Source organism: Sus scrofa, chromosome 12 (genome assembly GCF_000003025.6).
Source record: "Sus scrofa isolate TJ Tabasco breed Duroc chromosome 12, Sscrofa11.1, whole genome shotgun sequence".
Taxonomy (NCBI): domain Eukaryota; kingdom Metazoa; phylum Chordata; class Mammalia; order Artiodactyla; family Suidae; genus Sus; species Sus scrofa.
In genome coordinates, this window is record NC_010454.4 from 20,345,511 (window position 1) to 20,579,846 (window position 234,336).

Genomic DNA, 234,336 nt, shown 5'->3' on the forward strand with positions numbered 1-234,336 from the left:
CCTATTATTTATTACTTAGGCATGTCTTGACCTTCTTTTAAGGTGGAGTAGGGATCGTAGATCGTTTATCATAACCAGAACTGTGTCAGGAAAAACTTGGAAAACCAGTTATTCATACTTCGTGGGTGGTGGAACCCTACTGAGATTCAGATGTAGTGAAGGAGATAAGGCTACCTGGCAAAACATATCAATCTTGCTTTACCAGCCTCATGAAATAAGGGGTGGGGGAGAGGATGTTTTATTTGCATTTTGTATCTCACATCGTGAATGAAGATAAAATGACTTCATTTTGATTTAGTTGAGAAGTAGCACCTTGGAGAGCCCCAGACCCTCCCTTTCCCTCTGTGCTTAAATGCTCCCTAGTTCTCTCAACTTCCCCCCTCCCCCCTCAAGGTAGATAGGGACCCACATTTGAAAGCCTGCCAAGTTTTCAAAAACAGTTACACAATGACTGTCATTTCCTTCCTTTGAATCTTAAAAAAAATTTTGTTTAACCTCAGGGTCAGCTGTTTGCTAACCACAAGTTTTCATACTGATACCTTTATTATGACCTTTTATCTGGACTAATCTCAGTTCCCTTGAATTCTCTCTCTCTCTCTCTTTTTTTTTTTTTTGGTCTTTTTGCCTTTTCTAGGGCCCACACCTGCAGCACATGGAGGGTCCCAGGATAGGGGTCCAGTTGGAGCTGCAGCCACCAGCCTGAGCCAGAGCCACAGCAATGCCAGATCCGAGCCGCATCTGCGACCTACACCACAGCCCATGGCAACGCCGGATCCTCTACCCACTGAGCAAGGCCAGGGATCGAACCCTCGACCTCATGGTTCCCAGTCGAATTCATTAACCACTGAGCCACAACAGGAACTCCCCGAACTCTCTTTTTTTCATGGCTTCCTTGAAAGTATATTCTCCTTTTCTGTCTCTTTTCATCTCCTGCCATCAATCTTTCTCCAGTGTTCTATTTCTTTTCCTTCCATGCTCTCTTTCTTGGCAGTCTTGCCTATTGTCAGTCTCATATGTCTGTGTGTAGGACTCATACCTATTTTTCCATCCACTTCCTTTCTCCAAGACTCAAGACAGAATTTCAAACGCCTAAATAATGCCATTCGGGGAGTTCCTGTTGTGGCTCAGTGGTTAACGAATCATGAGTTTTCGGGTACGATCGCTGGCCTTGCTCAGTGGCTTAAGGATCCGGCATTGCCATGAGCTGTGGTGTAGGTTGCAGACGTGGCTCGGATCCTGTGTTGCTGCGGCTCTGGTGTAGGCCGGTGGCTACAGCTCCAATTAGACCCCTATCCTGGGAAACTCCATATGCTGTGGGTGCAGCCCCAAAAAGACAAAAAAAAAAAAAAAAAAGGATGGAGGGGTGTGTTCCCTGGTGGTGCTTACGGATCCTGCATGGTCATTGCTGTGGCTAGGCTTCAACTGCTATCCTGGAAACTTCTGCATGCCATGGATGCAGGAAAAAAAAAAAAAAAATCTGTTAGCCATCATTATTACTGTCGAGATACAAAATACTATGTAATCGACCTGAGGATGTTATAAAAAGGTTATATTGAGGAGGTAATGTGAATTTTGAAGATTTAGAGCTCTCACTGAATAAAAACTGTCTCTTCCTCTGAGACCCTTAATCCTGCTAATGACATTATTGTTTTCCTAGTTACCCAGGCTCCAAGCTTAAGTCATCTTTAATTCCATTATTTCCCTCACATTCCAAATTTAGTCAGCTACTATGTTGTACTCATTGTATGTTCTGCATTTATTTCTTGCCTCTACCCCTTTATCCTTTTTATTTTCATTGATAACCTAGTACAGATCCATATTCCTCTGTTAGAGAAATAAAACAGTAGCCTATGGGAGGCAGCGTGGTGTAGTATAATAGAAGACCACAAGCTTTTGTACCATCCCGAACTAGGCCTGAATCTCAGTTCCTTCATTTATTCCGTCTGATATCAATGTAAGAGGAATATAGCTCTAACACTTACAAGGTGTGTGAACTTGAGCAAGTTAGTTCACCTCTTTGAGCTTCATGTTTCTCACTGGAACTCTCAAGGGTACTGTATCTCTTTTTTAAAACACAGTACTTTTTTTTTTTTAGGGCCACTCCTGCAGCATATGGAAGTTCCTGAACTAGGGGTCAAATCGGAGCTGCAGCTGCAGGCCTACACCACAGCCCCAGCAATGTGGGATCCGAGCTGCATCTGTGACCCACACTGCAGCTTGTGGCAACATCAGATCTTTAACCCACTGAGTGAGGTCTGGGATTGAACCCACATCCCCACAGACACTAGGTCGGGTTCTTAACCCGCTGAGCCATGATGGGAACTCATAGTACTTTTTTTTTTTTTTTTTGCCCCACTCACAGCATACAGAAGTTCCCAGGCCAGGGTTCGAACCCATGCTACAGCAGTATTCAAAGCCACAGCAATGACGCCAGACCCTTAACCTGCTGGGCCACTGGGGAACTCGAAAACACAGTACTTCCCACCTGACTTTCCCCCCATAGCACTGAGCCTAGTCATTCAATAGCAAGTATTATTTCTTGAATGAATGGGTAACTGGGCAGATGACCCTGAAAGAAATGGGGTCTTCCTAATGGATATCTACTATCAACGAAAAACAGAGGTAATTCCCATGTGGCTCAGCAGGTTAAGAGCCTGACTAGTATCCATGAAGATGCAGGTTTGATCCCTGGCCTCTCTCAGTGGGTTAAGGATCTGGCGTTGCCATGAGCTGTGGCGTAGGTTGCAGATGTGGCTCGGATCCCACATTGCCTTGGCTGTGGCCTAGGCTGTCAGCTGCAGCTCTGATTCGACCCCTAGCCTGGGAACTTCCACATGCCACAGGAGTGGCCCTAAAAAGAAACAAACGAACAAAAGAACAGAGATGTCAGACCAAAAGGAATATGATCACATCTTGCTTTTTCCCTGTCCCTCTTGTTTTATGGACTTCATTATCTTTGAGGATGTGAGCTCATGACAGATGCTGTCTTCCGGTAATAGAGATATGAGGTACAGCTGGGAAGGGTTCAGGGCAGAAGCTAGAATCAGAAAAAGTGTATGGAATCCGTGAAAACTTGCAGTGTCATCAAGTTCAGAACAATAACAGTGCTGATGTTTGTATTCCGTTTATAGTTCTCAAAGTTATTCTACATTTGAGCATTCCTTTGAGGAAAATGTTCTTTAAGTTCAATGATGAGCACTTTAACAAATAGTTTCAGTCATCAAAAATCCATCATTCTTTCAGCAAACATCTATTAAGTGCATGCTTTATACCAGGCACAATGCTAAAAACTGGAAATGCAAAGAGGAGTAAGGAGCTCACAGTCTATCAGGGAGACAAACAACTATGATATAACATACATGATATGACAGCAATTGAAGTGGCTCATGGCCACTAATGCAGTTCTAAGTGTCTAAACTGAGCTACCTCTTAGCATTTGTGGAAATGTCTAAACAATAGTTACAAAAATCAATTCTGCTACCAAGATAAAGGAGAGAACAGAGGCAGTGATCTAACCAAGTCTCAAAAAGTTACAAAGGTTACAGAGTTCCCGCTGTGGTGCGTCAGGATCAGTGGTGTCTCTGCAGCACCAGGACAAAGGTTTAGATCTGATCCCTGGCCTGGGAATTCCATATGCCTCGGGATGGCCAAAAAAGGTTGTAAGAATTTGTTACTATAGTGGAATGACTAAAATAAATGTTTTTTTTTTTTTCCTTCCTCTTTCTTTTTTTGGCTGTACCCGTGGCATGCAGAAATTCTCAGGCTGAGGATAGAACCCCAGCCACAGTAGTGACAACGCCAGGTCCTTAACTACTAGCAAACCAGGGAATTTCTTCCTTTTTCTTTCTTTCTTTTTAAAAATTTTTTAAAAGTTTTATTTTTTTTTTTCCATTACAGAATTTTTTTTGGTCTTTTTTTTTTTCTTAGGGCTGCACCCACAGCATATGGAGTTTCCCAGGCTAGGGGTCAAATGTGAGCTACAACTGCCGGCCACAGCCACAGCAACGCCAGATCCGAGCCGCATCTGCGACCTACACCATGGCTTATGGCAACACTGGATTCTTAACCCACTGAGCGAGGCCAGGGATCGAACCCACAACCTCATGGTTCCTAGTCGGATTTGTTTCCGATGCACCACAATGGGAACTCTTTTTTTTTTTTAACTTCAATGATTTTCATTTTTTCCATCATAGTTGGTTTCTTTACTTTTCACTTTGAATGAATGCACAGCAATTGTCCAAACTTCCACCACTGAAAGGTTAGCTCATGTTTGCTCATCAGCTTAGATTCTGAGATTGGGCCTCGAGAAGAATATTAAAGTTAAACCAAGTATTTTGAAGTACCTGTTTTCTCAAGTGTCTCCCTCTTCTACATGCTTCCTGTATGAATTTCCTAGGACTGCCGTATAAATTACCACAAACTGGGTGGCCTAAAACAACGGAAATTTATTCCCTCATAGTTCTGGGAGATAGCAGTCTGAAATCAAGGTATCCACAGGTTCATGATATTTCTAAAGGCTCTAGGGAAGAATCCTTTATTCCCTCTATCTAGCTTCTGGTGGTTGCCCACAACCGTTGATGTTCCTTGGCTTGGGGATGCAACTCCAGTTGTTGCCTTTGTCTTCACAGGGCTTTCTTCCTTCGGTGTGTATCCAGGAATTCCCATGTGGCACAGCGGAAACAAATTCGACTAGGAACCATGAAGTTGTAGGTTTGATCCCTGGCCTTGCTCAGCGAGTTAAGGATTTGGCGTTGCTGTGGCTGTGGTATAGGCCAGCAGCTGCAGTTCCAATTCTACCCCTAGCCTGGGAACCTCCATATGCTGAGGGTGAGGCCCTAAAAAGAAAAATAAAAACAAAACAAAACAAACCTCATTGGGAGTTCCCATCGTGGCTCATCAGAAACGAATCTGACTAGCATCCATAAGGACGCAGGTTTGATCTGTGGCCTTGCTCAGTGGGTAAAAGATCCAGCATTGCCATGATCTGTGGTGTAGGTCTCAGACTCGGCTCTGATCTGCCGTGGCTGTGGCATAGGCTGACAGCTACAGCTCCTATTTGACCCCTAGCCTGGGAACCTTGATATGCTACAGGTGTGGCCCTGAAAAGACAAAAAACAAAACAAAAAAATTTTTTTGTTGTTGTTTTTCCATTTTGTATAAAGATGACCTCTAATTCTTAAACTATTATATGAAAAAATCTAATTTGAGTGTTGGCTGAGCGAATTCTCCTGCCACAACCTTTAGCTGCTTTGTCATCATCTTGACCATTTTTTTTAGATGACATGTCATCACCTTGACCATTGTTCTTAAAATATTAATTAGCAGTTTATTTCCACAGAACCAGGTAATTACTTTTGCAGTTTCACTCTGAGTTCCTCAAGACAATACTCTGCTTTTACTTGCAAAGCCGGTCAGTGTTTCCAAGAAAAGCCTTTAAGTAAAAAATCTATTCATAATATATCTTGAATCTCCCTTTGAAACTCAAGGAATGTTAGCTTCCTTTAGCTCTGGTAATGATTACATTCACAAGGGCATATGAATAGGCTTAAGGCATGTGACATTTTATGCAACCCTTTAGATTCTTGTGACCAACACATGAGGCAAGAAACCTCTTAATTTATGGGAGTTAAGAATGTAGTGGAGGGGTTCCTGTTGTGGCTCAGCAGGTCAAGAATCTGGCTGGTATCCATGGGGATGCAGGTCTGATCCTTGTCCTCGCTCAGTGGGTTAAGGACCCCGCGTTGCTGTGGCTGTGGTGTAGGCTGGCATCGACAACTCTGATTTGACCCCTAGCCTGGGAACTTCCATATGCTGCAGGCGCAGCCCTAAAAAGACAAAAAAAAAAAAGTTAAAAAAATAAATATAGTTTAAAATGTGTTTATCAAACAAGAAATAATTACATAAGTGACATGCTTTTTTCTTCCAGTCGTATAGAGATATAACTGACATACAGCACTGTCTAAGATTAAGGTGTACAACATAATGATTTGACTTACCTCATCACAAAGTGATAAGATGTTCATTAAACTTATCAAAGTAAGTTTAGTGAATATCTTATATAGATTAAAAATTAAAGAAATAGAAAAAAAATTTCTTGTGATGAGAAGTCTTAGGATTTACTCTCTTAACTTTCATACATAACATGCAGCCGTGTTAACTATATTTATCATGTTAGTTCCTGTTACATAATATAGTGGTTTGAAATTTTAGTACTTTTCAAAATGATGCCCATGATAAGTCTAGTTACAATCTGTCACCATGAAAGATATCATATTGTTATTGACTAATGGCACTGTATATTTCATACCCATGACTCATGTATTTTGCAACTGAAAGTTGGTACCTCTTAATCTCCCTCACCTATTTCTTTCTTCCTCTCACCCTGCCTTTGGAGACCCCCTTTTGGTGGCCTTTTGTAGGAGATGTCCTATGTACCCCAGAAGCACATTCCCCTCTGGTCGTTAGAGCTATACGCTCTAGGGGTGTCCCTTATGTGGGTTGACTACTGTGGGTGGTGTGGTAGCTCTGGTAGACTGGTCCCTGGTTTGGTAGGTTGCCAGGCCCTGCCTTATGCAGAGAGTGTCAGCTGCTGGTAGATGGGTCCAGGTGGCTGGCTGCAGAGCCCCAGGGGTCTGGGGACAAGTGCTAGCTCACAGGTGGGCAGAGTCAGGTATTGGCCTGCTGGTGAGTGGGGCTGGATTCCAGAGCAGCTGGCCGAGGGGGTCTATGGTGTCTTGCAGCCAGTGCCAACTTGCTGATGGGTGGGGTCTGGGCCCAAAGGGTACTGGGCTATTGCCAGCCTGCTGATATGTGGAGCTGGTCCTGTGGTCTCTGGCTACAGGGCCCTGAAGGCCCCAGAGTTGGTGTCAGCCTGCTAGTGGGTATAGGCCCACTGGTGAGTGGAGCTGAAGGACCCTGGGAGTCCCAGGGCTCGTGATGGCCCACTGGTAGATAGGGCTGCTTCCTGACACAGCTGGTCATGGGGTTGAGGATGTCCACAAACCAGTGTCAACCTGCTTGTGGGTGGGGCCAGAGCCCAAGGGCTTGCTCCTAGGGGTGGTGCCTGCCCTTTTCCTGGGGCGAGTGCCTGCCCACTAGCGGACAGGGTTGGGGTCTGAGCATCTGGGGAATCAGAGGGTCTCAAGGCAGTTGGCCTGATGGGGAGGGTCCATGTCCCCTACTGGCAAGATGCTTGGCCTGAGGTGTCCCAGTGCGGACATGCTGGTGGGAGGGGCCAGGCCCCAAGGGCTAATAAGCTAGAGGGAAGATTCCAAAATGGCTCTTGTCAACACCAGTGTCCTTGTGGCAGAATGAGTTCCCCCACCTGGCTGCCGCCAGTACCTACGTCCCCAGCGTGAGGTCCAGACTCCTCCTGTTTCTTTGGCAGGCTCTCCAGGATCAGCCGGTGGGTCTGACCTAGGCCCCTTTCAAATTACTGCTTCTTCCCTGTGTCTCAGAGCTTATGAGGTTTTGTGTTCACCCTTTAAGAGTGGAGTCTTTAGGAGTTCCCATTGTGGCGCAGTGGAAATGATTCCAACTAAGAACCATGAGGTTGCGGGATCGATCCCTGGCCTTGCTCAGTGGGTTAAGGATCTGGCGATGCTGTGAGCTGTGGTGTAGGTCACAGACGGGGCTTGGATCTGGCGTTGCTGTGGCTGTGGAGTAGACCAGCAGTGTAGCTCAGATTAAACCTAGCCTGGGAATCTCCATATGCTGCAAGTGCGGCCCTAAAAAAAAAAAAAAGAGTGGAGTCTTTATTTCCTATAGTTCTCTGGCTCTCCCCATTGGCCTTCAAAGCCAAACGTTCCAGGGGCTCACCTTCCCAGTGCAGAGATCCTGGGCCCGGGAGCCCAGTGAGGGGCTCTCACTCCTTGTTCCTTGGAGAGAAGCTCTGCAATGGTGATTATCTTCCAATTTGTGGGTCGCCCACCCAGGAGTATGGGGCTTGACTATTCTGTGTTTATGCCCCTCCTACCCATCTCGCTGTGATTCTTTCTTTACATGTGTGTTTTTTTGTTTGTTTGTGTTTTTTTTTTTGTTTTGTTTTTTTTTTTTTTTTTTTGCTTTTTATGGCTGTACCTGTGGCATATGGAAGTTCCCAGGCTAGGGGCTGAGTCAGAGCTAAAGCTGCCAGCCTACGCCACAGCCACAGCCACGTGGGATCTGAGCCACATCTGCGCCCTACACCACAGTTCACAGCAACGCGGGATCCTTAACCCTGAGCAAGGCCAGGGATCGAATCCTCACCCTCAGGGATACTAGTTGGATTGGTTTCCATTGCACCACATCAGGAACTCCTCTTTCTTTATATCTTTAACTGTAGGAGATCTTTTCTGCTAGTCCTCAGGTCTTTCTCATCAATAGTTCCTCTGAAAATAGTTAAAATTTTGGTCTGCCCACAGGAAGAGATGAGTTCAGGGTCTCCCTACTATGCCATCTTGGTCACTCCCCTCTCAACATGTACTTATTTTTATTTATTATTATTTTTATTTTTTGGCTTTTCGTCTTTTCTAGGGCCGCTCCTGTGGCATATGGAGGTTCCCAGGCTAGGGGTCTAATTGGAGCTGTAGCCGACGGCCTACATCACAGCCACAGCAACGTGGGATCCGAGCCTTGTCTGTGGCCTCCACCACAACTCACGGCAATGCCGGATCCTTAACCCACTGAGCCAGGACAGGGATCGAACCCACCACCTCATGGTTCCTAGTCGGATTCATTTCTGCTGTGCTACGATGGGAACTCCATAACATGCTTTTAAAACACAACAAGATAAACCCAAATAAGCAGAAAGGGACAATTAATAAATTTTGCCTTTGTGCAGATGGCATGGTAAATTCCATGCAGAAAATTCCAAGGAATGTATTAAAAAAAAAAAAACACCCTAGTACAAAACATGAGTTCAAAATTTAAAAACTTTAACAAATGACTTAAAGAGTAACAAATATAAAATTTAGTTCTCTGGGGGAATTCCCTGGTGTTGCAGTGGGTTAAGGATCAGGCATTTGACTGCTGTGGAATAAGTCTGATCCTAGCCTGGGAATTTCCACATGCCTCAGACACAGCAAAAAAAAAAAAAAACCAGCCAAAAAACCCCTCATTTTTTTGAATATTAATATAAATTGGAAAAATATCTCAGAGGGTGAGAGAGAAAAAGACGGCAAATATAATAAGAATGAGATTTGATTTTAACCGCAGATATTAAAAAAAGATAAAACATGAAAATACTATATAAAACTAAGTATAAATGTTATAGAACTTTAACATACTGAATGACTTTATTTTAAAAATTATAAATAGGAGTTCCTACTGTGGTGCAGTGGATTAAGAATTCTACGGCAGTGACTTGGGTCGCTGCGGAGGTATGGGTTTGATCCCCCACCCGTCACAGTGGGTTAAAGGAGCCAGTGTTGCCGAAGCTGCAGTGTAACTCGAAGCTGCAGCGTGGATTCAATCCCTAGCCCAGGAATTTCCATATGCCGTGCATGTGGCCATTAAAATAAGTAAAAAATAAAAATAAAACATTTTAAATTAACAAAACTAACTATGTTTTTTTTAATGTATTTTATTTATTTTTTAATTTTTTAATTTTTTTTTGTCTTTTTGCCTTTTCTAGGGCCACTCCCGCAGCATATGGAGGTTCCCAGGCTAGGGGTCTAATTGGGGCTGTAGCCGCCGGCCTACGCCAGAGCCTCAGCAACGTGGGATCCAAGCCGAGTCTGCGACCTACACCACAGCTCACGGCAACGCCGGATCCTTAACCCACCAAGCAAGGCCAAGGATCGAACCCGCAACCTCATGGTTCCTAGTCGGATTCGTTAACCACTGCGCCACAACAGGAACTCCCCTAACTATGTTTTGGTTAGATTCATACATACTTCATTTTTTAGCAACTATAAATAGTATTGCACTTTTAAATTGAAGTATAGTTGATTTACACCGTTGTGTTAGTTTCTGCTATACAACCAAGTGATTCGGTTTTTCATGTATATATTCTGTTTCGTATTCTTTTGTATTATGGTTTATCACAGGATATTAAAATAGTTCCCTGTGCTATACAGTAGGACTTTGTTGTTTATGCATTCTATATATAATAGTTTGCATCTACTAACCTCAAACTCCCACTCCAACTCTCCCCCATTCCCCTGCCCCATGGTAATTACAAGTCTGTTCTCTATGTCTGTGTGTTTGTTTCTGTTTCGTAGATAAGTTCATTTGCGTCATATTATTTATTTATTTATTTATTTATTTGTCTTTTTAGGGCTGCACCCGTGGCATATGGAGGTTCCAGGGCTAGGGGTCAAATCAGAGGTATAGCCACCACCCTACGAGATAGCCACAGCAATGCCAGATCCAAGTTATGTCTTCGACCTACACCGCAGCTCACAGCAACGCCAGATACTTAACCCACGGAGCAAGACTGGGGATTGAACCTGCATCCTCATGATTGCTGGTCAGATTCATTTCCACTGAGCCATAACGGGAACTCCCATTTGTGTCATATTTTGTATTTCACATATAAGTGATATCATACAGTATTTGTCTTTATCTTCCTGACTTACGTCACTTAGTATGATAATCTCTAGGTCCATCCATGTTGCTGGAAATGGCATTGTTTCATTCTTTTTTTATTGCTGAGTTATAGTCCATTGTATATGTGGAATGGAATGGACTTTACCTATTCATCAATGGACTTTTAGACTGTTTCCATGCCTTGGGTATTATGAATAGTGTTGCTATGAACATAGGGGTGCATGTGTCTTTTTGAATTATAGTATTATCTGGATATATGCCCAGGAGAGAGATTGCTGGATGGTATGGCAACTCTATTTTTAGTTTTTTTGAGGAGCCTCCATACTGTTTTCCATAGTGGCTGCACCAACTTACATTCGCACCTGTAATGTAGAATGGTTCCCTTTTCTCCACACCTCTCCAGCATTTATTATTTGTGGACTTTTTAATGATGGCTATTCTGACTGGTGTGAGGTGGTACCTCATTGCAGTTTTGATTTGCATTTCTCTAATAATTAGTGAGATTGAGTATATTTTAATGGGCCTGTTGGCCATCTGCATGTCTTCTTTGGAGGAATATCTATAGGTCTTCTGCCTATATTTTGATGGGGTTGTTTGTTTTTTTGTTATTGAGCCGTATTGTTTTTATATTTTGAAAATTAAGTCCTTTTTGGTCACCCTGTTTACAAATATTTTCTCCCATGCTGTAGGTTGTCTTTTCATTTTGTTTATGGTTTCCTTTGCTGTACAAAAGCTCATAAGTTTGGTTAAGTCCCATTTGTTTATTTTTGCTTTTATTTCTGTTGCCTTGGGAGACTGACCTAAGAAAACACTGGTACAATTTATGTCAGAGAATGTTTTGTTCTTGTTCTCTTCTAGGAGTTTTATGGGGTCCTGTCTTATATTTAAGTCATTAAGCCATTTTGAGTTTATTTTTGTGCATGGTGTGAGGGTGTGTTCTAACTGTATTCATTTACATGCATCCGTCCAACTTTCCCAACACCAGGTGCTGAAGAAACTGTCTTCTTCCTATTGTATATTCTTGCTTCCTTTGTTGAAGATCAAATGACTATAGGTGTGTGGGTTTATTTCTGGGCTCCCTGTTCTGTTCCATTGATCCATATGTCTGTTTTTGTGCTGATGGTACTATATTTTTAATTTCAGCTTCCATGGGTTCACTGATACTGTGTAAAAATTTAACTGATTCTGGAGTTCCATCATGGCTCAGTGGTTAATGAATCTGACTAGGAACCATGAGGTTGCGGGTTCGGTCCCTGGCCTTGCTCAGTGGGTTAAGGATCCGGTGTTGCCGTGAGCTCTGGTGTAGGTTGCAGGCCCGGCTTGGATCCCATGTTGCTGTGGCTGTGGTGTAGGCCGGCAGCTGTAGCTCCAATTAGACCCCTAGCCTGGGAACCTCCATATACCGCAGGAGCGGCTCTAAAAAAGGCAAAAAGACAAAAAAAAAAAATTAACTGATTCTTAGATGTTTATTTTATATCCTATAACCTTGCTGAACTTGTCTATTAGTTCTAGGGGTTTTAAAAGTACATTCCTTGGAAATATGACACAAATGAACTTATCTACAAAACAGAAACAGACTCAGAGAGAACAGACTTGTGGCTACCAAGAGGGGGTGGGGGAAGGATGGAGTGGGAGTTTGGAGTTAGCAGATGCAAACTATTTTATATAGAATAGGTAAACAGGAGTTCCCACTATGGTGCAGTGGGTTAAGAATCTGACTCCAGTGACTCAGGTTGCTGGGCAGGCAGGGGTTCTATCCGTGGTCCAGTATAGTGGGTTAAAGGGTCCAGTGTTTCCGCAGCTGCAGTGTGGGTCACAGCTGCAGCGCAGATTCAATCCCTGGCCACCCGGGAAGATCCATATGCCGTCAGTGCAACTACATATTTTTTTAAAAAAGAATGGATAAACAACAAAGCCCTACTATATAGCACAGAGAACTATATTCAGTATCCTGTGATAAACCATAATGGAAAAGAATATGAGAAAGAATGTCCAAGTCATTCTGCTGTACAATAGAAATTAACACAACATTGTAAATCAACCATACTTCAATATTTTTAAAAAATTTTTAGAGGGTTCCCATTGTGGTGCAACGGAAACAATTCCAACTAGGAACCGTGAGGTTTTGGGTTCGATCTCTGACCTCACTCAGTGGGTTAAGGATCTGGCGTTGCCATGCACTGTGGTGTAGGTCGCATACAGGCAAGGCTCAGGACCCGAGTTGCTGTGGCTGTGAGGTAGGTTGGCAGCTATAGCTCTGATTTGACCCTAGCCTGGGAACCTCCACATGCCACAAGTATGGCCCTAAAAAGAAAAAAAAATTAATTTTATGGCCACACCTATGGCATATGGATGTTCCTAGGCCAGGTATCTGTGCCACAGCAGTGGCAATGCTGGATCCTTAACTACTAGGCCACCAGGGAACTCCTGTCTGGTTTTTTTGTGTGTGTGTGCTTTTTATATCAGGGTTATACTATTGTCATAAAATGAGCGGGGAAGGATTCTCTCCTATTTCCTGGGAAAGACTGTGTTGAAATGGTGTTAATTATTTATACGTTTGGTAGAATCTCCACTAAGACCATATGTACCTGAATATTTCCCTTTTTTAGACTTTTAAATTACAAATTAAATTTCTTTATAGTTGTAGAGTGATCCAAACTATCTATTTCATATTGAGTTGTGGTGGTCTTTTTGAGAAATTGGAGTGTGGAATATTTAATTAGTCTCAAAATACCACCCTGCAAAAATACTTATGAATGACAAGGGGGAAAAGAGTAACTTTACAGGGTGTTCCATGATGGCCTAGTGGTTAAGGATCTGGCGTTGTCGCTGCTGTGGCTCCAGTCATTGCTGTGTCGAGGGTTTGATCCCTGGTTTGGGAACTTCCATATGCCATGGGTACAGAGAGAGTAACTTCACACTGGAAAAGTCTGACAGAGATCATCTTATTGATCAAGATTAAGATCACTAGCAAGGGACAATCAAAATCTCTACCACCCAATAGGATCCAATGAAAAGAACCAGTATCCTTTTCATGCTCTTCCTGTCTAGGATAAAACCCTAAATCCAATCACGGAAAAAAAATCAGAAAGCCCAAATTGAGAATATTCTGTATAACTGCCCTATAATCTTTAAAAATACCAACATTATGAAAGTCAAGTAAAAAAATGAGGAACTATTCCTGTGATTGAAGGAGACTAAAGAGATGTGACAACTAAGTTGAAAATGTGATCTTAGGGAGTTCCTGTTGTGGCTCAGTGGTTAGCAAACCTAACTAGTGACCATGAGGTGGTGGTTCAAACCCTGGCCTCGCTCAGTGGGTTAAGGATCTGGTGTTGCTGTTAGCTGTGGTGCAGGTCGCAGACGTGGCTTGAATCCCACAATGCTGTGGCTGTGGTGTAGGCCAGTGGCTACAGCTCCGATTCAACCCGTAGCCTGGAACCTCCATATGCTGCCGGTTTGGCCCTAAAAAGACCAAAAAAAAAAAAAAAAAAGTGTTCTTAGAATGGATCATTAAGTCATGAAGGACACCACTGGAACAAACAATGAAATGTAATAGGCTGCTGAGAATCAGATGTATCAATATAAATTTCCTGATTTTGATGGCTGTACTAAGGTTATGTATCAGAATGCCCTTATTTGTAGAAAATTCACACTAAAGAATTTGGGGGTGATGAGATATCAGGTTGCCAACTTACTCCCAAATGGTTCAGAAAAAAATTTTTTTTGTACCTAAAAGAGACTTTTCTGTAACTTTTTTTTAACTCAATGAGTTTTATTACATTTATAGTTGTACAACAATCATTGCGACCCAGTTTTATAGCATTTCCATCCCAAATCCCCAACCCACCCCCTCTTTTCTGTAACTTTTAAAGAATTTAAAAATTTTGTAAATTAAAAACATTTCCAGATGGCCTCTTTCCATTTTGATCACTCTATTATTCTAGTGCCCCTAAACACTGATGGATGTATGTTATATACATTTGCGTTGGATATTATCTACTCATTTGGAAATCTTTCTACTTCTCAGGCATTTATTTCCTTGATGAGATTATTAAACACCCAAAGGCTGTAATTTTGCCTCTATTTCCTTTGTATTTCCTTGTGCTATCAAGTAGCTGCTCTTAATAGCCACTTGTAAATACTAAAGGTTTTGGAGCATGAATTATCTGAATAGTTGAATTGCCTCTTTCAATTCAAGCCCATGCAAAAAAAAACCCCACTAAATCACCCCTCTTAAGTCACATGATGAATCCAGGAACCAAGTCTGTGCTGACTATTCTTTCACACCAATTAATTGCCTCTGGGGTTCACAGAAATATGCATCTTGGTGGAAAAATGAGTCACTCCACCAACGCGCAGCTGGACTCTCACACCCAGACCACAATGGAAATGTGGAAATCTAAGTGGAGCACAAGGAATCTATATCCGAACAAGAGTTCACAGCTTCCTGTTCTGTTACACTGTGTTACTGTGTAATGGAAACATCGTTTCCTGGGAAAAGGGCCAGATTCCATAAATGAAATGGTTTTGCTCAAATGTGCACAGCTGCTAAACACTTACTGTGCTTATTGAGAGTGTCTGGTTTTAAAGATCTGTAACTGCAGATCTTTCAACTGCAAAATTGAAAGGAAGGGGTTCCTCTTATGTGTGACAGAATGGGTTTATCAGAAAATCTTTTCGAATACCAGTTCTTGACAGGTTCAAGTACACCAAAGGGAAAAGAATTGTGTGTCTTGACACCAATGGGAGGTCAACCATTCAGACGTATGCCTTTACATATATGAATACATTTCATCCTCAAACAACCTTAGTATTTTTTATTATGGGAAGGTCCAAATGAAGAGAAAAGTAGAGAGAAGAGTATAAGGAATATCTATGTACCTATCGCTTGCTTCAACAATTTTTTTTTTAGGGCTGCACCCCCAGCATATTGAAGTTCCCAGGCTAGGGGTCTAATCGGAGCTGCAGCTGCTGGCCTACACCACAGCCACAACAACGCCAGATCCAAGCTGCGTCTGGGACCCACACCACAGCTCGGGACAACACCGGATCCTTCAAACCACTGAGCAAGGCCAGGGAGCAAACCTACATCCTCATGGATACTAGTTGGATTCATTACCACTAAGCCACAACAGGAACTCCCCAATGATTATTAATAAATGCCCAATCCTTTTTCATCTATACCCTTATCCACTTCCCTCAGGATTATTTTAAACCATATCTTAGAAGTGGTCTCATTTCATCTGTAAATCTGTAAATACCTCAGTATGTACCTCTTAAATAGAGATTTTTTTAAGCATGATCACAATGCCACTATCGCACTTTAAAATTTAATAATAATTCCTGATGTCAGCAAATACCTAATAAGTATTCAAACTTCCCTGATTGTCTAATAATTTTTGTTTGTTTGTTAACAATTTGCTCAAATCAGGATCTAAATAAGGTCCATACACTAATTCATTGACTGGCTTTTTCTTTTTCTTTTCTCCTTTTTTTAAAAAATAGGCTTTTTTTTTAAGGCAACACAAACATTATATTAGTTTTTATTCAACATGATTTGATGTTTATATTGTGAAATGATCTCCAGAATAAGTCTAGTTAACATCCATTACTATACATGGTTACAGAATTTTTTTTTAAGGTGAGAACTTTTAAGATCTTACTCAGTAACTTTCAAATATGCGATACAGTACTATAAAATAGATTTTTAAAGTCCCTTTTAATTTCGTGTGGTTTCTCCCTTCATCATCATCTCTTCCTCCCCCTCCCCCCTACTTTGTTTGTCCTGAAGAATTTCCCACCTCTGGACTTTGTTTATTGCATACTTACAGTGCTGTTTAATGTATTTCCATGACTCCTATATATCCTGTGAACTGGTAGCTAGATCTGGACTTTTGATCAGATTCAAGTTTGACTGTTTTGTTGTTGTTTTTTGCCAAGAATACTTCCTAAGTGTTGGCATGTACTTCCTATTACATCACACTCCAGACACATATGTCGGTTCTTTCTTCTTTTGAGTGATATTATGATTAATGAATGGTGGGAGGGCATTTTCCTGAATCTTCATTCAATAAAGAAAACACACCCCATCACCCCTGCCAAAAAAAGGTTAATGATGGGTTTAGGTGTTGTTAGTCTGATAAAACAATTACAGAGTTCTCCATCAGTTTCTACCTAATATTTTTAGCAGGCATTAGTGATCATTTTCTTTTTTTTGTTTTTCTTTTTTTTTTGGCCACCCTGTGGCATATGGAGTTCCTGGGCCAGGGATCAGATCTGAACCATAGTTGCCATCTAAGCAGCAGCAGCAGCAACACCAGATCCTTAACCCACTGTGCTTGGCCAGGAATCCAACTCGAATCTAGGCGCTCCCAAGACACTGCCAAACCCATGGCACCACAGTGGGAACTCCTAATGACAATTTACCAGATCATTATTTCACTAGAGTCGAAAAAATAGTGGCATTCTGACTAATTCCTTCTTTATCTATGAGCTGAAATTATTCTACAAAGAAGAACCTTCTGGGAGTTCCCTTGTGGCTCAGCAGGTTAAGGATTTGGTATTGTCACTGCAGTGGCTCTGGTTGCTACTGCTGGTGAAGTTTCAATCTCTGGCCCCAGGAATTTCCAAACTTCCACATGCTGCAGTAGTGGCCAAAACAAATAAACAAAAAGCAAACAAACTTCCCCTCATCAACTATTTGGTAGCCCTGAGGTATAATTCAAATAGAAAAGGTAGGGTAAATGCTTAAGTATTTCCTTACATTTCCAGTTATCAGAATCATGAGTCGGTTTTCTACTTTTTGGCAAAGGAGGTTTTTTTTGTTTACTTAGCATCGATATGAATTCATGGATTTAAATGTATTAGATGTAAATTATCTGAAATCAAACAACTGGACAAGTAAACTAACAATGCTTTTCTACACATACTTTGCTATTTATATAAAGAAAGAGATTAATTATAAAGAAATAGACTAACGTAAGGAATTTTTTAAAAAAGCATTTCCAGGAGCAACCCAAGTGTCTGTCAACAGATGAATGGATAAAGATGTGGTAAAAGGAGTTCCCGTCGTGGTGCGGTGGTTAACGAATCCGACTAGGAACCATGAGGTCGCGGGTTCGGTCCTTGCCCTTGCTCAGTGGGTTAACAATCCGGCGTTGCCGTGAGCTGTGGTGTAGGTTGCAGACGTGGCTCAGATCCCGCGTTGCTGTGGCTGTGGTGTAAGCCAGTGGCTATAGCTCCGATTCGACCCCTAGCCTGGGAACCTCCATATGCCACGGGAGCGGCCCAAGAAATAGCAACAACAACAACAACAACAAAAGACAAAAAAAAAAAAAAAAAAAAAAAAAGATGTGGTAAAAAATATACAATGGAAAACTAGTCAGTCTTTAAAAGAATGAAACTTTGCCATTTGCAAAAACATAGATGGGCTTGGAGGGTATTATGCTAAGTAAAATACGTTAGAGAAAGACATACTGCATGATATTGCATATATGTAGAATCTTTAAAATAAACTAGTGTATATAACAAAAAAGAAACAGACTCACAGATATAGAGAACAAACTAATGGTTATCAGTGGGGAGAGGGAAGTGGGAAGGGCAAGATAAGGGTAAGGGGGAGTTCCTGTAGTGGCTCAGTGGAAACGAATCTGATTAGCATCCATGAGGATGCAGGTTCCATCCCTGGATCAGTAGGTTAAGGATCCAGCACTGCCGTGAACTGTGGTGTAGACTGCAGGCGCAGCTCGGATCTGGTGTTGCTGTGGCTGTGGCATAGGCTGGTGGCTACAGCTCCGATTGGACCCCTAGCCTGGGAAACTCCATATGCCATGGGTGTGGCCCTAAAAAGACAAAAGACACACACACAAAAAAAGATAAGGGTAAGGGATTAAGAGGTACAAACTAGTGTGTATAAAATAAATAAGCTACAAGGATATATTGTACAGCACAGGGAATACAGCCAATGTTTTATAGTTATAGATGGAATATAACCCATTTATAATCCATATATATGGAATTGCGAGGAGTTCCCATTGTGGCTCAGGGGGATAAGAACCCAACTGGTATCCGTGAAGATGGGGGTTCAATCCCTGGCCTAGCTCAGTGGGTTAATGATCCAGTGCTGCTGTGAGCTGTGGTTGCGGCATAGGTTACAGATGAGGCTCAGATCCCAAGTTGCTGTGGCTGTGGCATAGGCTGGCAGCTGCAACTCTGATTCAGCCCCTAGCCCAAGAACTTCCGTATGCCACAGGTGCGGCCCTAAAAGGAAAAATAATAATAGTAATAAGTAAAAATTGTGACTCACTATGTTATACACCTGAAACATATAATATTGTACATCAACTAGACCTCCATAAAGAGAGAAAATTTTGGGAGTTCCCATCATGGCTCCGCAGTTAACGAACCTGACTAGTATCCGCAAGGACGCAAGGACGCAGGTTCGATCCCACGCCTCGCTCAGTGGGTTCAGGATCCAGCATTGCCATGAACAGTGGTGTAGGTCGCAGAGGCGGCTCGGATCCCCCATTGCTGTGGCTGTGGTGTAGCCCGCAGTTATAGCTTCGATTCGACCCCTGGCCTGGGAACCTTCATATGCCATGGGAGCGGCCCTAAAAAAGGACAAAAGACAGAAATAAATAAATAAATAAATAAATACGAACTTCTGAACCTATTAAAAAAAAACAAAAAGAGAGAAAATTTTAAAAAGCACTTCCAGGGACTAGCACAGGGTTAGTATATATATAATCCAATCTACAGTTTCGACAGATGTGCTCCTACATAATGAAAATTGTAATACTTTTTTGTCCACACCCATGGCATTCAGAAGTTTCTGGGCCAGAGATTGAACAGAGAGACAAGCCACAGCAGTAATAACACAAAATCCTTAACCCGCTAAGCCACCATGGAACTCCTGAAAACTGTAATATTTTAGACTCCTCCTTTTCCCTCATTCTCTACGTTAATCAATCACCAAACCCTACTGATTTTCCCTCCTACAGAGTTCTCCCACCAGATCTCTTCCTTCTATGTACACTGCACTGCTTTAGTTCAGATGATCATCTTCTCCTGCTGGAACTACTGCAGTAGCCTCTTGATAGATCTCCTTGCTTCTGATCTCAGCCCCTTCCAAACCACCACTTGCATTTCCTCAAATCAATTTTCTTTCGAAAATGCAAATTAGGAGTTCCCGTTGTGGCGCAGCAGAAACGAATCCGACTAGGAACCGTAAGGTTGCGGGTTTGATCCCTGGCCTTGCTCAGTGGGTTAAGGATCCGGCGTTGCTGTGAGTTGTGGTGTATGTCGAAGACATGGCTCACGTCTGGTGTTGCTGTGGCTGTGACATAGGCCGGTGGCTACGGCTCCGTTTAGACCCCTAGTCTGGGAAATCTCCATATGCCATGGGTGCAGCCCTAAAAAGACAAAAAACGAAAAAAAAAATGCAAATCAGTTCCTCTCCCTTTTTAGGTTAAAGTCCTTAAATAGTGCCTTATAACCCTTAGGATAAAATCCAGACCTCTTAGTATGATTTCATGAGGCTCTGTGATTGGACATTTACTGCTCAGCCTCACCTTTAGCCTCTCTGCCTCTGAATACCTTATATTTCAGCCTCAATAAGCTATTTGCCATAGGCTCAGAGGTCTTTATGCCCTTACCAAGATCTTTCCTCTCCTTAGAATCCCAGCCCCCAGATACATTTTTCTGCTTGGCAGATGCCTATTTGTTCTTCAAGCTACAACTCAACTCCCCTGAAGTGTCCCCTGTGTCCCTTACGTAAATATAAGCACTCTGAAAATTATGTAAACATTTGCTCCTTGTATATGCTGCCTTTTATGGCAGTTATCCCACTAAATTGTAACTGTTGAGATATATATCTGGTTCCCATATTCCACCATAAGCTCCTGATGGCAGGGACCATGTCTTTCCATCTTTGAGTCCCTATGTCCTAGCACTAGAACTAGCAATGTATAGGCACTTGATAACTATTTGCTAAATGTTTGCTTGAATTAATGATGTTCAAAACTCTTCTGAAATACTATAAGATCCCAAAGGGCTTTCTGAGAGTAGAATCAGAGTCACAGAATGTCAGAACTGAAAGGAATCTTAGAAATCATCTATTATTTTTTCATTTACAGATTGAAAAAAAACTAAGAACTAAGAGAGAGGTGAGGAGCAAAGAGAAGAAAAGTTATTCCCTTGAAATCACACACTGATTTGGAGGCAGAGCTGTGGATAAACATTCTGTTCATCAGATGTTTTGTGTAAAATCTAGTCTAATAGATTATGTACAATCTATTTTAATCAGATTAATACATTCAATTAAACAAATATCAAAGTAACAGGATCCCTCCTCTAGCTTTTGCAGATAAATGGACTGTTTATTATATTTCAGTTTGAACTGGGATACATTTTTTTCTATTAACTTGGTCCAGAATCCTTATTTTCTTCAGCTTGCTGGGAGGTCTGATTAAACTCAAGTAAGTCATTATTTCCAATGTCTAGGAGGCGCCATGAATACTCATACTATGTGTTAATTAAATTTGTTAAACTCCCAAAAGACAATCCTATTTCCAAGTTGTTTAGGAGAAACTCATTATTGCCACCAGTTCTGCCTATAGGTGACTCTGGTTACATTAAAAAAATTAGGAGTTCCCACTGTGGCACAATGGGACTATCAGCGTCTCTGGAGCCCTAGGAGGCAGGTTTGAGTCACAGCTCCACACACAGTGGGTTAAGGATCCGGCATTGCCATAGCAGTGGCATAGGCTGGCCCGGGGAACTCTGTATGGTACAGAGTGGCCAAAAATCAAAAAAATTAAACTGTTTTTATAGAAGGATTTGTGCTAAGTATTGCTGGCATGCAAATAGATAGGGGTTTTTTGTTTGTTTGTTTTGGGTTTTTTTTTTTTCAAATCGCCTGAATGTGTTTATCACAGAAGGATTAAGCATAATCCACACTAGGAAAACTTGCGATCAGAGTAACTATACACGACAGGAAACAATAAAGTTGAATTTCTTTTCAAAATTGTTTACTATCCTACAATTTAAACCCTACTAATTCATTTCCTAAAATTATTTGCAGTGAAGCAATTTTCCATTTAGGTACCCACCTCTTTGGGCCTTAGTTTTCTCATCTGAAAAATATTTTTTTGTGTGTCTTTTTAGAGCTGAACCCTCGGCATATGGAAGTTCCCAGGCTAGGGGTCCAGTCAGAGCTGCAGCCACTGGCCTTCACCACCACCATAGCAATGCCAGATCTGAGCCACATCTGTGACCTAAACCATAGCTCATGGCAGTGCCAGATCCTTAACCCACTGAGTAAGGCTAGGGATCGAACCTGCATCCCCATGGATGCTAGTTGGGTTCATTAACTGCTGCACCATGACGGAAATCCTCATCTGAAAAACATTAATCAGGTGGTTCCTAAGGTAATACATGACCGTGAGAGAACATTACTGGGATCCCTTACTGATGAAACATTCCCTAATTCATTTATTTCAAGCCATAATTCTAAACTAAGTACCTTCTGAATATATCAAGCAGTGCTAGGTGCTGTATAGATTTCAAAAAGTTCCAAGCCCATAGGAAATGAAGGGAGCAAACACAGAAATACTAACACGAGAGACTTCAAAAGGAACGATGCTCATGGCATGTTTTTGGAACATGGTCTATCAGGCAAACTGGAATAACAGGAGTTTAATGCAAAGGAACAGAATTAATAGAGTTCTGTGGTGAAGTGGGTTAAGGATACGGTGTTGTCATTGAAGCAGCTTGGGTCGCTGCTGTGATGAGGGTCTGATCCCTGGCCTCATTCAGTGGGTTAAGGATCTGGCATTGCCACAAATTGTGGCATAGCTCAAGGATGTGGCTCAGATCTGATGGTGCTGTGGCCTAGGCCAGCAACTGCAGCTCTGCTTCAAAATCTAGCCCAGGAACTTATATATGCTGCAGGTGCAGCCCTAAACAAAGAAAAAGAAAAAAAAAAAGGAAAAGAAAACAGCATGGCATGGAGTTCCCTTGTGGCACAGCAGGCAGTGGGTTAAGGATCTGGCGATATCACTGCAGCAGCCCAGGGTCGCTGTTATGGTGCAGCTTTGATCCCTCACCCAGGGAAATGCCAAATGCTGAGGGTGGAGCCAAAAAGAAAAAAAGAAAATAGCATGAATGTTCTTAGAATTATCTCTAATAGCTAAAAAAAAAAGGAAACTCTCCAAATGTCCATCAACTGATGAACAGATAAACACTACGTAGCATGTCTATACGACAGAATGTTATTCAGCCATTGAAAGGAATGAAGGGCTGATGCACAGTAAGACTTGGGTCAACCCGAGAACACTATGCTAAGTGAGAGAAGCCAGACACAAAGGGCTACATACGGTACGAGTCCATGTATAAGCTCCAGAATAGGCACATCTTTAGACAGAGAGTAGATTAGTCGGGGACTAGAATGGGGAGTGACAGCTTGTGGGTATGGGGTGAAAAACTGAATTGTAACCTCAGTCCTGTGCTCCTGGAAAACACTGAGTTTTAAAGGAATCTCCCTTTTTTCGGTTCTGCAAAGAACCACCCTTCTCCCTATGACTCACGGATGCCTCTCTTGTTTATTTATGACAAGAACAGACACAGACCCTCCTCATTGCCATATTTGCCTCCTAAATAATTAAAATGAGGCGATCCCACTGTGGCTCAGCAGGTTACGAACCTGACTAGTACCCACGATGACATGGGTTTGATCCCTGGCCTTGCTCAGTGGGTTAAGGATCCGGTGTTGCTGCAAGCTGCAGTGTCGGTTGAAGACTCGGCTCTGATCCCACATTGCTGTGGCTGTGGCATAGGCCAGACCAGCAACTGGAGCTCCAATTTGACCCTTAGCCTGGGAACTTCCATATGCCACAAGTGTGGCCCTAAAAAGAAAAAAAAAGAAAAGAAAAAAGAAATGAAATGAACAGCTCATCCCTACCGATCACTCGGAACCAAACGCGTATTAACAAAATTTGGCTTAAACTCCTCTGCTTCCAGGTCCCTGACCTTTTTGGCCCACTCTCAGCCCCGGCCAGCACACAACTGGTGCTGAGGACAGGCTGGCTTCAGGGCAAAGTGTTTTCTGATCTGCTCCCTGATCATGCCACCCTTCCATCCCTTCCCTGCTCCTGGTTCCTTCTAGCTTTGTTTACTCCTCTCTGTAAAAGAAAACCCCTTTTTGCCTGGTCCTTGCACACTTGAAGATCTGACAGTCACAGCGTTCCTTTATTACAATACACCCCCTCCTCTCCGTGCAATAGTCCCTTTCCCCCGCTGCAAAGATCCTTTCTAGTAAAAACTCTGTTTACTAACTCTGGGTTGCTTTTTCTTCAAAAGACTTTATTTTTCAGGTGATGAAAATGTTCTAAAATTGATTAACAGTTGCCACCTTTGTGAATGTTTTAAAATTCACCGAATGGTGTACTTTAAATAGGTGAACTGTATAGTATGTGAGTTATATCTTAAAAAGGCTTAATGGTTGTTGCTGGGATTTTTTTTTTGCTTTTTTTGAGCTGTTTTAAAATCTGGTTTTTGTTTTATTTTCTTTCTTTTTTGGCTGCACCTGAGGCCTGAGGAAGTTCCCAGACCAGGGGTCGAAATTTCGCCACAGCAGTAACCTTTGCCACAGCAATGACAATGCTGGGTCCTTAACCTACCAAACCACTAAGGAGCTCCCTAAAATCTGTTTTGTTTTTTTTTTTCTAAAGACAATTAAAAAAAGAAAAAATAAGTTAGCAAATGGGATAAGAAATACTGTTTGGGGTTGATAGATGGAAGTTTGGGGTTAGTGGGACAAACTATTACAGTTAGAATGGATAAGCAATGAGGTCCTACTGTACAGCACAGGCAATTATATCCAATCACTTGTGATAGAACATGATGGAAGATAATATGAGAAAAGGAATGTGTATATATATATATATATATATATATATATGTTTGGGTCACTTTGCTGTAGAGCAGAAATGGACAGAACATGGTAAACCAAATATATATACTTAATTAAAAAAATTTTAGGAGTTCCCGTCGTGGCTCAGTGGTTAACAAATCTGACTAGGAACCATGAGGTTGTGGGTTCGATCCCTGCCCCTGCTCAGTGGGTTAACGATCCGGCATTGCCATGAGCTGTGGTGTAGGTCGCAGACTCGGCTCGGATCCCGTGTTGCTGAGGCTCTGGCGTAGACCGGCGGCTACAGCTCTGATTAGACCCCTAGCCTGGGAATCTCCATATGCCACGGGAGTGGCCCAAAGAAATAGCAAAAAGACAAAAAAAAAAAAAAAAAAAAAAAAAAAAAAAAAAAAAAAAAAATTTAGGCGTTCCTGTCGTGGTTCAGTGGGAACAAATCTGACTAGCGTCCATGAGGTTGCAGGTTCGACACCTGGCCTTGCTCAGTGGGTTAAAGATCCGGCACTGCTGTGAGCTTTGGTGTAGGTCGAAGATGTGCCTAGGATCCCGAGTTGCTGTGGCTGTGGTGTATGTCAGAGGCTGCAGCTCTGATTCAACCCCTAGCCTGGGAACCTCCATATGCCGGGGGTGCAGCTCTTAAAAAAATAAAAAATAAAAAATAAAAATAAAATAAAAATTAAAAAATTAAAATACTATAAGTAGGAGTTCCTTTGTGGCTCGGCAAATTAAGGATCTGGAGTTGTCACTGCATGCAGTAGCTTTGTTCGCAGAGTTAGATCCCTGGCCTGGGAACTTCTGTACGCTGTGGGTGTGGCCAAAAGAAAAAGAAAAAGAAATACTGTAAATAAAAATAATACAGCCCCACAAAGGCCAAGAGAGAGAGTCTCAAGGACAAATTGGTCAGTAGTGCTAGATGCTGTGCAGAGTTCCAGGAAAACTGGAAAAGGAGAGACAACTGGTAGAACATGGAGTTTATTAGTGACTTTTATGTGTTCTTTTAGTAGAAAGGAAACTACCTGTTTGGATAAACTGCAGAAATTTAAGGACTGAATTAGAGGTAAGGGATATGTACCAACAGTTCTAGAAAACAGTGAAATCTGAACAGGAGAAAACAGATGGACCCAACCGTGGGGAGGCAGGAAAGTAAAACCAGTTAAGATGGCAGTTTTGATTTGTTTTTGTTTGCTTTTTAGGATGAGACCAGTGCATGTTGAAGACAGAGGATGAAAAGACGTTTTATGGCATTTTCATTCGTTTACTTTCTTGACTTTTATGTGTATGAGCCTGAATGACTGCTTCTCTGAGACCAAAGCTCTTACCCCACAGCAAATTCTGTGTCCTCTGAATGTTTTCTAGCACAAACTATGCATAAATTAGCACTTAATAAATAATTTCGATTGCTTTCTGTTTGTTTGTTTGTCTTGCTTTTTAGGGCCACACCCGAAGCATACGGAAGTTCCCAGGCGAGGAGTCAAATCGGAGCTACAGCCGTTGGCCTACACCACAGCAATGTTGGATCCAAGCCTCGTCTGTGATCTACACCATGGCTCATGGCAACGCCAGATCTTTAATCTACTGAGCGAGGCCAGGGATCAAACCTGCAACTTCATGGTTCCTAGTCAGATTCGTTTCTGCTGTACCACAACAGGAATTCCTTGATTGCTTTCTGGTTCAAGAAAGCTATTCTATTTTTTTAATGTTCAATGGAGAAGGAAGGAATTTTTGAGGAGGAGAAATATACAAATATTTGGGCACTTTTCAAATATGTCAGAAGGACAAGAATAGTGCCTATAAATCTGGGGAGAAAAACACTCTGCTGTTGGTGGCAGCTGTGAGACCGCTGCTGAAGACTTGTTTTGCATTCGAGATGGTTTCTCTGATGTTAAGCCACATCATTCATCCCAGTCATTTGTTTTTAACAAAACACACTGTCTCCCTAGGGTTTCCCCCAGCACAGATCCCACACTGAATGGAACATGTTGCATGCTGCACCCCTCATATCTTGATGAATCTCCCTAAATGTAAATTGGTAAAGACTTATGGCAGAACCATGGTAAGAGATGAGAATGCCTGGCTACGCCTCCACCTCATCCAGCCTGGGCTTTTACACCTCGAGTCACCACTCGGGAGTGGGGGTGGGTGGGTGGGTGGGGGGCAAAGATGTATCCCATGAAGCCTTCCTCACTCTGCCAGGAAGTAGTGGTCACCTTCCCTGAGCTGCTGGAGCACCTTACCCTTTGCGCAGAAACTACTGGAGTTCCTGCTGTGGTGCAACAGGATGTGCAGGATCCTCGGAGTCTCTGCACCAGGACGCAGGTTCGATCCACAGCTCGACACAGTGGGTTAAAGGATCCAGCATCATCGCAGCTGTGGCTTTGATCTGACCCCTGGCCTGGGAACTCCATATGCCTTGTGGCGGCCAGGGGCCAGGGGTGGGGAGGAACAAAACAAAACTATTTATGCATCTACTGCTCTTTCCTTTTTTTTTTTTTTTTTGGTCTTTTTGCCTTTTCTAGAGCCGCTCCTGCGGCACATGGAGGTTCCCAAGCTAGGGGTCTAATCAGAGCTGTAGCTGCTGGCCTACGGAGAGCCACAGCAACGTGGGATCCAAGCCGTGTCTGCGACCCACACCACAGCTCATGGCAACGCCAGATTCTTAACCCACTGAGCAAGGCCAGGGATCGAAACCACAACCTCATGATTCCTAGTTGGATTCGTTAACCACTGCGCCACGACGGGAACTCCTCTTTTTTTTTTAATCTTTTTATGGCTGCTCCCGGCTGATGGAAGTTCCCAAGCTAGGGTCAAATCGGAGCATAGCTGCTGGCCTACACCACAGCCACAGCAACACAGGACTCAAGCCTCGTCTTCAACCTACACTGAGCTCATGGCAACACCTGAGAGAGGCCAGGGATTGAACCTATGTCCTCATGGATGCTGGTCAGATTTGTTTCTGCTGAGCCAGGACAAGAACTCCTGGGCTTTATTGAATTCCCTAGCCCAGCAGCTGGCTCGTGGTAAACAGTCACACTTTCCTGAACAAATGGATGGATGGAGGAGCATAACAGAGAGCTGTGAGATCTCAGCTGCTGACAGGGTTGCATCCTGGTGTTCTTTTTCTGGGCCAAAGGGTTGTTTGTTTCCACCTCTCTATCCCTTTTAAAGACTGCCTCACCAGCTGAAAGCACACAATGGAACAGTGCGCCTTTCAGCAAATAGAGTGAGCAATGGAAAATGCAAAGCATCAACCCTGAATGCAAGCGATGGCCTACTGAAAGCAGTTCCAAATGAAGAGAAACTGCTTATTTTCACTGAACTGGATTGCAGTCCTCTAGGAAGGATTGTTCGGCTCCATTTCTGGGTGTCGGTGTTGGTGTTGATAAAGCTACTGCACCAAGGCTCAGCACGCCCCCTGTTGGATTTGGCTGGCATTTAGTAAGAAGAAGAAAAGGAAAGAAATACTGATGCAAATACGTGTTGGACATAGGCATGCAGGGGTAGGGCCCTTTCCGTGAAATTGTCTGTTAAAGAGGCATCAGATGAGTCAGAGACATAGCCACTAGACTATCCCTGGGACATAATTTGACTCATCCATAAATACGGACATTCCTTTTTGAAGAAGAGAAATACTTTCCTGATGAGAAAATCAGAATGGCATGGACTTGATTCCTTTTAGGAAACATGCAACCAAAACAAAACAAAACAAACAAAAAACAAATCAAGCACTAAAACTCCTCTTCAGCAGCTCTCCTACACCAAGTGAGGTTTAAATTGTAATCTGTATATGTCCATTGATAGAGAACTGGTTAAATAAGTAGAGTACCTCCCTATACCAGAAAACAAGGCGGCTCTATATATACTGAGATAGAATAACCTCCAAGATGTATTGGTAATTGACAAAAAGCATAGTGTAGTGCTTTTATATACATGATGTGCAGAGACTTGGTTTAGAAGTTACACAAGAAAACAGTAGCAATTGTTGTCTCCTGAGTCAGAAATTAATTTGCTGCAGACAGAAGTAGAAAGAAAACATCTTTTGCTATATTTCTATTTGCAATTTGTACCTTACATGTCACCTGTGAAAACAACCTAATCAAGTTATAAAAGTCAGAACCTTATGAACATCCAGTACATTTCTCGACTGTCACACTTTTTTTTCCTTAGAAGTCTTATCAATCCTCAATGGAAGAAACTTAAAATGTTATAACACATTTTCTCTCAAATTCTAAAATAAATTGCTAATTTGTCAGTTCCAGCATATAAATACCAGTGGCTTTATGTACCAGTTCACGCTCTTCGAGATTCAAGAAAGCCACTTGTTTCTGTGGAAACAGCTATGAAGTGTCAGGGGAAATATCTTGTTCAATAGTTGTTGGGGCTACCCCAGACAATCCCAGCCTATCCCCCCACTACCCCAGATTATCGCGGACGATCCCAGGCTATCCCACACTATTCCAGACAGTCAACTTTTCAGCTCCTTTCTGGCTTGGTAGGTTCTCTAACTAGATTAATAGGGCCCGGGCTCCCCACCAAACACTTTCCCACTCTTCCTAATGATAATGCCTGCCAGACTAGAAGTGACCTTTTGCCAAGACCATCATCTATCCAGCTGGGGAAACCCAAGCTTGGTTTCCTAAGCAGGGAAAAGGTTTGTGGCTTTTCTAGGGTAAAGGGGGGCAGTGCTGCTTCAGGGAACTCACAGCTCCAGTCCCGTGTTAGGGGCCTAAATAGGGGAGAATGGGCAGTTTCTCCTCCCTGGACTTTTGAGCTATGGGCCCTCCTTGATTGTGCTCAGAGATGCCTGCTGCTTGACACCCATTATGGTTGAAAACATGTTTGTAGTTAATCCTCAAGTCAACAGGCTGGTGCACATCTGGGTCGGCCCTTCCCTGTCCCAGTACAGCCTGCTAAGGTGGAAAGTGCGAGAGAGGAGTTTTCACACCTGGTTCGAGTGCCACGTCAGTGCTAACCAGCTAATAACCTCCTGGCAAGTCACCATCCCTCTCCAAGCCCTCATTCCGGGTCCGATGGCTCTGACCGCGGAGCACCCGTCTCCAGAGAGGCAGAGGTACTCCCAACCCTGCTCTCCAGACTGGTGTCAGCCAGACGTCTGAGGCAGGCAGAAACACAGCGAAAGGTGAGAGATGAGTAAAAGGCTTTAGTTTCTATTTTATCACCCATCTGAATCCTCCTCTGAGGATAATTCTAAGAGGAACCTCCAGGAAGCTTGGCAGCCCCTCACTACCACTGACTCTAATTTCAGTTCTCCCTTGCCTTGGGCAAACCACCCCTCAAGCTTTCACGACACTGGTGGGTAACTTGGCGGGCTAGACAATTAGAAACCTCTCTGAAAAGACTGTGGAAGCCATGGATCCTTTCCCTCTCAAAAACTGGACAAAATACAAAATTTTGCACATAATCTCGGGATCTCCTGTCGCGTCTGTCGACCCGACCTGGAACTGAAAAATGCAGAGGTGGGTTTGGGAGTGAGCGAAAAAAGCGAGAGGGAAACGTACAGCAACACTCCGGGACCTGTTTCCCTTCCCCAGCTCACATTCCTCAGCCCCGTTCCCGCTCCCGCCGCCTCCGCTGCCGGCGGAGGCCCTAGTCTCCCGCTCCAACTATTCCAACCATCCTGGGAAGGGTGGGGCGCTCGGCTCTTGGGTCCCCCTGGGTTGCCCCCCCTTCCCCAGCGTCGGTCTCCCCTTCTGCCCCGGTCCCTCCTTTTCTGGGGTCGGGCCAGCCAATGGGCGATGAGACTCCGGGGTTTGGTCTGGGAGCCGGGGAACTCACCGATCCCCCGCCCCACAGTTCTGGCCACCGTCCCGGTGCGCACGGACGTGGCTCGAGTTTCCTCCGCTATCCACTCTCTCCCCTCCTGCTCTTCCTCTTCTCCGGGTCTCCTGTTCCAGCTCCAGCCGGCAGGACCCGCACGGCTCCGGGCAGCCATGGAGGACACCCAGCTCCACATCATCGAGCAGCCGCTTCCCGGGTACTCTGACGCCGGGGACCAGGGGTCCTCCTCCATGGGGGCTCCGGCGGCCGCGGCGGCCGAGGAGCCGTCGGGGGCCGGCTCTGAGGAGCTGATCAAATCGGACCAGGTGAACGGCGTGCTGGTACTGAGCCTTCTGGACAAAATCATCGGCGCCGTCGACCAGATCCAGCTGACCCAAGCCCAGCTGGAAGAGCGGCAGGCGGAGATGGAGGGCGCCGTGCAGAGCATCCAGGGCGAGCTGAGCAAGCTGGGCAAGGCACACGCCACCACCAGCAACACGGTGAGCAAGTTGCTGGAGAAGGTGCGCAAGGTCAGCGTCAACGTGAAGACCGTGCGCGGCAGCCTGGAACTCCAGGCAGGCCAGATCAAGAAGCTGGAGGTCAACGAGGCCGAGCTGCTGCGGCGCCGAAACTTTAAAGTCATGATCTACCAGGTGAGCTGGCGGGCGGACCGCGCCCAGAGGCCCACTTTTCCCCTTACTGGAGCTTGGGGTGGGGGAAGCCGCCCGTGGCGCGGCTCTTCTGCCAGCCTGGCTCCGCTCGGGGGACCCAGCCTTCTTCCGGTGAGGGTTGCAGGGGTGGGGTGCCGTGGGGTGGGTGGCGGGCTCCTGGAGCGCGCAGAGGGGCGCGCTCTGCACTCCGCGCCTCCTCTCTTACCCAGGCCCCTCCCTCCGGTGTCAAATGCGTAGCAGAACTGAGTTAGGGTGCTGGTCTCAGGAACAATGACCCTCGCAGGTAGCTCCCGACCTAGCTCTGTCAAGTCTCCCTATTTGGAGGAAGTTTTGGGGAAAGCCGGGGTGCCTGGCGGACACTGGGGCCCGCTGTAAGCGGACACTGGCCGCGCGGGCCCGAGTTTGGGGCCTCCGGCGCTGCCCGCCCGATATAGCGGGTGATTCAGGGCTCAGGCACGCACTGCGGGGGCTGCGCCAGGAGAGGGACGCGACTGCCAGCACGCCCCCGCGGACCCTTCGCCCACGCATCAGCCTCGGCTGCCTACGCCGTCCCCGCGCTGCATCTGCTCCCGCCTCCTGGCCTCTTCGCACTTTCAGCCCTTGGAGGCACCCTAACCCAGGGCGCCCCGTACCCTTGGCCTCTTGGAAGCAATCGACGGGAGCGTGGTGTGAGGAGTGCTAGAGGGGCTGGAGGGGGGGGGGGCGGCCCCGGCGGCCCGAGATCTGGGCGCGGTGAATCACCCCGCATAACTGCGGGGGCTGCAGAGGCGCAGGGGACAGGCAGCTGGAGGCTGGCACGCCCCAGGCTCCGCCCAGCCATCTTGTTGCTTCCTCTGTACCTTTCCCCATTCCTCCTGCCTGGATAAAAACCGAGTTTTTCTACCATAACCAAGTAAACCTGGAAATCTCAGTATTGCTGCTCCTCTCTACTCTGCCTCCCCAGTTCCACTAGGGGTGGGTCTGAGCCAAGGGCTCCAGTGATCTATGGTGGGCTGGCAATGTGCCCAGCCTCCCCTCCTCTCTGCTTCCCTTGGGATCGTGGGGGTGGAGGGGTTAGTCTGTGCCCTCTCTTTCCCTTCCTCCCCCTACCAAAGGGAATGGAAAGAAAAGAAGACCAGATTCCCCCCCCCCCCACCCCAGGGAGAGGACCTCTGTCATGGAGCCGTGGTTTCACTGCTCAGAGGCCCTGGTAAGCTGGATTCTGACCATCAGGGCTGCTTCTGAGGCCTTTGGCTTGGTCAATTTGGTACAGCTGAGGGTAACGCAGATTGGGGCAAGTGAGTTTGGGGGCAACAGACATAAGTGAGCTGGCACTTATCTTAGGAGGTGGTGGTGGGACAGAGGCCGAAATGATACTCCCCCCCTTTTCCCCAAAGCCCAGAACTCCTACCAAGAGGTACTGGCAGTTAAGCAGTCGGCCACCCCCCACACAACACTATCTGGTAGGAAATATTTGCTCAGGATTGTTTCGACTTTAACTGCTTCCAGGAAGGAGGATAGGGAGGTAAGATTTTTTTTAAGAGAACCACCGAGCACTGAAGTGCATCAAAGGAAGGAGAGCAAGGCAGGGGTCTGGGACAGCAAGCCAGCTCTGCCTTTTCTCCAGAGGCTGGTGTGCTAGAGGGGAGTCATGAAGGGTTTGGAAGGGTGGACCCTTGTCACTCAAAATGTCCCAGAACCCAGGACCTGGGGAAGTTCTCAGCCTGGAGGTAAACCTCCCTGTCAAAGATGAGAGGACGGGTATGGAGAAAAACTTCGGTGCAGAAGCCCCTGGCGTGCCTTTGTTACTGCCCCAAGGCAGTTGGCCTGGACTGTGTCTGTATATTGTGTATCTGAGGCACAGTGGAGGTCTAACCACAGGGTGGCTTTGACTGCATCAAGGCTGGTGAGGGAAAGAGAGCTAAGGTAGAAAGAATGGCTCTAGGGAGTTCCCGTCATGGCGCAGTGGTTAACGAATCCGACTAGGAACCATGAGTTTGCGGGTTTGGTCCCTGGCCTTTCTCAGTGGGTTAAGGATCTGGCGTTGTCGTGAGCTGTAGTGTAGGTTGCAGATGCGGCTCAGATCCTGCGTTGCTGTGGCTCTGGCGTAGGCTGGTGGCCACAGCTCCGATTAGACCCCTAGCCTGGGAACCTCCATATGCTGTGGGAGCAGCCCAAGAAATGGCATAAAGACAAAAAAAAAAAAAAAAAAAAAAAAAAAAGGAATGTCTCTAGCTGGGGGTCTCTGAGCTCCCAAAGCATGGGGGAGATACCTGATAGCTCAAGCGGTCGCAGCCTGCAGAGGAACTGAGGGGTAAGGACAGGATTCTAGCAGCAGGGGTGGGGCTCAGGGAAGCAGAACTTCCCTGAGCTGCAGAGCAGATGTTCCAGATGGGGGTGGCGGGCCCCCCCTCCGGGGTGGGGGGCGGGTACTCAGCTGCTGGGAGGAAAGCAGATGCTGCTTCTCCCTGAGGTCCGCAGGCCTGGGAAAAGAATGAGGTAAAAATAGCTCTGTGCCTTGGCAGACCTAATAGGGAAGACTGGGGGCACCAACATAGATGATAAAGTCAGGCTGAGGGGTAGAATGTTTGGGTGGCCAGGCAGAGAGATTTAGAAAAAGGCTTCCTGGGGAGTTCCCGTCTTGGCGCAGTGGTTAACGAATCCGACTAGGAACCATGAGGTTGCGGGTTCGATCCCTGCTCTTGCTCAGTGGGTTAACAATCTGGCGTTGCCATGAGCTGTGGTGTAGGTTGCAGACGCGGCTCGGATCCTGCGTTGCTGTGGCTCTGGCATAGGCTGGCAGCTACAGCTCCTATTTGACCCCTAGCCTGGGAACCCCCATATGCCGGGGAAGTGGCCCAAGAAATGGCAAAAAGACAAAAAAAAAAAAAAAAGAAAGAAAGAAAAGAAAAAGGCCTCCTGGGATGGTGTGTGTGTTTCCCAGTGTGGGAGCAGGGAGGGGATGTGGTATTCCCCACTGCAGACGTGGGAGGTGATGATGTGTGTGTGTGGGGGGGAGCTTAGGAAGTGATGATGTGGCGGGGGGGGGGGCCCTCTGGCTGGAGGGAGCATTAAAGGGTGGGAAGGCCCCAGCTTCAGGGTCAGGCCATCTGGCCTCCCATACCTTCTTCCTGGGGGATAAGAGAGGGAATCCCTTGTGTGGCTCCACCCAGATTCAGGGGACTGCTAGACATATTGATTTCACAGGTCAAGTTTGCATTTGACATCCCCCCCTCAACACACACACAGTTCAGCCCCTCCCATCACAGGATCAAGAGCCCTCACCTTGAACTCTCTTTTGAGTCATTACTGTCCTTTGTCCTTTGGCATTTTCCTCTCTGTCTCCCAAACAAAAGCTAGCGGTTTGGCATCCCATCCTATCAGGCGACAACCAGCTGGGCAACAGCTAGTGAAGGAGGGAATTCTACTAGTAGCTAGGGCTCAGTGGACTGAGAACTGCTGGGAAGATCAGGCAGAGTGTGGGCACCATGCAAGCAGGCGGTAGGCATTGTCATCAAAGAGACAATTCTTCCAGACAGTCATTGATCTGGGTATTATCAGAGTTCTTTCAGAATCCAGAAAGGAGGCTAAAATGGAAACAAACGTTTTCCGAAGTAGTTTTGATGAGGCAGCTAGTGAGCTACCTATGGACCCATCAGACCTGCTCCAAGTGCATGAGGACAAGACCAGGAAGCATTTAAGGGCTTATGTGGTTCATGGGAATTAAAGGGGAGGACACCAGGGCTGGGATGAGGGCCTGCTGGCTTCTCCTTCTCAAATCCTAACCCAACCTATAGCTCCTGCCTGGACTCAAAGCAAATCAGGGCTAGCTTGTTCGAGAAGAACCCCACACTTTTGTCCAAAAATCTTCCCAACTTGGGGCCCTGGTCCCTCTCACTCCTTACCTGGGTGGCCTAGTGGAGAGTGCTTACTATACCCTTCCTCCAAAAAGCTGCGGTTGGGTTGTTTTTTCCAGTCACCAGATTCAAAGCAGGGAGCATGGGAGCATATTTTTAGGGGTATTCCTAAGACCAAAGGAAATCATATTCCTGTCTCTGGTTTTTTTTTTTTTTTTTTTTTTTTTTTAACCCACTGAGCAAGGCCAGGGATCGAACCGCGTTCTCATGGATACTAGTAGGGTTCATTACTGCTAATTTTTTTTTTAAGTAATAAAGTCTGACTATTATAATGGTCAAAATAAAATAGGGAGGAGACGGCAAGAGTGGCAACTGATAAGGAGAGGAAATACTGTTGCCAGGCAACCAGCTGCAGAGATGAGTGGTCGTTTGTTCCATCACTTTGAACCATACCATTGTGAATATTTCATCATTCTGTCATTCTTGACATTTTGAGCTGGAAGATGCCTGGAGATAATCAACTTCAGCTCTCTCATTTTATAGTGGAGGCCCAGAAAGGAAAAGTCACTTGCTTACTACCACTCCAGTGACTGGGGGAGTCAAAGCTGGGGCCAGAGCCCAGGTGTACCCCTTCTTCTGCTCTAATTTCTGCTCCCCACCTCCACCTTCCATTCCCAGGCTCTAAAGCAGAAATCAGTGGGGAAAGGCTACCCCTAACCTAGGATAGTTCTGGCATTGGGGCTGCTGTGTCTGTGCGTGCACACGCTCGTGTGTGTGTGTGTGTGTGTGTGTGTATGTGTGTGTGTGTGCACATGCAGTGCTGGCTGAGTGGCTAAGGTTGGTGGCCATTACCTGCTCAGACTCTTGGTGCTGAAGCAGAGGCACTGTGTGGTCACCTGGCCCAATGGCAGTGGAGAGAAGGGGTACTGGGTGTAAAAAGAGGGGTTCCCTGGCCAGCAGGGGTGTCCCCTGGCTAAGAGAGGATCACACTGGCTCCTTTCTTCCTGCTACAGGGAAGGTGGGCACCTGCTGCTTTGGGTTTTCGTGGCTGCACGCCTTACTTAACACTGTTGTCACCAGAGTCTGGTAGTGACCACAAACATCCTTCCCCCCACCTGTCCTGACTGTCCAAAGCCAGAATGGCAGCTCAGCCACTTAGGAGGGAGAGCTGGGAGCTACTGCTGGGTACCTCAAGACAAAGGCTCACCTGTCATAAAATTGTTTGGTTTTTGGTCCTGATTTCTCTGTGCATCACGGTGTCTGAAAGCCCATGAGTGGATGGTGGGATGGGTGGCAAGGGAGGCAGGAGGCAGGGACGTGGCCAAAGGGAAATAGCCAGGATGTCCCTCTTCCATGCCTCGCCCTCTCATCCGGGGCAGCACTTGTGCCCGCCCTGCCCTGGGGAGTAACTGGGATCAGCGGCGTCTGACTCAAGGCAGTAAAGTTGTCCATCTGCTCTTTTACTCCTTGGAGCCTTCCCAGTTGGAGTCTTAACAAGTGGCCTCTTAGAGAATTCCTTCCCCCTCTCCAGCAGCCGCCTCTTTGCCCCCACCATTCCACCCCCTGATAGCATCATTCCACCACCACAGCTGGGTGGGGGTAGAAGGTAGGAGGCTGAGGATGGGACACTGGGGAAGATTCTGGAGGGAGGAAGACACAAGGTGCTGATTAAATTGTAGTTATTAATTCATGGACCTGGGTTTGTCCCTCCTCTTGTGGCCCTGGGGCCCTCTTGATGAAGAATTTAAAATGTGGTTTCTTGGAGCGCTTGCTATGGTGCAGTGGGTTAAGGATCTGGCTTGTCTCTGCAAAGGCTCGGGTTGCTGTGGAGGCACAGGTTCAGACCCTGGCCCGGTATGGTTGCTTAGGATCCAGTGTTGCCGCAGCAGTGACACAGGTCGCAGCTGCAGCTTGGATTTGACCCTGGCCTGGGAACCTCCATATGCTACAGGTGCAGCCAATAAAACAGGGGGGTTTCTTTCCATCCTAATACCTGTGTGCTCCCCTCCCCCTACTCACCAGCCCCAAGTCTGCATGCCAGCCAAGGCCTCCTCCTCTCAACCCCACGTGCACTCATCCCAAGCCCCACTTAAACCCCTTTTCCTCATCTTAGCCCAAGAAGAAGCTGAATGCACCCTCAGACCTGGCCACACCCAAGATCGTGCCTTTTGACCTTCTGCCTGAGACTGAGCCTTTTGACCTGAAGCCTGAGACAGTGCCTGAACTCCCACCCTTTGACCAGACGCCTAGGACACTGCCCTATTACCCTGAGCCTGGGCCTCTGCCCACCCCAGAGGAGCCAACAACCGGCGGGGGCGCTTAGGGTCTCCTGGGTCCCGTGGGGCCGTGGGCACGGGGAGTCATGCCCCCAGTCCACCACCGGCTCACTGCTTAGCAGTGGCCAGTCTGGGATGGCCGGCCTCTTCCAACACTGTCCCTTGTGAGTGGATGACGGGTACTGTGAAAACACTCGCATTATGCGGAGTTCAAGCCACCCGGTGGAAGGTGACAGGAAGGGGCCCTCCCCTACTGCCTGGTTTCTGTCTTAATAGTAAATGCTCCAGACACCAAACCTGAGCTGCACCCACTGCCACCTGCATGAGACTGCCTGAAACTGCCCACGCTTCTGAGTCCCCCTTCCTCCCCTTTTGGCCTCCTCCTCAGGGACAGGCCACTTTGACTCCAAGCCTCTTTGGAGCGGGCTCTCATGAGGCCCAGGCCTGGGGCCTGTTCTGAGCCCTCTCCACCCCCTCCCTGTAGCTGGGGGAAACATTTATACTTATTTTTTCCAGTTTTTTTAGAAAATGTTTTTTGCAAAGCGATCCCTTATGATTGCCAGATCCTGCCTTGGGCGAGGCACCTAAGAGCTGCCAACTCAGAGAGGCCAGCAGGAGGTACATTTTTCACTGGCTCTGGCTTGAATCTTCTGGTCTCCCTATGGCACAGTGTTTCTCAACTTTTTTTTTTGTTGTTGTTAATATGATCATTCCCCTAAGGAGTCCTTTTAGACATTCTTTTCCCTAATTGTCCTCTCCCACCATGAAATTTTAACACTACAGATATACTACATATTGGGACTTTTTGGAATACCACAAACTACTGCACTATCTAAGATGCCGCACCCCTGAGAACCAACTGCCATCCTCTCCGGGGCAACATCGCCCTGTCGAGAATTATACTACAGCAGAAAAGAAGGTCCCATGTACTTTCGGTATCTTTCACCCCCTTGTCTTGGCAACCGAAGGTGGCGGTCCTGCATTTTTAAGACTCTCCCTCTCTCTGGCCTCTCCGCCAGTTGGCAGCCTCCTCTAACATGCTCCCCAAGCGGATCCTCGGTCGCCGAATTACCTCTCCAGTGTCTCCTCTGGCCATTCCCAAGCAGTGGTTGGGGAGAGAACTGGTTAGTTCTAAGTCAAGAGAGGCTCTACCCAGAGCCACAGGACACTTGTCCCTTTTCCCTGACAGATGTGAAGTGCCTGGCCAAGTACCAGGCTCATAGTAGGTGCTCAATTAAATTATAATCATATAAGTCTTTTTCCTAAGCCAGAGGATCTTAAGGTCAGAGTAGGGTTGGGAGTGGAGAGGTGGGGGATGGGAGCCACCCTAGGATGCCTCTAACTTCATCCTTGGACTGGGGTGTTGCTGGGTTAGGGAGTCGTGTGTGCCTGGTGTGTGTGGCAGGGTGGAGGTGGGGGCCACGGGGGAATCTGTGCATGCTTTTGTTCAGACCTGGTCATTAAAGGCAACTCTGGAAACCAAGCCTGTTGGGACTGGTGGTTTTGTTTAATAAAAATATAGAAAAAAAACGAGCAGAGCTCTCCCTCTTTGTCACCCCGAGGCCCTTCTTTTGGCTTCGGAGCTCTGCCGGGGAAGCAGGGGTGGGATAAGGGTGCCTGGCCTGTGTGTGCCCAGGGGTGGGGGAGGTGCTCTGGGATTGTGTTGGCAGTTGTTGTAGCAACAGGCAAACTGGGTGGGCCTAGGAGAGCAGTCCAAAGCTGTGAGTCACAGGGGAAACCTGGCTTGGAAACAAGGAGAAAAGACGAAATCCATTAATGGAGGGGAAAAGCTAAAGTCATGGTGGTATACCCTCTCCAGCGTCAATCTACTGAATATTATCCAGGACTTAGGTCAAATGGTTTCTTCCCCTATCCCCTGACCTTCCACCGAGAAGGCAGCTCCTCTGGTGTCAGCCATCAATCTAGAGGAAGAGCCTACAATGAATGGCTTTATATTCCCAAGTGCCTTTCTGGACTGGGGGTGACAACCGCCTACCTTGGAATAACCCTCCAGTCACTGGGATTGCTCCCTGACGTTGCATTGGAAGATGGGATTGGCTACAAGAAGCCTGGAACTCTCTCCCCAGCCTGTTCCCTTTCAAGCTCAGCTGGCAAAGACCTTTATCTGGGAAGCCAGAGGCCAGGAAAACCAGCCAGCTCAGTCTTTAGGGGCTGGGATGGAGCAGCGGGGAGAATCAGGGAAGATGGGGTGGGCAGGGAGACAATGTGGATCTGTTCTCCGTAGCGGGGACTGTTTCCTGACTACTCCCCACCCATCACTCTTAATCCTTCCCTGAATTCATCCACATTGTCTGAGCTTAGTGAAAGGAGGCCTTCTCTTCCAAACTTTGGTGGAGCGTGGGTAGGTTTTTAGACTGGGAGGCTGTGAAGGAGTGATGAGAGCTGACATTTTTTGATACTAGAGCTGCAGGTAAATTCTGGGTGGGTGGATGAAGAAAGCAGAGAATTTAGATGCTAGAGCGTCCTAAAACGGTGTGTAAGAGAGAGGACTCGGGTGGCAGGCAGGGAGAGGTGATTGCACATGGAGACCCAAAGGGTGCAACTGGAAATCAGAGGGACTGCTAAGAGAGGCTGGGACTCTCCCATTCATAGCAAGGAAAATACCCCTTCAACGCCTCCATGAGTGCTAAGAAGCAAAGAGATGGACAGAACGCTGCAGGATGCCCAAGATAGTACCAAACTGGCTGTAGCAGGTGGAGACTACAAGTCCCAGCATGCCCTGGGCCCAGGTCACCTTGCCTGCTGGGAGGTGTAGTTGAGTAATGAGAGCTTGAGGTGGCTTGGTGCCCAGCAGAGCAGAGCCCAGTTTAGAAGAGGTGGAGCCAGCATTCCCTCTTTGTCCCTGCTAATGATATTGACAGGGAGGGAAGGAAGTTGGGAGGAGGTGTTCCTAGTTTTCAATGTAAACAAGGAAACTCTGTGGGGATGTGGGTGGGAGGGAGAGGAAAGAGGTTAGGGGCCGGGGAAGGAATTTCTGTAGCAGGTGGTGCAGATACCAAGTGGCCAACGTATATGTGTACGTGTGTGTGTGTGCGTGTGTGTTTATGGGAGGGGTCAGCTCACGTTGCCTCATTTTTCTCAAATGGGATTTTCCTACAATTCTGCGAAACAGTCTTCAGAAAGCCCTTTAGAAAACCTACTGCCTATCATTCCTTTGTCTGAAGTCCCTAAAGAGAGTCTGGGCCAAAGAAGTTAGCCTGGTTATATTCTGCATTAAGTCCTCTTTCCCTTTCTGTACTCAATGTCCCCTACCTTCTAGTGAGAGGTGATCCTGAGATTCTGAAATGCTGGCCGAGTTGGGATCTTGGAAAAATCTTCCCGGAATGGAAAACAGTGCTGGTGTTTTAGGTCCTCCCAGGGGAAGACGGAAGAACTGGCTCTGAGCTCCAGGATCTCTCACCATCCTACTCCTGGTCTCTTGAGTTTCTGTTTGGGGGTGGGGGGGAGTAGAGAAGCAAGAAGGAAAAGTAATCCATCTCTTCCACTCCAAGGCAGGGATGTCAGAACCAGAAGAAATGTCCAGGTTGGGGAGATAAACATGTCCTTGGCTTCCAGCCAGCTTCTCCCTCTTTCCTTAATTTCTACATGGGGGTGATGTATGAGCAAACTAGTATGAGGAGGTGGGGGGCAGGGAGGGCCATGGCTCCCCTTCCCTAAGACTGATTCTTTTGAAACCATAAGAAGTCTGGGAAACACATTCCCTTGAAGGTAAACTTGCCTTTGGAGCTCCTGTTGTGGCTCAGCAGAAACAAGCCTGACTAGTATCCAGGAGGACATGGGTTTGATCCCTGGCCCCACTCAGTGGGTGTTGCCCATGAGCTGTGGTGTAGGTTGCAGTCGCAGCTTGGATGTGGCTGCTGTAGCAGTGCTGTGGTTGTGGTGTTCTCACGCAGCTGTAGCTCCCATTGGACCCCTAGCCTTGGAATGTCCATGTGCTGCACCTGTGGCATTAAAAAAAAAAAAGAGGTGGGGGGAATTCCCGTGGTGGTGCAGCGGAAACGAATCTGACTAGGAACCATGAGGTTGCAGGTTCAATCCCTCACCTCCTTCAGTGGATTAAGAACCTAGCCTTGGAGTTCCCGTCGTGGCGCAGTGGTTAACGAATCCGACTAGGAACCATGAGGTTGCGGGTTTGGTCCCTGCCCTTGCTCAGTGGGTTAACGATCCGGCGTTGCCGTGAGCTGTGGTGTAGGTTGCAGACGCGGCTCGGATCCCTTGTTGCTGTGGCTCTGGCGTAGGCTGGTGGCTACAGCTCCGATTAGACCCCTAGCCTGGGAACCTCCATATGCCGTGGGAGCGGCCCAAGAAATGGCAAAAAGACAAAACAAACAAACAAACAAACAAACAAAAAAAGAACCTAGCCTTGCTGTGAGCTGTGGTGTAGATTGCAGGCGCGGCTCGGATCTGGCGTTGCTGTGGCTCTGGCGCAGGCCCGTGGCTAATGGCTCCAATTAGACCCCTAGCTGGGAACCTCCATATGTCTCGGGTGCGGCCCTTAAAAAAAGACACCACTTCGTGGTGCAGTGTAAATGAATCCCACTAGGAGCCATAAGATTGCAGGTTTGATCCCTGGCCTTTCTCAGTGGATTAAGAATCTGGCGTAGCTGTGGCTATGGTGCAGGCCGGCAGCTACAGCTCGGATTAGACCCCTAGCCTGGGAACCTCCATATGCCATAGGTGTGGCCCTAGAAAAGACAAAAAAAAAAAGGTAAACTTGCTTTCAAGTTACCCTACTTGGGCACCCCCTGGGACTGGCTGTGAGCTCATTCCCCTGCCCACACTCCTCAACCTAAACAAACTCTGTCGAAAGGCCTTTGCCTTTTGACCTGGCTCGGGCAGTGTGGGACTCGGTGCACCAGAGGGCGCTCTGCCCACTTCAAAGTTCAACTGTGTTCCCCTAATGGGTTAGCAGTGGTTCTAAACTGGTGGGCCCCGGGCGCGAGCAGCGGGTTGGAGGGCCGCAGAGATACTTAACCCAAGTGCGATAATGTAGGCCAGGCTCCGATGGGTTCCCTCCTCGCCCTGTGTGTACAGTTAATATTCATTTAACACATTTCTTGGGCGCCCGCGAAGTATCCAGCTCCGTGCCAAGGCGTTGGAGATACAACGGCGCCCAAGTCCAGGGAGATTTCACGGGTACCACGCACTGCGCAGGATCATCATCCCCCGGCCCCGGGTCTGCCCAGCGTCCCCCGCCAGTCCCTGTCCAGCTCTCCCGCGCTGCCCCCCTCATCTGTTCGTTCTGCTCTCCCTTTAGGATGAAGTGAAACTGCCGGCCAAAGTGAGCGTCGGCAAGTCGCTGAAAGAGTCGGAGGCGCTGCCGGAGAAGGAGGGTGACGAGTTGGCCGAGGGCGAGAGGCCCGAGGAGGACGCGGCGGCGCTCGAGCTGTCGTCGGATGAGGCGGTGGAGGTGGAGGAGGTGATCGAGGAGTCGCGCGCCGAGCGCATCAAGCGCAGCGGCCTGCGGCGTGTGGACGACTTCAAGAAGGCTTTCTCTAAGGAGAAGATGGAGAAGACCAAGGTGCGCACCCGCGAGAACCTGGAGAAGACCCGCCTCAAGACCAAGGAGAACCTGGAGAAGACGCGGCACACCCTGGAGAAGCGTATGAACAAGCTGGGGACGCGCCTGGTCCCGGCCGAGCGGCGGGAAAAGCTCAAGACCTCGCGAGACAAGCTGCGCAAGTCCTTCACGCCCGACCACGTGGTCTACGCGCGCTCCAAGACCGCGGTCTACAAGGTGCCGCCCTTCACCTTCCACGTCAAGAAGATCCGCGAGGGCGAGGTGGAGGTGCTGAAAGCCACGGAAATGGTGGAAGTGGGCGCCGACGAGGAGGAGGGCGGCGCGGAGCGCGGCGAGGGGGCCGATCTGCTGCGCGGGAGCAGCACCGACGTGCACACGCTGCTGGAGATCACCGAGGAGTCGGACGCCGTTCTGGTGGACAAGAGCGACAGCGACTGAGCGGGGGCGCTGGGAGGCCGCGCCGCCCCGCCTCTCCCCCCACCCCCGCCCTGATTCCTTTCCCTCCCTCAACTTTCCCCTGCGCATTTTCTCTCAGCCCTCCGAGGGCGGAGTTGTTTCTAAATTGAGAATACCTTCCCTCCAGGAGCACCCCTCTGAGTCTTACAGCTGTTAAGACGGGAGGGGGAGGCAGCCTGCACCGTGGACAGCCCCAGTTTAGGCATAGGCTGGATGGAAATGCAGAGGGCTGTGATTCATGGCCTGGAGGAGATCCTGGAGGAGGTTGCCGTCGTTCCAAGATTGGGCCCCCTTGGGGCAGGCTGCTTTCCGCCCTACCTCCCCCTCACACTCACACCCAGCTGCTGTCATTCCTGCTCACTGAACTTTTCTTTCTTATCCTGATTCCTGGAGGCTTCAAAGCCAAAATTATCATGAAAGGGAAGGGTGAATCCTGAAGAGGTCCCCTGCCCACGTGGAAAACCCCATACTGTAAGGATTTGAAAGCAGCCTTGGGGAGAATCTGGAGCAGTGAGGGAGAGAGGGCAGAGTGAGCCTCCGTAACCCTGGATGAGGGTCTAGCACAGGCTGTATCTGCAAAAGGTCCTAATAAGGAAGGCTGGAGCCAGGCAGAGCCCTTGGGAAGGGGTCGGGGCGGGGGTGAGGGGGGCACCTGCCTGTTGATGCATCTGCACACGGGAACTCATGGCTGTGGCTTTGAGCAGAACGGGAGCTAGAAGGTGGGAATGAGTGAAAAGAGAATGCTCGTTAGCAGCATGAGAAATACAGGGCAAGAATCCCATCTTCCTGGGGTTCTCAGAGGACAGCAGGACCATTTTCAGGGTAAGGAAGGACAATGTGAGAAATTCATGATCTAAAGAAGAGAGAGGTAAGCTTCACTCTGTGCCTCTGCAGGGATCTGAATGGTGCTCCTAGGGGAGCCCATTTCTCAAAGCCCAGAAAATTAAGGTCCCAGAAGGGGGCAGCACTAGGCTGCTGTAAGTTAGGAGGTTTAGCAGATGGGGGGAAAAAGAGCAAGGTGCTGTGGGCCAGGCCACCAAGCTGAGAGCTGGAGGGGAGGGGAGGAGAACACAGAATTCCTGTGTGTAGAGCAGCCCAGCCTTGGCTCACTCCTGGCTGTTTCTTCTCAAGGTCCTGCCCTAGAGCTAGTGTCATAAAGCTGCAGAACTTGCCAAGACCTTGGCATTGTGGGTTCCTCTTCTGAGTCTTTGGGGGTGAGAGGGGTGCTGTTTCTAGTCCAAAGGCCTGATTTCTGACCAGGTTCTCCTTTGGACACTTCAGTCCCCCTGTTCCTCCCCAGTAAAGGCTACCTGTCAGTAGCAAGGACAGCCCCCCACCCCCACCCCCGCCAAAGAGGAGGGCCGAAGGCTCCCTTCTTCTCCCCCACCTCCTCTGCCTTTTCGTCCCTGCTCTGCATTTTAGAATTGCAGCTAATTGTTTTAAGGGGTGGAGGGAGGGAGCCTGGGGACACATCTTTTTTACAATACAAAGCTTTGCTCTTTTTTTTTCTTTCCCTCTTCTTGGTTCCCTTCCCTCTTCTGAAAGGTTAGAAACACGTCAGCTGGAGGGAGGATGGGGATTGTGGGACTAGGTCCCTTGGTGCTGATGGGCTGAAGGGACCTGAGTTGTGGGCAGATAACAGTTTCCTGTGGGCTCTGGGGAGCCTCTCATGTTGCTGTGTCCTGGTGAGCAGCCCGACCAATAAACCCGCTTTTCTAAAAGGATCTGTTGGATTGTATCTCCGGGGGCAGTTGCATCTGATGGGTTCCAGAGGACAGGAGGGAACCAGGGAGGGAAGGGGAGAGAGAGAATGAATGGACTGCTGGTTTAAACTTGCCTTGCTTGCCTGAGTAGGGAGTGGGGTGGGGAACTATCATCTCCATTTAGAAATGGGAAAAAAATAACAAGTGACTTGTCTAAGGTTAGTAAGTTCACCTTGCTGGTAAGTGGTGGAGATGGGCTTCTAAGTCAGACAGACTGGCTCCAGTCTGTTTAAGCGTTATGGTCTGTAACCCTGTACGGTCTAGATGCACTTCCCTGTTATCAGAGCATTAGCCCTCCAGACACGCAGTTACTCTACTCACCCTGAGCTTCCCCCACATTCACGATTTGGACTCATGGATGTACAAATGGCAGCCTCAGGGAGGGGCCCTGACACAGAGGTCTGAATGTCTTAGAGAAAGGATTCCAGTGCATGTGGTATATGATATATCCAGTGCATGCGATATAAAGGATATCCAGTGCATGTCATAGCCACACAGCGGTTTTTTTGGTTTTTTTTTTTTTTTGGTTTTTAGGGCTGCACCCGCTGCATATGGAGGTTCCGAGGCTAGGGGTCGAATCAGAGCTGTAGCTGCTGACCGACACCACAGCCACGCAGGATCTGAACTGCATCTGCAACCTACACCACAGCTCATGGCAATGCCAGATTCTTAACCCACTAAGCAAGGCCAGGGATCGAACCCACAACCTCATGGTTCTTAGTCGGATTCATTTCCACCGCACCGCAATGGGAACGCCCACAGTGTATTTAATTCTCTCTACAGCCCTGGGATGGTCACCTCTTTCTTTGTCAGCCCCGCTTGCCTAGGAGCAGCCTGTCCTACCTGCCCACAAGTTAGGATCTCCTAGAGCCATGGACATAAATCATCATGTGGGTTCTGCCAGATCAGAGTCACCTGGGGAGGGGTGTCCCTAATAATGACAGTGGCATTTCTGGGGCTCTATCCCAGCGTCCTGCCACTCCCTCACACAAGCTGAGTCCTTCCTCAGGAACCACACGCTTTGCTTGGAATCCCCTGCCTCCGCCCCAGCAGCAGGCACAGCAGAGTCCAGAATTCTAAATCTCCCAGAAAGGGTTGTCTTCCCTCCAAAAGAAATGAAAACTGAGGCTGAAAATTCAGAGCCTTGGAGCCAGGAAACTTCCCTCCTGCCAGGAGAGATGCTGGAAAGATCTTCTCTCCTCTGGGATGCAGAGGTGCAGCCGAGAAAAACAGGGAGTGACATCAGGAGCCCAACGGGGGGGGGGGTTAATAAGCCTGGGGGAAACCAGGAAGGGCCCTGGAACACCCACCGCAGTAGGGATCCTGGTCCCTCCCCTTTGCTTCCACAAGTCACCTCCCTCACTGGTCGCCGAACTTTCAATACCAGCCAAATTGCTTTGCTGTATCTTCCCTACTCAGTTCTTTTCTGGGTATCACTCTGTCAAAAGTGGTCCAATTCTCTGAAGAGCCACTTTTCTGCAGGCCCCTGCACCATAGCATTCATTCCTCCTTTATACCCGCAGCTCCAGAAGCTCTCCCCAAATCAGAAATTATTCCTTTTCTTCTTCCCCTGTGGCTGAAGAGAGGAGGAGGCTTGAATGAAATAGCTGGATTTGATGGCCATTCTAAAGTCCCATTCCTCCCACAAAGCATCTTTTGCACTAACCAGTCGTGAACGTGCCTACTCACAGTTAGCACTATTTATGTGGGTTAGAATCAGACAATAAACTGGGGGTGTTGTCTCGCAAAGGATCCCATCAAATGTTACCTGGGGATTTTCCACTGTGGCTCAGCGGTAATGAACCTGACTAGTACGCTTGAGGACCCTGGCCTTGGTCAGTGGGTTAAGGATCCAGCCTTGCTATGAGCTGTGGTGTAGGTCACAGACTAGACTAGAATCTGTTGTTGCTGTGGCTGTGGTGTAGGCCGGTGGCTCTAAATCAGCCCCTAGCATGGGAACTTCTATGTGCCTCGGGTGCTGCCCTAAAAAAGGCAAAAAAAAAAAAACTTACGTGGGATCTGAGGAAGTTCCTTTACAAGCTCAGATTGAGTCTCTAAAGGGTACCTCCAAAGTTCTTAGCTCTAAGGGGTAGCTTTCCACTGGGGGCAGAAGACAGCTGCAGCCAGTCTGCACCCAGAGTTTTTGAACTAACTTCCGATTCTCCTTCCAATCCATTACCCACTTTATTTTGAGGTAGAGATAGAGACTGAGCTAGATACAGATATAAACATAGATACAGACATAGATACATAGAGATCTTTTTTAATTTTTTTTTTTTTTTTTTTTTTTTTGGCCACAGTTGCAGGAAGCAGAAGAACTGCTGTGTGCCACAAGAGAACTCTGATTTTTATTGTATTTTTTTGTATTCGTTTTTTGTTTTTTTAAGGCTGCACCCATAGCATATGGAGGTTCCAGGCCAAGGGTTGAATCAGAGCTGTAGCTGCCACCCTATGCCATAGCCACAGCAACAACAGATCTGAGACGTGTCTGTGACCTACACCACAGCTCACGGCAACACTGGATCCTTAACCCACTGAGCGAGGCCAGGGATTGAACCCGAAACTTCATAGTTCCTAGTTGGATTTGTTTCCACTGCATCACGACAGGAACACCCCTCTAATTTTTTTTAAATTTATTTTTATTTTTTCTAATTTTTTTTTAAAGAAAACATATTAGCAGGTTAAGGATCCGGCGTTGTCACTGCAGCAGCTCTTGGGTCACTGCTATGGCCTGGGTTTTATCCCTGACACCGGGAACTTCTGCCTGCCTCAGGCACTGCGGAAAAAAAAAGAAAGAAAAAGAAAACATATTTTACAGTTTAAATTCCTTCCTTTGACCAAAGGGTTAGACTCCTTGGCATGGCTCACAAGGTCCCTTAAGAATCTGGTCCCTGCTTCAGTTCTTACTGTTCTTCAATATACTCTTTAGGAGTTTGCTGGTCAGAAGCAGGACCACACCCTTTCAGGCCTGTGGGCCTTGGCTCAGGCTGGGTCCTCTCTGGGCCTCCCTCTTTCCACCTACCCTCTCAAGCCAACCTCTTCCTCTGCTCTACTCGGGTCATACTGATCATTCCCTTTTCAGGGCTCCCATAGAACTCTATGTCAATAAATGTTTGTTGAATGAATGAATGAATTATAAGACATTATTAAGTATTAGAAACTCACCTTAAATTGGCTTCAGCAGAAAAAACAAAATAAAAGGAAACGTGCAACCAAAAAACCAGCCAGGAGTTCCCTTGCGGCACAATGGATTAAGGATCCTGTGCTCTCACTGCAGTGGCTCAGGTTGCTGTTAGGACATGGGTTTGATCCCTGGCCCGGGGAACTTCCACATGTTGCAAGCATAGCCCAAAACAAACAAACAACAATGACAACAAACCAACCACAGCTGAAAATGAACACAGTGAATTAATGAAGTAATTAACGGGTGAATTAACGTAATTGAAAATGTTCCCAGTGAAGTTGCCCTCATGGCCCAGCGGTTAACGAACTCGACTAGCATTCATGAGGACGTGGGTTTGATCCCTGACCTTGCTCAGTGGGTTAAGGATCCGGTGTTGCCGTGAGCTGTGGTGCACGTCGCAGACAAGGCTCAGATCCCACGTTGCTGTGGCTGTGGTGTAGGCTGATGGCTACAGCTCCGATTCTACCTCTAGCCTGGGAACTTCCATATGCTGTGGGTGTGGCCCTAAAAAGACAAAAATTAAAATGTTTAAAAAGCTAAGAATAAAAAAAAAGAAAAAGTTCCCAGTGATAGGTCCAGGGATGTCTGGATGCAAGTTCTGATGTAATGTCATTAAGAATTTCTCTCTCCTCCTATCTCCTCTTCTCCCCTGTGTTCATTTCATTAACAATCAGATCTTCCCCCTGTGTTGGCAGCAGGCCTACAGCTTAACAGCTGATCAACCCCAACCCTAAGTTAAGAGGGTTTCTTTCCAAATCCTTCCGGAATCTCAGATATGATGCACTTGGGCCCAGATAGATCACATATTCAAATCACTATGGCTCTGACCAATTTCTGGAATCCACCTGAAGCATGGAATCGAGAGTGAAGGAAGGCTGCTTTCCCAAAGGAAAATTGGGTTGCCGTTATCAATAAAAAGGGGAGAGGGTGATAGGCAGACAAAGCAACACATGTTCTTTCCAAATGATCTGTTTGTGATACTGCTCTAGGAGCCAAGAGACAACATATCTAGCTCTTGACTTTAAACACTTTGCAATTAGTGGAAGAGGCAATGTTTAAAATAGCTCACAGATGACCGTAAGAGCGGTAATGCCAAATGCAAAGGCAATGCACTGAAGAGGGATTCGTCCTGCTTAGGGAATATGGGGAAATTTAGGGAGGAAGAAGGCTTTTAAGTTTGATCCTTAACATAGGGTAGGATTTCAAATAGATGTTGCTGGAGGGCAGAGACAGTGCTTTACTTGATTTTTGTGTCACCAGAGCCTAACAATGTCTCATATGTGATTGTGTTGATTAACGTTATTTGGTTGAAAGCGTAAGAACATTGGCCAAAAGGGTAAAAGGATCTCATGTTGGAAGGCTGCCAAGGTATCCCATGGACTCCAAGGAATGGCTGAGCAGCCAGGGCAGGAAGAGGAGGAATCAGGGGATCTCCAGGGACTTCTGAGAGGGAGGTGATGGATGGCCCTCTTGCAAGTGCTGACATTAATGGAACTCAGCTCGAAGGGCTCCCTGGCTTTGTGCCTCTCAGTTTTAATTTCCAAATTCCTGGCAGAGAGTATCCGATGAAGCCAGTCAACATCAGTGTTCACGCTGGATTTAATAACCTATGGCCAGGAGGACTGGACCATGACATACAGTCATGGCTGTAGGGACCCCTATGATTGGGGAATGGAGAGAGCAATTCCCAGGAAAGGAAGACTTGTTAGGAGCCAGGTAGGACTCACGAGGGATCTATTGACATAGTAGATACTCAATACATGTTAATTAAATAAAAGTAGTGGCGTGGAACAGGGAAAGTTCTCCAGGCAAAGGGAACAGTGTGCAGAAAAGCAAAGAAGTCGGGGAGTTCCCATTATGGCTCAGTGGTTAAGGAACTCGAGTGGGATCCATGAGGATGTGGGTTCAATCCCTGGCCTCGCTCAGGGGTTAAGGATCTGGCGTTGCCATGAGCTGTGGTGTAGGTCAACAGACGTAGCTCATATCTGGTGTTGCTGCGGTTGTGGCGTAGGCCAGTAGCTGTAGTTCTGATTCGACCCCTAGCCTGGGAACTTCCACATGCTGTGGGTTCGGCCCTAAAAAAAGCAAAAAAAACCCCAAAAAACAAACAAAAAAGCAAACAAAAAAAGCAAAGGAGCTGGAATGTGGACTGCACGATTGAGGAACAGTTTTGCTTTTTCTTTTTTTCTTTCTTTTTTTTTTTTCCTCTTTTTAGGGCCACACCCTTGTTTTATAGAGGTTCCCAGGCAAGGCGTCAAATCGGAGCTGTAGCTGCTGATCTACACCACAGCCACGGCAATGCTGGTGCCAAGCTGCATCTGCGCCCTACACCACAGCTCATGGCAATGCCAGATCCTTAACCCACTGAGAAAGGCCAGGGATCCAACCTTGTCCTCATGGATGCTAGTAAGATTCGTTTCCGCTGAGCCTTGACGGGAACTCCGAGATTGAGGAACAGTTAATAGAAATATGGGCGTTCCCATTGTGGCTCAGTGGTTAACGAGTCCGACTAGGAACCATGAGGTTGCAGGTTCGATCCCTGGCCTTGCTCATTGGGTTAAGGATCCGGCGTTGCCGTGAGCTGTGGTGTACATCACAGACATGGCCTGGATCTGGCGTTGGGGCCCTATAAAAAGACAAAAAAAAATAAATAAATAAATAAATAAAAGAAATTTTAAATTAAAAAGAAAAAGAAAAGAAATATCGAGTGTTAGAACTAAAAGTAAAATCACATAACTCAGGTCGGGGCTTAAACCCACAGTTTCTCTATTTTGTTTTTTTTGTTGTTGTTGTTGTTTCGGGTTTTTTGTTTGTTTGTTTATTTAAGGCCACATCTGTGGCACATGGAATTTCCCAGGCTAGGTGTTGAATTGGAGCTCTAGCTGCCAGCCTATGCCACAACCACAGGAATGTGCCAGATCTGAGCCGCATCTTCGAGCTACACTGCAGCTTGTGGCAATGCCAGATTATTAACCCACTAAGCGAGGCCAGGGATCAAACCTGCAATCTCAAAGATACTATATCAGGTTCTCAACCTGCAGAACTGCAGCAGGATCTCCTGTTTTGTTTTGCTTTTGGCCTCACCTGCAGTTTGTGGCCAGAGATGGAACCTGTGCCATACCAGCGACCTGAGCAGCTACAGCGACAATGCTGGATCCTTAACCCACTGCACCCAAGAGAACTCCTGAACCCAGTGTCTTTTAATTACAATCATAAACCTGGTCTTAGGACTTACCGAAGTTCAGGTTCTTTATGCCTCAGAGCAGAAGAAATTTCGTAAGAGGCAAAGTGATAGGTAAGAAGTAGATTTTTTGGAGTTCCCCTTATGACTCAGTGGGTTAAGGACTTGATGTTGTCTCAGTGAGGATGTGGGTTTGATCCCTGGCCTCGCTTAGTGCATCAGGGATCCGGTGTTGCTGCAAGCTGTAGCATAGCTTGCAGATGAGGCTCAGATCTGGTGTTGTTGTGGCTGTGGTGTAGGCTCCAGCTCTGATTAGACCCCTGGCTCAGAATCTTCCATATGCCAAGGGTGCAGCCATAAAAAGAAAACCAAAAAAAAAAAAAAGGCAGATGTGTCGAGAGAGATAGAGTTTAAGGCATCTCAGAAATCATGAGCAGCTTCGAAGACACACATTCTGTAGACAGAATGAGGTCCGTCTCAAAAGGCCAGAGCAGCCCCGGGAGAAACACTGCCCAGAGAGCGGGCCATCTCAGAAGGTGAGAGGCCAGGAAATAGGGGGTGGTGAGTTTCCATGGACCGGGTAATTTCATAGGCTAGCGAGTGGGAGGAGCACTCCAACCATTTTTCGGGGAAACGGAGGGGATTTCCAGGAATTGAGCCACTGCCCGCGTTTGGCCTCTTATGGTCAGCCTTGGAACGGTCATGGAGCCCAAGGGCGTGTCATTGGGTTGCTAATGTACTACAGTGAGCACATAACGAGGCTCCAGATGCACTGGAAATCGAACCATCTTGGGCCTAATCAGTCAAGGGAGAAAGAATGACCCGAAGGGAGAAAGGGGGCTGATCAATAGTACCAGATTCTAGGAGTTCCCGTCGTGGCACAGCGGAAACCAGAAACGAATCTGACTAGGAACCAGGAGGGTGTGGATTCGATCCCTGGCCTTGCTCAGTGGGTTAAGGATCCAGCAGTGCTGTGAGCTGTGGTGTTGGTCGCAGACGTGGCTCGGATCTGGCGTTGCTGTGGCTGTGATGTAGGCCGGTGGCAATAGCTCTGATTAGACCCCTCCAGAGAGGAGAGGGCAGAAGCCACCTTGGTGGAGTGAGTGGGGTTGAGGACATGGGGGCCATGATGGGGAAGCGGGGGGTAACTCGAAGGTCAAGATAGGAAAGAAGGAGTATCTTCAGAGAGGGTAGAGAATGAATAATTGGAAAAGGTCAGGTGGGAGAGGAGAATGAATAAAGCTCAGAGAGGGAGGGGTGGGACAAAGACCAAATCCTTTTTTTTTTTTTGTCTTTTTATCTTTTCTAGGGAGGGCCTCACCGGTGGCATATGGAGGTTCCCAGACTAGGGGTCTAAACGGAGCAGTAGCTGCCAGCATACTACGCTACAGCCACAGCAACACGGGATCCGAGCTGCGTCTGCGACCTACACCACAGCTCACGGCAATGCTGGATCCTTAACCCACTGAGCAAGGCCAGGGCTGGAACCTGCAACCTCATGGTTCCTAGTCGGATTCGTTAACCACTGAGCCACAAGGGGAACTTCCTTTTTTTGGTCTTTTTATGGCCTCACCTGTGGCAGATGCAGGTTCCTAGGCTAGGGGTCTAATCGGAGCTGTTGCCGCTGGCCTATGTGTCACAGCCACAGCAACGCCAGATCTGAGCTGCATCTGTGACCTATACCACAGCTCTCAGCAATGCTGGTTCCTTAACCCACTGAGTGAGGCCGGGGATCAAACCTGCATCCTCATGGAAACTACTCAGGTTCTTAACCTGCTGAGCCACAGTGGGAACTCCAACACCAAATCCTTAACCACTACGTCACAATGGAACTCCTAGTCAAGGTTTTTATTAAGCAACTACCATGTGCCCTACACTGGAGAGGCAAAGGAGCTGGAAACAGAGAAGATCCATTCCCCTGGAACTGACAGGATAATGAGCAAGACAGATAAGAAACTGTAAACAGATCAATACAATGAGAATCATGATAAGAGTTCCATAGGAAACAGCATAGAGAGATAGAGACTAAAGCTGCCTGGAGCAACTTTAGGTGGAGGTGGTTAGACAAGGCCTCTCTGAGCAGATGAGGGCAGAAGGGTGAGAAGGACCTAGCCATGACAAAGCTGGAGGAGGAAAAAGAAGGGCATATGCAAAGGCCCTGGACTGACTGTAATTTAGTAGGCAGGAGGGAGGCTGGTGAGGTAGGCAGGGCCTTGAAACAGATAAGAAAAGGAGAACTCCTTTTACCAAGCCCTATGGGAATGACATGATATGAATGATGTTTCCCCTCACCCTCAGCCCACACCAGAGATCAAACCCAAGCCTCAGCTGTAACCAGAGCCACAGTAGTGACACCTCTAGATCTTTTTTTTTTTTGCTTTTTAGGGCTGCACCGGTGGTATATGGAGGTTCCCAGGCCAGGGGTCCAGTCGGAGCTGTAGCTGCCAGCCTACACCACAGCCACAGCAACACATGATCCCAGCCGCGTCTGTGACCTACACCATAGTTCGCAGCAACACTAGATCCTTAACCCACTGAGTGAGGCCAGGAATAGAATCTGCATCCTCCTGGACCCTAGTTGGGCTCATTAACCACTGAGCCACAACAGGAACTCCAAGAACTCCTTTCTTTCTTTTTCTTTTTCTTTTCTTTCTTTCTTTCTTTCTTTCTTTTTTTTTTTTTTTTTCTGCACTCACAGCATGTAGAAGTTCCCCAGGCAAGTGAACCTGAGCCACTGCAGTGACAATGCTAGATCCTTAACCCACTAAGGTGCAGGGGAACTCCACCACAACTTCTTCTTGATTTAGAGTTCTACTGCTAATTCCTCAGTCTCAGTTCCCAATCTAGATTATAGTTCCTGAGTCTCTCTGAAATGATAAATGAAACCTTATCAGTTACCTATTTCTGTGTACCAAACCATCCCAATACTTAGTGGCTTAACCATCCTGAGGGAAGAAAAAATAACAAAGTTGGAGGCATCACATTCCCTGATTTCAAACTATATCACAAAGCCAGAGTCATCAAAACAGCATGCTACTGGCAGTAAAACAGATACATAGATCAAAGGAACAAAACTGAAATTGATATATGGACCCACAGATATATGGACAACTGATAATCAACAAAGAAATAAGGATATACAATGGAGAAAGGATAGTGTCTTCAATAAATGGTGTTGGGAAGACTGTACAGAGTCATGCAAAAGAATAAAATGAAACCGCTATCTCACACCATACACAGAATTCAACTCAAGGAGTTCCCTGGTGACCCAGCAGTTAAGGATCCGGCACTGTTCACTGCTGTGGTGTGGATTCCAGTTCTGGCCCAAGAACTTCCACATGCTGCAGGCTCAGCCAAACAAAACCAAAAACTCAAAATGGATTCAAGACTTGAATATAAGACCTGAAACCATAAAAGTCCTAGAAGAAGGAGTTCCCATTGTGACTCATGAGCAACAAACCTGACTAGTATCCATGAGGATGTGGGTTGGATCCCTGGCCTCACTTAGTGGGTTAAGGATCAGGCACTGCCATGAGCTGTGGTGTGGCTTGGGTCTGGCATTGCTGTGGCTGTGGCATAGGCTGGCAGCTGCAGCTCCAATTTGACCCCTTGCCTGGGAACTTCCATATATTGCAGGTTCAGCCCTAAAAAGAAAAAAAAAAAAGAGCAGTGCAGATGAATAGACATTTTTTTCAAAGAAGACATACTTATTGTTGGCCTACAGGCACATGAAAAAAAAATGTTCAACATCATTAATTATTAGGGAAATGCAAATAAAAACCACAATGAAATGTCACTTCATGCTTGTTAGAATGGCTATTATCAAAAAGGCCCAGGAGGAGTTCCTGTCATAGCACAGTGGTTAACGAATCCGACTAGGAACCATGAGGTTGTGGATTCCTTCCCTGGCCTTGCTCAGTGGGTTGAGGAGCCGGCGTTGCCATGAGCTATGGTGTACGTCACAGACTCGGCTCGGATCCCGAGTTGCTGTGGCTCTGGTGTAGGCCAGTGGCTACAGCTCCAATTGGACCCCTAACCTGGGAACCTCCATATGCCTCAGGAGTGGGCCAAGAAAAGGCAAACACACACACACACACACACACACACACACACACACACACACACACACACACAAGGCCAAGGAATTCTCTAGTGGCACAGCAGGTTAAGGATCCTGCATTGTCAATATAGCAGTTTGGGTCACTGCTGTGGTGCAGGTTTGCTCTCTGGCCCCAGGAACTTTCACATGCTGTGGGCGAGGTTAAAAAAAAAAAAAAAAAAAAGTAACAGGTACTGCAGTTCCCATCGTGGCTCAGTGGAAACAAATCTGACTAACATCCATGAGGGCTCAGGTTCAATCCCTGCCCTCCCTCAGTGGGTTAAGGATCTGGTGCTGCCATGAGCTGTGGTGCAGCTTGCAGAAATGGTTTGGATCTCATGTTGCTGTGGCTGTGCTGTAGGCCAGTGGCTATAGCTTCAATTTGACCCCTAGGATGGGAACCTCCATATGCCGTGGGGGTGGCCCTAAAAAGCAAAAAAACCCAAAGGAAAAAAGTATTGATAAGGATGTAGAGAAAAGGGAAACCTCATACACTGTTAGTGGGAATGTAAACTGGTGTAAACACCATGGGAAACAGAATGGAGATTCCTCAAAAAATTAAGACCAGAACTACCATACGATCTAGAGAGCTCACTTCTGGGTATTTATCCAAGGAGAAGAGAAAGAATAATTCAAAAAAATATATGTACCACTATGTTCATTGCAGCTTTATTTACAATAGCCAAGGTATGGTAACAACCAAAGTGTCCATCAATGGATGAATGACTGGAGTTCCCATTGCGGTGCAGCGGAAACAAATCCGACTAGGAACCATGAGGTGGCGGGTTCCTTCCCTGGCCTTGCTCCATGGGTTAAGGATCCAGCATTGCCATGAGCTGTGGTGTAGGTCGCAGATGTGGCTCGGATCCCGAGTTGCTGTGGCTGTGGCGAAGGCCAGTAGCAACAGCTCCGATTGGACCCCTAGCCTGGGAACCTCCATATGCTGTGGGTGCGGCTCTGAAAAGCCAAAAAAAAAAAAAAAAAAAGGATGAATGACTAAAGAAGATGTACACACATACACACACAATTCAATGTTACTCAGCCATAAAAAGATGAAATCTCGTCATTTGCAACAACATGGATGGAACTTGAGAGTATTATGCTAAGAAATAGGTTAGAGAACAAAAAATATGAAATGATTTTCCTCATATGTGGAATATAAAAATGCAAGGAAACAATAAATGAATAAACTAAATAAATACAAACACATAGATACAGAGAACAGGATAAAGGGGGTCAACTATATGATGATGGATGGAAACTAAATTTTTCATGGTGAGTATGCTATAGGGCATATAGAAGTAGAAATACAATGTACACATGAAATTTACACAGTTCTTTAAACCAATGTTACCGCAATTAAAGAAAAAACCAAAGAAACAATTTAGTGGCAAAGCGGTGACAGCATTGGAGTTCCCATTGTGGCTCAGCAGGTTAAGATCCTGACATAATATCCACGAGGATGCGGGTTTGATCCCTGGCCTTGCTCAGTGGGTTGAGGAACCAGTGTTGCTGTGACTGTTGCACAGGCTTCAGGTGCAGCTCCGATTTGACTCCTAGTCCAGAAACCTCCATATGCTGCAGGTGCAGCCACTAAAAAAGAAAGAAAAATGACAACATTTATTTTGTGCATGAATTTGTAATTTGGGTAAGGCGCAGCAAAAACGGCTCATTTCTGCTCCATTTGGCCTCCATTGGGGTAGCTTGAAAGCTGGGGGCTGGAATCATCTGGAGTCTGGCTGCCTACCAGTCGATGCTTGCTTTCAGCTGGGTCTTAGCTGAACTGCTGGCCAGAACACCTTCATGTGGTCATTACATACAGCTTGGGCTTCCTCACAACATGGCGGCTGAGTTCCAAGGGCGAGTGTCCCCAGAGAAAGAGTTAGGTGGACACTGAATTGCCTTTTATGACCTAACCTCAGAGGTCATGTATCATCATTTTTGTTGAATCCTACTTAGAAGCCAGTCGCTCAGGGAGTTCCCTGGTGGCCCAGTAGGTTAAGGATCTGGCATTGTCACTGCTGTGGCTTGGGTCACTGCCGTGGCTCAGGTTGGATCCCTGGCCTGGGAACCTCTGCATACCATAAGCGTGGCCAAAACACACAGACACACAAATAAAAACAAACCCCCAAAACAACAATGGAAACAAACTCCAAAAACAAAAAACAAACAAAAGAAGCAAGTCACTCAGGATGTGGAATTAGACTCTACCTGTAGATGGGAGACCTGTCAAATGATTTGCAGACATGTTTATAAGCCACCTGGGCTTGAATGGGCTGGCGTCCACATTCTACCTTTACTCATTTGATGGATAAGAAGTGGGATCATCACCTTTCCCCCGCCTTTGGACCCCTCCTTCCTTGGGGCCCAAAAGGAAAGTTGAGTCTGGAGATACAGTCAAGGAAGATCAGCTCTCCAATTAAACACCCTTGAATTTGAATCCTGACTTTGTCATTTACCAGCGCTGTGTTCCTGGGTGAGTCACCTAGCCTTGGATAAGCCTCATTTTCCTCACCTGTAAAATACGACTATCCTCATGGAGTTATTGTAAGGATTAAATGAGTCAACTCATTATATAGACGAGTTATGTAACACATGCTCAGGGAGTTCCCACTATGGCTCAGCAGTAACAATCTGACTAGTGTCCATGAGGATGCAGGTTTGATGGATCCAGTGTTGCTATGAGCTGTGGTGTAGGTCTCAGACATGGCTTGGATCTGGTGTTGCTGTGGCTCTGTGTAGGTTGGCAGCTGCTGCTCTGATTCATCCCCTAGCCTGGGAATTTCCATATGCTGTGGGGGCAGCCCTAACAAGACAAACAAAAACAAAAACAAAAACCCTCAGAAGCAGTGGCTAGTATATAGTGGGTAATATTCTGTAAGTGATGGCTATTGCTGATAGGATTATTCAACACATGTTTATTAATATTTTCTTACCTTAGTCCTAGGTGAGCGCTGGGCTAGATGCTGGGTTAGGAAAGTGGGCACGAAGGGGTTCAGGTTTCCAGGAGCCAGAAGTTTAGGGGAGAGGTTTTTTAAGCATGTGGACAAAGAGTCCAGGTTTTGGAGGCCGCCAGAACTGATTCTCATTCTGAGTTTGCCTGTAGTCTCTAGCTGTGGGACCTTGAACCAGTCTTTCACTTTCTCAGCCATAGTTTCCTAGTTGAAAATGAGAATTACAACAGTACCTGGGTTTTGGTGAGGATCAAAGGAGACAATCTATGTACAAAGCCTAGCACAGTTCCTGGAAGATGGTGATTGTTTCATAAACGTTAATTATTAATTTTTTTTTTTATCAGGAAGTAGGCTAACAAATGGTGGCGGTCCAAGGTGGAGAATACTAGAGTGGATGAGGAAACAACCTGCTAAAGGAGTCCAGCAGAAGAGATTAACTTTGCCAGGAAGAATCTCAGAAAGCCCAGAGGTGGTGATGTTGGAACCAGGCTTTGAAGGATGAGTAAGAGTTTTCGGGCAGGTAATGAGGAAAGAGAATGTATTCCAGGTGAAGGGAAGATTTGCAAAGGCATGAACTTACAGAAGGTGCTGGCATATTTGGAGGAGGGTGATAAATTCAGCACAGGAGCTTAAGGTGTGTGGAAGGGAGGAGATGACACTGGAAAAGAGAGTTTAGGACAGAGCATTGGCTCAAGTCTTTAAACCAAGGGGGTGGGGGCGGCAGGGGGGAGCAGCTTGGTGGTATGAAGAAAGGCCAGTAGCTGGATTTTGTAGGTGGAACAGATGGACTCTGGGGTAGATTTACCAGCTGCTAAGGAGTCAGGGAGGAGGGCGGGGTTTAAGTGGATGGTTTAGAGCCAGGTTTATAGGGTATGGAATCCAAAAACCTGGCTCTGAACCCACCTGGTATTTCCCTGAGTAGCTCCCTGATCTTGAGATGATCATATTATTCCAGCCTTGGTGTCCCATCAGTGAATAATACGGTCTCTACTATCTGCTACACATAATTGTTGTGAGAAAGAAAAGAGGTAAAGAGTGTATAAGTGCTTTGTAAGCAATATATAATTAAATAAATATCAGACCCTATATTATTGTTATTTTCTTTTTCTTTCTTTCTTTCTTTCTTTCTTTTTTTTTTTTTTTTTTTTTTTTTTTTTTTTTTTGTCTTTTCAGGGCAGCACCCTCGGCATGTGGAGGTTCCCAGGCTAAGGATCCAATCGGAACTATAGCCGCCAGCCTACACCACAGCCACAGCAACTCGGGATCTGAGCTGCGTCTGTGACCTACACCACAGCTCACGGCAACGCCGGTTCCTCAACCCACCAAGAAAGACCAGGGATCGAACCTGGAACCTCATGGTTCCTAGTCGGATTTGTTTCTGCTGCACCACGATGGGAACTCCCAGACCCTATATTATTAAGGGATAGCACAGCTAAAGCAGAGTGATGTGGAAGGTAGGGGACATCGGTCCTGAGGTGAAGATTAGGATAAATGCAGCCACCTACACACACACAGCAGATAAATACAGCAATTTCCACAATGGGCTAAGTTTACAGTAGGGCAGGAAGAAACTCTCAATCCCACACAAGTGACCCTACCAGTTGCCCTAAGATGTCTCACTTCTCATGTGGATATAAGGTGGTCCAAAGGTCTAAATCAGGGGAACCAGGTGAATTTGTGAGTAAAAGCTCATGCTGTGTATTTCCGGGTCCATAGTCTCTGACCCTCAGAAGTATCTATGATTCCCTCAAAGGTTGAGTCATTTACTTTCTTTCTTTCTTTCTTTTTTTCTTTTTTGGGCCACACCTGTGGTATTATGGAAGTTCCCAGGCTAGGGGATTGAAACAGAGTTGCAGCTGAAGGCCTACACCATAGCTTGTGGCAACGCCAGATCCTTAACTCGCTGAGCAAGGCCAGGGATCGAACCCGCATCCTCATGGAAATTGGTAAGGTGCTTAACTCATTGAGCCACAATGAACTCCAAGTCATTGATTTTCTTACCAGAAATTAATAAAAATAGCTATCCTTGGGGAGGCCTGGTGAAGGAAGGGGGAGATTTTCATTTTTAATTTTCAATTTTCTGAACTGTCTGAATTTTCTAACCACAAACGTGTGTTAGTTTCATTGAAGAAAATTGTCATGGCCTGTCAAAGGTGAGATAACAGGCCCTTTTTTATTTTTTATTTTATTTTATTTTGTCTTGTTCGGGCTGCACCTGCGGCATTCGGAGGTTCCCAGGCTAGGGGCTGAATCAGAGCTGCAGCCGCCGGCCTACACCACAGCCACAGCAATGCCAGATCAGAGCCACGTCTTCGACCTGTACCACAACCCATGGTAACACTGGATCCTTAACACACTGAGCTAGGCCAGGGGTCCAACCTGCTTCCTCATGGATGCTAGTCAGATTCATTTCCGCTGGACGGTGGGAACACCTGATAAAAGGTCCCTTTTTGGATTTCATCTTAATACCTCTTTGTACTAAACAAACACAATAAACACAAATAAGCACTAATAGCTGTTATTTTTTAAAACCCTGATTGTACCAGCACATACATACAATCCTCTATTATGCAAAGTACATCCTCTATTATGCAAGATAAAATGTCTACATTTCCTATAAACTACTGGTTTCAATGGAGTAGAACTTGCACTCGAAGTAGACAGGCGAAAAAGATAAAGGCACGCAATTTCAAGTATTTCAACTCAGACACATAAAAACAATGTGTATACGTGTCATTCTTTATCTGTACTGTCTCCTGCATTCCCGTGAACAGGCCAATGTGCGAGTCGTGTTGGCCTTTGATGCTTGAAGAGACGGAACGGAGGACGGGGTTAAATCCACTACCCTCTCCCCACGCACTCTAGTAATTACTCTACTTCCACGTCATGTTTCCGGGTGTGTGTGTCTCGACTCACGCAGAAACTGAGGTTCAAAGCAGGCGGGAGTCACCCATGTTCTTTTGGCTGTCCCCAAAAACCCAATTCAGCCGTTGAGGTCTTAGAGTATCTGGCGATACCTGGGTACTGTTTAACTGGCTGATTCCCACGTGGTAAGTGGCTCCTAACTCACCCCCACGTGGTGCCAAGGGCCGGGAAAAGGGAGAGTAGGCAAAAGAGAGCCGCATCAGGGGCATTTAAAGTGTCTTGACGTCACACACTGCCAGGAACTCAGCTGAGTTTTCAGCAGGACATTCCGGTCATCTTTCTTCCCTCCCTCCGGGTCTCTCAGCCCAAGGCCTTGGCTCTTCCCTTACTGTTGCGGAGGGAGTAGCAGTGAGCCCTCGGAACAGCCAGTACAGGGGCGTTCCCGGCCTTGTGTTGGCTCCGCCCCTTCTCCAAGGAGCTCTCCTCATTGGCAAGTGGGTGGGGCTTCGGAGATACAGTACATTCACCAGGGCCTCTGTGTGGCAGAGAAAACTGGTCGTCTCATGAATAATGCATGAGCGGAGTGCCCAGGCCAGGCGGGGGCTGGGCGGGGATTGGCTGGAGGGGCTGTAATTCAGCGGTTTCCGGAGCTGCGGCGGCGTAGACCGGGAGGGGGAGCCTGGGGTTCCGACGTCGCCGCGGAGGGAGCGAGCCCGAACAGGATCCTTGACGAGCACCCCTACTTGGCGCTCTCCCCGTGTCTAATAGGGGAGACTCTGCGGCCTGAGGGAGCCCTGCGGCCCGCACCCCGGCGCAAGCGCAGCCCCGGCCAGTCGGGCCTCAGCCGGAGCAGCAGGTGAAGGGGGTTAAGGGTGGGGCCGCCCCCCCCCTCCCCGGGCGACGGCCTCCGGGCCGGGGATCCAGGGGTGGGTGCCAGAAGGGCTGAGATGCTCTGGGGTGTTTGAGGGAGTAGTGGACAGAAGCTTCAGTAGGGCAGAGGGGATACGAAGAGACCGGGAGGGTCGTTCTGAAGGGTCGTTCCCAGGATGACAGGAGTCGGCCTCTGAAGGGACAGGGTACGCTGGAAGGAAGTTTTCATTCTTTGGAGAAAGAGGAGACGCGGTGGAAGAGTGAGAAGGGGCTCGAGGGGGAGGACCATTGGGGCCAGGGCACTCTAGAGTGGCGGTGGCAGGAGTGAGGGACAGCCCCCGACTTCCTGCTCCTTGGGGCTCTGGGGACGTTCCGGCCGCAGGAGCGACTGTCATGCTGGCGAAGATCACGGAGGGGTGGGTTGGCAAGCGCCTCCTCCCCGCCCCCCCGGCCGGGCCCGGCGGCTCCGGCTGAGCCACTTCCTCCGTCTTGTCCAGTTCCCGCTCCTGTAGGATCCAGCTGTGCCCCCCTGGAGAGGTAGGAATAGGTGTCTTCCTCCTCCAGCCTCACGGGCTGGTTGTTCATGGTTAGGGTTATTGCATAAGAATCAAGTTTCCTGTAGGGAAATTGACAATCTCGTTCTCTTTCTAAACTCCCTCTCGTCTTTTTCTAGGTTAAATCGTGTTTCTCTCCTCCCCCTTCTTAAAAAAAACCCAACAAAATAAAACCCCCATCAAACCAACTCTAGAGAGAAATAAACCTTTTTCCTCCTGGCATTGTTCTTTTATAAACACCTGGTAAACTTGGCCAAAAGATAAATAATTGAGCCCTTGCGTTTACTGGATTGTGGTGTTGCTTAATTGCATAGGCCGGAATGAACCAATCGAGAGTGGGAGTTTTCTGTCTCAGAGCCAAGGTCTTGGGTAAATGCAGAGAAGAGGGAAACAAAGACAGGCTGGCCTTGGCAGAACCAAGTGTGCAAACTTTACCTGTGTTTGGGGGGTGTGGTTGCATTTCGGTTAGCAAGATTCAAACCAACATGAAGTCATTTTCTCCATGTTTAGTCCACATCCCTCTGTGTTATACAAATTGGATGGATAGTGTTAACCCTTATTAAAAATGTATATAATGTGTATCTGCTGGTTTTTTGGGGGTGTGCATCTAAAGGGTATGTTTATTCTGCCTATGGGTTGTCATTCTTTGGCTGGTTGTGCTGATAAAGCATTGGTTTGAATAAATCAGAACAGTAAGTCTCAATCTTTTGGATTTAGGCTGCGTTATGACTGATTCAGCCAGTTTTCTATTTTCTACTAAACATGTCTGTGTTCCATGGGTCAATAGTTATTTCCTTATTACATGTGACAGACTAAGGTACTAGTAGAATTTTTGCTGAGACGTGTGCAGTGGGATGGAAAGGAAAACACCTTCAATATAAAAATAAATGTAGATGTTAGAGACTTAGTCTCTATATTGCTGGCGTATGCACCACAAAGAATCAGTTGCTAATTAATAAATCTCATATTTTTATATGGAGTTCTTTGAGGAAGAGTAACCATTTAGAAATATGAACTGTTAGGACTTGACCACAAAAGGTATATCGTTCATACACCCTTAACTTTGCTGTATATGTAGATAAGGAAATTGAGGCCAAAGGAACAAGACACTTGCCCAGGGCAACAGAGTGCCATAGTTGTAGAACTTGTACCTTTTCTATATTTTGTTTGCTTTTGACTATCTATGCTTGAGTATTAGGTCTTGATTTAGAGTGAGTCTAGACCCTGCTGGGAAAAGTATAAGTGAAATTCACCAAAACAGTGAAATCACACCAATAGGCTGTAAGATTCGAGGAGAGACATTTAATAAACAGGTGGAAGATGAAGTACAAATAGGGTTTGCATAGTTTTTTTTGTTTGTTTGTTTTTTAGTCTAACTGCTATATCGAACTTGGGGAGTAACTAACTTTTTGGACTGCACAATTTACCATCAGAATTTAGCTATTTGCTAATAGCTAAGAGAAAGAGTATTTATTTAGGCACACTGGTAGGTGAAGGACAGTCATGACCCAAATGTCATCTATTTCTTTTTCTTTCTTTTTTTTTTTGTCTTTTTAGGGCTGCACCACGGCATATGGTGGTTCCCAGGCTAGGGGTCCAATTGGAGCTATAGTCGATGGCCTACGCCACAGCCACAGCAATGCCAGATCTGATCCGCGTTTGTGACCTACACCACAGCTCACAGCAACACCGGATCCTTAACCCACTGAATAAGGCCAGGGATTGAACCCCCGTCCTCATGGATCCTAGTTGGGTTTGTTAACCACTGAGCCACGACAGGAACTCCCCAAATGTCATTTAAACCAGAATGCCCTGTGGTTTGATCCGTGGCATTTGTGTCTTCAGAAACTTGCTTTCTCCTCCCTTCCTCTGGGTATCTTGACATTCAGATGGTGCGGTGAGGCAGAGATAGTGACCATCAGTCCAGATACTGAGGCCAACACCTTTTAACCTTAGTGGCTTTCTCAGAGATTTGCACTCAACAAATATTTACTTTTTACAACTATGTAAAAAAAGTTGCTGTGAGAAATAAGATGCCTTGCTCACAGAACTTGCCATCTGCTGAGGCGACTTCATAAATGCTTTCCATGCAATGCAACATGTTGTCCTCAAAGAAATGGTGAGACATTAAGCTGGTGCTGTCCAGTAAGGTAGCTATTATATGTTAAAAAGCATATGGCACGATATGAACTTTTTTTTTTTTTTTGGATTTTTAGGTCTGCACCCGCAGCATATGGAGGTTCCCAGGTGAGGGGTCGAATTGGAGCCATTCTACACCACAGCCACAGCAATGTTGGGTCCTAGGAGTGTCTGTGACCTAAGCCGAAGCTCACAGCAATGCCAGATCCTTAACTACACTGAGCGAGGCCAGGGATCGAACCTGAGTCCTCATGGATACTAGTCAGATTCCTTTCCGCTGAACCACGACAGGAATTCCTGGAACATTTTCCATTATCGTAAGAAGTTCTTTTGGACAGTGCTTCACTAAATGCTTTAGATCTTCAGAGGAAGGAGAGGTTATGAGGCTTGCAGTTGTCTGGAAGTCTTCTTGCCAAAGGAGAGATTTGATCTGGGTGGGTGCCAAATAATGGTTGGAATTGTGATATAAAGAATTTGGGGTGAGGTATGGTGATACAGCACAAATAAAATCCTGGTAGATTGGAGTTCCTGTCGTGGTGCAGTGGTTAACGAATCCGACTGGGAACCATGAGGTTGCGGGTTCCTTCCCTGGCCTCGCTCAGTGGGTTAAGGATCCGGTGTTGCCATGAGCTGTGGTGTAGGTTGCAGACGTGGCTCGGATCCCGAGTTGCTGTGGCTGTGGCGTAGGCTGGAGGCTCCAGCTCCAATTTGACCCCTAGCCTGGGAACCTCCATATGCCATGGGAGCGGCTCAAGAAAAGGCGCGCGCGCGCGCGCACACACACACACACACACACACACACACACACACATCCTGGTAGATTAGAAAGGCAAGTAGGGGGAAAGGAGGGCTTGTGTATAAGAGGTCTTGAATGCAAGACCAAGGAACTTAAAGATTTTAGAGGCCAAACACTGATGTTTAATTTTGGAGTGCCTGCTATGTGTCTGACTTTGATAAATTTGTATTGGGTAAATCAGTGCCTATGGCCTCTGCCCTAAGGAAGTTGTCATTGAAGCTCACTTATAAATTGGGCCAGCACCCAAGAGGAGGGCCTGACTTCATGGATTTGTGTGGTTAAGTGCAGAAGTGTTTTTTGAGGATTTTCATTTTTGTATTCTCTTTTGCCACACCTAAGGCGTGTGGAAGTTCTCAGGCCAGGGATTGACCCATGCCACAGCAACAGCCTGGGCCGCTGCAGTGACAATGCCAGATCCTTAACCCACTGCAGCACAAGGAAACTCCTTGAGGATTTTTAATTAGCTGCAAATTCCACTCACATTTTCTGCTGTCCATATTTAAGAAAATGTATCATAATTTTTGGGTCATGTATAAAAATCAGCCAGGAGTTCCCACTGTGGCTCAGTGGGTTAAAAACCCAACTGGTTTCCACAAGGATGCCGGTTCGATCCTTGGCCTCTCTCAGTGTGTTAACTCGAGATGCTCAGTTGCCACAAGCTGTGCGTAGGTTGCAGATGTGTCTTGTATCTGGTGTTGCTATTCCTGTGGCTGTGGGGTAGGCCAGCAGCTGCAGGTCCGATTTACCCCTAGCCTGGGAACTTCCATATGTTGCAGGTGTGGACCTAAAAAGACAACAACAACAAAAAAAAAAACAAAAAAAAAACAGCCAAAGAGTACTTGAAGGATATCTCCAAATCCTGAAGAACTCCTAATGTCCTGGAGCAGCCTTGGTGAAGGATGACATTGCTGGACTGTTTCAGTCTTTTTTTATTTTTTGTTTTTTTTTTTGGCTATAAGAAAAAAAATTAATACTATGGTTATACCTTTGTTGCAAGGAACCTGGGCTTACTCTAGTACACTTTTGTCAGGGTGGCCAGATGGTACTTGGGTGGGAAGTTGTTTGAAATGTCTCTAATTTTTAAAATTAGCATATGGAAGAAAGTTTCTGTTATAGTCAGGTCTTATATATCCTTTTTAGTATTACACAACTCGTGGCTTAGATCAGCAAGCATATCATATATTGATTGCCAATTACTGTGCTAGGCAGGATCCAAGGATAATGGAACATGGTCCCTGTTTTCCCGCAACTGGAAGTTGCGTTGTGGGGACGAGGCTATTTGTTGTGTCAGTGTGGACTTCGGGTAGGGGACAGGACAGCAGAGTGGTTCAAGGTCCAGGCTCTGGAGTCAAACACATCTGGGATTGGGTCCTGGATATGTCAGGATTTGAGCCTCAGTTTTTTTATCTGTAAAAGGAGAGGATAACAAAACTAATCTCCTAGGACTGTTGAAAAATTCCTTGAGGGAGTTCCCGTCATGGCGCAGTAGTTAACGAATCCGACTAGGAACCATGAGGTTGCGGGTTCGGTCCCTGCCCTTGCTCAGTGGGTTGACGATCTGGCGTTGCCGTGAGCTGTGGTGTAGGTTGCAGACGCGGCTCGGATCCTGCGTTGCTGTGGCTCTGGCGTAGGCCGGTGGCTACAGCTCCGATTCAACCCCTAGCCTGGGAACCTCCATATGCCACGGGAGCGGCCCAAGAAATAGCAACAACAAAAGACAAAAGACAAAAAGACAAAAAAAAAAAAAGAAAGAAAAAGAAAAATTCCTTGAGATAATGCAAGTAAAATCCCTAGCATAGTGCCTGGTATGTGGTAAGAACTCCCTAAATCTGTTTATTAAATCTCCAAGAAAAGAGATGAACTCTTTTGGGGGGTGACAGAAAGGTTTTATCACAGAGGGGCATTCGGATGGGAACACCTGAATAGGGTTTTGTAGGATGAAGAGGAATTCTCCCAACAAGGTTGGGAGAATGAACAGCGTGCATTCAAGGCTGAGGGAACCTGACTATGCGGAGGCTTATAACAAAATAGTATGTTTGGGGAGCTATAAGTGGAAGTTCTTAATTTAGGAGAACTAAACAGAGGGGAAAGGAAGCTATGGTTCTTAGCCCTTCTCTTCTGCTAATAATTGGGTTCAGATTTCATTAAAATCAGTTGTTTGTCCAGTTTACTCAAGTTATGCATGCTAGTGTAAAAAATCTAAATTTGTAGAAATATAAACTGTTTTTTATATATAGGTCCTGTTAATAGTTTAGTGTATGTTTCTCCAGATTTTTTGCTGCTTTTTCTAGTTACCAGTTTATCTTGGACATATTTATTGCAGATTCCTTTTAACAGCCTAATAAAAGAGTAATAAGGAAGGCAGATCTGCCTCCAAGATATAACAAGGCTTGGATTTTCTGCAACCCCCATCCATAAGAAACAGTGACTTTACTCATCACTCAACTTTCCCCTGACCTTTAACTTTTTAACTACATCAAACAACTTTGACTTATGTTTTGAGCTTTCTTAAGGTAGCTGTTACTGTAGGGTTGAAATGCTTGGGCGGTGAGTTTGAGGGTTACATGGCCCACAGTTGCCGTAGGAGTTAAAAGAATGGCCATGAGGTCAGACTTCCTGAGATTCAATCCCAGATCCACCACCTCTTAGATCTTGGGTCCATTGCTTTAACCTCTCCAGGTTTCAGTTCCTCTGTCCATAAAATTGCAGATGCCAGGCCCGATTGCAAGGGAGGTGTGAGGATTGAGCAAGATAATGTATATAATGCATAGAGCCTGGGAGATAGCTAAAATTTGAGCGCTAATAATTACTATTATTAAAAACAGTATCGGAAGTGTGGAACAGCGGCTTAAGGATCTGATGTTGCCACAGCTGTGACACAGACGGGTGCAGCCAAAAAAAGAAAAATAAAAAAAACCCCTTGCAGTGTCTATCTAACTACAAAGTCAGGCCAGTTATGATTCATGGTAGCCTTTAATGACCCAAAGGAAAGAAGGAGTAATTAGGAGATTCGAACCTAATAGGAAAAAAAACTAAATAGGGACCAGGGGGGTTTACACCGTGGTGAAGGAGATGGAGTCTGTCACATAAAAGGAACAGGCAAGGCAAACCGTAAATGCCTATGTACACAGATGCCCTTGTCATGTGCCTCTTTGCATCTTCCGAAACCTCCGATTATGGTCCATTTATTTGCAGTTATTTCCAACACATTAAATCTTTATGACCGCTTAGGAATTTGAACATCCCTCGGAGTTCTTGACACAAAAAGTGCGCATAACATTAAAGGGTCGAAGGGTGCGGGAGTCAGGCAAGGGAGGTGGGACAGCATCTTCAGTAGCCTCTCTCAAGCTGGGAGCTAATTTGTCCCGTCACATCTGTGTGCGTGTGAACGTGTTCGGGTGCGTGTGTTTTCAATGGAGAAGTAGAGCTTTACTTTCCTGTCCTGAAACTTTCCTTTTTAAACGACTATTCAAACTAGCCTTATGGTCAGGAGCCAGTCGGCGCCTCCTGAAACAGGTTGTCTCCCATCAGCTCTCCAGTTCGGGGTCAGAGCAGAGAAGGCGGGAGAGAAAGAGGCCTCCCTGCCGTTTCTTGGCTGTATGTGGGGCAGGAGGAAGCCAGCAGAGTCTGAAAGAGAAAGTAAACCTTCTGGTAAATAAATGGCTTCTCCCGATTGTGGAGGAGGAGTGCAAATTATCAGGGGGATGTTTGGGTAGTTTTTGTCAAGGCCATTTCTGAAAACTGATTTAGATTAGCAAAGGTGAGCCCGGATTTAGGAAAACCCTGCCTGGTCTGCTGTCAACCAGCTGTTTTCCCGCTTTGTTGATTGATTTTATTAGTTTGCGGTGGCCTGACCTCTCGTTCTTGTTATGAGAGTTGGAGGATTTGAGTGTGCCTTTGAGCACCTGCTTAGGTGAAAGCTTCCTAAAATGCATGTTTTTCACTTCTTCTCTAATGGTGATTTTGTTTTACTTTTGAGCAAAGACTTTTTCTGACAGAATCTAAAATCATGAGACTTTTTCTTTGTTTGCTTCTCCCTGCCCCGGAATCCACCCAAACGTGGTCCCCAAAACCTCAAAACCCAGATGTTAGCTGTGTAATTACCTCTCCTCTAAACCAAGCAAAGTGCAGTATTGCATTGAGTTAGCCTTAAAATTGTCGACCTTTGAATTTCTTTCTACTTGTGGTTTAGACACAATAAATATTTAATCGCAGACTGACTTTGCCTCACAAGTCAATTCTGTATTTGGGCCTCTTTTTATCAATAGGTTTCGGGAAAGAAAATTTATTGAAACATTAACCAAAATAAAATGTAATTAGAATGGTAACTGTCTTATGCATGGGGGGCTGGTGGAATAATTGAAACATTCTGAAGCCAAATCTCAACATTTATTCTTTTTTTTTTTTCTTTCACACTGCATTTAATTTAACGTAAACTTTTTTTACCCTTGCTGCATGTTGAAGTTCCCAGGCCAGGGATTGAACTTGTGCTACTGCAGGGACCCAAGCTGCTGCAGTGACAACACCAGATCCTTAACCTGCTGTGCCACAAGAAACTCCTAATTTAAATATATCTTAATTTAATTTTTTAAAAAAATGGAAGTATAGTTGATTAGTGTTTATTCCTTTTTTTTTTTTTTTTTTTTTTTTGCTTGTTAGGGCCATACCCGCAGTATATGGAAGTTCCTAGGCTAGGGGTTGAATCAGAGCTATAGCTGCCGGCCACAGCCACAGCCACAGCAACGAGGGATCAGAGCCAAGTCTGCAACCTACACCACAGCTCACGGCAATGCTGGATCCTTAACCCACTGAGTGAGGCCAGGGATCGAACCTGCATCCTCATGGACCCTAGTCAGGTTTGTTAACTGCTGAGCCACAAACGGAACTCCTCAGTGTTTATTCTTAATTCCACGTGTTATTGTCCCTTTCCATTAGAGTGCATAAATAAGAGTGGCCTGTTTTTAGAAGCAGATGGGACATTTTAGGGTCCTGATTACTATGTTGAAGGATCGTGGGTTCATGGAGCCACATGTAAGACGCGTTTCTCAAATGTACCGCAGTGGTGCTGGGTGTTGATGGTAGGGTGGGGCATGGGGAAGCAGTGCCTGTTAGGGAACAGAGCTTTAGGTGACCTCTGTACTTTCCACTCAGTTTTGCTTTGAGCCCAAAACTGCTCTACAAAGTCAAGTTTATTAATTAAAAAATTTTTTTTAATTAAAAAAATTTTAAAAAAATCCTTCAGGAAATACCTGAGGTGTCCTGGGTCAGAAGTACTCTGTATAAAGCTGTGTGATTTCAGTGACTTCTACCACAGGGTACCCTAAGCTTTGCAGTGAGAGTGCCTTTCTCTCTCTTTCTTTTTTTAGGGCCACGCTGTGACATAGGAAGTTCCCAGGCTAGGAGTGGAATTGGAGCTGCAGCTGCCAGCCTATACCACAGCCACAGCAACGCCAGATACAAGCCACATCCTTGACGTAGCTGCAGCTGGTGACAGTGCCAGAACCTTAACCCACTGAGCCAGGCCAGGGATGGAACCTGCAATCCTCAAGGATACTAGTCCGGTTCTTAACCCACTGAGTCACAACAGGAACTCCAAGAGTGCCATTCTTTTACCCAGTATCTTCCAAGTGATGGAGAATGAGACCAGGAGGTGGGACATCAAGAGGACCCACATAGGAGTTCCCGCTGTGGCGCAGTGGTTAACGAATCCGACTAGGAACCATGAGGTTGCGGGCTCGGTCCCTGCCCTTGCTCAGTGGGTTAACGATCTGGCGTTGCCGTGAGCTGTGGTGTAGGTTGCAGACGTGGCTCGGATCCAGCGTTGCTGTGGCTGTGGTGTAGGCCAGCGGCTACAGCTCCGATTCGACCCCTAGCCTGGGAACCTCCATTTGCCGTGGGAGCAGCCCAAGAAATAGCAAGAAGACCAAAAAAAAAAAAAAAAAGAAGACCCACATAGGAGTTCCTGTCATGGCTCAGCGGAAACGAATCCGACTAGGAACCATGAGGTTGTGGGTTCCATCCTTGGTCTCGCTCAGTGGGTTAAGGACCCAGCGTTGCCATGAGTTGTGGTGTAAGTCACGGATGCAGCTCGGAATCCCGCATTGCTGTAGCTGTGGTATAGACCAGTGGCTACAGCTCTGATTAGACTCCTAGCCTGGGAACCTCCATATGCCATGGGTGCGACCCTGAAAAAGACAAAAAAAAAAAAAAAAAAAAAAAAAAAAAGAAGACTCATACAGGAGTTCCCACCATGATTCAGTGGTAATGAACCTAACTAGGATCTGTGAGGATATGGGTTCCATCCCTGGCCTCGCTCAGTGGGTTAAAGATCTGGCGTTGCCGTGAGCTGTGGTGTAGGTCACAGATGCGGCTGGGATCTGGCGTTGCTCTGGCTCTGGCTGGCAGCTGTAACTCCAGTTCAACTCCTGTCCTGGGAACTTCCATATGCCACAGGTGCGGCCCTAAAAAGACAGAGACAAAAAAAAAAAAAAAAAAAAAAAGACCCTTCAGTCTCTGCGTGAAGTTAAGTTTCCCTTTCCTGAGGAAGGATTGAATGGTAGCCTTAGCCACAGATTTGCAGCAAGAATACATCAGTTTTGTTTTTCAGTTCCAGACTCTAGTTTGCTTATTTTAAGGGGAGAAAAGTTCACATTAAGCAGTACAAAGAGGTGCGTAGTGGGAGTTCCCAGGTGGAGCACCGTGTTAAGGGGTCTGGTGTTGTCATTGCTATGGGTTGGGTTGCTGCTGTGGCTCGGCTTTGATCCCTGGCCAGGGAACGTCCACATGCCTTGGGTGCAGCCAAAAAAAAAAAAAATGTCCATGATAAAACAGTAAATATTAATTTCATTATCTCCCAACTCTTGAGGATGTCTTTTTGATATTCCGTAATGAAGTGGGAGGGCTCCATAAAGCATTGTGCTGCATGGAGAAGTATGGTGGGAAAGTACTCATGGAACTGAGTTGTGATCTCAAACTGCCTGCTTTTTTCATGAGACACCATTTGCTTTACCTGAAAGAATGACTGACAGACCGACGGCGATACTGGTAATGTCTCAAAAATAAAAGAAGGCACGCTTTTTCTTTAAAGAAAACAGCTGACCATATTTGTTGCGCCAATGATAAAATTTAAGCTTTCAAGTGAAAATTTGAATTTGAGAAAACATATATCCACTACTGTGTTTGACCACTTCCCAGTATTTTTTTTTTTCTCATTTTTGGCCGCCCCTCAGCATGTGGAGCTCCAGGCCAGGGATCAGATCAGAGCTGAGCTGCAGGCTCAACCTAAGCTGCAGCTTCAGTGACACCAGGTCCTTAATCCATTGTGCCCAACTGGGAACTGAACCCTAGTCCCCGCACTCCCAAGACACCGTTGATCCCGTTGCGCCGTAGCAGAAGCTCCCACTTCCCAGTATTTATTAACATAATTTTTGATGGTAACAAATGTGATTCTGAAAAAAAATTTTTTTGGCTGTGCCTGTAACATGTGGAAGTTCCTGGGCCAGGGATCGCATGCCACAACAGCAACCTGAGCCACTAGATCCATAACCCACCAAGCCGCCAGGGAGCTCCCTAAATGTGATTTATTTGTGTATGTATGTATGTCTTCCTGAGGGCTGTACTGGCGACCCCAGGCTAGGGGTCAAATCGGAGCTGTAGCTGCCAGTCTACACCACAGCCACAACACCAGATCTGAGCTGTGTCTTCAACCTACACCACAGCTCATGGCAACACCGGATCCTTAACCCACCGAGCGAGGCCAGGGATCGAACCTGAGTCCTCATGGATACTAGTCAGATTCGTTTCCACTGAGCCACGATGGGAACTTCCCAATGTGATTATTTAAAATTTAATTTAATTATTATTATTTTTTTTATGGCCACACTCACAGCATATGGAAGTTTCTAGGCCAGGGATCAAACCTGAACCTCCACAGCAACCTGAGCCATTGCAGTCGGATTTTTAATACATTGCATCACAGAGGGAACTCCTCAAATGTGATTTTTTGATAGTTTATAATGAATTGTGTTGACATTTGGATGGTCTGCATGTTTCTGAAATAGTGTTTTCCCCACAATTAATGAATGGCATTAGAAAATCATGCCTGAGAAAACATTTTACTCCAAATGCAAGATAGACTAATGGATCTTAATGCAGCTGAATATAGAGTTCATTGCTATGGTTTCAGAATCCACATTGCATCTAATCTTTAAGAGACTACTGCTTGTCAAATTTTGGAGGTGTTAAAGAATATACAAAATTATCTGCAAAGGTTATTAAGATACTCTCCTCCCTTTTCCAGTTAGTGTGAGGTCAAAATTTCCGAATCCTCATACACTTCAACCAAAACAACACACTGCAACAGACTGATGCAAAAACAGTCTGTCCATGAGAATCCATCCAGCTGTCTTCCCAAACTTGAACAATGCCATTCTTTCCACTATTTTTTTTTGTTTTGTTTTGGAAAATAAGTTATGTTCATAGAAATAGTATTTATGTTAACATGTTATAGGTTTTTGTCTTACATCTTTTATTTATTTATTTTTTTTTAGGGCCGTACCCACAGCCTGTGGAGGTCCTAGGCTAGGGGTCGAATAGGAGTTGCAGCTGCAGGCCTATGACATAGCCACAGCCATGCCAGATCCAAGCCACATCTGTGACCTACGCCACAGCTCATGGTAACGCCAGATCCTTAACCCACTGAGTGAGACCAGGGATGGAACCTGTGTCCTCATGGACTAGTCAGATTCATTTCTGCTGAGCCACGACCGGAACTCCTAGGTATTTGTTTTAAAATAAATTAGTAAATATGTACAAAATTTCTCAGTTTCAATTTGTAATTGTAATTGTAGGTCTAGAGGGTTTGTGTGTGTGTGTGTGTGTGTCTTTTGTCCTTTTAGGGCTGCACCCATGGCATATGGAGGTTCCCAGGCTAGGGGTCGAATCGGAGTTGTTGCCACTGGCCTATGCCACAGCCACAGCCACAGCAATGTGGGATCGGAGCCGAGTCTGCAACCTACACCACAGCTCAGCAATGCTGATCCATAACCCCCTGAGTGAGGCCTGGGATTGAACCCACAACCTCATGGTTCCTAGACAGATTCGTTTCCGCTGCACCACTACAGGAACTCCGATCTAGAGGTTTTTTTGCCACACCCATGGCATATGGAATTTCCCAGGCCAGGGATCTAATCTGTGCTGCAGCTGCAAATCTATGTAACACCAGATCCTTAAGCCACTGCACCACAGTGGGAACTCCCTAGGGTTGTTTTTAACAGGCAGCCAGTATTCTGATGCCAGTGATTGGTCCTTGGTTTGAGAAATGCTGCTCTAAAGGATCAAAAGCTATAAAGTTTTCAGATTAGTAAAGTCATATCCACAGGGTTTAGAAATCATCGTTTTGGGGATAGAGGTAAATGATAGATATGTGGTCTACTAAGGAAAAATGCTTTGGAGACTTCTTTTTATTCTGTTTATTCTTCTTAGTATTTATAGCCATGAATATTAGCCAATGATGGATTATGACTATCAAAAGAATCACTTTACTGGATTAATGTTTAGTTTGGCTTTACTTATTTGTTTGGCTGCACCTGTGGCATGTGGAAGTTCCCAGGCCGGGGCTCGAACCTGTGCCACAGCTGTAACCAAAGCCACAACACCAGATCCTTAACCTGCTGAGCAGTGAGGGAATTCTCAGTTTGGTTTTATTGACAGACTATCCATGAATATATCAAGACAGTTTCTTGATATAACGCTTGGATTAATTTCTAAAGACAATTCTGGTAAAGATTTATTTTTAAATTCTTTAAGATGTGTTGTTCTGTTTCAGACCTGTCTTTAACATTCTTATAGTAGTGTAAATGAAGCTCTCATTTTCCTTTCTTCTTGTAGTTGCTTGTATAACAAATTCAAAGAGAAATTTCCTTGTCAGAGATCATGAAGCAGAGATAAGACTTAAAAACAAAAAATGTGACTCCACTAGCCTGAAGGTTTGAAGACTCCCAAGTTTGTGTTTTGGTTCTATCATTATCTGTTGTGGCCACTTAGCATTTCTCTCCTTATCTATAAAATGGGAATAACAGCCTACACCATAGAATGTTATATTATCTTGGGACCTCGGGGGTTCTCTTTGGCTGAGTGATTGACTAGAAGAAAATCCAATGTGAATTCATGTTTCAGGCCAGGTTCTGTATGAGTGTGATTTTTATTTTATTTTATTTACTTATTTTTTTCTTTTTGTCTGCACCTGCAGCATATGGGAGTTCCTGGGCCAGGGGTTGAATGGGAGCCACAGCTTTGGGCAATGCTGGGTCCTTAACCCACTGAGTCACAGGGGAACTCCTGGGTGTCATTTTTAGAATTTAGATCATAAACTACTCCCAACCCAAACTGGAATAGTGTCTCTAAATTCTAAATTATTATCTTCTGGAGTTCCTGCTGTGGCACAGTGGGTTAAGGATCTGGTGTTGTCATAGCAGATGCAGCTCTCTCTCTGGCCTGGGAACTTCGGTATGCCATGGATGTGGCCACAAAAAAAATGATCTTTCTTAGTATTTATTCTTTTTCTGTCTGTGCCATGTCCATCACCTCACGTACATTGTTGGATTATAAGTTCGTGAGTAATTGAGACTTTTTCTTAATCTTCTCTTGTGTGGATGCTCATGGATAAGATCAGCTTTTCTCTGAAGAGTGCTCACATTATGCAAAACTATGGTGTTCAATGAGATGACTTAGGTTTCCAAGTATATGATTCATTTTGATAAGACTTTCATAGCAAAGCACATCTAATTGGGAAGATAGCGCATCTTCCTTCTTAAATATAATTGAAACTTTATGGGTCAGATTTATCCTTTCAAAATATATTTCATAAAGCTCAATTAATACATTTAAAAATTAATAGACTACATATTTAAGAGCAGTTGTAGGTTTATGTAAAAATTGAGCAGATGGAGTTCTCTGCTGGTTTAGCGGTTAAGAATTTGGCATTGTCGGAGTTCCCGTCGTGGCGCAGTGGTTAACGAATCCGACTAGGAACCATGAGGTTGCGGTTCGGTCCCTGCCCTTGCTCAGTGGGTTAACGATCTGGCGTTGCCGTGAGCTGTGGTGTAGGTTGCAGACTCGGCTCGGATCCCGAGTTGCTGTGGCTCTGGCGTAGGCCGGTGGCTACAGCTCCGATTCAACCCCTAGCCTGGGAACCTCCATATGCCACGGGAGCGGCCCAAAGAAATAGCAAAAAGACAAAAAAAAAAAGTATTTGGCATTGTCACTGCTATGGCTTGGGTTCGATCCCTGGCCTGGGAACTTTTGCATGGCATGCGTGGGGCCAAAAAAAAAAAAAAAGAGCAGAAAGTATAGAGAAACCCCCTTTTCTCCCCTCCTCTCTCTCCTTCCCAGTTTCTCTAGTTATTGATGTCTTGCATTAGTAGGACACATTTATTACCATTGATGAGCCAATATTTATACATTATTAACTAAGGTGTATGATTTACATTAGAGTTCATTCTGCGGTATGTTCTAGGGATTTTGACAAAGGTATAATGACATATATTGGCGATTACGATATCACAGAAAATAGTTTCAGCGCCCTAAAGGTCCCCTGTGCTCCACCTGTTTATCCCTCCTCCGACCCCTGGCAACCACTGATCTTTTTTCATGATCATACATAGTTTTGTCTTTTCCAGGATATTGTAGAATCATATAGTATGTAGCCATTTTATCTTTTTTTACCTTGCACCCCAGGTATATGGAGGTTCCCAGGCTAGGGGTCCAATCAGAGTTATAGCTGCCAGCCTTCACCACAGCCACAGCAATGCGGGATCTGAGACACATCTGTGACCTGCACCACAGCTCATGGCAACCTCAGATCCTGAACCCACTGAGCAAGGCCAGGGATCGAACCCACATCCTCATGGATACTAGTCGGGTTCCTTAAGAGTTGAGCCATAATGGGAACTCCCTGTATCTTCTTCTGAGTGGGTGTTGAGCAGAGGAGTGGAAATATCTGACTTGTATTTTGAAAAGATCTGTAATGTGGAAAATAGACTGTAGAGAGACAAGGGTGAGAGCATCAGGACCGGTTAGGAGTTGATACGGTTGTTTAGCTAAGAGCTGATGATGGCTTGGTTAAGATTCTAGCAGTGGAGGGGGTGAGAATTGCTCACATCCTGGATATGTTTTGAAAGGTAGAGCCAGTAGGATTTGTTAATGAATTGAGTGTTGGGGGAGAGAGAGAGGAGGAAGTGGAGGAGGAGGAGATGGAATAGAAATTGGAGTCAAGGCCTATATTAAAGGTTTTTAGCACGCACACATGTGAGAATGGAGCTGTCATTTGCTAAAATGGGGAAGATTGGAGGTGAAATTGTCTGGGAGAGGTTTTTTTGTTTGTTTTTTGTTTTTGTCTTTTCTAGGACCGCACCCTCGGCATATGGAGGTTCCCAGGCTAGGGATCGAATCAGAGCTGTAGCTGCCAGTCTGTGTCACAGCCACACAACGTGGGATCCAAGCTGTGTCTGTGACCTCCAGCACAGCTCATGGCAACATGGGATCCTTAACCCACTGAGCGAGGCCAGGGATCGAACCTGAAACCTCATGGTTCCTACTCAGATTCGTTAACCACTGAGCCACAATGGGAACTCCATGGTAGAGGTTTTTAATGAAAGGGTTAGTTTAGGGTACATTAAATTTGAGATGCTTGTTAGACATCGAAGTGGAGATATTGAGTAGGCATTTGGAGGACTCTGGAGCTCATGGGAGAAGACAGGGCTGGGAATGTAAATTTGGGGACTGACAGATTTCATTTTGAAGGAGTGGGAGCAGATGAATCATTTAGAAACTTAAGTGCAAAGAGGAAAGAAGAGGTTAACTAGTGAAATAGTTTTAACAGCAAAGCCTTTCCCTTTAAAACTCCAGATTCTTGCCGTTCCCATTGTGGCGCAGTGGAAACAAATCTGACCAGTAACCATGGGGTTGCGGGTTTGATCCCTGGCCTCACTCGGTGGGTTAAGGATCTGACGTTGCTGTGAGCTGTGGTGTAATCGCAGGTGCGGCTCGGATCCTGCATTGCTGTGGCTGTGCGGTAGACCAGCAGCCATAGCTCTGATTGGACCCCTAGCCTGGGAACCTCCACATGCCGAGGGTGTGGCACTAAAAAGCAAAAAAAAAAAAAAAAACCCAAAAAAAGAAAAACAAGAAACTCCAGATACTTGGGAGTTCCATTGTGTAGCAACCGGTTAAGGATCCAGCATTGTCACTGCAGGGGCTTGGGTCGCTGCTGTGGCGCAGGTTCTACCCCTGGCCCAGGAACTTCCACATGCTGTGGGCAGGCACCCCCCCCCCAAAAAAAACACACCCAAACGAAACAAGTTAAAACTCCAGATACTTTTCTCAGGGAAGCTGGACTCATATAAAGATGGAATAAATAAAGATCCATCACTATGTTAGTAAAAATGTGGTTCTTGTCACATTAAACCAACTCAAAATGTAGGGGCAAAAAGCAGCGACCATTTTATTGTGCTCACAGATTCTGTGGGCAGGATTTTGGATGGCACGGCAGGGATGGCTTGTCTTTGCTCCACAGTGTCTGGGGCCTCAGCTGGGAGGACTTGAACATCTGGGGGCGGTTATCATCTGGAAGCTACTTCACTCGCATTCCTGATGCCTAGGCTGGGATGAACCAAAGGTTGAGCTCACCGGGGGCTGTAGATCCAGTGTCTCCATGTGGCCTCTCCTGCCTTGGGCTCCTCACAGGATGTTGGTTGGATTCTAGAGAATAAGCCTTCCCAGAGAATCTGGCTTTTAGAGTTTCGTATGGACATTACTGTTATACACAGTTAGAGCAGTCTTGGGCTTGGCCAGATTCAATGCCAGGAGACAAAGACCCCTTCTCTCAAAGGGAGGAGTTGCAAAGAATTTGGAGCCATGTTTTTGTTTTTGTTTTTGTTTTTTAAATCTTTTGTCTTTTTAGGGCTGCTCTTGAGGCATATGGAGGTTCCCAGGTTAGGGGTTGAGCTAGAGCTGGAGCTGCCAGCCTATACCACAGCCATAGCAACGCGTGATCCAAGCCACATTTGTGACCTACACCACAGCTCACGGGAACACCAGATCCTTAACCAACCAAGCAGGGCCAGGGATCAAACCGGCATCCTCATGGATACTAGTAGGGTTCGTTAACCACTGAGCCACAATGGGAAATCCCTGGAGGCATGTTTTACAACCACCACCAATGCCCTTGAATTTGAGGTTCTGCCCCCAACCCCCAGTTGCTTTGAGGGAAGGAATTCTAAAACAGGATCCACGGATGCGGATTCTCAGCCCCAGTTATACTGTGCTCCCTGCTAAATGACCAAGTTTACCTTAATATCTCTTTCAGGGAAAGTGACCTGAATAAGTTCAAGAATAGCTTTTTCCTTCTCTTCAATAAGGGTTGAACTATACTGTGGGTCTGTGACCTTGAGATTCAGAAATATAAGTTCCCTTCTCTGCTTTATTTCAGTTGCTTGTCTTAAATGAATATTAATACCTTTACATAGCATTCTAGACCAGTGGATGCTTTTTGACACTTTTATTTGGGCTTCGGCCAAAGATAACAGTACCTGCAGGCTTTTCCCCTCAGCAACTTGCCCTTCTCCCTTCACTGCCTTCAAGCCTGGAAATTTTGACACGATGGTTTGCTTGACCAACCTAGAATTGTTTCTCAAAGGCAATACTTCTGTTTTTGAAAGTTGGCAGTTTGCCTCTGATTCTTGTGAAGGTAAGTCCCTCAGCATTCACAGCTCATTGGAAGGATGCTTTGCTTCTCTGGAAAAACCTCTAAATTCTAGGTAACCAATCATACAGGATGGAACTAATCTTGTTTTCCTGGATGCAGGTGCCATATTGGTGCCATGCTTTTCAGCATCCTAGCCATCAGTGACTGTGCAATAGGAACTCTTGCAGTAGAGGTGGTAGTTATGTGTGCGTGCAAATGAGAGTAAAGGAAACCAAAAGGAACTATTCATTTGGTGTCTTAAATCTAATATCAGAATGGTACATGAAAGTCACATGGTGGAGATGCAATCAGAACAAGAAAAAGCTTTAGCCGCATGTGTAAGTACTGTGGGCATTCAGAGTTGAAGCAGTGGTTGGACCATGAGTAGGGTTGGGGAATGCCTCTTTAAGAGGGAAGGAAAGGGACAGATAATGCCTCCAAGGGGAAAAACATTTTAGGCAAGAACATCTGTGAGAAAGGCACAAAGTCCTTTCTCCGGGACTGTTTCCTGGGGGTGGCGGCCAAGGCTAGAGGGAGAGTAGTTGACTCAGTGGAAGAAAGGACATTTTGAGTCATTTTGAGGCTGGAGAGAGGAGCTGGCAGTGGCCAAATTGGCTGAGAAGTTGAGGCTTAGCTGGGGGTAAAGATTTGGAATTGGGAGCAACTGGTATATTGAACTGGGGGAGGGCTGTGAATTTATTCTTAATCGAAAGCTCACTGAGGAGTTCCTGTCGGCTCAGCGGTTAATGAACGTGACTAGGATCCATGAGGATGTGGGTTTGATCCCTGGCTTTGCTCAGTGGGTTGAGGATCCAGCGATGCCGTGAGCCGGGGTGTAGGTCGAAGATGTGGCTTGGATCCCGTGTGGCTGTGGCTGTTGTGTAGGCCGGCAGCCATATGCAGCTGTAGCTCTGATTTGACCCTTAGCCTGAGAACTTCCATATGCTGTGGGTGCAGCCCAAAAAAGCAAAAAAAAAAAAAAGAGGAAGGGTCACCAAGGGGTCATCCTTGAATTTTTCAAACAGCAAAACTGAAAGAGTTGGTCTTCTCCTCAGAATAATTCTTACTGGAAGCTGTGTCCTTGCTGGGGAGAATCTGACTCCATCAGTGTAGCTGTAATTCATAGCAGGGGTTTTGTCATCCCATATGTGTGTTTTTATTATGAGCTGAGCACCCTGCTGGATGCTGGGGGGGAGAAGGGGAGAACGCACTGGTGGGCAGAAGCCCAGGCTTGTCCTGTCCTCAGGCTGGCGGTTGGCATCGAGGTTCCAAGTGCAAGTTACAGAGTCACAGTGCTCAGGTCCAAGTGATGGTGCTAGAAGGCAGGCCTGTGGCTGGGCTCGGGAGGGAGACCTTGGTGTTTCTGAGGAGCTGAAGGAGGAGCAGAGTGAGGGCTGGGACCTCAGCCAGCAGGCTGGTGCCATCCAAGGAGAAGAAGGCAGGGCCAGCCAGGCCATAGGTCACATTAATACTACTTAGAAACACTTAGATCCCGTGTGCCAGCTGCGTCCTCAGTGCTTCGTGTACATTAACTCATTCAGTTCTTACACCGACCCTGCGAGGTGAGTCCTATTTTCCGCCCTTTTGGCAGCTGAGAAAACTGAAGCTCTCAGAGACTAAATCACTGGCACTAGCTCACACCTGTCCAAGCGGTGGAGCTGGATTCACATCTGGGCACAGTGGCTCCAGGACCCACGCTCTAAGCAAACCACTATTCTGTCTTAATATCACATATGTGGTTTTTCAGCCTATGAGCACTGCAGAGTCCTCAGTGGGGTTTTGAATAGGAGAGTAGCAGGATCAAGTCTATGCCTTGAAAACGTGTCTCGACTCCATATGGAAAGTGCAAGCAGATGTGGGGAGATAGTTCTCATGACAGGGTCACGGGGTCTTCTTGTGACCCTGGTGTATTTGGGCTCTGAGGTTTCCGGGTAATTTTCTTTGACTCCTTTTCTTGGGGGAATGGTGGAGTCAGCTGGAGAACAGGCCCTGGACCTTTTTTGGTTAAATATCAATTTACTGCTTAAATTTTCTTTGTTTCTTTCTTTTTGTTTTAATTTATGGCCACCCTTGAGGCATGTGGAAGTTTCTGGGCTAGGGATCGAATCGGAGCTGAAGCTGTGACCTACTCCATACCTTTGGATTCTTAACCCAATTGCAAGGGCTGGTAATCAAAGCCTCGTCTCCACAGCAACCTGAGCTGTTGCAGTCCCATTCCTAACCCACTGTGCCACAGCGGGAGCTCCTCAATTTACTGCTTTTACTGCAGCATTTATTCTTGGATCACAGTAACCTTCAAGTTTAGAGGGGATCCAGCCTGATCATCGTTTGTAGACTGAATAGTCTTTAGAGGCTAGCTGGCCCAGTTGCTCTCCCAGCATCGGAATTACTTATGTGACTCTGGGTGAGCGATTAACCTCCATTCGAACACCAAATACAGCAGAATTTGAGACATTGTCCCTTCCTCCTCCCTTTGTCTGAGTCACCTTTGCCCTTCAACCTGTCACCAAGCCCCATCACATCTCCCTTTCATATCTCCGGAAGATGTCCCCTTCAAAATGTTTCTGATGCTACCACCCAAGCAGGGCCACTGCCATCTCTCACCTTCATTATTGCAGCCTGAGGGATTTTTCTGAAATGTAAGTCAATTTTTTTTTTTTTCTTTTTAGGGCCACAACCGTGGCATATGGAGGCCAGGCTAGGGGTCTAATCGGAGCTACAGCTGCCAGCCTATTCCACAGCCACAGCAACTCGGGATCTAAGCTGCATCTGAGACCTACACCACAGCTCACAGCAACGCCAGATCTTTAACCTACTGAGTGAGGCCAGGGATCAAACCCGAAACCTCCTGGTTCCTAGTCGGATTCATTTACACTGCGCCATGATGGGAACTCCTGAAATGTAAATCAGTTTGTAACCCCAAAACTGGGTTTGCCTGTTGGTGGGTGTCAAGCCAATAGACACAACCGAGCCAAATGTTGGGGGCAAAAAGGATGCATTATTACTTGCAGCAGGTAAGGAGAACACTGGGGATCTTTCCCAAAGCAGTGTCTCCCTGAACAGCAAGATCGGGACCTTTTTTTTTTTTTTTTTTTTTTTTGCCTGTTCCAGTGTCATGTAGAAGCTCCCAAGCCAGGGATCAAACCCAAGCCACAGCAGTGACAGTGCCAGATCCTTAACCCACTAGGCCACCAGGGAACTCCTGGGAAAGTTTTAAGCTAAGGGTACATACATATTCATGAAGAGGCTTGACCAAAGGAGAATTCAAAGTAGAGTTGGGGCCAAGGGAGTTCCCGCTGTGGTGCAACAGGATAGGCTCTGTCTCTGCGGTGCCAGGATGAAGGTTCGATTCCTGGCCCAGCTCAGTGGGTTAAAGGATCCACCTTGCCTGGATCTGTTCCTTGGCCTAGGAACTTCATATGCCCCAGGGCAGCCAAAAAGGCAAAAGAAAAAAAAAAAAGAATCGGGGCAAAGGTTGACAGAGTTTGAGCTTGAGTTGATTGAAGTCGGGAGGGTCAATGTCCTTATTCCATCTCTCACCAGGGTGGGGGCCTCAGTTCTTGCTGAACTCAGATTACGAGGTGTATCCCTTGAGGAGGAACTAGGACTCTGCTTTATCATTGCACTATCTGCCTTTTGACCGTCTTTTCTCTGTTCCTGCATTTCTTTGTTCCTTTAAAGAAGGAACAAATTACTGAGACCTGTTCAAGGGCAAGCACTGTGGCCAGACTTAGATCACAAAATGGCTCAGGCCAAAACGGCTTCTCTTATGTCAGGAAGGCCATCTGGTTCTCTTTTTCTGGAGACCCCCAACCTATCTTTTCTTTCTTTTTTTTTTTTTTGTCTTTTCTAGGGCTGCACCTGCAGCACATGGAGGTTCCCAGGCTAGGGGTCTCATCAGAGCTATAGACACCGGCCTACAGCAGAGCCACGGCAATGTGGGATCCAAGCCGCGTCTGTGACCTACACCATAGCTCACGGCAACATTGGATCCTTAACCCACTGAGCAAGGCCAGGGATCAAACCCACAACCTCATGGTTCCTAGTAGGATTCATTAACCACTGAGCCACGACGGGAACTGGCCCCTCACCTATAACAGAATTATCACTTGTCTATTTAGCAGTGCTCCCCACTACCCTTGAATGAGAGTGCCTGTTTCTTAGTAAGACTTACATGAGAGCCTGCTCCACCTTCATGTCATGCCTCAGTCTCCTCTTTCTACTTCTTTACAACTGCCCGATCCTTGGAAGTGATTATTAAGTACATGTGGAGTAAGGACCTCAGATGATTCTGATGTGTATCCTGAGTGGAGCCCTAATCTTTGCTCTTGTTCCAAGGTTCTCAGTCTGGCCTTGTATTAGAATCATCTGAGGAGCTTTTAAATATTGAAACCTGGTTCCTACCCTCAGCAATTCTCATTTGGTATTTGGTTTGGTGCCCAGGCATCTCTATTTTATTTTTTATTTTCAAAAAAATAACTGCCCTTGGGAGTTCCCTGGTGGCTCAGTGGGTTGAGGATCCAGCATTGTCTCTGCTGTGGCTCAGGTCATTGCTGTGGCACGGGTTTGATCCCTGTCCAGGGAAATTCCACATGCCTTGGGTATGGGGAAAAAAAAAAATCTGCCCTTGTAATTTAAAAAATTTTTTTCTTTCTTTAATTATTTTATGGCCACACCCATAGCATATGGAAGTTTCCAGGCTAGGGGTCGAATCAGAGTTGCAGCTGCCAGCCTACACCACAGCCACAGCAGTGTGGGATCTGTGCTATGTCTGTGACCTATACCATAGCTCACAGCAACGGTGGATCCTTAACCCACTGATGGAGGCCAGGGATTGAACCTGCATCCTCATGGATACGAGTCTTGTTCCTTACCATTGAGCCACAACGGGAACTCCCAGCCTTTGTAATTCTAACTCCTGCAGCCAGGGTAGGGAACCTCTGAATACAGAGGAGGTAGACATTGTGGGAAAACAGGTCCTGGAGTGATCTACCCTTTCATGTACAGATCTCCAAGTATTTGAAAAGCCACTCTTCTGAAATGTGTCTTTTTCTCTCCTAACCTTACTTACTTCCTGTTCCCCAAGGCTGCTTTCTGGGCAAAACATTCAAGTTCTTGGACTCCTTTTACCCTGACTACCCTTCCATGAATGTATGTGTTTGTTAGCGCACCATTTAAATTGTGGTACAGTTAGGGTATCACTAGGGTGGTCCAGTTACAGCTGGACTAATAGATCCTTTGATTCAAAAGCTAAAATACCAGAAGATTCCATTGGCTTTCTATTATGATTGACTCATGGGCCATGGGTTCCTTAAAATTGATGAAAACTCCCACTCTAGCATAGTGGCTAAGAGCAAGAATTCTGAAAATGGACTGTTTGGGGTAGGATTCCAGCTTCATGCCCTTATTACCTGTCTGACCTTGGATGAATCACTTAAAATTCTGTGCCTCATTTTTCTTGTCTGTAAAATGGGAATAAATACAGTATCTACCTCATAGGGTTGTTGTCAGGATGAAATGAGTAAATAAATATATATCAAGTGCTTAAAAGAGTGCGTTGTGCATAGTAAGTGCCCTGTAAATATCAGTGATAATCATTAATTATTTGGAGTGCTCTTAAACCAAGGTTCTTCTTTTTCATCTTTTACTTTCCTTTGGCTATCACTTAATGTTTTCATCTTTAGTCTTTTTGGGACCTGAAGCTGTCCTTAAGGGAACTATGTGTGGAGATCAGGGCACCACCCCACCCTCTCTTCTCTGTTTCTCCAAATCACAGCAAATCACACCAAATCACAGCATTACTGACCTCCTCCCACAGCATATGATACAAAGACCCATTAAATGCATGTATTTTATGTGGCAAGGAAAGCTCATTTCACAGGACTAATCTGATGAATTAATGTATGCTTCTCAGGGCATTGAGGATTTAGCGTAAGAAATGTTGGTGAAAGGGATGCCATGACAAGAAGGAGTAATACAGTATCGGTGCTGTGGAGTTCCCATTGTGGCTCGGCGGAAATGAATCTGATTAGCATCTATGAGGATGCAGGTTCAATCCCTGGCCTTGCTCAGTGGGTTAAGGATCTGGCTTTGCCATGAGCTGCGGCTTGCACCTGGCATTGCTGTGGCTGTGGTGTAGGCTGGCAGCTGCAACTCTGATTCGACCCCTAGACTCGGAACCTCCATATGCCATGGGTGCAGCCCTAAAAATGACATAAAAACAAAAGGAACTCTATGCTGTACATCCCTTATTTTTTTTAACTTTTATAACAAACCTTCAAAAGAGGGAAGCTTCCCCATTTTATCTAAGGAGAAGCCTGTTCTGTAGTCAAGTAATATTTCCCCAAACAGCTGATACATGGCAGGCAGGGCTGGCACCCAGGCTCATCCAATATCAAGTCTCTCGGGTCCTTGGCTTCACACCACAGTGCTTCAGAGGAGCGTGTCTGCTTGGGGGAGGGGAACGTGTCACAGAGTGGGGAGGCCATGTGCTGCACACACTTGGTCTGTTTTGTGGTTTCGATCTGGAGCTCAGACCTGTTCTCAGGCAACTTTAACCATAAACTTCACACTGAGTAATTGACAAAGCATGTCTAGTTGTGTTACTTTCAGTTTAGAAGGAGTTAGGCTTGTTCTAGCTCCTTTAATCTGAAATATTTGTGATCAAACATGGTGCCGATCCCAAATCAAGTATGGAGTGTTTTTTGGTTTGTTTTTTATAATTCTGTAACACTCTTAGATTTGCGATATTAAGGGGCTGTGGTAGGTCATGGTTTTTCAGAATCTTTTTCTCAGAGGTCGCTGGGTGTGTGCTAGATTTTGGGTAGTGCTTTTGGTTTTGCTTTTAACATCCTGGTTTTCCTTCATGGATCAGGGCCCTGGGTTTTCCTTCCATTTTGCTGTTTGCATTCCTGGCAGTCTCCACCTCTTACAGTTAAGTGCGAATCTGATACATTTTGGTCTCTGTTTTAAAGTAGATAACTCTTTGATTTAAATGAGATAATTATATAAGAGTAGTGTTCCTGATAAGACTTCACACACGTCAAAGTTTGGAATGGAAAAAAATCAAGTGTTCAGCAGAGATTCTTGAACTTTTCCAAGAATTAAAGTGAGATAAGAAGGATGAGGGGGATGGTAGAATTTTGGGGAAGGGGTTGTGTGCTCCAGAGTGTCATTGAAACTATTTTTGCACAACATTGTAAATCAACTATACTTTTTTTTTTTTTTTTTTTAATGGCCACACCTGTGGGCAGATGGATGTTCCCAGGCCAGGAACTGAATCTGAGTTGCAGCTGTCGCAGCACCAGAGTCTTTAACCCACTAGGCCACAGCGGGAACTCCCAACTATGCTTTAATTCAAAGCAAAACAAAAGCCATTTTTCTCATTCTCTAGACTCTACTCCTTAGTAAGTTAGTACTTCTATTTTTTTCTTTTCTTCCTTTTTTTACTGCTGTACCCACACGCACCATATGGAAGTTCCCAGGCTAGGGGTCAAATTCGGAGCTGCAGCTGCTGGCCTACACCACAGCCACAGCGATGCCAGATCTGAACTGCATCTGCCACCTACGCCGCAGCTTGAGGCAACGCTAGATCCTTAACCCACTGCGCAAGGCCAGGGATTGAACCCTCATCCTCATGGATACTAGTTGGGTTCTCAACCTGCTGAGTCACGACGGGAACTTCAGTACTTCTTTCTTATATTCAGTTTTGCCACATTCATAGGTAACCATAATTCAAGTTCTCGTTTATCTCAGTGTCTATTTTTCAAGGAAGAGTTGGTTTCCAACTTTAAAGCATATCCTATTATTTGTAATTGAATATATTGTAATATTAAAATAAGGGTAGTCCAAATTGGGCACTCAGGTATTAATATTTTATCTTTTGGGGGTGTTCCTGTCATGGCTCAGTGGTAACAAACCTGACTAGTATCTATGAGGAAGTAGGTTCGATCCCTGGCCTTGATCAGTGGGTTAAGGCATTCCTATGAGCTGTGGTGTAGGTCAGAGGTGCATTTCGAATACAACATTGCTGTGGCTGTTGTTTAGGCTGGCAGCTGTAGCTCTGATGCGATCTGTAGCCTGGGAACTTCAATATGCCGTGGATGTGGCCCTAAAAAGACCAAAAAAAAAAAAAGACAAAATTTTATCATTTTAGGAAGGCAAAACTGGGTTTCTATATAGACTTCTTATTGTAAAGGCAAACATCGAATCATTATAAAGGAACTATTTCTGTTTATAAGCAATGAAATTACATGTTTGCTATACAAGTGTACTTTGAATTATCTTTTTAAATTTGAAGTTCCGGAGTCTTAATGTCTAGAGTAATTATGAATGGTGAAATAGTTAAGCTATAATATTCAAACGTGAACTCCCTTTCATTTGTTACACCAGGAACCCAATAGTGAGAATTTCATGAAGATTGTCTCTGTGTAGCCTTAATTGCCTTTGAGTTTTTCTCTCTCTCTCTTTTTTTTTTCTCCTCCCTCATTTACTTTCAGGAGTTTGCAGCTACCTCATCTTATTTTTGGAATGTGTATATGGTGAGAATAAAAACTTATTCTCTTACAAGTAATTGTAAGAGTTTATAAATATTAACTCTAATATTCTAATTATGCTAATTATAATAACATTAATAATTAATATAAATAAATCATCAGGATTGTATTGAAAACACAAACCAAATAGTTGTTTTGGGCTTTAAACAAAAATTTCTTTGTATAGAACATGTTTTCCTGTAAGATTTAAAAAAGAATACAGGGGAAAAAAAATGTAATTGTAATGTATACATGTAAGGATAACCTGACCCCCTTGCTGTACAGTGGGAAAATTAAAAAATAAAAAAAAAACAAATAAAAATTAAAAAATAAAAATAAAAAAGAATACAAAGCCATAATAACACAATAATCCCAACTTTCAAAAAGAAATAAAAATTACCTACACACTCTGAGATAGATTCAAAAGAATTACATCAGTGTGTCAATTGTAGTTCTAGTTAGTGGGATGATAGGATAAGGGTGATTTTTATCTTTTGGATTTAGGTGGGATTTTTTTGGTGTCTTTTCAAATTTTCCACAGTCGTTGTTCCTTTTATAATCTTTTAAAAAATGTCTTCTCCAAAGGACTGATTTCTATAGAAATTAGCACAATTTCTATGTTACTTTATACCTGAGTTAGTCACTGGGCCTTTCCTGACAGTAAAGAGGGGCTTAGGGTAGGCAACAGATAAGATGCAAATATGTTTAAATATGTTCTATTTAAAATATAGGTATTTCTAATATAGAATATGGCTACCAGCCAAGGAACTGTCTCTTGTGACGCACTGCAGGGTGGAACAGAAACTATCTTTATATCGCTTTCTGTTCAGGATTATTATACACGCCCAGTTTTTGTCTCCTCCTCACTTTCACACCTCACTCACCCCATTCGTAAATCCACTGGTGCATGAATGTGAAGAAGTGTTCATTTAAGAAGATGCTTCATGGAATGATCCAGTGAAGCCCTTTGTAAGTGGTCTGGACTTGTGGTTCTCAGCACATCCCTTGGTTTCTTTAGATGGAAGTGTATAGATGAGACCCGTGACTTGAACTTTTTTAGTGGTCTTTACAGTAACAAGTTCCCCATTAGACAACAGTTGTTTGCCTTGTGACTTGTTGGTAAGTTATCCCCAAGGGGTTGAGAAATTCCTACTTTGAAAAGTCCAGAAAGTCTTTGGTGCCTTGTGGTTTCATTTTTATTGTTCGTTTTTCTTCAGTTGTAGAAAACAGGATCCCACTCACCTTCCCTCGATCTGCTAACACTGATCATCTACGAACCTAAACTGAGAATTTAGAACCTAAATGGAGAGAATTAAGAGAAGATATTGCCCTCAGCCAGCCGCTCTACGGAATAAATTGACTTCTCTCTTTCTGCACCCAGAATGCCACTCAAATTGTGCAAATCGCTCTCCTGTTCTAGGGTTCCATGAAAGTGGTTATTAAGTCATAGGCTTAGAATTATTCCATAGATTAAAAAGTCTTTAGTTCGAATTTAGCAAAAGTCTCTTAGAACTAACTTGTAATTTGAAACACCAGAACTGAGTTGAGATTGTGAAATAAAGAGGACTTTAAAAAAATTTTTTTCCAGTAAAACAATTACCATAAAGTTAGTTGGCAGGAGTTTTCCTAGACAATTTGACTAGCGATCTCTTGAGGATATATAGTTCTTATGAAGAGCATTTGGTCTGATTGCCCTGTGGCTCCTGTTAGTTCAATATGGTTTATGGGAGTTCCCATCGTGGCACAATGGTTAGCGAATCCGACTAGGAACCATGAGGTTGCGGGTTCAGTCCCTGCCCTTGCTCAGTGGGTTGATGATCCGGCGTTGCCGTGAGCTGTGGTGTAGGTTGCAGACGCGGCTCGGATCCCCATTGCTGTGGCTCTGGCGTAGGCCGGTGGCTGCAGCTCCGATTCAACCCCTAGCCTGGGAACCTCCATATGCCGTGGGAGCGGCCCAAGAAATAGCAAAAAAAGACCAAAAAAAAAAAAAAAAAAATATATATATATATATATATATATATATACATATGGTTTATGGCTAAGCAGCTGGTAAGGAAATCACTGTTTGACTCTCTCTGCCTATGTTGTTCTTGAAAATGCTACCTGCTTGGAGTTCCCTTGTGGCTGAGCAGGTTAAGAACCTGACTAGTATCCATGAGGATGTGGGCTTGATCCCTGGCCTTGCTCAGTGGGTTCAGGATACAGAGTTGCCACAAGCTGTTGGTGTAGGTTGCAGATTTGGTTCAGATCTGGCATTAGGCTGTGGCATAGGCTGGGAGCTGTAGCTCTGATTCGACCCCTAGCCCAGGAACTGCCAGATGCCGCAGGTGCAGCCCTAAAAAGAAAAAAACTACTACCTGCTCTTTGGCTTTGATTTAGAAATGATTATATGTGTATATGGTAGCACTTACAGAATTACCTACAGTGACTAGACTGAGAAGTAGAATGTAACATCAGTCATTTTTTGGTGCTTTAATTTTATGGAAAATACTGTAGCTGGTTTCTGGTTTAAGAAATAGCACAATTATTATATTGCTTACTAAAACTCCAGCTAAAACCAAAGCAATAACAGCAACATAAATCCCCTGAGTAAAGGATTAGAAGTGAATTGGCAAATTGTCAGCAAACTTGTAATTTTTCAATTGTATATTAGTTTGAAAATGCAAGTATTCATGTGTGATCTCATTGGTAATCTGTGATTGAGCAGATATAGTGGGATGCTGCTTTATCATTTTAATTTGGAACTTCAGGGAGCAGAGTGTGATGGTTCTATATTTGTATTCAAGATGAGCAAATAGGAGTTCCCGTCGTGGCGCAGTGGTTAACGAATCCGACTTGGAACCATGAGGTTGCGGGTTCGGTCCCTGCCCTTGCTCAGTGGGTTAACGATCCGGCGTTGCCGTGAGCTGTGGTGTAGGTCGCAGATGCGGCTCGGATCCTGCGTTGCTGTGGCTCTGGCGTAGGCCGGTGGCTACAGTTCCGATTCGACCCCTAGCCTGGGAACCTCCATATGCTGTGGGAGCGGCCCCAAAGAAATAGCAAAAAAAAAAAAAAAAAAAAAAAAGATGAGCAAATAATTAACCTCCAAAAAAAGGGATCTAATCCTTGTTACAGCAGTGACTCAAGCCACAGCAGTGACAATGCCAGACCCTTAATCTGCTAGGCCACCAGGGAACTCCTGGTATCTATTTCTTAAATCCTTTTTCAGGAGAACCACAGCTTTTGGGTTACATAACCTAGAGTGGGAGTGTCCAATAAAAGTAGAATAAAAGTCACATATGTAATGTTAAAGTTTCTAGTAGCCACATTAAAAGAAGTGAAAAGAAATAGGTGAAATTCATTTTTTTTTTTTTGGCCACCCCGCAGCATGTGGAGCTCCTGGGCCAGGGATCAGATCTGAGCTGCAGTCATGACTTAAGCCACAGCTGTGGCACCACAGGACCCCCAACCCACTGTGCTGGGCTGGGGATCAAACCTGCGACCTGGCGCTCCCAAGACCCAGCTCATCCCTTGGTGCCACAGTGGGAGGTCCGAAATTCATCTTAGTTATGTGTTTTATTAAATCCAATGTATCTAGGGTATTAACATTTCAATATTAATGAGATATTTTACTCTCTTTTTGTGCTAAGTCTTCAAAGTCCAGTGTGTATTTTACAGCATATCTCAGTTTGAACCAGCCCCATTTCGAGTGCTCAATGAGCACATGTGACCATGCACTACCGTATTGAATTACGTCGGTCTAGAGTTTTTGTACCTTCACATGCAGTAGAATCTGCTGCCCTACTTTCCTGATTGTGTGCTTGAAAACTAGACCAAGGGATGCCATCTTTGCAGTGGCAAGGGCATCTTCTGTGTCTCTGCCCCCAAGAAAGGGAAGGGGAACAGTGGCACAGCCCTGTCCGGTTCTGGACCCCTTGGTGACAGAACTTTGAGAACAGAAGACATTGGTTTTGGGTTTTTTTTGGTTTTTTTTTTTTGCTATTTCTTTGGGCCGCTCCCGCGGCATATGGAGGTTCCCAGGCTAGGGGTCCAATCAGAGCTGTAGCCGCCGGCCTACGCCAGAGCCACAGCAACGTGGGATCCGAGCCACGTCTGCAACCTACACCACAGCTCACGGCAACGCCGGATCGTGAACCCACTGAGCAAGGGCAGGGACCGAGCCCGCAACCTCATGGTTCCTAGTCGGATTCGTTAACCACTGCGCCACAACGGGAACTCCAGAAGACATTGGTTTTTTTTTTTTTTTTTTTTTTTTTTTTTTGTCTTTTTGCTATTTCTTGGGCCGCCCCTGCGGCATATGGAGGTTCCCAGGCTAGGGGTCGAATCGGAGCCATAGCCACCGGCCTACGCCAGAGCCACAGCAACGCGGGATCCGAGCCGCGTCTGCAACCTACACCACAGCTCACGGCAACGCCGGATCATTAACCCACTGAGCAAGGGCAGGGATCGAACCCGAAACCTCATGGTTCCTAGTCGGATTCGTTAACCACTGTGCCACGACGGGAACTCCCAAGACATTGGTTTTGTTATGAGTTTGCACAATCGTTAATGAAAGGACCAATAGTAATTATGTGCTTCATGCTTTTTCCGAGAAACAAATCAAGCACTCTAGCTAAGCGTAAGTGTTTGTGTGTATTCTATCTTTCAGTCAGTGTTCTCACTGTCCCAGAGAACCATCTCAAGATACTTTGATCCATACATACCTTAGTCCTTGGGGCCTACTCATTATTATTTTTGCAGCTTCTCAAGACTTCTTGGTCTGTATTGCTATTATCATGAGCCGAGCTATTCAGAAAGAGGGCCCAAGGCGGTTAGCTGCCTTGGCCTTTCTTTCTCGAGCATTTCTCTGGGATGCTCATGAACCTGGGGACCCCTTGAACACCTTCTCTTCTTTTTTTTTTTTGGCCATTTCTTGGACTGCACCTGCAACATATGGAGGTTCCCAGGCTAGGGGTCCAATTGGAGCTGTAGCCGCTGGTCTACGCCAGAGCCATAGCAACGTGGAATCCGAGCCGGGTCTGCACCCTACACCACAGCTCACGGCAATGCCGGATCCTTAACCCACTGAGCAAGGCCAAGGATTGAACCCACAACCTCATGGTTCCTAGTCGGATTCATTAACCACTGAGCCATGACGGGAACTCCTACACCTTCTCTTCTTTTTAGCTTCTCTTCTTTTTCATTCCAGACTGAGAATTAAAAAAAATTTTTTTTTATTAGGGTATAGTTGATTTACAGTGTTGTGTCAATTTCTGCTGTACAGCAGAGTGACCCAGTCATACATGTATACATACATTCCTTTTCCTATATTATCTTCCATCGTAATCTGTCCCAAGAGACTGAATACCATTCCGTGTGCTGTACAGCAGGCCCTCGTTGTTTATCCATTCTAAGTGTAATAGTTTGCATCTGGTAACCCCAAACTCCCAGTCCATCCCACTCCCTCCCCCTCCCCCTTGGCAACCACAAATCTATTCTCTATGCCAGGCTGAGAATTTTTAAAAACAAAATTACTTTATTTTTTGAGTGGGAGAATCCCAGGCAGATCCTGGATTATCCTTTTAAACCTGTAGTCTCAGAATTAGCTCTTCCTCAACCCCAACGTTCCACATTTTGGTCTTAGTTCAGGTTCACTGTTTTTATACCTCACCTAACAGGAGTGTAGAGTGGAAAGAAAGGAGCTCCTATCTGTTGAGCATCTGTTGTGTGTTAGGCACTGAACTGGCTGCTCTAGAAATATTATCTCATGGGATCCCTGGTGGCTCGGTGGGTTAAGGCTCTGACGTCACTGCAGTGGCTCTGGTTACTGCTGTGGCACAGGTTTGACCTCTGGCCCATGAACTTCTGCATGCCGTGGGTGCAGCTAATAAATAAACATTTAAGAAAGAGAGAAATAGAGGGTTCCCGTCATCAGGCAGTGGTTAATGACTCCAACTAGGAACCATGAGGTTGCAGGTTCGATCCCTGGCCTTGCTCAGTGGGTTCAGGATCCGGTATTGCTGTGACCTGTGGTGTAGGCTGCAGACGTGGCTCGGATCCTGCATTGCTGTGGCTCTGGCGTAGGCCGGCAGCTACAGTTCCAATTGGACTCCTAGCCTGGGAACCTCCATATGCCTCGGGTGCGGCCCTAAAAGGACAAAAGACAAAAAAAAAAAAAAGGTTTTTCTACTGAATCCAGGGTATTCCAAAGATTGAAGCCTGTGTGTAAAATGCTACCAAATGGCCAAAAACGGCCCTAGAAAAGGCAAAAAGACAAATAAAGAAATAAATAAGAAATAATATCTCAACAGCACCAAGGGGTGGGAATTATGATCTCTGTTTTGTAGAGGACGAAGTGGAAATCTGAAAGTCAAGTAATATTTTAACTTCACTTACCTTTAGTAGATCATGGGTTCTAGAACTTGGCGTCATGCCCACATTGTCATCCTGGTTTAGAAGGAAGAAGCTGCAGAGTGGTTCCAGAGGTAGAGATGTGAATGCACGTGTATATGTTATTCTAAACTGGGAGAAACATGCAAGATCTTTTCCAAAGCGTCTTTTATCCCTAATCCCAGACCCGATGCCTGTGTCGAATAGATTGTTTAACTTTTGGAGGCTTGGAGTGACCATGTGAACCTTTGCTTTACAGTTGTGACCCCTGATTCCAGCAGAATGGCCCAATGGAATCAGCTACAGCAGCTGGACACACGGTACCTGGAGCAGCTTCATCAGCTGTACAGCGACAGCTTCCCGATGGAGCTCCGGCAGTTTCTGGCCCCTTGGATTGAGAGTCAAGATTGGTAAATTCTTCTGAAGAAACTCCCCAAATTGTTAGGTTTTTGGTTTTGGCTATGCTCGTGGCATGTGGAAGTTCCTAGGCCAGGAATCCAACCCATACCGCAGCAGAGACCTGAGGCACAGCAGTGACAACGCCAGATCCTTAACCCACTGCACCACAGGGGGCCTCCTGTTAGGTTTTAGTTTGATTCAAGAGACACAGTCTTCTCTAACTTAACTCTTTGCTAACTATTTCATCAAAAAGCTTACACGAACAGCCACTGTGGCAAAAGAGATCAGAACACAAAGAGGTTATTGTAGTCTTGTAAGAACGTTTTTGGAGTTCCCATTGTGGCGCAGCAGAAACGAATCCAACGAGCAACCATGAGATTGTGCGTTCGATCCCTGGGCTTGCTCAGTGGGTTAAAGATCTGGTGTTGCTGTGGCTCTGGCGTAGGCAGGCAGCTGTAGCTCCGATTCGACCCCTAGCCTGGGAAACTCCATATGCTGCAGGTATGGCTCTAAAAAGCAAAAAAACAAAAAAAAACCAAAAAAAAACGTTTTCTATATCAGAAGTGCATATGGGCAGCTCTTTTTTTTTTTTTGCTCTGTATGTTCTGACACTTGAAGGACATGCTACAGATATTTTTTTCTGATCTGAATGAGAATTCTATCATAGGTGAAAGTTTCAGTTCATGTTTCTGATTCTCCTTTCATTAAAGGAAAAAGACAGAGTCAGAAATAGACTCGTTCATGGTGCAGTATCCTAACAGTTATTTCCTTCACTTTAATGTATTCGCATCCACCTGTTCATTTTGTTCTTTTCCCAAAAGTTGTATTATTCTTTTCTAAAACATGTGTTTGAAGTGTACTTGATTTACAGTGTTAATTTCTGCTGTACAGCAAAGTGATTCCGTTATACATGTATATCCATCCTTTTTCACACAGGATATTGAGTAGAGTTCCCTGTGCGCTACAGCAGGACCTTGTTGTCTTCTCTTTCATAAATAGTAGTGTGTCTGTGTTAATCCCAGATTCCCCATCCATCTTTCCTCAACTCCCCCTCATTTTAGTTTTATTCAGGCCCATGACCTAGTTTTTCTAGAATTCGGTGAGGGGCCAGGGAAGTCATTCAGAGATGTTGAAGATAGGCCACCATCCTAGCCTGGGGTTGCTTATTTGCCACTAAAAATCTGGCTACAGAGTTGACTGAGAATTTAAAGCCAAACAGCGATCTGTTCACTTCACTCAAGTATTTTATAAATATAGAACTATGACTGTGGCTAATAGTATCTGGGATAATTGTTGATAATTTTTACATTGCTGATCTTTACGTTGCTGGGCAAGATGAATCTAAAATGATGTGTAAGTTAAAGCATCAGGTTTGCCCTAGTTTTTTTCCTCCTTGATGGTGATGTCTCTGTGTGTGTCCATGGATGTGCATATGTGTAGGTTTCACAACCATTCCTTATCCTTCTTCCTTTTCCTAGGGCATATGCAGCCAGCAAAGAATCCCACGCCACTTTGGTGTTTCATAATCTCTTGGGTGAAATTGACCAGCAGTATAGCCGCTTCCTGCAGGAGTCCAATGTTCTCTATCAGCACAACCTGCGAAGAATCAAGCAGTTCCTTCAGGTGCGACGAGAAACTGAACCCACAGAGGCGGGTTTTAGCTTTCCTTCCCGAAAATATTTCCCTTCTCATTTGGCTAAATTATAAGAACCTATCTAGTGTTTTATTTATTTATTGGTTTTTTGTCTTTTTAGGGCCACACCCACAGCCTATGGAGGTTCCCAAGTGGGGGCCAATTGGAGCTACAGCTGCTGGCCTACGCCACAGCCACCGCAACGCGGGATCCAGGCCGCATCTGTGACCTACGCCACAGCTCATGGCAGTGCTGGATCCTTAACCCACTGAGCAAGGCCAGGGATCGAACCTGCGTCCTCATGGATGCTAGTCAGTTTTGCTTCTGCTGAGCCACGTTGGGAACTCCTATCTTGTACTTTAAATCAAAGGAGGAGTAACTTTGGTGCCCTTTGAGCACCATTGCCTGGAAGCCACTTCTTGGGTCGGTTGAAGGAATAGTGTGATTGTTGGGTTAATCTGATTATGTTAGCATGTAAATTACATGCTTGTACCAGGGTCCCCTCATAGGAAGAAGACTCCTCCTTTTCCCTGTTAAAGGTGTGACCGTAATTAGGTATTGACAAAGTCGGTTGCCTCCCTTTAAGATCAGGATAAAACACTGTCCAAAGACAGACCGCCAGGCCTTCTCTACCCAACGTACAGCTCATCGCAACTGCTTTTCTTCTTCTCTTCTGCCCTTCATTGCGCCACCAATTGCAGCCAGGCCCTGAGGCCTTTGCTCTGTTGCTTCATGTAGTAGATAGAAGGCTTTCCCTAATTTATGAGGAAGTTAGCTTTTTAGCAACATTTCGTCCACATCTCCTTTGTCTACGGCCGCTTTTCATTCTCTGTCTCTCCTCCTTACAGAGCAGATATCTTGAGAAGCCAATGGAGATTGCCCGAATTGTGGCCCGGTGCCTGTGGGAAGAGTCCCGCCTCCTCCAGACTGCAGCCACTGCAGCCCAGGTGAGGCCCCGAGAAGAGACAAAGTGCACAATGAAAATGTGCTTCCTTCGCGTGTGCGAAGATGCGCTTGCTCTCCGAGGGTCCTTAGGATGTGCACTGACCTCCAAGGGTGGAAATGTGTGTGGGGGGTTTTTCCTTCTGGACAATGAAAATAACATTTCTCCCCTGCATATGTAATGCAGTCTCCTTCTAAAAAATCTTTAAAACATTGCAGAAAAGTACAAGGAGGAAAGGCTTTTTAAAAGGATCTGAAATGTCACTCTCTCCCTCTCTTCATTGTCTCTTCCCAGAAAACCAAAATTAATAGTGTGGAATATATCCATTTATACCTTTCTCCTGGCTCCTATAGACTGTGGAAAACACACACACACACACACTGTATGCAAATGTGTTTTACTTCTCTGTATCTTGCTTTTTTCATTTAATACTGTATCATGTAAATCCTTCCAAGTCAGGTATTATGAAGCTAACTCACTTGCCTTTATTTGCTGAGTAATATTCTGTGGTATACATTTTCTGTAATTGGAGTTCCCGTCGTGGCTCAGTGGTTAACTAATCCGACTAGGAACCATGAGGTTGCAGATTCTATCCCTGCCCTTGCTCAGTGGATTAAGGATCCGGCGTTGTCGTGAGCTGTGGTGTAGGTCTCAGACACAGCTCAGATCCTGAGTTGCTGTGGCTGTGGTGTAGGCCGGCGGCTACAGCTCCGATTAGACCCCTAGCCTGGGAACCTCCATGTGCCGAGGGAACGGCCCTAGAAAAGGCAAAAAGACAAAAAAAAAAAAAAAATACATTTTCTGTAATTGATTTGTTACCTCTTCGATAAACCTTCACTTCATTCTAGGTTTTTCCCCCCACTATAAATACTAATGCAATGTCTCCCTGTATATCTTTAGTCATCCTTTGATTTCTCTACTATAGATTTCTAGGAATGAAATTGTTAGGTCAGAGGGTGTGTGTGTGTGTCCATATGTAACATATATATAAAAATTTTATAGATAGTTTTGAATTGTTTTCCCCAAAGGCTATAGCAGTTCACACTGGCACCAGAAGGTTATGACAATGCACTATCCTTGGGAGCCACCTTGAGGATGGTTTGGGATTGAAACATTAGGTTCATGTGCATTTCTCTTTGTGGTTAAGTTTGGACAATAACCTCACTAAAACTAGAGATACAGCTAACTCAGGGAATAGAGATTATGTGCCACTAACTGGCCCACTGGGGAAACACTTACATGTGTGCTAGTCATATCTATCTATCTAGATCATTTAATCTATTGTGTGTGTGTGTGTGTGTGTGTGTGTGTGTGTGTGTGTGTGTGTGTAGGTATGTCCTACTACTGTATGTTAGTTTTAATGACCCTCTGCTTTAGAAGAGATTTTGGTCTAAGAGAAATAGAAAATCAAACAACTTTTTAATTCAATAAAATTAAAATTATTAAAATATACTAAAAGAAAAAGCTAGGTCAGTAACCCTAGAAATATATTGAAAAAGACTTTAAAAAATTACATTCCCTATCCCACCAAAAAAATAGGCCAGATGGTTTAAAAGTTTTTATGAGGCTGGAATAATGCTAGTCTCAAGACCTAAAAAGGCAGGTTGGGTTAGAAAACGGTAAGGATTTTTGCATCCTGTTTCTTGTACAAAACATTATTTATATTCTAGGAATGCAAGGATGGCTTAATATTAAGAATTATTTTAATGTAATTCATTACATTAGTAAGTTAAAGAAGAAGAATTGGGAGTTCCCATTGTGGCTCAGAGGTAACAAACCTGACTACTAGCATCCATGAGGATTTGGGGTCCATATCTGGCCTCGCTCAGTGGGTTAAGGATCCAGCATTGTTGCGAGCTGTGGTGTAGGTTGCAGACATGGCTCGGATCCCACGTTGCCATGGCTGTGGTGTCGGCTGGCAGCTACAGCTCCAATTTAACCTCTAGCCTGGGAACTTCCATATGCCTCGGTGTGGCCCTAAAAAATTTTTTTAAATTGTATTTTTGTTAGATGACAAAATTTAGTGTCCATTCTATATAAAAAAAAAAATTGCATAACAAATTTCTTAACAAAGTTAAGAATATTTTATCAGAAACCAGAGGGAGCATGACGTGATGCACGATGGTGAAACACTAATCTCATTAAAAACAGTTATGAGATTGAGGGTGCCTCCTGCCATTAATATTTTTCTAAAATACCCAGCCAAAGTATTAAGACAGAAAAATGAATGGGAGTATAATATAAATGTTGGGAAGTAAGAGACAAAAGAAGCGCCAAAAACCAAACAACTATTGGAACTAACAAGAGTTCAGAAAGGTGATTGTGTTCTAGAGAAATATTTTAAGAATCAGTAGTTCTCTTCTACAGTAGCAGCAATAACCTGTTTACAACATAAAGGAAGAACAGATTGATTCATAAGAGAAAAAAATTATGTAATATGCAGGTATTGTTGATACATATGATAAAAGGTCTAGAAGGATATATACCAAAGCATTAATGTTGTTGGTTACAGGAGACTTTTTCACTTTCCTCGAGGCATTTTATTTAATATCCTTTAATCAGGGAATTGTTTTTCTCCTCCCACTTCTTTTTTAAAAATTGTGGTAAAATACACACACAACATGAAATTTGCCATCTTAACTATTTTTTTTATTTTAATGATTTTTATTCTTTCCATTATAGTTGGTTTACAGTGTTCTGTCAGTTTTCTACTGTAGAGCAAAGTGACCCAGTCTCACTCTCTCTCTCTCACACACACACACACACACACACATTCTTTTTCTCACATTATCCTCCATCATGTTCTATCACAAGTGACTAGATGTATTTCCCTGTGCTATACAGCAGAATCTCATTGCCTCTCCACTCCAAATGCAATAGTTTGCATCTATTAACCCCAGACTCCCTGTCCATTCCACTCCCTCCCCCCTTGGCAACCACAGGTCTGTTCTCCAAGTCCATGCATTTCTTTTCTGTGGAAAGTTCCGCATATTAGATTCCAGATAGAATTGATACCATATGGTATTTGGCTTTCTCTTTCTGACTTGACTTAGTATGGAACTCTAGTTCCATCCATGTTGCTACAAATGGCATTATTTTGTTCTTTTTATGGCTGAGTAGTATTCCTTTGTGTATATATACCACATCTTCTTAATCCATTCATCTGTCAATGAACATTCAGGTTGTTTCCATGTCTTGGCTATTGTGAATAGTGCTGCAGTGAACAATACAGGTGCATGTATTTTTTTAAGGAAAGTTTTATCCATGTATATGCCCAAGAGTGGGATTGCTAGGTCATATGGTAGTTCTATATTTAGTTTTCATCTTAACCTTTTTTTTTTTTTTTTGTCTCTTCTAGGGCCACACCCGCAGCATATGGAGGTTCCCAGGCTAGGGATCGAATCGGAGCTGTTGCTGCCGGCCTGCGCCAGAGCCATAGCAACATCAGATCCGAGCCACATCTGAGACCTACATCACAGCTCACAGCAATGCCGGATCCTTAACCCACTGAGTGAGGCCAGGGATCAAACCCACAACCTCATGGTTCCTAGTCAGATTTGTTAACCACTGAGCCACAAAGAGAACTCCTCATCTTAACCACTTTTTTTTTTTTTTTTTTTTGGTCTTTTTGCTATCTCTTGGGCCACTCCCGCGGCACATGGAGGTTCCCAGACTAGAGGTTAAATTGGAGCTGTAGCCACCAGCCTACACCAGAGCCACAGCAACACAGGATCTGAGCTGTGTCTGCAACCTTCACCACAGCTCACGGCAACACCGGGTCCTTAACCCACTGAGCAAGGCCAGGGATTGAACCTACAACCTCATGGTTCCTAGTCTGATTCGTTAACCACTGCACCACAACGGGAACTCCTTATCTTAACCATTTTTAAGTGTACAGTTCAGTGGTATTAACTTCCTTACATTGTTGTACAACCAGTTTCCAGAACTCTTTTTATCTTGCAATACTAAAATTCTATACCTATTAAACAGTAACTCCCCATTCCCTCTGGCCTCTGGCAACACCATTCTGCTTTCTGTACCTATGAATTCGACTACTCTGGGTAGCTCATTTAAGTGGAATCATATAGTGTGTGTCTTTTTGTGACTGGCTTGTTTCACTTAGCATCATGCCCTTTAAGGGTATCCACGTTGTAGCAAGTGTCAGAAGTTGCTTCCTTTCAAAGGCTGGATACCGTTCCATTGTGTGCCCAGACCGCATTTTGTTTCTACATTCATCTGTCAGCAGACACTTGGGTGGCTTCCACCTTTTGACTGTTGTGAATAACACTGCCATGAACGTGGGTGTACAATTTTTTCTTTTTTCTTTTTTGGCTGCACTCGAGGCATGCAGAAGTTCCTGGGCCAGGGATCAAACCTGCACTGCAGCAGTAGCCAGTGCCACAGCTTTGACAATGTGGATCCTTAGCCACTAGGCCACCGGGAAACTCATTTTTTTTTTTTCTTTTTCAAGACAAAAATGTAGCACACAAAGAAGAATGAACATCTAAGTCCAACTGAGAGAGTGAGGGAAGGCCTGGCAGAGAAAGCAGAGGGAGTCAAGGCTTATTATATGTACATCAGGCAGAGAGATGTGCTGAATAAGCAGAAAGAAGATCGTGTTCAGATAGGGAAACAGAAGTACATGTATTCTCGGGACAAGTGTGGCAAGTTCAGCGTCTGACTGGGGTTAAGGGAAGCTGAGCTGGTCAAGCACCCCCATCATGAAAATCTTTCTAGTTAGTCACACCTTGAAACTTGGCCCCGGAAGAACAGTTCACCGCAAGGACCTTGGGTTCAGACCGCCTGGGTTTGAACCCCATGGCTCTGCCACTTGCTGTGTAAGCTCGGGCAAACTGTTTACTCTCTCCGTACCTCCATCGGGAATGAAATAGCACCTGCTTCGTAGAATTAAATTAATTCTTACGTGTAAATCGCTTAGAACCGGACCCGACACACAGATGCAAAATGAAAGTTGACTGTTTGCTGCTGCTGCTGCCTGTTGCCATCATCATGGTTATCATCACCATCACCCCTTTGGTAGGAAATGGGGGCCCGCTAAAGAATTTTAAGTAGAAAGCTGATGTGCGCAGATGTGGGTGAGGGGGTAACTGATAACACTCCCTGTTCAAGACTCCGGAGATGCGGAGGGTAGCAGACGGCACTCGTCTGGGCATCCCTGCGGTTTGCTGTGTGGAGAACCTTTATGTTTTCATCCTGTTTCGTAAGATGAAAAGAATCGTTTAAGTTGGAGTTCCTTCGGGGCTCAGTGGGTTCAAGATCTGCTGTTGTCACAGCTGTGGTTCTGGTTACAGCGGTGGCACGGGTTCGAGCAACCAGATCGATCAGGGGCTGCTGGCAAACAACCCTTCGTGCTTATGTAAATGAAGTGATTTTGACAGGCAGCCACACATATTCACGCCGGCGCCGTCTGTGGCTGCTTTCACGCGGCAGTGGCAGGGCTGGGTATTTATGGCAGAGACTGGATGACCGACAGAGCCAAAAATATTTACCACCTGGCCCTTAGAGAAAACGTGTGCAGCCCCTGATACAAAGCGACCTCAACGCAGGGCTCACTGTTATTCTGTTTCTAGCCTCTGGCATATTCCCAACTGTCCTTTATGGGGAAGGCACTAGGAGATGGGCAGACTCCCATCTAGTAGACTGATCCCTGTTACTGGGGCTTATAACACACACACTTAAAGTGAGAAAAGCATAGAGGAGAACGTGAGTACTCTTGCTTTGGGAAGTTGAGTAAGGTTTCACAGGGGAGCAGTTCCACCCCGAGTTTGAAGGTGAATGAGTTCAGGTGTGCCAGGCTGAGTGAACAGGGTGTGAAAACATGTGTGCAGGGAAGGCTGGGTAGTGTGGGGTGACTGAAGCTCCGGGGGGAAGGTTTGACTAGTTACTGGATTGTGGTGAAACCTCTGTCTGTGCTGGGCTGAGATGTTTATACCTAGAAGCAGTGAGGAGCCAACAGTTTTTACGAAGGTCTCGAGGACAGTTTTCTGTGGGTGACAAATTGATCATATCTGTTTCCCCACTTCAAGTGCAGTACCAGTAGGCATAGGAGTCAAATGCAGATTAAAATGTCAGCCGTGGAGTTCCCCTTGTGGCTCAGCGGTAACGAACCCAGCTAGTATCCATGAGGACACAGGTTCAGTCCCTCAATGGGTTAAGGATCCAGCATTGCTGTGAGCTGTGGTGTAGGTCAAAGACTTGGCTTGGACCTGGCATTGCTGTGGCTGTGGCATAGGCTGGCAGCTGCAGCTCCAAGTCATCCCCTATCCTAGGAACTTCCTTATGCTGCAGGCACAGGCCTAGAAAGCAAAAAAAAAAAGAAAGAAAGAAAGAAAGAAAAGTCAGCCATATTGTTGGTAAACAAGACTGGAAGGCATGGCATAGGGTCCTTCTTATTAATTAAATTAAATGAATGAATTTTATTGAAATGTAGTTGATTTACAGTGTTTCAGATGTATAGCAAAGTGATTCAGTTATGTGTGTGTGTGTGTGTGTGTATTCTTTTTTGGAATTTTTTCCGTTATAGGTTATGACAAGATATTGACTATAGTTCCCTGGGCTATACAGTAGTTCCTTGTTGTTTAGATCCCTGCCCCTGAGTCAGGTCTTGGTGGAGAGACTGGGTTTGCAGGGCAGTGTTGCCCCAGGCATCCATGTGGAAGGTCAGAGGCCACACACGTAACACCCACTGAACACAGAGACATAAGCCTCTAGAATTCCCTTGAGAAACCAGGCCCAGGCTCCTGCCCCAGATGTGCCCTGGGAAGGGGAGATGGGAGGAGAGGGGCAGCAGTGTAAGTGCTGGGCCCTTCGGGGATCTCTGAGCACAGAGTCCTCCTCTCAGCCTCACCGATCAAAGGAGTCATCCCCCTATGAAGAGAATAAGGTGGCGGTCGCCTTCCCAGAGCTTCTAAGGGAAGTCTGTGTTCTGTGGGCTTGGACAGGGACCATGAGAAGAGGAGAGAACCATTCCCTCTAAAGCTGGCATGTTTTGACCTATTTTGGAGACTTCTGGTGGCAGCATAGAGCAGATTAGAAGCAAGAGATGAGAGGCAAAGGGCTCAACAGCTGGGGCTGGAGCTGAGTCACTGGCACTAGAGATCAGAGAGATTGTGCGACACAGGGCCAGGAGGATATGGTGGCTTTGGTGTGAAATCAAAGACAACGAAGAATGAATAGTTTGGAAAACTGGGTATATGATGTCTTTCTTGGTATCTCAATTCTCTTCTACTGGGTGATGTCTCCATTCTAGGCCAGTGCCACACCATCCTGGCCACTGCAGCTTTTGCATGATCTTTTTTGTCAGGAGATGTCCTATAAGACAAAAGTTATTTGTAAGTTTTACGTGCTGGTCGACTTTTTCAAGGCACCAGCCTCTTTCCCCTCTCCCCTGAGATCGTATCTCCTGATAGGGAATTTCATTCCTGGGACAGAACAGGTTTTTTTAATTATTCCACAGAAATGTATAGGACACCCCATGCATTTAAATAGGTGTCCAGGAGTTCCTTGGTGGCTCAGTGGGTTAAGGATCCAGTGTTGCCAGTGCTGTGGCACAGGTTTGATCCCTGGCCTGGGAACTTTCACATGTTGTGGGCACTGCCAAAAAAAAAAAAAAAAAGGGTGTCCAACATGTGCTGTCATAAATTATTCTGATTTTTTTTTTTTTTGCATTCTTACCTATAATGTGTTTGTTGTCTTAGCTCAACATGTGGCCTCCTAGTATAATACGTAAAGTAGGTTTATAGGATGACCTAGAGGGAAAGAGCCAAGGACACAGGTAAAACTGTGAGCGCTTTCTTGGCGCGGCACTGACCGCACCTGGCGGGCACTGGCCACCTTGTAACTGCCCTTCCCATCACAATGGCAGCGGCAGCTCAGGCCAAGGAGGAGGGGTCGTGGGGTGGGATGGAGACCAGACAGGGAGATTTTGCTCCCCATGTTTCCTGCATTCACATGTGCATTGGCTCCCTTTTTTGGCAGCAAGGGGGCCAGGCCAACCACCCCACAGCCGCTGTGGTGACAGAGAAGCAGCAGATGCTGGAGCAGCACCTTCAGGATGTTCGCAAGCGTGTCCAGGTAAAGTGAGTCTTGGGCGGGAAGCCTTTTCTTGGGGAAATTGCCCATGGGTCCTGCGTGTATCTTGTGTGAAGTTTTGGCTTTATTTTAATCCTTCCCAGAAACTTTCTTTTCCCTCTCCCTAGGGAAACGTGCTTTTAACCTCCGTGTTTGTGTGTTTATTTGCAATAGGATCTGGAACAGAAAATGAAAGTGGTGGAGAATCTCCAGGATGACTTTGATTTCAACTACAAAACCCTCAAGAGTCAAGGAGGCAAGTGTCTATTAGAGACGTTAGAATCTCCTGTAGCGGAGTTCCCATTGTGGCTCAGTGGTAAAGAACCCGACTAGTACCCATGAGGATGAGGGTTTGATCCCTGGCCTCGCTCAGTGGGTTAAGGATCCGGCGTTGCCATGAGCTGGTGTAGTTCGCAGATGCGGCTCGGATCCCAAGTTGCTGTGGCTGCTGTATAGGCCGGCAGCTGCAGCTCCAATTTGACCCCTAGCCTGGGAACTTCCACGTGATGCAGGTGTGGCCCTAAAAAGATTAAAAAAAAAAAAAAAAAAATCTCCTGTAGAAAGTGACTTTGTGTTACTGGAGTCTCAGAACTCGATTGTCTTGACTCTGTGTTCAGACGTAGGGGAGGGGATGCTCAGGGGCTGCTCTCATTATTAAGGATGAGCGTATTCCCTCAGCTCAAGGAGTGTCTCCCTTCTCCTCAGATATGCAAGACCTGAATGGAAACAACCAGTCAGTGACCAGGCAGAAGATGCAGCAGCTGGAGCAGATGCTCACTGCGCTGGACCAGATGCGGCGAGTAAGAGCGCTGGACCCCTTCCTTGCGGGTCTCGCTCGCCTGCGGGATTTGGGCATCTTGGAGAAGAACTTGTTTGTTTTTGGATGAGTTCCTTCTCTGGAATTGACTAAAGCCTGTGGTTAGAAACAGTGCGAGGCAATGTTTTCTGACTTTGCTTTTGGTTTCCAACCAGAGCATCGTGAGTGAGTTGGCGGGGCTTTTGTCAGCTATGGAGTATGTGCAGAAAACTCTCACGGATGAAGAGCTGGCTGACTGGAAGAGGCGGCAGCAGATTGCGTGCATTGGAGGCCCTCCCAACATCTGCCTGGATCGGCTAGAAAACTGGTAAAACAGAAAAGAGATGTTCTTTCTTTCTAGAAAGCTGTGCTAAATTATGGTCAGCGCTGCAAGCCCAAAGAATGGCGTCTGTGTTTCAGAGGTGGAGGTCTTAACATACTCAAATTTAGTCCAAGGGTAGGAGTTCCCTGGTGGTTTCGTGGTTAGGACTCGGCACTTTCACCCCTGTGGCCCAGGCTGGATCCCTGGTCTAGGGACTGAGATCCCACATCAAGCCATGGCCAAAAAAATTAGCCTAAGAGTTAAAGCTTTTACTTTATTTGGACTTATTTTATTATTCAACTAACCTAAACTGAACTGTGCATTTAGAAACAGTTGATTTTCTGCTATGCTTATTTTCTCACAATAAAAAAAATGCCCCTTTCTTCTGTTCGGGGACCGCATGGAGGTGTTTATACCTGTGCTATCCTCTTCCCCTTCTCCAGCTCCCCTGTGTACACCCACTCCGGTAACTGGGAACTTCCTTGTTCTATTGGCAGGATAACCTCATTAGCAGAATCTCAACTTCAGACCCGCCAACAAATTAAGAAACTAGAGGAGCTGCAGCAGAAAGTGAGCTACAAAGGGGACCCCATTGTACAGCACCGGCCCATGCTGGAGGAGAGAATCGTGGAGCTGTTCAGAAACTTGATGAAAAGGTATCCTAGAGCCCTCGTCCCTTTCCCGCATCATGTCTCCCCTCCACAGAATGTCCTCCAACAGGAGGTTGGCTGACTTCAGAGGAACAGGACAGGGACAGGACACACGAGGCTCACTGGCTAGTGTGTGACCTGCTGCCCTTCTCTTCCCCTTCCAGTGCCTTCGTGGTGGAGCGACAGCCCTGCATGCCTATGCACCCTGACCGGCCATTAGTCATCAAGACCGGTGTCCAGTTTACAACGAAAGTCAGGTGGGCCCCAGCACCGCCACTTCTGGCAGATGCTGTATGGAGGGATGCTTTTGCAGCGAGAGCAGCGTTGGTGGCCAGGGTTGTCCTTTGGAGGCCTCCCGGTTACTGTGATGGGGAAAGTGTGATTATGGAATGTGTTGGCCTAATATCAGCTTGCTCTTTGGTTCTCCTGGCAAAAGCTAAAGAATGGTCGTCTCCTTGAGGTTACCTGGGCGCATTCCTATGATTCAGGCTCACTCTGTTCTGAAGATTTCAAGCCGAAAGTCAGGCCATAACGTCTCGGCTGTCCTACAAAAGGGGCAAAATGTGTTATTTTCTGGTTTTGGAGCCTACCCTTCCCTGCAGATAATAAGGGAAAGAGCCCAGTAGAGATAATAGAAGCTGAGAGGCCGCAGGACAGGTGGGTGGAGCGTTTCTTCCATATGCAAGTGTTAGAACAGGTAAGCTGGGGTTTGCCCCTCTGCAGCGAAATTTCCCTTCTCACAAAGGTAGTTTGGTGTTGGGTTTCAAGGTTTTTTTTTTGTTTTTTTTTTTTTTTGCTTTTTAGGGCCGCACCCATGGCACATGGAATTTCCCAGACTAGGAGTCAAATCGGAGCTACAGCTGCTGGCCTGTGCCACAGCCACAGCAACGCCAGATCCAAGCCATGTCTGCGACCTACACCACAGCTCGCAGCAATGCCAGATATCCGACCCACTGAGCGAGGCCAGGGATCAAACCCACATCCTCATGGATGCTAGTCTGATTCATTTCTGCCGTGCCACAACGGGAACTTCGGGTTTCAGGTTTAATAGAAAGAACACCAGCTGCAGAGCATGTATTCCTGGACTCTTTTTTATGAAATGGATTTTGTTATCATTTTGCGAATCTCTCATAACGTTGTGCACGTTCTTAGTTCTTAGGCTTTCTTCAGTCTCTTTTGGCCTGTAGGGGGGATGCTCAACTTAGGATCAAAGACGGCACAGACAAGAGGAGGAGTTTGGGATTGTAACTTACCTCTTTAGAATTGAAGAGTTAATGAAGTTTATGTTACTTCAACTAGAATTTTCTGGGGGAGCCTACTGACTTCTTTTTAAACTGGAATTTTTTTTTTTTTTTCTTTGCTCTGAAGCATTTCTTTTCTTTTCTTTTCTTTTGAAATAGATTGCTGGTCAAATTCCCTGAGCTAAACTATCAGCTTAAAATTAAAGTGTGCATTGACAAGTAAGTACCTCCTTCTTATCTTAGCTCTTTTTTTTTTTCTTTTTTTTCAAACAAGGAACAGAAAAATGAGAACTTGGACAGACATCATGTGAACTTAGAGGCCTTATCTTCATTCAGAGATCTTCGGGTTTTTTTTAACCAAAGTTTTCAAAAGCCTTGCAGTGCGTTGTCATTTACGTGGCTGAACAAAACCACAAAGCTGGCGGTACAGATTTGAGTTGCGATTGCCATTGCGACCTCGAGTCCCTCTTTTTCTTTATTTAGTTTTTTACTTCCAGGTGTAATTTATGCATATTATGTAAAACTGAGAATCTATGGGGAAATTGGGTTTTCTTTATTGTTGTTCCACACGTCACCACATAATGGAATCCTTCTCAAATTTGACCGTACTTTTAAAAACTTAAAATGCACTACCCTTTGAAGACATTAGAAAAGAGAAAATGTAGGTTATATAATTATTGATCTGGAAATTTTATGAGCATGAACTGGAAAATAGTTACAAATGAAGTAAGAGACTTTGGGAAGGTGGTAGGTTTAAGAAATAAGCATAATTTTAACGATAAATTAGCATCAACCAATTAGAAATTTTTTTTTTTCTTGTTGTTGTTGTTGTTGCTATTTCTTGGGCCGCTCCCGCGGCATATGGAGGTTCCCAGGCTAGGGGTTGAATCGGAGCTGTAGCCACCAGCCTACGCCAGAGCCACAGCAACTCGGGATCCGAGCCGCGTCTGCAGCCTACACCGCAGCTCACGGCAACCCCGGATCGTTAACCCACTGAGCAAGGGCAAGGACCGAACCCGCAACCTCATGGTTCCTAGTCGGATTCCTTAACCACTGCGCCACGACGGGAACTCCCAACTAGAAATTATAATAGAAAAATATCTCACAATAAGCAACAAAAATAAAAAATACATGGTGATAAACCTAACAGAAATGTTTCAACAAAGAAAACTGTGAAATTTTAGTGAGGAAGTGATTTTTTTTAAAGTGAGACGGTATGTCATCTTCCTGGATTGAAGACGTTCAATTTTATTATAAAGATGTTGATTCTTCCCAGTTAATATAGCACCAACCAAAATGGGCATAAGGTTTTTAAAAATCCTTAACTTACTTTTCAAGTTATATCTTAGATGAATAAAATAAGCAAGGATAGTTTTATAAAAATTTATTTTTAGCTATGGTAAACATAAAATTTACCATCTTAGCAATTTTTTTTTTTTGGTCTTAAAAATTATTTTTCATCTTAGAGATGTTAAATCTTGCCCCAAATACTCCTTTTTTTGAAAATTATGTTGCCTTTTTCCCTCCTTTGGCCATGCCCTCAGCATGTGGAAGTTCCCATGCCAGGTGTTGAACCTGCGCCACAACAGTGATCTGTGCTGCTGCAGTGACAATACCAGGTCCTTAACTTGTTGTGCTACAAGGGAACTCGCCAAAATACTTCTCTAAGATCAAAGAGCCAGTTACTGTTCACATTTTCCCCGATTGCCTCATTTTTTTTCCTCGTTTCTTTTTAATTTTTTATTGACATATAGTTGACATCTTAACCGTTTCTAAGTGTAAAGTTCAATGGTACTGAACATTTTTGCCTCGTTGTCTAGCAGATCTCCAGAAATTTTTCATCTTGTAAAACCAAAACTCTACATCCAATGAACAACAAATCCTCATTTCCCTCCCCCTCCCACCCCTGGCACCCACCTCTCTACTTTCCAAAAGAATGTTTTTAACAAATAAAATTCATGGGGGGTGGGGTAGGGTGGGAAGCTGCCTTGCCAGATATTTAAATGTATCTCAAAGTTTCAGTTGCTAAATGAGTGTGTAATCAGGGCAGGAATCAATTAATCATTTGAAGCAAAATCTAAAGCCCAAAATCCAAAGCAAAGTCAAGTTTATATGAGGAATAAATATATGTTTAAACCTGTATTAAATCAGGAGAAAAGGCTGGATTATTCAGTAGATGGTCTTGGACCAACTTGGTATTAAGGGATTTGAGTGAGAGAAGTTAGAGTTTTACTTTTTATTGTCCATCAGAATAAATTCCAGATGTACTTACAGGTTTAGAACACAAATATCTTTATACGATGGTGGCAAAATGGCACAACCACTTTGGAAAACAATTTGGCAGTTTCCTAAAGAGTTAAATGTGCACCTACCCTAGATTCCAGTATTCTACCCTGGCTACATTTACCCAGGAGAAATGAAAGTGTGTGTCTGTGCAAAGGACTGCCACACGGCAGTCCTCTTTAGGAGATGGGTGTCTATGAATGGGTAAATGCATAAGCAGTTGTGGTCTGTCCGTGCAACAGAATATTACTCAGCAATAAAAAAGGAATGAACTGTTGATACCACAACACACGAATAAATCTCAAAATAATTATACTGAGCCAGAGAAGCCAGACGAAGAAAAAAGAATACATACTCTCTTTCCATTTATTTAAAATTCTAGAAGTGCAAACGAACCTGTAGTGACTGAAAGTAGATCACTGGTTGCCTGGGGATGGGGTGGGTGGAGTATAGGATTTGGGAATGGGTTGCAGAAGAGTGTGGGGAAACTTGGGGGTGATGGATGTGTTTACTATCTTGATTGGGCTGATAATGTCACAGTGTGTACAGTATATTTTAAATATGTCAAACCTCATCAGATTTACATAGGCAGTGTATTATTCATCAATGTCATAATAATAATTTAAAAAAAAAGAATGTAGGCATTTTCTTGTGGCTCAGCGGGTTAAGGGCCGACATTATTACTGCAGCGGCTTGGGTTGCTCCTTTGGCAGGGGTTCGATCCCTGGCCCAGGAACTTCCATATGCCACAGGTGTGGCCAAAAAAAAAAAAAAAAAAAAGAAAAGAATGTAAAAAATATATATAGCCTAGACATGAGGGAGAATTTCCCAATAATGAGGACTATTTACGTTCTAAAATGTGATATATGGAAAGATATCTTCTGAATGGTTTAAAAGTTGCTCCGTCTTAATCTGTAAACTCTTCTAGAATGCACTATTTAATAAATAATAGCTATTATTCTAACAGCCTAAGTGAATATATAGCAATGGAGATGGACTTTTTAAAGAGTACTGAAGTAATTTTAAAAAGAAAGGGGGAGTCCCATCGTGGTTCAGAGGAAACGAATCCGACTAGTATCCATGAGGATCCGGGTTTGATCCCTGGCCTCCCTCAGTGGGTTAAGGATCTGGTGTTGCCATGAGCTGTGGTATAGGTCACAGCCTTGGCTCGGATCCTGCATTCCTATGGCTGTGGTGTAAGCCAGCAGCTATAGCTCCAATTCGACCCCTAGCCTGGGAACTTCCATATGCCCTGGGTGAGGCTCTAAAAAGATAAAAATTTAAAAGAAAAAGAAAAAAGAAAAAGAAGGGGAAACCCTCAGAAATGTGACTACATAAAAAGCAAAATAATCAGAAAACCTAGTTAAAAGACAGGGAACATGCTGGGAAGAATATTTCAAGCTACGTCAGTAGGATGCTCTGAGCTGCAGGTAAACCTTTACAGAAAACCCAGTATGGCTTAAATAATAAGGAAGTTTGCAACCTTGTATCACTGAAAATACAAAAGTAGAACAAGTTCCTGACAGTGAGATCAGTGACTCATTGATGCCATCAAAGGCCCAGAATCTTCTCTGCCACCATAAGTGGCCACCATAAGTGTTCTCAGGTTCCCTTCTGGGTTGCAGCAAGGTTGCTTGGAGTAGTAAGTAGGTGAGGCCATGTGCCTCCTTGCTTATATTCAGCTGAAGGAAGCTGTGGAATATAAATACCAATCTGATTGGAACAGGGTAGGTCTCGCCCCCACCCTGGACCACCATGCTTGCGGGTATGTTGTGATCTGGTGGGCTTTGCGATCAGGATCCTCGGGGGCAGGGGGCGGGAGGGACACCCGGCAGGGTCAAGTTTCCCGTAGGAAGATGGGAGTGGATGTTGGGTAGGCACCCAACTGGGTCCGCTCCTTCAGCATAGATAGGGCGTTCGATTTCATGTGTAAAATGTAATTGAATCATTGACAGAAAGCCCCAGGAGAAGGGCAGTTTTCCCATCAGAGCGAATTATAGGTGTTCAAAGCAGACTTTTGGAAGAACAAGCCAGGGCCTGCTTTATTAACACCTGTTTGTGTCCTTGACAGAGACTCCGGGGACGTCGCGGCTCTCAGAGGGTACGTTCAGCCTGGAGGCTTCCTTCTGTTCTCTTGACTCTAACTTTCGTCTTCGGGCCAGCCACTCGGTCCCTGACACGGTGGGTACTTTTCTCCTGTGATTTAGATCCCGGAAATTTAACATCCTGGGCACCAACACGAAAGTGATGAATATGGAAGAGTCCAACAACGGCAGCCTCTCCGCAGAGTTCAAACACCTGGTACTCGGGGGAGCCCGGACCCCCCTTCTCCTGGGGCCTCTGGCGGAGGGTGGGGTTGGGGGGAGCCTCCCGTGACAGCCCTGTCCTTTGCTTTCCTTACAGACCCTGAGAGAGCAGAGATGTGGGAACGGGGGCCGAGCCAATTGCGACGTAAGTTGGGTAGGGGATGAAAGCCCACCTGTAGGAACCTTGTCTTGGAGGCTGAGCGAACAAGAGCCCTCTTACTGCCCAGGAGTAGAGACACCTATGTGCTGTTTCAGCTGCAGTTGTTCAGAAAAGTCACCCTGGGCCAACCTGACACATCAGAAGTCACACAGGCCTTGGAGTTCCCTGGCTCGGGGCGTTTCCTTCAATGGCCGGCCAGTTAGCTCATCATTAAGGAGTGGAAACTCCCTTGCCCACGCCCAGTGAGTAGAAAAGAAGCTTTCCACCTTGCCTGGGGCTTTCCACATTCCCGACAAGGCTTGGCTCAGCTTTTGGTGACCAGTTTTTGTCACGGAGGTGGAGATGGAAGGTTTCAACACATCGGAGCTAACCATCTTACAAAAAGAAAAATAACAAAACCTCTGGTTCTTGATCCCCCTTGTTTCTTCTCTGCCTCCCATTGAGTCAGGTCATTGGATTCTGAGTGTCAAGAATAAACTTTAAAAAAAAAAAAAAGGGGGTAAATGTGACCAAAAACTAGTTGTAAATCTTTTAAGTTGTTTTTGGTTTTTTTTAATTTTCCTATGTAAATTTTTTGTTTGGTTTTGGTTTTGGTCGCCCCATGGCATATGAAGTTCCTAGGCCAGGGACCAAACCTGCATCCTGGTGCTGCAGAGATGCCACCAATCCTGTTCCGCCACAGCAGGATCCTAAATCTTTCTTATGAATGTGTGACACCCTGTTTGTTTTTTCTTTTTTCTTTCCTTTTTTCTCATTAGGGCTGCACCTGAGGCATATAGAGATTCCCAGGCTAGGGGTCAAATCGGAGCTACAGCTGCTGGGCTACATATGCCACAGCCACAGCAACTCAGGATCTGAGCTGTGTCTGCAACCTACACCGCAGCTCAGGGCAACGCCAGATCCTTAATCCACTGAGCAAGGCCAGAGATCGAACCTGCATCCTCATGGATACTAGGCGGGTTTGTTACCACTCAGCCATGACAGGAACTCCCACCCTGTTCTTTTTCTGATATTTGTCCCCTGAGCCGTTCTTACCCTCTTCTGTAGCATGTAGGAGGCCTTTAAAAAAAATGAACTGAGCTTATAATACTCGACAGCAGTTAAAGAGTGAGGTAGTCTCTATGCAATGATATGGGAAAAGGTATGTGAAATGCATTTAGAAAAAAAAGCAAGATGCAAAATAACTTGAGTAGTATACTAGTATATTTGTTTTAAAAAACATACTTTTTGTCTATTTATCCATATATTACAAAATTCTAGAGGATTATCTATCACACACTGCTTATGTATTTGTGCTGCTGTTCTTAACCAAGACTCCTCTATACTATCTCTGTAGTATTTGCATTTTATTTTATTTTTTATGTTAGAAAGAAAAGTAAAAACCAAACTTTATTGTTGCTTTTTGCCATTTGGTAGCATTTTACACACAGGCTTCAATCTTTGGAATACCCTGGATTCAGTAGAAAAAACTTTTATTTTTATTTATTTATTTATTTATTTATTTTTGGTCTTTTGTCCTTTTAGGGCTGCACCAGTGGCATGTGGAGCTTCCCAGGCTAGGGGTCTAATGGGAGCTGTAGCCGCTGGCCTACGCCACAGCCACATGGGATCCGAGCTGTGTCCTCGACCTACACCACAGCTCACGGCAATGCCGGATCCTTAACCCACTGAGCGAGGCCAGGGATTGAACCCGCAACCTCATGGCTCTTAGTCAGATTCGTTAACCACTGCACCACGACAGGAACTCCAGAAAAACTTTTTAAATGAAGTTTTGTACAATAGACACTTCTCAGCAGTCAAAATTTAGACCGCAAAAAAATACATGCGAAACGTACTTTCCCGAAAACACTTTGAACAAAGCACCAAACTACACAAATTGTAATATTTGCATTTTAAACTGAACATGGATTACTTTTGTAATTAGAAACAGAGGATTTTAAAAATGAATTGGAGGAATTCCCTGCTGGCCTAATGGTTAAGGATTTGGCATTGTTACTGCTGTGGCTCAGGTTCAATCCCTGGCCTGGGAGTTTTTATGTGCCGTGGGCACAGCCAAAAAAGGGGGGTAGGATTTCTTTTCTAATAATTTTTTTGACAACTCTTAATCAAAGTAATGTTGCTATATTGCTATTGGGAGTACAAATTGTTACAGTCACTTTGGAAAACAATTTGGCATTATAAAAATAAAAATGCCCTATAAACCTGTAGTGCTGCTCCCAGAATTGTTTAACAAGAAGGAAATCTGGGAATTGCTATTATGGTTCAGTGGTAACAAACCCAACTGGTTTCCATGAGGATGCGGGTTCAATCCCTGGCCTCACTCAGTGGGTTAAGGATCCGGCGTTGCCATGAGCTGTGGTGTAGGTCACAGACGCAGCTGTGGTATAGGTATAGGCTGGCGGCTGCAGTTCTGATTCCACCCCTAGCCTGGGAACCCCCATATGCCGCGGGTGCAGCCGTAAAAAGACAAAAAAAAAAAAAATCTGGAGTTCCTGTTGTGGCTCAGCAGGTTAAGAACCCAACATGGTGTCCATGAGGATGCAGGTTCAGTCCCTGGACTCACTCAGTGGGTTAAGGATCCGGCATTGCCACAAGCTGCCATGTAGGTTGCAGATGCAGCTTGGATCTAGTGTTGCTGTGGCTGTGACATAGGGCAGCAACTGCAGCTCCAATTCGACCCCTAGCTCCAGGAACTTCCATAAGCCACAGGTTGGGCCTTAAAAAGTAAAAAGGGGGAAAAAAGCAATAAAGAAATCTTTGTACATATATGTAGCAGAAGACAAGTATGCAATGTCATGACCTGATTATAAGTTCTAAATTATCACCCAAAAACCCTCAGCACTAGAGTGGATAAATGATCTGTGCCATAGTCAGGTGATGGAATATTGTACAGCTGTGAAAATGAATAAATTGCACAACCTCAAAGATATGAAAAGTGAGTCTCAAAAGAATACACAGGGTGTGGTTCCTTATGTATGACTCACAAACACCCCAAGCTAAACACGTACCTGTTTAGCGATATAAAGGTGGTAAGGAGTTTCCTTGTGGCGCAGCAGGTTAAGGATCCAGTGTTGTCACTGCAGCAGCTTGGGCTTCAGTCCCTGCTGTGGTGCGGGCTCAGTCCTTGGCCCAGGAACTTCCATGTGCTGCAGGTGCACCCAAAAAAAAAAATATATATATATATGATAAAACCATAGAGAGGGCTTTCCCTGTGGCCTGCAGTGTAACTACAAGGAGTTGTCTCTGCAACCGCTCAGGTTCTGGCCTTGGAACTTCCACGCGCCATGGGTACAAACAAACAAACCATGGAGAGCTAGGAAATGGTAAACTCAAAAGACAAAACAGCAGTTCCTTCTGGGGAAGGAGGCACCCAGAGAACCTCAGCGCCGTGGTCTTTCCCTTAAACTGGGTGGTGGGTACGCAGGTGTTCCCCGTTGTGTCATTCTCTGCGCCTTACATATTTTATAAAGAACATATTGGATCTAGTAGAATCTTACTAAGGCCAGGAAGAGAGCGTGTTGAGGATCACAGCATTGGAGGAGGGTCGTAGTGTTGAAGAGGCCACATGCTCTGGGTGTGTCCACGGCCACCTGGTAGACTGACTGCCCTTCTGGATGGTGTCGTGGTGACGGTCGGTTCCGAATGCCACCCTCTCTAAGGAAGTGTCCTGGTTATGGCAGGCCTCCCTCATTGTGACCGAGGAGCTGCACCTGATCACCTTTGAGACCGAGGTGTATCATCAAGGCCTCAAGATTGACCTGGAGGTGAGTTCTGCAGCAGAACTGGGTGGGGCTGGGTGCAGGGGTGATGGAGGTGACCAGACTTCTAGTTGGGGTTTTCTCTCCAGCAGGTGCAATGATGACTCTTGGCTAAACACCATGTTTATTGCTTTTGCTTGTTTTTCTCCAACAAAATCCTCAGTGTCTCCTCTGGGAGTAAAATCTTGCTGGAGTGCTTAGAAGATCCCTGTTTACTCAGCCTTCAGCAAACCTGGTATAAAAACTCATACTTAGAAATTGATTACAGTGGACTTTATTATATAAAGTTTGAGCAAAACAGCCTTTCAGCAGCCACTGTTTGTAGCATACAGACAATCCTGGCATTTATATGCTCTTTTTCCCAGCTGATCTTTAAAGATACACCCGAAAAACCAGGAATCCTAAGTTTTGGATTCCTGGGAGCTCTCTGTTTAAGGGGTTGATGCATCTTCAGTTCGTGGAGAATGCCTTCCGGGTTTTATAAATGGGGAGTCCGTGGACCATGAGTGTCCACTGTGAGCATGTCGGCATCACAAGGTCATGGTGGTGTTCAGACCGAACCTGAGGCCTGTGGCCCGAGTGTGGCAGCAGGCGTGGCCCATGGCCTGTCCTCTTGCAAACCCTGCAAAATATGGGTCAAGAGACTTGAAGCCACCAGGGCCCTCCGCCTCCCCAGCTCATTGCCCGCTTACTCCACAGACCCACTCCTTGCCAGTCGTGGTCATCTCCAACATCTGTCAGATGCCCAACGCCTGGGCCTCCATCCTGTGGTATAATATGCTGACCAACAACCCCAAGGTGAGCCTGGGCTCCGGGTTCTCCGGAGACTTCTGGGCTTGTGGCGGTGCCTGGGGCGGCTCATCAGGCACCACCCTCATCTCAAGGAGCCCATGTATGTCGTTTCCCTAGAACGTGAACTTTTTCACCAAGCCCCCGATCGGAACGTGGGATCAAGTGGCCGAGGTGCTGAGCTGGCAGTTCTCTTCCACCACCAAGCGAGGGCTGAGCATCGAGCAGTTGAGCACGCTGGCAGAGAAACTCCTAGGTCAGCTCTTTGCCTCCTTTCTCTCCCGCCTTCCTCTGAAAAGGAATCCCGCCCCTGGAGCTGGTCCTTTAGGAGTGTTTGGGTTGCTGAGCAAGGTGCTGTGCCCGGGGCCAGAAAACCTGCTCCGGCAGGTAGGGAGTCAGGATGCAGAGGAGGCCAGCATCCTGGTGATCATTTCTATGAGGCGGGAGGCAGATTTCTTGGTAGCTGTGTCCCTCATCCTTTCAGGGGACCACTTTCCCTTTGTCCGACCCTAGGAAGGTGTTTGAAGTATGTGTTAGAAGGCAGAGCTCCGGGTTTGGCAGCCCTGTCCGTTTCTTCAAGAACCTGTAGGCTCGTTTTTCATTTTCTCCCCTGGGAAAAAAAATTGGTAGAATGTATTTTACATGCTACCTGTGCTTTGTCCTGTGCTGCCACCAAATGTGACCCTGTAATGCCATCTGTCAGCACCTTAGTGCTGCTGGTCCCCAGACCACCACTCGAAGCTGGGAAGTGCAGCAGGGACATGATGGATCGTCCCCTCGCTCTGCTGGGCTAAACAGCTCCTCGGGGGTGGGGGTGTCAAATGATGGGGTCTGGGAGCAGGTGGGCACACAGTGGTGGCAGCATTCAAATACATGAAAACCAGTGGTTTCAGAGTTCCCTGGCAGGCTAGCAGTTAAGGATCTGGCGTTGTCATTATGCCTTGCGTTCAACCCCTGGCCTGGGAACTTCCACGGCCAGAAAAAAAAAAAACCCACAAAAACACCTAATGGTTTCACGGCACAGTGGGACAGATGTGTATGAGTGTGTTCGTATGAAGGAATGAGATCTTGATTCAAAGTCGAAAATTATACTACTTTATTATTATTTTTTCCCTTCAGGACCTGGTGTGAACTATTCAGGGTGTCAGATCACGTGGGCTAAGTTTTGCAAAGTAAGCAACTGTGTGAATTAGGGGAGGGGGAGGGGTGCACACCTGCGGGGTCTCAGAAGGCTGGGGGGGCACCCAAGGGTAGGTGCGCCTGAGGTTTTGCTGGCACCTCGCCCCGCGGAAGGGACAGCCTGGGATGGTTGAGGGACTTGGTTTTCCTGTTATTCTTTTCTCCAGGAAAACATGGCTGGCAAGGGCTTCTCCTTCTGGGTCTGGCTGGACAATATCATTGACCTTGTGAAAAAGTACATCCTGGCCCTTTGGAATGAAGGGTAGGTCGAAACACAAGTCTGGCAGCGTACACAGGTGTGACAAGTCCCCCACTCTTCCAGCAGGCTGGTGGCAGAGGAACCCTCAGCCCAAACCTTGTTGTCTTCCAGGTACATAATGGGCTTTATCAGTAAGGAGAGGGAGCGGGCCATCTTGAGCACCAAGCCCCCAGGCACCTTCCTGCTGAGATTCAGTGAAAGCAGCAAAGAAGGAGGAGTCACCTTCACTTGGGTGGAGAAGGACATCAGCGGTAAGCTGGGCTGGTCCCCACCCACCTGGTAGCTTATGGGTGGCTGCTGCCTTGACTGCTGCTAGTGTCAGGCACCTGCTGCCCCCTGGTGGTCAGAAATGGCCTCAACCCGCTGCCTTAGGCTTGGGAAACACATTTGAGTGACTTTTCTCCAACTTCTGCCAGCTGGAGGGTCGGTTTGCCATTTCATTTCACTTGGTCCAGGAGCTAATATTTGCCTAGAAATTTGCAACTTAAATTTTCTTCATCTCCTTTTTACTTCCCCTGTTAACATAGCTTATGTAAGTGATGATTCAAGTGTATTAACCTGTGACCCAACTGGATCGCTTCTCTCAAAGCCAGCTGGACATTTCCACAGTGCCAGGTGACTGGGAAAGCTATTCAGGGCCTCAGGCACTAGGTTGGCATAAGTCTGTCCCCCTTGCGGGAAAAAATAAATCCCATAGTTTTCTTGGAGCTCACCTAGTCTTTGCCTCCCATATCCCATGGCAGGTAAGACCCAGATCCAGTCGGTGGAACCGTACACCAAGCAGCAGCTCAACAACATGTCGTTTGCTGAAATCATCATGGGCTATAAGATCATGGATGCTACCAACATCCTCGTGTCTCCGCTGGTCTACCTCTACCCTGACATTCCAAAGGAGAGGCGTTTGGAAAGTATTGTCGGCCAGAGAGCCAGGAGCATCCCGAAGCTGACCCAGGTAGTTGTTGATTTTCCGCAATAGGCATTTCATTCCGGGGAAAAGCAGGAAATGGTAGGATCCTTGGAGGATGGGATGGGTCAATGCCTGAAGAACCTGGTCATCTTTATTCCTCTTTTGGGGAAAGAACTCTGTAGTGAGTGCTTTTGGGGGGTGGCTGATGGCACAGGGAGCCCCATCTAAAGGGGGAGACTGCATGCAACACCCAGGCATTCCTCAGACACTGCCGAGAGGAAGTTCCCATTGTGGCTCAGTGGTAATGAGCCCAGCTAGGATCCACGAGGATGTGGGTTTGATCCCTGGCCTTGCTCAGTGGGTTAAGGATCCAGCGTCAGCATGAGCTGTGGTGTAGTTCGGCAGCTGTAGCTCCAATGTGATCCCTAGCTGGGAAACCTCCATATGCTGCAGGTTCGGGCCTAAAAAAGAAAAAAGAAAACATGGCAGAGAGAATTCGGGGACAGGATTCTTTGGTAACAGGACGCCCAGCCAGTGCAGCGCTTCTTACCTAGCAGAGGCTAGAAGGTTTGCAACTCAGACTTTAGTCTAGTGTGTTTCCTTTTCCCGATCACTGAACAATGTAGGCAGCATCAGGTGGGACAAAGAAAGGCCTTCTGGAGGAAATGAGTGTTAGCAGCCTTGGAACACGGTTTGAGAGCAGAATCTCGGGAGAGGGGTAATTGAAGGGGCAGATGGCAACGGGTGGGAGGGGCATGGAATTGCTACCTTGGACATGCAGCTGTCGAAAATAAGGTTTTCTTAGGGAGGTCCCTGGTGGTCTAGTGGTTCGGACTCAGGGCTTTCACCACTGTGGCTGGGTTCAAGCCCCGGTCTGGGCACTGAGATCCACACCAAGCTGCTGCACGCCATGGCCACGCAAAAGGGGAAATTGGTTTTTTTTTTTTAACGTGCAAGAGCACATTCATGTGCTTGTGTAAGTTATACATAAATGGTTTCACACGTTTAAACCCGTGTGAGCTCTGGCACCATCCTCAGTGTGGAGGGCAGAGCCCTCTAGTCTATTCTCGGTTCTGTTTGGAGCTCAGATCTGGGTTCTCTGTCTGGATCCTGACGAGGAGACGATAATTGGCCATTGTTTTTATTAACTTCTCTTCATCTTCTCTTACCGTGACCCTCGGAGGTTGGCCGTCCCGGCCCTGGCTGCTTTTGAAAAACCTTGGTTTTGTACCAATAGCTCTCACACACACACCCAGCAGCCTCCTTCCCACTTCTTCATGGGCATTCCCTCTGAGGAGCCTCGGGCTGAGCAGAATGAGCCTTGGCGGAGGGAACTGGAGCTAACAGGCGACTGACTCTCTTTTTTCCTTTGTTCTGGGGCCACGTCTCGGTCACAAGGGCACTTCCCGTCTGCCGCTTATCTCGCCTTGCACGCTGCGCTTCGGTTGGGAGATCTGTTTATCAGCCCCTGTCACCCTGCCCTGTGCCTTCTGCGGAAGGCACTTGGGTCCACGTGCTGGTCCTCGGACTGACGTGGCTTTCAGGGCCCACGCTCCCGGTCTGAGGCTGCGCCCCCCCATTCGTGGCCACCCCTCCTGTGTGACTGGGAGGCAAGGCCCTTTCCTGCCTGGACGCATCAGTGTTTCCTCGGGGCCGAGGCCGCCCTCAGGGCCCGGGGTGTGGTGTGAGGTGTGAGGTGTGGGGTCCTCCAGGGCTGAGCGTGCAACCCCTTCCTCGGGTTCCATCGTGGAGGTTTGAGCGTCTCTAGAAGGTGGATTATCTTCCCAGGACTCTTCCCTCCTCTTCACTCAGTATTTCCTCATGGCTTGAGGGAGAGAGTCCCCAAGAGAAATGACACATCCCTTATCTTACAAATTAGATAAAGGACATTTACGACCTGGTACGGAGCCATAAAGCAGCTTTTTCGTCTTCGTTCTCCTTTGCTTCTCCATCTTCGTTCTCCTTTGCTTCTCCCTTGGCAGCTCAGGCCAAAGCTGTTTTGTCTCAGCACCATTGCTCACTGGGGGAATTAAAACCTTTTCTGTCTTGGGCCCCTCCGTCCTGGGCCCAAGTGGATTTATAAGACACCAGAACCCTGCCTCAGTAGCTTCTTTGGATTTTGTACTGAGTTAATCTGTTTCTTGGCCAAAAATAAACACAGACGGCGGTCTCAGGGCCCCTTGGCGACGCTTTTTCTCAGGCTGTCGTACTTTCTGATCCCTCAGCCTCCCAGTAAGCCCCAAGCTTGATAACCGTGCTTCTCTCAGCCCACCCCACCCCGCCACCTGCCTGCTAAGTCCCATGTTCCCCCAAAGCCTCCCAGTCCCATGCCACTGTCTCCAGGGTTCCTTGAGCTCTTAGCATCAGCATTTAGCCCTTAATTTCACTTGTTTCAGTCCTCACATTTCTAACTCTCCTGTGAATAAGGATACTAAATGGCAGAGATGGGCTTCTCCCTCCTACACATGAGAGAGGAAGGGCCTTGCCGAGACCCCTTAGCCGCTGAAGAGAGAATGAGGCCTGGGCCTCCTGTCTGCCAGACCAGAGCCGATTGCTCCACGCGACAGCCTCCCTGTGGAGGGGCTCTTCTGGGTGATGCAGTTGTCCAGCAGGGGCCTTTCTAATCCCCTCACCTGACAATGCCATAGGGACAGACAAGTCCTGAAAGGAACAGAAACTGTCGTCGCCCCCCCCCCCCACCTCCCCCAGCTTCGGCACTGCATTAACCCTTTCCACCTGCTCTTCACCGCTGCGGTACCTGAGCAAGACATGGTGCCCCGACGACGTGGGCTCAGCCCTGCATGAGGAGAAGTTATCTAAGAGATACAGCCAGGCCAGAACCTAATCCTCAGACCACACGCAAGCAGTTAAACTCTTTACCTGAGCTGAGGGAGGGAGGAACACCCGGCCGCCCCTCCTCTGGGCTCGGGGACAAGGTGCCAAAGCGTCTGGGACATCAAAGCGTGTACAGGGAGGGCGGGCAGGTGAGCTTCCTCCGAGGGAAATGGGAGTTCCAGACAATCTCTGGTCCAGGATGGAGTGAGTTTCAGGTCAGCATTGGGGAAAGGCTTCCTCCTGCCCGGGACCCAGGGTGGAGTCAGAATCAGTGAGCCTGAGTTTTCTCCTTCCCAGGTGCTGCCCCATACCTGAAGACCAAGTTCATCTGTGTGACACCGTAAGTGGCTTCTCTTCCTGATTTTGCCTTCATTTCTAACGTCCTCAATTACCCCTGGGAACAGGCCACTGGGTGAGAGAACTCTGGTGAGGGGTTGGAACCCTCGGAGCTATGGTCGGTATTCAAAGTGACCTGGTGTGTTTAAAAAGCTTGAGCTTGTATTTTTTTTGTTTTTTTTTTGTTTTTCTTTTGGAGACCAGAGTTTGATGAGCTTGTGTGTGTGTGTTCTGTTCTTCTTTTTTTTTTTCCTCCATTGTGTCTTGTCAACCCGGCCCTTTCCGCTCCTACTGCTCCCCGTTTCCTACAGAACGACCTGCAGCAATACCATTGACCTGCCGATGTCCCCCCGCACTTTAGATTCATTGATGCAGTTTGGAAATAATGGTGAAGGTGCTGAGCCCTCAGCAGGAGGGCAGTTTGGTGAGTATCCACTTGTCCCTGTGATGCTCCCGCTTACAGAGCCGAGCTGGGCACCTGGATTGGGAGCAGGTGTTTCAAGCAGCGCTTTCCCATAGAAACGGCACGCATGCCCCCTGCGGGTGTCCATTTCCTAGTAGCTGCGTTAAAAACAGTAAAAAGGAACAGGTGAGGTTCATTTTAAGAATGTATTTTCTGTAGCCCAGTAAATCCAAAATAGTAGTAGCACTTCCACATATTCCAAAAAAATGACGTTTTTCCTTTTTTTTTTTTTTTGCTTTTTAGGACCACACCTGCGGCATATGGAAGTTCCCAGGCTAGGAGTCTGAATCGGAGCTACAGCTGCCAGCCTACACCACAGCTCACAGCAACGCCAGATCCTTAACCACTGAGCAAGCCCAGGGATCGAACCCACATCCTCATGGATACTTGTCGGGTTTGTAACCCACTGAGCCACAATAGGAACTCCCTGAATGAGGGTTTTTTATTTTTTGTCTTTTGTCATTTTAGGGCCGCACCTGGGGCATGTGGCGGTTCCCAGGCCAGGGGTCTAATCGGAGCTGCAGCCTCCAGCCTGTGACACAGCCACAGCAACACAGAATCCAAGCCATGTCTTCGACCTACACCACAGCTCACGGCAATGCCAGAACCTTAACCCACGGAGCGAGGCCAGGGATCGAACGCTCAACCTCATGGTTTCTAGTCAGATTCGTTTCCGCTGTGCCACTACGGGAACTCCTTTTTTTTTTTTTTTTTTCCTCACTAAGCCTTTGAAACCCACTGGGTGTTTTACAGCCACCGCCCCTCTCAGTTTGGACTGGTCACATCTCAGGTGGCTCCAGGCTGCTGCATTCCACAGGGCAGCCTTAGATCTTCTGTAAACATGGAGAGTTGGGAATGAATTAAGGTAGGAAGGAGGCTGAGAGCCCTCCCACAGTGCTGTAGGAGGAGAGTGAATCTGGATTCTCTGAGCTCCTCTTGAGCACAAGGGGCCAGAGACTGGATGGCAGGGGCGGCCTGAGCCTCTGTCCCCACCCCCACCCCCCACAAGGCCAGGGGTGCGCGCCCTGCCAGCCGTCGGGCTCAGGCGACTGAACCAGCTCTCCCTGTGTGTCCCCCGCAGAGTCCCTCACCTTCGACATGGAGCTGAACTCGGAGTGCGCTACCTCCCCCATGTGAGGAGCCGAGGACAGGAGCTGCAGAGAGCGATGACAAGGCACCTCCCCGCGGTCCACCACCCCTTAAACAGCCCCACCCCAGATCAACTCAACTCCCAACTTTGTGGTTCCAGATTTTCTTTTTTTCTGTCTCCTACTTTGGCTATCTTTGAGCAATCTGGGCACTTTTTAAAATAGAGAAAGGAGTGAATGTGGGTGATACGCTTTTATCTAAATGCAAATAAGGATGCGCTCTCTGAGACTGTGATCAGGGGAGGTGGAAGGGGTGGTGAGAGGAAGAAAGAGGAAATGTCTTTTTTGTCCCCCCCTCCCTTCTCAGCAGCTTGTTGTTGTTGTTGTCAGACAAGTGCCTCCGGTGCCAGCGGCATCCCTCTGCCCCTTTCTGTAAGCTAATGCCACAGGCTGCCTCTCGCTACATCCTCCTGGCATTGCACTTTTATCCTTGCTAATGTCCAAATAGAAGATAGGACTTTTAAAGCCCCTAAGTTTCTTTTTAAACTGATACAAAAATTTTTTTTTAAAGGGCAAAAAAAACACTGCATCGGCGTAGCATTTTCTATATTTAAGAAAACTCAGTTAGTAGCCTCCTTGGTGCTTTAGCCATTCAGCTTTCTTCAGGCTGATAATTTATATAAACTTCGACATGAGCTTCAGGTCCAATCCTTAAAAAGACATCTGAAGATGTGGCTTAGCATTTGGTTTTGAGATAGGAAGGTTGAAGGAGACCCTAAACGTTCTAGACTTTTTACGAACCAGGTTTTTATTTTTCCCTTTAACGTGTTGGCCTATTAGTAGGTGAGGCTGGGCAGAGGGGCCCTTTCTCCCTGGACTTTGCTCCTGTCTCCGAGCCTGGGTGGCTTCTGTGGGTGCCTTACAAGGGACAGATGATTCTCCCTGCCCCTCCCCAACCCCCTCTTGTGGCATGGCTTCTTCTAGTGTCTAAAGGTCCCTTGTCCCGTTTGCTTTAGGCATCCTGGTCTCAGGACCTTCTGGAAAAAGAGGGAGAGAGTTACAGGTTGAAGACGACTCCAACTATGGGGCCCCAGTCAAGGGTCTAGTTGAGCTCAGGGAATATGGTTCTTGTTCCAGTTTCTTGGCGATTTTCAGAGGCACCTGTAATCACTTCTTCACTTGGTTAACCCAGGGGGCAAAGGCTTAGTGATAAACCTCGGGTGAGGGAGTGGGCACCCCAGCCTCCCTGCAGCGCTGGTGACTATCTCTCCTCTACCCCCCGCCCCAGGGCCCCAAGATGAGGCAGAACAACTCGCATTTACTGTGCATCTCAGAACACTTAGTAGCATGCAAGGTGGTCTCTGACATGGGGCTTCCTCAGACCCAAAGGCATGGCTAGATGTGGGTGGTCCAAGACCGCCTTGTCTCAGTTGACCAGAGTTTCTAGGGAATTCTACTCATGACACCCAAATTCGCCAGTTTTTGAAAGAAGGGGGTGAGACCCTCTAAGACAAACAGGGGTTGATAAGTAGTGGGGAGCAGTCCCCCTCCCTGCAACACTCTCTAGGTTGTAATAAGCTTAACTTCAGGGACCTGGGGAAGGATCTGGGCTTCGCTGGAGTAGAAATTGTAAAACCCTGTGGCTTTTAGGTAGCATGTGTATCTGGTTTTGAACCCTGATTGTAGCAAAAGCCCAGAGAGGAGCTGTTCTGGCCCCTCCCTCAAAGAACCCAGTCCTCCAGGACCTGCCTGCTTTCTCTCCACCGTCTCCCTGCGGACCCCTGCCCAGCCGAGGGATTCCCGTGGACGGCGGAACCTCCCCACACGGTGGTTTGTGAGACGCTGTCCTGGCCACTGCATTCAAATTCCAATGTATACTTACTTAATAGTGTAAAAATTTATATTATTGTGGGTTTTTGGTTTTTTTTGTATATTGCTGTATCTAACTTCCAGAAATAAAAGTTATATAGCAACTGTCTGATAGTGCAGCGGCTTCGCCTCTGCTGGGGTGGGGGATGGGGGGGTCCCCTCTTCAGTACTGAGGGGGCCTCACAGACTGAGCCTGGGGCTTGAGGGCAGGTGGTCGCCCCCTTTCCCAGGCGGTGGCCTTAGCTCTCAAGCCCGAGGTGACAGACCCACCGCTGGGGCACCGAGCTCCCCTCATCTTATGTTAGCCTCCAGCTCAGGGGTACTTACTTACCTGGAGGAGCCGGGGCTCCTACGTCTCCTGCACAAAGGGGCAGAGTGGCCTCCCATCTGCCTCCCTCCTCCCGCTACCCTCCCCCGGCCCTTGGAAGCCACGGCGTCCTGTCTGGGGTCAGATAAGCTACTTAAGGGGGGGTTGAGGCGCAGGCACCCCCCGCCCCAGGCCTCCCCTTCCACTGTTGGCTCCATTATCACTTTCTCTTCAATTCGCTCCGTGCCCCGGGGCCGTGGGTGGCGATAATTCACAGACCTCGGCGCCCCCTCCCTCCACCCCGCGCCGAGCACCATGGAGACCGAGCGGGTGCGGGAGATACGCGCCGCCTTCCCCCGAGGAGATGCGGCTGGAGATTAGCGCGCTCCGGGCTCGGCGGCTGCCTCCCCTCCCGCCCACCGCCGCCAGCCCCTGGCCGGGCCCTCGCTCCTCTCCGGGAGAGCTGCGAACCCCTCTTCCCTTGCTTTGCGTCCTGAAGAGACCTGGTGGCAGGCTCTGGCTCCCCCACGCCCCAGGCTGGCAGTGACAGCCCCTGGACTCGTGCCAGGGGACCAAATACGGACACAGGCCTCCCCTCTGCCCCAGCCTCCCTCCTGGCCTCAGGCCTACCGTTTGAAAATGCGGTGGCAGTGGGATGGTGCCACCTGCTGGTCTCTGGGAAGAGGCCAGGGGAGCAGGGACGGTGGCTAGGCTTTCCATCCTCCATCCTGGCAAGGAGGCCCTCAGCTGCCACCTTGGAGCTTGCTTATAGATAGCAGCAGCTAATAAGGAGAGGCAGGGACCCAAGTTCTCCCCCGCCCCCAGTCATGCCTGCCCCATCTTCTCCCACGTCTCAATTTCTTAGTCTTCTGAGAGGCCCTGACAGTTTGGGGGTGGTGGGGGGGGCTCCCTTAAAACCACAGAAAAGCAGCAGACTGGCAGCTTCAGGCTGCACATTACAGCACCAGCCACTCAGGAGGAAAGAAATCGCTCCAGCGGCCTCCGTTACCCTGGAGCCATACCAGCAAATTTATGAAAAAAATATTTTTATGCAAAAACACTGTTTACACAAATGTGTGGCCTATGTACAAAGTACAAAAGAATCCCCCTTCTCATCCCCACCTTCCTTGAGAGATGTTTCAGCCTGGGACTCCCGATCCTCCACTGTCAGATGCCCCTGGCCGCAGTGGGGCAGCTTCAGAGGGAGGAGCCGGTGAGGCTGGGAGCCAGGCTTTCTCAGACCACAGCCCGTTACGCAACTGCAAAGAGGCCTGTTCCAGGTTCCAGCCCCCAGCAGAGTGGATGGCAATCAGCTTTTACCCCGAACTCCAGACTCCACAGGCGTGCAGCAGGCCGCTGATGCTGCCTCTTGTTTCGAGGGGGTTTTTTTTGCTGCAGGGGAGGGGATCAACCCTGCAAGTCCCAGGCCCCCTGTTCACCCCCATGTCCTAGACCTGTCCCTTCCCCCTTTCCCATCTCTCCCAGGAGTAAACAAGGTTGCAGACAGAGAGAGACAAGGAAAGAAGGCTGGGGCCAGACAGGGGAAGGGGAGAGTCGATGGAAAGAGCAGGAACAGGAGATGCGGCGTCATAGACTTGAAGCTGGGACCTCCCATCAGAGGCTAAGAAACTCCATTCTCAGAGCCGCTCTGCCAGGCCCAACACAAACGATCCATTTCTACTGTGTTAGTCACATGACCATGGCCTAGCTCAGCTCTCAATTCCAGAAGAGTCTGGAGTCTATACTCATTAGATAAAGCATAAACTCTCTCTCCAAAGTGAACCCCAGCCTCCCTCCTGAGGAGAAGAATCAAGAGACCAACATGAATATTGCAAAGCAGACGCACATACACTAGGGAGGCAAAGCGCCTAACTCAGGAGTAAGACTGGAGCTTGGAGACATGACCTGTCTCCTTTCCCTTCTTGAATAATTTCATTCAAACAGCTGCTGAGCAGACCAAGGCTCTGGCAAGAATCGGTTTGCCTGCTTTGAGTAGGTGCAATTACAGAAGCAGCTGAGTCTTTGCCACAAGAGACCGACCCAGTGGGCTCCTGGAATGCCTCCATCTGGAGACCAGGGACCAGGAAGGCAAGGCAGGCACACCTCGTGCACAAAGCCATACACGCACGTATGCACGCATACACGTGCTGCCTGCAAAAGCATTCAGGTGCACAGCAATACAAACAGAAAATCGCAACGAATATGAACCCTTCACGTGGAGCATGGCTTCCAAGGAAAAGCGTGGGGTTCCGACGTTCAGGAGAGTGAGCCCCTGGTAGAAGCGAAGAGACCAGCAGGCGGGGAGAGGCGGGGGTCCAGACTGTCCATCGGGCGGCGTAAGAGTTCCTCCACATGCCGGGCTACATCCATGGTCTCATCCAGGTCGAATTCTCCATCCTGGTCGAGGACGGGGTCCGGGCTGGTGGACAGAGAGGGGTTGTCAGAGGGAGCTGGCCTGCTTCACAGCCCCAAGCTCTTGGGGGACAGCTCCCAGCCTGCTCCCCACTCAGCCCAGAGCCTCATGGGAACAGGACCCGCTCTGGCTAGACGCCCACATCCCACGGTGAATAAGGCGATCGATCCCTGGCTTGTCGGGAGACACCTCAGTGGTAGTCTCATTGCTCACCGCCTCGTTGAGCCATCTCAGGGAATGCATTTCCCCTGTCCCTGTCCCCATCTATAAAACAAGGTGGCTGGGTGCGTGAGCTCTGCCCGTGAAATCCCAGGCGTCATTCATGAAGTGCCTGGGAAGGCTGGGGTCTTACAGCCACATTACACCAGTCCTCGCAGCCACCTGTAAGGCAGGTATTTACTTCACTGTAGAGGAGGAAGCTAGGCTGGGCCGTGCTAGGAAACTTGTTCAGGGCCACGTGGATGGCAGGTGGCATCAGGATTGAAATTCCAGTCTTTGTGACTCTCAGGCCTGTGGTTGTCCCCCTACAGCAGGCCACCCACAACTCCAAAGACAATTAATTCTCTACTCCGGGAACTCCAGAGAGGAGCAGTTGATTCCCTGCTTCCTCCTAAAAACAACCCCCCTCCCCATCCAGAGCTACCCTGTCTCAAGCTCTTCCAACAGCCACACCCGTGCTAAAGGCTTCACCTGCCCTCTCTCCCTTCATCCTGACCCCAATCCCATGTGGTAGGTATATCTTGCCTCCATTTTACAGATGAGGAAACAGCTTCAGAGAGGCACAATAATTTTCCCAAGGTCACACAGCTAATCAGCACCAGAGCAAGGACTCTGCTATGTATAGTTTCAAAATGCTCTCTGCTTGTTATTGGCTGATCTCACCCACCCTGCACCCTGGCCTGGGCTGGGCTGGGGGTACTCAGACCTCGAGGAGCTCCGGACTCCTTGCCCACCAACCCTCCCGGAGCGCAGCCCAGTTCCTCCCACGGAGCCCCAGGAGAACACGACCTACTTCTGTGGGTATATGCTGTAATGAGCCTGGGGGCACACGGCTGGGGAGGGGGCCTGGTCCATGTAGGTGGCATTGCCCCCGGCAGAGTCTGAAGAGGCGCTCACAAACCTGGGGAGGAAGCAGAGCAGAGCCTCAGCGGCCTGGGGCGGGGGCAGGGGGGCAGCTGACTTGGGGAGGGGCTCAGGGCTTCATGACTCTTTCAGGTGCAGAAGGACAGAGTGCCCGCTGAGCCTGGGGTTCCGGCTGCGGGAGCCGGGTCCCTGGGTATGGGGCATGGGGGGGGGGGCCCTGGTGACCACGCCCAGCTCCCTCCCCAGAGCTGGGCCAGGTGTAGGGGGAAGGGAAGAGGAGGGGTGGCAATGGGAGGGAGGAGAGGTGGGGGGAGGCAAGCAGGGGCGGGGTAGGACCAAGGCAGCAGGAGACCAGAGCTGGACCCTGGACACTTACTCAGGGACCACTTGCTTGATCTGTGGCTTCACGTATCCGTCCACTGCTTTAGCTGCCGAGGCCGGAGCTGGGATAAGAACCAAAGTCTCTGGGAGCTCAGGGAGTAGAAACCCAGCCTTGTGGTTTGTCTCCTCCCCACATGGACATGGGGCCTCAGCAGGGATGAGATTTCCCACAGACTGCTGCCCAATAAACACCTGCTGACCCACCAGGCTGAGGGCCATCCAGGCCCCTCCTCCTGCTTCCTTTTCTGGCCACCTGCGTTCTCTCCCCCACCCCCACCCCCACCCAGGAAACCGAATCAACACGAAGGAGCCAGCACAGCCAATGGAAGGGGGACAGGTTAAAGGAGAAAAACCTGTCCATTTTGCCTCCTACACTCAACTTGGGGGCAGGGTCGAGGGTGGAGAGAGGTGAGGGCAGTTGATTAAGACGGGAGTGTTATCTGTGGCTATGCATTATCCCGGCTCCTCCCCCGACGCCGCAGCCTCTAACTCCAAAGGCACAGAAGAGAGAGCCCGCTCAGCATTTGGCTTTGCAGGGAGGAGAGCTGGGTCAGCGCTTTTGCTTTCTCTCCCTTCAACTCTGAGCCCGGCAGTCCCCTCCACGTGCCTGGCCCCATCCCACGGACCCACACCCCCAGGGGAAAGAGCCCCTGGGCTCTTCTTGGGGCGTCCCCGCCGCCCAGCCCCAGGAGTACCCCGGCAGCACGCACCGAGCACAGGAGTGTAGTACTTGGAGAAGACCTCGTCCTTGGGCCGGTCGGGAAACACATAGATGAGATAGCTCAGGTCCCCCAGCCGGTCCGCCAGGGACCGGATGGAGAAATCCCGCGTGGTGAAAGGCTTCAGATTCCACAGGTTACGGTCAGCTGGGAAAAGGCCAAGTTCATTCCCACAACCCACCGCCCTCAGGAGGAGGATTAGAGCTGTGGGGCTGGGGGCAGGCTTGCAGATACATCCGGGCTCTTACTAGCCTGCACTGCCGCCCACCTTTGTGCTTCTCGCTGGGCACAGGGCGAGCAAGTGACCACAGGCGAGCAGATACCAGCAAGGCTGGGCTGGGACGGAAAAGGCAAGCATGACACGGCAGGAAGACCTGCCTGCAGTTCAGGAGTCTCGGGGGCCAGTGATGTTAGGGCCTCCCAAATGGAAAACGACAGAAAAGGAGGGTGCTTCTGAGCAACATTCCACCCATCCCCCAAGCTCAGTTCCTATCTTTCCCAGCCCCTCAAAGATGCAGGCCTGAGGGAGCTTGGGGGACAAGGAAATGGGAGGCGGGGCTTCTGGGGGCTGGAATGTGGACAACACTGGGCACTCACGGGAGTCAAACTTCCAGGCAATGGTGATGCCCCCGATTTCTGAGTCGCTAAAGCGCAGCAGGAAGGTCCCATCGGGCTTGTTGATGAGCAGGTCATGGGCCTGTTGCTTATTCACGAAACCTAGGATGGCCCTGGGTGCATGCAGTATACAGGGTCACTGCCGGGCCAGCAGCCACTGTCCCCTGAGCCCTTGACCTCCCAACCCCTGAGCCCCCATTCCTTACCCGTCATTCCAATGGGGCTTGTGATGCTTCTTCAGCACCTCCATGACCCCGTCAAACCACTGCCAGAAGGTGTAGTTCCAGCCTGGTAAGTTCTCCTGAGAGCCCCCAGGAAATCCCAAGTCAGGGCTTGTGCCCCCCAGGAACCAGTCAGGGCCCTCTTGTCCTCATCCAGACCTTCTCCCAGGTCCTCACCCTGCTGGCCCCACACTCCCACAGTCCACAAACTGACACAGCCCCCAACCCGTGTCCTAGGAAAGAAACCAGGCAGTAAAGTCACCTCCTGACTCTCAGACACAGATGTCTGGGATAGTCCGCAGGGGTGACAGTTGGAGGTACAAAGATTGTCCAAGCTGGACAAGACCTCAAAGGCATTCTTGCCCAACGCCTTCATGTTACAGATGGGACACAGAGCGGGGAAGGGGCCTGGCAAATTAACACTCCCAGGACTAGAGCCCTAGGACCCTGACTCCCAGCTCTGGTTCCTTCCATCGTCCTGCTTTGGCTCTTACGGCTTCCTGCACTCCCTGGGGTACTAGCCCGTCTCCCCTGGTTCTAGGAAAGGGGGGGGCCGCTGGCCACAGGCAGTAACCTGTCTGTGAGATGGGGGGGGCAGGGTGGTCCCAGGGAGGCAGCGGGCGGCGGCCCTCACCCTGTTGAACTGGGACCAGGACACGGACATGCCGCTGTAGTCCTCCAGGTGGCTGCTGCTGCTGTTGAAGAGCTTCTGCGCCAGGAACACGAGGTTCTCCTTGGTCAGGCCCCGGTTGCTCTGCACCTCGGCCTTGAATTTCATGTTGAGCGCCTCGCACAGCTGCGGCCACAGGACTTTGTCAGGCACCGCAAAGGGCACCCTGCCCTGAAGTGGAGGGAGACAAAGGAAACAAATGCAGGTTGAGGGAACAGGAGATATTTACACAGACGCACACACTCACTCACAGACACTGAGAGACAGAGGGAACTAAGAGAGACCCTGGGGAGACACAAACACAAGGGAAGAAAAGGGGGCGTTCCTGTTGTGGCTCAGTGGAAACAAATCCAACTAGTATCCTTGAGGACACGGGTTCGACCCCTGGCCTCACTCAGTGGGTCAAGGATCCGGCATTGCCGTGAGCTGTGGCGTAGGTCACAGATGTGGCTCCGATCCTGTTAGCTGGGCTCTGGCACAGGCCGGCAGCTGTAGCTCCAATTCAACCCTTAGCCTGGGAACTTCCATAAGCCACAGGTGTGGCCCTAAAGAGCAAAAAAAAAAAAAAAAAGAAAGAAAAGAAAAAAGAAAGGTTGGAGGGCAGGGGCAGAGGGTTGAGCACGCAGAGTAGAGACCCAGACCAGGGCACTGGGGACAGAGATCAGGGACCAAGCTCACAGACCTAGGGGACCCCAGTCTCTGACCTGGAGCCCCAAGAGAGCCATGGTCTTGCTGAGGGTAGGGCACTCATACTAGCTGCCCCCGACCTCTGGTCTGGTCCTGGGGTAGGGGAAGACCACCCAGCGGAGGCCCAGGGGTTGAGGTTGACCCTGGGAAACTCTTGAGGGCCTGGGGGCCGAAATGGGGGTTCCAGGGGGACTCACCGGCTCAGCAAAGGCATTGTCCCACAGCACGGTGGCGGTAGCATTGTGGTCCTGGCTGCCATGAACGATGACAACCACGGGAAGGGACAGGGTCTACAGGAGTCCAAGGGATGAGGGGTGAGGGCGAAGGACCGTGGTCTTGCCTCCACTTGGGGGAGACGCCCAGGCCTCAGTCCCCAAGCCACTCTCAGCAAAACCAAAGCAAAAAAACACAGCATATTTCTTCTTGGCCCCCTGCCTAAACTCTGCTGGCTGGTGCCAGATTATAACCCAGTAAACGGGCACCAGTAGAGTGAAATTCGGTGTGCTGAGAGCATCGCGGGGTAGCCAGACTGAGTCCACGTGAGGACCCAAATCTCAGGCCCTCCCAAGGCAGCCGGGCGGCCTGTGGGGCCGGGGGAGCCGGGCCTCACCTTCACCTGGAACACCAGCTCATTGCTGCCGACACTGAACTGAGACTCGAACAGGACCGTGAACTTCTCCTCCGTCACGGACTCTGCACCTCGCCGGTCAGCGCGCTTGATCCTCTTTAGTGACTGCGGGGCGGGAGATGGGGGGAGCCGAGGAGAAAGCAGCTGGTTATGAGGCCTCGGCTCTGGGCACACCTCCCCTCCCCGGCCGGGCCCTGTCCTCACCATGTTCCGGAAGTGGGCGCTGAGGGTGCCGGTGGCCTGGTGATACTCCATCACACAGCAGTTGTTCAAGATCTCGCCGCTGGACTCGCTGCGAAGCACAGGGGAAGCCATCTCCACCCGGCCCAGGCCCGGAGCATAGTCCTGTCTGCCCTTTGGGTGGGGCTTCCCAAGAAAGCCCTGCCAGCAGCCCCTGGCCCCCCACCCCCATTTCCCTCAACCCCTCTACCCCCTGCTGCAGAGTGTTCCTCTGCCTGTCCCTAGGCTTTTTCTTTTTTTTTTTTTTAGGGCTACACCTGCAGCATATGGAAGTTCCCGGGCTAGGGGTCGAACCGGAGCTGCAGCTGCCAGTCTATACCACAGCCACAGAAATCCGGGATCTGAGCCACATCTGTGACCTATACCAAGCTCAGGGCAATGCCATATCCTTGACCCACTGAGCAAGGCCAGGATTGAACCCACATCCTCATGATACGATGTCGGGTTTTTAACCCGCTGAGCCACAGTGGGAACACCCCGAGGCTCCTTTTCTATCAATCTGACAGCAGTGGAGAAAAGTCTCCAAGGGTAGGGCCTGAGTCTCTATCATTAAAATTCCTTGGGTATCAAGGAAGTTCCCTTGTGCCACAGCCGTGGTACTGGTTCAATCCCTGCCCCAGGAACTTCCACACGCCATGCGTGCAGCCAAAAAGGAAAAAAAAAAAAAAAAAAATTCCTTGGGTATTGAGATTGACAGCTTCTAGAGCACTTGAGATAAAAACCACGACTATAGCCTACCAAGATCCCCGTGGTCAACCCTGCCTACCGCCCTGGCCTCCGTGGGCTCCTCTCCCCTTGCTCAAGGCAGACAAGCCCGCTGCCTTGTCTGTTTGCTGAACACCCATGCTCAGTGCCCCTGGAGCACTTCTGAACTTGCCCTTCCTATCGCCCCAAATACTTTGGACCTTCTCACTCATACTTTGTCCACTCAAATACCTTCTCAGAAAGGCCCTCCTTGACAAGTGCTACTGCAGTGTCTATCCAGATGCTGCCATAGATCTGTTTTAATTTTCTGTCTAGGGAGCTCCCGTCATCGCTCAGGGGTTAACGAATCCGACTAGGAATCATGAGTTTGCGGGTTCGATCCCTGGCCTCGCTCAGTGGGTTAAGGATTCCGAGTTGCCGTGAGCTGTGGTGTGTAGGTCGCAGACGAGGCTCGGATCCCGTGTTGCTGTGGCTCTGGTGTAGGCCGCCAGCTACAGCTCCAATTAGACCCCTAGCCTGGGAACCTCCATATGCCGAGGGTGCAGCCCTAAAGAAGACCAAAAAAAATTCTGTCTAGACTCTATCACCTTTTGAACCTGCCTCATTTTTAAGGGTATATGATGTCTCCCTCCCCAACCTGAAAGTAGCTCTGAGAGAGTGGGAACCCCTTTAGCCATCCTATCCCCAGAGCACAGGGTGGGCCTCAGTGCCCGGGACCCGCCTCCCGGCACCCCTCATGGGTGGCCTGGCCTGATCCCGGACCCCACCCCTCGGTTCTCTGTTCACACATGCCTCTCTCTGCTGCTCCTACAGGACGGGCCCACATCCTTTCTGCCTGAAAGTCTCCCCTCGCCACGCCCTCTCCCCAGCTCCTCCTGTCACCCAACAGCCTTAAGACTAATTGTCATTCTGATCCACCTGCTCCATGACCCACTTCCCAGGTGCCCCATACGTCTCCCTTGTCACATGGCAGGAAGTAATCATTTCTCGTATTTGCCCCCTGCTCTGCTAGTCTAGAGGTGGGGGGAGGACGAAGCCAAAGCTCTGTGTGGATCACAGCTGTGTCCCAGGGCTCAGCAGGATCAGGACACCGTGGGATCTACGCTGTTGCTGTACTTTGTTGTTGCTCTGCGGTGTGCAGGGCACAGGAGGGATGGGGGCCGCTTCCCGCAGGAGGTGCCAAGAGTAAACAAAGACAGAGTGAACTGGAGAGACACTGGACCACATCGCAGTGCAGGGCAGGGGGCTGCAGGGAGGGAGGCCGTGCTGTCCCCGTCACCAGGGACCCCTGCTGTACAAAAGAGGCTGAACTTGGGGAGGGGCAGACAGGAAGGCAGACGGACTTGCAGGTGTTTTCATTCTTGAGAACCCCCTGATTCTTTCCCTGAGAGCAGGAAGAGGCCAGCGGGCTAAAGGGGCTGCTACGTAGGAACGGCCCATCTAGAAACGTCCTGGGGGCGGGGATCACCTTCCTTCCATGGGGAGAACCCGGGTGGGGTCGGGGCGTACTTGCGGGTGCTCTCGTTCTTGAGCAGCGACTTGGCCTGCTGCTCACTGATGATGGTGGCCTTCACCTGCGGGGGGTTCATGTGCACGTTCAGCTTCCCGCCCACCAGCAGGCGCACGGTGGCCGCGAACTTGGTCTGCGTCTTCAGGACCTGAGGGGGCTGCTTCTCGATGATGAATGTGCTGCGGGGACACAGGGGACCAGGTGCGGCCTCAGGGGACAGTGCTCCGGTCCCTCCCTCTGGGTGGGCAGGTCCGGGCATCCACGGGGCTCAGCAGGGGAACGAAGGGCACGAGGCACGGCCTCCGTGTGCCTCACGGGAGGGGAGGCAGGGAAAGGAGGTCAGCAGCTGGGAGGGGCTGCAGGGGACGAGGGCGGCCCCGCTAGTGTCCACGAGAGGCACTGGGCAAGGTCACCAGCAAGAGGCCACAGCCACAGGGGACGGAGGAGGTCTGGATGAGGCCGCAGAGACCCGGCTGCCCCCCGCCCAGGCCAACCAGAGGCGGGGGCGGGGGTGGGGGCGGGCCTGGGCAGAGCCGACAGGGAGCAGGCACCTGGTCACCAGGGCTGAGATGATTTCTGTGATGGTGGCGTTGACCTCAGCCAGCATCTCCTCCACGGGGCCGGGGATGGGCAGCTGCTGGCAGAGGTGCTCAGCTCTGCGGATCTGCTGCCGGTTCTGCCAGATGATCTCCGCCAACTTCTCACACCTGCACAGGAGGCCCGAGGCCAACAGGAGGGACCATGGCTTCGCCCGCATCCTCCCCAGGCCAGAAGCTGGAAGGCTCCCAGGCTGGGGAGAAGCCCAGGCCCAGCTCCACCCCCAGCAAGGCGCGGGGCCTCTGCCACCTCCCCGGTCCACTGAGCAGAGCGGAGCTGCCCTGCTTTCCAGAAACACACAGAAGGGGTGACCCTGGCTTGGGTCCAACCAGCCTGAGCATCCCTCTGCACCCCCCGCTCTGCCCCACTCCCCACCCAGGGACTCCCTCCCTGGGGGAGGTGGCACAGGACAGGGCACCACAGTCTCTATGAGGATCCAGAACCACTGGTGACACAGCACCTGCCCCAGGACAGAGGGAGCAGAGGAGCCGCTGGCGGCAGCACTCTGAGCCCCTGCCCGCCTCCCGCACCCCCCTTACCAGGACTGCAGCACGTCCAGGCTGCCCTCGGGGGGCCCTCCGTTCCCCGCCAGCTGCTGCCGCCGCTTCCACTGGATCAGCTCGTCATCCAGAATGATGGTCTGCTGCTTCCGCAGCAGCTGCAGGGTCTTCTGGTGCTTCTCGGCCAGCTCCTGAGGGGCGGCGGGGACAGCAGGCCCTTCTGGGCTCCCAGAGGACAACCCAGCAGGGCCCCCGCCCCCAACCTGACCTGCTCTGCCTCAGGGCAGCGGGACGTGGGGCAAAAGAAAGGAGGCCTTGGACTCCTGCCCTGCTGGCCCTGCTCCCTCCCTCTCTTGGGGCCCTGGGGCAGCTCCCGAGGGCCCCACCGCGCCTGGCAGGGGACGGGCCCAGATCCCACTCACCACGCGGTACTGCTGCAGGGTCTGGGCCTCGCGCTGCAGCCAGGCCTCCAGGGTCACCTGCTTCTGCTGGAGGGCCGTCTCCCGGCTCAGACGCTCCTGGGGGTTCAGCTGGGCCAGCTGGGCAAACTGAGCTAGAGGAGGGGACAGGACACCCATGACTCTCGTCTCCCAGGGTCCAGCAGGAAGCCCGGCAGAACTACACTCGCCTCTTCCAAGGGGAGGCGAGACCCCCAGACAGACCCATCTCACCACTGGCAGGTTCTACAGCCAAGGGTGCCCCGGGGTGAGCTCCGTTCCCGGCCCCCCAACTTGGCTCCCCTCCGGGGAGCCGGGAGACGCAAGCCTGGGGGCTGCCTGTGGCCTCCCCTCCCACCCAGCCTCCCCACCCCACACGGGGTCCGGCTGGGAGCCGCCTGCCTGATCCGAGGTGTGCCCTTGTCATTTACCAGCTCAGGCACATCACCTCACTCTGCTCTGCCTCAGCCTCCCCACGTGTAAAACGGGAGAATCCCGGCACCTGCCTCAGTGGCTGCTGTGAGATTAAATACGTGATGGTACCGAAAATGCTCGAGAGGCTGCCTGGCACTGAAAGCTCTAGAGAGAGTCATCCTTATGGTTAATGGGTACAGGACAGGATTAAAGGGTGACGGAGCCGAGCAGCTCTCAGCCCCAACCGCCCGGTGTCGTCAGCAAGGCCCCGCTCCGCTGGCTCAGTCCTATCTCCAAAGTCTGTTATGAAACACTGAAGACAGCGACGTGGAAAGGAGAACCAAGGGACACTTGCGTGTCCACAAGCCGGCTGAAGAAATCCAGCAGTTCCACGGTTAAAGCCCCTGCACATCCTCTCCTGCCTGCAAACCCTCTCTCCCTCCACAGGTAACCACGATCCTGGATGCCAGGGTTCCTACCCCCACCATGAGCCTTTCAGAACACCCCAGGGTCCTTGCTGGGGCTGAGTCATGAAGACTTAGCATTAGCACGTCTTGGTCAAGTTCCTGGCAGCCCTCTGAGGGCCGTGGCACACTGACCTAGGCCCAGCCCCGTGGACACACAAGCTGGGGCAGACTAAAACACCTCTAGACAGCCGGGAAAGCCCAGAACCAGAAGAGACTTTAGAAACACGGTTCCCATATGACTGTAGGGGACTGAGCAGGCAAGGAACGTGTAGCAGAACCATCCGAGCCACCGCCTCGGAATCCTGCCACCCACAGGGAGGTGGAGGCCATCCCAACAGTGGGGCCCAGCCTCCCTATGCGAGTGACCCACTTAGGTCTCCGCTGGCAGTTTGCAGAAGCTTCTGGGAAGGAGGCCAGGAGACGTGAGACATTTGACTGCTCCACTGGAGGGAGCTGAGACTTCCCGGGCACAAACAGATCAATAGTCTGTGTTTCTGATGGGCGCACTTCACACGTGAGCCTGAAGGGACATGGCACGATGGGGACAGACCCAAACCACAATCCAAAATCCAAACCTAAACTCACAAATCGGAAACAGGAAACCCAAGAAAAAGATCATCAATACTGTCAACCAGTCAATGGCCTCGGGCTGAAATCTCCTGTTCCCTAAATCAGGAAGAGGGCCTTGCTTGGTCTCAGGTCAGTCTGGGGATGGATTCAGCTGTGAGGAAGACATGCTAGAATCATCCCCTCAACATTTGTTCAATGCCTGCTATGATTCAGGCTGTGTTCAAGGTATGGAAAACAATGACAGGGTAGAGTTAGGAGGAAAGCTATAAATAGTTACATTAAAACAGTCTTAGGGAGTTCCCTTTTTACACAAAGGAAACGAATCTGACCAGGAACCATGAGGTTTTGGGTTCAATCCCTGGCCTCGCTCGGTGGGTTAAGGATCTGGCGTTGCCAGGAGCTGTGGTATAGGTGGCAGATGCAGCTCAGATACCACGTTGCTGTGGCTCTGATGTAGGCCAGTGTCTATAGCTCTGATTTGGCCCCTAGCCTGGGAACCTCCATATGCCATGGGTACCGCCCTAAAAAAAAAAGACAAGGGAAAAAAATCATGGATAAAGATATGCTAAGCCAAAATAGAGTTGAAGGCTGGAGTAGTTATAGTAATATCTGACAATATGGGAGTTCCTGTGTCACGGCACAGTGGAAACGAATCCAACTAGGTACCATGAGGTTGCGGATTTGATACTTGGCCCTTGATCAGTGGTTTAAGGATCCAGTGTTGCCGTGAGCTATGGTGTAGGTCACAGATGCCACTCAGATCTGGTGTTGCTGTGGCTGTGGCATAGGCTGGCAGCTGTACCTCCGATTGGACCCCTAGCCTGGGAACCTCCATATGCCATGGGTGCGGCCCTAAAAAAGGACAAAAAGACAAAAAAAAAAAAAAAAACTGACAATATAGACTTCGACACAGAAAATGTTACCAGAGATCAAGAAAGATATTCCATAATTATTAAGGTGTAAATCAATCAGAGATGCATAATAATCATAAATGCAAATGCATCTAATAACAGCTTCAAAATACATAAAGGAAATATTTACATAAACAACTGGAGAATTACACAAGAGATTGGATACTTCTCTTGCAATATCAGATAGAATAATTAGGCAGAAAAATTAATAAAGATATATCAATGGTTCTCAAAGTGTGAACCAGAAATTCTTGAAGGGTTCCCAAGACACTTATAGGAAGTCCACAATGTCAAAGCAATTTTTATGAAGTCAAAGGTTATATGCCTTTTTTTCTTGTATTAGTTTATAAGTATGCAGCAGAGTTTTTACAATAGATTGAAAGCCAGATCCAGGTATTTCCTGTTAAGCCTAATGTTAAAGACATTTGTAAAAATGTAAAGCAATGCCACTCTATATACTAAATTTGGTTTGGAAATATAGATGTTGTTGATTTCTTGGTTTGGGTCCTTTAAAAAACTCTATTAGGAGTTCCTGTCGCGGCGCAGTGGTTAACGAATCCGACTAGGAACCATGAGGTTGAGGGTTCGATCGCTGCCCTTGCTCAGTGGGTCAAGGTTCTGGCGTTGCCGTGAGCTGTGGTGTAGGTCACAGACGCGGCTCGGATCCTGCGTTGCTGTGGCTCTGGTGTAGACTGGCAGCTGCAGCTCCGATTCGACCCCTAGCCCAGGAAGCTCCATGTGCCGCAGGAGTAGCCCAAGAAATGGCAAAAAGACAAAAAAAAAAAAAAAAAAAACCAAAAAAAACCTCTATTATACTAACATATATTATGTTATATATTCTAACTTTATTGAATTAATTTTTTTCCTTTTTTAATTTTATTTTTTATTTTTGAATTTTTTTATTTTTGGTGTTTTTTTTTTTTTTTTTTTGTCTTTTTAGGGCCGCACCTGCAGCATGTGGAGGTTCCCAGGCTAGAGGTCTAATAGGAGCTGTAGCTGCTGGCCTATGCCAGAGCCACAGCCACACCAGGTCTGGGCCACGTCTGTGACCTACACCACAGCTCATGGCAATGCTGGATCCTTAACCCACTGAGCAAGGCTAGGGATCAAACCTTCAACCTCATGGTTCCTAGTCAGATTCGTTTCTGCTGCGCCATGACGGGAACTCCTTTTCCTTTTTTTTTTAAAGGCCAAACCTGCAGTATATGGAAGTTCCGGGGCTAGGGGCTGAATCAGAGCTACATCTGCAGGCCTATGCCACAGCCACAGCAACACCAGATTCAAAGTGGCATCTGAGACCTATACTGCAGCTTCAGGCAATGCCAGATCTTTAACACGCTGAGCGAGGCTAGGGATCGAACTTGAAACCTCACAGAGATACTGTCCGGTCCTTAACCTGATAAGCCACAAGGGGAACTCCCTATTATTGCTATTTTATTCATTTATTTATTTATTTTGTCTTTTTGCCATTTCTTGGGCCGCTCCCGCCAGGGCCACAGCAATGCGGGATCCGAGCCGCGTCTGCAACCTACACCACAGCTCACAACAATGCCAGATCTTAACCCACTGAGCAAGGGCAGGGATCAAACCCTCAACCTCGTGGTTCCTAGTCGGATTCATTAACCACTGTGCCACAACCGGAACTCCTATTGCAATTTTAAATTATTTTTTTTTATTTTTTGCTTTTTAGGGCTGAACCTGCGGCATGTGGAAATTCCCAGGCTAGGGGTCAAATCGGAACTGCAGCTGCCAGCCCACACCACAGCCATGGCAACGCGGGATCCAAGTGGTATTTGCAAACTACACCACAGGTCACAGCAACGCCGGATCCTTAATCCACTGAGCAAGGCCAGTGATCAAACCCCCATCCTAAGGGATACTAGTTGGGTTTATTACCACTGAGCCACAATGGGAACTCCTATTGCTATTTTCAAATGAAACAACTTTAGAACATATATTCTTTTCAGATCCTCAAAATACATTCACCAAGATAGAGCATATGCTGGGGCATGTAACAAGTCTCTCTCTCTCTCTTTTTTTTTTTTTTTTTTTTTTTTTGCTTTTTTATGGCCACCACCATGGCATATGGAGGTCCCCAGGATAGGGGTCAAATCGGAGCTACAGCTGCCAGCCTAAGCCACAGCCACTGCAACACCAGATCCAAGCCGTGTCTTCGAACTACACCACAGCTCATGGCAACACCAGATCCTTAATCCACTGAGGGAGGCTGGGGATTGAACCTGCATCCTCATGGATACTAGTCAGATTCATTTCAGCTGCGCCATGATGGGAACTCCACAAGTCTTTTTGCTATTTCTTGGGCCACTCCTACGGCATATGGAGGTTCCCAGGCTAGGGGTCAAATCGGAGCTGTAGCCGCCAGCCTACACCAGAGCCACAGCAACGTGGGATCCGAGCCGAGTCAGCAACCTACACCACAGCTCACAGCAATGCTGGATCGTTAACCCACTGAGCAAGGGCAGGGACCGAACCCGCAACCTCATGGTTCCTAATCGGATTCGTTAACCACTGCGCCACGACGGGAACTCCTTTCTTTTCTTTTTTTTTTGACACAAGTCAATAAATTTAAAAGATCATATCGAGCATGTTCTCTGAAAACAATGGAATTCAACAATGAAATGAAAATGAAATCAGGAGTTCCCGTCATGACGCAGTGGTTAACGAATCCGACTAGGAACCATGAGGTTGCGGGTTCGGTCCCTGCCCTTGCTCAGTGGGTTAAGGATCTGGCGTTGCCGTGAGCTGTGGTGTAGGTTGCAGACGCGGCTCGGATCCCGCGTTGCTGTGGCTCTGGCATAGGCTGGTGGCTACAGCTCTGATTCGACCCCTAGCCTGGGAACCTCCATATGCCACGGGAGCGGCCCAAGAAATAGCAACAACAACAACAACAACAACAAAAAGACAAAAGACCAAAAAAAAAAAAAGATGAAGGAAAAGGCAGCTTGACCCTTCCTGTTCTTCCTAGGAAGGGGTGATGCAGCTGTGAGGTCCATTTAAAGTGGAGGAAGATAAGCCATGTTTTAAGATCCCTCAACGTGTGCCTGGGGTTAATTCCTTCTGAGTTAATTTTTTTCCCCCACGCCCTTATCATGGCAGCCATTAGCAAACTACAGACCCAGGAGCCAAGAGAATGTTCCATTGTCGCCTCCTCCTCCCAACTTCAACTCCTACCAGGGAAGCTCAAGAAGGGACATTCCTGGAGTTCCACCTCTCGCCGACCTGGTTCAAAGAGGGGGACTCCCAACCTCCCCTCCCTCTGGCCGGGGAACTCTTTGTCCACTTCCATTCATGCATCGATCCGTTCCTTATGATAGTCATTGAATGTGGGTTAATAAAGGATAGGAATTTTATGACATATCTCTAGTTAAGATCCAGTTCTGCACCTTACAAGAAACCCCAGGCCAAGTTATAAGTTCTTTTTGAACATCAGTTTTAATATCTGCAAAACAGGAGCCCTATTAACTACCTGTTTCCTTGGGCTGTTATAAAGGTGGGGCTGAATAACACCTGCAAAGAGTTTAGTCTGGAGCCTGACCCACAGCAAGAGTGCCATCACTGGGAACCGGTACTCCTTCCCAGCTTCGGGGAAGGTTCCGGGGAGATAGACCTGGGCCTAGTCCCAAGCCTGCAGTTCTCACTCCCAGACACCCACTGCCTCTGACGCCAGCCTCACCCTGGATCCTCAGGCTCTCTTGATACTGGATGATGAAGTACTCTTGAGTCTGCTGCAGCTTCTTCAACTCATTCTCCGTGTCCTGCGTGACCAGTCGCAGCTCCTCAAAGGTCTGGTTGATCTGAAGGTGTTTCTGGGACATGGCGTCCACCAGGATCCCAGCAGAAGAACTACCCTGGAGACAGATCAGGGGAGAGTGCAGGCAGCAGTAAGCTGGGCAGTGAGGATGGGAGAGAACTCAGGCCTTGGGGAGGGCCAATACTACACCCCAAAGGACAAATCTAGAATAAGAAGGAAGGGTACTTTGAGTCAGAAGGAGAGTCACTGGCCAGAAGTGGGGTGGAGTGGGGAAAGGAGAAGCATCAGGTGACCTGGCAGACTATGGCATCTTCATAAAGCAGGGAAGAAACTTCTTCTTTTTTTACTTTTTTCAAAACAAGTGGCTGCACCTGCGGCATACGGAAGTCCCCCAGCCAGGGGTCGAGCCACAGCCACTGTGGAAGCAACGCCGAGTAGTTATGCTGTGAGCCACACGGGAAGTCCAGCAGGGAAGAAACTTCTACTGCAGTTCTGGCCTCTACTAGAGAACCCCATCTCTGGGTCCATCTGAATTCTCTCTGGAGAACTCAACGTGTCCTAGGAATTCCCTGGGTTTTCCTACTAATGATGTTGGCCCCTCATTTCAGTCATTCACTGACCGGATGCCATGACAGTGCTGGGTGCTAGGGACACAGGAGGGGACAAGACTATGGGAACACACTTCACACAGCAGGACCTCAGTGGGGGACAAGGCTATGTGAACACACTCCATCCTTCTTGGAGCTCCCGTTTTGGTAACAAACAAACCTGACTAGTAACCATGAGGATGTGGGTTCGATCCCTGGCTTTGCTGAGTGGGTCAAGGGATCCAGTATTGCCGTGAGCTGTGGTAGATCGAAGACGCAGCTCGGATATGGTGTTGCTATGGCTGTGGTGTAGGCCAACAGCTGTAACTCCAATTTGACCCCTAGCCTGGGAACTTCCATATGCCATAAGTGTGACCCTAAAAAAAAAAAAAAAAAAAAGACCTTCTTGTAACTGAGGGGAGGGGGGGAACCTCTCCCAGAGGGTGTCCTGGAGACCCCAAATGAAGTTATAGTGGAGGAATCAATAAGGGCTTTGTGTTTGGGGGTTTCTCTGGTTTTTGCCTTTTTAGGGCCACAAGCCACGGCACATGGAAGTTAGGCTAGGGGTCGAATCGGAGCTGCAGCTGCCGGCCTACACCACAGCCACAGCCACAGCAACACCAGATCTGAGCTGAGTCTTCAGACTACATCGCAGCTCAGGGCAATACCCAACCCTTAACTCACAGAGTGAGGCCAGGGATTGAACCCGCATCCCCATAGATGCTAGTCGGGTTTTTAACCTGTTGAGCCACTATGGGAATTTTTGTGTTTGGCTTTTTTGTTGGTGGTTTTTTTCAGCTGCACCTGGAGCATGGTTCCTGGCTAGGGATCAAACCTGTGCTACAGCAGTGACAATGCCAGATCCTTAACCCACTGCATCACGAAGAAATTCCCAACAACGGCTTTGTGCAGCCAGACACCTAACTGCCCTGGTCAGATTTGTTCCTTCAACCAAGTCTTCAGGGTCTTTCCAACGAACTGCTCTTAGGATAAAATCCAAACTCCTTCCCACAGTCTCCGCTGCCCTCGATGATAGCCTCTGCCTAGCCCACCCACAGCTCCACAGCAGCAACCTTTTGATCCTTGAATAGAGAGGCAAGTTCCTGCCTCAGGGCCTTTGCATTTGTTGTTCCATCACCCTGGGACATTCAGGCACTAAGTTTTCCTGAGGCTGGCACTTCAATTGGCACCTCTTCAGAGTGGCTTTCTCTGATGGGCTGATTTAAAATAGCACTGCCCTTACTGAAACTATTTTGTTCAGAGTTCCTGTCGTGGCACAGTGGAAATGAATCCGACTAGGAACCATGAGGTTGCGGGTTCCATCCCTGGCCTCACTCAGTGGGTTAAGGATCCGGCATTGCCGTGAGCTGTGGTGTAGGTCACAGACGTGGCTTGGATCCCTTGTTGCTGTGACTGTGGTTTAGGCTGGCAGCTGTAGCTCTGATTGGACCCCTAGCCTGGAAAATTCCATATGCTGTGGGTGTGGCCCTAAAAAGCAAATAAATAAATAGATAATAAATAAAAGGCAACCATCTTTTTTTTTTTTTTTTTTTTTTTTTTTGTCTTCTTGCCTTTTCTAGGGCCGCTCCCGCACGGCACATGGAGGTTCCCAGACTAGGGGGTCTAATCGGAGCCATAGCCACCTGCCTACGCCAGAGCCACAGCAACGCGGGATCCAAGCTGCGACTGCAACCTACACCACAGCTCACAGCAATGCCAGATCCTTAACCCACTGAGCAAGGCCAGCGATTGAACCCACAACCTCATGGTTCCTAGTCAGATTCGTTAACCACTGAGCCACGACAGGAACTCCAAGGCAACCATCATTTAAAAAAAAAAAAAAAGTGTTTTGTTCTTCCACGTCCTTCTTTCTCGTTGGCCTCCTTGCACTAGGACGTGAACTCCCTGAGGGCTGGGGCCTTGTCTGGCTTGTGCGCCACGAAATCCCCAAGGCCCAGGATGTCAGAGGTGTTCGAAAACAGCTTGGTGGGAGAAGGACTTTCCCCCCCAACCATGATGACACATCATAGGCGTGTATTTCTGATTTGGAGCCAAATTCATAAGTACATTTACAGGTAGCTCTGGAATTGAACAAAGTCAAGGGTTGTACCAGTTGACACTTGTGACCTGGCTTCTGCTCCCTCTCTGACTGATTGATTGATTGATTGATTGTGGCTGCACGAATGGCATATGGAAATTCCCGGGCTAGGGGGCAAATTGGAGCTGCAGCTGAGGCAGGATCCTTAACCCACTGAGCAAAGCCAGAGATCGAACCCACATTCTCACAGAGACAATGTCGGGTCCTTAACCCATCGAGCCACCATGGGAACTCCCCTCTCCAGGGTTTTACCTATCAGGGCTCCCCAGTTGGCTCCCTTCTCCCCGTGAGCTCTGACCACTTACAAGTCTTCGAATATGATAAGCTGCCTTGTGTCTTCCTGCTCTCACATCCACTGCTGTTACTTTTGGCTAGAAAACTCATCCCTCCGCCTTCCTCCCTCTTTCCCCTCCACCCGGTCCAGGCATCCCTTTCCTTGGGACCCCCCTCCCCACCACTGGCCAGCCAGCCCCAACCCAAGTTGGAATCTTTTTCCATATATTTTCCCTTAGCACTCAGCTGGTGCTTAGGGGATCCACTGTCCCCTGAATTCCCCTTAGGTGGGGACTAGGACTATATCTAGTCCTGGTCCAGTGTCAGACACACAGCAGGACCTCAGTAAATGTTTACTGAATAAACTGTCAAATTTCTAAAATCAGTGTCCACCACAGCAAATAAATAATAGATATGACCTGTGCTCTAGGCACACCACTGTGGTCTTTTTTTTTTTTTTTTTTTAGGGCCACACACAAAGCATATGGAGGTTCTCAGGCTAGGGGTCCAATTGGAGCTGTAACTTCTGGCCTAGGCCACAGCCACGGCAATGTAGGATCCGAGCCACGTCTGTGACCTACACCACAGCTCACGGCAATGCTGGATCCTTAACCCACTGAACAAGGCCAGGGATCGAACCTGCATCCTCATGGATGTAGTCAGATTCGTTGATCACTGAGCCACAGCGGGGACTCCTCTATTGCAGTCTTTACCTTTACCTAGGGGATATTATTTTATGAAATTCGTTTTGCTTTCCTGCCGATAACACACCACCTGTACCGCTGTCCAAATCAATGTCCAATGCCTTTATGATTTCAGAACCTGGGGAACAAGTCCCTGCTCCGCTTCCCTGGGCCTCACTTCTCTGCGCTCGCCTGGGTTAGTTCTCCTGACACAGACCTTGGCTTCATTTCTCCTTACAGACCCCACAAGAGAATATTTTTTCTTTGGCCCCCGCCTCATTTACTGAGTGCCAAGTATTTTCCCCTGATGATTTGCCATGCCATCTCTGACACACAGTGAGTTTCCAGATGTGTATGTGTGTTTTGAGGGCTTCCTCTGCTGTTTCATGCGACTGTCTGTCCTTTGCCCACACAGGATCTCGTTTAATCCTCACAATAACCCTAAAAGACAGATACTATGACCACCCCCATTTATAGCTGGAAAAAAAATGAGGCTCGAGAGGTTAAAAAATTTGGTCAAGGAGTTCCCGTCTTGGCTCAGCAGAAACGAATCCGGCTAGGAACCATGAAGTTGCAGGTTCGATCCCTGGCCTCGCTCAGTGGGTTAAAGATCCGGCGTTGCCATGAGCTGTGGTCGCAGATGTGGCTCAGATCCCATGCTGTTGTGGCTGTGGTGTAGGCCAGCAGCTACAGCTCTGATTCAACCCCTAGCTTGGGAACCTCCATATGCCCCGGGTATGGCCCTAGAAAGACAAAAACAAACAAAAAAACCTTGCTCAAGTCACATAGCTAGCAGATCCAGGGACTAAAGCCAGGGATCACTTTACATCTGCAGGTGATACTGCCTCTCACAGTATCTTTGGTGCTTTCTCTTGTCAGTGTTTACAATATGCAAGTGTGCCTGGAGGGAAAGGCGGGTGGAAGAACGTCCCAACTCCTCTCCCCAAGCCCACGGGACACTCACATTGTTGGCTTCTCGGACCAGCCTCTGTTCGTTGTACAGAATATGGCGGATGCAGCGGACCAGCTCCATGGGGCAGCGGTCATATGTGTTCTGAAAGAATCCGAGAGCAGCTACCAGTGGCCACCCTCTGCTCCCACCATGCCCATCGGTGTGACACTCCCACCTTTTCCCCTCCAGCCCCTGCCCCCACTTTCCCTGGACCGCCTCTGTCTCTTGACTCGATGTCCCCTCCCAAATCTTCATATTTGGTTTGCAGTGCATTAGAAACCCACAGTTTACAAAGCACTTCCCATCGGCCGTCTCCTTTCACTTGTGCCTCAGAGAAACCCTGTGACGTAAGCAGAAACTATTATTCTCATTTCACCAATGAGAAAAATGATGCTCAGAAAGGTTAAGTACTTGTCCAGAGGCAAACAAGTGAGTGAGCGGATGACTCAAAACTCTGGGCATCTAATGCCAAGGTCAAGGTACTTTCCACTAAAATCCTGGCCCTGGGTTCCTATTTTGCTCCCCCCCCCCCATTTTCTCCTGTTTCCTCCCTCTTCTGGGATGGACTTTCTATTTCCCTGGCACTCTGCTGCTTGTATTTAAGAAGGGTTCTCTAAAAATTCAAGTGAGTTCCAATAAATGCTCAACTCTGGTTACCACTCACACCCCTTTCCTGCTTCCACAAAAGCTTCCTCTCTCCCCTCTACTCCTCCCCCACACATCCCCACTGAAGAAGAAGCTCCACTGACATCTCAGCCCTCAATTCAAGGCTCCTTGATCCAGGTCTCACCTCCAGGACACCGCTGCTCCCTTCTACTCCCCTTCCACAGCTCTTTACAACAGCCCCAGAGAGATGCCCGGTTGCTTTGTTCCCTCATTTCCAGAACCTGTTGGTATTCCTCTCTCTGACAATAGAATCTGGACTCAGTCTACCTCTATCCCTTCTGCTTGATCCGCTCAGAACGCACCCGCCCCCTTCTCCTGGGGGACAAACACGCCCCACCCCTGGCTCTGTAATATGTTAAAGGGCTCTGACGGGTCTGATTTAGAAAGAGGGGGTGGGGGAAATTGAAGCACCAAAAAGTTGCCGATAAGCTCAGGGTCAAATGGTGAGTCAGCGGCCAAACCAGGGAAAAAACAAAAAAAAACAAAACAAAACAAAAAAAACCCAGGGGGTTCTGGGGCTGGAATGAGAAGGCGGACATCACTTCTCTGCAGATGCCCAGAGCTCACGCCCACCTGGAGCTGCGTGGCGTAGTGCCCCAGCTTGATCTTCAGTAAGAACCCATCTTCCCCCACTTGGTGCTCTGCCTTCTTCTGCAGCTCCTGCACTAGGTTCTCCAGGAGCTGGGTGGCCTGGGCTCGGTCCTGGGGATTGTCCACGTCGATGGCATCCCTTAGGGCAGGGCAGGAGAAAGAAGCCTACTGTGGCACATCCTTGGGCAGGGAGGTCAGGCACCCAGAGGGACGTGGAAATCCAGGCTCTCGCCCACAAAACTTGTTCCTGGCAGCTCCACAAGCATCAGAGTCTAGAAACATCCCCTCTCCCCTCCCAGACTCCCATTTCCCTGTTCCCCTTTCCCAGGGACACCGCCTCTTCCGCACCAAGAGGGACTGGCAGCACCAGAATCACACCAAAGCACAAAGAGGAGACCTAAAAGCCTGGATGGCAGGGACCCGCAGAGAAAGGCCAGGGGCAGGGGCACCTACCACGGCTGGCTCTCGATCCACTGCGCTAAGTAATGCCGGACCTCGATGGGGAAGTGTTGTCCGTACAGCACCTGCATCTGGCGTAGGGCATCTCCCTGCAGCTGCTGGGCCTGGATCCAGCCCGCCATGTCCCTTCACCTAGGGTGAGCAGAGGGCTGAAGAGGCGCCTCCTTGGCAGAGGCGAGGGCTGGGCCTGGCCTTGGCCCTGCCATGCCCACCCACCCCTGGACCGCGGTCTGGCCAGGCCCCTCCCCTCTCACAGACACGCTTTCCTGTGCGGGAAGAAAGATGGTGAGGAGGGGAAGGCCGCCCTTCCCTCCAGCAAGGAACCCGCTGAGGCTTGGGGAGGGGCTCCCGAAAGTCAGGTGCCCTCCCCCTCTTCCTCTCCCCTCGCCCCACCGGGGCTTCCCCGGGGGGAACAGCTTAAAAACTGAAAGAGAAACTTGCCGGCGGAGGCCCACGGGCCCTCTAGGGAAGGCTGCAAGAATCCCCCTCCCCTGCCTCGAACTCCTGAGTCCCCGTTTCTGGGAACCGGGGATATTCTGGCCCAAAGTGAGGGCCACGCCACCGACGGTTCCCACTGGACGGCTCCGTCACGGCGGGCCCATGGCTGGGGTCGCGAAGGGGCGAGAGCCGGGGAAGCAGACGCTCCCTCTCTGGGGCTGCGACCCCCTGAGCTGTGCCCGCGGTCTCCCTCTGGCCGGTCCGACAGCGCCCCCTGCCCATGCGGGCGGGGACGGCGCCCACCCTCGACCCCTCCCTCCCTCTGCGTCCCCCGTCTCCCGTCCGCGCTGAGCGCTGCGCCGAAACTCCCTCTCGGTCCCGGGGACGGTTCCCGGCACGCCGCCGCCGGCTGTCGGGCTCCGGGGCCCGGAGCGCGGGGGCCCGGGCAGCAGCCGAGTGCCCCCTCTCGGCGCGCGCCGCCGGGGACGCGCGGCCGGGCCACCCACCTGGTCGCGCCGAGCCGTCCGGCAGCGGGGCCGGCGTTCGCTCCCGGCCCGGGCTCCTGGCGGCGGCGGCGGAGGCGGCGGCGGCGGCGGCAGCGGCTGTTACTACAGGAAGGCGCAGAGAGCAGCGATTTCCTCCTCAAAGGTCAGCTGCCTCTGATAGACCATACACAGCGCGCGAGCTCTCGCTACCACCCCTCCCAGCCTCGGTCGCTTTCTCCCTGCCTCCGCCCTCGGTGGCTGGCTCCCCGGGCCTCAGGCGGCGAGGCGAGGCGGGGCGGCGCCGGGCGTGGGGGCTGCCCCGACGGCGGGGTCCCCCCGGGAGTCCCAGCCTGCCCTCGCTTGCGGCCCCGCGGAGCGGCCGCGGCCCGTGCTGGGCAAGAGGCGAAGCGGTGGCTGGAGGATGGGGGTGGGAGGGCTGGGAAATCCCGGGCTCTGGAAATTCCAAAGCACAGCCTCAGTTTTCGCATCTGTAAAAAGGGAGGAGGGAAGGGTTGGACCGGCTGGAGATGCCTGCAGCCCCAGCTTATGTCACCTCTTGAATCTCTAGACTCAAAATTTTAATGTGTGTGTGTGTGTGTGTGTGTGTGTGCGCGCGCGCGCGCGCACGCGTGTGTGTTTACGTGGGTTGGGGACGCAGCTTTTGTGATCTCAGTGGCGAAGCCCTGGCCAGGGGAAAGACTGGGGATTCCAGAGAAGCCAGCTCACTCAGAGGGCCCCATCACCCTCCTTCCACCACTCCCACCACCGTGCACTCACCCGCTGCAGTAGAAACAAGAACGAACCCTGGCAGTCAAATGCTCAACCCCCTGACATTTTGCAGATGAGAAGTGGAGTGCAGAGCGGGGAAGGGGTCCCACCGTGGGCACGTGGCCTGATCCGCAGACTATGATCCGTGCGTGATCCTGGCCCTCAGTTCACGCGAGCCCAGTCACATCTGAGGCTGGTCCTATCTTCAGAAAGTCCAGGGAAGGCCGTCTTGAATCCTCCTCACAAGCTCCCCACTGCCTCTAGGCCTGGCCACAACAGGGAACACCCTCCCTGAGCCTTGCCTGGCTCACAGCCCCCTCCCTGAGCGCCCCTCTGCGGAGCGTGTGGAGTTGGGCAAGGTGGCCCTGGAAGCCTTCCATTCCCTTTACCCAGCTTCCCTCTCCTCTGGGGCCTCCCCTCTGCCTGGCAGCTGGTATTGGCAGCATCAAGGGAGGGGCCAGCCTGGCTGCCCACTCACAGCTGGCTGGGCCAAGACCTTGTGTCCTGGGGGGAATCATTCTCCTCTCCCTCCCTCCCTCCCTCCCTAATTCCTTCTTGGATCTGCCCTTTTCTCTCTATTCCCTCCCCCATCCCACACCCATCCATCTTCTCACCACTCACTACTTCCCCCAGTTTCTTTTCTTTTTTCTTTTTCTTTTTGCTTTTTAGGGCTGCACCTATGGCATATGGAAGTTCCCAGGCTAGGGGGCAAAATGGAGCTGTAACTGCCACCCTATGCCAGAGCCACAGCAACTCGGGATCCAAGCTGCATCTGTGACCTACACCACAGCTCATGGCAACACCGGATCCTTAACCAACTGAGTGGGGCCAGGGATCGTCCTCATGGATACTAGTCAGGCTCATTACCGCTGAACCACAACAGGAACTCCCCGTTTTCATTCTTTTATTTCAGAGACCACTAGAAGTTTAAAGCTGCAGATCCACCCCCGCCACACACACTCCATGTGTGGTCGCAGTCTCAGTTGGTAGGACCATGGGGAGAGAAATTGAAATGGTAAAGGGGTTCAAAAAGGATTGGGGAAACCCTGCTCTAGGGATGAGGGAACATGCTACCCCCTCACCCCTTCTTCCCCTCCTCTGTGCAACAGATTTGGCCAGAGGAGGGTCCGACACACAGCCAGGGAGTCACCTGGAATGACAGTCAAGTGTCAGCACTGGAAACAACCGAAAAGATGATTTTACAAACGGGGAAACAGAGGCTGGAGAGGGGAATTGACTTGGCCAGTGTCAGGAGGACTGTCAGTGGCAGATCCAAACCCACTGCCGCACGGTGAGTGGGCCCTACTTGGCACCTGGGCACTCCAGCCTGTCACTGTGAGCAGGTGGCGAAGTCAGTCAATGGGAGCAGATCCCGTGGGTCTCCAAGTCTTCTGAGCCGCATCTGGCATGCAGAGGATTACTCTTGCCATGCATCCCCATCTGGGCATCTGGGGAGGCTGGGGTCGGCGGGGGCGGGGGGTGCCAGCTCCAGAATAGGGGCCCTGCCTGCCCACTCCCAGGAAGCTACCTCACCAGCCTCCTCCCCAGGGCCTGTAGAGGCCTGCTGCTCCAGCTGGCAGCCCCACCCACCAAACATCTGGCTGGGTCAGACTGGGCTGGGCGAGAGGGTGGGTCCTTCTGGGTCCTGAAAAATCTGTATTAGGGTGCCCGTGACCAAAACGGGAGGGATTGGCCTAAAAGGGTGTGCCCCAGTGCCTTCGGAACCCTCCCATCCCCCCCTCCTGCGCCCAACGTGGGCAGCTGTTTCCCTGGCCACCTCTGGATGTCTCTCCGTTTGGTCTCTGTGAGGCCCTGAATCCCCGTGTCCTTCACGGCATGTTTCCTCCTCTTGCCTTTTGATTCTCTTTCTTTTGATTCTTTCTCTCTAGGTCTCTACCTGGTTTTCTCTTTGATTCTGTCTGGTTTGCTCTCCATTTCTTTGGGCTTCTGCTCTCCTTCTGAGATGCTGCGGGAGGGGAGGAGCTTTGGAGCTCTCCCAGGATGGGCAAAGGCCAACCAAGAAAGTGGAGGAGGGTAGCGTGTCAGAGTCGCGTTGGGGGCAGAGGTGACTGTGGTCGTGGCTCCTGATAACGCAAGTACCCGGAAATGTCAAATTTGGGGTTTCTTTTTGCTTTCAGTCCCCTGGTTTGGTCTCTGCTATTTCCCACCACAAAGCACCCTGGTGGTTTTAAGGGCCCAGACTACACAGGAGAAAACTGAGGTCGAGGGAATGGGATTCAGGAAGATCAGAAACTGCCTGGTGTCTGGACTGAGCTGGGGCCCCAGGCCGCCATCCCTAACTGTCTCTCATCCCCAGTTCGAAGTCATAACATTGTAGGGGGAATGAGGAGGATTAAAAAAATATCTCACAGGGAGTTCCTGCTGTGGCACAGTGGGTTTAGAACCTGACTGCAGCAGCTTGGGTCGCTGCCGAGGTGCAGGTTTGATCCCTGGCCTGGGAACCTCCATGTGTGGCAGGTGCGGCCATTAAAAAAAAAAAAAAAATCATGGGAATACTTTCCCCAAAAGAAGACTGGATACATTTTATTAGGACTAATGATAATCCCTAGCCTAGCCTGTAGTTCATATACTGTACACGTATCCTGAACTGAATCATGGCACACTCGTATACGAACTTGACTGAACTCTTCAACTCCATTGATCTTTGCAGGGACCTCGAAGGCCGTCAGAGCCAGGTGCATCCCCTTTCATCAGTCCAGAAAAGGGTCCTGTCCACAGCAGTTTGGCCAGTAAGCGTACAGCTGGCACCAGGATCCAAGTTGCCTGGCTCTGTGGGCAAGGTCTCCAGTCCACCTGTCTCAACTTTCCTTCCCTGGAGCACACACCGCAGTCTGCACTCTAGCCCATGGTTGTTTCACGGCACCAAGCATGGCTCCTCCATCACCACACCGGTCCTTGCCCCAGCTCTGTTGAAGGAGCCAGTGTGACTTATGTGTCACCTGGAGGTGGACTCAAGTTATACCGGAAGAATTATCCCATTCCAATTCCTGTTTCTGGCTCTTGTAGACCAGGTTAGCCATGAAGGAGGTCCTGCTGATGCCCCTACCTTGGGGAGAACAGACTGAGGTCACCTTGACCTAACTGTCCCTGGGGGCAGGGGGAGATGGTACAGAGATGGCTTTGTCTCCTCTGCTCCAAGTCCCTTCTTCAAGGAGAGTTCCTGTTGCGCGGGAGCCAGCAGGGAGGTGGGGGGTGAAGAGCCTTCCCAAGAAAGCTGGAGGTGTTCCAGGAAGCATCTCCATGCCCCGGCAGAGAGGGGACAGCCGAAGCCCGTGGGCAGTTAAGCATCCTGCTTCACCCCCACACTTTCTCTGCATGTACCGACCCCCCAGCCCCCACCCCTGAGGCTCCTAGAAGGGGGACCCCAAGCCATGCTCAGCATATACTGCACCCTGCGAGCAGCATGGCTGCCTCTCCCGGAATCTCCTCGCTCTGGTGCCTCCCTGGGCACTTGCTGCCCATTCCTGTCCCTGAAGACAGAGCCGAGGGAGGGTGTGCGCTGAGGAATTCTATGTGAATTGGAGGGAAGGAAAGGAGCCGCTGGGTCCCTTCCTGCCCTGTCCCCTGTCCTCCACCACTCTTCAGGGAAGTCAACTTACAGTGAAGTCGCCAAGAGAACACGAGGCCTTCCAGCCTGAGGCACAGCAACTGTCCTCTGTTTCTGGGAAGGGCGTGGGGAGGGGTGTGGGCCTGACCCGGGGGGTGGGAGGGGAAAGGCTGCCTCCCTTTGCCCAGCTGCCCTGTCCACCTGCCTTGGGAGAGAAGCTGGCAGGACAGGGAGGGGGGGGGGTCAATGTCTGGGCTGAGCGTGTTTCCTACCCAGTCAAGACCACGGGGAGGAGCCCACCCGCCGCCCGGCAGGGGTTGGCCTGGGAGGTGGGTGGGCCACAGCACCCAGCTGGGGCAGGGGGCAGCCGATGGGAATGGTGACTACCCTGAGCAGCCCTGGGTGGCATCTGGCTCCCATCTCATCCCCGGTGACTAGCAGGCCCCTCTTCCCGCTCAGCTAGTTTCTCCTTCCAGCCCAACAAGAAAACTTCTGTGTCTTAGCCAGCCCAGTGGGGACCTCAAGCCCTGGGGGCGGGGGGGGGGGAACAGAGCTGTGCATCTCCATCCCCCCCATCCCCCACCATTTGGCCACTTTCCTTTGTTATGACCTGAGGGGGCTCCTTGTTCCCCATCTCTGTTTCCCATTGTTCCCTGGGTTATTGCCTGCATAGATCCACCCACCCACTTCTTCCCCCATCCCCCGGCCGCCAAAATCCACTCTCAGCCCCAGGAGCCGCTGGGGGATGTAAAGTCAAAATGAAGAATGGTTCAGAAGCTTTCTTGTGATGAAGCAGGTTAAGGATCCAGAGTTGGCACTGTGGCAGTGGCTTGAGTCTCTGCTGTAGCACAAGTTCAATGCCTGGATGGGAACTTCCACATGCTGCAGGTGCAGCCAAACAAACAAACACACAAACAAAAAAAAAACCTTAAAAAAAGAAACAAAAAGGAATGGTCCAGTGGCCCATGCTTGCCCCACTGGTTACTGGCCTGGTCTTCATTTGCTGCTGTGAGGGTCCCACGCACAGGCCTCCCTTTCACCTTGTGTTTCAGCCACGCAGTTCCGCCAGCACTCTGTCCCCTCTCAACTCCAAGCCTTTGCCACCTCCATTCCATCTACCTGGAATGTCATTCCTCCCTTGGCCACCTGGTGACGTCCCCCTCATCTTCATAAGGTCAGTGTGGCCCAGAGGAAAATGCAAAGGCGTTGGACATCCTTCGCTCAACAAGAAGGCAGAGATCCCACATCTCCAGGGCCTTAGGATGGAGGTTTTTCATGGCCAGGGTTTTTTTTGGGGGGTGGGGGGAGCGCTGTCAGTGCCAAGGCAACTTCTGCCAGAGCGTGAGCAGAGAAAAGAGCTAAGTTTTACAGTTAGATCTGGTTCCAAATCCCAGCTTTGCCGACTTAGCAGCTGTGTGACCTTATTTAAACTACTTCACTTCTTTGAAATGCAAGCCTGGCCCTGCTGTGTGACTGCAGGCACAGGAGTCGGCCTCTCTGAATTGAGCAGCCTCCTTTGTCAAAGGAAGACAGCAAGTCTCACCTCCCTGGATTGCTGTGAAGACACTCACAGAGCCCAAGGCATAGCAGGTGCTCAGGGACCTGGACCAGCAGAGCTTCATAGCTTCTCCGCTGCACTCCTGCAGCCCTTCAACCCACTTCTTAGGGCTCTAATTAGCTGCCTAAAGGGCTGTGTCTCACTGCTTGCTTCATAATAGTGGCTTCATAAATACCTGTTGGATTAGCGAAGGTCCCTAAAACAGCATAGGGCTTCCCCCAAGCTCTGACAATGCAGGGGTTCCCTTTCTCTAGCTCCAGAGCCCCGACTCCCTTTCACACATCCTGACTCACAGACCCAGAAGGATGTCTCCTCTGCTGCCCTGGCTTCTGCCCGCTCTGGTCCTAACGACCTGCTTTCCCACCCTTGGCATCGTTTTTGCCTGGTGCTGGGATGACTTTTGAATTTTTTTTTCTTTTTTTTTGTCTTTTTAGGGCCACACCCATGGCATGTGGAGGTTCCCAGGCTAGGGGTCGAATCAGAGCTGTAGCCACTGGCCACAGCCACAGCAACACCAGATCCAAGCTGCATCTGCAACCTATGCCACAGCTCAGGGCAACACCGGATCCTTAACCCGTTGAGCGAGACCAGGGATTGAACCTGTGTCCTCATGGATGCTAGTCGGATTTGCTTCCACTGAATCACAACAGGAACTCTGACTTTTGAAATCTTAACCCACTTGGCAAGTCCCCAAGTTTCTGGCTGGGGCGACACTCTGCTCTTTCTTCTGTGTCAGCCCCACCCTCTCTGGATGGTACAGCTGTACCCCAGGACTCTGGATGGAACGGGCAAGATGACCAAGGCAGGCAGGGGCCCCTCAGGCTTTCCAAAGAGCCACCCCTTTAACTCTGGTTGAAAGGGAGCCCAGATGGGTGCAAGACAAAGAGCGTATGAGGATCTCCAGGGGGCGAGATCTGTGTTTACCAACATAACCATACCTCCTGTGAGCTACACGTGAGGGAAGCTGAGGCCCTCAGAGAAATGAAGTACTTTGAGTAAGGTCACAGAGCTGGAGTTCCCATCGTGGCTCAGCGGAGGTGAATCTGACTAGTATCTATGAGAACGCTGGTTCGATCCCTGGTCTCGCTCAGTGGGTTGCTGTGAGCTGTGGTGTAGGTCGCAGACCTGGTTCAGATCTAGCGTAGCTGGGGCTGTGGCCATCAACTACAGCTCTGATTCGACCCCTAGCCTGGGAACCTCCATATGCTGCTGGTGAGTCTCTAAAAAGACACACACACACACACACACACACACACACACACAAAAGTCACAGAACTGCTAATTTGGCAGAGCTGGGATTTGGATCCAGATCTAACTGTAAAACTCAGGTCTTTTCACTACCCCTGGTACCAACAGACACCTCCCCATGAACCACTGGCTGTGACAAATTTCCAGCTGGGGCCATGGAGATGTGGTCTCTGCTTTCTGTCTACTGAGTGTCAGAGGCTCCAGAAGCCTGTATTGACTTTTTTTAAATTTTTCTCTTTTTCTTTTTAGGGCCACGCCCTTGGCATATGGAAGTTCCCAGGCTAGGGGTTGAATCAGAGCTGCAGCTGCCAGCCTACGCCACAGCCACAGCAATGTAGGATCCAAGCCGCATCTGCAACCTACGCTGCAGCGTGCCAGCAATGCCAGATCCTTAACCCGCTGAGAGAGGCCAGGGATTGACCTCGCATCCTCATGGATACTACGTCGTGTTCTTAACCCGCTGAGCAACAAACAGGAACTCCAAGGCCTTTATTGACTTAATCGGGAAGAACCCCGCACCCCAAGGAAGGAGGAAACTCCCCACAGGTGTCCTTTTGTGGCTGCTCTGTGGTCAGTACCAATCTGATTCCCGAGGTACAGAGAGTTCTGGAGAGAGAAGCCACATGATCGTGGGTCTGCTGGCTAGAGGGGATCATGGTTGTGGTTTCAACTACGTTTCCAGAAAACAGCCTCAGTGGAGGAAGGATGGGAAGTGGGGGAGGCTGTTTCTGAGGTAGCCACATGCTAGTGCATTTAAGTGACAGAAGAGGCTGGGGTCAGTACCTGGCAAAGAGTAGGTAGGATGCGTGGACAGACTTCCAGGCTCTCTCTCAAGCCTCTCTCTCTCTCCTGGGTCAGGCCAGGGTGGGCTAGGAGGTGACCCTGACTCCCTGTGCCGTGGACACCTCTGCATCCACAGCTAGGTCTCTGGGAGCTTTCTAGGTGGGCTCTCTGTAGGGTCTCCCTGGATCCTAGCTTCCTGTTCAGTTTCGGTCTTCCTAAGACTCTTTCAGTGTCCTGTCTCAGCCTGGTGTCCCCTCAACTTAGGAGACTATGTCCCTGTGGCCCAGGAGAACCAGAAGACCCAGGTAGCATCTCACCTCACCTGAATTGGAAGATGGGAAAAATAGGTCTTGGATGTGCCTTGTTCTCGTAGGCTGACAACATTCTTGTTTCGTAGAAGCAGTCACTAGAACATTCCGTCCTTTGTGTCTGTGCACACAGCCAGCCAGATCTAGCTTGGTGCCTCGTGGTCAGTCAGAGATGTGCTCTGAGATGCGAGAATAAAGTGACATACCTGCCCCGCCCTCCCAGGCATTCAGACTAGCACCCTCTGCCGCTGATCACCCGCGCCCAAGGAAAATGGATTGAGCCCTCGACCTGACCATTCCTAGGAAGAGAGGTATAAATCTTCACTGTTACTAAAAACAGTAATAACAGTTAACAACCCCTATAGGGCTTTACAGCCTTTGAAGCGGTATGCATGTAACTAACAACAATGCTACGAGGTAGGTCCTATCACTGTCACTGTATTATAATGAGGAAATCAAGGCAGAAAATTTGCTTAAGGTCACATGGCTCATGGAGTTGATGGTGAGCTGGTTTTAGATTCTATGCTTTTAATTACTATGTAGTCCTCCTGGTTTCCATTTCTATTCCTAGAACGTAGGGTTTGTTCCTCAAATATTTATTGAGTGTCTGCTCTGGGCTGGGTGCGGTGTGGGAGGATTGAAAGGTGAATGGGATAGTGTGTGCCATTGGGGATAGAGAGCCATGCAAACAAGAAACTGTCCTTCAGCACGAGAGGTGCCATAGTAGGAGCGTAAATGCGTGGCTGGAAACAAAGAGGGAGAGCAAGGTTCGTGCTGCCTGGAGCAAGTGTCGCCAAAGGGCAGCCATTGAGTGGCTGGAAATTCCAGGCAGGGGGAAGGGCATGTGTGCGGGTATGAAAGCTTCCAAAAAAGAGCAGTGTACCCAAATGTCGAAACCTCATGTGCAGTGACTGTCAGAGGGGTTGCCAGAGAGCCCAGGGCTGGTGCTTCCGTCCAGCTTCCTGCTCCAGCCTGTCCTCCTGCTCTGGCCTCCAAGCTCCCAGTACCTACTCCGCGCAAAGCACCGTGCCAGGTGTTGGCCCAGAGTGTGGGATAAAAGAAGTAGCCTGGGTGGGGGAGAAAGAGTTTGTGATCAGCTGCACACACAAAGACCTTTGTGGCTGGTGTTATTCTGGAGGTGAAGGGAAGGCTGCTGGGAAGGGCTGCCAAAGGATTATGGGAGAATGTGGGGACTTGCAGATCTTGGTCCTCTCTGGACAGGAAGATTTTCAGACTGTAGGGAAGGGACGCTCTGTGTGTATGTGGGGGGGTCCCTCTCCTCCTTTGGCCCCTGCAGCTGGGTTTCTGGAGATCTGACATGCCTTGCTTCTGGTGCTGGCCCTTGGAGGGTTGCCGGGGAAACCGTTGGCCAGCTCCAGAGATGTAGCTGGAGTGGGTGACTCAGGCGGCCTTTTCAGATACTACACTCCCTCCCCATTACATGCAAAAGGCTCTCAGAGACTCCCTTGCCTCTGGATCCTACAGAGCTGATCCTGCTTATTCTTCTTTCTCCAGATAGAGCAGAGAGCCCCCCCCCCGCCCCCCGCAGCTCCTCTGGTAGGAGCTAGCACGATTCCCCAGAGAGGGAGATGGTCTCAGATGCCTCTGTCCCCCATAGATTCACTCGGGAACAGACGATGGATCTACTCCGCAAGGGCCAGTGTAAACTCCGGCTGTGTCCCTGCAGGCTTTCTGCTTGCTGGTCTCTGTGGTAAGCAGCCAGAGCCCTGGCTGAAACGCCCTCCAGGGAGCAAACCCGGGATAATTATTGATGGGGCAGCGGTGGACTTCTGACCTCGGGCCTGGGAAGGACAGGACCCCGAACGCGGGCCTCAGCCCTGGCGAAGGAAGGTGGGCGGGTCGCAGTCGGGGGGTGCCAGTCAACACGACCACAACAGTCTGGCCGAACTGACCCTACCCAAACAAAGCAACATGTGCTCGCGGCCGGCAGACCCGGCCGGGGAGCCGAGCCGCAAAGCGGCGGGAGTTCCGCGAAGAGGGGCTGCGCGCGGCGCCGCTTTCTCCAGAACGCGCAGAGAGGGTTCCGGGTCTCTCCAGGGCGGCCGCGGCGCGAGAGGCCAGGGACCACGGGGCTCGCGCGCGCGCGCGCCAGGCGGAACCAGGAAGCGGCGCGCGCCGGCGCGGGGCGCGCTCTGGGCTGCGGACGACGCGCGCGGCCCGGCCTCCGCGGGCGAGCGGCGCGCGCGCCCCCGTGGGCTCCGGCGCGAGGAGAGTCGGCGGCCGGAGCCGTCACCCCGGGCGGGATCGAGCGCAGGCGACAACGCGCGGCGGCCCGGCCGAGGGAGGGAGCGAGCGAGCGGGCGAGCCAGAGAGCGGGCGGGAGGCAGCCGCTGGCGCCCGAGGGGCCGAGCGAGGTACGAGCTGAAGGGCCAACGCGGAGCTCGGGGCCCGCGGAGGGAGACCGGGGGGCCCGCCCGGGCGGGGCCCCGCGCCCTGGCTGTCCAGACGCCCAGCAGGGCCGCACCGCCGCCATCGCTCCCCGGGCCGGGAGGGCGGGCGCGGGGGCCGCGCGCTGAGCGAGGGGGGCGGCGGGGGGCGACGGCTGGGGCCGCGCGAGGGGCGTCGTGCGGAGGCTGCGGCGGGGCGGAAGGGGGAGAGGACAGAGACTTTGTGTGAGAGCGTGTCGGGGCAGGCGTGCGGGGGACCCCGGCGCCGACCCGGGAGAGCGAAAGGGTCGCGCGGTCAGTCCCCTCGCACCTTGGTACTGCAGTTCCGAATAGCCCCTGCCGGCTCCTCGCTTTTCCTCCTTTTTTCGGAAAAGATATCTGCGACTCCTGGAGGGTGGGATGAGCCCAGGAGTGCCCGGTGGGGTGGGAGGATATTAGCCAGGCTTCAAGGAAAGGTGCCTTTTAAGGAGTCCAGACGACAAACACAAACACTTGGATCAGGCTCTGGGGTGCAGAATCCCTCGTCAGGACCCGCCAGGCCCGGGCTTGTGCGTGTGTCGGTGGGATGCAGCGCATTCCTTTTTTAAGCCGGGAATAAAGAGTTAAAAAGTGCTTCTGGTGCTGGGGGTAGATACACAGAGTCGGAAGGGGAGCCGTTGTGTCACCAAAGCTGGTCTGAGGCTAAAGGAATCTGGCAAGATGGTCAGGCGGATCAAAGAGGAAAGAACTTGTGTGGAGCAAGAGGCGTTTGCAGACACTTGTAGCCAGCAGTGATGGAAAAGGCGAGGAAGAAAAGCAAGCGCCAGCTTTTAGGAAGAGGGGATTCAGGAGAACCACAGGAATTTTAAGGGCAAATAGATAGCGATCCTTTCTTTCCCCCCAAAGCCATGCCGGATCTTTTTTCTTCTTGACCCTTGTAATCCTGCCATACCGTGGCATCGAGTAAATAGCGCCTAAAGTGGGTCGTAGAATGTTAGGACTGGAAAGGGCCCCGGCGGTAATGCTACATTCTTTTATTGTACGAATGAGGAAACTGAGGCCAGATAGGTGGCCTGCTTCGTTTTCACAGCTGTTTAGGACCTCAGGAACTGAAATGTCGGTCTGAGGACTCTCGATGCAGTGCTCTTCCCAAAGGACCGAGAAGTAGTAGATATTTGCCTAAATACAGTTACATAAATTGTTCCTAGAATGTCCTCGGGGAGTGCCCCTTGAAAGGGCTAGTGTGTCACCAAATTATTAAACTGAGCTTAGGTCCTTTTTTTTCAGTCTTCAAATGGTGTTTATCATCCGCTTGTATCTTAGGTTTCCAAAGTGGTTGGATAGGCGCCTGGGCCATAATAAGCTTTCAGCTGTTGAGTGTATTACCTCAATATTTTGTTATCACTAGGTTAAAATAATAGAACTTTGCCTCTTTCCTCAACATTTTTCTGTTATTGTTCATTTGCTTATATTGATTACATTGTTTATGTTCACTGGCTCTAGTTCTTAGAAGAGGACGTATTTTATTCAGCGTGCTTTTCATGTTTTTCTAATTTCATTTTTGTAACACCGTAACATTAGATCAGTTCTGATAATTTCAAATGCTGGATTTCTGTTGACTGACTTTGTTCCAAGGCTTCGGGTTTTCGTTTGTTTTGGTACCAACTTCCATCTCATGGAAGATCACAGTTGTTAGGATTGATAGCATCAATGGGTGAAGGGGCTGCTGATTTTAAGAAAAAATTATGTGACAATTTGTGATGTCTCTCATGTTTAACCAAAACAACACCATACTTTTGGTCAGGTAAGTGTTATCGAGGGGGTTACTTGTTTTCTGTAGCCTTGGGAAGATGAAAATTTCAAGCACCTGATTGAGACACAGGGAGGTAATGGAGAGATCTTTTTTTTTAAAAAGCAAAACATCAGAAAACAAAACAAGAGTTGATTTCTATCACCAGCAGTTTGGTTATTGCATAACTTGGAGCTGCACTGCACAAAATCTTTGCTGTATACCCAACTAAATGAATTGTCCCACCTTCTCACTAGTCAGGATTCACATTTTTGCCTGCAGGATATGAATATAGATCATGTTAAGAAATTGAAGGTGGCTGTGTTTCTTAAATAAGTACTTCATGATATATAGGATAGAAGGGGGAAAAAGTGCTATCATTGTTTGGAGTGTTACGACATAAATATTTTGGTCTGAACTTCCTATTGTGCCCCAACTTCTCATTTCATCTTCATTTTCTTACTCTCAATGATTTTTTTTAAAATGTATTTACATATGCAAAAACCACATCAAGACTAGTTAAAAGGTATCATTTGTTGCTCTTGGGGTACTTATGTCAGTTTGTGTCAAGTGCTGTTGTTATATTCACATCATTTCAAGGGCTGTTCAAATTATTTGTGATTTGTGTTGGATTTCGATTTATAAACGTGCTTGTGGTTCATTTGGCTTGTTCTTGGGTAGGGAGGTGATACAGGTAGTCTTACTATAATAGGAGGTGTTACAAATAGGTAAATAACATGCTCAAGATTAGATTACAGGTTGAAGGTAGACTCAAGGGAAGCTTAACTCTTCTAGAGCCCTGCAAACGTGTATGTCATCGTGTCCACAGATTTCTAGATGTTTTACCAGTGACACATTTTCCCCCTTCTATGAGAGTGTAGATTGCCACATTATTCCTACCAGCAGAAGCGAAAACAAAAAACCAAGAAAAAAAAGAAAACAAACAAAAACAAAACCCCAACACCTCCTGTTTCTTATTAATTTGTTTGGCACATTTGAAACTTATTCTTTTTAAAAATTATCTGACAATTCTAGGTTACTGAGCTCTTCAGACAGATGCCCTTTTACCACAAGGGAAAGTATCAAAATACTTTAACGTTGGCACTTCTTAATAAAAATAATGTTTAAAAGTTTGTTCTAAAGTATCACTGGCCCCAATTGTGTGTGGCGTTTAAAGGAAAAGATTTTTCTTTAAATCTGAGCTTTGTTAATAGAACTGTTCTAAAATCAGAAGTATTTTTTTCCCCTGCAATGTTGGAAACACAACAGTTTTATGCTTGTTTCTGCGAATAAGAAAGTCAGATTTAACAATCTAGTTTCCATTGATCAGACAGTTTTTTTGTACATTTAAATTGTGAGCATTGGAGTTCCCGTCGTGGCGCAGCGGAAATGAATCCGACTAGGAACCCTGAGGTTGTGGGTTTGATCCCTGGCCTCGCTCAGTGGGTTAAGGATCTGGCGTTGCCGTGAGCTGTGGTGTGGGTCGCCTGCGCAGCTCGGATCCTGTGTTGCTGTGGCTGTGATGTAGGCCGATAGCTGCAGCTCCGATTAGACCCCTAGCCTGGGAACTTCCATATGCCTCGAGTGTGGCCCTAAAAAGCAAAAATAAATATATAAATCGTGAGCATCACATTGATTAATTTTTTAAAATTGCTTTCTCTTAATTGTCATGTCTTTATTTTAAGTAGACTGTGGACATTGGATGCTTTCTTATTAGGGATGATCCTTTTCTACTAAAAACCCTAAGCCAGTTTGGAGAAGATTTTACGTATCTAAGTCTATGCTATTTTTACTAAGCAAAGAAAGGAATAATATACAGGTGTTAGACTTTTAGTTGATTGAAGGAGACCCTCACTTTTGGTGGTTTCAGGTTTTCAGATGACGTTTTATTACTTTTGTTAGTTTTGGTCACACCCATGACTTCCTTGGAAGGTATCTTTGAGGTTTGGTTTCCTTTTTTTTTTTTTTTTTTAAATGGTAATATTGGGGTGGGGGTGCTTCCTGTTTGTATTTTCAAAATTAGGTCCACATGTTAACCTTCTTGCAGTGTGACATTTTTATTTTAAACAGATAAAGGCGAGCATCAGAAGCCATGTGGTTTGTCTTTGACCCATTCTACTACTTCATGACAACTTTCCTGAGCTCAGCCCGACTACCCAGTTAGAAAGGCAAAACATTCCTGAATCTTCCCAGCTCTCTTCAAGGTTTAGCTGCCTTGGAAGGAGTCTTAACAACAACTACCACAACAAAGGTGCATTTAACAGAAAAATGGAGCTACTGCTTTCTGTTTTCCTCCCCAATACCTAGAAAATGCACGGCACTAAGAGTGAAAATGTGTTATGTGGAGCTTTGAATGTCAGAGCTTTCAAGAGGGGTTGCCATAGGTTCATATGGTATAGAACCCCATCTATTAAGCAGTAACCACAGCAGATTGTCTGACCTCACCTAAAAGGGATACAGAATGTCATGGAGGGAGTTCCCGCTGTGGTGCAATGGGATCTGCAGGGTCTCTGCAGCACCAGGATGTAGGTTCGAACCAGCCAGCACAGTGGATTAAAGGATCGGCATTGCCACAGCTTATAGGTCAGCTTATAGGTCACCTTATAGGTCACCACTGTGGCTTGGATCTGATGCATAGCCCAGGATGGTAGTAGAACTTTGGAGGAATCATCCTCAGCCGTAAAACTCTTCCTTGACCCTCCTGGGTGATTTTAAAGTGGTAGATCACTTTTAATAGAAATGTTGGAGTTTGAGTTATATGGAGCCTTGTGGAGAAGACTATGCTTGAAACGAGTATGTATAGTATTGTTTCAGTGACTGAAGCAAGTGGCCTTTTCCTGGCCTTCAACTAATGTTATTTTAAGAAGTGTAATAACTAAATAGACTTCTAATTAAATTGGCATTCAAACATGTTTACAGTTTAGGGGCAGTTTCTCTCTCCTAAATTTTCTTTTGGATGACATTACTAAAGGCAATACTGCATTAGTGTGTTGCACAGTTATGCATAATGCAGTTTGCAAATGAGATTAATATATAGTTATCTTAACCTCTCATTTTCCCCTTTAATCAAGAAAGGAGAATTTATAATTTGTCAAATACTGGATATTTTCTTCATTGGGTTTGTTCATAATAATTACCTGTACTTCCCATGTATTATACTACTATTTAGATGAAAAATACATACAGAACATTTATCTTTTGGAAGCTAGCTTGCAAAATCTACTGTGACACCCTTTCTCCATTTTTCTTCCACTGCCTTTGGTATTTTAATACTTTAAAACATTTTTTTTCCAGATTTCTATTACAAAGAGAAATATCTCCATATTCTATGCACTGCTAGTTTTTTTTTTAAATCCATTACCCAAATTGCTATATTTTTATTTATTCTTTATATGATTTTTATTTTTTCCATTATGGTTGATTTATAGTGTTCTGTTAATTTCTACTGTATAGCAAATTGACCCAGTCATACATATGTGTGTATGTGTGTGTGTGTGTGTGTGTGTGTGTATATATATATATATATATACTCTTTTTCTCACATTGTCCTCCATCATGTTCCATCACAAGTGACTAGTTATAGTTCCCTGTGCATTATAGCAGTGTTAGTTTTTTGAGGTGCTTATGCTGACTCATTTTTTAATTATACTAAGATATAGAGTATGGGTTGAGAGCAGTAATGAGATTCTCAGAAAATAAGAAAACTTTCCTTTCTGACTAGAGAAAGGTTGGGGAAGACAAGGGGAAATACATCAATGAGCCAATCAATTATTGTTATTTGTTGGGATCAATTTGGTGACTAATATTTTCAGTGCCCATCAGGCTAGTAAAAATGACTTTGGCTTTACCTGCAGTGATAACAGGACAGACCCAAGTGTTTGCTAATAATGCTTGTTTTTTCCTGGTAGGGGATTTTTTTTTGCATATGAGAAATCAAGCCAAAGTTACCAGTGACAGCCATATCCATAATTTGTATAAAATACTACCACTCTGGGATATAGCTCTGCTCTGTAGCTCTACCATGGGCTCATCTGGGAAGGTGCACTAATTATTTATATAATAATTATTATGACATCTTTCAAAAAGTGATCAGAAAATTAAAAGTACTTCAAATGATGTCCCAAACCTGAAAGTAGAAAAATGATTAAAAAAAAAACCAAACAAACCTAACCCTGTCCACTTACAATGTGCCAAGCAGACACTGTTATAAGCTCTTGCTATGTTTTAACATCATCCTCATATGAAAGATGAAGAAATAGCCACAGAGAAGTTAAGTAATTTGTCCAAGGTCACATTGCTAGTCATGGCAGGGCTGGATCCAGACCCAGGCCAGGCTGATTCCAGAGGCTGCATTCCTAACCACTGCACTGCAAAGAAGAACCCGCAGCTGCAACTTTGCAATGAGACACATGGTTTCTTTAAGGCTTATGTTTCTTTACTTGTATTCCAAAAATGGATTCTCATTTGTTATTTAAAAGAAAATTTTAAATATATATTGGGAATTTTTTTTTAAGCTCGTAAAGGTTATGATAGGTATTTTTCCAGCTAACGTATATATTCCTGATGGAAATGGTATTAAAACAGAGAAGGTCTTAATTTTCACTCTAAATTGCCCTTTGTTGTTCTTCCACTAACATTGCCATATACATCATAGGAGAAGAGCTATAAGCTGTCTCTTTGGCTTCTGTTTACAAACAAAAGGATCTTTTGTGCCATTGTGTTATGAGACTTGCATGTTTGTTGACTGAGAAAATGCAAGTATTTGGCTCATTTTATTTACAACTTTATTTTAAAGGGATTTATGATCGTATTCTTGTTTTAAAGCTAGTAGTTTTGATTTCTGAGATATAAATTTAATTTGGGGGGGATAATTTTAGGATTTTAATTTGGGGGGATAATTTTTAGGCAACTGAACTCATTGTGTCTTTAGAGCTGTGTAAAGGCCATTAGAAACTAGTGCCAGGAGTGTATTCCTCTTCATAATCTGATGCTTATTTTCTCTCAGCACTTTTCCTTAGAGGTGGATTGTGAAGTTACCCCTTGGGGACAGAATTCACAACCCTTAAGTATAGTGATCTGAACTTGAGAGATCAAGTCAGGGATGAGAAAAACTTCAGTTCCCTGAGCAGAGTATGAACTTGTGCAAATAAACAGAGGATGTTAGCTTCCAGGATTGTCAAACTGTCACCTTTGACCAGGGTTGAATTTTCTTTGAATGTTGACAAAAGTTACAATGTCAGTGGAAAAAAGCTTAATGTGAGGTATCTATAACTCAGAATTTCCCTATGTTTGTGTCAGTGAGATCCTACAATTAAAGCTGTTTTTTTTTTCTTCTATGTCTGATGAGTTCAAAAAAGCCTTTAGTGGGGTTTTCCAGCTTTTAGGTGAGAGTCAATTAGAAAGTTTGTGAAAAACTGTTTTGTGTTGTCTAAAATTCAAAGCCTATAGCGAGTAGCAAATCACTATGTTTTTTTTGAAGAATGGGATTTTTAAAAATCAGACTGGGGGAAATGTTTTAAATAAACTGTATTTACAAATGTCATTATAGTGACAGAAAAGAAGGAAAGAAAACTATTGAGTACTTAATCTGTTAAAGTACTAAAAATTGGAATTTATCAGCTTTATAATGTAGCATTCTACGATGTATTCATTCATGGTTTAAACTAGGTAACATGTCCTCTCAGAAATAGTGATAATTCTGTTGTTTCCTTTTGTTTTATATTTCTAAGAATCTTCAGGTCATCTTTTAGGCTGGACAAAAGTAGCAGACTAGGGTCTACAGAAATATATAGCTGTTTCCAGAATGAAACAGTCACTTCACCCCGTGAATTTGTGTTTTTAGGATTTGTGATCTGTTTCTGGTAGAAAGTAAGAGAGATTGATGGTGAGAATTGGACTTTGTACAGCCTTACTCCAAAAGGCATGGAAGGTCTATATATAGGGATGCAAAGCAAATATTCCTTCTTTTCTTGTTACTGTTTCAATTGTGCAATGATATATGGAAGCCCTGAATGTGAGCATATTTTAAAGTTTATGTTGCAATGAGTTTAAATATCAAGTAAAAATACTAGATGCATTGTAATGTGTATAGAGATTGGCCTTCCTCCTTAACTGTCGAAGGTATCAAAACAAAATGGAAAATACTTGGCTTCCTGAATGACATGGCTACAGTGAACATGCGAAGTTGGTGACAAAGCATGATCCTTTGATTTTGCAATACCAGGGCAAAGCACATAATTTCAAAGGAGTGATAACTTATTACCATAAGCACACATTTTAAATTTTGTCCCAGAAATGCGACATTGTCAGAATTTATGGTTTTGGGAGTTCCCTCGTGGCACAGAGGGCTAAGGATCCGGTGTTGTCACTGCAGTGGCTTGGATTGCTGCTCTGCCATGGGTTCATTATTTCCTGGCCCGGGAACTTCCACATGCCACAGGTGCAGCCAAAAAAAAAAATTATGTTTTTTTAAAAATTATTTTTATTTTTTCCATTATAGTCGGTTTACAGTGTTCTGTCAATTTCTACTGTAGAGCAAAGTGACCTAGTCACACATATATATACATTCTTTTTCTCACATTATCCTCCATCATGTTCCATCACAAGTGACTGGATATAGTTCTCTGTGCTATACAGCAGGATCTCATTGCTTATCCACTCCAAATGCAATAGTTTGCATCTGTTAACCCCAGACTCACAGTCCATCCCACTCCCTCCTGCTCCACCTTGGCAACCACCAGTCTGTTCTCTAAGTCTGTGAGTTTCTTTTCTGTGGAAAGGTTCATTTGTGCCATATATTAGATTCCAGATAAGATTTATGGTTTTGAATTTTTATTACCCAAGTGTGAGAGGTGTAGTTGGGACAGAACTTAACATTGCATTCCAGTTATATTGGTAAATGTGAACAGGACAAATATAAATACAGTGGCTTTTATGAGTTAACTCATAAAAGAAATATATAAAAATGCATAAATATTAAAACTTCTTTATGCCAAAAAGGCCAGAAACCAAAGGTAAGTGACAAAATAAGACAAATATTATTCTTAATATGTAAAGGATATATGCAAATAATGAAGAAAAAAATGGTTCTCCCATTGGGAAAATGAGCAAAAGAAGAAACACATATGGCCAGTAATCACATAAAATTATGTCCCACTGCACTAGAAATCAAGAAATGCCAAGGAGTTCCCGTTGTGGCACAGTGGTTAACAAATCCGACTAGGAACCATGAGGTTGCGGGTTCGGTCCCTGCCCTTGCTCAGTGGGTTAACGATCCGGCGTTGCGGTGAGCTGTGGTGTAGGTTGCAGATGCGGCTCGGATCCTGCGTTGCTGTGGCTCTGGCTAGGCCGGTGGCTACAGCTCCAATTAGACCCCTAGCCTGGGAACCTCCATATGCCGCGGCAGCGGCCCAAGAAATGACAAAAAAAAAAAAAAAAGAAATGCCAAGACAGTAACATAATTTTTCTAAGCAACAGCTTTACAAAGACTAAAAATATTGAAAAATAAAAGCAGTGTTGCTAAAGAATGTGGGGAAATTGGCATCTTTATACTTAATGGTCAGAATGTAAATTGGTGCTTTTTTGGAAAGACAGTTTATTTATTTATTTATTTTGTCTTTTGTCTTTTGTCGTTGTTGTTGCTATTTCTTGGGCCGCTCCCGTGGCATATGGAGGTTCCCAGGCTAGGGGTTGAATCGGAGCTGTAGCCACCCGCCTATGCCAGAGCCACAGCAACGCGGGATCCGAGCCGCGTCTGCAGCCTACACCACAGCTCACGGCAACGCCGGATCGTTAACCCACTGAGCAAGGTCAGGGATTGAACCCGAAACCTCATGGTTCCTAGTCGGATTCGTTAACCACTGCGCCACGACGGGAACTCCCCTGGAAAGACAGTTTGATATATATGCTGAAAACCTTAAAAATGTGCATATTCCCTTTGATCTAACAGTTCCATTTAGATGGCATAACATGTTCAAAAACTTGTATGAAGGTTGTTCCTCGTAGTCCTATGTAAAATAGCAATAAATTGGAGACAACCTCAACAATGTTCAGCATTAGAGAATTAATGAACTTTATTGAGGAATATCTATACAATGGAATATTATTCAGCCATTTCATATCATGTTATGAAACAGTATTTAATGACTTAGGTAAACTTCACTCTATATCATTCAATGAAAAAGCAAATTACAGTCACGTATAACTGGGCTTGGAAAAAGGAGTAGGTACTGAATAAAAGATTTCTTCTGGGTTGTGGGATACTGGGTGTATGTATGTGTGTGTGCACTTTCTAGTGTCTTCCCATTTTTCTGTAATAAATAGGCAATAATGAACAGGAAATACTTTCGTAATCAAGAAAAAAAAAAGGAAATCCTACTATTTGTGGCAACATGGGCATTATGCTAAGTGAAATAAGTCAGGCAGAGAAAGAAAAGACTGTCTGACCTCACTTATGTGTGGCATCTAGAAAAAACCAAACTCCTCGAAACAGAGCAGATGGTGGTTGCTACGGAGGAGAGTGGGGAAGTGGATCAGGGTGGTCAAAGGGTTCACATTTTCAGGTATTATGATGAATAAGTTCTGAGGGTGTGATTTACAGCATGGTGACTGTAGTTAAGGATACCATATCATATATTTTAAGTTGCTAAGAGAGTAGCTCTTAAAAGTTCTCACCAAACACACACAAATTGTAACTATGTAAGGCGATGGATGTGTTAACTAACCTTATTGTGGTAATCATTTCACAGTATATGCTTCTATCAAACCCTTACATCTGCATCTTAAACTTACACATAATTGTTATATGTCAATTATATCTCAGTAAAGCTAGGGAAAAGTTCCTTTTTTTTTTTAAATGGCTGCTGCATGTTATTTATCTCAGAACAAGAAATCTCTTTTTGTTTTCAGTTAGTGTTTCTTTTTTAGGTGCAGAAAAGCAAGTCATTTGTGATGTGTTAAGTATTTGGCATGCTATACTTATTTGGTATTTGACAATTGATGAACAATGTTAAAATTATTCTAATTGTATTTAATGTTTTCAGAGTTAAAATAATTGAACTTGACTGAGTTATTTCCTATATTTGGCGGAATGCTCCATCTTTTTATATTTAAGGTGATGGAGAATGGTACTGTTTATAAGTATAATAAAGAAATTATTTTACTTGCGTATGTGCTCTACTAGGTTGCTGTTCATTTCATATTGAAAGCGTATGTTTGTTTTTTCAACTTTTGAAAAAAAAATTGGCGTAGTTTAACTTCTTACAACCCTGAACACTGTATTATTTCAGTATATTTTCTGCATTTGCTTTTGTACTGCTTTCTCTTTCATGGTGATACCTAAAAATGTTGCTAGGTTTATGGATTTCTTTTTCTTGTAATTCCATTAGTCATGGCTAATAACTTCTCTGTGTTCATTGTGATATTCAAAACACTTGTGCTTATACAAGACACTTGTGTTCTGCCTTAATTAAATTCACATTAAATAATTTCTTTCTAACTAGATTTAGTGTTTAAAAGCATTTTTAACATTTTAAGCGCTTTAAGGAAGAAAAATGAAAATAAATTACAAGCTGATGTTTTAGGAGAACTGCAGAGCATAGCTATGTGGGTCTTAACATTTTATAGCAAATAAACTTGCAATCTTTTAAAAAAATACGTATTTTTGAGCCCAGAAGACCACCTACACTTTTTATGTAAAATTCAACTTAGTAAAAACTGCTTTAACTGCCTTGTAATTTATTGTAATGGAATTTCCTAACTGAATTTTATTTTAAGTCAGTTTGGGGAGTACTAAAGCATAAAAGAAATCATATAGTACCTTATGCTGTTTTTGAAACCTAAGTCCTTAAGTAGTTAATCCAAATTCATGAAGATAATTATTTTTTGAAGATAATTGTTTTGTGTATTAAAGGTAAAACTATAAATGTATACCACCCAATATGCCTTCATAAATAAATCCTGTTGACTTTATGATTCTTTTTTTGCTTATCACTTCTTACCTCCTCTGCCTCCTAAAAATATGATAATCTCATTTAATCTAAAATTATGTTTTCTTTTGGTTTCAATCATTTATAGTTGCTGATTTTCCTTGTAATGTCATTTATCACTGTATTATTGTGACCAGTTAGAATAATCCTCTTGTCTTATGTATCTGAATCGTTTTCACAAAACCATGAGATACTTTTTTAAATTATGTAAATTGGGACCTCAAATTTAGCATTATATGTATCATAATATAGCATCGGTAAATTATAAAATATATTAAAATTTATATATGAAATGACTTATTGCTCTCTTCATTTAGAACTAGCTACTTGATTGTGTTCTAGTCTTTATTTGATTTTGAGAACTTGTCTGTCCTCACAGAGATAAGTCTTTTTCTATGCCCCTAAATCTTTAAGTTATCACTTTTTATGAGCTCAAATGTATGTAAGAGTTGAATGACTATAAAAAATAATTCTTTCTTTTTTTTTTCTGTATTTTCTTTTTAGGGCCATAGATTCAGCATATGGAAGTTCCCAGGGGTCAAATGGGAACTGCAGCTGCCAGCCTATTCCACAGCCACAGCAATGTGGGGTCCACAGCTGGCGGCAGTGCCAGATCCTTAATCCACTGAGCAAGGCCAGGGATCGAACCTACATCCTCATGGATGCTAGTCAGTTTTGTTAATTCTGAACCACTGTGGGAACTCCAATTATTTCTTTTAAAAGTTAACATTATAAGGAATTCCCTGGTGGCTCAGCAGGTTAAGGATCCATCGATGTCACTGCTGTGGCAGGGGTTCAGTCCCTGGCCGGGAAACTTGCACATGCCATGGGTATGGTCCAAAAACAATTTTTTTAATGAAAAAAAAGTTAACATTATAATTTTGTTTGGAGCTCTCTAATTCGCTTTTTGTCTTTGATCTGCTAGAGACCTTTTGGGGATTGTGAGTGCGTGTGTTTAAAAATACTTCCAAAGTGAGTAAAGAAATTCATTCCAAAATTTTATGGTAATTGGGCTACCAGTCAAGGTAAGACTTAGTAAATACTAAGTAGATATTTACTGACTAGTGATCTAATGCATTGTACAATCACCTCTACTTTTTAAGGCAGTCAGACAACTTGACGTGTTAAACTATATGCACCAGTGGTTCCTAACCATTTGTGGATTAGGGGACCTTTTGAGGCTCTAATGATACCTTTGACTCTTTTCCCAATAAAATATACATACACATAAAAATCTGCATACAGTTTAAGAGGTTTGTGGACTCATGTTACAAGCCCCTACTGTAAACAACCAGCTCTCCATTATTGCAGATGATGGAGGTGGGGGAATATGGAAAAGCAGTAACAAATAATCTAAATTTACTGTTAAAACAAACCTCTAGTCTTGTTATCTGGTGCTCAGGAGGGACTTGTTTCCCCAGGGAATTAATAAATATCAATCTACTTCAACACTTTTTATGTTTTTGGGGGGCTGTACCCATGGCATAAGGAGATTCCTAGGCCAGGGGTTGAATTGGAGCTGTAGCTGCTGGCCTATGCCACAGCCACAGCAATGCCAGATTCGGGCCACCTCTGTGACCTATACCACAGCTCACAGCCTTGCCAGATCCTTAACTCACTGAGCGAGCCCGGGATCAGGGTCGGGGGATGGGGGGGGTGGAACCTGCATCCTCATAGATACTAGTCAGATTCATTTCCGCTGAGCCACAGCAGGAACTTCATACTTCAACGCTTTTAAGGTCTGTATTCCATTGTGTAGTTTACCATACTGCCATAATTAAGTTAATCCGTGAAGAATTGGTAGGTTGTTTCTAGTTTTTCACTTTCATGAACAACACGCTAGTCCAGATCCTTAGGCTGAGTGGATTTTTTTCACATTTCCTGGACTATCTCCTTAACGTTACATTCTAGAAGTGGAGTTGCTGAGTCATTTGCATAGATAGTGTCAAACTGCCCTCCAAAAGCCTATCCCGTTTGACAGGTCCACCAATACCTAGTGCATGAAAGGGATGGCCGTTTCCCCACATCTGTCATTATTAGGTATTGGCGACCTTTCTGTCTTTGCTGTCTCTCATATTTATTTGTGTTTCTTTGATTTCTAGTAAGGTTGGACAGTATCTCATGTGTTTGCTGGACATTTGGTTTCCTCTTTTTGATTTGCCTCTTTATATAATTAGCTTCTTTTTCCGTTATAAGCATTTGAGTTTTCCAGAGATCTTTTTGTCTTGGGTATTACAAGTAGTTTGCCCCCTAGTTTTTTCTTTTTTTGGCTTTCAACTTTGTGTAGTATTTTTTTGTAGTACAAAAGTGTAACATTTTTATGTAGTCTATTTTCATACTTCTCTGATCTGGCTATGAAGACATACTTAGAAAAACCATCCCTATCCAAAGATCATAAAATTTTCGTTTGTATTTTCTTTTAGAATATTTTATGGTTCTTTTTTTTTTTTTTTTTTTTTTTTGCTTTAAGCTCTCAAGCTGTCTAGAATCTATTTCTGTGTAAGAAGTGAGGTGGGAATGTAGCTTTGTTTTCTTGAAAGTAACAATATTACATATTGATCATTCACTATGTACCCAACACTGAGCTAAATGTCTCACAGGTGGAATTCCCGTCGTGGCACAGTGGTTAACGAATCCGACTAGGAACCATGAGGTTGCGGGTTTGATTGCTGGCCTTGCTCAGTGGGTTAACGATCCGGCATTGCGGTGTAGGTTGCAGACGTGGCTCGGATCCTGTGTTGCTATGGCTCTGTCATAGGCCAGTGGCTACAGCTCTGATTCGACCCCTAGCCTGGGAACCTCCATATGCCGTGGGAGCGGCCCCAGAAAAGGCAAAAAGACAAAAAAATAAAAAAATAAAAAATAAATAAATGTTTCACAGGTGTTAAGTTTCAACCTAAATTGGTTCTAAATAGCTAGTCAGATAGCCAAAAAACAAAACAAAAAAATCCGCCATTTTTTACCAGCTCCCTCTTTTTCTCATTGATATGAAAGTCCATCTTAATATAGACTAAATCTTCAAATATGTCCAGATCTGCTTCTTGTCTGTCCTGTTTCATAGATCAGTTTGGCAGTGAATATACCACATTGTTTTAATTATTAGACATTTTGTTTGGATCACTAAATTGTTTTTCGGAGAATAAATCAGAGGTGAGAAATCACATAGACTTCCTTTGAAATATGCATTAGGATAGGTTTTTAATATGACTCAAAATGAATTTCACATTCTTTGAACAGACAGTGGATAATGACCAGTGGTTTCCATTAAAGAATCACTAGGTTTAGTCTTCTTAGACATATCTTTCTATAGAGATTATGTAACAGAATAGTAATTTTTAAAAGCAATACTCTGTATGCTTTCAACTCAACTAGTGTAATTTCATTCCAATATTTCAGTAAATATAGTAAAACTATTTTTAAATTTTATTTAAAAGTTTAGAATTGCTTTAAAATTTTTTTCCTTCTAAGCAAAACATAGAATGAAAATTATCAGTGTTACAGTAAGACATATATAAACTAGAAAACTATAAATACAAATTATATAGGAATATGTGAAATATTTGTTATAGACACAATCAACTTATCCAGTATAAATATAAATGTAATCTCGGGAATTCCCGTCATGGCACAGCAGAAACAAATCTCACTAGGAACCATGAGGTTGCAGGTTCGATCCCTGGCTTCACTCAGTGGGTTAAGGATCTGGCGTTGCCATGAGCTGTGGTGTAGGCCGCAGACATGGCTTGGATCTCAAGTTGCTGTGGCTGTGGCTGGCAGCTATGGCTCCAATTCGACGCCTAGCCTGGGAACCTCCATAAGCCGAAGGTGCAGCCCTAAAAAGAAAAAAAAAAAAAGTAATTCTCCAGAAGTCACCTTTGAAAAAGTGAAATCAATTTTAATAGTATATTTTCTATAACCCAGTATATCCAAAGTATTACCATTTCAACATGTAATCGATACATAAACCATTAAGGAAATATTTTGTATTCCTTTTTTTGGTGCTAGGTCTTCAAAATGTGGTATGTATTTTAGACATACAGCACATCTCAATTTAGATGCCACATTTTTACCAGAAATACCTGAAGTGTTAAGATTTTATAAAACTTTTGGTGAATAAAATAGATTTACATACCCAGGTTGTTCCAAACATACTTGAAAGTTTTCTAATAATCGAGTTGAGCATCAGTTTCTAAGTTTACATTTAAGTTCATTACGATGCAATAAATATTTAGTTCCTCAGTCACACTAGCCACGTTTCAAGTGCCCAGTAATAGCATATGTGGCTAGTAGATGTTCTGTTGGGCAGGTGACAGGCCCTCTAAAGAAATAAAATACAGGCTGTCTCCTACTTTTAACATCTAGTTTTACAAAAAAGGGTGTGTGGGGGGGCAGTTCCTGTCATGGCTCAGTGGAAACAAATCTGGCTAGGAACCATGAGGTTGCTGGTTTGATCCCTGGCCTTGTTTGGTGGGTTAAGGCTCCAGTGTTGTGTGAGCTGTGGTGTAGGCCAGCAGCTGTAGCTCTGATTTGACCCCTAGCCTGGGAACCTCCATATGCCATGGGTGTGGCCCTAAAAAGCAAAAACAAAAACATCCAGTTTACAAATAACTATACAAATAGGGTCTCTTGTCCCCTGGGAACCGAAGTTCTTGCTCTACAACGGTGAGGCCCCTCCTACCTAAAAGAAGATAATATGTTTAAAGTTTCCCACGAGACACCAACCCCCAAACACATACATATGTACACAGCTGCATTCCCTTTTTTGGGGGAAACTGCTGCACTGAGGCCTGGTTGAAGCCTTATCCACATCCTTGGAGGCCCTGTTCTTGGGAATGGAAGAGCTGCTTGTGCGGTGTGGGAGCTGGAATAGGTAACAGGTAGAATAGATGGATTACTTTGTTACTAATGGTATCCCTGACTAGATATTCTAACATCTTTTCCTTCAGAAACAAAATTATAAAGGATAATTAGGTTTTGCAATATTGTAGATCAACTGGGTTGGGGGGCGCTTACCAAGGAATTTTTCATCTCTTTATAACTTTGTTTCTGTGGGAAGATGTTCCACGTCCCAAACAACAAATATGCAAATGCATTGTGGAATATTCCATTGGTAAGGTGAACAGGAAGAAGATACAGGGAAGAGGTTGGGATGTCTTTTTGCTATTTCTTTGGGCCGCTCTCGCGGCATGTGGAGGTTCCCAGGCAAGGGGTCGAATTTGAGCTGTAGCCACAGGCCTACACCAGAGCCACAGCAACGCAGGATCCGAGCCGCGTCTGCAACCTACACCACAGCTCATGGCAACGCCGGATCGTTAACCCACTGAGCAAGGGCAGGGACCGAACCCGCAACCTCATGGTTCCTAGTCGGATTCGTTAACCACTGCGCCACGACGGGAACTCCTGACTGTTGTTTTTATTGCAGAAGGTGCAGGGGCCTGAGTGTTGGGCCTTGTTTTAAAATGGCTGCACCCATGGCATATGAAAGTTCCCGGGCCAGGGATTGAATCCGAGCCGCAGCTGAGGCTCCTTTAACCCACTGCACCAGGCCTCAGGGATCAAACCCCCATCTCCACAGGGACCCAGGCCACTGCACTCGCATTCTTAGTCTCACCATTCTTAAACTCCCTAGATCCCTGGTTATAAAAGAAACCTTTCAAGAAATGGATAGAACTTCTGCACTGCTTTGAATATTGACTGACATCTAAGCCAAATTCCATTGTCTTTTTAATGTTAAGTAAAAAAAAAAAAAAAAAAAAAACCAAAAAAAAACCAAAAAACCACTTGATAGCTTTTATTCCTAGGTGGCCTTTAGGAACCCCTGTATTTTATTATTGTCATTTATTTATTTATTGGCCACACTCATGGAACATGGAAGTTCCTGGACCAGGGATTGAACCCTTGGCACATCAGCGACCTCTGCCACTGCAATGACAATACCACATCCTTAACCTGTTGCACCATGAGAGAACTCCTGGGAACACCTTTACTTTAATATGGTATCTAAAGTAGGTTAATTATGACTTAAAACATCCTGATATAGTGTACTGATTGTAAATTATTCTTCAATAACATTGAGGATTATTTCCATGAAGAAAAAAAATCCCCTTTTCTCCAAATAGAATATGACAACCTATTTTAGAATGCTTAGAATATTTCCTTTAAGGTGAAAATTTAAGAGCGTCTACAAAAACCGTTATGTTCCAAGGGAAATCTGACTCTTGTCTTAAAATTCATTGTAGTGAACCACAATTGTTGTATTGAATTGAGAAACAGATGGGGTATTTTCAAGTATTTCAAAATATTTTTGTTATACCGAGGTTTTCACTGTGATGGTGTTTGTTATTTTAGTGAAGTTTGACATATACCTTATTCCATGGGGAAAAGAAGACACGAAATGTTTGCAAGCCACCTACCACCTTGCGCTGCTGTGTATTGGTGGGGAGAACCCCGAGTCCTGTCTGAATTTTAAACTCTGTGCTCTATATTTTTAGTACCTTGTGGAGATTGAATCTGCAGATCATCTCTGAGAGATAAATGACTTGATTTGATTGTGACAAGCATGAAAGTTATCCTCTGTATAAAACTGTGTCTCCTGGGAAAAAGCTGGACTAATACAGCATTGAAATGACCTTAACAGTGGAATCCTTGATTTGATCTGCATTGTTTTGCACATAGTACAGCTCCATAAAGACGATCAACTTCCACCAGGGATGAACAGATGTCCTGGCTTTATCAGAAATTGTTTTCACAAAAGCCAGTCATCACCCTTGTTAGTCTGATTTTGTTGAGATGCTTTTAAAACGTTTTTCCAAATATTCGTTTAAATGCACAGATTTGGCTGCTTACTGCTAAGATTCTTTGGTAATCGGGTATGGTGTCCTTCTCCCCCAACAGAAATAAAAAGAAAATTAAAAGCAAAAAATAGAAAGCATAGCACAGTCTGTATTTATTTCAACTTTAAAGTATTTCATATCAGATACTAGAATCTAAGTTTCATAAAAGGCATATCTGTTTTGTTCACTGCTGTATCCTCAGTACTTAGAACAGAACCTGACATGTATCAGGTGCTCAGTATGTATTTTTTAAATAAATACTTATTGTTTCTATGAGAGGATTGGTCCTCTTAACTTTTGTTTATGGCAGGCAGATCCTCATCTCTGATAATAAGCATTGGTTGGTGTTGAAGGTACTTAACTCTGTCTGTTCCCCTTTCCACCTCAGCATGGAAGGTGCATCCAAAGACGGCTTCAACCCTCAGAAGGGCTGAAAGTCTGCTTCGCCCTGGAAGAAAGAAAAGAGAGGGGGAAGCTGGAGTTCCTGTTGTGGCTCAGTGGGTTAAGAACCCAACATAGTGTCTGTGAAGATGCAGGTTCAATCCCTGGCCTCGATCAGTGGGTTAAGGATCTGGCATTGCTGCAAGCTGCAGCATAGGTCAAAGATGAGGCTCAGATCTGGTGTGGCTGTGACCGTGTGTAGGCCAGCAGCTGCAGCTCTGATTTGACCCCAGCCCAGAAATTCCATACTCGGCAGGTGCAGCTGTTTAAAAAAAAAAAAGCGGGGGTGGGGCAATTTTCTCTTGGTTTCTTTTGGATTTCAGAATTAAAGAAGGAAAAAATTTGAGTTTGTTAGGCAAGGCAAGAACTGGCTTTTTCCCTATTAAAAAAAAGTGCATGTATATGTGTGTATTACCATTTAAACCATTTTTAAGTCTATATTTCAGTGACATTAAGTATATTCACATTGTCTTACAAGTATCACTCCATCATCTCCAGAACTTTTTCATCGTCTCAAATCAAAACTGTACCCATTAAATAATAACTCCTCTTCCCCCTCTCCCCCCATACTCTCTCATCACCATTCTACTTTCTCTCAATATAAGGTTGACTACTCTAGGTAACCTTGTCACTTTGTATCCAGTTTTTGTTTTTTTGTTTTTTTTCTCAATATGGTCCCTTTGCTTGGAGACTTGACAATTTTTCTTTCCCCTGCTTTTTTTTTTCTTTTTTTTTTAGTTTTTTTTAGTTTTTGCTTTGTACCTAGATCTGGCAAGCGATGTATGCACAGTAAGTGCTCAGAGACAACTTAATTCAGCAGCTTGTTGCATGCCACCAGGGGGTTTTAAAGCTTTGAAATGTGATTCCTAATCTGTATGTCTGTAGGCTTATCTCCTCCAAGTCTTGCTGATAAACCTGCACTGACAATAATATCAGAGATTAGTCTTTCTCCATGTTTCTTAAAGCAAATTGTTCTCCTTCTTGTAGCCTGATTATGAACTGGAAAATTACTGGTACATTGTTGTAATTGTTTATACAGGCATTAAGGCAAACCCTACATGAGGACAATGGCTACATGAGAGGTTTTGATTGCAGCTTCATTAAGAAATTATATGCCGCTACTCATTTCTTTTTCTGTTCTCATTATATCTTCCTCCCGCCCTCTCTCACTCTCTTTCCTACCCTTCCAGTCTACCCCTCCCTCCCTTTTTTCCTTTCCTTTCTCTCTTCTCTCTCTCTTTTTTTTTTTTTTTTTTTTTTTTGTCTTTTCTAGGGCCGCACCCCAGCATATGGAGGTTCCCAGGCTAGGGGTCAAATCGGAGCTGTAGCTGGCGGCCTACACCACAGCCACAGCAACATGGTATCCAAGCTGTGTCTGTGACCTACACCACAGCTCACAACAACGCTGGATCCTGAACCCACTGAGCGAGGCCAGGGATCGAACTCGAAACCTCATGGTTCCTAGTCAGATTCATTTCCGCTGCGCCACAATGGGAACTCCTCACTTGGATATGCTTTTTAATTGGCACTGACTTTGGTTTTCTTTACAGCAGCAGCTGCTAATTAGTGACAGCTTTTGAGCAAGCAGCTTGTCATTTTTGGCGAGGGTATGGGCCAGCCATAGCAATTCCAGACTATATTTTCATTTGCTAAATTTACTTTGCTACAAGGAAACACATTTTGAATAAAACATAGTCTGTAGTCAAAGGTGGAAGATATATACTGAAATATCTTCCTGAGTTGGTGTTTGGCCCTGTAGTTGAAGAACTCTCAGGAGATAAAACATGGGTTCAGTGTCTATCAGACCAATGCCATTAGTCCTGAGTCATCCTTCTAACGTTAATCTCCATTCTGGATGTAGAAGCTCATCATCTTGTTTTGGCACAATAATAAATCTTTCTGGATTTTATTTGCTAGTATGCATGGCAACCGAAGGAGTGAGTTGTTGATATACATTGGGCTTTCCTTTTATATGCAACTTCTTTCTTGAGACATAATTAAAGGAAAGAAACAGTTTAGTTTCCAATAAGAAGAAGCTTTCTTTGGAATTTCAGCTCATCTCAGCAGCATCGCGTTTCATGTAATTCTCCTCTTTGCAATTGCCGCAAGGAGGTGTTAGCTCTGTTTTACAAACTTGTCACGATGTTTATGGAATGGTACAACTTGCAATTATATTTGCCTTGATTAGCACCAATGATGAGTCAAAACCTCCGTCACAGTTTCTATAAAGTGTGATTCAGCCCATTATTCCTGTAACAAGGATTCAAGTTAATGACCTCCATGGTGTTAAAAATAACATCTTGAAGGAAATAACTGACCTACCGTTCATTTCACCCAATTTGGGTTCTTTCTGTAGCACAGAGGTCTACCACAATTATATTAAACACACAGTTATTAAATATCTACCATGTGGCAAGTATTATGTTGAGGAAATAAGAATGAATGAGACATGTTCCTGTCCTGGGATAATGTATAGTTTAGTAGTTGAGCAACAGATAACTCAAAAAATGCTTTGGTTCTTATGCCCAGATTGTAGGATAAATTCTAATTCTAAAGAGGCAAAGCATTTCATCTTTTTAAAATGAATGGTCAAATGGATAAAAGACATAGGATGCAAATATTGTGTTATTTTTTTTTAAGCTAGATTAGATTATATGAGGCATCTTTCGCAGGAGCATGCCAGATGTCCTTGTCCCAAATTTCCCCGTGACATGTTGCACAACACTGTTAAAATCAGGTATCTTCTACAGCAGAGTAACTATCTCTTGGTGATAGGGCTTGGTAAACCCAAATGGTCTCCTAACATCCAGCAAATACTTAATATGCATGGTGCACAGCAATATAGTTATTTCTCCATGTCTCTTATTCATAGGGTTTATCAGCTATCACAGGAATTTATCTTGTCTCTGACTTCATATGCACATTAGCATTAGATAGCTTGATGTTTGGTTATTGGTGTCCTGTGAACAATTATTGAGATAACTGACTTCAGTATCTTTTACTATCCTACCTTCCCCATTAGAATATTTCCTAAGGTGTTTTCTCATTTGTATTAATGATATTGTGTACAGATAATCATGTATCTCATGGAAACCCAATAAGGAATTTGGGAACAAATATAACAAATGTAACTACTCTGCTTTTCAGAGGAAACCGTCACAGTGTAAGTTCTGACCACAAGTGGTCAGGATCTAGGTTTTGGCCTCGTTGGAAAGTTACCCACCCCCAGAACGGTTCTCGTTACTCTCCTCCCATTCCCTTTCATACTGTTAGCTGATTTCTTTTTTCTTTTTTTCTTTTTTCCTGCTCAGACAGTTTTATAAATGTTTTTATTATAGTTGATTTGCATTGTTCTGCTGAATTTTTAGATGATTTCTGATTCATTTAGAGGAGTGAAGGTGAACCACCAAACCCCTGAGAGAGCTTCCTTTGGCCATGTTTGAAGTTTTGTCATCTTGATGTTCCCTGTCCTTTAGGGAAGGAGTTCCCTTTAAAACATTTTTAGATTATCAAAGAGTTCTTGGTGTGTCTCCTCATTAGTTGTACTTCATTAATTAACTTGGTAGCTTTTATCGTAAAGCAGTCTTAAACCACAGGTGCCATGGTCAGGAAAAACTCTTCTGGTTAGGTGAGGTTTTTAATAAGTAAAGCGCTGGGGTTGAGAGCACGGGCCCTGAAAGAGGACAGCCTAATGCTCATCCCACCTCCTTCACTCACTTGCTGCAGGATTTTGGGCAGTTTCTGACTCTTTTTTTTTTTGGGTCTTTTTGCCTTTTCTGGGGCCACTCCTGCGGCACGTGGAAGTTCCCAGGCTAGGGGTCAAATCTGAGCTGTAGCCACTGGCCTACGCCAGAGCCACAGCAACACGGGATCCGAGCCGCATCTGTGACCTATACCACAGCTCGTGGCAATGCCGGATCCTTAACCCACTGAGCGAGGTTAGGGATGGAACCCGCAACCTCATGGTTCCTAGTCGGATTCATTAACCACTGAGCCACGATGGGAACTCCAAAGTTTCTGACTCTTAAGTCTGCTTCCTCTTGTATAGAATGGGGATGATAATCCTACTGCCTTATAGGGTTGTCATGAGGATTAAATGAGGGTGCATGTCAAGTGCATGCAACAGTGCACGACATAGTAAGAGCTCTTTGAGTGTTTATTATAAAAACTGTTACTATTATTGCTATTCCTGCTGCTGCTGGGATTCCCATTTTCTCCTTTCCCATGCTAATTCCTTGGCTGTTATTTATGGTTTGGTGATTAAGTGTAGGAATGGCTTGGAAATTTAATAGTTTATTTTGTTTCCAACATGAAGCAGTTTCAAGTGTAGGTGGCAGGAGTGAATTTAGCACATGTAACAGACTAATAAGTCTTTCCTTAAACCCCAGACTGTCTTCATTTCAAAGGAGATATTCTCAGAGTGGGGTTATATACCCTCTATCATCAAAGCCTAGCATCTTTAGAACAAGAGCCTGTCTCACAAAAACCCTCCTGTCTCTGTTGCCACCACAACCTGAAACTAACGAGTTAGAAACCACATAGAGCCCTATGACATGCAGTGTAAGAGTCCTTCTGAAGGACCCATCACATTTTCTTGTAAATTGCACGTAGATAGCTAAGCCAGGAACCGACCTGGTTGAGGAAACTTAAAAGGTCGTTTTTCCTTCCTTCTCCTTCACTTTTAAACTCAAAGGATCTAATCGTGTTGCCTCTGGGAAGACTGAATGCATAGGTGCTCACTGAATTGAAAGAAATCTATGTGAGAAGGCTGTGTTCTTTGGGGGGGGTGGGGTCTTCAGTATTGTTCCACAGTGATTCAGTTATTACCTAAAGAAGACTTGAAACCTTATTTCCCGTCCTATTCCCCTTTTGGTTATTGGTTGGACAGTCTTTTCACCAGGTCTAGTCTAAGAGAATATATATTCCTTGTTTATGTGTTTCTACTGATTGTCCACATCGAACCTGGCCAGTGCCTTAGAATGTTGGACAACTGTTTTGACTTTTGTTTGAGAAGAGGAAAGCTAGAGATTTATTTTTGTATCAGCCAACTAGGGACCTTATATGTTGCCACATTTATTATAGCCAAAATGCCATCTTATTTTTAGGTGGAGACTTCTGGAGCACCAGCGTAAAGCCTAGGATGGTTCCAATACTGTCCTTTTCCTCATGTTTAAGTCCACATTCAACCAGGTAGTTCTTCACAGTTCCACTGCTGTTTAAAGAGTGTAGCTCCATGTGATCTTATTGTCTTTAATTTAGTCAAGTGAGACACTGTATTACATAGGTTCTGGGTCTCACATTTGCTTTGTTTTTCTTTGGAGCTTTACTGGAAACCAAATGCTATTGCGTACTAGCTGCAGAAGCAGGAGGGGAAGTTGGCAAGAATTAACTGCTTTCTGTTTGGTCTCTCTGAGGCAGCTGACCTTTTGGAAGGAAATCGCTGCTCTTTGCTTCTTCCTGTAACAGTGCAGCCTGTGAAAGCACATACACACGGAAGGGTTCTGCCCTTATCCTGGCTGATGATGGGGCATAAGCAGTTAGTTAGGATGTGGGAGTCTTTCAGCGCATCTGCTATGTGTTGTAGGAACACACACTGAAGTTCACGGAGCTAAGCTGTGTGCAGATATCCCAGCAGATGGGTAATGAGAGAGTTATCTGTTTTCAGCAAAAGAAGTTTGTTTTAGCAAAAGTAATTGTATTTTATTGCAAAGTCCTACTCTTAAGGCTATGGATGGGCCATTACTTTGTGTGCAGCTGTAATTAATCTTCATGTTGAATGTCCTGATATCAGTATTATTTCTGATACTAGATCACCTTTTTCCCTGAGAGGCCAAACATTTTTATTTGCCAAGACATGTTCTCTTAAGTGCCATTTCATCTCACAATTAGAATTAACTTCTTACCTATACCTGCTACCCACTGTTGGACCTGCCTTTTCTGCAAGATTCGTTTTACTTAGACATTGTGAGTATTGCACCCCACACCTTGGCATTATCTTCAGAAAGCTGCAGTTAGGCTTCAAAACTGAAATATCATGCAGCGAGCAGTCAAAGAAACTAACTGATGAGCCATTTCTCTCTTAAAAGATTTTAGTCTACTGTTATTTTAGCCAAAACATACTTAGTTTCATTTTTTTAAAGGTTTATATTCATGTACTGTAAGCAAAAATGAAGTTGATTATAATTATTGGTGAATGCAGAGAACACAGCTACCTGAAAAGGGGGGCAGGATACCACATTCTTCTGCATTTAGTTTGGGTTCAGTGGATATGTGTGCTTTTCCAACATATTACTGGTCTCTTTCCTAGATTTACTGTTAATCGTAAAGATTGTTGAGTAAGCATTAGTGTTGATGCACATAAAAGAGAGAAACCTTAGGAGAATTATATCAGGTCTTTCTTTAGTAAGATGGCCCCTCCATGCTTCTTTTCCATTCTTAGAACCTGGCCTGATCTGTTCAACCTTGCTGAAATAGCAAAGAATCCAAAAGGAAGTGCAAACCTTACTTTGGCTTTAGGTGTAGGTTCTGGCTATCAATAAAACAGGAAGATTCCCCGCCACCCCACCCAGTTCTGTTGGCCTTTGAGTAGGAGCGAAGTTGGTAACCAATGGGTAAGGCTTTCTGGGAGCTGATCTTGTAACTGTAGTCTTCTACAGGCCTTGAATTGTCATCCTGGAACTATTAAGGACCTTCACCTAGGCCAGTTGTATACCCAGGTGTGTCGTTAGGGGTAAGGGAAATATAGTTTTTATTTTTATTTTTTTAGGGCCGCAGGTGCAACATATGGAAGTTCCCAGGCTAGGGGTCAAATTGGAGCTACAGCTGCCAGCCCACACCACAGCCACAGCAACACCAGATCCAAGCTGCAGCTCATGGCAAAGTCAGATTCTTAACCCACTCAGTGAGGCCAGAGATGGAATCTGCATCCTCATGGGTACTAGCCAGGTTTGTTTCCGCTGAGCCATAACAGGAAGTCCAAGGAAATATGATTTTTAAAAAAGGAATTCTTGTACACCTGGAGGTGGTTTTCTGTGTATTTCATTCTATTTACAATTGGTACAAGTTTGCAGGAACTGTTGCTTAGTCATGTCAGAGATGAAAAAGAACCAAATGTGAATCTAAGGATATATCAGTTCTTTTCTTGAAATATGACTTTCTCAATTTTTTTTCTACTTTCCACATTTTTCCCCAGAAATCACAAGAAAACCTCCTGATTTCAAAGCCTACTACCTCTGAGATCACTAGTCTTCAACCTGGTCTAAGTTCTAGTTTACTTTTTTTTTCTTTTGGTATTCTGAACTTTTTGGTATGAGCATTTTCAAACACTCACAAAATAAAGAATAGTATCTAATGAATTTCCACAGATTCATTGCTCAAAGTCAAAATTTACCAAAGTTTTGTTAATCTTTTTTATATACTCTCGACATAAATACTTGTTTCTTTTGGACTTCAGAAAATACTTAAAATATTTTGCGTGCCATTTACTACTTCTAAAAGAAGAGTTTATTAAACACAAGAATAATATGAAGTGCAAGGCATTTTTGAGGATTTAAATAAAATAAAAACAGATGTCAAAATTACAAATTAATTTTAGTATTAATAGTCTCGGTACTTGAAAAAACATTAGTTGCTATAAATTTGAAACTGATAGAATTGCATTTCTTTAAAAAAATGTATAACTATTTCATGCCCCACTTAAATCAAGACTACCTAATTTGGGAGTTCCCATTGTGGCCCAGCAGTAACGAACCCAACTAGTATCCATGAGGATGAGGGTTCCATCCCTGGCCTGGCTCAGTGGGTTAAGTATCTGGCATTGCTGTGAGCTGTGGTCGCAGATGCAGCTCGGACCCTGCGTTGCTGTGGCTGTGGAGTAGGCTGGCAGCTGCAGCTTGTATTCATCCCCTAGCCTGGGAACTTCCATATGCTGCACGTGCAGCCCTAAAATAAAAAAGAAAAGAAAAAGGAAAAAAAAATACTACCTAATTTGTAAGAAAGTGCCATAATCTGAATACTGTCATGTTGGGAAATATTTCTCCATATGTCTTCTGCATGTCCCTTTATGCTTGATTCCTGTGAGATAGTGGATAGTACCAGTTGCCCATAATTATTAAATTTATATTTCAGGTTTTACATTTCAAAAAAAATTTAATAAATCCAAAAACTTTACAAAAATTGTACCAAATATCCTGCATCTAAATGTAACAACTGTTTATAGTTCTCGGTGACCTTTCTCTGATATGTGTCCTCTGGCATACCTATTGTATACAGTTTCCGCTTAATATTTTTTTTGTTCATACTTCTAATAAACGTGTTTGTGGCCTTCTACTTAAACATAGCCTTTAGGAGTTCTCGTCGTGGCTCAGTGGTTGACAAATCTGCCTGGGAACCCTGAGGTTGCAGGTTCGATCCCTGGCCTTGCTCAGTGAGTTGGGGATCCGGTGTTGCCGTGAGCTGTGGTGTGGGTCACAGACGCAGCTCAGATCTCGAGTTGCTGTGGCTCTGGCGTAGGCCAGTGGCTGCAGCTCTGATTTGACCCCTAGCCTGGGAACCTCCATGTGCCGCAGGAGTGGCCCAAGAAATGGCAAAAAGACAAAAAAAGTAGCCTTTATATTTCATTTACATTGTTGCATAGTATTCCATCAGATTAATATGTTATCATTTAACCATCTCTTATTTCAGACTTTTAGGTTATTTTCAGTTTCTCACTATTATATATCACACTGTTTAACTAATGGCTGTCCCCAGTTGACCCTAGTGCAAGGTGCTCTTCAAAGCAAATTTTGCTAAGTGAAAACTTAATGCTACAATTCTCAGTGGTAAGAGGGAGGCTGTGAACTTTAATGAGGAAAATATTGGGAGCATGTGTAGGTTTATTGATACATTGCCTTGAAAAGAAAAACTTCAGTAGGGAAGGGATTGTCTCTCATTTAAATGGTACAGAAACTCAGTGTTATAGTAGCTGAGGAATTTCTACTGCCTGAACTCAAAGATTCGACCTTTTTGAGAGATACTTCCTAAGAGGAGTTGGGCTTGATTAACAGTATAAAATGGGTACAGATTCAATCTTCGTTAGAAATTCTGAGGCTACCGTGGGGCTGCATGGCAGCCTTGGATCATATCTCATTTTTCTGTAATACAGATGGTCGTTGTTTTGTGGGCTATAGTAAATGTTATCTGGAAAATGTTATTGATGTAGCTTCTTCCCAAGTGGGTTGTTCAAGTTGCTTAATAGATTTCAACACAGAGATAATGATAACGTACACACATTCAAGCTGCAGGCCAGTGTGACAGGAGGGAGCCCTTCTCCCTCCCTCCCGCCCCCTCTCTCTTCTTCCCAAAGTAATATGTAATGATTCAGCTGTGATGTAAAGATTTATGACTGATTGGCTTCCCAGAATGTTATCATCTGTCTGTTGCCTGGCACATCTTTCCTTGTTTGTTTCTTTGTGAGCTAAATACTTTTATTCTTTTTCTGTTCTCTTCCCATCTGTTTAATCATCTGATTTTGTGAGAATTGCCTTCCTGATTGCTTATAGTATTTAGACTTTTTTTTTTTTTTTTTTTTTTTTAGAGAGCAGATGGCAATGGTGTTGACCTACTTCTAGATGGAATAGTTTTACTCTAACCTTCTTACTTGATGTTAGGCCAATTTTAATATGAACAAAGTCTTAATCCTTTATGGCTACTGTTTAATATTTTTCTCTCCCTTCAAGTTCTTCCTGCTAGGTAATCACCACCATTGAATACATGTATTAATAGCAAAGCAGTAAACACACAATCAGGGAGTCTGCTCTTTGTATTCTATCCAAAGTCCTTTAGTCATTAAATGGTGCTGCTATGATTAACAGTTTTGAATCCTGGTTCCTTGCCAGATTGGATTGGTTTTCAGATCAGAAGCAATGTTTATACATCTCCTGTTTCATCTGCCAACTAACCCAAGCCTTTGCCCAAATCAGAGCCTCACAATATTAGATTTCTTATCCTAATTTCTCATTCATTTTCTTTCATTAAGTTATGAAATATAACAAACATGCAGAAAAGTACAAAGAAGCATATGACAGTCTACTACCATAAGTCCTTGGGACAAAGGCAGCATGATGGCAGTGGTAGAGTACAGACTGGGGCAAACCTGCCCAGATCCAGCCCAGATAGTAACACTCAGCGGTGTGGGACCTGGGGCAAAATGTTCACCTCCAAAAGAAACCCATTAAAAGTCACTGCTCATCCCCCCAGCCTTTGGTAGCCACCAATCTACTTTGTCTCTATGTGTTTGCCTCTTCTGGGCTTTTCGTATGAATAGAATTTACAATATGTGGCCTTCTTTTTAATCTGTCTCCTTTCACTTTGAATCATGTTTTCAAGGTTCATCCAGATTGTAGCAGGCATCAGTGCTTCATGCCTTTTTATAGCTGAATAATATTCCATTTAATCTATGTTTCCATTCATGTCCCTATTATCCATTCATCTGCTGATGGACATTTGAGTTGTTTCCACCTTTTGGCTCTCATGAATAATGCTGCTATGGGCATGTGTGTACAAGTTTTTGTGGACATATGTTTTCAGTTCTCTTAGGTATATACCTAGGAGTGGAACTACTGGGTCATATTGTTACTCCGTGTGTCTAACCTTTTGAAGAACCTCCAGATGGTTTTTGAAAGTTGTTACATCATTTTACAATCCTGTTTAATTTGCCGAGCCTCAATTTCCTCCTCTATAGAGTGGAAGTAATAATAGGGCCTACCTCCTAGGCTTGTTGTGAGGGTTAAATGAGTAGATCCATAAAAGCACTCATTGTTATTAGATAATGGAGCAATGGTTCAGTAGGTGATAGTAAATGACCTTAAGTGATAAATCTGGATGGTGGATAATAACACTAATAATGTTATTTCAATGCAATTTCATTCATATTTTTGGAATTTATTTATTAGGTGAATCCAAATATTTGTTGCTAGTAATTTCTTTGATTAGTAGGAGTCAGATATTCCTTGGAAGAAATTGGCAAGCCATAGCTCCCTGCTGGCTTAGTCTTCTTTGCCAGAAGAGCCCCTCTGAGTGGGTGTTCTATTTTCGAGTTGAGTATACTTACAGCAGCCTTGCTCTCATTACACTGCCTGTCACAATTCTCAATTCCCGCATTCAGAGATGAGGGAACAGTCTGGCCAGTGCCTTCCCACCAGCTCCGTGAGTTCTCACCTGTGGACGTCCTGGTGCCAGTGACTTTGATTACGAAATGGGAATACCAGCCTTTCACAGGAAGGTGAAGCTTATATGCAGGATATTGGTTAAGGAGAAAGAAAGCAAGGGCTGTTTGTGGAGCATTGACTTTGGAAAGGTACTTCATTGAAGTCAGTTAAAATTGGAGTTGGGGAAAAGGAACTTAACATCTGTGTAAGTTAAAGGTTGTAAAAGTTAGAATACTATTGAACATTTACTAATGAGCCAGGCACTGTTTTAAGCCCTTACCCACCTTAGCTCATTCTTACAACACCCCCCTGAGAGACATAAGAATTATTATTCCCATTCTACAAATAAGGATACTGAAGCACAAAGAGTCTTAAGAGGTTAAACATTTTATAGAACTCTATTTAGGTGAGTTTGCCCTTATCTCCAGAACTCGAACACCCATTTTAGGGACCTGAGTCCTAGGATGCAGTGATTGTGGTGGGGTGGAGAATAGGAATTATAAAATGCTTTAAATTATACTCATGAATCCAGCAAACAAATCTCTGCACACACGTTAACCACCCACTCCCACCCCAAGCTAGAATTCATTCTCGCAGGTGGCAGGTATACCCTCTGTTGTCATGTTTTCTGCTTCTCCTCCCTGACAGTTTAGCTATGGCACTACTTTGGGTACCATGTTCTAGAAGTCTTCAGAGAGAGTGATTTTTTTTTTTTTTTTTTTTTTTTTTGGTCCACCCTAAGATGTATGGAGTTGCCAGGCCAGGGATCAGATCCAAGCCACAGTTTCTATCTGTGCTGCAGCTGCAGCAACATTGGATCCTTAGCCCACTGTGCTGGTCCCAGCACTCCAGAGATGCTGCTGATCCCATGGTGCCATAACAGGAACTCCAGAGAGTGTTTTTGGTTTTGTTTTTTTCTAAACAAAGGTTTATATTTTACTTTTAAAAGGGAAAACATCTAATAAAACGTATTTATTATTAAGATAAAATTATCCCTAAATCCCACTTGTATCATTTTTTTCGTTAACAGAGCCGGTAACATTATGAGTTTTAGACTTTAAAACCCCCTCCCCCACCTTTTTTTTCCCAAGTGCCTGAGGATCCGCTTTATTTGGGATATATCCCAGTGTATGAGGTCAATGTAGATCTCTTGTGCTTTCAGAAAGTACAGGATTCTACGTCCAGGGTTGTTTTGGGTTGTTGGAATGCTTATGAACAATAAGAGTGCAGCTAAGCAAAGCTCAGCTAGTTCTCGTCTTTGGCTAAAAATAAGATTCTGAATCCATTTCCCAGTCTCTAGAGAAGCCCCTGCGATGATTTACCAAAGAAACAAACCACTTCCCTTGTCAGAACATCACGCATTGAAGACAGAGCTGCCCGTAAATAAGCAGAAGAGAGCATGTGCGGAGGACAGATGTGAGGTCACTGCATGTGTGGGGTGGCTTCCGTGGCTGGATGAGAACTAGTGAGGAAGGGCAGGGAGTCAGCTGATGCCAGGTGTAGGCTGAGCCGAGTAATGTGTGTAGGACATGAAAAGCATTACTTAAATTCTAGGTTTTGTTGATACAATTGAGGGTGGAGGAAGTTTTTTCCTAAACCTCATATTTTAAATCATCACATGATAATCTCAGTAAGCCATCTCATATTCCATGTGTATATAACTCTTAGTTAAAAAGTAAAACAAAGAGTTCCCATCATGGCTCAGTGGTTAACGAACCCAACTAGCATCCATAAGGACACAGGTTTGATCCCTGGTCTCACTCAGTGGGTTAAGGAACCCGCGTTGCCATGAGCTGCGGTGTAGGTCACAGATGAGGCTCAGATCCCACGTTGCTGTGGCTGTGGTGTAGGCCGGCAGCTACAGCTCTGATTGGACCCCTAGCCTGGGAACCTCCATATGCTGTGGGTGTGGCCCTAAAAAGACAAAAGATGAAAAAAAACTAAAATAAAAATGATTCTACACTGTTTAGTGTACCTTTTTGGAGGCAGGAGGACATGTGGAAGTTCCCAGGTTGGATCGAACCCACGCCATAGCAGTGACCAGAACCATAGCAGTGACAACGCCAGATCCCTAACCACTTCGCTACACAGAACTCTTATTCAGTGTACTTTTGTTTACACTTTTGACCAGCAGCAAGCAAAACCTGCTTTCCACGTCTATCAAAGCATTATTTTGTAGAGAAATTAAATTATATTGTGTTTATCAAAATAAGGTGGTTACCACCTTATATTTACCAGCTATTTTCCTTCAAATGGCATTTTAGAAAGTAACTACCGTGGTACATTCATAAAAAAATATTCCAAAAAATTCTATGGGCTCAGCCTTCCACTCTTTTGTGTGTGGGGGGGGGGAGGCTTTTCTGCACAATGTAGGATATTTAGCAACATCTCTGGCATATCCTTTTTTTTTTTTTTTTTTTTTTTTTTTTTTTTTTTTTGGTCTTTTTGTCTTTTTAGGGCTGCACCCATGGCATATGGAGGTTCCCAGGCCAGGGGTCTAATCAGAGCTGTTGTTGCAGGCCTACACCACAGCCAAAGCCACACCAGATCTAAGCCGAGTCTGCGACCTATACCACAGCTCATGGCAACGCCAGATCCTTAGCCCACTGAGCAAGTGACAAGGCCAGATCAAGGCCAGGGATCAAACCCACAACCTCATGGTTCCTAGTCGGAATCGTTTCTGCTGCACCATGACAGGAACTCTAGCATTCCACTCTTTGAGAGAAACTAGGAACTCATAGTAGTTCCCTGGTGGCTCAGCAGGCTAATGATCCAGTGTTGTCAGTGCTATGGCTTGGGTCACTGCTGCAGCGTGGGTTTGATCCCTGGCCCAGGAACTTCTGCATGCTGTGGGTATGGCCAAAAAAAAAACTAATATAAAACTTGACAAAATAATGTGACGTTTATATAGTACCCCTACCTATATGGCATATAACCATAATATTTCTTTCTTAAAACAATAATAGATGCCTCAGAGTTCCCATCATGGTGCAGCGGAAACGAATCCAACTAGTAACCATGAGGTTGCGGGTTTGATCCCTGGCCTTGCTTGGTGGGTTAAAGATCCGGCATTGCCGTGAGCTGTGGTGTAGGTTGCAGACATGGCTTGGATCTGGTGTTGCTGTGGCTGCGGTGTAGGCCGGTGGCTGTGGTGTAGGCTGGCAGCTATAGCTCCGATTAGACCCCTAGCCTGGGAAATTCCATATGCCGCAGGTGGGTCCCTAAAAAGCAAAACAACAACAATAACAACAACAACAGAAAAAAAAATAATAGACTCCTTGAGTTATGCTAAGTCAGCAGGACATATGAGATACTTACTAAATATTTGCTATGTATTTATTCACTCAGCAAATATTTATTGATGACTTAACATAGCAGGTCACTGTAGCAGGCACTGGGGACACAGTGGTGAATAAAGGTGTCTCTTCACTTTCTATTCTGAGAGTTCTTTGGGGAAGACACACAAAAACAAATCGACAAAACCTAAAAGGGAAGATTACAGATGGCGCTGTAAGTAATTAAGAAACAGATCATTGTTAATACAGACTCATCCAAATTATGAAGTCTATTTCATTTTCTTGAGTTGATATTTCATAGTGAGATCTGTTCCACAGTGACTTTGAAAAGACCTGATAGCTTGGACCCAATTGTGTCTATACATTTATTTATGGAACAACAAAAAAATTACGGAATGCTTATGTGTCAGCCACAGTTCTTGGCCCCAGGGAAAGAGTAGTAAACAAAACGAAGTCTTCGTGTTCATGGTGCTTCCACCCTAGAGAGAAGTCAGTAAGCGAATGTATGATATATGTCAGGAAGTGATAAATGATATCAAGAAAAATAAAGCAGACTGAGAGGATAGAGTGAACAGTATACTGTTGTGTTTGGGGGCACTGAGGAGTCTCTGAGGAGATAAGCATTTCCCCAGTTTTGCTTCTTTTGTCTCTTGGGTCAATTTGGCTAATGTATGCAGGTTGCAAGAAAATTTTTGTATCTGTTGGTATCATTCACATATTCATAAAGAGAGCTTCGGCAAAGTCCTACTTCTTTCCAATTCCTTACCACTTGAAGAGTTTAATACCTGAATTCTTTTCTTCATTCCCTTATCACTCCTGCCAAAGCACCTTCATCCATCCCATCCATCTCTTTACCTTTGGTCCAAAGAACATGCTTTTATCTGTTCCAATTTTCCAGAATCTTGGGATATGAGTCATTTGATTAAAAATTATATTGTACAATTAATGTCTTCCAGATGTTTGATTGTGATGTGGGATTACTTCTGGGGAGAGCTCTTTTATCTAGGTCTTTCTCCTAGTAAACCCTCAGCCAATGAAATTTGATGTCTTGGGTGATCTTACAGTGATCCCAGTCTTAATGCTCAAAAGCCTTAAATAAAACCGTATACTGCTCAAGTGTTCTGTAGCATTGCACGAGGCTAAAATAGGTGACTGGCACCCACCCCACACCTCATTGTTGGCTAACTCCCTTGTCCCATAAATAGCTGTGTGTTATGCGATCGGACAGCTACAACTGACAGAGAAGGGATTTTTGTTTCCCAACACCCTTGTGTGGTCTCTGGTATTCCACAAAATCAAGGTCTAATCCACTGGACCTCGACTATAACACAATTCTTAGGAGCATTGTGCAAATCAGTAGCCACACTGTTTTGGGTAAGATTCAATACATCCCTGCCTTACACCAAATTCCACATTATGGATCATAGTGCTAGAGCAAGTTTCAGTCGTGAGTCCCCTTTGTGTATGTGAAAGTCATGTTGTCATGATCTGGTTAATCCCAGAGAGTTTCTGCCGAACACATAAAAATTCTCAGGTGAGTCTGAAAAGGCATAATGATAATTTTATAAAGCCTGTTTTTCTGAAATCAAGAGCATGTTTTAAAAACCTACCCACGCTTGGAATATAATGGTTCTTATTTCTAACTCTTAGCTGGAGTGTATTGTTTTTATGGCTGAAAGATTTTTAAATGCTGAAATTTTAACAGAACATTGCTTCATAAATTCCTTAGCAATAACTCAGGAGGTGAACCTTGGGGTTATTTTTTCAGATAAATATGTGCCCTCTATGTACAAATAATTACTGCTTAGATAAATAGTGATAATACATAAGGTTAAATCCATGTTTTCATTATTTTCATTTTTCTTTTACTGGGTCTTTTTTTAGAAATTTAATTAAATTTTTTTTGACTGGGTCCATGGCATGTGCAAGTTCCCAGGCCAGGGACTGAACCTGAGCCATATCAGTAACCCAAACCACAGCAGTGACAGTGCTGGATCCCTAACCCAATGAGCCACCAGGGAACTCCCATACTAGGTCTTTTTCAAAATGGTAGTATGTTTATTGCTTTTTTTTTTTTTTTTTTTTTTTTTTTTTGTCGTTTCTAGGGCCACTCCCACGGCACATGGAAGTTCCCAGGCTAGGGGTCGAATTGGAGCTGTAGTCTCCGGCCTACACCACAGCCACAGCAACACAGGATCCGAGCCACATCTGCAACCTACACCACAGCTCACGGCAACACCGGGTCCTTTAACCCACTGAGTAAGGCCAGGGACCATACCCACAACCACATGGTTCCTAGTCGGATTTATTAACCGCTGCACCATGACGGGAACTCCTGTTTATTGCATTTTTTAAAAGTCAAAATACCAAATCTAAAAACAAGTGATTTATTTATTTTAAAACAAGAGATTAAAAAAAAAATCCCTGTGCTACTTATTTATCATTAGTCTTGAAATGCTGCTTGCTATTGCTTCAAGTTTGGAACAAAAGTAAAGAAAGAATATGTCTATGATATCAAAGCTATAGGCAGTTCTTCCCTTAATGATGGATTTATACTTTTGCTTATAGGACTTCAGTATGTTTTATAGTCAAAGCCTCATAGACCCAGTTATGTACCTTTCCATGGTCACACTGAATGTCTACATTTGAAAACATGTTAAAGCTAAAATTCAGTTCAAGAATACTGAACTCGGAGTTTCTGCTGTGGCGCAGTGGGTTATGAGTCCGGCTTGGGTCGCTGTGAAGGCGCAGGTTCAATCCCTAGCCCAGCGCAGTGGGTCAAAGGATCTGGCGTTGCTGCAGCTGCTACATAATGCAGCTGCGGCTTGGATTCAGTCCCTGCCCCAGGAACTTCCATATGCCATGTGCAGCCATTTAAAAAAAAAAAAAAAGAATGCTGATTTTTAGTCTACCAAAAAGGGCTTAAATACATTTATCTCTGGCCTTTATAACTGAATATTTACTCTGGTGGATTTAAAAGGGGGAAGGAAAAAAAAAACAAAACCCAAACCACTAATTGTTTGTTTAACAGATTGTAAACCATGGCTGTGTGGATACAAGCCCAGCAGCTCCAAGGAGATGCCCTTCATCAGATGCAAGCACTGTATGGTCAGCATTTCCCCATCGAGGTGCGGCATTATTTATCCCAGTGGATTGAAAGCCAAGCTTGGTAAGTGAGCAAAGTTTTCTGCATTATGTTTTGTGAAGCACAAGCATATTGAAATTTTATTGGAAAGGTAACATAATGAAGCCTCTAAAAGTTGTATATTTGAGAAGAAAATTATGCGACCCCTGAAAAGATATTTAATTCCATCTTAAATTTTTGAAAGATGGAATAACTATTGGGGTTTTTTTGAAATAGGATTTGTTTCCTTTAATAGTAAGTTCTGGTTAAAAGCATTAGAGTATTGCTGCTAGTAAAAAACAATTAACAATTATGTTTTGAGTGCCTGGCAGTGTTGTAGTTAGTAGACTTCATATGAAAACATTGAAGCCCTTATCCACAAAGAATTTAGTGCTTATTAATGGGGTAGATAAGTATGCATATGCATGAAATTGAATAAAGTATATATTTTTTGCCATACCCGAGACATATGGAAGTTCCCGGGCTAGGGATCGAATCTGAGCTGCATCTGAGAGTACACTGCAGCAGCAGCAACACCAGAACCTTAACCCACTGTTCCGGGCCAGGGACCGAACCTGAGCTGCCACAGAGACAATGCTGAGTCCTTAACCTGCTGTGATACAGCGGGAACTCCTTTATAAGGTGTATTGTTAATGAATTTCACAACAGAGACTTTGGTATTTTCAAATTTATATGTAATATATATACACACACATGTAAAGACTAAAAGACAGCACACCAAAACGTTAACAATGTTTATGTCTTAGTGGCAGATTTAACAAGCATGTTTATTTTTTTTATTTCCCTAATTACTGTTTATATACCGAGGGGAAAATTGTTTTTAAATTCTTTTAGAATTAGTAGAGTACAGTGGACTGACAACAAAGCTTTTTAATCAACAACCTTATTGCCCACCAGGCAGCAAGCTGTCTGCTGCTCTGCTCGGGGCCTGAGCACGCGTTGGTTGGTTACCAGTCTCAGTCTGATCTGTCATTTTCATCAGTTACTTCAGGCCTCCACCATTGTGGCATGAGAGCAGGGGTCCTTGTTGCCAGAGCCCTGGAGAAACCAGCCTTTATGCTACTGCTTGGGGAGAGCTGTACACCCATCAGTAATGTTGCCTCGGAATAATTGCAGTCGTGTGCTAGTAGCAGATTTCTGTTCAAAAGCTGAAGAGCACCAAAGGAAGGCAATTTTCTAGGCAATTTTCAAAAATCTCAGCCTCACGTAATTAAGTGAGAAAATAAGGAGCTAAGTATGAGCATATCAACTGTACCTTGCTTAGTCCTTTTCCATTTCCTTTTCATTTTCTTTTGTGTTTTAAAGATTTGGAGAGCTCAGAAAAACATAGGTAGGAAGTTTCTGTTGATCTAGAATTGTATTTGGTAGATTTCCCATGCAGTCTTCTTACTGAACGAATGTTAAAAGTCTTGTGTTGATATCAAGGAAAACCTGACTTTTATTTGTTTTTGGTTGTAAGAATATGAAAACTTTCATTAAAATATCTTCAGTTGTTCATGTTGAAGCTAAGATTTTTTGCTGTTGTTTTTTGGTTTTTTAGCACAGAATTAAGTTTTCAAGTACAAGAACCAGGAGTACTTGATGTACATGAGTTTTGCTCAGAGACTGGCCCTTCTTAAGAGTGGGCTCCTCCAAGGAGGAGCATTATTGCCAGTTGAAACACAGGTGCCAGGCTGCCTTCATTCCTTCCAGCCTTTTATTTAGACATAGTTTACTTAGTACATAGCACATTCGTATTTAAAATTTGGCTTTCTCCACGACTAGGAGCCTCTGGAGCCCAGTGGCCTTCAAGGAGCCCCTCTGGTGCCTGGGCTTCTGCCAGAAGCCCCTCTCTGCAGCCGCAAGGCACCGTTTTAACCACCCTGGAGCCCGCTCCCAAGTCTTGGACCAAATGGAAACAATAACGCTTTAGCAGCAAAATAAATAAATAAAATTTGGTTTTCTCTACTGCCTTTGCAAAAGTATAGATTTGAGCATTTTATCTGATGAAGTAATTTATTAATGTTTTGGTGTACCTGTCGGTGCCTCTGAAATGAGTTGCTAACTGACTTCAGGAGTGTTTAGAGAGGACAGAGCTGCTCAGCTCCCACCAGATCTCGTTTGGCTCCAGACCCACCAGCAGTAATGAATGCTATTTCAATCTGACAGCTGTTTGGTTTCTTCAGTGAGCTGAGTTAAGTAATTCCACACTGCCCAATAGCAATTGTTGCTTAAGTTGTTTAAAAAAAGAGTCTCAGGGATGGGGGAATGGTGGGGGATGGAAGGAAGGAAGGAAGAGAGGGAGACCACCCAACCCCTGTCACCAGTTAAGTGGCTCTGAGTTAATAAGAGGTCCATGGAGTGGTTTCCCTGGCTCACTGGAGGTGTTAGCCTCGTCTGCATGTCCCAAATCTGAAACCAGTGATACAAATGTCTAACCTAGGCATCTTCTGTCTTAATATTCCATTTTCAGGGCTCCTCAGAAATAACAATAAATGTCATTTCATCTGCCTTTACTTAAGAAATACTCTATGGGAATCCCCTGGTGCCTCAGCGGGCTAAGGATCCAGCGTGGTCACTGCTGTGGCTCGAGTCACGGTTGTGACATGGGTTCAATCCCTGGCCCAGGAACATCTGAATGCCGTGGGCAAGGCAAAAAAAAAAAAAAAAAAAAAAAGAAGAAGAAGAAGAAAAAGAAAAAGAGAAAAGAAATACTTTATGTGAAATTAGCAACACTTAGAACTAGTCAAGGCCAGCAAAAACATGTAGAACATTCTTGACCCTCTGCCCCCTTACACCCTTGAAGGGGTAACTATAAATAGGAAATTATCAGAGTCCTTATTTCCTTCAGAGTACACAAAGCACTTTCCTTTCCCCTTCATTCCAGAAGCAAATAGCAAAGTACCAGAGCAAATCAGTAGGAGAAAGGGCCATACATTGCAAAGGAAAAAAGAAAAAAACACACTGTGGATTCCACTAAGGTAACTGGTGGATTAGGAATAGATTACTGTAGGTATCTAGTCAATGTGAGTTGGACTGTGTCCTAAAGTTTGCAGTGAGCATTATAAAGAAATCACTTTAGCCAAAGAAAAGGAGTGATGCTTTGAGGCTGCATTTATACAGGCTCGTGTGCATGTATGTATACATATGTATGTAATTTTTTTCCCCTAGGGACTCAATAGATCTTGATAATCCACAGGAGAACATTAAGGCCACCCAGCTCCTGGAGGGCCTGGTGCAGGAGCTGCAGAAGAAGGCAGAGCACCAAGTGGGGGAAGATGGGTTCTTACTGAAGATCAAGCTGGGGCACTACGCCACGCAGCTCCAGGTGGGCGTGAGCTCCGGGCCACCCTTCCTTCCCTCCCCTGGAAGGGCTCGTCCTGCATGCAGAGACTTTCATTCTCTTCTTTAATCCAATGTTGTTCAGTCACCTGTGCCCCGTATAAAGTTCTTATTGTTTGGTTTTATGGTTGTAGGTGCCTTTTAAAAACTTCTCATTTGGGGAGTTCCTGTCGTGGTTCAGCGGAAATGAATCCGACTAGGAACCATGAGGTTGCGGGTTTGATCCCTGGCCTCGATCGGTGTGTTAAGGATCCCGTGTTGCTGTGAGCTGTGGTGTAGGTTGGCAGACGTGGCTTGGACCTGGTGTTGCTGAGGCTGTGGTGTAGGCCGGCAGCTGTAGTTCTAATTAGACCTCTAGCGTGGGAACTTCCATAAGCCACTGCAGCCCTAAAACGCAAAAAAAAATTTTTTTTAATTTTTAAAATAAAAAAACCCTTTTATTTGAAGATAATTTGAAATTTATAGAAAGTTACAAGACTGTGGGAGCTCCCCAGTGGTTAGGACTTGGTGCTTTCACTGCTGCAGCCCGGGTACAGTCTCTGGTCTGGGAACTGAGATCCCACATCAAGCTACTGCAAGGCCCAACGAAAAAGAAAGGAAGTTACAAGATCGATAAAAAGAAACCCTACGTCTGCTCAGAGTCTCACCTGTTGTTAACATTTGCTTTATCCTGTTCTCCCTCTGGACTCGAATGTGAACGCAAGCACACGCACATACATTTTTTCATCGCTTGAGAGTAAAGTTGCATGTGTCAAGTCCCTTTGCCCCTAGTAAGTACTTCGGTGTGCATTTTCCAAGAATCTGAACCTTTTCTTAGGTCATTATAGTACGGTTATCAACTTCTGGAAATTTAACATCAATACAATACTTTTAGGTAATCTTCCATCTATAAAGTTCCATTTTGCCAACTGACTTTAATAATGTCCCTTAGAGGGGTTCCCATTATGGTGCAGCAGAAACAAATCCAACTAGGAACCATGAGGATGTGGGTTCGATCACTGGCCTCGCCCAGTGGGTTAAGGATCCAGCGTTGCTGCAAACTGCAGTGTGGGTCACAGATGCAGCTTGGATCTGGCATTGCTGTGACTGTGGTGTAGGCCAGCAGCCGTAGTTCCCGATTCAACCCCTAGCCTGGGAACTTCCATATGCCACAGGTGCGGCCCTAAAAAGAAAAAAATAAAAATAAAATAGAAAGTCCCTTAGGGCACTTTTCCCCCTCCAGTCCAGGATCTAGTTCAAGGTCACATATTGCATCTAGCTGCCATGTCTCTCTGATCTCCTTTAATATGGAACCATCTGTCACTCTTTGCCTTTACGTTGTTACACTGACATTTTAAGATAATTCAGCTCCTCTATTTTTTTTTTTAAGTGGCCGCATGCACAGCATATGGAAGTTCCCAGGCCAGGGACTGAATCCAAACCACAGCTGCCACCTATGCTGCTTCTGTGGCAATGCTGGATCCTTTAACCCACTGTGCCAGACTGGGAATTGGCTGCTGCAGTTGGATTCTTAACTCACTGTGCCACAGCAGGAACTCAGAGCTCCTCTCTTTTTAAAGATAAAAATGTACTTTATTTTGAGTTTGTGTGAAGTTTCCTCATGATCAGATTCAGGTTACACATCCCTGCTCAGAATTCTGAAAAGGAATGTTGTGTCCTTCTCAGGATATCACATCCAGAGACATACAGTGTCCATCTTACCCTCATTGGTGGTAGTAATTTTGATTTTCCAGTCAAGGGGTGTCGAGTTTCTCTTCTAATATGACCTTTCTGAAATTTATTTATCCTGTTTCCAAGCATGGCCCCGTACTTTAAGCAAACTAAGATGCATGAAGTAAAATGAGTTTCCCTTCTTCCCATAATTGGGTGTCCCCACTGGCACTGGGGGAGCAGCTTTTCTCAAGATCACACCATCGTGTCTCCAGGAGCCTCCTCCATTGTAAGATCTGGGCCCCTGCTCTGAGGTAAGGTTCGACACCATAGCATGGAGTGGAGCAAAGTGATGTCTGCTCTCGGATTCTTTCAGAACACGTATGACCGCTGCCCCATGGAGCTGGTCCGCTGCATCCGCCATATTCTGTACAACGAACAGAGGCTGGTCCGAGAAGCCAACAATGTGAGTGTCCCGTGGGCTTGGGGAGAGGAGTTAGGATGTCCTTTCTTCTCCAGCTCTTTCTGGACCCAACTCTGTCAGGATGTCAGTGTGGGGAGTTTCTCTTGTGGCGCAGGGCAAACGAATCCAACTAGTATCCATGAGAAATAGGGTTTGATCCCTGGCCTTGCTCCGTGGGTTAAGGATCTGGTGTTGCCGTGAGCTGTGGTGTAGGTCGCAGACATGGCTCAGATCCTCCTTTGCTGCAGCTGTGGTGTAGGCCAGTGGCTGTAGCTCTGATTTGACCCCTAGCCTGGGAACCTCCACATGCCATGAGTGTGGCCCTATAAAGCAAAAAAAAGAAAAAAAAAAAAAAAGTTGTCAGTGTGTCTCCGCTGGTCTCTCTATAAACAGAACGTTGTCCTAAGGGGCACAAAGGAAATAGAAGACTGCTCTCCTGTCTTAACTGATTGAAAACCTTGACAAGATCGCGATGGCAAAACAGTGTGACCAAGGAGTTCCCTAGTGGCCTAGTGGTTAAAGAATCTGGCATTGTCACTGCTGTGGCACAGGTTCAAATCCCTGCCTTGGGAATTTCTGCGTGTTGCGGGCACGGCCAAAGCAAACCAACGAACAATGTGAACAAGTGCAAAATAATTTAACCCCAACTGAATAATATTTGAGGAGAGGCATGCTTATAGTCAGGTGAGATTACTTAGGAACAGCCTCTGCTCATCCCTGTCTCAACCAGCTGTTGAAGGAATAGATCAGACCAGGGCAGTTCAGTGGCTGGTTCCACACAGCCCTTGTTGGTGCCGCCCCTTTAAATTCATGTGGGATCTCCCCCTGGGAGAGGCTCACCCTCTTCCCTAAGTCACAAGAAGGTCTTGAGGGAGGACACAGATGATGTGTGTTCCCATAGCCTTGTCCCCTCCTATGTCCCTAGCACCCAGCACTGTCGTGGCATTGGGTCAGCGAATGACTGAAATGAGGGGCCATCATCATTAGTAGGACAACCCAGGGAACTCCTGGGACACGTTGAGTTCTAGTGTCTCCAGAGAGAATTCAGATGGACCCAGAGATGGGGTTCTCTAGTAGAGGCCAGAACTGCAGTAGAAGATGCTTTATGAAGGTGCTGTAGTCTGCCAGGTCACCTGTAGCTCCTCCTTTCCCCAATCAGCCCCAACTCTCACAAGTAACATTTGCAATTCTCTGACTTAAAATGCAGCTCTTGGTGTCTCAGCCCAGTTGTGGGTGCGAGCATCAGCATTTCCTCGGGACTGAGGCCTAAGTTTTTCTCCCATCCTCCTGCCCAGCTCACTACTGCCTGCACTCTCCTCCTGATCTGTCTCCAGGGTACTTCTCCAGCTGGAAGTCTCGCTGATGCCATGTCCCAGAAACACCTTCAGATCAACCAGACCTTTGAGGAGCTGCGACTGGTCACGCAGGACACGGAGAATGAGTTGAAGAAGCTGCAGCAGACTCAAGAGTACTTCATCATCCAGTATCAAGAGAGCCTGAGGATCCAGGGTGAGGCTGGCGTCAGAGGCAGTGGGTGTCTGGAGGATGGGAGTGAGGACTACAAAGAAGCTGATCAGATTAGAAGAGACCCAGTTCTCCATTCAGAGGCACTTTTCTCTCTCTGGGGTGGCAGAGAATGATTTGCATGGAAGACAGTGCAGGAGGCTGAGGCTTTGGAAGGGGAGAAGACAGGCGCTGGCCCCTGGAGCGCCTGGGGTCTCACTGGGGCTCCCCGGGTCCAGGGAGCTCCTGGTCTGCAAGGGAAGATATTTCTTGTTGTGGGAAGGAGCACATAGACAAAGCAAACAGTATCAGACAGTACCTTGTATATGGTGGACATTTAATAAATGCTGACTTTATTGAAATGTTAAACTTTTTAAGCAGGGACAGTAGTAGGGCCAGGGGGATGTGTTTTACAACCTTTTGATGTTCTCTGTGGTTATTCAGAGGCAGTCCTGAGGCAGAGCAACTAGTGCATCTCAGTTAGCCTTAAGACAAAGACGCCTCTTCCTGGTGGTATTTGGGTATCAGTCTGGAGGATGTGAGTCCCATCAGCGCCCCCTGTTGACCTTGTAGAGTTTGGTAGTGTGACTTTAATATCGGCGTTCCTGGCAGATACCTGTAGTTTGGTTCCAGACCACTGCAATATTGGCATAAAGGAAGTCACACAAATTTTTTGCTTTTCTAGTGCATATAAAAGTTATATTTATACTATATTATAGTCTATTAAGTGTGCAATAGCATTATGTCTAAAAAACCATTTACGTACCGTAATTTTAAAATATTTCATGCTAAAAAATGCCAACCATCATCTGAGCCTTTGGCGAATTGTAGTAGTAACATCAGAGATCACTGATAACAGATCATCATAACAAATGTAATAATAATGAAAATTTTTGAAATATCCTGAGAATTACCAAAATGTGACATGAAAAACAAGAAATGAGCAAAGGCTGTTGGGAAAATGGCACAGATGGGCTTGCTCAACGCGGGATTGCTATAAACTTTCAATTTGTAAAAAATGCAGAATCCATGAAGTACAATATATTGAACCACAATAAAACGAGACAGACCTTTAGTTTCATCTCCCTGCTTCCATGCCCGGTTCAAAACTATAGAGAAGCTTGTGCTCAACCAACCCATGCAGGCACACACCATGTTCTCCTCTGATACCTGATACCATGGCTGTGGGCTCAATTTTAGAACTATATTGATATTATTGTAGTTCCCCTCATGGCCCAGCAGAAACGAATCTGACTAGTATCCATGAGGACGCAGTGTGTCTTTGCTCAGTGAGTTAAGGATTCGGCGTTGCCACGACCTGTGATGTAGGTGGCAGACACAGCTTGGATCTGGCGTTGCTGTGGCTGTGGTGCACAGCTCCCGGTAGATCCCTAGACTGGGAACCTCCGTATTGCCATGTATGCAGCCCTAAAAAAAACAAAAAAAAAACCCACTATATTAATATAATTAATTAACTCTGTCTTCCCCCCTAGGATATAAATTCATTGAGAAAGGACTGTCTCTTATCTTTGTACCCAGAGACTAGAGACCATGAATCATAGCAGGTGTTGAGCAAATGTTGGGGGGATGATTCTAGCATGTCTTCCTCACAGCTGAATCCATCCCCAGACTGACCTGAGACCAAGCAAGGCCCTCTTCCTGATTTAGGGAACAGGAGATTTCAGCCCGAGGCCATTGACTGGTTGACAGTATTGATGATCTTTTTCTTGGGTTTCCTGTTTCCGATTTGTGAGTTTAGGTTTGGATTTTGGATTCTGGTTTGGGTCTGTCCCCATCGTGCCATGTCCCCTCAGGCTCACGTGTGAAGTGCGCCCATCAGAAACACAGACTATTGATCTGTTTGTGCCCGGGAAGTCTCAGCTCCCTCCAGTGGAGCAGTCAAATGTCTCACGTCTCCTGGCCTCCTTCCCAGAAGCTTCTGCAAACTGCCAGCGGAGACCTAAGTGGGTCACTCGCATAGGGAGGCTGGGCCCCACTGTTGGGATGGCCTCCACCTCCCTGTGGGTGGCAGGATTCCGAGGCGGTGGCTCGGATGGTTCTGCTACACGTTCCTTGCCTGCTCAGTCCCCTACAGTCATATGGGAACCGTGTTTCTAAAGTCTCTTCTGGTTCTGGGCTTTCCCGGCTGTCTAGAGGTGTTTTAGTCTGCCCCAGCTTGTGTGTCCACGGGGCTGGGCCTAGGTCAGTGTGCCACGGCCCTCAGAGGGCTGCCAGGAACTTGACCAAGACGTGCTAATGCTAAGTCTTCATGACTCAGCCCCAGCAAGGACCCTGGGGTGTTCTGAAAGGCTCATGGTGGGGGTAGGAACCCCGGCATCCAGGATCGTGGTTACCTGTGGAGGGAGAGAGGGTTTGCAGGCAGGAGAGGATGTGCAGGGGCTTTAACCGTGGAACTGCTGGATTTCTTCAGCCGGCTTGTGGACACGCAAGTGTCCCTTGGTTCTCCTTTCCACGTCGCTGTCTTCAGTGTTTCATAACAGACTTTGGAGATAGGACTGAGCCAGCGGAGCGGGGCCTTGCTGACGACACTGGGCGGTTGGGGCTGAGAGCTGCTCGGCTCCGTCACCCTTTAATCCTGTCCTGTACCCATTAACCATAAGGATGACTCTCTCTAGAGCTTTCAGTGCCAGGCAGCCTCTCGAGCATTTTCGGTACCATCACGTATTTAATCTCACAGCAGCCACTGAGGCAGGTGCCGGGATTCTCCCGTTTTACACGTGGGGAGGCTGAGGCAGAGCAGAGTGAGGTGATGTGCCTGAGCTGGTAAATGACAAGGGCACACCTCGGATCAGGCAGGCGGCTCCCAGCCGGACCCCGTGTGGGGTGGGGAGGCTGGGTGGGAGGGGAGGCCACAGGCAGCCCCCAGGCTTGCGTCTCCCGGCTCCCCAGAGGGGAGCCAAGTTGGGGGGCCGGGAACGGAGCTCACCCCTGGGCACCCTTGGCTGTAGAACCTGCCAGGGGTGAGATGGGTCTGTCTGGGGGTCTTGCCTCCCCTTGGAAGAGGCGAGTGTAGTTCTGCCGGGCTTCCTGCTGGACCCTGGGAGACGAGAGTCATGGGTGTCCTGTCCCCTCCTCTAGCTCAGTTTGCCCAGCTGGCCCAGCTGAACCCCCAGGAGCGTCTGAGCCGGGAGACGGCCCTGCAGCAGAAGCAGGTGACCCTGGAGGCCTGGCTGCAGCGCGAGGCCCAGACCCTGCAGCAGTACCGCGTGGTGAGTGGGATCTGGGCCCGTCCCCTGCCAGGCGCGGTGGGGCCCTCGGGAGCTGCCCCATGGCCCCAAGAGAGGGAGGGAGCAGGGCCAGCAGGGCAGGAGTCCAAGGCCTCCTTTCTTTTGCCCCACGTCCCGCTGCCCTGAGGCAGAGCAGGTCAGGTTGGGGGCGGGGGCCCTGCTGGGTTGTCCTCTGGGAGCCCAGAAGGGCCGGCTGTCCCCGCCGCCCCTCAGGAGCTGGCCGAGAAGCACCAGAAGACCCTGCAGCTGCTGCGGAAGCAGCAGACCATCATTCTGGATGACGAGCTGATCCAGTGGAAGCGGCGGCAGCAGCTGGCGGGGAACGGAGGGCCCCCCGAGGGCAGCCTGGACGTGCTGCAGTCCTGGTAAGGGGGGTGCGGGAGGCGGGCAGGGGCTCAGAGTGCTGCCGCCAGCGGCTCCTCTGCTCCCTCTGTCCTGGGGCAGGTGCTGTGTCACCAGTGGTTCTGGATCCTCATAGAGACTGTGGTGCCCTGTCCTGTGCCACCTCCCCCAGGGAGGGAGTCCCTGGGTGGGGAGTGGGGCAGAGCGGGGGGTGCAGAGGGATGCTCAGGCTGGTTGGACCCAAGCCAGGGTCACCCCTTCTGTGTGTTTCTGGAAAGCAGGGCAGCTCTGCTCTGCTCAGTGGACCGGGGAGGTGGCAGAGGCCCCGAGCCTTGCTGGGGGTGGAGCTGGGCCTGGGCTTCTCCCCAGCCTGGGAGCCTTCCAGCTTCTGGCCTGGGGAGGATGCGGGCGAAGCCATGGTCCCTCCTGTTGGCCTCGGGCCTCCTGTGCAGGTGTGAGAAGTTGGCGGAGATCATCTGGCAGAACCGGCAGCAGATCCGCAGAGCTGAGCACCTCTGCCAGCAGCTGCCCATCCCCGGCCCCGTGGAGGAGATGCTGGCTGAGGTCAACGCCACCATCACAGACATCATCTCAGCCCTGGTGACCAGGTGCCTGCTCCCTGTCGGCTCTGCCCAGGCCCGCCCCCACCCCCGCCCCCGCCTCTGGTTGGCCTGGGCGGGGGGCAGCCGGGTCTCTGAGGCCTCATCCAGACCCCCTCCGTCCCCTGTGGCTGTGGCCTCTTGCTGGTGACCTTGCCCAGTGCCTCTCGTGGACACTAGCGGGGCCGCCCTCGTCCCCTGCAGCCCCTCCCAGCTGCTGACCTCCTTTCCCTGCCTCCCCTCCCGTGAGGCACACGGAGGCCGTGCCTCGTGCCCTTCGTTCCCCTGCTGAGCCCCGTGGATGCCCGGACCTGCCCACCCAGAGGGAGGGACCGGAGCACTGTCCCCTGAGGCCGCACCTGGTCCCCTGTGTCCCCGCAGCACATTCATCATCGAGAAGCAGCCCCCTCAGGTCCTGAAGACGCAGACCAAGTTCGCGGCCACCGTGCGCCTGCTGGTGGGCGGGAAGCTGAACGTGCACATGAACCCCCCGCAGGTGAAGGCCACCATCATCAGTGAGCAGCAGGCCAAGTCGCTGCTCAAGAACGAGAGCACCCGCAAGTACGCCCCGACCCCACCCGGGTTCTCCCCATGGAAGGAAGGTGATCCCCGCCCCCAGGACGTTTCTAGATGGGCCATTCCTACGTAGCAGCCCCTTTAGCCCGCTGGCCTCTTCCTGCTCTCAGGGAAAGAATCAGGGGGGTTCTTCTGTGAAGAAATTATGATTTTCTTTCATTTAGTAGAGGTATGTCTAAGAAAACTTCTTGTGTTCTTTTTTTTTTTTTCTTTTTATGGCCACACCCGTGGCATATCGAGGTTCCCAGGCTAGGGGTCTAATCTGAACTGTTGCCTCCGACCTACACCAGAGCCATAGCAACGCGGGATCCGAGCTGCATCTGCAACCTACACCACAGCTCACGGCAACACCAGATAGTTAACCCACTAGGCAAGGCCAGGGATCAAACCTGCAACCTCATGGTTCCTAAGCAGATTTGTTTCCACTGCACCATGACGGGAACTCCTGCATAGTTATTTAAGTATTTTATAAGAAAATGTATTTTATGTATTGCATTTCCTCTTAAATGACAAAAGTTTTTAATAACCTTTCCTATCCTCCCACCCTAAATATATTTTTTACCTCGAGTGTGCTGAGACCCTTTATGGATGTAGAGTTGAGTCTCTCTGCTTTGCAGTGATTACAGCGGCGAGATCTTGAACAACTGCTGTGTGATGGAGTATCACCAGGCCACCGGCACCCTCAGCGCCCACTTCCGGAACATGGTGAGGATGGGAGCAGAGGAGGAATGAACTTTCTCTCGTTGTTTGAAGGCTTCATCATCTTATTTTTCTCCTTTGCAGTCGCTGAAACGAATTAAGAGGTCTGACCGTCGTGGAGCAGAGTCAGTGACAGAAGAAAAATTTACAATCTTATTTGAATCACAGTTCAGTGTTGGTGGAAATGAGCTGGTTTTTCAAGTCAAGGTGTGTGTGTGTGTGTGTACTTTATATCCCAGAAGAATTGTTTTGATCGCATAGTATCTTCTTTTGATTATTGATAAACAGAAAGTGAGGAGGCCTCATCTTTAGGACCCTGTCTCTTAGATTCTCTTAAGACATAAGCAAATGATAATGAAATGAAATAGCTTCCTGTCATGGCTCAATGGTTAGCAAATCTGACTAGGAACCATGAGGACAAGGGTTCGCTCCCTGGCCTTGCTCAGTGGGTTGAGGATCTGGCATTGCCATGAGCTGTGGTGTATGTAGGTTGCAGACACGGCTCAGATCTGTGTTGCTGTGGCTCTGGCGTAGGCCAGTGGCTACAGCTCCAATTGGACCCCTAGCCTGGGAACCTCCATATGCCGCGGGAGCGGCCCAAAGAAATAGCAAAAAGACAAAAAAAAAAAAAAAAAAGAAGAAGAAAAGAAATAGAAAAGTAAAATTGAACAAAGAGAAACATCACTCAGGATGGATTTGAGTCCAATTGTGGTAAGTTTTAGACATTTGTTACATGCTGTTTTTTCCCGGAAATGTCTCCCTACTCTTTCTCTTTTCTCTCTTGTTCTTTGAGAAACTTACTGAATCCTTCCGAAATATCTAAGAAATACCTAAATCTCTAAATGTCACACAGAAATATCTCTTTTAAAATATCTAAAATTTCGAAAACTGTGCCAGTGTGAAAAGTCTTCTCACTCCTGGAGCCATTCCTATTGTGTGTTCGAGGATGACATTTCCTGAAACTTGAAGAGAGAATGACCGCGTTGTGATAGAAAAAACAGGAGAGGAGGGCAGACTGTGTGGCTGTGACCACTCAGCCCTGCTCTTGTGTCTTTTTTAGACCCTGTCCCTCCCAGTGGTGGTGATTGTTCACGGCAGCCAGGACAACAACGCGACGGCCACCGTCCTCTGGGACAATGCTTTCGCAGAGCCCGTGAGTGGATTCCTTGGGCCCGCAGGTCTCAAGATCTCGATACCAGTGTCATGAATCTCTTTTGATCTCCTTATCCGACCCCCCTCCCCGGAAAAAAAAAAGCGTAGAAAATATGCTGTTTTCCTTAGTAGGAGGCAGAATGGAGACTGTGTGGAAAGTCGAATGGGCAGGGGTGGAGTTCCAGTTGTGGCTCAGTGGTAACGAACCCAACTGTTATCCATGAGGATGACGGTTTGATCCCTGGCCTCGCTCAGTGGATCGGGGCGGTGTTGCCATGAGCTGTGGTGTAGGTCGCAGACACGGCTCAGATCCTGCATTGCTGTGGCTGTGGTGTAGGCTGGCAGCTGCAGTGGTGATTTGACCCCTGGCCCGGGGACTTCCATATGCTGTGAGTGCAGCCCTAAAAAGCAAAAAAAAAAAAAAAAATAGAGAGAGAGAGAAAGAATAAGCAGGAGCTTGAAGGAAGGCCAGGGTTTCAATTCCAGCTCCACCATTTCCTCCCTCTGCGACCACAGGAAATGCACTTGACCTAAGTTTCCCGTAAGTGTCTGCAACACAGGGAGGAAGGGTAATGCTCCAGAGTTATGTTTGCAAGATTAATTTAGCTAATATACAAAGTCAGTATCCTGTAAGTTTTATTTTGAATCTTAAGTGAAACCATATATGGAATTGGGACTCCCAGGTTTCTCTCAGGAGGTCACTTCAGCTTAGAAGTTTCTTCCTGTCATCTTCCCTCCAGTGAATGAGGGTGACATTTAACGTCTTTTCCAAATTTTAGATTCTGTGATTCACCCCACATCTCATGAAAAATGAGTTGCTTTGTGTAAAGGAAAAAATATGATTCTGTGGATTTACGCACCAAATGCTGTCTGAATATTACTAGAGTCCTGCTTGATGATTCCCAAAGCATTTCAATAGGCAGAGTTGCACGTGTTGCATATTTCTAGTAGAGATTCGTCCACAAAAGCATGGCAAGAGGTTATACTGTTGTCCGGAATGTAAAAGTACGTCCTTCTCTAATGTGGCTCTACTGTGAGGAGAACAAATTTCTGCTCGGATGAGATTTATAGCAGAAATTCTACCATGCTTGGGTGTAAACCTTGGGTTCAAGGCTCCTTTTAAAAAAATATCTTCCCAGGGAGTTCTCATTGTGGCTCAGTGGTAATGAACCCAACTGGTTTCCTGAGGATGCAGGTTCAATCCCTGGCCTCACTCAGCGGGTTAAGGATCTGGCATTGCTGTAGCTGCGGTGCAGGTCGAAGATGCAACTCTTACAATCCTGAGTGGCCATGGCTTTGGCGTAGACTGGCAGCTACAGCTCTGATTCGATCTCCTAGCCTGGGAACTTCCATGTGCCTCGGGTGCGGCTCTAAAAAGACACACACACAAAAATCTGCATAAAGAGTTCAAAGACTTGATCCAAGAGAGGATTTGGGATGAACAGTCAATTGGAACAGGAATACAGTCGATTCACTGACTAACTGACTTGATGTTTAAACAAACAAACAAATATGTAGAAATGTGTATGTGTGTGTATACACACACATGTATAGGAAAGAATGAATAATTGAAAATCAATAGACAAGGAAAAAAGAAAAATAAAATATCTGCACACATCTGTCCTGATAAGCCTCCTGGGTAGCCTTACTGCCACATCTGCTCTCACTTCCCACCCTCTGTCCGGAGATTTCACTCTCCAGGTAACTCTGGCATCTCCTTGTAACATGTCATTCCTAAAGTATCTTGTCGAAATATATACGCACTTTTAACATTTGCAATTATGTTAATGACTTGTGTACATCATATGCTGTTTTATTTCTTCTTTTTTTTTTTGAAGTATAGTTGATTTATAGTGTTCTATTAGTTTCTGGTGTTCAGCAGAGCAATTCAGCTGTGCATATATATTCTTTTCCATTATGGTTTAATTACATGATGTTGAATATAGTTCCCTGTGCTATACAGTAGGACTTTATTGTTTATCTGTTTTACATATAGTAGTGTCTATCTTAATCCCAAACTCCTAATTTATCCCCCTCCCACACCCCTTTTTTCCCTTTGGTAACAGTAAGTTTGTTTTCTATGTCTGTGAGTCCGTTTCTGTTTTGTAAATAAGTTCCATTTGTATCATGTTTTAGATTCCACGTAAAAGTGATATCAGGAATTCCTGACATGGCTCAGTGGTTAATGAACCTGACTAGCATCCACAAGGACGTGGGTTCAATCCCTGGCCTCATTCAGTGGGTTAAGGATCTGGCGTTCTGTGAGCTGCAGTGTAGGTCACAGATGTAGCTCAGATCCCGCATTGCTGTGGCTGTGGTGTAGGCTGGCGGCTATAGCTCTGATTCAACCCCAAGCCTGGGAACCTCCATATGCTGCAGGTGCAGCCCTAAAAAGATGAAATTTAAAAAATGATATACAGTATTTGTCTTTCTCTGTCTGACCTACTTCACTTAGTGTGATAATTTTTAGGTCCATCCATGTTTCTGCAAATGACTTTATCTTTTTACGGCTGAGTAATATTCCATGGTATATGTATGTACCACATCTTCATTATCCTTTCATTTGTTGATGGGCATTTAGGTGGCTTCCATGTGTTGTCTATTGTAAACAGTGCTGCTGTGAACATTGGGGCGCATGTATCATTTTGAATTAGAGTTTTCTCCAGACGTATGCCCAGGAGTGGGATTGCGAGATCATATGACAACTCTATTTTTAGTTTTTTAAGGAACATCCATACTGTCCGCAGTGGCTGCACCACTTTACCTTCCCACCAACAGTATAGGAGATGGCTCCCTTTTCTTCACACCCTCCCCATTATGCTGCTTTAATATAAATACATACTTGTGGGAATTAATTCTACAGATATATTTGCGAATGTGCCAAGTGACATGAATAGGCTGCAGCACTGTTTGTAGTAGCCAAAGACTGGAGACTCGTGCGCAGATGTCCCCCTGCGAGGTTAAATATATTATTATTCCTCCATAGTGTAGAATAATGAGCAGCCTCGAAAGAAAATTTTATGTGCTGAGGCCTCTCAGATAAAATATTAAGTGAAAAAAAAAAAAAAGATGCAAGATGTGGGTTCTATATATTAAAAAAGGGGAAATGTATACATATTTGCCAGCATGTAAAGAATATCTTTGGAGGTATACCCAGTAAACTAGATTACAAGATTTAGGAAAGGAACTAGATTGCTGATGGACAGAGAAGGGAAATGACTTCACTGTAGGCCCTTCTGTGCTTTTGAAATTTTATATCATGTGGAGAAATTGCCTATTCCAAAAAAAAGTTACAATAATTAAAATGAAATACCGTGGCTGAATGGGATGAAAAGCCATTTATTAAAAATTCACATTCTGGAGTTCCCATCGTGGCGCAGTGGTTAACGAATCCAACTGGGAACCATGAGGTTGCGGGTTCGGTCCCTGCCCTTGCTCAGTGGGTTAAGGATCCGGCATTGCTGTGAGCTGTGGTGTAGGTTGCAGACGCGGCTTGGATCCCACGTTGCTGTGGCTCTGGCACGTAGGCTGGCGGCTACAGCTCCGATTCGACCCCTAGCCTGGGAACCTCCATATGCCACGGGAGCGGCCCAAAGAAATAGCAAAAAGACAAAAAAAAAAAAAAAATTCACATTCTAACCTGTTTTGCAGTAAAGTTGTCAGAGCACAGTTTCCACTCTTCCATAGTAAGTCCTTTCACTTTGAGCTGGAGTTCTTGGCAGAAGGGGTCAAGGGCACGGATGACGGTTGCGCACCCACATATGAACACACACATTCTCTCTCTGCACCTAGAGAACCAGTCTTGTGGATTTGTACTCCCTTTGAGTTTATAGTGTCAGAGTCAGACTTTGGTCATGTTTTGTCTCCGTGACCATGAGAGCATGGGATCAGACAGTATGTCCAGCAGCTCTTTTACGGAACAGCACTGATAGCTTCCAAGTGGCATGTGAAGACAGTGAGATGGAACCTTCTCAATGTCCCAGAACCGCAAACCCCGCGAAGGTTTGAGTTTAGCCCCACGCTCAGCCAGACAAGTGTTTGCAACTCCATCCCCTCCTCAGTGGTTTTCTTTTTCGGGCTGAGGGGATAAATCCTGCAGGTGTTTTCTCCTAAGGTTCTGGCTTCTCTCCCCTTCACCCCACCCCCGCAGGGCAGGGTGCCCTTTGCGGTGCCTGACAAAGTCCTGTGGCCGCAGCTGTGCGAGGCGCTCAACATGAAATTCAAGGCCGAGGTGCAGAGCAACCGGGGCCTGACCAAGGAGAACCTCGTGTTCCTGGCGCAGAAGCTCTTCAACAGCAGCAGCAGCCATCTGGAGGACTACAGCGGCATGTCTGTGTCCTGGTCCCAGTTCAACAGGGTGAGGGCCCCCGCCTGCTGCAATCAGATCAGCCCCTCCAGGCCAGACCCCTCGGGAGCATCCCTGCCCCGGGCCCCCGTTCCTCATGCCTCTAATACACCATGCCCACGGTAATAGGAAGCCTCTGAAAGCCACATGCTTTGTGTGTGTGTGTGTAGAAAATTTTGTGCTTGAATATTTAAGCAAACGGCTTTGCATGCATTTTCTTCCTTTGTAAAGGAAACAGCAAAGCAAATGATCACATAACTCATGAGAAGTAAAGCTTTGGTGATGCTCAGAACTCCATGGCTCAGTCCCCTTGACTCTCTGAGGCTCCTTGAGTGTAATGCAAAGTCAGACTCCCATGGGGCCCTCAGCCCTCAAAAGAGGGTGCCAATGAAGGCCACATTTCCTCTAGCCTCAGGCAGTTCAGATGCCACCTGTCACATCTTCGATTTTAAATTGAACGTTTGTGTCTTTGCATCCATGGCCACCCCCGTGTTTTAAGTGCCCCAGTTCAAAGATCTCATAGTCTCTGAGTCTAACTCTTTTAAATGGCTGTGTGTTAACCAGCTAGCCAACAGGTTTGCTGGTAGTCAGAGGAGGTTCGATAGGGGAAGCAGGAGGCCTTGGTAGTCTGTCTTTTCCGTTGCAGAATCATGCCTTCCAGCAGAATCAGATAACTGCACTTTGCTGATAATTATTGCAGCAGCTGTATGATGGCGTGTTCTCTGTGGCCTCACAGTGTGATCTAGTCCAGTTCAAATTTACACATCACCTGGGCAGCTTGTTAAGGCGCAGGCTCAGCTTCAGCAGGTCTGAAATGGGGCTTGATATTTTGCGTTTCCCAGAGGCTCCCTGGCAACGCTGCCGCTGCGGGTCACAGACCACACATCAAAAACAGTAAAGGAGGGGGCCCAGTCTTTAGGGCCTTAGCCTCCTGTGACCCTCTTATGCCTGTCAAAGCAATAAAGCTATTCTTTTCTCCTTTGCTCCGCCCCCCCCCCCCAAAAGCAAAGAACAAGTCAGTCCAGATGCAGGGGCAAGTGTTTGTAGCCGAGATCCACGGACTGTTGGTAACTGCTCTGTGGTATTTCCCCCTTCTTCTGTCTTTTCCTCTCTATCCTGGTTTTTTTTTTTTTTTTGGTTGTAGGACCACTTGATCAAACTCAGGCAGGCGTGTATATTTCTATGATTCTGACAGTGTAGATGTTATTTTCCCTTTAATTTCACCAGTTAAAGTCTATACGGGTAATATCCTGAGGGTTCCTTCTGCCTATTTGTATTCATTTGTTGTCTCTCCAACCAGGAAAATTTACCAGGACGGAATTACACTTTCTGGCAGTGGTTTGATGGCGTGATGGAAGTGTTAAAAAAACATCTCAAGCCTCATTGGAACGATGGGTGAGAATCCTTTCTTAAGTTAGCAGTAGAGTTAGGAAGATGATCTTTCCGGCATTAAAACATCCCACTCTGCTTCTGCTCCTTTGGCATTTCTGATCCAGGGCTATTTTGGGTTTCGTGAACAAGCAACAGGCCCATGACCTACTCATTAACAAGCCCGACGGGACTTTCCTGCTGAGGTTCAGTGACTCTGAAATTGGTGGCATCACCATTGCTTGGAAGTTTGATTCTCGTGAGTGCCCCTCCCTTTTTTAAGACATATCTTGGCTCTCGTTAGCTGCTTTTGTTGCAAAATTACTTTAAGAAACAAGTTATTGAGTACATATTATTCTTTGGGGCCAGTGCTAATTATGGGAAGCACAAATGTATAACCATGACACAGCTGCAGCCTGTGTAAAATCTTCTGGGAAACAGTTACTAGTTTTGAGAAACACAAATGTACAAGGGGACATGGCCACCTGTAATGCAGCGCCCTGTCCCAAATCTCAGCTGCTTCTCATTTGAAATATTTGCCTTCTTATCACTCAACTTTGAACTTACTCCAGTAAAGAATTACTTTGTTGTTTGGAGTTGTTAAAGTGGAATAATATGCTATTTGAATCATTCCTTTATCCTATTATAAGAATATTGCCATTGGAGTTCCCATTGTGGCTCAGGTTAAGAATCTGACTAGTTGTGGTCCCATCATGGCTCAGTGGTTAACGAACCCAACTAGTATCCATGAGGACATGGTTCGATCCCTGGCCTTGCTCAGTGGGATAAGGATCCAGCATTGCCCTGAGCTGTGGTATAGATCGCAGATACGGCTCGGATCCCGTTACTGTGGCTGTGGTATATGCGAGCAGCTACAGCTCCCATTCAACCCCTAGTCTGGGAACTTCTATATACTGCCATGTGGCCTTAAAAAGAAAAATATATATATATGTTAATAGTTTTGAATAACTCTCACATATCTGCTGGCTGTGGATATGCTTTCTTTCTCTCTTACATACTTTTGTACAGGGAGTCAGGGACTGGAGCCAGCAAGCTATCTCTTCTAGAGAGAGACAGAATACTCTTTGAACTTGAAACTCCCTGAGATCATTAAATCTCTAGGGAAGTGGTATATGCATTACCTGCTTATAGTAATGAAAGTCTACCCATAACTTTTTTTTTTTTTTTTTTTTTTTTTTTTTTTGCTTTTTATGGTGTGGCATATGGAGGTTCCCAGGCTAGGGGTCAAATTGGAGCTGTATCCGCCAGCCTACACCACAGCCACAGCAACGCAGGATCCAAGCCACATCTGCAACCTACACCCCAGTTCCCAGCAACGCCAGATCCTTAACCCACTGAGGCCAGGAATCAAATCTGAGTCCTCATGAATGCTAGTCAGATTCGTTTCTACTGAGCCATGATGGGAACGCCCATGTTTATTTTTTTAATGGAGATTTTTATTGGAACAGTTTTAATGGAGAGCTATATTTGTAGTATATTTGGGTTTTAAGATTTCCTGTTCAGAGACCATATTTAGACTATGATTATTCTGTTTACTGATCTAGAGGAAAGAATGTTTTGGAATCTGATGCCTTTTACCACCAGAGACTTCTCTATCCGGTCCCTGGCAGACCGCTTGGGAGACCTGAATTACCTTATCTACGTGTTTCCTGATCGGCCAAAGGATGAAGTGTACTCCAAATATTACACCCCAGTTCCATGCGAGCCTGCCACCGGTAACAATGTTCGCATTCTGATTTGGTTTTGTTGTGATTTTGGTTTTGTTTTAGGTGTGTGTGTGTCTGTCTGTCTGGCATGAAAACCTGACAATTAACAATAACAACAATAACAAAAAAACCCACTCGTTACCATTTGGTCATTATCCAGGGCAAAGGTAAAACCTGGGCTCTATTTTTCTATCCCACAAAAAGCACATCTGCCACCAACCCCAAATATCAAATTGAAGGTAACAGATTGCTTTCAATACAAGCTTAAATCAAACATAAATAGGGGAGTTCCTGCTGTGGCACAACAGGATCAGCAGCATCTTGGGAGTGGTAAGACGCGGGTTCGATCCCCGGCCCGGCACCCCTGGGTTAAGGATCTGCCATTGCTGCAGCTGTGGCTTAGGTCACAGCTGTGGCTCAGATCTGATCCCTGGCCCAGAAACTCCATATGCCTCAGGGGTGGCCAAAAAAAGAAAAAATAAATAGGAAGATAAAATTTTTGTTTTTCAAAACAGAGATAGTTTTATTTTCTGAGCATAAAAGTATTACGTATTTATTGTAAAATTTCCAGAAAAGTATAGAAAAGAAAATAGATATCATACAGCAGTCTCTCCTCTCATCAACATAAGCAGTTCAGGAGTTCCCTGGTGGCACAGCAGGTTAAGGATCCGGTGTGGTCACTGTTATGGTTCAAGTTCAGTCCCTGGCCAGGGAACGTCCACATTCCACAGGCCCGACCAAAAAAAAAAAAAAAAAAAAGCCAAAAAATATGCAGCTCATTGAGTGTTCTCCCAGTCATTTGGTATGTGTTCTGCAGAGTTGCCAGAAGCTTCATAAGTACTTCCTGTGTGGGAATTACAGTCTAAGAGCAGAAAGAAGAGGGTAGACAAGCAAACAAATAAGTGTTTCCGTTTAGTGGTGGATGCTATGAAAGTACAGAAGGTGAAGGGATTGAGAAATGGAGGACAGGAGGGTGGCACTTCACTGAGTGCTGGGAAAGCTTCCCCAGGGAGGCGATGTCAGAATCGACCTGCCTGAGGCAAGAAAGCCACACCAATCTAGAGAGAACATCCTAGGCTGAGAGAACAAGAGCAGAACCCTGAGACGGGCGTGGGGTTGTTTAGGAAACCTCGCGAGGATGAGGGAGGCTGGAGCTGGGCGAGCAGGGGAGAAAGTGGTGGGACAGGAGAGCAGAGCAGTGGGAGGGACCAGGTTGGGCTAGGGGTGGGGTTTGGGTCATACCACACATCCACGATGTTCAGGAAGTGATTAGGTTTTCACTTTAAAATATATCACGGGCAGGAGTTCCCAAGGTGGTTCAGTGGTAATGAACCCAACTAGTATCCATGAGGGGGCGGGTTTGACCCCTGGCCTCGCTCAGTGGATTAACCAGCATTGCTGTGGCTGTGGTGTAGGCCGGCAACTACAGCTCCCATTCGACCCGAGCCTGAGAACCTCCATATGCTGTGAGTACAGCCCTAGGGAAAAAAAAGAATCACAGGCAGAGTTGCAGTTTAGTAAATATAATCCTAAAACATCATTTTAACAACTGCATAGAATTCCATTATGATTCTATATTGGTTGTATAAGATACTTAAAATTTAAGTTAGTCACAGTTTTTTGTCATGGTCAATATTGAAATAACTTGGTACATGCACCTTGTTTATTTCCATAGGACAAATTCCTAAAGTAGAATTTGTGTCAAAGGGTATATAATTTTTGGAGTTCCCATCGTGGCACAGCAAAAACAAATCCGACTAGGAACCATGAGGTGGCGGGTTCAATCCTTGGCCTTGTTCAGTGGGTTGAGGAGCCAGCGTTGCCGTGAGCTGTGGTGTAGGTCGCAGACACAGCTTGAATCTGTCATTGCTGGGCTGTGGCGTAGACCGGCAGCTACAGCTCCAATTAGACCCCTAGTCTGGAAACCTCCATATGCCGCGAGTGCGGCCCTCAAAAGACAAAAGACAAAAAAGAAAAGTATAATTTTTGAGCATTTTGACACATCTTTCCAGAATTGCCCTCCAGAAAGTGGAATCTGTTTTCACTCCCACAGACATCTGTTTGAGTGTTGCTTCTTCATCCTCCTGCCAGTCACAGAATCTCTTCACCAGTTTCATGTTTGCCAGTCTGAATGGCATAAAAATTATATCTTAGTTCTTATTTTCCTTTCTTTGATTCTAGGTAAGGTCAAAACATCTTGTCATATAATGATAATGACAACAACAACAAAAAGAGTAATAATATCGGCTAACACTGCTGACTGCTTCCTTATGTCCCAGGCACTCTTCTGAGCACATTTCAAATACTGTCCCATTTAATCCTCAAAACAAGTCTGTCAAGTAGGTACTATTACCATCTCCTGGAGGAGCAGAGAAGTGAAATACTTTGCCAGAGGTCTCACAGCTGGGAAGAGGCCAAGCCAGAGTTTGAGCTCAAACAATCTAGCCTGTATGTCTTAACCTTCACATTACTTTTTTTTTTTTTTAACAGCTGCACCCGCGGCATATGGAAGTTCCCAGGCTAGGGGTCAAATCAGAGCTGCAGACGCCAGCCACACACAATGCTGGATCCTTAACCCACTGAGCAAGTCCAGAGATCGAACTGGCATCCTCGTGGATACTATGTTGGGTTCTTAACCCACTGAGCCAGAATGGGAACGCCAACCTTCACATTATTGACCATTTGTATTTTTTCCATGAAGTGCATTCATTTCCTTGCTTTTTTTTTTTTGAGTTCCTTTTTTCTTAATAATATGCAAGTATTTTTATGTAATAAATAAACCCTTTATTATATATTGCAGATTTTTCTCAGTGTGTCACTGTTCCTTTAACACTTAGGGTGTTTTTTTGTTTTTTGTTTTTTCCTGAAGTGCAAAGACGTGTTTTCCCTATAGCCCAATCTATCCATCTTTTTCCTTTCATAGAATCTGGTTTTTTGCCTTCCCGTCTGCTTATATTTCTTGGTGGGAAAATAAGCCAAAATATTTTTAGATTTCTGTGGTGTTTGGTATGAAACCTACCACTGCTTCTTTTCGTTAGCACAGCTGATTTAGATTTTTAAATCCTATTTTTACAGCATCTCTTTGTTTTTTATCTTTTCTGCCCTTCTGTAAAATTCTCTGTAGACCGTAAGGCACAAAAAGCACAAGCTCTTATGAAAAGGCCACTCCTGACGTTTGAAGCCCCAGACGAAGCAGGTTAGGACAACAGGCAGTGTGTGAGCCAAGGAGCTCTCTTGGGCTGAGTCATCCTTCTGACTTCAGCGAAATCTTCTTCGTTGTCAAATGTAGTTACAATTAGACTTGTTCCCACGCTCACACTCCCAGGAAACAAGATTTCATTCACCGACTTCAGACTCTCACATTCCTACTACCTACCTAACTGGGTTTCCATAACCATTAGCCTTTTGCAGAGGTAACTCTGGCTTATCCCTGAGGCTTATCCCCTCACCCGCCACGTGCCGATGGGGTTGCTGTGGCGAGTGAGACACAACAGCAGCGTTTTAAGCAGCCACGCAGTAGAGACAGCACCCACTGGGGTGTGTGACCGTCAGATTACCCCGAGTGCAGAGACCCCGGGCACGGAAGGAGCACACAGACGCCTGAGAGAGTGGCGTTCCCTTTCCTGAAAGAGTAGGAGAAACTCAGAGCTGGAGTAATGGCCGGGATCCTCGAGCCCATTAATTCCCCTCTAATGCTTAGATTCTTCCGCACGAGCCCTGGCAGTTGGCACACATTGCACGCAAAACTTGCAGTGATAAGGAAGTCGGCTCTCCCAAGGCTATACCAGTGATGACAGCATGCCTCCTTAGATGACGGAGAATTTATCCTGTTGCCATCCCCTCCTGTGGGTCCTTGTTTTGTCCCCTGTCCTGCTGCTGCATTTTAAACTTTTTAAGATAGGTTTTCTTTTTATAGTTAGCATGCAGGTAACGATTTAGATTTGTATCGAAGTATATCTTTTCTGTGGTTTGAAGAATTTATTAACACCTTCAAGCCAACTTGGAAGCTCTCTTAACTTGCAGTGTCAGTACTGAGGCTTCTCCTCTACCAGGTCTTCCTAATCCATTAAAATATGTGCTTATACCGGACCCGTCGATAAAAATGAGGTGGTTGGAGTTCCCGTTGTGGTGCAGCAAAAATGAATCCGACTAGGAACCATGAGGTGGCGGGTTCGATCCCTGGCCTCGCTCAGTGGGTTCAGGATCCATTATTGCCGTGAGCTGTGGTGTAGGTCACAGATGTGGCTCATATCTGGTGTTGCTGTGGCTGTGGTGTCGGCTGGTAGCTGCAGCTCCAGTTTGACCCCTAGCCTGGGAACTTCCATATGCTGCGGGTGCAGCCCTAAAAAGCAAAAAAAAAAAAAAAAAAAAGTAGTTGTATCTTACCCTCAGAAAAGATGGGGTTCTTAGGGGAGACTGCGTTTTCATTTCATGTGAGAACATTGGTTCTCATCCCCGTTCTCCCCCTTGGCAGCTAAAGCAGTGGACGGATACGTGAAGCCACAGATCAAGCAAGTGGTCCCTGAGTAAGTGTCCAGGGTCCAGCTCTGGTCTCCTGCTGCCTTGGTCCTCCCCCACCCCCGCTCGCCTCCCCCCACCTCTCCTCCCCCTCATTGCCACCCCTCCTCTTCCCTTCCCCCCACACCTGGCCCAGCTCTGGGGAGGGAGCTGGGCGTGGTCACCAGGGCCCCCCCCCGCCCCATGCCCCATACCCAGGGCCCCGCTCCCGCAGCAGCCGGAGCCCCAGGCTCAGCGGGCACTCTGTCCTTCTGCACCTGAAAGAGTCATGAAGCCCTGAGCTCCTCCCCAAGTCAGCTGCCCCCCTGCCCCCGCCCCAGGCCGCTGAGGCTCTGCTCTGCTTCCTCCCCAGGTTTGTGAGCGCCTCTTCAGACTCTGCCGGGGGCAATGCCACCTACATGGACCAGGCCCCCTCCCCAGCCGTGTGCCCCCAGGCTCATTACAGCATATACCCACAGAAGTAGGTCGTGTTCTCCTGGGGCTCCGTGGGAGGAACTGGGCTGCGCTCCGGGAGGGTTGGTGGGCAAGGAGTCCGGAGCTCCTCGAGGTCTGAGTACCCCTAGCCCAGCCCGGCCGGGCTCTGGTCCATGCCTGGTGGGAGGGATGGATTCGGCCAGTGGCTCTTGGTGGTATAGGTTGGAGTTGGCTCATGTCATCTGCTCCCCTCTCTTGAAATGGAGATTTTTCTCTCTCTGTATAAGGACCAGATGGGGGTTCAGTGTGTGTAGACAGCCAGTGGCAAGACCAGGAGGCTGGATGTTTTGGTCCAAGGCACTCTGTCCAACCAGCCAGCAAAGGACTCTGCCCCCAGGGTGCCCCTTGGGAGTGCTGCTTTCCCACGACGCCGAGGGAGGGTCCTGGCCGACCGACCTCAGAGGGGGTGCTCCCCTGAGGGGCGCTCACCTAGGGGTGCGGGGAGGTCTCTGCTGCTCTTTGTAGGCCTCCGGCCACCTTTCCCTTCCCCTTAACCTCTTCTCTTTCCCTCCCAAGCCCCGACCCCGTCCTTGACAACGATGGGGACTTTGATCTGGACGACACGATGGACGTGGCGCGTCGTGTGGAGGAGCTCTTGGGCCGACCTATGGACAGTCAGTGGATCCCTCACGCGCAGTCGTGACCTCCTGTCGCCATCTTCCGCTTCTTCGTCCTCGCCAGAGGAGTTATACTTGTGGATGTTTTAATTCCATGAATCGCTTCTCTTTGGAAACAATACTCATAATGTGAAGTGTTAATACTAGTTGTGACTTTAGTGTTTCTGTGCATGGTGGCACCAGTGAAGGGAGTGTGAGTGTGTGAGTGTGTGTGTGTGTGTGTGTGTGTGTGGCGCGCGATTGCACGTTGTGCTCTTTCTCCCCCCTTGCTGTCCAGAGTGTAGCTGCAGCACTGGGGCCACAAACAGAGGCTGTGGTGTTTTCAGCCTTGTGCAAAAAGGCAGTTAGTTCCATAAACCCTGGAACGTGGCCATGTGTCTTGGAGGTGGCTGAACTTTGACACATGGCTGTTCAGCTAAGAGAGGACAAAGGCAGGTGAGGGCACCTCCTTTCTGGTGAGTCCTTGTCACTGTGTCTACCACGCCATTGATACGCAACCACGATTGTCTCTGCTTTTCTTCTGAAACCTGGAAACTGCCTTTTGACAAAGAAAGCCAGCCCTCCCTCCTTCCCGCTCCCTGACCGCCACTTTCCTGGGTAGGGATGGATAAAGGGGCACAGAGAGCAATCACTGGGGAAGGGAAGTGATGGGTTTTCTGATGGGTGTAGCCTTTTAAATAACACAGCCCAGCTCAATGTTCTCTTGCTCCCCACCCCCGGCTCCCTCCCACCCGTGGAATTGCCACTTGGTTCCTATGTGTGTACACCTGTGCAGACACATCTGATGAAGCCGAGGAAAGAAAAGAGGGCCACAGAACCAAAGCTTACAGTGTCCTTTGTGTTGCGCCCAGGGTGGACCGCCCAGCCTGGCCCGGCTCACGGGCGCTGAGAGTGTTGCCTCGTTACTGGGAGCTGCCGTCCAGGTTGCCCAGCCTTCCTCTGCACTGGGGGAGCCACCAGCAAGGCTTTCCAAAGGCTTGTCAATAATGGCTTTTTGCAAGTGTTAAATGGTGTTTTTGTTTCGAAATTGGGACTTGTTTTCCCCTTCTCACCCTGATTTGATAGTAGAATTCTTTCTTCCTGCATCAGGTCAGGTGCCATTGACACGAAGGTCATGTCACCTCTTTTCCCTTCACTGTTTGCACAATGCCTTGGGGAGTGAGTGGCAGGAATGTGGGCTGAACCCAGGGCCAGCATGCTCAGGAGGCGTGTCGCCCACCTGGCGCAGGGTGCTGGGTGTCAGCGTCAGTCATTTGGGGAAATGCAGCCAGCAGGTTTGCTGGGAAGCTTGGTAAGCTGCAAAAAATGAAAAAAAAAAAAAAAAGAAAAGAAAAAGCCTCAGCATAATTTTGCCCACAATTTCTTCCATATCCTGACACCAAAAGGAAGGAATGGGCTACGGCAGGCAGGCAGGAAGAGGGGGAAGCAGGTAGAGCTTTGGGGTTAGGTCTGTAAGGTCACCCCTGCCACCCCCTCCAAAAGAAGGGCCTGACCACACCCAGGAGAGAATGGCCCTAAAAACCTTATTTTTATACTTGTGAGTAAATAAACAGATATTTTTTTTACAAAAATAACTTCTGGATATATCAGTGTTTTTGATGTTAAAGGAAAGTACTCCTCTGTCGTAAATTATTTATTGGAAGATAACTTTGTAAAAGCTGCTGTTTGCCCTGGCTTGGTTTCATACACTGATTTATTTTTCTACGCCAGGCAGTAGAACTTCTCTGCCTCTGAGGAGCAGGCTGACCCCTCCAGTGGAGACCAGCATTGATGTAGGATGCTGCTAAGCGCCTTTTGCCACCACCCCCCACTCACGATTTGATTAACATCCCCCCTGAGGATGGGAGTGTTGGGGAGAGGAAGCCTGGCTGCTCCCAGACTCCAAGAGCCCTCACCTGCCGTCACCCAGAATGACACCCTTGCCCATCAGATCAGCAGTGGGGCTCGCCCCAGGCGTGCCAAGGGCAGAGCTCTCACTTCATGGTTGGCACTGGCGTCGGGGGGGGAACGGGTGCCCAAGAGTGCGGCTGCCCCAGCATGGGGTTCCCACGCGTGTCCAGTGGCTGGGCCGCCCCCAGCTTTCCTGAGGCTGGGCCTATAGACGGCAGAGACTTTTGGCTGAAAGGTGGGCTCGCTCTCTGCGTTATAGCTTCTCTCTTCTCCCTATTCCTGCAAACCGCAAGCAGAGGCGAGGGCAAGCTTGACCACTCGCTCCCAGACACACAGCACAAGTCATCGCAATGTTCCATGTGTGGTCTGCGCAGGCTTCGCAGGGGATGGGAGGGAGACCAAGAGTGAATATAACTTAAAATGGAAGCATACTTTTTATAATTTTTCTTTTTAAAACTTTGTGAAATTATTTCAGATACATATTTTAGTGTTGAGGCAGATTAGTATATAGCCACCAAAAAAAAAAAAAAAAAAAAAGCATTGTGTACAATTTGGGGCCGTCACAAAATTGTGTATTTTATGTTACAATAAAGACTTCCTCTGAAAATACCAAATTGGGTCCTGTTTTTACTTTTTATTTTCCATCCCGTAGCAAGAGAGCATGGCCTGGGCAGGAAAATATTTGAAATCATCCGTGTGACTCTGAAAAGGGGAACTAGATGGGAGTTGGCTGCCTCAGAGAGCGGGTCATCACCGTTTGTGGCAGATGTGGGCCTTTCTTACCTTCCTGATCGCATGAGGGGGGTTTTTTGTTGTTTTTTGGGTTTTTTTCTTTTTAGGGCCACATCTGCAGCACATGGAAGTTCCCAGGCTAAGGGTCAAATTGGAGCTGCAGCTCACAGCAACCTCAGATCCTTAACCCACTGAGCAGGCCCAGGAATCGTAGCAGCGTCCTCATGGATGCTAGTTGGGTTTGTTACTGCTGAGACAACGAGAGCTCCCCGCATGAGGTTTTGCACATGAGAATGATAATCCTCACTTCCTATTCCTGTTAGAAAGTTCATCCTTTTTTTTTTAGGGCCACACCCCTGGCCTATTGAGGTTCCCAGGCTAGGGGTCGAATCGGAGCTATAGCTGCCAGCCTACACGACAGCCACGCAGAATCTGAGCCACATCTGCACCCTACACCACAGCTCACGGCAACGCCAGAGCCTTAACCCACTGAGCGAAGGCCAGGGATTGAACCGGCAACCTCATGGTTCTTAGATTTGTTTCAGCTGTGCCACAACAGGAACTCCAGAAAGCTCGTCCTTAGAATTCAGCCCATTTAGAGTGCCTGCCCTGAGCTGGGCTTGTGTGCAGGGTGAGAGATGCTTCCTGCGCTTAAAGGAATGCAGGCCGGGAAGGACGGCTGATACTGTCCCGTGGGATAGGCTATTAGCTCCTGCTGCCCTCAGCCTATCCTGAAGCCATTACCAACTGAGGGCAGGAAGAGCTAAAAGCTGACTCTTAACAAATAGACATGAGGAAAGGAAAGGGCACTGAGCCGGAGGCATCAGCACAGGTAGAGGCCTGGAGACGTAGGAAGGCAGGACGGGGTGCGGTAAAGGGCGCCGTGGGGTCCTCAGCTCCAGTGTGCATCAGACTCCCCTGGAGGACTCGGTAAAGCAGGTTCGAGGCCCCACCCCAGAGTTTCTGAGTCAGTAGGTCTAGGGTGGAGCCCAAGAATTTGCGTTTCTAACCAGTTCCCAGGTGATGTTCGTGCAAGAATCACTCTGAGAAGGACCGTGGCAGGTGAGAAGGTCTGGTGTGCTGGGTTAGAATTTATCTGAACCTGGTGGTGAGTGATGAAACCTTTTAAGCAGAATGATCAGATGTTCATTTTAAGAAATAGTGCAGTGACCACGTGCAGGATGCGTTGAACGGAGGCAAAACATGAAGTCAGGGAAGAGCTTGGAGGCTGTTTCAACAGTCAAAGGTCAGAGGAGATAAGGCTCTAGACTCAGGTACCACAGCAGTGGCCTTGAGGCACCATTTGTTGCCTTAGTGACCAATGTTGAGGGGCAGGGTTGGAAGCTAGAGTAATTCCAGGTGTCAGGTTTGGGAAAGGCTTGCTAGAGATACTCCTCGGTAAGATGAGGAGGAGTTCCCGCTGTGGCACAGTGGGTTAAGAATCTGATGTAGGAGTTCCCCTTGTGGCTCAGTGGAAACGAAACTGACTAGGATCCATGAGGATGTAGGTTCGATCCCTGGCCCCGATCAATGGGTTAAGGATCTGGTGTTGCCATGAGCTGTGGTATAGGCTGCAGAATCGGCTTGAATCTGGCATTGCTATGGCATAGGCCATCAGTTGCAGCTCCAACTCAACCCCTCACCTGGGAATTTCCAAATGCCTCAGGTGTGGCTCTTAATAAAAAGGGTTCAGGTCCCAATCGGGCTTTTGGCTGGGTTTCAGTCAGAGGTGTTTTCGGTTTCAGTACTGGCATATGCATAGAACCATAGATGAGTGGAATAGAATTCAGACTCTAGGAAAAAACCCAAGTGTCTGTGGTCAACTGATTTTTGGCAAGGGTGCCAAGACCATTCAATAGGGAAAGAATAGTCTTTTGAACAAATAGTGCTGGGATGACTAGATAGCCATGAGTGAAAGAATGAAGTTGGAACCTTACCTTACATCATATACAAAAATTAACTCAAGCAGTTCCTGTCGTGGCTCAGCAGTTAACGTACCTGACTAGGATCCATGAGGACTCGGGTTCGATCCCTGGCTCGCTCAGTGGGTTAAAGATCTGGCATTGCCATGAGCTGTGGTGTAGGTCACAGATTTGGCTCAGATCCCAAGTTGCTGTGGCTCTGGTGTAGGTCGACAGCTACAGCTCAGATTGGACCCCTAGCCTGGGAACCTCTATATGCTACGGGTGCAACCCTAAAAAAAAAAAAATTTACTCAAAATGGATCAAAGACCTAAATGTTTATAGCTAAAACTATAAAACTTAGAAGACAATAGAGAGCTTCACAGCATTGGATTTGACAGTGATTTCTTGGCCATGACACCAAAAGCATAGGCAACAGAAGATAAAATGGACTTCAAAATAAAAAAACTTTTGGAGTTCCTGCTATGGCTCAGTGGGTTAAGAATCCAACTGCAGCAGCTCAGGTTGCAGCTGTGGCTTGGATTCAATCCCTGGCCTGGGAGCTTCCATGTGCTGTGGGTGCAGCCATTAAAAAATAAAGAAAGGAGTTCCCGTGGCGGCTCAGCAGTTAAAGAACTCGACTAGCATCCAGGAGGACATGAGTTCAATGTCTGGCCTTGCTCAGTGGGTTAAAGATCTGGCATTGCTGTGAGCAATGGTATAGGTCGAAGATGAGACTCAGATCCCACGTTGCTGTTGACTGTGGCATAGGCCAGCAGCTGCAGCTCCAATTCGACCCCTAGCCTGGGAACCTCCATTTGCCATGAGGGTGGCCCTAAAATGACAAAAAAAAAAAAAAAAAGCAGAAGAAGAAGAAAAGAGAAAAAAAATATTGTGCGCATCAAAAGACATTGTTGACAGAGTGAAAAAGCAACAGAATGAGAGAAAATATTTGCAAATCATATCATATGTCTGATAGAGGATTAATAGCCAGAATAAAGAACTCAACAACAATTTTTAAATGGGAAAATAGCATGAGTAGACATTTTCCCAAAGCATATATACAGGTGGGCAATAAGCACACAAAAAGATGCTCAGTCATTAGTGAAATGTAAATCCAAACCACAGTGAGGTACCACTTCTTAGCCATCAGGTTGGCTATTTAAAAAAACAAAAATAGTTCCCTATGGCACAGTGGATTAAGGATCCGGCATTGTAACTGCAGTGGCTTGGTCACTGCTCTGGCACGGGTTTGATTCCTGGCTGGGAACCTCCACATGCTGCAGGTGTAGCCAAAAAATAAATTAAGGAGTTACCGTCGTGGCTCAGTGGTTAGCGAATCCGACTAGGAATCATGAGGTTTCGGGTTCGATCCCTGGCCTTGCTCAGTGGGTGGAGGATCTGGCGTTGCCATGAGCTGTGGTGTAGGTCGCAAACGCAGCTCGGATCTGATGTTGCTGTGGCTGTGGTGTAGGCCGGCGGCTATAGCTCCGATTCGACCCCAAGCCTGGGAACCTCCATATACCGCGGGAGCAGCCCAAGAAATGGCAAAAAGACAAAAAAATAATAATAATAATAAATTAAAAGCAAAAAAAAAGGCAGGCGGCTACAGCTCCGATTGGACCCCTGGTCTGGGAACCTCCATGTGCCGCAGGAGCGGCCCTAGAAAAGACAAAAAAACAAAACAAAACAAAAAAACAACTCAGAAAATGGCAACTATTGTAGGGGATGTGAAAAAAAAATGGAAGCCTTGTGCATCACAGGTAGGCATGTAAAATAGTGTAGCTGCTGTGAAAACAGTATGGTGGTTCCTCAAAAAATCAAATATAGAATTACCATATAATCCAGCACTTCCCCTTCTGGGAATATACTCAGAGGAACTGAAAGCAGGGGCTCAAACATTTGTACACCTGTGCTCATAGCAGCACTATTTGCAACAGCCAAAATGTGAAAACACAAATGCCCGTCAATGAATGAATGGACAAACAAAAAAATACACACAGCAGAACATTATTCAGCCTTTAAAAGGAAGGGAGGGAGTTCCTGTCATGGCTCAGTGGAAACGAACCTGACCAGCATCCATGGGGACACAGGTTCGACCCCTGGCCTTGCTCAGTGGGTTAAGGATCCGGTATTGCCGTGAGCTGTGGTGTAGGCCGACAGCTGCAGCTCCCATTTGACCCCTAGTCTGGGAACCTCCACATGTCACAGGTGTGACCCTAAAAAGACCAAAAAAAAAAAAAAAAAAAAAAGGAAGGGAATTTTGACACATGCTACAATATGGATGAATCGTGAAGACATTGTGTTAAGGGAAATAGAAAGTATTGTATGATTCCCCTTATATTAGGCACCTACAATCATTAAATTCATAAAGACAGAAAATAGGATAGTGGATACCAGAGGCTGGGGGAAGCAGGAATGGGGAATTATTGTTTCATGAGCATAGTTTCAGTTTGGGAAGATGAAAAAGGGTTGGTGCTAGACAATGGTGATGTCTGTACAACAGTGTGAATGTACTTAATGCCACCGAAGTGGATGCATAAATATGGTTAAAATGGTAACTCATGTATGGAGTTATCCTTGTAACTGACCAGTATCCATCCCTGGCCTGTCAGTGGGTTAAGGATCCGGCATTGCCGTGAGTTGTGGCGTAGGTTGCAGATGTGGCTCAGATGTGGCGGCTATGGCTCTGATTCTACCCCTTAGCTTGGGTACCTCCATATGCTATGGATGTGGCCCTAAAAAGGCAAAAAAAAAAAAAAAAAAAAAAACCTCTGTGTTCTCTGATTCCATTTACATGAAATGTCCAGAATAGGCAAATCTATAAAAAGAGACTATAGATTTGAGGCTGCTTAGCACCAGGGGTGGAGAGGGATTGGGTTTGTTAGCTCAAAGGCCTGGGGTCATTTTGGGGGTGATGAAAATGTTACAAAATTGATGGTATTGAACATACCTATGAATACGCTAGAAACCATTGAATTGTACACTTTTTTTTTTTTTTTTTTTTTTTTTTTTTTTTTTTTGCTGCCCTGCGGCATATGGTATTCCCGGGCCAGGGATCAGATCCCAACCACGGTTGTGCAGCTGCGGCAAAGACAAATTCTTAACCTGATGTGCCAGGTCGGGCTTCAAACCTGCATCCCAGCGCTGCAGAGATGCCGCCAATCCTGTTGCACCACAGCGGGAACTCCTGAACTAGACCCTTTAAATGGGTGATTCGTATATGTAAATGTGTAAATTATATCTAATAAGGCTGTTATTTTTTTTAAAATCAAGTGCAAGGCCTAAATAAGAACTAAAAAGGAGTGAAAGCAAGGTGGGGTAGCCAGATAGAGCAGACCTGTGCAAAGGAGCTCAGCTGTGAAAATAAGAGAGTTTGCAAGACAGAGGGCTTTTAGCGTCTGAGAGCCTGGGTCAAGGGCACAGGAGGAGAGAGGACTTAACCGTGGGACTGCCTCCTGC

The 234,336-nt window shown here is 46.7% G+C and overlaps 4 protein-coding genes and 1 long non-coding RNA gene across 11 annotated transcripts; 3 read left to right on the forward strand and 2 right to left on the reverse strand.

Moving 5' to 3' along the window:
* Positions 26,966 to 44,740, forward strand: CAVIN1 (caveolae associated protein 1). Its single transcript, XM_021066983.1, has 2 exons — positions 26,966 to 30,888; positions 42,297 to 44,740. Exons 1-2 carry the CDS (start codon positions 30,214 to 30,216, stop codon positions 42,996 to 42,998), a joined length of 1,377 nt encoding a protein of 458 aa, XP_020922642.1. The 5' UTR covers positions 26,966 to 30,213; the 3' UTR covers positions 42,999 to 44,740.
* On the reverse strand, positions 40,252 to 42,290 carry LOC110256002. Its single transcript, XR_002337105.1, has 2 exons — positions 42,015 to 42,290; positions 40,252 to 40,465 (listed from the first exon to the last, which is right to left on the reverse strand). It is a non-coding gene; the product is annotated as an uncharacterized LOC110256002 (long non-coding RNA).
* STAT3 (signal transducer and activator of transcription 3) lies at positions 61,806 to 125,581 on the forward strand. Its single transcript, NM_001044580.1, is given in 25 exon segments — positions 61,806 to 61,918; positions 95,327 to 95,477; positions 96,945 to 97,089; positions 97,948 to 98,046; positions 106,041 to 106,136; positions 106,308 to 106,389; positions 106,839 to 106,933; positions 107,106 to 107,257; positions 107,749 to 107,907; positions 108,066 to 108,158; positions 109,302 to 109,361; positions 113,497 to 113,526; positions 113,633 to 113,726; positions 113,829 to 113,876; positions 117,572 to 117,655; positions 118,349 to 118,447; positions 118,559 to 118,694; positions 119,558 to 119,610; positions 119,785 to 119,879; positions 119,988 to 120,127; positions 120,620 to 120,768; positions 120,771 to 120,831; positions 123,916 to 123,958; positions 124,266 to 124,378; positions 125,499 to 125,581. Coding segments are annotated over 24 exon segments (2,310 nt in total). The 5' UTR covers positions 61,806 to 61,918; positions 95,327 to 95,349; the 3' UTR covers positions 125,555 to 125,581.
* STAT5A (signal transducer and activator of transcription 5A) lies at positions 128,711 to 153,275 on the reverse strand. 2 transcript variants are annotated; one of them, XM_021066247.1, is made up of 19 exons: positions 152,475 to 152,627; positions 151,525 to 151,662; positions 151,054 to 151,210; positions 149,827 to 149,916; positions 145,144 to 145,318; positions 139,073 to 139,203; positions 138,690 to 138,841; positions 138,105 to 138,260; positions 137,553 to 137,732; positions 135,303 to 135,390; positions 135,081 to 135,203; positions 134,668 to 134,760; positions 133,748 to 133,954; positions 133,099 to 133,193; positions 132,875 to 133,005; positions 132,269 to 132,424; positions 131,554 to 131,620; positions 131,107 to 131,214; positions 128,711 to 130,100 (listed from the first exon to the last, which is right to left on the reverse strand). In XM_021066247.1, exons 2-19 carry the CDS (start codon positions 151,650 to 151,652, stop codon positions 129,938 to 129,940), a joined length of 2,400 nt encoding a protein of 799 aa, XP_020921906.1. In that variant the 5' UTR covers positions 151,653 to 151,662; positions 152,475 to 152,627; the 3' UTR covers positions 128,711 to 129,937.
* Positions 152,593 to 228,855, forward strand: STAT5B (signal transducer and activator of transcription 5B). 6 transcript variants are annotated; one of them, XM_021066240.1, is made up of 19 exons: positions 152,593 to 152,616; positions 199,636 to 199,773; positions 202,900 to 203,056; positions 205,097 to 205,186; positions 206,518 to 206,692; positions 209,786 to 209,916; positions 210,148 to 210,299; positions 210,729 to 210,884; positions 211,257 to 211,436; positions 212,069 to 212,156; positions 212,235 to 212,357; positions 213,211 to 213,303; positions 217,453 to 217,659; positions 218,948 to 219,042; positions 219,144 to 219,274; positions 220,581 to 220,751; positions 225,217 to 225,268; positions 225,613 to 225,720; positions 226,251 to 228,855. In XM_021066240.1, the coding sequence occupies exons 2-19, from the start codon at positions 199,646 to 199,648 to the stop codon at positions 226,375 to 226,377; spliced, it is 2,364 nt and encodes a 787-aa protein (XP_020921899.1). In that variant the 5' UTR covers positions 152,593 to 152,616; positions 199,636 to 199,645; the 3' UTR covers positions 226,378 to 228,855.

Excerpts from the sequence above, each read along its gene's own strand:
- CAVIN1 (XM_021066983.1), top strand. The coding sequence starts at position 30,214 with ATGAGACTCCGGGGTTTGGTCTGGGAGCCGGGGAACTCACCGATCCCC. Across the intron at positions 30,889-42,296 it reads TTAAAGTCATGATCTACCAG|GATGAAGTGAAACTGCCGGC; the intron begins GTGAGCTGGCGG and ends CTCTCCCTTTAG.
- STAT5A (XM_021066247.1), bottom strand. The coding sequence starts at position 151,652 with ATGGCGGGCTGGATCCAGGCCCAGCAGCTGCAGGGAGATGCCCTACGC. Across the intron at positions 139,204-145,143 it reads AGAGAGCCTGAGGATCCAGG|CTCAGTTTGCCCAGCTGGCC; the intron begins GTGAGGCTGGCG and ends CCCCTCCTCTAG. Across the intron at positions 133,194-133,747 it reads CCTGGTCCCAGTTCAACAGG|GAGAACTTACCAGGCTGGAA; the intron begins GTGAGGGCCGCC and ends GGGGGCTCTCAG.
- STAT5B (XM_021066240.1), top strand. The coding sequence starts at position 199,646 with ATGGCTGTGTGGATACAAGCCCAGCAGCTCCAAGGAGATGCCCTTCAT. Across the intron at positions 211,437-212,068 it reads AAGAACGAGAGCACCCGCAA|TGATTACAGCGGCGAGATCT; the intron begins GTACGCCCCGAC and ends TCTGCTTTGCAG. Across the intron at positions 212,157-212,234 it reads GCGCCCACTTCCGGAACATG|TCGCTGAAACGAATTAAGAG; the intron begins GTGAGGATGGGA and ends TCTCCTTTGCAG.